General features: G+C 35.0%; 27 protein-coding genes, 1 long non-coding RNA gene, 1 other non-coding gene and 6 pseudogenes across 48 annotated transcripts; 22 read left to right on the top strand and 13 right to left on the bottom strand.

The window, feature by feature from the left end:
* Positions 1-1,031: 1,031 nt before the first annotated feature.
* LOC111017150 (cinnamoyl-CoA reductase-like SNL6) lies at positions 1,032-4,092 on the top strand. Its single transcript, XM_022292831.2, has 5 exons — positions 1,032-1,225; positions 1,356-1,510; positions 2,219-2,410; positions 2,492-2,829; positions 3,706-4,092. Exons 1-5 carry the CDS (start codon positions 1,108-1,110, stop codon positions 3,794-3,796), a joined length of 894 nt encoding a protein of 297 aa, XP_022148523.1. The 5' UTR covers positions 1,032-1,107; the 3' UTR covers positions 3,797-4,092.
* A 2,896-nt stretch (positions 4,093-6,988) lies between these two features.
* TOZ (Transducin family protein / WD-40 repeat family protein) lies at positions 6,989-18,497 on the top strand. 2 transcript variants are annotated; one of them, XM_088120998.1, is made up of 14 exons: positions 6,989-7,351; positions 7,846-8,028; positions 9,452-9,598; positions 10,595-10,809; positions 11,170-11,449; positions 12,002-12,136; positions 12,339-12,457; positions 13,267-13,423; positions 14,176-14,422; positions 14,509-14,585; positions 15,391-15,510; positions 16,921-17,030; positions 17,125-17,299; positions 17,666-18,497. In XM_088120998.1, the coding sequence occupies exons 1-14, from the start codon at positions 7,052-7,054 to the stop codon at positions 18,035-18,037; spliced, it is 2,637 nt and encodes an 878-aa protein (XP_087977124.1). In that variant the 5' UTR covers positions 6,989-7,051; the 3' UTR covers positions 18,038-18,497. The 2 variants fall into 2 exon arrangements, with proteins under 2 accessions (XP_087977124.1, XP_022148583.1); XM_022292891.2 differs by having other exon boundaries at positions 6,990-7,351; positions 16,921-17,051.
* An 8,777-nt stretch (positions 18,498-27,274) lies between these two features.
* LOC111017252 (inositol-tetrakisphosphate 1-kinase 2) lies at positions 27,275-28,711 on the top strand. The gene has a single exon (XM_022292949.2). It carries the CDS (start codon positions 27,458-27,460, stop codon positions 28,472-28,474), a length of 1,017 nt encoding a protein of 338 aa, XP_022148641.2. The 5' UTR covers positions 27,275-27,457; the 3' UTR covers positions 28,475-28,711.
* A 4,431-nt stretch (positions 28,712-33,142) lies between these two features.
* LOC111017192 (ethylene-responsive transcription factor ERF061-like) lies at positions 33,143-41,979 on the bottom strand (annotated as a pseudogene).
* Positions 37,703-39,039, top strand: LOC111017207 (inositol-tetrakisphosphate 1-kinase 2). Its single transcript, XM_022292884.2, has one exon. It carries the CDS (start codon positions 37,859-37,861, stop codon positions 38,867-38,869), a length of 1,011 nt encoding a protein of 336 aa, XP_022148576.1. The 5' UTR covers positions 37,703-37,858; the 3' UTR covers positions 38,870-39,039.
* Positions 41,980-46,080: 4,101 nt separating the features above from the next.
* On the bottom strand, positions 46,081-48,087 carry LOC111017208 (transcription factor MYB53-like). Its single transcript, XM_022292885.2, has 3 exons — positions 48,060-48,087; positions 47,686-47,965; positions 46,081-46,933 (listed from the first exon to the last, which is right to left on the bottom strand). Exons 2-3 carry the CDS (start codon positions 47,949-47,951, stop codon positions 46,309-46,311), a joined length of 891 nt encoding a protein of 296 aa, XP_022148577.1. The 5' UTR covers positions 47,952-47,965; positions 48,060-48,087; the 3' UTR covers positions 46,081-46,308.
* A 5,608-nt stretch (positions 48,088-53,695) lies between these two features.
* LOC111017191 (malonyl-CoA:anthocyanidin 5-O-glucoside-6''-O-malonyltransferase-like) lies at positions 53,696-56,709 on the top strand. Its single transcript, XM_022292866.2, has 2 exons — positions 53,696-53,707; positions 55,149-56,709. The coding sequence occupies exons 1-2, from the start codon at positions 53,696-53,698 to the stop codon at positions 56,550-56,552; spliced, it is 1,416 nt and encodes a 471-aa protein (XP_022148558.2). The 3' UTR covers positions 56,553-56,709.
* Positions 56,710-65,727: 9,018 nt separating this feature from the next.
* On the top strand, positions 65,728-68,764 carry LOC111017251 (L-type lectin-domain containing receptor kinase IX.1). The gene is made up of 2 exons (XM_022292948.2): positions 65,728-66,457; positions 67,363-68,764. Exons 1-2 carry the CDS (start codon positions 65,783-65,785, stop codon positions 68,641-68,643), a joined length of 1,956 nt encoding a protein of 651 aa, XP_022148640.2. The 5' UTR covers positions 65,728-65,782; the 3' UTR covers positions 68,644-68,764.
* A 2,211-nt stretch (positions 68,765-70,975) lies between these two features.
* LOC111017190 (malonyl-CoA:anthocyanidin 5-O-glucoside-6''-O-malonyltransferase) lies at positions 70,976-72,720 on the top strand. Its single transcript, XM_022292865.2, has one exon. The coding sequence runs from the start codon at positions 71,055-71,057 to the stop codon at positions 72,480-72,482; it is 1,428 nt and encodes a 475-aa protein (XP_022148557.2). The 5' UTR covers positions 70,976-71,054; the 3' UTR covers positions 72,483-72,720.
* A 2,170-nt stretch (positions 72,721-74,890) lies between these two features.
* On the top strand, positions 74,891-76,470 carry LOC111017189 (malonyl-CoA:anthocyanidin 5-O-glucoside-6''-O-malonyltransferase). The gene has a single exon (XM_022292863.2). It carries the CDS (start codon positions 74,930-74,932, stop codon positions 76,322-76,324), a length of 1,395 nt encoding a protein of 464 aa, XP_022148555.1. The 5' UTR covers positions 74,891-74,929; the 3' UTR covers positions 76,325-76,470.
* Positions 76,471-81,115: 4,645 nt separating this feature from the next.
* On the bottom strand, positions 81,116-82,751 carry LOC111017138 (phenolic glucoside malonyltransferase 2). The gene has a single exon (XM_022292816.2). It carries the CDS (start codon positions 82,654-82,656, stop codon positions 81,274-81,276), a length of 1,383 nt encoding a protein of 460 aa, XP_022148508.1. The 5' UTR covers positions 82,657-82,751; the 3' UTR covers positions 81,116-81,273.
* An 11,162-nt stretch (positions 82,752-93,913) lies between these two features.
* On the top strand, positions 93,914-96,234 carry LOC111017212 (norbelladine synthase). Its single transcript, XM_022292889.2, is given in 3 exon segments — positions 93,914-94,211; positions 95,810-96,081; positions 96,083-96,234. Coding segments are annotated over 3 exon segments (534 nt in total). The 5' UTR covers positions 93,914-94,027; the 3' UTR covers positions 96,161-96,234.
* Positions 95,551-98,039, bottom strand: LOC148212766 (uncharacterized). The gene is made up of 3 exons (XR_015789303.1): positions 97,898-98,039; positions 96,329-96,765; positions 95,551-96,092 (listed from the first exon to the last, which is right to left on the bottom strand). It is a non-coding gene; the product is annotated as an uncharacterized LOC148212766 (long non-coding RNA).
* Positions 96,760-98,390, top strand: LOC111017211 (norbelladine synthase). Its single transcript, XM_022292887.2, has 2 exons — positions 96,760-96,976; positions 97,997-98,390. Exons 1-2 carry the CDS (start codon positions 96,790-96,792, stop codon positions 98,293-98,295), a joined length of 486 nt encoding a protein of 161 aa, XP_022148579.1. The 5' UTR covers positions 96,760-96,789; the 3' UTR covers positions 98,296-98,390.
* Positions 98,391-99,538: 1,148 nt separating this feature from the next.
* LOC111017210 (THO complex subunit 7A) lies at positions 99,539-105,071 on the bottom strand. Its single transcript, XM_022292886.2, has 3 exons — positions 104,861-105,071; positions 104,009-104,734; positions 99,539-99,883 (listed from the first exon to the last, which is right to left on the bottom strand). Exons 2-3 carry the CDS (start codon positions 104,600-104,602, stop codon positions 99,752-99,754), a joined length of 726 nt encoding a protein of 241 aa, XP_022148578.1. The 5' UTR covers positions 104,603-104,734; positions 104,861-105,071; the 3' UTR covers positions 99,539-99,751.
* An 8,936-nt stretch (positions 105,072-114,007) lies between these two features.
* LOC111017225 (Acyl-CoA N-acyltransferases (NAT) superfamily protein) lies at positions 114,008-119,690 on the bottom strand. Its single transcript, XM_022292912.2, has 6 exons — positions 119,535-119,690; positions 119,233-119,451; positions 119,004-119,148; positions 115,030-115,129; positions 114,710-114,938; positions 114,008-114,401 (listed from the first exon to the last, which is right to left on the bottom strand). Exons 2-6 carry the CDS (start codon positions 119,337-119,339, stop codon positions 114,215-114,217), a joined length of 768 nt encoding a protein of 255 aa, XP_022148604.1. The 5' UTR covers positions 119,340-119,451; positions 119,535-119,690; the 3' UTR covers positions 114,008-114,214.
* Positions 119,691-122,059: 2,369 nt separating this feature from the next.
* Positions 122,060-127,979, bottom strand: LEW1 (Undecaprenyl pyrophosphate synthetase family protein). Of its 2 annotated transcripts, none has more exons than XM_022292911.2 (8): positions 127,804-127,979; positions 126,786-126,816; positions 126,305-126,575; positions 126,125-126,186; positions 125,429-125,618; positions 125,235-125,331; positions 123,650-123,732; positions 122,060-122,400 (listed from the first exon to the last, which is right to left on the bottom strand). In XM_022292911.2, exons 2-8 carry the CDS (start codon positions 126,810-126,812, stop codon positions 122,393-122,395), a joined length of 738 nt encoding a protein of 245 aa, XP_022148603.1. In that variant the 5' UTR covers positions 126,813-126,816; positions 127,804-127,979; the 3' UTR covers positions 122,060-122,392. The 2 variants fall into 2 exon arrangements, with proteins under 2 accessions (XP_022148603.1, XP_087977236.1); XM_088121110.1 differs by having other exon boundaries at positions 125,429-125,621; positions 127,804-127,974.
* Positions 127,980-129,237: 1,258 nt separating this feature from the next.
* LOC111017235 (ribonucleoside-diphosphate reductase large subunit) lies at positions 129,238-134,040 on the top strand. The gene is made up of 17 exons (XM_022292933.2): positions 129,238-129,693; positions 129,928-129,989; positions 130,106-130,193; positions 130,456-130,719; positions 130,835-131,075; positions 131,147-131,223; positions 131,360-131,530; positions 131,630-131,722; positions 131,807-131,956; positions 132,044-132,130; positions 132,241-132,405; positions 132,486-132,605; positions 132,727-132,929; positions 133,021-133,170; positions 133,253-133,400; positions 133,497-133,580; positions 133,675-134,040. Exons 1-17 carry the CDS (start codon positions 129,466-129,468, stop codon positions 133,765-133,767), a joined length of 2,424 nt encoding a protein of 807 aa, XP_022148625.1. The 5' UTR covers positions 129,238-129,465; the 3' UTR covers positions 133,768-134,040.
* Positions 134,041-136,053: 2,013 nt separating this feature from the next.
* LOC111017198 (disease resistance protein RPP2A) lies at positions 136,054-149,065 on the top strand. The gene is given in 11 exon segments (XM_022292871.2): positions 136,054-136,830; positions 137,034-138,099; positions 138,228-138,500; positions 138,910-139,563; positions 139,948-140,119; positions 143,930-144,386; positions 145,417-146,533; positions 146,648-146,917; positions 147,038-147,725; positions 147,728-147,876; positions 148,495-149,065. Coding segments are annotated over 11 exon segments (5,769 nt in total). The 5' UTR covers positions 136,054-136,369; the 3' UTR covers positions 148,957-149,065.
* Positions 149,066-149,224: 159 nt separating this feature from the next.
* BNS (bonsai) lies at positions 149,225-151,388 on the bottom strand. 2 transcript variants are annotated; one of them, XM_088121207.1, is made up of 4 exons: positions 151,204-151,388; positions 150,517-150,630; positions 150,381-150,434; positions 149,225-149,543 (listed from the first exon to the last, which is right to left on the bottom strand). In XM_088121207.1, the coding sequence occupies exons 2-4, from the start codon at positions 150,590-150,592 to the stop codon at positions 149,482-149,484; spliced, it is 192 nt and encodes a 63-aa protein (XP_087977333.1). In that variant the 5' UTR covers positions 150,593-150,630; positions 151,204-151,388; the 3' UTR covers positions 149,225-149,481. The 2 variants fall into 2 exon arrangements, with proteins under 2 accessions (XP_087977333.1, XP_087977334.1); XM_088121208.1 differs by having other exon boundaries at positions 151,104-151,208.
* Positions 151,389-152,045: 657 nt separating this feature from the next.
* LOC111017265 (binding partner of ACD11 1) lies at positions 152,046-154,431 on the top strand. 2 transcript variants are annotated; one of them, XM_022292972.2, is made up of 5 exons: positions 152,046-152,186; positions 152,576-152,682; positions 152,844-152,919; positions 153,503-153,601; positions 153,683-154,431. In XM_022292972.2, exons 2-5 carry the CDS (start codon positions 152,576-152,578, stop codon positions 154,154-154,156), a joined length of 756 nt encoding a protein of 251 aa, XP_022148664.1. In that variant the 5' UTR covers positions 152,046-152,186; the 3' UTR covers positions 154,157-154,431. The 2 variants fall into 2 exon arrangements, with proteins under 2 accessions (XP_022148664.1, XP_022148663.1); XM_022292971.2 differs by having other exon boundaries at positions 152,052-152,217.
* A 2,139-nt stretch (positions 154,432-156,570) lies between these two features.
* On the bottom strand, positions 156,571-176,544 carry LOC111017167 (uncharacterized). 13 transcript variants are annotated; one of them, XR_015789466.1, is made up of 9 exons: positions 176,356-176,544; positions 175,720-175,975; positions 175,419-175,634; positions 171,454-175,291; positions 171,177-171,361; positions 170,963-171,082; positions 170,801-170,855; positions 168,541-168,638; positions 156,571-156,828 (listed from the first exon to the last, which is right to left on the bottom strand). XR_015789466.1 is itself a non-coding variant. In XM_022292847.2 (7 exons), the coding sequence occupies exons 4-6, from the start codon at positions 174,745-174,747 to the stop codon at positions 171,007-171,009; spliced, it is 3,555 nt and encodes a 1,184-aa protein (XP_022148539.2). In that variant the 5' UTR covers positions 174,748-175,291; positions 175,419-175,634; positions 175,720-175,975; positions 176,356-176,544; the 3' UTR covers positions 170,556-170,855; positions 170,963-171,006. The 13 variants fall into 13 exon arrangements, 2 of the variants coding, with proteins under 2 accessions (XP_022148539.2, XP_087977335.1); XR_015789461.1 differs by having other exon boundaries at positions 170,943-171,082; XR_015789463.1 differs by having other exon boundaries at positions 170,919-171,082.
* Positions 176,545-178,946: 2,402 nt separating this feature from the next.
* Positions 178,947-183,159, bottom strand: LOC111017259 (uncharacterized). 3 transcript variants are annotated; one of them, XM_022292961.2, is made up of 8 exons: positions 182,974-183,159; positions 182,041-182,216; positions 181,857-181,915; positions 180,674-180,733; positions 180,508-180,577; positions 179,757-179,826; positions 179,642-179,668; positions 178,947-179,358 (listed from the first exon to the last, which is right to left on the bottom strand). In XM_022292961.2, the coding sequence occupies exons 1-8, from the start codon at positions 183,002-183,004 to the stop codon at positions 179,309-179,311; spliced, it is 543 nt and encodes a 180-aa protein (XP_022148653.1). In that variant the 5' UTR covers positions 183,005-183,159; the 3' UTR covers positions 178,947-179,308. The 3 variants fall into 3 exon arrangements, with proteins under 3 accessions (XP_022148653.1, XP_022148652.1, XP_022148654.1); XM_022292960.2 differs by having other exon boundaries at positions 182,041-182,343; positions 182,974-183,141; XM_022292962.2 differs by lacking the exon at positions 179,642-179,668 and having other exon boundaries at positions 182,041-182,343; positions 182,974-183,145.
* Positions 183,160-185,756: 2,597 nt separating this feature from the next.
* Positions 185,757-187,451, top strand: LOC111017152 (cytochrome P450 89A2). The gene has a single exon (XM_022292834.2). It carries the CDS (start codon positions 185,831-185,833, stop codon positions 187,370-187,372), a length of 1,542 nt encoding a protein of 513 aa, XP_022148526.1. The 5' UTR covers positions 185,757-185,830; the 3' UTR covers positions 187,373-187,451.
* Positions 187,452-193,183: 5,732 nt separating this feature from the next.
* LOC111017171 (cytochrome P450 89A2 pseudogene) lies at positions 193,184-195,093 on the top strand (annotated as a pseudogene).
* Positions 195,094-208,568: 13,475 nt separating this feature from the next.
* LOC111017162 (cytochrome P450 89A2 pseudogene) lies at positions 208,569-210,332 on the top strand (annotated as a pseudogene).
* Positions 210,333-215,281: 4,949 nt separating this feature from the next.
* LOC111017147 (cytochrome P450 89A2-like) lies at positions 215,282-217,161 on the top strand. The gene has a single exon (XM_088120483.1). It carries the CDS (start codon positions 215,600-215,602, stop codon positions 217,031-217,033), a length of 1,434 nt encoding a protein of 477 aa, XP_087976609.1. The 5' UTR covers positions 215,282-215,599; the 3' UTR covers positions 217,034-217,161.
* Positions 217,162-220,780: 3,619 nt separating this feature from the next.
* Positions 220,781-222,827, top strand: LOC111017160 (cytochrome P450 89A2 pseudogene; annotated as a pseudogene).
* A 943-nt stretch (positions 222,828-223,770) lies between these two features.
* Positions 223,771-225,591, top strand: LOC111017161 (cytochrome P450 89A2 pseudogene; annotated as a pseudogene).
* A 219-nt stretch (positions 225,592-225,810) lies between these two features.
* Positions 225,811-227,940, top strand: LOC111017244 (cytochrome P450 89A2 pseudogene; annotated as a pseudogene).
* Positions 227,941-229,443: 1,503 nt separating this feature from the next.
* Positions 229,444-233,360, top strand: SIC (hydroxyproline-rich glycoprotein family protein). Its single transcript, XM_088121228.1, has 3 exons — positions 229,444-229,715; positions 229,913-230,230; positions 232,309-233,360. Exons 2-3 carry the CDS (start codon positions 229,918-229,920, stop codon positions 233,049-233,051), a joined length of 1,056 nt encoding a protein of 351 aa, XP_087977354.1. The 5' UTR covers positions 229,444-229,715; positions 229,913-229,917; the 3' UTR covers positions 233,052-233,360.
* Positions 233,361-235,240: 1,880 nt separating this feature from the next.
* TRNAG-UCC (transfer RNA glycine (anticodon UCC)) lies at positions 235,241-235,312 on the bottom strand. The gene has a single exon. It is a non-coding gene; the product is annotated as a tRNA-Gly (tRNA).
* A 12,656-nt stretch (positions 235,313-247,968) lies between these two features.
* On the top strand, positions 247,969-254,805 carry LOC111017231 (pleiotropic drug resistance protein 1). Its single transcript, XM_022292927.2, has 23 exons — positions 247,969-248,445; positions 248,717-248,837; positions 248,941-249,029; positions 249,191-249,275; positions 249,357-249,516; positions 249,597-249,673; positions 249,763-249,816; positions 249,893-250,285; positions 250,380-250,661; positions 250,749-251,065; positions 251,154-251,314; positions 251,393-251,496; positions 251,580-251,736; positions 251,816-251,929; positions 252,007-252,170; positions 252,247-252,579; positions 252,652-252,942; positions 253,037-253,120; positions 253,213-253,346; positions 253,430-253,657; positions 253,745-253,916; positions 254,004-254,258; positions 254,362-254,805. The coding sequence occupies exons 1-23, from the start codon at positions 248,123-248,125 to the stop codon at positions 254,617-254,619; spliced, it is 4,356 nt and encodes a 1,451-aa protein (XP_022148619.1). The 5' UTR covers positions 247,969-248,122; the 3' UTR covers positions 254,620-254,805.
* Positions 254,806-257,960: 3,155 nt separating this feature from the next.
* LOC111017206 (cellulose synthase-like protein D3) lies at positions 257,961-263,553 on the bottom strand. 2 transcript variants are annotated; one of them, XM_088120785.1, is made up of 4 exons: positions 263,388-263,553; positions 261,688-262,599; positions 260,408-261,218; positions 257,961-260,137 (listed from the first exon to the last, which is right to left on the bottom strand). In XM_088120785.1, exons 2-4 carry the CDS (start codon positions 262,563-262,565, stop codon positions 258,380-258,382), a joined length of 3,447 nt encoding a protein of 1,148 aa, XP_087976911.1. In that variant the 5' UTR covers positions 262,566-262,599; positions 263,388-263,553; the 3' UTR covers positions 257,961-258,379. The 2 variants fall into 2 exon arrangements, with proteins under 2 accessions (XP_087976911.1, XP_022148575.1); XM_022292883.2 differs by lacking the exon at positions 263,388-263,553 and adding an exon at positions 262,999-263,378.
* Positions 263,554-270,965: 7,412 nt separating this feature from the next.
* On the bottom strand, positions 270,966-276,026 carry LOC111017205 (cellulose synthase-like protein D3). Its single transcript, XM_022292882.2, has 4 exons — positions 275,506-276,026; positions 273,932-274,839; positions 272,998-273,808; positions 270,966-272,889 (listed from the first exon to the last, which is right to left on the bottom strand). Exons 2-4 carry the CDS (start codon positions 274,798-274,800, stop codon positions 271,132-271,134), a joined length of 3,438 nt encoding a protein of 1,145 aa, XP_022148574.1. The 5' UTR covers positions 274,801-274,839; positions 275,506-276,026; the 3' UTR covers positions 270,966-271,131.
* Positions 276,027-285,671: the final 9,645 nt, after the last annotated feature.

Here is a 285,671-nt window from a genome sequence, read left to right on the forward strand (position 1 = left end):
TAACTCGTTTGTGCTTAATACTAAGATGAGTGTTGACCAACAAATACTTAATTATTGTTCTTGATAATATATCTGTGTTTCTAATAAATAATATAGAAGAGATCAAGATAGAGAGATATTATATTTCTAAAAAAGAATTGTAAAAAAATAGTTGTTTTGAGAATATTTGTAATGAAAATGATAATTTTAAACTATTTGAAAATATTTTGAAAAAAAATACCACTTCTCCTTAAAAAAAAAAACAATATTTCTATAAATATTATTAAAACCAAAAATTAACTGGTCGTCTAGCTTAGATAGCTTAGAGACAGCCTACCCTGAATGCAAATAGATTTAGTGAATATTGTTTAACATATTTATTTTTTAAAACTATTTTTATATTTTTTAATATTTTCATATTATAAATTTAAAATTTTAAAATGTAAAATTATAAAAACTTTCGTGAAGGTATTGTTTCATATATTTGTAAATTCATTTAGTTCTTGTTAGATTCTTTTTAATACAACATGTGGGCGAATGATTCGAACTCACAACTTTCATCTAACATAAGTGTCTTAACTCGATGAACTATACTTAGGTTAACATGTAAAACATAATATATTAAAACTTTGTGATATTATAAAACAACATATATACAAAATTTATAACACATATGTTAATAAATTAATCAGTAATATTTTAGATTGAACTAAATATTTAGTTCATAATCTCATTTTTCGTGAAATGTCGTATTTAATACCTCAGTTCAAAACTTCAAGAATTAAAAAATAAAAAACTAATTCAATCGAGCACTTTATAAACACCCTACAAGAGTCTTACATACCTTCATATATAAACATCAAATGTTGAAATTTTAACAATTAAGAAAAAAGTCAAATTACTTTTATAGCTCATAAAGTTGACTTCTAAAAAGCAAAAATAAAAAAAAAATAAAAAATGATTTAATTTCAAAATAATTCATGAACTTTCTTAACCTCCAACTCCCCAACTAAACCATCAACCCTCTTTCAATGCTCTCCCCCCCTTCCTTCATATACTAATCCCCTTTTCCCCTTTCTCTAACCAAAATTTCCTCTCTCTCTCTCTCTCTCTCTCTCTAGCCCTCTCATGGCTCCCGCCGCTAAGACTGTGTGCGTAATGGACGCTTCCGGCCGCCTAGGCGCCGCTCTGGTGGCGTCGCTGCTGCACAGAGGCTACACCGTCCACGCCTCCCTCCAGAACCGCGGTAAAATCTCGAAATCCACGCCTTCCATCGTCTTCTCCCATTCTCTCTAATTTCTCTCCTCAATTTGAATTCGATTTTGATTATTTTGATTCTCGGAAGTAATTGAAAATGTTTTCTGCGATCGATGCAGAGGATTTGCAGAGTGTGAACTTGAAGGGAAATTTGAACAAATTGAAGGTGTTCCATTCGGATCCGTTGGATTATCACAGCATTATGATTGCGCTCAAAGGATGCTCCGCCTTGTTCTATTCCTTTCAACCTCCTCCGGATCATTCCACCTACGATGTATCTCTCTCTCTCTCTGAAAATGAATTTTCTGCAGTGAGATCGTTATAATGTTCATCTGTGATTTGTTGTTTTGAATCCCTAATTAGTTGGTTACTGTTTTAATCCTATTACAAAATTTTGATTTTAAATCCTATTACAGCCTTAAATTTGCATATTGTTTCTGTTTTTGTCTTTCAATTTTTAAATATTTAGTTTTAGTTTTTTTTTCTTTTAAATATATAAAAAAAACCCAATATGTGCTCTAAACGTCTTGTCTGCACCCTGCATAGACATACATTCATCATCTTCTGTTGGAGAAATATACTTATCAAATAATTGAATAAGAAAAATATTACAATGAATTTCTTCTAAATAACTAACTTTTTTTTTAGTATAGCATACCGAAACGGAAGATCGAACTTACGATCTCTTGATGGGAGATGTAATATTTGAATTTTTTTCCTATTTAGATATTGATCTCGTTTTCTCTTTTCAATTATTTTCGAGATTTTAAATGTGGATTATTAATTTTTAATAAATATCTACCCGTAACTTTTTACTATTTTGTCAATTTTTTCATCACCATAAAAATGTCATGTTGAACCTGTGAACGTTGCTTAATGCTTAGGGATAAAGATTTAGTATTCTGATTATTTTACATTTTTAGGATTTTTTTTACATTAATTTATGAAATTAAATTGCAATATATGGAAATGGAAATGGCAGGAATTAATGGCGGAAGTTGAAGTAAGAGCAGCTCATAATGTTCTGGAAGCATGTGCCCAAACGGAAACCATCGAGAAGGTGGTTTTCACGTCTTCCGTTACGGCGGTCATCTGGAAAGACGGCATCAAAACGATGTCGTCCGACGTGGACGAGCGCCACTGGAGCGACGTCAACCTCTGTAAGAAGTATAAGGTAAGTAGTTTGCCCATTTTACCATTTTACCCCTCTCTCTCTCTCTCTTTTTCTCTGACTGTGGGGGTGGGTTTTGATCAGCTGTGGCACGCTCTATCAAAAACCTTGGCGGAGAAGACCGCGTGGGCCCTGGCGATGGATCGAGGGGTCAATATGGTGTCCATAAATGGAGGGCTGTTGATGGGCCACGATCTGACGATCAACAACCCGTATTTGAAAGGAGCGGCTGAGATGTATGAAGATGGGCTGTTCGTGACCGTTGATCTTAAATTCATGGTTGATGCGCACATCTGCGTTTTTGAAGATGTCTCATCCTACGGTCGATATCTCTGCTTCAATAATATCATTAATTCTCAAAAAGAAGCTCTTAGGCTGGCCCACATGCTATTGCCGCCCTCCGAATCTCCCTCACCTCCCAGGTTTGTTCTACTAATGATTTTGTTTCTAGGTTTCTATTTTTAAAAGATTATATTTGTCTAATCACAATTTCGTTGACATGTTTTTACGATTCTTAAAAATACTTATGAAATTCTTAAGTGAAGTATAAAAATAATAAACTAATTTTTACTTAAATTTTGGAAACGTTTTCAAAAATTATATAAAAAAATAAATGAGTACAGAAAATAATTTTACCACTTAATTTTCAAAAATAGAAAAAAAATAGTTATCTATTGAGGCTTAAAATGTTAGCTTGGCCTTTATATTTTATTTATTTAGATCATATTTCAAAAAATTATAAAAAGGTTCAATGTGATTTTGATATTGAAGTTTAGAAAATTATATTTAGTTAAGTTTTAAAATAGTTCTAAGTTTGAATTATAGTTATGTATGTAAAAATATGAACATTGATGGTATATTTATTGTGACTAACATCCAATAGTTTCTTTTCTTTTTAAAAATAACATCTCCAATAGGGAGATGATGACATGAATATATTATATACTACTCACATAAAATTATATTTTAAAAAATAGAACTAAAAGTTACTTTAAATAATTAGAATAGTAATGATATAGTTATTAGAGTTTTAGTTTCACCAATTATATTCTTAATACTTAATTGAAAAAAAGTCAATGGATTAAAAATTATTGATGGTTGAGAGTATAGTCAAGCAAATTGACGAGTTTATTGCGACTACTCTAATCTAATGATATAGTCAAGCAAATTGAAAATTCAATAACTTTATTGTAATAATTGAAGATGGATATTACAATTTTGTCCTTTATGATGTGGCTAGATATTAATTTGGGTTATCTATTAACTCTTTTTCTTTTCTTTAATTATTATTGGTGCAGTTTGGAGAGCTCTATTGTGTATCAACAAGGGATAAGCAACAAGAAACTAAACAAATTGATGGTGGATTATGAGAGTGGGGAAGCATGTTGACTTCAAAACCTGCCCAAAAAAATTAATTATATTTCCCCAATTTTTATTTAATATCTGTGCATTATTAGGTCCATTTTGTTGTCCCATTATAATGTAAATGGGCTTTATTTTATTATTTTTTGGAAGTAATATTTGGGAACCGATGGATATTAGTTTTAAACAAAACCTAAGGCCTAATCTTCTAAAGTCGTTAACAATATCTAAATTAAAAGCTAGGAAATAAATGTCTAACACGTCAGAGCTTCGAGATAGATATGTATATGTAAAAAGAAATAAGAAAACAAATCTTCTACTTACACATGTGCCTGTCACATTTCTCAAATTCATGATGTATAATAATTTCAATATATCAACCATATATTTCTTTTCTTTTTTAATGAAGATTTAAATATATCAAAGAAAATAATTTGCTTAATTTATGAATTACTATTCACTCTACTCATACATCGAAAACAATCACTCTACATAAGGACAATAGTCAATACTCTAAAGTCTCGACTCCTCTTATTTGGACTAATATGAGACTGTACATTATATCCTACCTAACTAGAGTGACGAGTATATTGCTCTAATGCTAGCATGCATGTGAAATTTGGACTTCTATTATTTCAGGTCTTTCGGCCAATCTATAGCTAATTTGAGGTGACGAATAAGTGATTAACTATTACTGGCAATCGTAATATCTTTTCAATAAAGTTATCGAGTCATCTTTCATGTTCCAAAACTTGTAAGTGTCCTTATTATATATCACGTCGATTCTTACCTAAGCTTATTAATACATCACTAAAAGGAATCTAATTTTTCCTGATTAAGAAAAATCGTTGCTACAAGTCTAAAATGTGCCAGGGAAAGGTTTTGCCGACAAAAAGATTTCGCTCATCGGGGAGAATCGCTACAGTAGGTTTTTGCCGATGAAAATAATATTTTGTCAGCAAAAACATCTTTAGCCACCTAAAACATTTTATCGGCAAAGATATATTTGCCGACGACTATACTTTCGTTGGCATAAATATCCGTAGCGACAAAAAGGCAAATTCAGTTCCATTGTCGTAGGTTTTGTGCATTTTTTAAATAGCCTGCACACATTTGAATAGGATCGAGAGTTCTTTCAAAGTGTAATGAGGACCGATTCGATTTTTCTTCCATCTTCACCATCTTCCTCTTCGACTCCACAGATGGAGCTTTTGCTCATTTTCCTCCTCCGTAACTTGGGATTCAGCAATTGCGGTGACTCTTCCACTGGCTGGTGCCACTGTTCCAAGAAAAGGTCCTCTCTCTCATTGATTTTAATTATAAAAAAAATAATTTTAAAAATAAAATAAAATCATAACTGAAGGTAATTTGGGCTCTGGAACTTTAGGGGAACCGTCTTCTTTCCCATCTCTACCTTCATCGTTGAACTCCATAACTTGAACCAATTTCAAGGGCCAGAGACACATCAACATGCCATCAATAGAGGTAAAACTGTACCACTACAAATGATACAGAAATTGGGGAAAGAACCTCACTTTGTATAATTCAACTGAAAAGCTAAAATAGCAAGGGAAAAAACCCCAAAACTCAAAAACCCAATGGGGGAAATGAACAATTTCTTTGACAGAGATGAGAAAACGATAAAGGGCTAAGGATGGTGGGTCAAAGAAGCAAAATCCTGAAAGAGGAAAGGGGAAAAGGGAAGCAAAAGAATCCATTTTAAATTGACCGTGAGAGTCCTGAAATTTTGCAGAGAGGCGTCGAAAATGGTGGGGAAGGGGTCTAATTTTCCATTTCTTTTTTAATTCTTAAACCAACTCAAATTTAAACCAAACCAATCTTAAACCAACCCATAAATGACAGCAATCTCAAAGTTCTGTTAAATTTAACCTAATAGTTAACGACAATGACTAAACTGTAACCAATTTTAAAGTTCAGGGACTAAATTATTACTTTTGAAAGTTGAGGGACTAAATTGTTACTTTAGTTAAAGTACAGGGACAAAATGTGATTTTTAACCAAAAGTTTTCTTATGACAACAATCTTGAGATACTTTAATATGATTACTTATGACCTCTTGCTATTTTAGCTAATAATTAATTAATAAAATTTAGTATATTCTCGATTATTATAAAAATGACATTTATATAATTTACATAAAATTAAGAAATGGTAGTATGTATTAAAAATGTTTTTTTAGAAATCCGAGTGTATTTAGGTCAGTTTGATTTTAGGGCAAAGCAAGAAATCCGATCCGAAAAAGTTCGTTTTAAACTCGAATCGCGGGTTGGTTTTTTGTTTGTTGAAGGCAAAATTTTAAGATTGTTATTTCCATCTCTTTTCTTTTCAACCCCAAGAGATACTTTGTTGGCTTTGCTGGTTAGCTTTCTAAAAGGTGTCCATGATCGGTTGGGTTGAGGTACTTTTTAGACCTTCAGTTTGTAAATTTCTTCAATCCAAATCGTCCATATTAAATAACAAACCCAACTAGGCCAATCCAACCATGAAATATTTGGGTGAGATTGATTCGGATTATTTGGGTCACCTATTTAAAGTATTATATAACAAACAAAAAAAAAAATGGTAATATTTTAAATATATTGTCTCAGTGCATCAAAATTCGTAAGTCCAATTTATTTATATGAGAAAAGAATACTCCAAAAACTAAAAGAAAATTGTTTTTAAAAACCGTGGTAGAATAAATAATTCAAAAAAATTATTGGATGAAATAAAAATAAAATAAATATAACTTTTTAGGGTGAGTAAAAGAAATTGTTTAAAAATAAATAATAAATTCAAGTTGATTGGGTTCAATCAAAATATTTTTTTTGGTGAATCTTGAACCAACTAACCTAGACAATTTTAATTTATTTGAATCCAATCCAATCTAAAATAAATTATTATCAACCCAAATCATATAGGTTGGATTGAATTCATCGATTTTTTTTCGATAATCGGATTTTTTGGACACTCATAATTACAATTATTCATTGTGTTTTCGACCCCACAGCACAGCCATTTAGAACTTTGGAGAAATTAAATTAAGCAACCATTGCAATCAAAATCTCACACTGATCTCTTTGTAGATGACATTGCCATCCTCCATCTTTGCAACAACTACAATCGGGAGGTCTAAACTCGAACCGTATCGAACCGATTTCGGTTCTTCACCCCACTACTTTTTAATATGGCATTCAGTGAGGTATAAAACGTGTCCTAAACCCTAGCTTCGTCTTGGCCTTCTGTTCAAAAACCCTGTCTTTTCTTCTTGCAGTGCCTTCAATGGCGACCCTTCCCTTCAAGAGAAACTACCGTTGCGTTCCCTTCCTTCAACGGTTCTACGAAGGTGGGGCGTTTGTAGTAGCAGCTGACGGTTCTTTCATCGCCTGTGCATGTGGCGACTCGATAAAGATTGTCGATTCGGACACTGGAGCCATTCGGTCGACCGTGGAGGGTGGTGAGTCTGAGGTATTCACCGCTCTCGCACTGAGTCCAAATGATAAGTTGCTATTCTCTGCGGGTCACAGCAGGCAGATTAGAGTATGGGACCTCTCGACGATGAAGTGTGTTCGGTCTTGGAAGGTAACTGAGGGATTGAAATTTCTTGAGTGTTTTTATTTGATTTTTGGGGAAATGGGTGCATTAAGTTCTTCTACGGTCTAACTAATGGGAGCCGAATTTGGCATGTATGCTTGAACATGAATGGGTTATGCAAGTTGGTTATTGTTACTTCATTTTTTTTTCCGGGTGACTTTTAAACATCAGCGATCGGAAGACCTTAATTTTCTAGAATTGATAGAAGGAAAACTAGGAACTTGGGGAGTCCATAACTTTGGGACTACAATTGTTAAAGCGGTTTTTGACTATTGATGTCTGACTTTGGGGAATATTTGACTACCTTATGAATTAAACATATTGTCTGTTTTGAGGAAGAGAGAACTACCGAAGTAATATGGCGTTTTTTACCTCGATGTTTTTTTTTTCTTTGGTCGTTTATCAATGTTTTAATAGCGAGCGACTTCTGATGCTTACCTTTTTGTTGCTTGTTTCCTTGTTTTATCTTTTAACTTTAACAGGGGCATGATGGTCCTGTGATGGGTATGCATTGCCATTTATCTGGGGGATTGTTAGCAACTGCAGGAGCCGACAGGAAGGTCCTTGTTTGGGATGTCGATGGTGGCTTTTGTACTCATTATTTCACGGGTCACAAAGGGGTTGTTTCTAGCATTCTATTTCATCCTGATCCTAATAAACAATTGGTAAGTATTGAAATCAGAACATTTTTATCTTCACTTCTGTTATTTGGTAATGGTTTGATGCATTGTAAGGGAAATTGTTAGAACAACCTCACAGCTTATCATCCCCTGTTACAGGATGCTACTTTAAAGTAAGTAGGTTAGAGAGTCGATGTTTTACAAGAGACAACAGTAAACCTAGTAGCTGTCAAGATACTAAAAAATTGCAAGACAGATAACCAGAGATATCCCGCATCCAAACCCTTTTTATCTATTGTTTGGGACGAAGAAAATCCGCCTTAGACATTAAAAGAAGCCATTCTTTCTTCTCCAAATTATTCAAGTTTCTTGCTAAGTCAATGATCTACACAACAATGAAGTAAAAACCAACATTGCTGACCCATAGGTCTTTAGATGTGGAAATTTTGAATAATTTGAGATAGTTTGCTCTGGAATAGAATTCAAAATCCAAGGACTCGACTAAGGAGCTAACTTTCAATTGATATGATAAGGAATAAGGATTAAAAGAGTTTTATTAGCGGTTTTAGAATACAAATTCCTGTCTCTTGGATGATGCTCCTTCTCTCCGCTTCCCTCTCTGTCTTCCCCTCTTTCTTGCCTCCTCCTCCCTCTGTTCCTCTTTGTAATGGATCTTCTCCTTGCTCGTTTCCCGTTCCCCATCTTCTTTACCTCTTTCTCTTTCAGTGGCTCCTTTTCAGAATGTTACCTCATTTTTTTTTGTTTTTGTTTTTTAAATAGAGTTTAAGCTAGCAGCTAGCTGGCTTTGGCACCCTCCAAGCTCTCCCTTCCATTTCCAGAGGTAATCTCTTCTTGAGAAAATAATGAACGAAAGACTTTGTTCTTTGGCTAAACAGACCCCAATAGAAAAGGTGCAATGCATAAATTTATAGACTTAATGTTAAAAGGGTAGAATAGAATGATGTGCCGTGATCCCTGAAGGGTATGACAAAGGTGGTTTGAAGTACGTTTTCTTTATGTTGCTTGACAATCAGGTCAGTCCAAACTCTTCTTCCAGACCATCGCCTTGCAGACTTTCAACTCCCCTGCTTCCCTTGCTAGCCAAGCTACTCCATGCTCTCTTAGTCCAAAATGAGTCACAGAGTGACAGATTCCTCAATTCTCTCCCTCTCATTTGGTTTGTCATTTTTCCACATTATTGGACTCAACAGTCTAGCAAGTATTCTAAGTCTAACTTTAAATAATATTCTGTGGTTTATGTCTTCCTTGATTGTGTCCAAATTCATCAGAGCCTTTTATCTTTGAGAATGCCAAAAAAATAGTATCTGTAGTATCTGCTTCTGGTATTGCCTTAAAACTTAAAAGTGTTGGACTTCAACTTAACATGAAACATCATGATTGATAGATTGCCTTGTTTTCAGTTTCTTCTTAGTTGTATTCTTGGCCATTACTGACTCTAGTATTTCAGCTTTTCTCTGGAAGTGAGGATGGGAACATTCGAGTTTGGGATCTTATGTCTAAGAAGTGCATTGCTACACTTGGTCATGAATCAACTGTGACTTCATTTTCTATATCTGAAGATGGTTGGACCTTACTAAGTGCTGGAAGAGATAAGGCAAGGCTTAATTTCTTCTCTGTTCCTCTCCCCTTCCTTTTTATTATTTTTTTAATTTTTAATTTTCTTTAACTTCCCAAAAAGTACAATTTACTGTGCAGATCTGCTATTGGAGTTTCTTATCTTGTCCATCTCCTCATTCCCTTATTTTCAAGTTTAATTACGTGTGGTTGAATTTTTATTCGTTTATTATTCTTATTAATATTGCAACGTGCACTGAGTAATTCTAATTGTAACACTAGTACTGCAACAAATGCAAAGTAAACCAATTGTCTTAGAAACTTGGTCACTGACTTGGCTGTTACTAGGAATACCTGAGTAACTAGATTTTTGTACTCTGATGAAGGTTTGGGGGTTTAAATCTTGATGTGCTGGCTGGTGTAGATCTGAAAATAGAAGGCATGAGAGAGAAGAAGGTTGGAAATATTGTGGGTGTTTAGGTTTGACTGCTCTCTGGAGAAGGGAGTCATTACTTGGGAGTTGTAATTTTCTTACCTTTGACAGCTTCTTTGATTCTTTATCTTTTCCGTTCTCTCATGATGTAAATTGGTTGATTAGGGTCCTTCTCTTGTGACAAGCTCTCTTTAATAATGAAAAATTTCAGTTTCTTATATGAAAAAACCATTTCTACATATTTTCACATTTATAGCTTATCTTCTCTTATAGTCCAATGGAAGTGTTTTCATAATTCCTTTGGATTGAGGAGTTGTTCTCCCTCATTTTGTCTTTTCATCTTTTCAGTGAAATGTTTTTCATCCAAAAAAAGATGATTATTTATCTAACTCAGTACTATATGATCACTTTCTCAATTAGCTGTCAACTGTTGATTGTGTTTATTACTTAGGTTTTTTACTTGTCAGTTCCAGTTCTCAATAAGCTGTCAACTGTTGATTGTTTTTGTTACTTCTTGGGTACTGAATGGTACTTATTTACTAAATATATTGGTAGTACTCCAGCGACTTTCTGGTAATAAGCCGAAAAATATAATGATTTCAGGTTGTGAACTTGTGGAACTTGCATAATTATACCTGCAAGAAGACTGTACTAACATACGAAGTTCTTGAAGCTGTACTTGTAATTCATTCTGGATCAGAGTTTGCTTCCTGTGTTGGTTCTTTCAGTCAAAAAAGAGAGGAAACTAGCGGGTCCCCAGAAATTTATTTTATCACTGTTGGAGAACGTGGGGTTGTTCGTTTATGGAGTTCCGAGAGGTATAGTTTCAATTGTCATATATTGCTCCTCCATGCATGGGCCCTTTGTTTGGTTATTTCGTTTTATCATGTATATTAAGGAACAGTTGTATTGACAATAAGAGAAGTACAGGTTGGGTGAGTAGGAAATGATTGTCCTTGATCACATGCCTTAATATAATAAATGTAAGCAGAAAGAATAGTTAGTTGGGCATTTACTTCCTACTTTGTTGTTTTGGTTTTACCTAGTCTGTATATGTTTTTACAATCATTTGTGCGATGGGTTGCACTGTATGTCACATGATAGGTCATAAAACTTTTTCAACACTTCTTTTTTTCTGTATTATGAACGTTCTTTTTTACATTAATCTACATTTGCAGTGCAGTTTGCTTGTTTGAGCAAAAGTCCTCAGATGTTTCTCTCAAGGACGATGACCAGAATAGGGGCTTTACTGCTGCTGCTTTGTTGCCTTCTGATCGAGGATTGCTTTGTGTGACTGCTGATCAGCAGTTTCTTTTTTATTCTCCAGTGAAAACCTTGAAAGACAAGTTGAGTTTGATGATAAGCAAGAGGCTGACAGGTTATAATGAAGAGATTGTAGATATGAAGTTCTTAGGTGACGACGAACAATTTCTTGCAGTTGCCACCAATGTTGAACAGGTAAATTGCTACCTAATCCCTGATCTCCGAGAAGAAAGCGGCTGGAAATATAAGGGACTTTCACCCTATTAGTTTGTCGATAAGTGTATTTGAAGTTGTCTAAAACATGCTTGCACAGAGATTGTGGAAAGCTATACAAGTGACTACTTTGGTTAGGCATATTGTTTTTGTTTTCGGTAGACAACTAATAGACTGAATACTAGTGGCAAATGAAGCTCTTACAGAATGTATGGGGTTAAGAAAGAAAGGTTTAGAAAAAAAAACGAAAGCAATTAGTGGTTGTTTCTTTGTTCTGTTTCTGCAACCTCTCTCTTTGGACTTAATAATTTCTTGTTCATTTTCATTACATCAATGAAAAGTTCGTATCTCGTTAAAAAAGAAATCCTCTCTTTGGACTTAAGTTTTGATGACCATACTGTGTCTATAGCTGGGTTCTGTTACTGATTTTTGCTACTGATGTGAATAATCTATTATCACTATCGTTACACTTAGATAGTGATAGACTATTTGTACATCTTGATTGTAAAATTTATAAAATTTGGATGTTTACAGATACGGGTTTATGATGTTGCTTCCATGTCTTGTTCGTACATATTGGCTGGTCACACCGATATAGTTCTTTCTCTTGACTCCTGTGTATCAAGCTCTGGAAGCACGCTTATTGTTACTGGAAGTAAAGACAATAACGTAAGTTGTCCATTCCCTCCCTCCCTTTGTTTTGTCAGCATGCAAAATTTTTCGTCATTTATGACTTTATTCTTGCTGTGATTTTAAGTAGTCGGGATTCTGAATTTGACCCGAGTAGAAAGTATTGTCACCTTATAGTAGTTTGTCAATTATACTTTATTCCTATGGTTGATTACCTTATGTACTTCCTTTTTCTGTATAGGTTAGGTTGTGGGAAGCAGAGAGCAAAACTTGCATTGGTATTGGTATCGGTCACATGGGAGCAGTTGGAGCAGTTGCATTTTCAAAGAAGCAACGGGACTTCTTTGTTAGTGGCAGTAGGTAGGTGGTTTTATTGCAAGTCTGCTTCCTCATCTCCTTTACAATTGTGTTTTCTATATGAAGAGGCATGGGCTAGAAATATTTAATTAATGATAGTGCATGAAGTTCACTTGGAGAGAGATTTCTCTAACTAATGACGGACATGTGGTGATCAATTCATTGGTCCGCCATATCTGTCTCTGATGAGGAGGCCAGTTCTTTTGCATTTTATTGGTGTACTTGGTTTAACTAAGGTGCAGCATGTAGTATGATTACCACGAAAAGTTGATTCCTTATTATAACTTATCCTACCTGGCAGTTGAATATAGTACTATGTCTTTTTTCCCTTCTACAGGAAACAAAATTTTTTTTTGTTTTTTAGTGGGTAGTGAACAGTAAAAAAGGGAGGTAGGATAAGCCAGTCCATTCAGAGCCAAAGGAGATTAAAAAGAAATACTACTATTGACGTTAATGTAAAAGACGAACAAGATAATATCTGAAACGAGTACACCAAGAATAAAAAGCTAAATTTCTCACATACTCAAAATAGCACAAATGTATGATGCATTATTGGCCGACGGTTCCAGCCCAACCTCCCACAAACAATGGAGAAAAATATGTGTAAAAATATGATTCTCATCTTTTCTGAATTTATGCTTTAACTACCATTTTGTTATTTGGTTGGATGGGTTTCTTTAGTTTTGCCATCAATGTTTTGGCCACTGTTGTTCATATAGTGCATATAAAACACATATACACATTTTCATTTCTGTTCAATTGTTTTTTAGATTACTCGCTGACAGATTAATTTATATCATTGTCTTGTTTAGTGATCGTACTCTTAAGGTGTGGAGTTTTGATGGTCTTTCAGAGGATGCAAACAAGCCCATTAGTTTGAAAGCTAAGGCCGTTGTAGCTGCCCATGACAAGGATATCAATTCCCTGGCAGTTGCACCAAACGACAGTTTAGTTTGTAGTGGTTCTCAGGTTAGTAATTGGTAATTTAGCATTTCATTTCAGTTCTTTTATTCTTCTCCTGGCTTTCTGTCCCAAAAAGTTAACATTTCAGTTAACTTCCAAATAAGTGACTTCCTGACACTCCGGCAGGTTGACAATGAAATCCTTGACCCTTGCTTTTCTTTTCTATTATCTATATTGACTAGTTATATGTTTAAATTTTTAAATATTTACTACTAAGATTTGATTCTAATTTTCCTTGGTGCTTTATCTTAAGCAACATTAACCTACTTTAATATTAGATCAAAGCTCTCTAATCTTGGACTCCACTAGAGACAAGACTGCCAAATATTTGGCTTCTAATTGGAGCACATCATTGACATTCTTTTGTAACTATATTGTCCTTTCTTTTTGTATTTTTATTTTTAATTTAATTTGACTCCAATTGGAGTTTTCTTTGCAAGTTTGGGTTCACCATTTTTTTCCTTTCGCACCAATAAGAGGTTGCGTGTTACCAATGAAAAGCCTTCATTTTGGACACTTGAATGATTAATAAGCTATTAACATATACCAAATGATTAATAAGCTATTAACATATACCAAGCTCCACTACAATCAAGAAATGTAATAGGGTTAGACGGTTGTCCCGTGAGATTAGTCGAGGTGCACGCAAGCTGACTCAGACATTCACGGATATCCAAAAAAAAAAAGTATCATGTTGTCACTTTCTGTTGAATAATTCTGACTTAGTTTAGTATGCGTGTTTGGATTTTTTTTGTTAGGACCGAACTGCTTGTGTTTGGAGGCTTCCTGATCTGGTATCTGTAGTTGTGCTCAGAGGACATAAAAGGGGGATTTGGTCTGTAGAGTTTTCTCCAGTTGATCAATGTGTGGTCACTGCTTCTGGTGATAAAACTATCAAGATATGGGCAATATCAGATGGTTCCTGCTTGAAAACATTTGAAGGTCATATGTCAAGTGTGTTAAGGGCTTCTTTTCTTACTCGTGGCACCCAACTTGTATCTTGTGGTATTGATTCTCACCACTTTTGAGTTTAGCACTTGTCACAATTATGCTATGTTGGATATAGCATAACCAAATAATTGTATTTTCAGGTGCTGATGGATCAGTAATGATATGGACAGTAAAAACAGAGGAGCGGATTGCTACCTACGATCAGCATGAAGATAAGGCGAGTAATTGGCTCTGCTATTATTAATTATTGCTACTGTTTCTTTTGTTATTATTTAAACTTATTCATTGTTCTGTACTATTTCTTTTTCTGTAAGAAACAAAATCTTCTGAACCACTAGAAATTGAGGGAGGATATAAGTAAGATGTCAGCCCCCTGAAAGCCAAGGGAACTTGCATACTTTTGGGAGAATTAGGTCCTCAGGCTGCATCATCAGTCCATTTTGTTTTTATGTCCAATATGGTCTGGATAGTGTTTTCAGTATCACAGAATGCCATTTTCCCCCTAAAATAACCTCCTATACATCATTATCTCTAAATTGTAAATACGAAGTCAATGGCCATTGGATTTGGCCCCCCTTACACTTTATCTTTAAGGATTAGGATTTAGTATTAAATTATGCAGTTCTGTAATTGATCTGCTTGTGTCTTGACTGTCTATGGGTGGGATGTGTTTAACATGTAACCATGTAAAGTAACTATTACGAAGCAAATTAGACTTTGTTGATGAGGCTTTAGTAAAAAATTCGGTGCCTGCCTCATGCATCACCTAGCGGGTGGTGGATAGTGATGTGAAATTACTCTTTGGAGCAAAAATCTCTCTAACTCGAGCCTTTTTGATGGAAGTTTTTCAAACTAGAAACAAGATGTCTCATTCTGTATTTTGGAGATGATTCTTTTTTTGTTTATTGAATCTGTCTGTCTTTATATATTCTGGGTTTTAATGAATAATTTCTTATCTAAAGAAAATAAGGTAAAGTAATCTTTGATTCTATGTATTTATTTGACTACATTTTAGCCTGCAGGTGTGGGCATTGGCTGTGGGAAAGAAGACAGAGATGCTTGCTACGGGTGGTAGTGATGCTGCTGTCAATCTATGGTATGATTCTACTGCATCTGATAAAGAGGAAGCTTTGCGTAAAGAGGTTAGATGGATATCTCGTTATCTTTTTGGTTCTTTAGCATTGTGTATTGTAGTAATTAGTTAGGGAAGTTGTTAGGGAGATTTTTTATGGATAGAGTGAGAGGGAAAGGATTGAGGTAGACATTGATTTAGTTGGTTTTGGCTTGACTCACTTGAGTAATATCAAAATCAAGTGGGGGAGGATCCAATTACCTCAAATTCTTGGGATTTACCCGTAGTTCTTCTATCTTTTATCCTTCAATATCTTTCTAGTTCTCCTCAAGTGAGGAAAGGTGCAAACCTTCACAGCAGTTTGGGCTCTATCAGTTTAATGGATGCTAACTTATAATTGGGGCAGGTGTGGGTGCCCTGAGGATAAGGCAGCAAAGCTCCAGACTTGTTTATAAAAAATGATGCTAAATTATAAGAAATTAAAGATTTAAGAGGCTTTGGTATTTTTTCAAATTGAGCCTTTTCGCACCCAAGGAGATTGCTGTTGAGATGTTGGGCCCGACTAAGAAGGTTAAGGCCCACCCAAGTGGGTGAATATCTAGACATGGGGGAAAGGTAATATGTTGGGCCGATTATCCCATACATTCACAATAAGCTTAAACTATTATGGTTAACAGTTACTTCAAATATGACCTATTATGAATAAGGAGTCATTCTTATTGATATATCGAAAAGTTTAGATACAAAAACCTACACTTCTTGGGAGTTTACAGGTAAGCAGCATCCTTATTAGAGTTAAATATGACCATATTAGCTTTATGGATCAAGGAAAAGTCTGATTACCGAGTTCAGAAATTCTTTCAGTTCTTTTCAGCATAAGTAGCCAAGTCCTATGATTCCTTGCTTCAGGAGAATACTCAAGTTTTACTTTAGATGGAAACGATATTTGGTTGAGGGACCCAACTAAAAGCCAAATAGGATTTAAATCTAACCATCATGGGATGGCTCAAGTGGTCAATGAGGGGGCCTTTGTAAATAGTAAAGGATTTAGAGGGAATGAGTTCAAACCATGATGGCCACCTATCTAGGATTTAATATCCTACGAGTTACCTTGTCAACCAAATGTACTAGTGTCAGGCGGTTGACCCGTGATTAGTCAAGGTGCGCGCAAGCTGGCCCGGACACACGGATTTCAAAAAAAAAAGGATTTAAATCTACAATGAATGTTTTTTTGCATCACAAAGTTACCAACCGACCTAAATGATTTTTGGATTATTTTTTACATTTAATATATAAATAATGAATCAAAAGATTCTGGATGAGTATTTATTATTAAATACATGTTGAACTATTAAGAGGAGATTAGTCTTGGACTTGCCTATTAAACTAAGAGCTTGAAAGATAATCAGAAGTCTCTTACATTTAGCTCTTTTAAAATACAGTATATAGATTAGTTAACGTGCTCAATGATCAAATGCAGGAAGAAGGTGTTTTGAAAGGCCAGGAGCTGGAAAATGCTGTTTCAGATGCTGACTACTCAAAAGCGATTCAAATTGCCTTTGAACTTCGTAGGCCACATAGGCTATATGAGTTATTTTCTCAACTTTGCAGGTTACTAATTCTTTTACATTTTGATTTGTGTGTACACATCATTGGCATATACTAAGATTTACTCTTTCAACAGCAAGAATGATTGTGATAATCATGTTGGGAAGTCCCTTGGTGTCCTTGGAAAGGAGGAGTTTCGTCTTTTATTCGAATATCTTAGAGAATGGAATACCAAGCCTAAACTTTGCCACGTTGCACAATTTGTGCTTTTCAGAGCTTTCAGCATCCTTCCTCCAACAGAGATCACTGAGGTGCGTCTTCCTCTTTCTTTTCAAGTTTAACATTGAAAACGTCTATGGTATTTCAATTTATCCGACTTATTTATTTTAGGCAAATGATTTTCCTTTTAGTGGCTCTCTTTTGAAAACTAAAAAATAAATAGTAGATCTTTTAGTTGTTTTTAGTTTTCAAAGTTGGGTTAGGATTTCAAAATTGTTTTTATGAATAAGATTTGATAACAAAAAAAAAAGTGTTGGTAAATAAGCGTTTAACATTTGGAATTGAGTTAAGTAAAGGAATGAAATGAAGTTCAATTATATGAACTACAAGGTTATTCGGGAGTAGAAGCTACCTATTTTCTCATGTTTCCAGAATATTTATATCCATTGTTTTTTCAGATCAAAGGTATTGGGGAACTACTTGAAGGTCTAATCCCATATTCCCAAAGGCATTTTAGCAGGATAGACAGGCTTGTAAGAAGCACATTTTTGTTGGACTACACACTGACTGGAATGTCAGTGATTCAACCAGACACTGATGCCAAAGTTTCTAATGACAAGCCCCCAGTTGACATCAGTATGAAGACCGCAGCAGATATAATGCTTTTGAGTGAACATACCGACGAGCAGAACTCGACACCTAATGAGCTGGAAGATAAGGCTTCTTCCAAGAAGCGAAAATCTAACACAAAGTCTAAAAGTAGATCAAAAAAGAAAGCTAAGGGGGGTGTAGCATATACTGAAGTTGCAGCTATACCGTTAACCTCGTAAAACAAGTTCAGATGCTTGATTTGAAGCCATTATTAGCCTCAAACCGGGTGTGTTTTCTCGGTTTCTCCATGCATTCTTGCCGGTGGTGCGGACAAGTTGTGAGATGCTGAATCTGTATCAAAAGAATGTCTAACTGATGAACAGCATTGTACTGTTCTCCCATGTCTCTACTTCACCATGGTGGCTCCGCAGCATCGGCTTCACTTTTGGTGACAAAATTTTGCTCTAATTATAAGCTTATGAAGTTACAACAATGGTTCGAAATCTGAGCGAGTTAGTTACTGTTCATAAATCTTTTATTACATGAGATGGCATGTTCCAATTCAGAAATTGTTGCATATAGAAGATTAGCTTTAGGGATTTTGTAAGGGGATGAGATGAGATTTATTCAAACAAATTTGTGAGTACTCTTGTGGATGGGGCCACCGTGTGATGAAATAGTTTGATTCCTTCATGTCTATTTCAATGTGTTGTGGTTGTGGACAAAGCGGGGGTTTTATTTGTTGATGTCGAGATCTCAATTTTATATCAAGATGAATATTTTTGAAAAAAAATATAAAAATAAAAATTTATAAAAATAATTTAAATTAACACTTAAGTGTTTTATCATAATATGGGTATATGAATGATTTTGTTAATATGTTCTTATATTTTGTTCATTCTTTTGTGATACGATAAAAATATCGCTTCATTGAATCTATGGTTGCATGGAAAAGTTAATATATCAATGAAAGTTTAAAACTTTTATTGTTGAAAGATATATTTGGTTGAACTTTTGATTGGATTTTTTCTTTGTAACTTTTATCCCCTTATTCTGAATTGATACGAGAGAATCCGTATTTTGCAGTGTTTCAAAACCAATTTTATGAGACATGTATCACCTAAATGACATAAAATAAATATGCATTTTAAACTAGAGATGAGAATTTTAAAATTTTAAAATTAAAAAAAAGGGTACCATTTAAATAAACTGAATTTCAAATATATTTTTGAAAATGCATATTAAAAATTTCTCTATTTTTATTCTTTTGTTCTAACTTCATTATATGCTAGTACCACTATTATCACCCACCTTTATACCTACACGAGTTTAAATTCTATATTTTAATCTACCTATTATAGTATGCAGTAGGGATCGAACATGGGTTGGACGGGATCGATTTTTTGCCAAAACTGTTGCTGAAAACCGACCTAATAGAAACCAACTAGTTTTTGTAGCAATCTTACGTCAACCGACCGAACCGACCGATGGTCGGTCGGTTTTGTTGGTTTTACCTTTTTTTTTTCTCTTTCCATTCGTTTTGCATGTAAGAACTATGCTAGTCTGGTCCCTACGCCGGAAAGGGGTAGGAGAGTTGCGGTTCTGTGCACGAAAGAAGAGAAGAAGAAGAAGCGGGACAAAATCTGGACAACGAATGGCGAAGAACTATAAAGAAGAAGCTGGAAGTGAACTGTGGGCTATCCACAAAGGAACTGAAAAAGAAACGACCGAAAACCTTTCAATTTTAAAACCCTAAAATAACATTAATTTTATAATAAAATATTAAAAATAGATATATATTATACATCCTTGGTCGGTGGGTCGATTTTTAAAGATTTATTAGTACCGACCGATCGATCAGTCGATTCTAAAAATTTGGAATCGACCATCGAATTACGTAGTTAAATATTGATGAAGGAGTATCTATTACGATATAGTACTATAAATTCAACTAATATATCTCCAAATACAAGTTCACGTGATGTTACGTACGATCTATATTAAATGAAATACGAAAATTTAGTGGCAATGACAAAAAATGAAAACTTAAAAGATAAAATATTTGAAAGTATAAACATTAAAAGAATAAATATTATTAATTGGAGGGCCAACTGTCACATGCTTTGAATTTTGATGTACATGTCTAGGCATGGGAGGTATTAAAGTGAGGCTTTCAAAGTTCAGTGGTGGATTGAGTACTTATTGAGCACAATATATTTGTGGCAAACCTTTCCAAAAAATATATTGTGGCAAAAGTAGATGTTGGTAAAGCATGGGTGAATATGCCTAATGTTGCTATTGATTTGATTGGTATGTGCCTAGCTGATGGGCTTGTGATGGAGTCGAGAATAGAAATATCAATATCGATGGAAATTTTAAATTTTGATGACAAGAAAAATGTTAATGGATATATTGAGGCCGACAAAATTTTTAAGAAATTCTTAACTTATTTATACACAAGAAGATGGGCCGTTGCTTTTTAAAAAGTTATTTCTATAGGTAAGGTAAAACTTAACTCTAAAGCAAGATAGTTACCAACGAATGTATGAGATATTTATGGATGCATCATAGTACACTTTTTTTTACTAGACCATGAAACTCTTCTCATAATTGAATAGGACAAAAATATTTCTTATTCTTGTTGATATGGCCTAATCATCTTATGAAAAATTGAAAAATCTACCGATTACAGAGGAAAAGACGACATCTAGTACAAATTGATACTACTCTCATTTGTTGTCAGCCGTATTAGTATCATTTTATGAATAATGCGAGCACTAGTAACAGTAAAGAATTATTTGCGAATGAAAATAGTGGGAAAAAGTAAGTAGACATTATTTGTATTCTTGTAGTGAGAGATCTATATAGAAACAACAACCTCTATTGAGTAGACAAATTGTCGAAAATTTTTCATAGAAAGGGGATTGGGAAACTGTTAGATATCCAGTATATAAACTAAATTTATCAAACCCCACCAGTTAAGCTTTTGGGTTGAGGAGTGATTTATTCAGATCCTACATTTTAACTAATTAATCTTCTTTCTTTTTCACCCTACCCTTAACGATAAGGGTTATAAACCAACCATACATGTATATAATTATGATGAATATGTGGAACAACTCTTTATCAAGAACTATGATCAATGATGGGTTTTCAAGTGTGCACCAAACTCCACTCTCAAACTAGCATAGTATAACGCCCTAGGTCCAAGATTCGACAACTATTTGTCTCGACATTTTCTTATGACCTGGTTACACCATCGTCTTTATCTGAGCTACTTAGAAGAGCAATTTGAACCACCGAAAAGGAATAATGTACACCTTGTTGGTATAGGTAGTGACTATGAATTCTTTATGTCTTTCTTCATGCTTCCATGATCTCAAGATTCCTCTTATTCGGATGTGGTATCGATTCATCCATGTACCTCTCCTCTCTACTCGGGTGTCACAATATCATAGTGCACCACGTGCATATAATGTAAGATGATCTACAAATAATAACTTCTACTTAGAATCGAATCACTTCCAACCACTCATTAGAAGAAAAGAGGCTTTCTGCGGTGCGTTTTAGCGACATGTTACAAAACACATTGCAAAAACCTATTAATTTTCAGCGTCACTAAAACAACACTTTCAACGACCCCACGTGGACCGTGTCGCTGAAAATGACTTTGATTGTCACACGGTCCACGTGGCGTCGCTGAAAATTATTTTTAGCGACACATAAGTGGATGTGTCGCTGAAAACCCTGATTTACAAACCCCACCCACCCATCTTCCTCATTTTCGAACCCTCGCTGTTTTCGCCTCTCTCTGCCCATCTCGCACCGTTTCATCTCCTTGCGCCTCGCCGTCGCTGCTCCGTCACCCATCATCGCCTTGCCGTTGCCCATCGTCGGTGCTCCGTCGCCCATCATCGTCGCTTCATCACGCTCGCGGTTTCGCCTCTCTCTCTGCCCCTCGTCTCGCCTCGTCGTCGCCCATCATCTTCGCTCCATCGCCCATCATGGTGGCTCCGTCGCGCTCGCAATAGTTCACCGTTCCGCCGCAGATCGATTTGGGTTTCGCCTCTCAACCATACACAAGTATGCTATAGTTCTTCGATTGATTTTTTTTTATCAAAATATTGTTCACTCGTGCCAGCTGCTGTAACCGTAACCATCGTGAGGTTTGCTTCAAAATTATGGATGTTTTTTTCAGATTTTTTTTTTGAAATCGACATCATGGATCAGAATTGAAATTAAGTATTGTGGTGTTTGTGCATTTATTATGATGTCATTTGATTTTTATTGTGCTGGGATGTTGGTGAAATTGCTATTTATGTGGTTTGTGGGAGTAATAATGGAATGAAAGGGAGTTGGGTCGAAGGTGCAGAACCTCCTTCAACCTGACAAATCAGTGTTCAAGTACAAGGCAAGCGAGATGCACTTGGATGTGGATCACCGACGTCAACGGCTCAGAATGAACGAAGTTCTCAAAGAAATAGAGAGTCAAGAAATCAAATCGTTCAATTAAAATCCGTTGTACAAACGCAACAAAGCCTACTTGAATCAGAAATGGTTCAATTGAGTCAGTTGTAGGAAACTGTAAACAGACTATGTAATGCTGGAGAAGGATAGTCCCAAGGAGCCAATTCTCAAATGTCAAATGACGTTTAAAAAGGTACTTATACATATTGTCCATAGTGGATGAGTATTTAAGTAGATGATACTTTATAATAGATATTGGAATTGATGTGCGTTGAAGTGTTGTGACTATCCTGCAGTTATGGTAGTCATCATTTATAAATATTTGTTTTGATGTAGTTAAAATGTTGTGATCTTGCCGTTATGGTAGTTATCACTTGTGTTGTATATATATAAATATAAGTTTATTAGTATTTTATGAAGTTAGGAGCATTTGAGTTATTTATAGTGTTAATAGAATATGGTTAGATCTACATTGGTCTGGGTGTCGTGACTATTTCTCTTGTAGTCAATTTCGATTATGGATTTCTCCTCGATTTGGATTATAGGTTTAGATTTTGGAGTTCCAAACCTTTTTTTATAAAGTTTAGTGTTCTTCACTTTGTTTTTCATTATTTAGTAAGTTGGTGTCTATATATAAATATATATATATATGTATGTGGTTGTTTAGTAGGTTTTGAAAAACTCTTTTGATTATATTTTCATGTTAAATAAGTTGTGTTGTTAATTTTCGTTAAGTTATGTTTATTTTTTTATAGGATATAACTATGTCATCAAGAGCGGCTGTGTTGGATCATTTAGAAGAAGAATTTCGCGCACATGTTTTATTTTGTTATATGTAATTAAAACAAATATACTATATATAAGACATTCTTATTTGTAGTCAGAAAATGCTCTTTTGTTATAACAGACACATTTGGAGAACCTTACGTATTTTTTAATATTAAAAATAATTTTCAACAACATATTATATATGTGTTGTTTTAAATCACAGAAAATGAACAAAATTGAAGGTGAAATTGGAACAAAAATTGGAAAATAGGTATATATGTGTTTTGTGGAACAAATTTTTAGGGACATTTAAAGATTTTGCTAAATATTATTTTCAGTAACATCGATGATTGTCGCTGAAACTTTAATCGACGCGTTATCTGCAACATTCTCAGTGACGAATCAGTTCTCGTCACTGAAAGTTTTAGCGACAAATTGGAGTTTTCAGCGACATTTTTCGTGCATCTCTGAAACTCCTTTTTCTTGTAGTTACTATAATTTTCGTAAATATTAAATTTGCATCCTTATACCTTGAAAAACTTGAGTTATAAAAATCGTTATCCAAACATCCCTTTATTCACGTACATATTAAAGTCATGATAGTTTTACAAGAACTAGCAAGTTCAAAATGAATCATATGCAAGAACACACATTAAAAAAAAAAAAAACTTTAAAAAATTAGTTATTTAAACATATTTGTATTGTATATTCCTCCAAAATCTCTTGCTTTGCTTCCAATCCACCGACTCATCTTTCTTTCATCCACTCAAACTAAAGCTATCATATTTATATCTTAGTGTTTTTGCTTTTTTATTTTTTTTCTTTGTTTGTGGTTTGTGCATGTGAAAAATTTGTTGTTTGAGCTAATTTATGATCAATAATTTGCTAATTATTCTTTAATTTTATTCCAAAGTGAAAGGGAAGGAGAAAAAAATAGTTGTTAAATTGTTTTTCCAAGTAAAATATAGAAATGGAAAAGCAATTGCAGACAAATTAAAAGCCATTAATTGCTGGCAAATATCTTAAATTATCTGCAAGAATATTAACTTTTCTTTTGGAGAGTAAAATAATTGAGGAGAGATGGGAGATTTCTAATTAAAATATTATAGAGAGTTGTAAAAAAAAGTTAAAATAAATATAACAAAAGTAGAAATTATTGTTATAATATTCAATCAATATTTGGTGTAACTATATTATCGATTATACGAAAACATGATTATCAGATAAAATAAAAACATACCAATGTCATTGTCATTATCAAAGCTAATTAATAATCAGTGAACAACACTATATTTTGTAACCAAAGCGAACGTAGCTCGTAATTTATATATATCCATATTAAAAAAAAGTATATTTTGTAATTAGCTTAAAAAATACATATTTATAAATATTTTTCAAAACATAGCTACGGGATCAAATTTATGACAATTTAAAAGAAATTATAAGATGACATAACAAAAATAGTATATTACACTTTTGTGGAAGCTTACTTCAAATTTTACGAAATTAACAAATTAAAATGTAAAATGAGAAGAAAAACACAATATGTCACTTGCCCAGTCTAAAAAATCACATAAGATGATATTATGGTAAAAATATATATATATATATATATATATATATAAAAATTAAAGTGTGACATATTTACAAATACATTATTTTATTTTTTTCATTTATAAAAATTTTGAACAATTTTCGTAACGACTCATTGAATCTTTTCCTATTTTTAATTTCAACTTGTTTTAATTTTACTAAATTTTGAATTGAAAAAAAAAACATGTTTTAAATTTTGAAATGAAAAAAACATGTTTTAAATTCAAAACTTCAACATTTAAAAAATGTTCAAAAAGAATATAAATTGTCTGTCTCATTTCAGTCTAGTCTTTAAACTTTATAAAAGGATGAATATAGAGTCTAATGACATGTTTTGTTTATTAATTACATATTGAATAGATAAGTAATTGATTGTGCCAACTTAAACTTAACTCAACCGATTAAGATATCTATCTTCAATTCGTGAACTCGAATCCTCACTCCCATATATTATTGTATTGAAAAAAGAATGGTTGAAGTTGCACATAGTATCGAAAGTGAAATATTGAATTTCAAAATATAGATCTATATTTATTTTAAATAATTAATTTATCTTTAAAAAGTTAAATAATTAATGAAAGATTAATGGCAACGAAAAGACTTAGAATGTAGAAGATCATAACACGAGTGATTTGACAGGTTTAGATTCTTATGTATTTATTCATGTAGTACTTTATTGTACGATATATATAAAATCGATATTATCATTTACCTCCAGAAAGCTAGCCGTATGTTTTGAAAGAAGCTTGTACAGTTTAGGCACGACCATATATAATATAGAAATCACACTTGAACGAAACTAATTGCGAAAGAGGGGAAATCGATCACATTAAAATTACCTTACAGAGAGATCCGTTTGATATAAAAAAAAAATTGTTCATCAACAGTCGAACCAATGAAGAATGTTGGGATAAACCAAAAGAATTTGGATAGAGACAAAATATATATATATATATATATATATATATATATATATATATAGAAATTTATGAATCTAATCAAGGTAAATATATATATGAAACTTTAGAGAGGAAGAATAAAGTAATATGAAAAAGGTATCTTTTAAGGTGAAAATAGTATTTAGCTATTTTTAAGAAATTCGTTTCATATATATAAATGCATCTTTTTTAAGAGGAAATGGTGAAATGAATTACGCCAATAATTTTATTTTAAGGGGAAAAAGGAAAAGGAGTTGAAATTCTCTTTTGTCTCCTCAATATTTACAATTTTTCTAGTCAATTTTAGAGGCACCCATCTCTCTCACAGCTAGAGACCACCAAAATCATTATTCAAACGAATAACTTTGCTTATTTTTTAAAATATATAAAGTTTCGTGTCTCTCACTCTTTCAATGGAATAAATTTTGTAGCCAATATTAAATAATTCCATTTTTGTTATGCAATAAATTTTTACACGCTTATTTTAAGGGAGTGAGAATATAATTTTTTTATTATGTATATATTTACTCAAATATAGTAATGGATTTTTCATTTTCAATAATTATTTTACAATTTTTAACTTTTCTCAATAGTTAAGATGTGTAACTTTTAAATTAATTGTTTATTTATACTATTAATAATTTATCTTTTAATAAAAATTTATATTGTATTTTTTAGTATTTGATGTGATTTTATTATATTACAAATTTAATAAAATTTTATTGAACAATAATAAATTTATTTTAATTATTTGTTAATATTAAATAAATTGTTATAATAAAATAGTAATAAAATAAAATAAAATAAAATATATTGTTATTATAATTAAAAACAGTATCACCATTCTTTTTAATTAACATATTTGTAATTAGTTTGAAATAAGATAATGAATATTGTAGTAATTGTTATACATGAGATTCTTATTCACAATTTTAGTAATTGTGTGCTGACAAAATCAAATAAATAACACTTCTATTTCAATTGTTTTATTCTTTTTCTTTTCTACTAATCTAAGTATAAGTATATGTCAACTGGTTAAGATATATATACTATCGATCAAAAAATCGAAGGTTTGAATTCCCACCTTTTAGGCATTGTTGAATAAAAAAAAAAAAACTGTTTGGTTTTTGAGTTTTAAAATATTTCTTAATTAAAATATATAAATTTGATATGATTTTATCAAGATAACATAAGGTAAATATTAATATGCAATATTCCGTTTCCCAATTTATACGAGCTTTAAATTAATTAATTATGTCTTTCCTTGAGAAAAGATGCTTTAAAAATTAAATATAACCTGTGAACCCGAACACAACTTGCCAGTTTATTATCCTATTATATTAATGGAAAGTGCTCAAAATATATAAATTCCATATGATTTTATCAATATAATGTAAGGTAATATTAATATACAATATTACGTTTCCCAATTTATTATTATTATTTTGGATAATAACGTTTCCCAATTTATCGATATGATGTATGTGAAGGAACCTGGAAATTACATTACACCAGCAGCCCCTCCTATTAAGCCCCCACTTTTGATTTCGATTTTCAATTTATTGACTTTTTTTCTATATTGCAGTAATAAAAAAATCCCTTAAATTTTAGGGATTTTTTTTATTACTGCAAAATAGAAAAAAAAAAAAAAATATATATATATATATATATATATATTTTTACAAGTTTACCCTTAAATTATTATTCAACGGAGAATCTGATACCTAATTTTAAAAATATATTATGGGACTGCGCATCCGCACAGTTTTCACGCACCCGCGCCCCACCGTATAAATACTTCCAGAAACTGAGATCTCTTTCTCACCGGAAATTTTCATTTTTCCACCGGGATTTCCATTTTCTCGCCTGCCAAACACCGCCTCTGCAGCAGCCATGGCTTCTTCTTCGGAGCGCCTTCGAATCGGCTACGCTTTCCCCCCGAACAAAGAGCACAATGTCATTCGGCCGTCTTTGATTGACTACGCGAAGCTCCACGGCGTCGACCTGGTCCGCATCGACCTTCAAACGCCGCTCCTCCACCAAGCTCCCTTCCACTGCATCATCCACAAGCTCTACGACGACGCTTGGGCGGAGCATCTGCAGGAGTTCGCGTCGAAGAATCCGGACGTCGTTGTCCTGGAACAGCCGGAGCTGATCTCGCGGCTCAACGACAGAGTCTCGATGCTGGATGTGGTGAAGGAGGTGAAGGTTTCGGAGAGCGGCGTGAAGATCGAGGTACCGAAACAGGTAATTCTGAACGAATTGGAGGATCCGATTAGGGATTTGGAGGTGAAATTTCCTGTGATTGCGAAGCCGTTGAGGTCGGATGGAAGTGCGCAGTCGCACGAAATGTCTCTGGTGTTCAATCGGCGCGGATTGAAGGAACTGGAATCGCCGGTGCTGCTGCAGGAATTTGTGAACCACGGCGGAGTTATGTTCAAGGTTTACGTGATCGGAGAGGAATCGGTGTGCGTGAAGCGGAAATCGCTGCCGGATGTAGCGGAGACAGAGGAGGAGCTGGAGGAGAAAGCAGAGGGCGCGATGAAATTTTCTCAGATATCGAGGGCGGAGAAGCAGGACAAGCACGGCGGAGGCGGCGGCGGCGGCGGAGAGAAGGAGGAGGAGATCGAAATGCCTTCGTCGAAGCTAGTGGCGGAGGTATCGAGAGGGCTGAGGGAAGCGATGGGGCTGCGGCTGTTCAATTTCGACATGATTAGGGATCGGAACGGCAACTACTTCGTGATCGACATAAATTACCTGCCAGGATTTGCAGTACTGCCGAATTACGAGCCGTTTCTGACGAAATTTTTGAAGGAAGTTGCGGAGAGGAAGAAGAAGAAGGCGGAAGCGGACGCCATTGGAGACGCTGAACCTGCAGAACCGAAACCTCGATGCTGCTGTTTCCATTGAAGAACTCTTTTTTTTTTCCTTGAATTATTGTTTTTTTTCTTAATTTAAAAAGACTGAAAGATCTTTGTGGGGGTATTTTGGTAATTAAGAGGGAATGGAGTGGCAAGTTGGCGACGTGCATGCATGGGATTTGGCGAGGAATTGTCTCAGTACACTGTACTGTGTGTTTAATTATTAATATATGTTAGTGTATGACTTATTTTTATGATAATAATAATAAACTTACTTGCATTCTAAGTTTTTCCATGGTTAAAGTGAATAGCTTGGGGTTGGTTTTAATTACACATCTCGGAACTCTAAAGTCCCGTGATGAAAACTTCAATTCTTTATTAAATCGTAGAAATGTAATCAAATGGTGAGATCCACCTCAAATTTTATAATCCCATCACACTGCTACAATCTATGAATCTCATTCTCATTTCCTATTCTGTAGACCCCATATAATGTATATTTTTATCCATTTTCTCTTCTCCGTGGATTAGATATATATAATTTTTAATTAGTCTTTTTATATTTTTATAATTTCTTCTCTATTCATAATCCAACCTGTAATTTTATTATATAATATGATAAATTAATATTAATTAATACCAATAAATTTTTTAAATAGATATTATTACTTTTAAATATTAGAATAATAAAACTTAATAATATATTACATTAAAGTTTGGTTGTTCTAATAAAAATTATTTGATTTGATGTAATTTTTTTAATTATTGATTATGTATTAATATTAGATAAATTGTTATAATAAAAATATTTACTATCAATAATATAGTAATAAATTAAATTAAAATTTATTATTATTGTAAATTAAAAAAGATTAGTACAATAATATATTTGTAATCAGTTAAAAAAGAGAAAGAGGTATTTTAGTAATTCTTAGTAAACAACGTCAAAAATTCTGATTACGATTACAAAAAGTTTCTGGTAAACAATATCAATGGAATAATATTACGATTTCGATTGATTTCGATTGGTTTTATTGCTTTAAAGGTGGCCTACGTATAAAGTTGTTGAATATTATTCGATCGATTTTTTTAGTTAAAAAGAAAATGGAGATGTGACGTGGCAATGGTGGTAAGAAGTGTGGTACACATGGATAAAAATAGTTTCAAGAGAAAAATACACTTTTGGTCTAGGTATCTATTTAGTCCCTAAAGTTTTAAAATGAATATTTTTAGTGTCCAAGGTTTACAATAAGTGTTTATTTGATCCTTGAAGTTTTAAAATTGACATTTTAGATTTCAAAAGTTTGAAAATAGTTCTAAATGGTCCTTGAAATCTTTTCACCTCTTTCTCTCTTTCTATATCTTCTCATCTCTCCTACTCATTCTCTCCCATCTCTGGCAAAAGTTGCCGCCACCGGCCAATTATATTGAAAGATCGGTCTTCTCATTGTCCATAAACCATGGTCCATCCGAAGAAACACAGGCTTTCCTGATTGAAAGATTGAGATGGATGAGGGCCTGTACCGCCTCCAAGAGATTTCCATATCTTCTAGCACCATCAAAACCTGAATCAAACACAGGCAAAAGGGAAGTTTCAGTCACCGAATCAAACAAAATTTCAGAAGAAGAGAGTGTTGTAAAGGAGATCTTACCTTCACCAGAGTGGCCGAGAGCAGGCACCATTGTTAATCACAACCATGAAAAGAAAACTATTGTTCCAAAGGCAACAAAAATTAGCCACCCTCCCCCATAATTGTAGACCGTTAGACCACTTATTGGAATTACTTTTTGACAAATTGGCATTGACATATTAAAATACATTGTTAGATATGTTGGGTTTGTATGAGGTGCGAACAAAGTCTCACGTTCATTGTCAAACCGAGCATAGGTCAAGTAGTTAAGGCATTTATCTCTGACCAAAAGGTCATGATTTCGAACTCCCACCCCCCACATGTTGTACTAAAAAAAGCCAACCAATTAATCTTAGGAGATTATGAGAAACTCAAATAGTTATGGTTCCCAATACACTATACTTCTTGAGTTCCATCAAACAATATTGTCCATATTTGGTTGTGGTTGCATAGATGAGGGAACACCATAAACCACAATTCTATCATTAAAGATTTTGGATTTCTTCGATGCTTAGATCATTGGTTTTAATTGTTTTATTCTAGAACAATAATGAATTAAGATTCATTTAATTTTCCAACAATACATAAAGGACAATTATCTGGAAGCATTTTAAGTGAAATCAAAAGCAAATCCGTGAGGGCTATGTTCATAGCGGACAATATCATACAATTGTGGAGATACTTAGGGTACTCGGGGTACCGTTGTCTTAATAAGTGATACTAGAGCTATATAAGCGAGAGAAAAATTATCTCCATTTGTATGAGGTGGCTTTTTGAGTGAAACCAAAAGTAAATCCATAAGGGTTATGTCTAAAGTGAACAATATGTCGTACCATTTTAAAGATACTTTTTAATAAAGCATATACATCAATCAATTATTAATTTTTTTCTTTTTAAAAAATTGTTGTATGCTCGCCCTTCCCTCCATTAACTTTTTCTTGGTTTTTGGCCAAATGTGTAGTTTTGATACTAATTTTTTATTACGTAGAAAACTAATAGAAGAACATTAGTCAACAAAAGTCTGACAATTTGTGTGAAGACACGTGGCTAGGTTTAAATTCATTTGGTTGGATAGTTGTTTAAGAATAAAAAAAAGTGTAAAAGATTCGGAATAATATGCCTAACTTGATGATAACATTCTCCATCATCCCCGATTCTATATCCTTAGCAAATCTCTTCTATTAATATTGTGATTCAAAAAAAAAAAAAAAAAAGAACCTCTTTAGTCCCTCAATTTTCAGTTTTTTACATAATTTTGGCGTTTCTAAATTTTAAAAACAAGATATATTTTAATACTTAAATTTTAAAAAATAAATTTAAAAGGTCACGGAATTAACATAATTAGTTTAATCTCCAAAATATAAAATTGACTAGGATTTAATAGGTTGACGTGACAACAATATGAAAAATTATTTGTAACTTTTTTTTGCACCATTTTTCTCTATTTTGGCTTATACGTATCTTTTGTTTTTCTAGTCTAAGATTTAATAGGTTGATGCGACAAGCTAATTTGGAAATTACTTGTAACTTTTTGCACCCTTTTTCTCCAATTATTCTTTATTTTGGCTTGTATTATCTTTTGTTTTTCTAGTCTTGTTAATTTTCTTTTTATTATTAGAATTGAATTAGACCATAAAAGAAACACCACTAATTGAAAAATGTATAAGACAAATACTTATAATAGAATAATGTGTATAATTACTAGTAATCAAATAAACAATTAAGACTCATTTAAATAAACTTAAGTTCAGTTTAATTTACTAGGTATGTGTCTCAGATAAAGTTAATCATAAGAAAAGAATAGAAACTTCTGTTTGGAAAATAATTGAATTTATAATTCATTGAAGATGGTTTTTTTTAAACAAAGAAACATTGGATTAAATAGAAATAATAAGGTTACATCTCAAGAGTGGTGACCACACATCACCATCACAGTCTATAAAGGAAACCAATTGTCTCAAAGGACATAGAAACAATCAGAAATAACACACTTGGCTAATAAAACAGGTTGCCTATTCAAAGAATTAGGAATATGAACAAATCTTAGCCCACTGAATGCCTTCTCAAAATTCATCAGGAGAGAATTCTCAATTAATTGAGATATCTTCTCAATTATGGCACCCCTATTCATAATTGGAATAGAAATAATTGCCTCCAAAGTTGCTTTATTCTCCATCATGATAGGTAAGGAAGGATTAGACAAATTCTGGAAATCATACTAGTCACAAATCTTAATACAATTAAGATTTATAACCTCCCCAGATTCCAAAACAGTTTTTGAATCGATTGTTGCTACTCCTTCATCGTTGCTCATCTGCTGCTCTGTCTTCCTTATCCTTGGACTATGGAAGTTCTCTGAACTAAGATGAAACAGAGATGAAGAGTCATTCCAAAAGATTGCAGGCGGGTGCCCTTTCCAATTTTGTGCCTGATACTCTTCAAAATGCCCAAATGACTAAGCCACAGACCATACATAACAATGTTGGCATTGATTTTGTCAACCACAACAACATGGTCAACATCCAATGGGGAGATCCCCAACACCCGACCACCGTCTACCATCACAGAAATCAACGGGGAAGAAAGATCATTCCTGAAAATCATCTCCACAATAACAAAAGAGGTCTCTATTATATTTAGATCCATACTACTCACTTCTAAAAAAAAGACCACAGAAGAACCAGAATAAAGTAGAGAGAAAATACCCTCTGAAAAATTCAAATAAAAAGAATGAGAGAAAACTTACACCTTTCCGAAGAAAGAGAAAAAGGGAGTGGGCTACTGCACAGTCGAGCGGGTGAGAGCATTGAAGATGGTTTACTAATGCTTTAACTTAAAAAAAAAAAAAACTAAAATAGTTGTCCTAAAAAGAGATAAGATACACAGTTATAAATTAATTAATAGGAGTATGTTTACTATTTACCTTTTTAAATCGAGAAAGTTCATATTTACTAGGGCACTTGTGGAAGTAGAAAAAAAAAGGTTAAAAAACACATTTGGTCCCTGAACTTTCGTGAAAGTAACGATTTAGTCCCTGAACTTTCAAAAGTAACGATTTAGTCCCTGTACTTTCAAATTGGTAACAATTAAGTCCTTGCCGTTAAAGATTGGGTTAGATTTAACAGAAATTTGATGTGGCATATCCATGTGTACAAATTTAATGTCCAAGTGTACGATTGGTTCAATAATAGGTCGGTTCAAAGTTGAACCGGTTTGAGATGTAAAAATAATATTAATTATTAGAACGGAACATGGTCTCCCGGCTTATCACCCCACGCTCCACGCCATCTTCAACCTACTCAATCTCGCAAACTCACCGAAGCCCAAACTGTTCTTCAGGTCCTTAAGATTGGGGAAATTCAATCGCGCGTATTCCCCCGTTGTAGGCGGTAGCCTCCGGCGACTCGTAGGTCCCCAACCAGACCCTCATCTGATTATGCGGCGGCCGAATATCCACCACCCATTTCCCTCAATATCTCTGCCGCACTCCTCTGTAAAATTTCTTCTTGCCACTGCTGTGATAAATAAATTCTTGCGCCTGCAAAAAAAGATCCGTAGACCCATTCAATTTCGTCTGCAGAAGCTCCCGTTGTCGGAGGCAAACCGACGACCCTTCGATTCCCAGATCTAGAGCTCCGGTGTCGGAGACATTTCCGCAATGTGAGAATATCGAATCCAAAGTATTCCCTTTTACCAAAAAAATCAAATTCAAGAGAGTCGTCGTCTCATCAGAAACATTCGTTTGGCCAAACCGAAGACTGGTTGTGTTCATCATCTTCATATTTTTTGACGAAAACTGAAACAGGGGATCAAAGCCCAGAACATGAAATGTGAATCATTACCCCTTTTTTTGTGGGTTTTGTTAGAGAACGAGGGAGAAATTGAATTTTAGGATTATATTTATAGGCAGTGAAACATATAGAAGCCATGGCCGGAGAAATGGTGGAGACCTGGTCTAATTGATGTGAAAAAAATGAAAAAAAGGGCACCTTTTGGATTTAATGAAAAAAATCATATTTAGTGTGGGAGTGCGGAGATTGATTCACACACGGAACGAAGAACAATCTGGAGTTCGTCTTTGCCTTCCTTAGCATGTCGTACGATAGCTTGATTAGCACCATTCCTAAGCTGATTACAAGCCGACGGATATTCCGAAAGCGAATGTCATAATTACTAAGTTTGTGTTCACGGAGGAGAATTGGCGTGTAGATTTTGTGCACCAATTTGTCGACGGACTGTTGCTCGAGCTCCTCGGAGCTACGAAGGCGGTCAAAAATGAGATGATGTGGAACGTGGGGTGATAAGCCGTGAAACATGAGGAGACCATGTTCCGTTCTAATAATTAATATTATTTTTACATCTCAAACCGGTTCAACTTTGAACCGACCTATTATTGAACCAACCGTACACTTGGACATTAAATTTGACACATGGATATGCCACATCAAGTTTATGTTAAATCTAACCCAATTTTTAACGGCAAGGACTTAATTGTTACCAATTTGAAAGTACAGAGACTAAATCGTTACTTTTAAAAGTTCAGAGACTAAATCGTTACTTTCACGAAAGTTTAGGGACCAAATGTGTTTTTTAACCAAAAAAAAATAATAGAAATTTGTAAAAATAGCAACTACTTTTCAATTTTGAAAAAATAGTATAATCCAACCCTTAATGAATACTCGTTCTAACCGTGCTTCCTTCGTTTTTACCTCAAACTCATTTCCTTCTACGAAAACTCTTTCGTCGCTTTCATTCATTTCATTTTGATATACTAGATTTGGTATATTCTATTAATATATAAGAAAGTTTGAAAGGATAAAATCGAAATAATTAAAATATCGGAAATCAAATTTCAAATATTTTACCACATTTGCAAAACTCAGTAACTGTAGCTATATTTGCAAGTATGATAAATATGGCGGTTATTCATTACCAATTTCCCTTATTATTATTATTTTTTTACTCTTTACCTTGATTGAAGATTAAATGAACTTAATTGGGAGGAAGTTAAATTAGAAGGCAAATATGAAAGAAAATGAATCTAAATTTGGCAATCACTATTCACTATTAGAAGGGAAGGGTATTTTTGTCTTTGTACACACACACACACATATATATTTCTTCATATGGGCTAGTTGCTTGGGTTTTGCTATATATATGAAAAAGAAATTGTTTGCTATAAATAATGCATTTGATACAATTAGAATCAAGAATACAAAAATATAAAAACTAAAACTCAATTAACATATTCTATAAAATTCACTTAGTGGAATGCATGTTGGGTATTGAATTCTAATAATATCAAATGCATGTATCTTGATTGTCTCTTTAATTTTAGAATTAAAGGGGAGACTGATATTAATTTTGGAATATTTTGTCCACATGAAAAAGTGTTATATTTTTCTTAATTTAGTTTCAGTTACATTTATATGTAAATATTATATCATTCAAGTAAAAATGGTGTTGGATTATAAATTGAATTCCTATACATTATCTATGGAAGATGTATCTCTATTTTCTATCTAAACTTTTTTAAAGTTTCAATTACATTTCGCATTTTAGAAATATTATATCATTCGTAACTCAAGAGGACGAATCCTCTTTGCCACAACTAAATATCTTCCTCACTATGGTACGGTAGATTAATTTTGATTCCTTGCGATGTTATTCCTTAAGGACCTCCTATAAGTGGATATTTTACTTATTACTTACTGATATACATAGATATGTTGCTCTCAGACAAGTTCTATCAACTTTAACTTCACCCGATACTCCATCAACTTTAACTTCACCCATCACGAGAGTAATGGTGCAAAATAGAGTGTGTTTGAGAGTAGTAGTAGAAGGAATGATTTTCAAAAAAGAGATTTAAGTATAATTGATTTTTCAAAATAACTATCAAGTGATATTTTAAAAATCAAATCTAAAGTGATTTTAAACTTAAATCAATTTTTTTAATTTACCAGAATCGACTTTCAAATAATTTGCACAAATCTCTTTCTAAAGAGGATTTTGGATTGAGTTTGGATTGTTGAGGAATGGCTAATGGCCATTTCTAGGACTAGGATTGTTGCTTAATGGTTGTTATTCCTTGTTACTTTCTAACTATATATATATATATATATATATATATATATATATAAACATTGATATTCTATTAGTTTGTTTTAACTATTTTTTACATCAAATAAACTCAATCATGATTTATTTATGAGTATGTCATGTCAATATTCTATTAATAGTTTTACTTTTCAAAAATTCTATTAATAATGTTACAGACTAAATAAATAGAAGCATAATCCAAGTAAATCTAGTTATTAATTTTTTTAATCAAGGGATTGAACAGATAAAATTAAAAAGATTTAAAAATCGATAAAATATTATATTTGAAAGCTAAGTAGGCGTAATGAAGGCGATTTGTTTTACTAGGGAGGAAAAATGAATAAAATAAAAATTTACAGAACCACTCATACACTGTAATGGGTCTCAAGGAAAGCAAACTCAAAATTTCAAAGGATTCTTCTTTAAAAGTTCTAAAATTGGTATACATTTTTAATCCGACTGAAAATTTGGAGGTTAGAATCTCCATTCCACACGTTGTTGACTCTGCAGAAAAAAAAAAAAAACTCTATTCTTGTAACTTTAAATTGCGAAGTTGGATGACAATAACTATCGTTACAATAACTCTAAAAATTTATTGGTGGTGTTTTTAGTATATTAAGTGGAGGTGGGAAGATCTAAACTCATGATCTTTTAATCAGATACAAAGTGTAAAATATTATTGAACTAAGCTAATGTTGATACTTATTGGTAGTTTGGAGTTGAAAATTTAATTATTACTATCGAGCTGTAATTAATGAAGTTACAACTATATATATTTTTGGTTGAAAATATACCACTAAAAAAATCATTTGCTATAAGAATAATGGCTTAAATTAGGAGTTGGAGATATAAATCAATGCTTGTACTAAAAAGAACCCCAAGATCGATGCTTTTTATTTTATTTTTTATTCTTTTGGTTAAATATCTCAAATGGTTCTAACCTTTTAATTTCTTTTCTCAATTGGATCCTTGTTCTTTTAGTAATATTAATTTTTTTTCAATTAATATTTTAGAAGAAATGTAAAATCTTGTTAATAGAAAGTTGATGTATCTCGACATTGTTTTGTTAGCATATTAAGACACGCGACTATACCATTTAGACATGTCACGGGAAAGAAATGCACTTTGTTGATAAGTAGATCCAACTTTATCAAGTGGACCAATTAGATTTCATGCATAAATAAGTATTTGAGTGAATATTTTTACATGTCCAAATATGTTAATAAAACAACAATTCAACTATATATCAAAGGTAGTATTGCCCCTGTACTTAAAAAAAATTGTAACAATTTTGGTTCTTTCATTTTTTTTCTATCTCACTTCTTTCCATCCAAATTTTAATCACTAAAGGTCTTGAAATGTAGTTGTAAATTTGTAGAAAAGAGTTCATTTTTTTCTTCTTTGGTACAGAACATGTAGGAACGGAATTCGAATCGACGCTAGAAAATATATATTTTTGTCAAAACTAAAATAGACATTTCTGACGAGTCATCTGTAATAAATAGTGGAGTTAGGATGTGTAATGTAGATGGCGAATGGCATACACTTGTCTGATACGTGTGAGATTATATATACTCCCCCACTTCCCCTTCTCCTTTCTCTGCAACTGCAACTGCAACTCCAACGGCAACCAATTTCCACTTTCCCTTCAATTTTCCCTTCCATTTTCTCACCTCCCAAACGCTCCTTCTTCTTCCGCCATGGCTTCCCCTCCGCGCTTCCGAATAGGCTACGCCTTCTCCCCCAAGAAGGAGCAGACCTTCATCCTCCCTTCTCTCGTCGATTACGCCAAGCTCCACGGCATCGACCTCGTCCGCATTGACCCCCGTCTCCCCCTCCTCCACCAATCCCCCTTCCACTGCATCATCCACAAGCTCTACGACCAGTCTTGGGTCCAGCAATTGCGGGATTTCGCTTCCCTCTACCCCGACGTCGTCGTCATCGACCCGCCGGACCAAATCTCCCGCCTTCTCCATCGCGATTCCATGCTCCAGGTGGTCAACCAGATCACGATTCCTCACGGGGACGAGCGGATTGAGGCTCCCAGGCAGGTCGTGCTCCATGATTTGGATGTGGTGGCCAAGGATGGGTTACATGCATTTAGGGATTTAGGGCTCAAATTCCCGGTGATTGCCAAGCCCTTGGAGGCCGACGGGAGTTCGAAATCGCATGATATGTGTTTGGTGGCGAATGACAGCGGATTGAAGAGACTGAGCGCTCCGATCGTGCTGCAGGAGTTCGTGAACCATGGCGGAGTTGTGTTCAAGGTGTATGTGGTCGGGGAGTGCGTGGTGTGCGTAACGAGGAAATCGCTACCGGATATAGCGGAGGAGGAGCTGGAGAAGTTGGAGCCCGTGTCCAATTTTTCGAGGATATCGAATTCAGCAGCTCCAGGCTATGGGGAAACTGAGAGTTTCGGCGGGAATGGAGAGGGTAATGTTGAAATGCCATCTCTGAACTTTGTCATGAATGTGGCGGCAGGGTTGAGGGAGGCAATGGGGCTTACGCTTTTTAACTTCGATCTGATTAGGGACAGTAGAGATCAGAACAGGTACCTTGTGATTGACATTAATTACTTACCTGGGTATGCCAAAATGCCTAACTATGAGCCTTTCTTGACAAAATTTTTCTTAGACGTTGTTCATAAACGGACTGCTGGGGGGGACTCAAATTCTTCCTATGTAAATGAAAATGAGGTAGTGTTCTGTTGAATGTGACGGGTAGTAATCAAATAAGAGTAGTGCTTTGGTGATGATATATGGGATTTACTTGGAAGGGTGGAGTGTGGATGGTATTTATATCTATCAATCTGGGAGAGGAAACTTTCCAAAGCTGTTCTTTTACACCCATTAGTGAGTTCAATCAGTTGATCTTATTAAAATGATTGGTGTGCCTCTCTTGTAGAGCTTTTTTCTTCCACTGTTAGAGGATGCTTTACAAGTTACAAATTATTACTAGTTATGATGCATGAGTTATATCGATTATGACATTAACTTAACCTCCTGATAGCATGTTGCTTGTTTGATTATTGATATTTTGAAATTGTTTATATTCTAACAATAGGCGCTCTATCATTTACTTCAGTTTTTTACCTTTCTTAAAAACACATTTGAACTCTCGAGCCAAATTTCAAAGACAAAAACAAGATTTTAAAGACTACTTGAAAACTTGCTTGAATTTTGAAAATGCTTTAGAAAAGGTAGATTACAAAACTAAGAAACACAGTTTATAAGCTTAATTTTCAAAAACAGAAAACTGAAAACAAAATGTTATTCATCTGAGCCCATACAAAATGGTTATCAATCTGAGCCTGTAGTTGTTAGAAGTCTTGCAAACCTTGGAAGCGCTTGCTGATGTGATAACTTTTAAGTAAATGAAATCTTTTGTTCCTTGAATATCTCTTCTAGCTCATGTTGATTGTTTGAATTTTGCTGCTACAGAGTCCTTGTGCATCTCATAATGCAGTGGACGGAAGCAGTTTTTGTGCTTTTCCACTCGTTTTGTTGATTTTTATTACACATGAATTTCTTTTGCATTGGAGTGAAGTGCTTCCTACTTTCCCTCTCAATCATTGCCAGTGAATTGTGTAAATTAGGAACTGTAACTTGATCATGAGGACTATTGATTTACTCTCCACAATTTTTTGTTCTGTTTAAATTAGGCTGATAATATTTTTTAGAAGAAATCATTTGGCATGTGATCGTCCAGGGCAAACAACTAATGCCCCTCCTGGTGAGTTTGGCACGAGTTTGGGATAACTTTTGAAAGACTAAAAGGCTTTTTAGTTTATTAAAAGTACTTTCTAAACACTACATAGGGAAGAAGTGATCTGAAGAAAATATTTTTCTCCCAATAGTACTTAGAGAAGGAGAAGGAGAAGGAGTGCTTCCACATAAAAAAAGTACCTTTTCCAAAACTATCCTAAACTCACCCCTAACCCCCAGTGCTCTGCTTTTGGCCCAAAAGAAATATACTTCATCATTGTATCAAATGTATTCATATTGGAAGATTGTATTTCAGCTCTGAAATTTTCTTGTAAATCATGTAATGAACTGCAGTATAGTAGCTGTAGCATTCTAAGAACTTAACTTTTCCCGTTGGTTTTTTATTCAGATCTTTTCTTACTTTTTTTAGTTTTATTTTCGCTTCTCTCTATATAGGCTGAAAGGGCTTAATCCAGGAATTTCTCTCTCACAGTACATGCAAATCAGATAAGATTAGATAGGAAAGAGTTTATTTTCATGCTGTTTTGCCGAGTTCTTTATCTTTCTATACTGTCAAGAATTTTGCCCTGTTTTTGTTAGTATCTTCTATCAGGGAAATAAATTCTCAGGAAAAAGATGCATCCTCATCAATCTTAATTTAGACTTTGTGCGAGTAATGTATAAGGAACAGACAGATTGGCAGCCATCATAATCTTGCCATTCTGGCAGAAATAAATCATTTACAAGAAAAGATAGCTAACAGCATGGAGATGACTGACAGAAAGAAAGCATAGTTGTATGATTTACCATCAGCATCTACATGCCACATCAGTAAAGATCAGTAAGGAGAGAATGAGCTGGAGGATGAGCTGGCAATGACATCAGATGTTGGTTAATGGTAAGTTCGACATATTCCCTTAAAAAATCCTCTGTACTGTATTCCTGATATACCATGACATTAAATGTTGAGAAAATGACTCATGATTGTTTAGTTATGGAAATACTTGGAATCTGATCTGCCCACCTTGAGTTTTTCAATATCTAGGGAAGCTGGGTTAAAGCTAGCAATACCCAGTGATGATTCTTGAAAGTTGTAGTGGTCCATTGAAAAGTTTAAATTCTTGTGCAACGGCTGTTGGGAAACTGTATCTTAGTGGTGAAAAACATTTGCTTTCTGATTGGTGTTAGAAATTGATGCTGTTTTTTCATTTTTGTGTTTAGAAAACTGTTGTTGGGTTGGTTCATTGGTTGGCCGGTCATTATGTAGCACGTGAAACTGTATGGAAATTATAAAAAAAAAAAAAAAAAAAATTGAAGGAAGAGAATTTTGACCTGTAAAAGGATGGTCTCAACTCAGAACAGGTTTCTATCTTCCACATTTTGAGAATTCATGAGAGAGAGACTTAAGGTTGTGAGATTGAGACTTTCTTTTTTCTTTTTTCATATTGCCTTAAGTTGTAATAGTAATGTTTTTTTTTAATAAAAGTTTTAATTGTAGACTATTTAGATAGTTTAAATATCTGTACATGTATTTAATACTAGTGGTATAATGGGCTTTTTAATTTTTTCATTAGGTCGGGCCTCCGTTTTTTTTTTTTTTGGGTCTATTTGAAAATGAGTGTAGTAGTTGTTTTATTTGTAACAGAATTATTATTATTATTTTGTTGCAAAGGGCCCTTAAATTTTTGTATGCATATTCCTTAGTCTTGTTTTTAATATTTGTATAAGCTAATTGGGCCAATAGCAATAGCATGATTGGAATAAAAAAAGCCTCCACCATTGGGACAAGGAAAAAAATAAATTTCTAAATAGAAAGCCAATGGTTGATGCTCTACTACACACTCGGTAACTACCATGATTCGAGCCCTTCTTTCTAAGCCATTTACTATTTACATCTGTCTCTATTAGCCAATAAATTGATCAATGATGATTATTATATATATATATTTATTTATTTGTTTGTAACAAGGAAGAGATTTGTAATATGAATTAAATACAGCATAATTAAAATCAAACTTAAATATAATATAAAAACATATCTAGAGATATGTAATAAGAACACATAGGTGTAGATTTTGGAACTTAAAGATTAAATGAAAATTCAAAACGGTATTCATCTCTAAGAAGAAAAAGAAATATGAGAGCTTTGATCTTGATCACCTAACTAAAACGGTATATGTATTTCAACGTTCAATTTGATGAAATTAAAATTAACTAGTCAAAGCCATGTTGGATAATGATTTCTACTATTTCTTTGATGTGTTTTTCCCATTTTTTCAATGCACATCAAATTTTAAAAACAAAAAAAAAAAAAAAAATTGAAAATCTCTTTTTTTAATGTTTTAATTTTGGCTAGATTTTGAAAATGTTTTTAATTTGATAATAAGATAAAGGAATACGTCCATAGGTAGAAAGTTCCCCATTGCATATATCTTTTTTAAGAGAAAATCATGGAGACTTTGGTTTATAAACAAGGAAGAAAGAAAAAAGATGTCTTCAACACAAGACAAATATGGCTTAAATTGATATCTAACATAGAGTTGGAAAAATCATATATTATAAGCAAAACAAACTTAGCAAAGTAGGTGGGTTAGTTACATTTAATAGTCAACAAGTTACCTACTAATTAAAAGTCCACTCGTTAAACTAGGTTAATAAGCTTGTCAATTTTTAATAATGACAGATCATCTCTTGCGCTCTTTACCGATGGTTAGGAGCACTGTCAATGTCTCACATCACTCAAATCTGGAATGATTTAATTTAGGTTCGATATAGACAATATTCGTACCAATGTAATTAAAAGAACTATATTTGTTTGTTTGTTTTTAATATGATTTATTGTCCTAATATGTTTTTTAGAGATGTGCTCTAAATTTTGTTTTGGTTTATCCATATGGCTGTATGAAAGCATTGAATGTTGAATAAAATTAGAGAGTTTTAGAGACTTAGTCAGATAGATGAAATAGTTAAATGTCAACCAGAAAAGGTGAGCTTCGATTATCTTAGTAATGTGGTCCACAGTAAATCTGAGTTAAGGAGCAAGTTTCGATAAAAATTAAGAGTGTTAAGAGACGTCCCTAATAACATTTCCCCAGCAATGGATTGTTAAAAGCCTATGTGTGACAAAGAAGGATTAGCACCAACTATTATCCCACATTATAATATGTATAGTTGACAGTGCAATGGATTGTTAAAAGGAGTATTCATTGGATTGTTAAAAGGAGTATTCATGAGAAGGAATTATTAGCACCAACTATATATTATATCCCACATTATAATATGTATTGTTGAGCTCTATCAAATCAACTTTCTACTGCTCAATTTGGAGAAAAATGAATTAATTTTATGAAAATTTAACTTCATCCGAACAAACTTTTGATTAGATAACTATTTGAGGGGAGATCAAGTGATCAAAACTTTTCAATCTTTTTCGACCACAATCTCACATGAGTTACAATATCATCATTTGAATGAAACCTTTTGAGTAAAGATGACTCGAAATGATATCATACAAGTTTAAGCTCAAAATAGATAATATTATAGGAGATAGCGGAAGCTGGACCAAACTCTCAAAACAACAAAGTATTTCTCCAAACCGACTAAGATACCTTTCATATCTAGGTTTAAATTTTCAACCAAATTCATATAAGTACACCAACTCAGTCATTTTCATGTTCTAGAGAGAGAAAAGGAGAGAAGTTACCTAAAAAAATCTCACTTAACTTGTTTGAGAAATTTGCTATTGGGTTGAATCAATAATATTAATTAAAGGAAGGAAATAGTCTTACCTAATAGTTAACAACGACTTTGACTTTTTATCAAATGGAAGATATTGTTAAAAGCAAGGTCATTAATTTTAAACTCCACATTTTTTTTAAAACAAAACCCTTCCATATGCACAATTACTTTTTTCAAAAACAAATTTTTAAAAATGGCTGCTTCCTAGCTAATCATGGTTGGAGGCAGGATTTAAAATTTGTATGCCTCCTAATAACCATATAATAACCATTTAATAGAGTTTAAAATACATTGGATAACTTCCCTTATGCATCAATGAGCATAGTTAACTGTCACAGTGTTCTAGTCTCTTCCAATAATTTTTTAATAGATAGAAAAAATCTTATAAGAGAGAAGAAACCATTAAAGAGAACATAGGGTTTGAGATATGGAAAAAACCTAGTATTGTTTTTGTACCTTATTCCATTTGTTTACTCCCGTGATACTTGCACTTTTGTCACAAACGACACATTAAGACTTATATGTTACTAATGTTGTTACGATGAATAAAATTAAAATGGACAATCTCATATACCTTCGTCAATCTCATCCCCATTTCTTATTTGCGGGCTGCATTTATTGCAATTATTTTTCTACTTTTACCCATTAATGAAATCTATAACTTTTTAAATTAATTGTTTTATAATTTGATTATTTCTTTTTCATTTATACTACTAATAAAAATTTATACCACTTTTATTAGTAGATTTGATTTTATCATGAAATATTATAAATTTATATTTAAATTTTTAAATTTTACTTTAATATCAATAGATTTTTAAAAATAGAATTCACTACTATTAAATATTATAATAATAATATTATTTTATATTAAATGATGATGGTTCTGATAAAAAAGTATTTTAGTTGATGTAATTTTATTTTAATTATTCATTATTTATTAACATTAAATAAATTATTATAATAAAAAATACTTACTATCAATAATATAGTAATAAAATAAACTAAAATTTATTACTATTATAATTAAAAAAAGATTAGCACACATTAATGTGTTTGTAATTAGCTAGAAAGGAGAAATGAGTATACTAGTCATTATTATATATCCAATTCCGATTCCAACAAATTACTGGTAAACAACGTCAAAAGATAGGAATAACATTCTCATCTCGATCGATTTTCATTCCAATTTATGTCAATTCCGATTTCTGATAAGTAATCAAGGCGTTCGCACAGAAAAATTTTGAGGAAAAACTTTATCAATTTGAGAAGGGTAGAAAATTTTGACATGAGTTCGTACCTACTCAAAAGGTCAACATCTTTGGATGTCTTCTTCTAGAAGAGTCATTTTTCTAAATTGCAATTATCACTTGCGTCTCCCAAACACAAAACAACTAATTAGATCGTTTTGTGTAGTCAGTAAACTCACCCAACTATTTGATTTTCAAATCCCATAAATAAATAAATAAATATATAATATACTATATTTGTTGGACTTTATGTCTACTAACATTATTATAACACACTATTTAATTAATTAGGTCAAATTAAATGCTCTCTCTTTATTTAGGAGCTCGTAGACTTCTATCAAATTTAGATTTTTGGAACAAATATTAAATGCCCCTTTTATTCTTATTAAGATAATGGGAGCTAAGAGAAGTTTTGATACTAATAATTAACATCATTACAATTTTCTTATATTTATTTTGACAATATCGAATATTCATGGACGCTCGTTTTAACTTCTGGACTCTGATATCATTATCTATATTATTGAATCAAATTACATATTAAAATCAATTGACAATGAAACGAATATCTCACTTATATTATAAATGCTTCCCGGGTTCTTATCTTTTCAATGTCGAATCTTTTAAGAGACAATTAACACATAATTCTCTTTCTATACCTTGTGATTAGTTAACTGAGGAAGACTATATTATCTTTTAACCTTTGGAGTTAGCTCAATTTAGAAAGCACAATTGATTTGGAGTTAGATTTTTTCTCATTGTTTGAATTACTTTTAAAAAGACCTTATTTAAAAGGTTACACAAATGGATTTCTTATAATTCCTGTAATTAAGCGAGTCAAAATACAAATTAGGAATCCACAATCATATTATAACACTCACATGAATGAATTATGTGAGTTCAAGGTAGCCAATTCATTGTGTTTTGATTGTCATTTTGTTTCTAAATTTGTAAGTTTTTAATTAAAAGTAATGAATTTGTTTGATGACGAAAAAATATACTCTTTTTCAAACTTAGAAAGCAGACATGTTCGTTGAACTAAGATCATCTTTTAAATTTCTTTTAGTTTTAAAAACTTGATTATGATTTTAAAAATGTTGTTCAATGGCGGTAGATTAATAAGAAAAACTACTAGTAAACGAGCTGAAATTGCATGAACAAAAGATCCAATAATCGCTGCTAAGCAAAAAGTTTAGAAAATCAAACACTAATTAATAATGTATTCTCGTTATTTATATATAAGAATCATATACATGATGATAATTAAAGACCTACGAATCCATTCATATATACAATCAAAGGCCAAAATTCTTTACATATATATATCTCCACGAGTCGACGAGAATCATCATCAAGGAACTGCTACAAGGTCGTCCATGCATTAATTACCACTAAACCTAAAAATTTAAGTGAACGATTATGATGAACTAAATATTTTTTTGTTTACATTCTCCACACTTACTCTTCAACATGTTTCCAATAAGAATATGAAGATTCATCGTCCATACAGTCGTCCCAGTGATCTTTGATGGCGGTCGGTATCTTCGAGCACTCAGGAGAGACTGAAACCAAGTTGGGGAGTGAGTCTGAACTATGATTCATGTCGTAAAAAGTCTCTACTCGATCGTTATCGTTTCCGAACCCTAACGAGCTTGTGGTGTAGTCATCACGTGACAGTGGCTGCTGCTGTGAGGACTCTAGGTTTTGGAAGCTTTGGAGAGAAGATCCAATGGGGAGATTATAAATTGGGTCTGGAATTTGTTGTCCGCTGAAGAGGCTGTTGGAAGTGAAGAGATGATCAGAAGAATGAGAGCTTAAAATTTGGAGAAGATTTTGGAGGAGATGAACTTTTGCAAGCTGAGTGGCTTCTGAGTGTAGCCTAAAGGGACTGTCCCATGGAGCTGAGGGAAGAGAAAGCAAGTGATGAAAATTTGAGAGAATGTTTAGATGATGATCAGTTCTTGGCATGTGGGTGACAGGATCAATGCCCATTTGGAGAAGCTTCTTCTTCAAATGAGTGTTCCAAAAGTTTTTTATCTCATTATCCGTTCGTCCTGGAAGATGGCTCGCTATAATCGACCATCTTGTTGCAACATAAAACAAAAAACATAAAAGTTGTTAACCTTAGCTTGTTAATTATAAATCCATTTGAAGGAAACAAAAAATTTATTCTATATCATTAGGTGATTGTTTTCTGAGATTTATCGAGCTGCCTTGCAAAATTAATTGAATCTTCAAGGATATAAAAAAAATTGTGTTGTTGAACTCTTAAACGTTCAATTAGAGACCTTTTATGAAAAAATAAAAAACCCATTCTTATTTGTTGTTAAGTTTTGCTAATATTTATATAGTAAAGACTCCACTAATTATTGTTTGTTAATGGATAAATATCTACCCTAATAAACAAAGAATTATATTAAAATTATGAACGGAGAATTAACAGCAAAAACTAAAATAGTTTCTACTTAGAGACTAGATAAAAAATTTAGAAATTAAAGCAAAATAATTAAAATTTCATAAAGAAAAAATAGAATAAACCATTCAAAAGATTGATGTGCTTGTAAAGATATCTTTGAAAAATACACAAAAACATCTCCCCGACATAATGGTTTCATTTTTTTTAATGACTCGGAAATGGATGGTGTTTGGCTTTTCCAGTTGGATCCTTATAATTGAGGTGTCGATGGCTACCCATTACAATAATTCGATGTTATGAGACTTGTCCCAACTACCCACCCTACTCAAATCGGGGAGGAGTATGCCCATTCAGTCACAAACTCACTGCACCATCCTGTGGATTGGTATATTTAAGGATTAGATATCGAAAAAACTTACTTGTTTCCAAGAGCTGCGTGAAGGTTGATGATAATTTCCTCTTCTTCATCAGAGAAGTTTCCTCTTTTGATATCAGGTCTAAGATAGTTGGTCCACCGAAGTCTGCAGCTCTTGCCACACCTATTCAGACCAGCAAGCTTTGGAAGAGCTCTCCAGCTCCCATGGCCATGTTTCTCAATATAATCCACCAGCTTCCGGTCTTCCTCCGCCGTCCACGGCCCCTTTTTCAGGCCATTCTCGTCCACCGACGGCGATCTCGGCATCATGCTCTCCCTGCAAACTGCAACCAACCAAACCCTTCCAATATTATGCGGTTGAGTTTCAACTTTGTAAATGAGAGGGAAGATTTTAAGGTAGAATAAGGCAAAACAAACCTTGCAATGTCAGAAATGGGACATTGATTCTCTGTTAGGCCTTTGAAAAATGACAAAGAAAAGTGCCTGTTTTTATAGTGTGTGGAAGGGCGGTGTTTGGACTCAAGAAATTAATGGTTTGACATTTGAAGCATTTGGTATCATTTCTTCCTTGTTTTGACGAATGTGTTCTAATCATGGATTTTTTTTACTAATAAATTTAGGTAACTTCTAAACATATCCTTATGTATGACCTATATGAAAAAGGGTGAGTGTGAAAAGTCTCATTTTCCATGAACTTTCTTGGTGATGTGTGTGTGTTTGTGGACCTTAATCACTTTCTTAATTAGACTAATTATCTCTCTCTAGGTACTCAATTAATGAAGGTTTTAGACAAAATAATTTTAGTGGCGTTTAAGGTATGATGTGGGAAATTTACTCTTACAAAATGTGAGGATTGCTTTGCCAAAATGAATATTAGGATCGAGTTATTGCTAGGATGGAAAATAGGGTGAGAATTCAACCAAGTTTTGGTGTAAATTATAATTAACTAGAAAAACATATTTAAGGCAACTATATGAGAATTGTATTTATAAGTGAAGATATTAAATTGAATATAGAAGTATATATAGTTCCAATAAGCAATAAGTGAGGTCGTGAAAACTATGATCAATATTGTGATAAAGTGAACTAGTCGAGTTGAATATTGTTAAGATGAATGTGTTGGGATTGTAAGATGTTCAAATAAAGTGTCTCACTAATTAAAGAAGAGAGTGATCAGAAAGCAACGTTTATGGGAGTTGAGAGCTTTGTCGGTAGTGCTATCAACGAAATTTCCTTAGGGAGACATTGTTGATTTTTCCTTATGAAAAATGCAGAGAAATTTCGTCAGCATTTATAAAAATTATTGAAGGGGAGGTATATATCTAGCTTTGAGACTTGGAAGAGAGTAGTTAGACAGATTAGATTAAGAGCCTACAATTCATTAATTAGAAAGGGTAAATAAAATTGAATTAGTATAATTCTGTTGAAACTAAATAGGGTAAATCCAACTTCTAGAAGCTTTTTTATCATATAATTTTAAATTCTCTATACCTAAATAAAATTAGGGTTTAAAAAAAAAACAATATTTGGGTAAATTTTACTTCCATTTTAGAACTATAACTATTTTTCTCAGCATCTACATTGTAACTTGAAATCATATATATACATACATATTAAAAAAAAAAAAAAAAACTTAGACATCATATAATATAAACTTGGGACTTTTTCTAATGTTTTTCTAAAAATGTTAGGGAATGACTTCTCCCAATGGAGCTATACCGACGATTTTCCAGATGAAATTTTTTCGTCAGGAGAAATCATTATTCTCGACGTTTGGAGTCGAAAAAAATCCTTTTTCTGGTAGTGTAGTTACACAGATTTAATTGGTATGATAAAATAGTCCCATCATAGTACTAAAGTATGTCGAGGGACACGTCAGCAATTAAAGTTCCATCAAATTAAAATACATGAGGGTAGGTTTGTATTTAGGAGACAAAAGGCTGGTTTGTGAACTGATGATTATTGATTTGTATACGCAAAAAAAGTTACTATTTTTCTTTGGTTGGAGCCTACCTAACCCTAATTCACTATATGCTTCTTTTTTGTGTTCTTATAATGTCAAAATTGAAGACCTCAATTATATACTTCTCTAACAATGCATATGATATCTTAAATTTATATCTAACAATTATCCCATTATTTCATATTTGTGTAGCATGTGGGCATTAAAATGATATTGTATGAGGCTTGTTTTCTCTTTTTCTCTTTTCTTTTTTAATTTATAATTTGCCTCTTCAAGAGATACTCAGTTCATAAGCGACCATAACATAGAAGCATCGGTAAGGCCGAGAAGGTACATTCTCTATTATTTTTGTTTTTAAAACTTGGTTAAAAATTCAAATTTGCTTATTTTTAAAATGAAAAACATACCAAATAATTGATGAGAAAAAAACAATTTAATTTCTAAAAACAGAAAACATAATATAATAAATGATTATTAAATACGGTCTAAAAGGTTATCAAGTTAGTCTTAGAACCACCGATAGTTTTTGACATAACACCTATTTGTTGCTTTCTAGAAAAACCATTTCCAAATATCTTTTGGCTTTTTTAAAAAATATTAAATTTTTCTAAAACATAATAACAAATGCTTTCGGTTGACATGCTCATAAATAAATTAAATTTATCAAACTCATCGGTTAAATTTTTGGATTGAGTATATATAATAAAATATTTAAAAATTAATCAATTTTAAGTTAGTTCAACTTAATTGAAAAATTGACACTTCCCATCAATCTAATAAAACAATTATTACTATTCTCATATAGATTAAATTCTTTTACTTGCATTGCAAGAAATGATAGAGTGAGAGAATTGATAGATACCAAATTGCTCAGAAATTTATAACTAATGTTAAATTGAGAGAGATCAAATATATATTTTGTTCATTACAAAGACAGTCAAAGCAAATTCCTCAAGTTTAAAAGTTGTTGGGGGAAATTGTTGCATTCTAGTTAGGTACATATAGACTTTTAATTGTGTTCTACCAAAAATTGTTTTATACAATGTATGCAAAATATTCCACAATCCCTAGAGATACTTCCTCTCTATTTACTATAAGGTCAAATTCATATTTTAGGTTAAAACTTAAAATACTATTTTTGTCATTCTACCTTAGTTTTGATTCATTTTGATCCGTGTGTACTTTTAAAATATTCATTTTGATTTCTATATTTGTAATTTTCGTTCATTTTAAATCTTGTCCTTTCAAAATGTTCTTCTGAATCCTTATACTTTAAAAATGTAACCATTTTAGACACTTGAATTTAATTTTTATTTTATTTTTTATCACACAATTTCAACACGACACTACACTCAATATATTTTTTGAAATATAACCCTGATTTTATATTAAAAGGTTTCCGTTATACAAAGAAATTGTGTTAAAATTTGAAAATTGGGACCAAAATAGTCACTTTTTAAAGTACAAGGACTAAATCGAACATTTTAAAATTACATAGACTAATATAAACCAAACTTGAAAGTATATGGACCAAAATGAAAATGATAAAAATACAGAAACTAAAATGAACAAAAGCTAAAAATACATGAATTAAAATAGTATTTTAACCTATCTTTTAATAACCATTGTGTTATCGAAATTCAATATTGATTTATTTTGAAATTTTCTTTCAAGATAAATAATCATATAAAACGTCTCCAACATACATGCTGATCTTAATTTCGTTTTCTTAGTATAATTGGAGTGGAGAGATTCGAACTCGTGACCTCTTGGTCAGAGATATATGTCAATTACTGTTGAGCTAGCTCATGTTGTCCATGCTGGTCTTAATTTTTCAACCCCATACGCTTTAAAATTTGAGTTTTGTCCTCAATTTTTTTATATAAGAAAACGCTACGCTAGCAATTTCTATCTAAATTCATGTGAAATTAAATTTTGAAAATATGGTTACTTAAGTAGCGCTATATTTTATAAAATAACATTAAAGAATCGATAGATATTGAGCTTCTTGCCAACAAAGCGGTAATTGACGGTCTCTAACCAAAAGGTCATGAGTTATTGTCAACGTGAACTTAGTTTAACCGTAATTAATACTTACCTCTGATAAAATAGTAATGAGTTCAAATTCGTCAATCCCACTCGTTACACCGGAAAAAGAAAAAAAAAATAGATACGGAGCCTCTTGTATTAAAAAAAGGGTATATTACCTATTGATAAAGTCAATAAATTACATAATTATTTCCCTTCAAATAGTCAATGTGGGAGTTAGAAGGTGGTCCTCCTACCAATTAAAATGTGACATCACATATTATCCATATTTACAAGTTCCTTCCCTTTATTAGTTAAGCTAATAGTTGAAAATTTTGTTATGTTTGCGTGGTATTAACCAAATTGTTTTAATATCATAGGTGTGTGAGACTTAATAAATAATATCTATCTATATATATGTGCTTGTAGTCCACTCTATATTTATATTTTATCCTAATAGGAATTTGAGTTTTTGAATTGAGTTGTGAGCGATTAGTTTGTTAACTAGCAAGTTGAAGAAGTTTGATTTAATTGACAGTAATCTCACCATCACTACAATAATTTAGGTCATATAATTACTTACAAAATTGGGGATTTAAGATGTAGGGCTTAGGTGCCGTTTGTTTTTTGGAGTGCAGATACCCGACATCTTCAGATGCCTGAAATTTCAGTTGTTCGGAATTTTAGATATCTGAGATCTTCAGATGACCACATTTGTTTCGTAGAAAAATATATAAGGATGTTCGGGAATGTTCTAAATTTATATGATGTTCCAAACACGCCCTTACGAATATTCATATAATTTATACATTAATATAATATAATTTTTATATGTTATTAGGTAGAATTCATATTAATATAAGACTTTTTAAAAAGTAATGAATATTGAATATAAATGTCATTTTCAATTTTAATATTTTTTTAAAAATACAATTATATAATTAATGTTATATGAGATAAACTTCATTTATTATATTATAAAATTATATTCTTTTAAGAAGAAAAATAGTTAAAAAAACGTTGCTTTAAAATTATGTATTTAAGATAATAGATATTATTCATAATAATTTATTCTAAATATTAAAAGTAAATAGAGATATTGTTTAATTTAATTGAAGATTATTTTATATGTACATGTAATACATAAGTATACATAATTGTTTATTAGTCAATGAGTATATTAATTCATTTAAACTATAAAAATACAAATAAAACCAAAGAAATTTGATAAAAGAAAATATATGAAAAAATAACGAAGGGGTAAAAATATCAACATAGCCCCGAATCATGGAAACCGATGTTTCAAAAGGGCATCCAAATCGACTCGGATGCCTTCCAAATAGGCATCTTAGGATATCCGGATATCTTGCATTACCACAAAACAAACGTTGGAATCCAAATGTCCATCTCACGAGAATTTTGGATTTCCACGAAACAAACGGCCCCTTAGGGTGTGTTTGAGAGTGCCAAAATCAGTTTTACCCGTGTCAAAATCACTTCTATTTCCATTGATCATGTTTAGCAAATTAAAAAATTGATTTTAGTAAAGTTGAAAATCACTGTAAATTGATTTTCAAGGTATAAGTTAGACGATTTTGAAAAATCAATTGTACTTTAGGACTTCATCTCTTGTACATTGATTTATTGGGATTTGATTTTTGGTGAAATTAAACAGAGGATCTTAGAGATATCAAGTTGATTTTTGTTGATCGCATCCCCACATATTGTATTAAAAAAAATTGATTTTTATTGCTTAAAAATCAATTAAACTTAAATGTCTTTTTTTAATTCTACCACCGCTCTCAAACACACCCTTTAAATAACATTTAACATCTTCCTGGTTGAATATTATTGTTTTCCTTTGAATTGTAAGTCCGACCATGTATCTTCTACCAAGTATATTTAAAAACTCAAAATCAAAATAAAAATTTATTAGGTATCAAACTTTCCTATAAAATTTTAATTTCAACTGGATCAACCTTTTATTTAAAATCTCCAAACATTCACCTACTAATCATAAAATCTCTCCAAATAATCAAAAGTAGTTTTTTCTAATACGCCAATGAAAGCGAAGGTACGAAATTACACTTACCCGAAAGGGGCGAATTTTTGCGGGCCAAGAGTTGTTGGGTTCTTAGGTAATTCATTCCTTGGCTTGGTTGTTTCATTAAACTTTGTCTCTTTATTTGCTTGAATCACTCACCTATGAACGAATATTTTCAGTAGAACTTCATAACTCGAACGAGATTTCTTCCAACTCTCTCAAGTTTTTACCTCAATTTTTTGTTACTATTTTATTTTTCGTAAAAAATTTGCCCGAGTTTTAGCCTCAATCTTTTGCTATGTTTCATTTCCCAGGCAAAATTCCCCCAACTTTTCATCAGTAAACCAAAAAATTCGATCTCTTTTGCAAATACGAATCACTCCTCTATATTTCTTTTTCCAAAAATTAGTAGCAAGAATCCAGACTAAGTTTTCGTCAGTTTATTAAAAGTTACTTTAAAAGCAAGATTAAGTTTTTTTAAATGATTTTTATTATTATTTTTTATAGTCAAGGAACTCTAGCTAAGATTGCATCATGCTCATTTAATTTCAACCAACCCAAAGGAAAAAAGGAAAAAAACCTCAGTAAAATTGCATGAATCTCCCTCAATATTTATGATGATTTAATTAAAACGAATCCAACTTAAAAAAATAGAGGGGCCAGATTTATGCAATCTCGGTCGGATTCAAGTCCGATATTTACACCCATTTTAATGTCAAGTTGTCAACGAACATTAAAAAAAAAAAAAAAAAGAGTATCCAAGACTAAAAAATTAGCTGACTTTTTATAATTGTAAATCTCTTTTGGTTTGGTCAAAACATTGCGGTTTCCATTTTTTTACAACGGTAAATCTCTCTTCCATTTTTATAAAACGAAAAATTCTAAAAGGTTGAACAAAGCAACTGAAGCCTAAAATCGAGAGTAGAAAAAGAGAAACAAAATAAGATAAGAGAGAAAATAAAAAGGGGCATAATAATCCTTTCACCTGACTTGATATCTCAAAACTCAAAAAGTATTTTAAGCAGGTAAGAAAAAGAGATTAAAAAAAAAAGTCGGTAATTTGGCTCAAAGTGGAAACCTTTACAGGTCAACTCCGGCAATTTCCCCTCCCTTTCCTTCTTTCGTTCTCACCTTCCATTTTTGGCAGTCTAATCAACGACAGCAAAGGAAAATCCAAAATCCACTGTTTTTATAATAATCCAGTGGCCATAAATTTGCTACATTTCAGTCTGGATAAGATTCCAAGAACCAGTGACTTTATAATTTGCTGTCACTATTATTTTCGAGTTACTTCAATCATTCAAATTTGATCCAAACAAATGATAATTGACATATATGTTTGAACCAAAACGTTGGAGTTGCTAACTTTATCCCTAAAAAAACTATAAAGATTTGGCAAACCACTTGATACAGTGGCTTCTAAATATTTCAATATTAAAGTTTGAAAAATATTATTTAACAATATAAATAGCCACACACAGATCATCCCATCTTGCAAGCAAAGTTTGAGCTACTGAAGATATTGGAAGTGTGCAAAATTAGTCCATCTCCATCTCCACCATCTGAATTTTCTCTTCCCTTAACCTTCTTCGATCTCCCATTCATCACAGTTCCTCCCACTGAGCGCCTACTTTTTTACTCCCTCCCCGCCGGCGCCGCCGCCGATGCAATACTCCAAAAACTAAAAAATTCTCTCTCTCTGACGCTCTCCCATTTCTTCCCTCTCGCCGGCAACGTCGTCTGGCCGGAGGATTCCCCCGAGCCCTTCATTCTTTACAAACCCGGCGACGGGGACTCTGTTTCCCTCAACGTCGCCCAAGCCGACGCTGCTCATTTCCACCGTCTCTCGTCGGACCAAATAAGGAAGGCCAACGAATCCCATTTCCTGGTTCCCCAATTCCAAGCACCCGACGACACTACTTGTGCCGCTCCGATTATGTGTCTCCAAATCACTTTATTTCCCGACGTCGGATTTTCAATTGGCTTTGCAACCAACCATTCGGTTGTCGATGGGAAAACGTTCATCATGTTCCTGAAATCGTGGGCTTCCATTTGTACCCACGAATCCGAATCGGATCTTCCAACTTTGGATTTCGACAGGACCGCCGCCAAGGATCCAGCTGGCCTGCAAAAAGTGTACCTCAAGTACGGCGGAATTTTCCTCGGTAGATTCGGCCGAAAGTTGAGACTTTCCCCCAGAGTGGCCACCCCGGACAATGTGGTCAATGGCGCGTTTGAGCTAACACGTGCCGACATCGACAATCTCCGGACAATGGCGGCGGGAAGTTCTTCGTCATCCAATTCCACGCGCCGTCGTCGTCTATCAACCTTTGTGCTGACATACGCCCATGTCTCGACCTGCATTATCAAAGCCCAACAAGTGGACCCGAAAAGTAAAGTTGCTTTATTTTTCCCCGTGGATTGGCGGACTCGTTTGGGAGGAAATCTAGTGGGAGCGAACTATTTGGGGAATGGAATCGGTGGGTGTGGGCTGTTTCTGGAAGCGAGGGAATTCCATGGGGAAAATAGCATGGGGACAATTTCCAACAAGTTGAACGGTGTAATTGTGGAGATGGAGGAGAAGGCGGAGAGTAATGAAGTTGGTGAGTTGATGGACGAGTTGTTCTTGCATTGGTTCGGTAATATGCCCGTAGATAAAGGAATTACAGTGGCTGACTCGCCGAGGTTTGAGATTTACGACGTTGGTTTTGGATGGGGATCAAGCTGTAGAAAAGTGGAGCTGGCTTCGATGACTCCGGGTATGACATTTTATATGGTTGAGAGTAGGAATGGTGGAGTGGAGGTTGGAATTGCTCTTCCACAAGATGCTATGGATCTTTTTTCTTCTCTCTTCATCGAGGGATTGAAAGTATAATCGTTTTTCTGTTGTTTTGACTTCTTCTTTGCTTTGTTCGTGTGTATTATCTTGCCATTTAAAGTTTTGGCTGATAGATTTGGTTGGAAATGATTTGGAATTACTGATTGTTTAGATTCAAATTAATTCTAAATGGTTGAAATTAAAATTTTTTGTATGGGTATTCATCAGAATTGACGAATCTAAAGATCTCACAATAGAACAACAAACTCTTTTGCTCGCCCCTATCTCTAAAGGGGTATAAGCACTTCACTTGATAGGTTGGACTATTATGTTCTTATGATGTTGTATTAATAATACTATAATGATGAAATATGAAATAGTAATGTAAGATAAATAATCTAATCAAATCAACTTAATAAATTAAAATTTGCAATGAAATTAAAAGAAAAACAAAAAAAAATTGTATATATTTCCATTTAAATATATATTTTCAAATCTAAACGAAAATAACCAATATATTTAAACTAAAATACAATAACAAGCAAAAATAATTACAAAATATTACTTCAACTAATAGTATGTATGTATATATGTATGTATGTTACTTTAATGAAAGTTTATGGACCAAATGTGTTTTTTAACCATTTTTATATTAATTTCAGTTATCCGGGAAAAAGCAGAATATTTGATGGAAGAACGGAAAATCCTTTTGAACAACCTGTTATAATAGGAAAGCCTTATATCTTGAAATTATTTCATCAAGTTGATGATAAAATACACGGACGTTCCAGTGGACATTATGCACTTGTTAAACAACAACCCCTTAGAGGAAGGGCCAAGCAAGGTGGACAACGGGTGGGAGAAATGGAGGTTTGGGCTCTAGAGGGATTTGGTGTTGCTCATATTTTACAAGAGATGCTTACTTATAAATCTGATCATATTAGAGCTCGGCAAGAAGTACTTGGTACTACGATCATTGGAGGAACAATACCTAAACCATAATTTGTAATGAAAATAAGTTGAATTTGTAGATATTCAAATTTAAGGAAAATTTGTCGTTGGAAACCCGATAGAAAAATATGGAATTGGAATACAAGTATTTTCCTTAAATTTGAATAGAAAAATCTAGGGTTTTCTCTTATTTCTTTTATTAATATTCATGGGTTCCATCTCAAAACCAATTGGCAATGAGAAGAGTAACCCATGTCTATTATAAACCATTATTAAGTCTCTTCTTTTATCAATGTGGGATCCTTAACATCTCTGACAACTACTTTGTTGGATTCATACTGGATTTTATGCTTTCTTGTGGGTTCTAATGGGGTGCGGCGGCAACCAGAAGAGGATGGGTGAGGAGAGAAAATGAAGGAAAGAAAGGGAAATTGGGCTTAATAACCTTTTTCAAAGGCCAGCTATCCCTCAAGCTTTATGTTTTCTAAATGTTTATTGATACGTATTTGTCTTCTTTATTTTTTCATGAATATTTCTGTTTTCTCTTCTCTTTGTCACCTCTCTCTTCTCTCTCCGTTCACTCTCCCCTCTCTTCTCTCTCCTCTCTCCTCCTTCCTCTCCATTTTTCTCTGTTTTTTACGTGCAGAAAAAACGAAGAAGAAACAAAATATTCTCCAATCTCCTCCCCATTTTTTTCTCTTTTTTACTTGCAGAAAAAACAAAGTAGACAAAAAATATCCCTCTAGTTTTTTTTATTCCCTATTCCTTACTTTTTGCCCTCGTTATTTGCTACATCTCCTCTCTCTACGATTTAGTTGATGGTGGAAAACTAGAGTTCTGAAAGCCGACGACGGACGACGGCGTCCCAATCGAAAACCACACCATTAAACTAGACCATCGTTTCTCAGATCTCTACTACGATGGGAGAGGAGATAATATGAGGGCGAGAGCGAAAGGCGGAGGGAGAGAGAGGAGAGAACGAAACGAGAGAGGGGAGAGAGCAAACGAGAGAGGAGCGAGAGAGAGATAACGAGACGGAGAGAGAGAGAGGAGAGAGAACGAGACGGATATTTTATGAATTTCCTAAAATCTATTTTAAGATAAATTTCTTAAATCATTTAATTAAATTTTTAAAATCTATTTATAAAATAGATAAATTTCATAAATCATTTTTTCTTGGATATTAAATTTCTTAAATTATTGAATTAACTTCTTAAAATCTATTTATAAAATAGATAAATTTTTTAAATTATCGAAACAATTTGGTCAAATTTGACATTTAATCTTAGAAAAAATTTGAATACCAATATCTTGATGACTAAAATTAAGGAGATTTGAAGGAGAGATTGAGATTGGATTGCCTCCCTTTCAATTATTTTGAATTTTGAAACTTAATCCAATAATTACTTTTTTAAAGAGATGAAAAACAAATTAAGGAAATAAATTTGTATTAAATTTCAAATTTGGATAGTATTCATGACTAAAATTAACAAGATTGAAGGAGGGATTGAGATTTATTTCACTCTTTCACTTATAATTTTTAAATTTTAATTAAAAAAATCTTCTATCCAGGTATCTTTTAAAAATTGTCATCTCATTATGCCACGTCACTTTTTTCGTTAGAACGGTAAAATAGACTCAATAACCATTTAAAAATATTTCTCGAATATAAGAAGTAAAAGTGTTACTTTTTAAATTTCAGGAAGCAAAAAGTGTATTTTACCCTATCAATTTCTTATCTATTTCTAATTCTAAAATTTTCTATTTATTGGACTCTAAACTTTGGATTAATAATAACAATAAAAGTACTAATAACAATAAAATAAAATAACATTGAATTAAGGATCTACAAAAATTAAATTTCAGAACATTTTATTCGTGGGAATTCGAACTCATGACCTTTTAGTTAGAACAAATGCCAATTATCACTAAGTTAGGGTAAGGGATCCTTTTTTTAAGTGTTGGTTTGAGGTTGGAACCAATTATAATATGGTCTCATCTTTTTTATTTCCTAATAGGAGTTCTTGTGAGCAGTTGTTGACTAGACTGATTCTCGAATCTATTGTAATGATATCACAAATTAATTTGTTGATGATAGTATAGCTTTAACTGGCAAGTTGAATAAGTTTGATTTAATTAGCAACAATGTGATCATTCAATTTACTTACAGTCACTTATAAAATTGAGGATTTAACATTTAGGAGTGTTACTAATCATAGCATAATTTTTTCATAAGTGTCAAATGCGTTATCTTTAACCACTTGTTCCTCTTCTAAAAAAAATAAAAAAGCTTGATCCTATAAAATAAGTTGAAGATATATGATAAGAAAACAATAGCCAATTGGATCTAAGAACCCTTATGGTTATGCAAACCCCTAGATCACAAGTGTTAAAACCCCCAAATCAAGATGATGTCAACCCAAGGAAGAAGTTAGAACGGATTTACCTTGATGATCAATATCAAGAGTAGAGAAAACTTGTTTCTAAACTCAAGATTCGAACCACTCCACAAGATAGCTTGATCAAGGCTACTTGAATCATTCTAGCATGCAATTCTAAAACACAAGAAATGCAAAGGAAAAGCTCACATTAAATGAACAAGACTTCAAAGTACTTGAAAGTAGTTCAAACTCCAGTTCATTCACTCTTGAAGGGTTACAAACTCTTGGTTTTATGGTGGAGGAGTTTCATTCTCGGATTTAAAGCATGTTTAATTGTATTTTCAGTTTTAAACATTTCATTTATGTGTTTTAAGTTTTATTTGTGTTAGTGGTGGTTATGGTATTGATGTAGTAGGGAGTTACAACCTTTACAATTCTTTTAGGTTACTTGAAGGGTTGTTTTGGAGGCTATAAATAGCCTAGCTTGTTCCCTTGGAAAAACAGATTTGAGATTTGAGATTTGAGTTTTGAGATAATGAAATTTAAGATTATTGAGCCATGAGCTTTTCCTTTGCATTTCTTGTGTTTTAGAATTGCATGCTAGAATGATTCAAGTAGCCTTGATCAAGCTATCTTGTGGAGTGGTTCGAATCTTGAGTTTAGAAACAAGTTTTCTCTACTCTTGATATTGATCATCAAGGTAAATCCGTTCTAACTTCTTCCTTGGGTTGACATCATCTTGATTTGGGGGTTTTAGCACTTGTGATCTAGGGGTTTGCATAACCATAAGGGTTCTTAGATCCAATTGGCTATTGTTTTCTTAACATTTTGGTTTCAGAGCACTAGGCTCAGGATCGGATATATGTTTCCTTTGCGTTTCTGTACAATCTATCTTTGAATTTTTTTTGTTTTGTTTTGTTCTTTCCATTCCATCAGTCACAAAAAAAAGAAAAAAAATCATATTTGCGTACATCTTTTGATCTTTTAGTCTTCTACGTTTTTCTAGATCTCGTTCTTGTCTAAAACTCTGTCTTCTTTGATATCTTCTAAATCAGTTTTTTTCAAGGTGAAATCATTCAATTTCGTAAATCTGTCAAGAAAAAATAAAAAAAAAACTGAGATTATGATTTCTTTTGTTCTTATTTTGTTATTTACACCTTCATGTTCGATTTTACTTCAACATGTTTAATCCCTACTTTGGTTTTTAAAACAATAGCCAATTGGATCTAAGAACCCTTATGGTTATGCAAACCCCTAGATCACAAGTGTTAAAACCCCCAAATCAAGATGATGTCAACCCAAGGAAGAAGTTAGAACGGATTTACCTTGATGATCAATATCAAGAGTAGAGAAAACTTGTTTCTAAACTCAAGATTCGAACCACTCCACAAGATAGCTTGATCAAGACTACTTGAATGATTCTAGCATGCAATTCTAAAACACAAGAAATGCAAAGGAAAAGCTCATGGCTCAATAAGCTTAAATTTCATTATCTCAAAACTCAAATCTCAAATCTCAAATCTGTTTTTCCAAGGGAACAAGCTAGGCTATTTATAGCCTCCAAAACAACCCTTCAAGTAACCTAAAAGAATTGTAAAGGTTGTAACTCCCTACTACATCAATACCATAACCACCACTAACACAAATAAAACTTAAAACACATAAATGAAATGTTTAAAACTGAAAATACAATTAAACATGCTTTAAATCCGAGAATGAAACTCCTCCACCATAAAACCAAGAGTTTGTAACCCTTCAAGAGTGAATGAACTGGAGTTTGAACTACTTTCAAGTACTTTGAAGTCTTGTTCATTTAATGTGAGCTTTTCCTTTGCATTTCTTGTGTTTTAGAATTGCATGCTAGAATGATTCAAGTAGCCTTGATCAAGCTATCTTGTGGAGTGGTTCGAATCTTGAGTTTAGAAACAAGTTTTCTCTACTCTTGATATTGATCATCAAGGTAAATCCGTTCTAACTTCTTCCTTGGGTTGACATCATCTTGATTTGGGGGTTTTAGCACTTGTGATCTAGGGGTTTGCATAACCATAAGGGTTCTTAGATCCAATTGGCTATTGTTTTCTTAACATTTTGGTTTCAGAGCACTAGGCTCAGGATCGGATATATGTTTCCTTTGCGTTTCTGTACAATCTATCTTTGAATTTTTTTTGTTTTGTTTTGTTCTTTCCATTCCATCAGTCACAAAAAAAAGAAAAAAAATCATATTTGCGTACATCTTTTGATCTTTTAGTCTTCTACGTTTTTCTAGATCTCGTTCTTGTCTAAAACTCTGTCTTCTTTGATATCTTCTAAATCAGTTTTTTTCAAGGTGAAATCATTCAATTTCGTAAATCTGTCAAGAAAAAATTAAAAGAAAAACTGAGATTATGATTTCTTTTGTTCTTATTTTGTTATTTACACCTTCATGTTCGATTTTACTTCAACATGTTTAATCCCTACTTTGGTTTTTAAAACAATAGCCAATTGGATCTAAGAACCCTTATGGTTATGCAAACCCCTAGATCACAAGTGTTAAAACCCCCAAATCAAGATGATGTCAACCCAAGGAAGAAGTTAGAACGGATTTACCTTGATGATCAATATCAAGAGTAGAGAAAACTTGTTTCTAAACTCAAGATTCGAACCACTCCACAAGATAGCTTGATCAAGACTACTTGAATGATTCTAGCATGCAATTCTAAAACACAAGAAATGCAAAGGAAAAGCTCATGGCTCAATAAGCTTAAATTTCATTATCTCAAAACTCAAATCTCAAATCTCAAATCTGTTTTTCCAAGGGAACAAGCTAGGCTATTTATAGCCTCCAAAACAACCCTTCAAGTAACCTAAAAGAATTGTAAAGGTTGTAACTCCCTACTACATCAATACCATAACCACCACTAACACAAATAAAACTTAAAACACATAAATGAAATGTTTAAAACTGAAAATACAATTAAACATGCTTTAAATCCGAGAATGAAACTCCTCCACCATAAAACCAAGAGTTTGTAACCCTTCAAGAGTGAATGAACTGGAGTTTGAACTACTTTCAAGTACTTTGAAATCTTGTTCATTTGATGCATCTTGAGTTCAACTTAGACTTCCATTAATGCAACTTGAGTTTGTAGTAAATGAAGTTGGACTTGTTCTTGACTTCATTCAATGCCACTTGAGGTTGCCATAAATGACACTAGAGTGCATTTAATGCAACTCCAATTTGTTGTCAACTTGGACATAGGATTCTCCAACAACTTCCTTTAACTCTTTGAAGACTAAGACACTTTGGTTCATATCAATATATTTTAATTGCAGCTCATTAAATCCTTGAAAGTATAGCAACTACCAAATCGATTCTTAAATCAGGATAATTAATGTATTGGAAGGATGCTAGAAAAAGGTTGACCATTAAATCAAATATTAATTCGACAAATTATTTTTATTTTAGGAAATATTTTTATATCAAATTATAAGATTCTTAATTAATCAAAATTAGAATTCACTATTCATAGTGGGGTAATAAATTGATGACAGAATAATTTTGATAACACTACTCACTAGTATAATAAACTTGTTCATAAATAAATTTGACAGACTCAACTTTAAGTTAAATAATGTTGCCTTGAAGTATATTCTAATAAATTTCGATAATATCCATTATAAAAATACTTTATTAGATTAAGTGTTTCGACTATATAAAAAGGTATAGTTTAAGAAAGATCAGGAAAAATCTGTTCATATATTCAAATATTCTCAATTGAATAAGTCTCCCACAGCTTGAAAAAGTAAATGTAATTAATTCTACTATCGTTTTTTCTCTTAGGCTACTCGTTGTTTATAATCATTTGATCTTCAAAGGAATGAAAATCATATGAGAATCAAAATTTTCACTCGTCTTTATTGCACCTTTGTTTATAAACAATTGATCTAAGATCTCATTTGGAATGAAATCAATCGGTGGGACATATCTATGGCTCCCCGACTATAATCTAATATTATCCTATAATCTCATCATTCCCAACCTTATTTTTATTCCGTGGGCACCACATCTTTATAATTATTATTTTACGATTTTTACCATTTTTTTCCTCTATTAATGAAACTCGTTACTTTTTAATTAATTGTTATACATTTTTATTTTTCTTTATTTATACTACTAGTTTTTATTCTAATAAAAATGTATACAACTTTTATTAATTAATATGATTTTATTATAAAATATTATAAATTTATGTTTAAATTTTTAGTTAATTAATCTTACTTTGTCATTTTTAATTAATATCAATACCTTTTTCTTAAATATTATAAATTTATAACAATGAGGTTTGATAATATTTTCTATTAAGAGGTGGTTGTGTTACGTTTTAGTGAAAAATTATTTTTGTTGATCTAATTTTATTTTAATGATTTATTATTTGTTTATTAAATCAATTGTTGTAATAAAAAAAATTACTACCAATAAAATAGCATTAAAATAAATTAAAACTTATTATTATTTTAATTAAACAATATTAACACAACAATAAATTCATAAATAGTTAGAAATTAAAAAATGTGTACTAATAATTTTAATATTTAATTTCAGGTTTGAATTCCATATAATTGTTAGTAAACAACGGAATAACAATCTCATTTCGATTGATTTTAATTTGATTTGATTGAAAATTAGGTAAAAATTGACACAAATTGCCAAGTTTAAGAGTAAAAATCAGAAACTTTCCCCGGCGGCCTAATATAATATAAATGCATGTTTTTCTTTCATTTACTTTGATTAGTCAATGTCTACCTAAACTAGTTTATAAAACCGCAAGAAGTTACACGTTAATTAGGAATCCAAGTTTCAAAATGGATCAACACTTTGTTAAATGATTGATGACCAATAAACCACAAAAATCAAAATATTATTTTTTCTTATAGATGAAACAAGTACTGAAGTTGAAAGAAATAATAATAATTTAATAAAATGACACTATAAAAACAACAAAATTATTAATTTATTGAGTTGTGACAATAATAATGCAAATACTCAATATTCTTACACATGGAACATGACAGTTATTTCAAGGAACCAAATTATTTTATGCTAAGCACCGGAAATGATGGCAAATTAAAATATAGAATGATATCCTTTTTAATGATCCTTTCAAGGTCAACGTTAATTAACAAATGTTAAGGTAACGTGTAACACTAATAATATTATCATTCAATTTGTTTGATTAATTGAAAACTTATAGTATAGTATACCATACATATCCATTTGGGAAAATCTTCAACATTTAGGGAATATTAAAGTTAACATCTTCCCTCGTTGAATATTGTTTTCCTTGGAATTACAAGTCCGGCCATGTACATCTTCCAAAGTATCTTTTAAATGGAAAGGAAAAAAAAAAAAAAAATTTACCCCTAAATTTGACCACGTATTAATTTTCATGGAATGTGTTGCAATTGATGTACTCAAAAAGAAGAAAACAAAAGTGTTGCAATTGTCGTGTGGAGGATGGTGTAGTGACAAATATATATGAGGCCTTGTGATATCACCTACTACTATGAGGTCTTGTATTCGAGTGCTACGCTGGTCAATATGTTTATCGGATACATAAATTGTCCAACCTGAAAATTTGGATTGGTACAAAAAATCATCCGCTAACCAACCCAACCCGTGAACCCCCTAATTTTTAGAGTGTCTTTTGGGGTGGTAATAGAATTAATTTTCTAATTTACAACACCTAGGAAAGTGATTTTGAAAATAGGATTGCCAAATACACCCCTTGATTCTATCAACATTCAACATCCGAGGTTCGTTTAAGAGAAGTTCTATCAATATTGAATGAGAGAGAAGTTGACTCTTGAACGTCACCCAAAGATTTATTCAAGAGCCATTAAAAACCACAAGCTTCACTAATTTTTCAGATATATTTAGGGAAATGCATTCCAAGAAAGGTCTCATTACTCACCCACATGGCTTCTTCCTCCTCTATCTTTTCGATCTCAACTCTTCTCCTTCTTCTTCTTCCTCTCTCTATTGACTCGCTTTCCTTCAAAATAGATCGATTCAAGCCCAACGAAAACGACGTAGTACTTTACCAAGGAGATGCCACTCCTTCTGTGGGAACCGTCGAATTCAACAACATTGACTATCTGTGTCGTGTCGGCCGGGCTGTCTACAAAGACAGTGTCCCAATCTGGGACTCGAAAACAGGAAAAGCCACTGATTTCACAACCCATTTCTCCTTCGTAATTGACACCCAAAATAAGTCCAAATATGGCCATGGAATCGCCTTCTTTTTGGGCCCATCTGGGTTCCAAATCCCTCCGAATTCTGATGGTGGCTTTCTTGGCCTTTTCAACACTTCCAACAGCGATTCCACCGCAAACCAAATACTTCATGTGGAGTTCGATTCTTACTACAATGAAGAATGGGACCCTCCGTTTGAACATGTGGGCATCAACGTTAACTCCATTGCTTCCTCTAATTACACTCGATGGAATGCTAGCTTGCACAGTGGGGACACTGCTGATGTGTGGATCTCGTACAATTCAACTGTGAAAATTTTGAGTGTTGTGTGGAAATATCAGAAGACGGCGAGTTCGTTTGAAAATACCAGCCTTAGTTACCAGATTGATCTGATGAAGGTTCGGTTTTGAACTACCCTTAGGTTAATTATAAGGATAAATTTATGGATATTTTGACAGTTATGAATACTATCCCATGTGTGTTTCTTCTTGTGTTCAAAATATAAGTCAAATTTTGCGCATTGAAAAAATATATAATTTTTTAAAGAGGAAGTTTCGACATATTTGCATAAGCTTTTAAGTTTGGGTTATTTAGGTATAATCATTTTGTTTTGATTTTTCATTCTTAAAAATGAAGTTTAGAAGCATTTACTATTACTTTCATTATATTTTATGTGTTTCTTAATTATATAGTTGTTTTAGATATTTTGGCCAAATTTCAAAAACCGAAAAAGTAATTTTCAAAAAGTAGTTTTCAAAAGGTTTTTTTTAATTTAACAAAAAATTCAAATATATTTTTAAGGGAGCTAAAAAGCTAAATAGAAAATGGTTAGCAAACGACCCCTTAATAATTATTTCGATTTTACACTTTTAGAGTCCCAGAAATATCAAATAAGGTATATAAGTGATAACATATTAGATACTCCCATGTCAAAGGAATAGATTTTGCTATTTTTACAAAATTGAAAAGTAGTTGTTACTTTTGCAAATTTTTCTTATTATCATCATCATCATTACTAACTTTTTGCCGGTGCCTATTTTAATTACATATTTTTTTTCTCTCTTCAGATACTATAGAAAATGTAAAATGTAAGAAGGTAAGAATAATCTTCAAAAATGAAAATCTCAAATGGAAATAATAATCAAACAAAAAAACCTTAATCTTTTATTTATATTCTGAAGACTCGAAATGGCACTATGCAGACTTCTATTTTGAAAGCATGTTTAACGAGCATAATTTGGAGGATAAAAGTTAAGTCAATAAGTCAAAGGAAATTTAATCTTTTATTCTCATGCTTTAACAGGTTCTCCCTCAATGGGCAACTGTGGGATTTTCAGCTGCAACAGGTCTGAATTTAGAGAGACATACGTTATTTTCTTGGGAATTCAATTCCACTTTGGACATCAAGCAAACAAGTGAAAATAATGGGAAGAAAGTTGACATAATTGTGGGTGTCACCGTTTCAATTGGAGTCTTGATTATCATGGCAACAACAACATTTGCACTGCTTTGGAGATTGAAAAAAAAGCAAAAGAGAACAAAATCAGAAAACCCTGAAGAGGTAAATTTGACGTCCATTAACGATGATTTGGAAAGAGGGGCTGGACCCAGAAGGTTTTCTCACAACCTCCTCGCCATGGCCACCAACAACTTCTCCATTGATAGAAAGTTGGGCGAAGGAGGATTTGGTGCAGTATACAGAGGCTACGTACCAGATTTGGATTTGACAATGGCTGTCAAAAAGATCTCAAGGGGTTCTAAACAAGGAAGGAAAGAGTACATAACCGAGGTGAAGATCATTAGTCGGCTGCGCCATCGTAATCTGGTGCAGCTCATGGGGTGGTGCCACGACAAGGGCGAGTTCTTGTTAGTTTATGAGTTCATGCCTCATGGCAGCCTTGATTCTCATCTCTTTGGGAGGAGAACCCCTCTCGCTTGGGCTATGAGATACAAGATTGCATTGGGTCTGGCCTCGGCATTGCTATATCTTCACGAAGAATGGGAACAATGCGTGGTTCATAGAGATATTAAATCGAGTAATGTTATGCTAGATTCGAACTTCAATGTGAAGCTTGGGGATTTTGGGCTGGCTCGATTGATGGACCATGAGTTGGGTGCGCAGACGACTGGGTTGGTGGGGACTTTGGGATACTTGGCTCCTGAATACATAAGCACGGGTAGAGCTAGTAAAGAATCAGATGTGTTTAGTTTTGGAGTCGTGGCTTTGGAGATTGCCACGGGACGAATGTCGAGAAACTCCATGGAAATGGGGTCACATAAGGGTTTGGTGGAGTGGGTTTGGGACCTTTATGGGAGTGGACAAATTCTTGCAGGTATGGATGAGAAAGTACAGTGTGATTACGACGAAAAACAAGTGGAGTGTTTGATGCTTGTTGGACTTTGGAGTGCTTATCCAGACCCTAATCTTAGACCTTCAATAAGGCAAGTAATTCAAGTTCTCAACTTTGAGGCAACGATGCCAAATCTTCCAAGTAAAATGCCGATTGCTGTGTATCATGCTCCTTCCACATCGATGAGCTCAAATGAACCTCCCATTTCAGTAAGTCTCGACGTAGGTCGTTGAACAACAAAAGGGCGATGTTGATTATCTCATAAGAAAAAGATCAAGAGACTTAATAATGTTTATTAATATATGGAACCTTGCGAATATTAAGAAGGGCTAAGTTTCACGTCTATAACTTACACACGAGATTTGTTATTTCGTTTTTGTTCTTCATTTTCTAACTCTATTTTGATTGTGAGATTTTATATCTTATTTGTTAAGGATCCAATTTTGAAAATATGAACCTAAAAGAGTTTATAAGATAAGTGGATTACTCATCTTATTACCATTTGGTCTTATTACTCACCCGAACTAGAGATATATTGAAATATAAGAGATATAATAACTACAATTAGGAGGTACTTGAACCCTCCCCTTGAGTATTCATTCTTATTCGGTCTAAACCACACTCACTAATTATAATTGTCTACCTTCGTCTTTTTGCCTATACTCTATTTATAACAAACCTCCTAACGTAATTACTAATATGTCTTTAATATCCTAATAATATCCATGGTCTATTTTAACAGCAATCCTATCAAATTAGTGTGTCGTTGTTTACATTCAATTAAGCTAAGAAAATTTGAAAGATAGAAATATACTTGCTTGCAGAAAACTTTAACTTTCACCCCACCTACAAGTCAAATACAAGCTAGGGCAAAAGAAGAGAAAATATTATCATTACCCATCACAACTAATTCCATTGACAAGTTCATGAAAACTATATAGGAATTACATGAAATTGAATCCAATGTTTTATTTAAGTCATGTTACATCCATTAATAAGCTTTGATAAAGGGAAAAAATAAATCTAAGGAAATTGAAAATTTCCTCTTAAAAGTAGGGTTGATCATCAATCGGTCGGGGTCGGTTTTCGGCCGACCCGGATGCCAAAACTGACCACGTCCCCTTCTTAAGAGAGGAGCGTGAAACATAAGAAAATACTTGCTCAACAAATGCACCATATATACAAAGCAAACCATCGAAACTTGAAACACATCGCAAGTAACTCTAAATTTTACTTCTCTATTGGAACAGAGCAATAAAGAAACAGAGGAATTCTTCCTCCTAATACAGAGGGTTAAGGCATGCTCAACAGTCAACACTAAGCTGTAATGAAATTTTGTGAAAATTACTTATGGAAATGTATAAAAACAATTATGAGTCCGGCGTATTTAACAAAATTTTTTATATTCTATTAAAACGCTGAATTGAAATCGTTCTATAAATTTTATGTTGACGGTCTAAATCTGACCATTTATTTTAGATGAGGTCTTCCTTGAATGTATGAATGTATGTTGACGACTATTAAATGTCAATTAAAATTTAGTATAATTGACGGTTATTACATGTCAATTATTAGGTTTTTATTCACGGGTGTTAACTGTTAATAAAACACAAAAAATTGATATTATTGTCCATCAGCTATGCGATGTTTAAGTGGATGGTTAAAGCCATCAATATTTCCTCTTTTATTCCTGATTTTTAGCCGCCAAGAAAAGGGGAATTGTTGACTAGCAATGTGGAAAACAAAATCACATAAAATTTACGAAATTTGATGGAAATACTGTTAATAAAAATGTAAAAGTTGACGCGTCAACATTAAAATAAATGTTTGTTCATCCCTTTCATAGGTCAATATATGTATTTTTAAGTCAAATTGAGCTTAGCTCACCAAAAAGTCATGGGTTTGAATCTCACTCTCACCCCCACTCCAGACATTTAAAAAGCATAATAATCATAAATAAGGAAAAAATTTCATAAATATCTTTTATTTTGTTTAAAAAGGAAAATGTGTCTCTACTCTGTTGTGACTATTTTAAACGTCATGGAATCCATAATTTTATTTTTATTTTTCATGACATTGAAAAAACGTCATAAATAACGAAAAATTTGTAAATCTCCAATCTTTTCTCATCAAAATCGTGTCTCAACTCTTTCTTGACAATCTTTTTTTCGTGACGTTGAAATGACATCAAGAAAAGAAAAAAATTCGAAAAACTCTAATTCTCCCACCAAAACCAGCATTTTACATTTGAACATGATTAATGTGAATTGCATTATAGAAAAGAAACAAAAGAAGAACTATTTCCATTTCCTTTTAATTTCTCTGCCTCCCTCCGTCATTCACGTGTTGCATTCTTCTCTCTTCCCTTCTTCTATAATAATATTCATGTGAATACCCCACCACTATTCTCAAAGTGATCACAACAAACAACAAAATCCGTGGAATATATATAAGTTAGTGACGATATTTCATTCTTATGAAATCTTCCTCATGAAATTAAAATTAAAAATATAGTAGACCAAAGTGGTGGGACTAGAAGGTACATAAATCAATATAATATTTCAACTTTTTATTTTCTTAAGGAAAATTCACAAGAAAACAACTTTAATAGCAAAGCCCCATCCCCTGCATCTTGCAGACCAAGATGGAGGAGCGACCAAATCCATCGCTCGAGATTTTGGAGCTCTGCAAAATTAGTCCTTCTCCTTCTCCATCAGCACAATTTTCTCTTCCCTTCACCTTCTGCGATCTCCCCTTCTTCACAGTTCCGCCCACTGAGCGCCTACTTTTTTACTCCCTCCCCGCCGGCGCCGACGCCGATGCCTCCGATTCAATACTCCAAAAACTCAAAAATTCTCTCTCTCTCACGCTCTCCCGTTTCTTCCCTCTCGCCGGCAACGTCGTCTGGCCGGAGGATTCCCCCGAGCCCTTCATTCTTTACAAACCCGGCGACGGCGACTCTGTTTCCCTCACCGTCGCCCAAGCCGACGCTGCCGATTTCCACCGTCTCTCGTCGGACCAGATCAGGAAGGCCAACGAATCCCATTTCCTGGTTCCCCAATTCCAAGCACCCGACGACACTACTTGTGCCGCTCCGATTATGTGTCTCCAAATCACTTTATTTCCCGGCGTCGGATTTTCAATCGGCATCGCAACCAACCATTCGGTTGTCGATGGGAAAACGTCCACCATGTTCTTGAAATCATGGGCTTCCATTTGTGCCCACGAATCCGAATCGGATGATCTCCATCTCCCTACTCTCGATTTCGACAGGACGGCCGCCACGGATCCAGCTGGCTTGCATAAACTTTACCTCAACTGCCACCAACTTTTTCTCTCCCAACCCACTAATTTGGGCCAAAGGTTGAGACTTTCCCCCAGGGTGGCCGTCCCGGACGACGTGGCCAGTGGCACCTTCGAGCTCTCACGTGCCGACATCGACAATCTAAGGACGATGGCGGCGGGAAGTTGTTCATCAGATTCCACGCGCCGCCGCCGCCGTCGTCTATCAACTTTTGTGCTGACATACGCCCATGTCTCGAGGTGCATCGCCAAAGCCCAGCGGCTGGACCCGAAGAGGAACGTTGTTTTATCGTTTCTCGTGGATTGGCGGCTTCGTTTTGGGGGAAGTCTTGTGGGAGCGAATTATTTCGGAAATGGGGTAAGTGGGTGGGGGTTGTTTTTGGAAGCGAGGGAATTATTGGGAGAAAATGGAATGGGAGTGGTTTCGAACAAGTTGAGTGATCTAATTGCGGAGATGGAAGAAAATGTGAAGCAGAGGAACGGAGTTGCTGAGTTGATCGACGACCAATACTTGGAGCGGTGGTTAAGTGAGATGAATACAAATACAAGCATTATTGTAGTGGCAGGGTCGCCGAGGTTTGGGATTTATGACATTGATTTTGGGTGGGGAAGGTGTACAAAAATGGAGATGACCTCGCTTACACCGGGTAGAACATTTTCTATGGTAGAGAGCAGAAATGAGAATGGTGGAGTGGAAGTTGGAATTGCACTTCCACATGATGTTATGAACCTTTTTTCTTCTATGTTCTTCGAGGGAGTGAAACTATAATCATAGCCATAGTCTTGGATGTGTCGTTTGATAATAAAAAACCGAGAACAAAATGTGTTTCCATTTATGTATTCTTACTTGTGTTTTAGGATCATGAGCCAGGATTATCTAGCTATGTTATCACAAGGGTTATGTTTGTGTTTTCTTGTTTGCTTTGTGACGTATTGTATCTCACACTTTAACCTCGGTGTATTTTATTATGATTAATTAAAAGCTTGTTCTTTTGTCTTCTCGATCACTTTATTTTTGTAGTTTTTAATGGGTGGACATTTTGTCAAAAAGTAAGGTTCATTTTATGTGATGCAGTTACGATGCCATGTTAAATCATCTTGATTAAGAAAGAAAAAATTATGTAATAATTATATAGGAAGGATAAAAAGATTAGAAATCCTAGATCATGTTTTTATGTATTTTTTAGTTAGGAACAAATTGAAGGTTGAGGAGAGGAGGAAAATCCATGTGTTTGAGAGCTAAGTGTTGGGCTTCAAAATTGGTAACTAATATATGTTTCTGATTAAGAAATTTGCGGAAATAAATAAGGAAAATTTGAAAGTTGTAATGTTTTTATGGGTTTCTTCTTTAAGAAATCATTTGAATTTGTGAATGGGTTGTTATTGTTATGTTTAAGGAATTGTTTGGAAAAAAAATTTGAATTTTTGACCTTAATCAATAACTTTTCAGAGAAGATAAGTTTTATTTGTGGGTTTTATGATAGAAGGACTCGTGTTGGTCTGTAGGACCGTCTACGCTCGCTCAGAACTAGAGACGGTGGCGCGGCCAGATCGTAAATGTTGGGATGATTACGATCAAATCCAGATTCTGAATCCTAGTACAAATCTTGAGCTTGGGGTGTTTCAGAACCCAGCAATGATTGCTACATTTTGAGCATATTACAAATGTAACAAAATTTCTTATGAATTTTAAATAATACTCAGCTATTAACTAGTCCCTAGAAATCTCTTGACCACTGTATGTTTGTAATAAGTGTACCAGAGAGAAATACAAAAATTGAGAGTAGTTGAGTATTATTTATAAATTGGTCTGTAGATTTGTATTTTTCTTTTCGAAGACCATTTAGTAAAATCTTACAAAAAAATAAATAAATAAAAAGAGAAAAACGAGATTATAATGGCAACATAAAATACCAGCCGCCCAGCAATGAGCCAATTATTGCTCTTTCTTTAGGTGGAGGAATAATGGGCGACAGCTTTGGTAAAAAAATCCTAAAAAGTTAAGAAAATAATAATAAATAAAAGAAAAGGAAATCCCACACATTTTTCTCAGTTCCAATTTTATTTACTTTCTTGTATTTAAATTCTTTGAAAGAAAAAAGCACAATTAATTAAAAGGAGAAAAAAAATTCCACAATAGCACCAGAAGTGTCCGTGGGATCGATTGAAGTACTTTTTAACTAATTTAATTCCAATTGTAAATTTATTTAAGAGATGATCAAATTTAATTTGTACAAATTTTGATTTTCATTAAAATTAGTGTACGACCGTAAGGAAAAGGAGAGACAAAAAGAAATGTTGGCAGCAAAAACTCCAGCACACGAGACTCACATAGAAACATAAAAGATAAAGAAAAAACGGGAACCACGTCTCCTAATTAATAGGAGAGAATATATCGTTCAAAAATAGAAAGAAAAGAGGATTCTTTTGAATACTTTTAATTATAAATATCTGGACTCAACTTGAAAAAATATATAATTTGTATTTGTATATTAATGAACACATGGCACACTCGAAAGGAAAGTAGTAGCAAAGATTTCCTTAATTTGGTAGATTAGAAATTTTACCTTGAGTTTGGTTTCTTTAATTTGGGGTGGGGTCGGATTCTCTTCCGATGATCAAGAAGATTAAGAACGTTCGACCTGACGATTCGAAGTTCGATTGGTTGGCGAAAAAGATGGTTGATCTTACGCGATTCCTCAAATGTGCGAGCTTTTTTATTGTCCTAGATCTTGCAACAAAGTTGCTCATGAATTAATGAGGTTTTTGGAATGTGGTTGGAGGATTGTCCCTACCTCTTCTTTCCGTTTGGGAAGACGGCTGGTTTTTTGTTTTTTTTTTGTATTTTGTTGTTCAAAAATAAAAAAGAATAATAATAATAATAATAACTCGTCATTAATTTTTATGCTTTTGTATTTTTGATGTTTATTATTTAATAGCAGCAACAGACAAACTTGGTTTGTTTTTGACATTTTCCATTTCCATCGTGAAAGCAAACGTTTTGAAAAGTATTATATTCCCATTTCCATCTTCAAAGCAAACGTGTTGAAAAGTATTAAATAAAACAAGAAAGATGGAGACAAATATAAGATTTGACGTGATTCACGTGAATAACCTTATGCTTGCAGGCGAAGGAATATACAATACGCTAATTACATACAGTGTCTTTAAAATATGGAGATTCATCCCATCATCTCCATCATTCAGCCCAAAAAAATGGAGCAACCAAAGCCATCGCTCAAGATTTTGGAACTCTGCAAAATCAGCCCCTCCCCATCTCCTTCTCCGGCAGCCGATCAGTTTTCTCTTCCCTTGACATTCTTCGATCTCCCCTTCTTCACAAGCCCTCCCACTGAGCGCATACTTTTTTACTCCCACCCCGCCGCCGATTCAATACTCCAAAAACTCAAACATTCACTCTCCCTCACGCTCTCCCACTTCCTCCCTCTCGCCGGCAACGTCGTCTGGCCGGAGGATTCCCCCGAGCCCTTCATTCTTTACAAACCCGGCGACTCTGTTTCCCTCACCGTCGCCCAAGCCGACGGCGCTGATTTCCACCGTCTCTCGTCGGACCAAATCAGGAAGGCCAACGAATCCCATTTCCTGGTTCCCCAATTCCAAGCACCCGACGACACTACTTGTGCCGCTCCGATTCTGTGTCTCCAAATCACTTTATTTCCCGGCGTTGGATTTTCAATCGGCATCGCAACCAACCATACGGTTTTCGATGGGAAAACGTCGACCACGTTCTTGAAATCATGGGCTTCCATTTGTACCCACGAATCTGAATCTGAATCTGAATCGAATCTCCCTACTTTGGATTTCGACAGGGCCGCGGCCAAGGACCCAGATGGGTTGCAGAAGCTTTACCTCAAGTACCACCAAATCTTTCTCTCCCCTCCCGACACGTCGGGCCAAAGGTTGAGACTTGCCCCCAAAGTGGCCATCCCGGACGACGTGGCCGGCGGCACGTTCGAGCTCACGTGTGCCGACGTCGAGCATTTAAGGGCAACGGCGGCCATGAGCTCGTCTTCCACGCGCCGTCGTCGTCTGTCGACTTTTGTGCTGACATACGCCCACGTGTCGATCTGCATCGTCAGAGCCCAACGACTGGACCCGAAAACGAAGGTCGCTCTGTTTTTCCCCGTGGATTGGCGGCCTCGTTTGGGTGGGCGTCTCGTGGGAGAGAATTATTTCGGGAACGGCATTGGTGGGTGTGGGTTGTTTCTGGAAGCCAAGGATTTTTTTGGGGAAAATAGAATAGGGGTGATCTCGAATCAGATAAGTGAAGTAATTATGGAGATGGAGGAGAAAGTGAAGGGGAGCACTGAAGTTGTGGAGTTGATGGACCATGTGTTCTTGCAGTGGTTTAGCAAAATGCCGGTGGATAAAAGAATTACAGTGGCTGGTTCGCCGAGGTTTGGGCTTTACGACCTTGATTTTGGGTGGGGAGGGTGTACAAAAGTTGAGATGACTTCCATGGGATTGGATGGGACATTTTCCATGGCCGAGAGCAGGAATGGAAACGGTGGGGCGGAAGTTGGAATTGTTCTTCCACAAGATGATATGAATCTTTTTTCTTCTCTGTTTTTCGAGGGACTGAAACTATGATCATACCTTCCAATATGTCTTTTGAGTAACGTAAGTCATGATTTAGCTATATGATCACAAGGCACTCCTATTTTGTTGTTTCCAAGTTAACTTTATGCTACTCTATCTTTCTTATGATAATCACACTTTGTTTTTGTGGTGTTTAATGGGTGGTTGCAATGGTTTACGCGAACAAGAGCAAAGTTATGCAATAGTTCTCGTCAAAACGAACATAATTTAACGGTAATTTATATACATCTCCGATTAAAAAGTTGTGAGTTCATCGTCTACCCCACATGAGATGGAAAACTGAACCTTCAAATTTTAAGACATATCTGAGAGTTATTTTTGTTATACTTCGTACACGATATAATGGAAAATTCTAAATCATTTTAAAGTGATTCACGCTCAATTAGATCACTTTTACCATTTACTAAAATCACTTGTATTTTGTTGTCAAACCGGCTGAGGTGCATATATTAAAAAAAAAAAAATTGATTGGCGCATGATTCAACACGATTTTATTCCAATACTTTTTTAATTGTCATTCAAGTGATTCACGCAAATGGCTCATTTATTATCTTTTTATTTAATTTTTTTAATATATTTAATTACCTCCCAACTTTCTCTACTTTCCCTCTCTATGGTTTAGTTGTCTTCCCTTCTTTTTATCTTTCATCTTTCTTCTCCTTTTCAAGTTTCATATCTATTTTTTTTCTTTCTCCATTTGGTTTTCTTATCCTCTCCTCCTCTTGCTTTCTCTTTCTTTCTCTCATTCTCAACTCCAACTTTTTGTCAATGGATGTGATTTTTTTTTTAATGCCCAGGCCATGGGGAGATAGAATCAGTATCTATTGAAAACACAAAATATATAAAAAAAAAAAAATAGAAGCCAATTTGTCGAAAACGGTATCCTTGTATCATAAGTATCTCCATAATGGTATTATGCTGTTCACTTTGGGTATAACCCTCACGGCTTTGTTTTTTGGTTTCCCTCAAAATGTCTTAATCACTTCCTTGGACTTTGTTTGCACTCCTTATGAACTCAACTATCCTCTCTTCGAACAAAATCTCACTTGTATCTTTGCTTGCCCACCTTCAATCTCCTCCCCTTAACGAAGATACCTCGTCTTCCTACCAGTCTATCCCGATTCGATAGGGCATGTCTTGTTGTCCTCATACCTTCAAGTATCTCCACAATGGTATGGTATTGTCCACTTTGGTTATACCCTCATGGTTTTGCTTTTGGTTTCATCAAAAATGTCTCATACCAATGTAGATAATTGTCCTGTGGATCACTTTCTTTCCTAACCAATATAGGACTTTTTTTGCATTCCTTGCTGTTGGTTCGATTGGAAAAAGCATCACCACATCAGGCGGTCAGTTTCCATTTTGGAAACTGACCGCATGTTGATCGATGGGTATTTCAGCCTGAAAGCCAACTTGACCGACCGATGTACACCCCTAATGTGTAGTTTGAAATGAGGCACGGATCTGCGTTAGGTTTAGAGGGGCCGCCTGAAAAGTCGTTACTTAGTAAAGCATTCGTATGTCAATATAAAATATATTATATTGATATACTACTTCTTTTTAGTACAATATGATAGGATTGAAATTCAACCTCACGATATTTTAATCGGATATGAATACCTTAATCGGTTGAACCATACAAGGTACGAAATGAAAATGAAAAGGATATTTCTCAGATTCATGTGAATTCCTTTTTCAGAAATTTTTTATTTTTATATTTAGGTCCATCGGATCGAGGTATAAAATAAAAAAGATATTTTTCAGATTCATGTGATCCATGTGAATTCCTTTTTCAAAAAAAAGAAATAAAAAACTGATATTTCGGTCCGTGTACCAAGGTATAAAATAAAAAGATATTTCGGTCTGTCGGACGGAGGTATAAAATAAAAGGATATTTCTGAAATTCATGTGAATTCCTTTTTCAGAAAAAAGGAAAAGAAAAATAAACTTTTTTCCTTTTCTTTTAATTTCTCTCTTCCTTACCCTCGTGTTCACTCCATTTTCCTTCTCTCTCATGCAATTTTGACTTAGAAAAATGAATTTTCAAAATTGAACTAAAAAGTTGTACGCTAATAAGATTTATCTCACTTTTTAAAATTTTGTTTTTCTAACATTTTGACATGTTGGTGAAATTACTCTTCCTTCCTCTCCCTCAATTAGTCATTTTTTTCCCTTCAATAACATTGTTCATCGTTTTTTTCTTCTTATTTTTCTCTTTCGATGTTTTCATTCTTCCTTTTTCTCTTTCAAATTTATCTCAAGAATCTCACAAATTTCCCATCTCCATTACTCTAGGTAATAACGATATGGCATTCGCTTTCTAGATGGGGTAGTTTGTTTGTTATTGCTCGAGTCTCCCTCACTACACTCGGATCTCGGATCTCACTAACTATCGCTTGGATCTTACTGCTGGCGCTTTGGATCTTGCCATTATTGCTCGGATCTCTCTGCTATCACTATAGAGACAAAATGATGAGGAGAAGAAAGATACAAACTATAGAGAGACCTAAGAAATATAAAGAGAAAGATACTAGAGATGCAAGCGATAGTAATAGAGATACGAGAGATATTAACGATAGTGATAGAGTTTTGCTTCTTCAAAGCACAATATGCTCGAAGGTTAAGCTCCAGGGACAACTGACTTACTTGTATGAACTTGGTTTTTGAAAAGTAGAATGGTGGTTTTCTCTTCTACATAAAATTCTTCATTTAAACCTATCTCGGCTACGTACCCGACACAAACGGCTTATGGTTCAATAACGCAAAAAGCAAGATTCCTGCCACTTACAACAAGGACTTTTCTTTTAATAATGTTTTTTTATTAAACTTATTCCAAAAATATATCACCTAAAAAACTATTTCCAAGAATAATGCTTGAAAAATAGTTGTTCGTCTCTGGATGAGACGACCTATGAATAGGTAGTAGTAGGTTGTCTCTTCAAGAGACGACATGCAGACGTGGTGTCAATTTTTTGAAAAAAATTAAAAAGACGATCAACTAGACGTGCTTTATTCAAGAGACAACCAACTAGACAGCACTTTATGATCATCTCTTCAATGTTGCTTTTGAAAAATAGTAATAATAATTCTTATTATATTATATAATATAAATAGTATACATAGACTAAAATTATGTGTTGGTCAATGGGTAGGTGCCTAGATTGTTACATGTGCGGGCTTAAGTTTGAATCTCAGCCTTTGCAGTTTTTTATTTTTGATATTATTATTATCATCTGATTAAATAATTATTAGTTTTTAGTTTATAATTATTGTTGCACAGGTGAAGGGTATGGGGTGTTACGACCCTGATCTTGAGCATGCAACATGGTACGTTCGGCCTTGCGCGAGCCAATGTCAGAGTGTTGTCGGACGGTACACTCAATGACGGAGCAAGGTAGTGCAGCAATGCAGAGGTGCAGGTAGGTGGGCGCGCACGGCGGCACGACATGCAAGCACGTAGGCGAGTACATAGGCAGGTGGCACAAGAGGCGACAAACGCGTGTAGGTGGGCGTGCGCTTCAAGGGCATGTGCAACGGGCGCGGTGTGCGGGCACACGCAGGAGGCGTGCGGCCATGCGCGCGCACAGACGGCAACATGCGCAGGCATGCGTGCGACAGAATTGGTCCAATCGTGAACGGATCTTCCATAGGTGGTGGATAGTGGACTTAGTGGGAGGGTGGCCCAAGGAGGAGTGGTGGCTAAATTTGGGAGGGTGGCCCAATAATAGAGGAGTGGTGGCTAAATTTAGTAACACCAAATTTAACCAACACTATTTTTAGCAAGGTCAGTGGTGGAGTGGCACCACCATTATCTCCGACCTCCAAGTAGTGGGAAAGTGGACTCCAATTAACACTAAATTTAGTGCTGTAGCACTAAGTTTAGCATCCCGTTTGCCTATAAAATGGAGAGTTTGAGGAATGTTGAAGGATACAATCCAATCTGAGCATATCGAATCCAATCCTAGTGTGTCCAATTGTAGCCCAAATGGCACGAGAGAGTGTAGACTCCCTAGGGGAGGTGTTGTTCCTCTAGGAGAGTCGAGTTCCTTGTGAGTGGGAAGGTCGTGATGATGTATTTCTACACTAACTTTACGAAGGAACCATAAGTGTGTAGTGAGAGACTGTACTAAGGGCGATGTCCTTTAATTTTGTTAAAAGGAAGGGAAATGAGGTGCGCATGAGCTGGCAAAAAGGGGAGTAAGGTACCTGGTTTTTGTGTTTGGCTGAAGGAATTGCCTCCCGAGTTTGCTTTAGTTAGCTTTGGTTGTTTGGATATTGTTACTTCCTACTGTTCAAAAGAAAAAAAGTATACCGTCCTAAAATAAACATTTTAGTATTTCTATTAAAACATTCATTCATTTTAGACCTTGGCAAAAACAACCATAATTCAACGGTAACTAGAGGTTATAAGTTCAATATCCTACCTCCAAAGGTTGTACTAAAGAAATGAAATTGTATTGTAATATTCCCCATTTTTTTCACTTCTGAATTGTCTCGGGATTCCATACGTTGATGCATTTGGGAATGGCTATTATATATTATTGCAAATATGTTGCCATTATTTATGGTACTTTGTTTTTTTACGAGAGAAATCTAATCCAAGTTGCAATCTTTGTTAAGTTTTAGCAAAGACGAAAGAGGAGCTTTAAACTCAAGCAAAAAATCAACTCATCGATCCAGCCTATTATAAACCTGTGTAATGGTATTGTTGCATGCATATTTTTGTTCATAAACACTACAAAATTAAAAGTATGAGCAGAGAATAATATAGCAAGGTTCAGATAATGTAACGAAAGATATTGGACATTGAAGTGTGAGACGATAAACCAAGACACACTGCCAAACAAGCAAGAAGCTTTTTAACAACATTTTCCATACGTAAGCCAAATTTAGAAAACTAAAAAAACACAGAGAAATTTGGTTAAAAAGGATTCAATAGATTATAGTTTCAGTCGCTCAAAGAACAGAGAAGAAAAAAGATTCATATCATCCCGTGGAAGAGCAATTCCAACTTCCACTCCACCATTTCCATTCCTACTCTCCCCCATAGAAAAGGTCTCACCAGTTGTCATCGAAGTGATCTCCACTTTCCTGCACCTTCCCCACCCAAAATCAATGTCATAAATCCCAAACCTCGGCGACCCTGCAACTGTCATGGTTTTAGCTATGGGCATAGCACCAAAAAACCTCACATAGAAATCGTCCATGAACTCAACAATTTCATTCATCTTCACCTTCTCATCCATCGCCACGATTAGATCACTCAACTTGTTCGAAACCAGTCCCATCCCATTTTCCCCCAATAATTCCCCCGCTTCCAAAATCAGTCCACACGGTCCAACGCCGTTCCCGAAATAATTGGCTCCCACAAGACTTCCCCCCAGACGAGGCCGCCAATCCACGGGGAACAGCAGAGCAACCTTACTTTTCGGGTCCATCCGTTGGGCTTTCACCACGCAGGTCGACACGTGGGCGTATGTCAGCACAAAAGTCGACAGACGACGACGGCTTCCCGCCGCCGTCCTTAGATTGTCGATGTCGGCACGCGTGAGCTCAAACGTGCCGCCGGCCACGTCGTCCGGGACGGCCTTTTTTGGGGCGAGTCTGAACGTTTGGCCCAAATTTCTGAGATGGAAAAGAAAGATATCGCGGTACTTGAGGTAAAGTTTATGCAACCCATCTGGATCCTTCAGGGCGGTCCTGTCGAAATCCAAAGGAGGGAGATGCGATTCCGAGGATTCGTGGGTACAAATGGAAGCCCATGATCTCAGAAACGTGGTGGACGTCTTCCCATCCACGGCCATATGGTTGGTTGCTATGCCAATACAAAATCCGACGCCGGGAAATAATGTGATTTGGAGAGACAAAATCGGAGCGACGCAAGTAGTGTCGGACGTTTCGAATTGGGGAACGAGGAAATGCGATTCGTTGGCTTTCCTGATTTCGTCCGACGAGAGATGGTGGAAATCAGCGGCGTCGGCTTGGGCGACGGTGAGGGAAACAGAGTCGCCGGGTTTGTAAAGAATGAAGGGCTCGGGGGAATCCTCCGGCAAGACGACGTTTCCGGCGAGAGGGAAGAAGTGGGAGAGCGTGAGAGAGAGAGAGTTTTTGAGTTTTTGGAGTATTGAATCGGAGGTGTGAGATGGGGCATCGGCGGCGGCGGGGAGGGAGTAAAAAAGTAGGCGCTCAGTGGGAGGTATTGTGATGAAGGGCAGATCGAAGAAGGTTAAGGGAAGAGAAAATTCAGCTGATGGAGAAGGAGATGGAGATGGACAAATTTTGCAGAGCTCCAAAATCTGGAGCGATGGCTTTGGTTGCTCCATCTTCGGCTGCAAGATTGGACGATGAGGGTGTCTGGCTGTTAACAATCTCCCTATTTTAAAGACTATTTCCTTCGCTTGTAATCAGCATGTGCTGGTCATTCACGTGAATCACGTCAAATATATATATATATATATATATATATTTTTTTCCTTATACTCTCCCCTCCAAAGTATCTAAAGTAACATGCGTTGGTTATCAAATTTCTATCCCATTATAAAAGAAGTAACCAAATATGAAAATATCAATAAAATTTCATTATATATTATATATACATATATGTTAATATTAATAATTTTTAACTTATTTAGAAATAGAAAAATATTTATTTGTTAATTTAAATATTTTTTACGATATTTATATTTTTCTAACTTTTACCTAAATATCCATCGGCATAAATATTTTTTCGATATTTTCATGAAATTGAAACTTCGACATTTTCACGGACATAAACATTTCAACATTGCTCCTCCTTTAGTATACATGTTCCACAACCTTCTCTTTCCATCCAAGGAGGAAAAAGGTTATCTTCAATGGTATGATATTATCTGCTTTAGACATAGTTTTCATGATTTTGTTTTTGATTTTATCTAAAATATCTTACGTTAATCAAGTTAATTATTTTTCGTTTATACGTCGTAAATCACTCACTTCCTTGACCAATTTGCACACCTCTAAGATTTTTCACTTTTTCTTCTTTCTTTCTCTCAATGTTACCTTTCAATCACTTTCTCATTTGACATTTGGCAAAATACAATTAGAAAAGTGGAATTTTTCAACGGACCTCATAAAATGCTCTTGTTACATCACCGACCCAATTGATTAATGCTGAAGGTATAATGGTACTTGACTCAACATCCTTCTATTGGCTGCAAAGTTGGCGGAAGAGTTTTCTTATCTATCAACATCTTAAATTAATACTCAACCATTCGAACTAAAATTAAGGTTAAAAAATACTTTTAATCCAATACTTTCCGTAAAGTAACAATTTAGTTTTTAAAAATTAATGTGTAACGATTTAGTTCCTATGTTTTTAAACTGATAACAATTTAGTCCTTAAATTTTAATATGTAACAATTTAGTCTTTATAATTTAAAATTGGTAACGATTTAATCCTTATCGTTAATTTTTTTTGTTTGTTAAGTTTCTTGTATACATAGATTGATAAACTAAAAAGGGACCAAATATATTTATGAATTAGAAAGATTAAATTGTTATATGATAAAATTTGACACTTAATTTTAATTTAAAAATTTACGATAAGAACTAAATTGTTACAAATTTTAGACTACAGAAACTAAATCGTTACAAATTAAAATTCAGGAACTAAATTGTTACTTTAGGGAAAGTATAGGGACTAAATCGTTACAAACTAAAGTTGAATGACTAAATTGTTACTTTAGCCTCTGCATCTAGCATTGGGTAGACCTCAGACAATAACTGTCCTAGCTCTACCGTATCTTTTGTTTCATTTCTTCTGGAACAATCACAAACACTTTTTTGATTATGGATCTACTACCAGAAACTCAATGAAAGTACATGGACCAAATGTGTTTTTTAATCTAAAATTAAAAGACATGGGTTCTAAGACAGAAGAAAGATGAATGAATAATAGCCCATTGAATTAATTGTCCTTAATTAGCTAGCTAGTATCCGGATATCCGGATTCGAGGGTTTATTGGATACACAAGTACACGTAGAGTTTCATAAGGAATCTGATGTATTGTTTAGTTTTTCGAATGCTTGGCTTTGGAGGTTGCTATTGGAATAATGTGGACAACGGTTGGGTGTTGGCAAAATATTGAATTAGAAGTCGTCTCACATTAGAATAGTACAATGATGGTCTCTAAGTACTAGAAATTATTCTACATCGAAAAAGTACAATAAGGAGGTGTGTTCCAAAAGAAGTTTATGAACTTCATCATGAGTTTGAGTTTTAATCATCCCAATTGAAATAAAGCATGATTGTTCACTATGAATACTGTGGATTGTTCACTATTTGCATACTCGCTAGAAGTGTAAAGTAGATATGTCATTCTTTATGAGTCCAATGGAGATTGACGTAGAGAAATTTGACGAAAGAATCAACTTCGACTTGTGGCAAGTACAAGTTATAAAATATGGGTTACACGGGGCATTAAAGGGAAGACCGAGTGAAAGTGCTTGTGAAAAGCTAAGCGGTGATGGTGGTCCAGTGGAGTCCAGTTGGTGGTTTCAGTAGAGGTTCTAAGAAGTCCAGTATGAGTGATGAAGATTGGGAGGAAATGGATTTGAGGGCTAGAAGCGTGATACGAACAGGTTTTGCTTAGAATATTCTTGCAAATTTGCATAAAATTTCGACAGCCAAAGAACTCCGGGAGAAACTCAAAGCGTTGACGCTGCGAATGGAGGAAGGTACGAAAATTTCAGATCATTTGAGTTAGAGGCGATCGAAGTGAAGATAGATTACGAAGATATAAGGCACTCAGGCTCATTTTGTCACTTCCACCTTCTTATGAACATATGAAGTCGATCTTGATTTACGGGAAGGATACCTTGAACTTTGCCAAGGCTACTAGTAAACTGTTGTCAGAGGAAAAAAGGCTGAAGAGTGAAGGACGTACTTCACATGAAGATTCAGCACTAGTAGCTAGCAATTGGAAGAAGAAGAAAGACTCCGTGTAAAAGAAAGCTTGTTGTTGAAGATGCGGACAGTCTAGGCACATGAAGAAATATTGTTCTAACAGAGTCAGTTTGTCAAAGGGCTCTGGGTCGGATGCTGACAGTGTTTTTCTCATCAGGGGAGAGGATGATCAGTTCCTTTGAAGAGAGATATAAATCATCATCATAGTATGTCTGCTTTACCATGATAAAAGATATGATGTTAGCGATTCCACAGGTTTACACATGGACATTGGCTTGGCGGTTATGCAGGGTGTGTGTGGTGGAAGTTATTTAGATGTCTGAAGAACTTCCAAGTGAGCCAAATAGGTGGAAGTTGCACCATAAATTTCAGCAAGATTTATTGTGACGAAGGAAGAAAAATCTTGGAAGGCGACGTTCCAAGTGATCTACTTTTGTGGTGGAGTATGTTATAGTTTTTGAATTGAGAATTATGATTGTCAATGAAGACAATGAGAACAGTAGAAGCTGTGAATTTTTCAATATCTTGTCAAGGTAGAATTTGTTGGATTTTGACAAAATATTGTAATAGAACTTGTCCCACATTCGGAGAGTACAAGAATGGTCTCCAAGTGCTAGAATTTGTCCTACATCGAAAAGGTATGAAGAGAAGGTGTGTTCCAACTACTATAAAATGAGCACATCTGCTTGAGTTTTAATCATCTAAATTGAAATATTTAAGTCCTGGTATATCAACTCTAGTTAAATTGAGCAGTATTTATTTTGAAATAGTGTTTTGTGTAATTTGGGTCAGGGAGAGAAATCTGTATGATTGTAAAATTTTTCACATAGTAGATTTTGTGGGGCGTGATTTTTTCTACGATTTGGAGTTTTCCATGTTAATTATTGTGTCTCTTTATTTTATTGTTTTCTTTAAATTTCTTCGTTATTTTCTGTTTAGTCTTGTGACGTAAGTAAAAGATTGTTTTTCTCATCAAGTACCTCTTGAAAGGGAATAATCACGTAAAAGTTTGGTGGAGTGGGTTTGGGATAAGTGGAGAACTTCGTAGGGGTGTGGATGAGAAATTGCAATCCAACCGACATATCATTTGATACTTGTCAACTATTGTTTATATTTACTAAATGTATATAATTTTTAATAGGATGAATCTGGTAGACTGTCTCCCTATTTTAAAGACTATTTCTTTACTATGAAAAATGTGACTAAAATGCTTACTAGTCAACGGTATTGTGATGCTGACAGTCATGTGGTCTAATAATAATATGTGTTTGCATTTTCTTTTTTTATTCAAGTTCAATATTTCATCAATATTTACTTATTCCGCAAATTTTTTATCTTACCTATGTTTATTTATCCTTAATTCCGTAATTAGGATTTCTTACTTTTTTTTTCAATGTTAATCTAAATAATAAATCAATTTTTTACTTTTTGTTTCTTTCCTAAAATCATTGATCTCTTATTGTATTGTATTTTTCTAATTATTAATTATATTTTATATGCAAAATTCTTCGTGGAGAATATAGAAGATATAAATTTACATGGATAGAGATAATATACAGCTTAAGTATCAATACTCAACTGAAGTTGCAAAGTTGATTATTAGATTGGACTTTAGTTACATTGAGAATGTATATAAGTTTAATGTCAATTAAAGACCGTAAGAGAAAAACACCGCTAAAAGAAAAAAAATAGATATATTTCAAGGACAACTTTTTGTTGCTCAATTAAAAGAGGGTTTGACCAAGTAGACAAGTAAAGAGGAACTACAGTAAATGAATATTGAGTAGTGTTCTCTTTGTAAATTATTAAATTCTTTGTAAATTATTAAATTCTTTAAATACATAAAATTTTTCATTAAAGATATAAGGATGGAGATTAGAACATGAATTTTTATTTTCCAATATTAAGATTTATTTTGGTCATATTTTTTAATTTCATTTATGCCACCCACAATTAAAATTCACGTTTTATTTCTAAAATGTTGATTAATTAACATTTGACATTTAAACATAAAATAAAATTAATTTTTATGGACTTTAATTGATTTAATAAATTCGATAATAAAAAATAAAATATTAGTAACCATTTCTAAAATGTTGATTAATTAACATTTGACATTTAAACATAAAATAAAATTAATTTTTATGGACTTTAATTGATTTAATAAATTCGATAATAAAAAATAAAATATTAGTAACCATTTCCACTTGTGTTGTAGGGTGCCAGCATCTTTGGTACAAACAAATGACCAACTGAATATGAAGTACACAACCCAACTTTTCATATGATCTAACTGCTCTTTCTTTTTCAATTTTTGTAGAGAGATATAACGATATAAAAAAAATCGGGAGATGATAAAGAATACATGGACAGCACCCTCTTTTTGTCAAATTAGGTGGCAAACACACCTCTCTACATAATTAGTGGTAACTCAAAAATAATAATATTTTATGAAACTCTCAAAAGAAACATCATTGCAATCATATTGCCACATATATTATTTAATTTAAAAGATTAGAAAAAAAGATAAATGATTAAAGACCGAAATTTTCTTCCAAAAAAAGATCAACTTTATTCGTTTGTACCTTTCCATTGAAAAGAAAAAATTTAATTTTCCTTGTTGGTAAGTTTGAAACATAAAAATACGGCCTTTAAAAGATACAATAAATTTAATAAATGAAAATTTTATTTTGAGTACTGCGAAGAATATTCAACCTTACGATCTTTGAGTCGATGATAGATAGTCATTTCTTACCAATTAAATTATATTTTCGTCAAAGGGGAGGTTGTGGGATCGATCCCACCCCACATGTTAGTATTAAAAAATTATGGTTGGCAATATTTAATTTAGAAGTTCTCGACATGTTTATTCAGTCCCTTCCTGAACTATATTATTTATATTATACATTCCTATCCTTATTCCTTCTCACATTTCTTCTTGACCTCTCCCACTCGCCAAAAGTTTCAACTTTTCACATTTCTTGCCTTTTTTTTTTTTTTAATTACCTTAGCCTCTCTTCACAAAAACTTCCACATCCCTCTAAATTTATTAAATAAAATATGAGAAACAAATCAATTGGAGGATAAATTGATTTCTACAGATCAGGTTGGTTAAGAAATTAAGCAAAATTTAAATCTTTTCGATCGATGTTGGGTTACGAATTGAGATTTATCAATTTCTATTTTATACTCAACAACTCAAAATAAAACATCTTCTCAATAAATAATTCCTGTGAATTTGCCTCTTTCAAACAAATTTCAATGATTTTCATTTTTCTATTTAGAATCACGTTCACTGTTTTTGCTTGCTTCCCCTGAGACTATCTTCTTTCCTTTTGGGACCTGCTATTAGAATATTGATAAAGGTTCCTTGTCTCGGACCGTCGTGTTTGTATTTACTTACCCATTTGTTTATTAACGAACAAACATTCCTCTGTCGGTGGGGAATCCGCTCCTGAGTCTACGTGGCGATAGGCTTCGCTTCTACAATTGCATGCCCAACCGTTTCTTTCTTGCACCATGACATCTCTTGTGGTAGCTTTCGAGGCTCTTCTGTTAGTCTCTCGAGAGTCTTCTCTCTTCGGTTGTGGCTAAATTATGTTATAATTGACTATTTCTAATATTGATATCTAAACACACAAGTAATATCTATAGATCTCAAAAAAAAAAATTATGAAAATCATGAATTTTTGATGTTGATAAGAATTGTTTGAATTAATAAATGAGACATTAATTATAACTTAATTAGGCTATAAATGATCCCTTTTTAATTATCATTTCTATTAAATATAACTAACATTTATATATTAATATGATTGTGACTATTTTTTTTATCATTTATCTAAAATATGAGTAATATTAATATGTAAATATGAATGTTGATGAACAGGTAATATCAATCAAATTATTAAAATTAATATTTTTTAATTCAAATAATATTAGAGAGTTATGAAAAATATGCTAATATAAATAAAAAAAATTATTGTGGGGATAATAAAATTATTTTAAAGAGTCTAAAAAGGGATTTTTTAAAAAAAAATATTGTTCCAAATAAAACTTATTTTAAAAATATATTTGTTTAATTAAAATATTAAAAATATTGTAGGTTTTGAAACTTATTTTAAAAATATTGTACTTTTAAAAAATAGAAAGTTGGTCGCGACCATTTAGACGCGGCGTCACCGCCACGTAAATTTTTTTAAAAATTTGAACGTGGTCGTCTTAAGAGACGACCATCTGGTCGGTTAATTTTTGGAGAAAAAAAATAAAATTTGTTATATTATATATTATTTAGTAGTTTTAATGTAAAAAATTGCTTAGTGGTGCAGTTGATGTACTACTACCTTAATATTTCTTCCATCCCAAATTCAAATCTTGGGTAACACACTTTTTTATTTTATAACCATTAATCATCTCTCTTTTTTTTTATATATATATATATATATATATATATATATATATATATATATATATTATTTGTCTCTTTTTTACTTAATATTATCATTTCCATCCAAACTTCTATACATTATTATTTCTATTCTATATATTATTATTCATTTAATAATAATAATAAAGTTATTATTATTACTATTATTGTATGTTCTTTTATTTTATATATTATTGTTTATACTATTATTTATATTAAGTAAAAAAGAGAAAATAGATGATTAATGGTTATAAAATAAATAGAGACAACCATCCCACATGGTCTCTTCAAGAGACGACCACCTCCTAAATTTAAAACAAAGTTACGTGGCGTCCAGCGTGGCACCACGTTGCATGGTCGTCGTCTCTGAAGAGACGACCATGTTGCACTTTTTTAAAACTACTATATTTTTAAAAAAAGTTTTAAAGTATACCATATTTTAAACAACTTTAATTAAAATATAATATTTTAAAATAACTTTTATTATTAACATTATTAATAAAAAACACCCGTCTAAAAAGGAGTAGAAAATATTCTTTTAAAAAGATATATAAAATATGGTTTTTGAATTTTGGTAATATTTAGGATGTGTTTGGGAACGAGTGATTTTGAAAAAATAGATTTAATTATAATTGATTTTCCAAAATTACCATCCAAATGATACCTTAAAAATCAATTTAAAGTGATTTTAAGCTATCTTAAAATAAAATTTTTTATTTTACCAAACAGGAAATTGATTTTGACAATAGTAAAAGTAATTTTAACCTGCCTACAATACTTCAGAACACTCTCGTGCTATGGAGGGCATCTTTACATTTAATAGACAGACCAATGAAATTTGGTGGAGAAGAAAATGGACTGCTCACTTTTATTATGGGTCAAGCCCAAGAGAGTGAAACTTCTTGTGCTGAAAAGCCCACAAATTTTGGTAAATCAAAGTAATTTTTAAATACAGCATAATTTAAACAAAATATTACCAAATTCAAAATATAGCAAACAAAAATTAGAATACAGGTAAGTTAATCAAAATTCTGAAAACAACGTTTTTTGAGTTTGAAACTTTAAAATGAAGTACATTCAAAAATAAAAATTTTGATAAAATATATTATTTTAGGTTGTAAACTCATTTCATTTTTGTTAAAATTAAAATATATAAAATATAGGTTAAAAAACACTTTTAATCTCTGTACTTTCACTAAAGTTGTAATTTAGTCACTGAACTTTAGTTTGTAACGATTTAGTCCATGCATTTTAAAATTGGTAACTATTTAGTAATTGAACTTTAATATGTAACAATTTAGTCCTTGTATTTTAAAGTTGGTAACAATTTAGTCCTTATCTGAAATTCTTTTTGTTAAGTTTTTTGTATGTATAGATTGATAAACTAAAGAGGGACCAAATATGTTTATGAATTAGAAAGATTAAATTGTTATATGATAAAATTTGACACTTAATTTTAATAAAAAATTTTACGATAGGGATTAAATTGTTACAAATTTTAAACTACAATGACTAAATCGTTACAAATTAAAGTTCATGAACTAAATTGTTACTTTAGGGAAAGTATAGGGACTAAATTGTTACAAATTAAATTCATGGACTAAATTATTTACTTTAGTAGAAGTATAGGGACCAAATGTGTTTTTTAACCTAAAATATAATATATTATAAACTAGAAAAGTAATAATTATACAAAATTTATAACAAAAATATTAATAAATTAATTAAAATTATTTTAGATTAAACTAAATATTTAGTTGGTAACTACTACTAGTTTACAAATATATGACAAAACGTATATCAAACAATTGAGATTCAATTTTTCAATATGCTACCAAAACATCTCTCAAAACATTGAAAACAAATAATACAACTATATTTTTTTATCGAATCTTTTGTTTTCAAATTTCTGTTTTCTAATAACCAACTAAATGACAATGCTTATAGCTTACCACGATTATTTAATATATATAAAAGTATTTATGTTTAAAATTGAACAATTTTAATTACAAAAACTGTCTTGTTGAATAAGAAACAGTCATAATTAGGAATTTGGGGTTATTAATTGTATGGTTAAATTTGTGCAATAATTTACTAAGCAATTGGTGTGGACAATTTATTATTGAACAATTAATAACCTCTCTAGAGAGATTTACTGCTTATAGCTTCCCACATTCTTTCCAAAATAAAATAATAAAGAAAAACTCAATTAACTGAGGTTATTAATTGTAACACTTATTTAAATTAATGGTTGGATTGGATGGAATTAAAAGTTTCATGTTAAAATTAATATGGAAAATGGACTGAGTTAGTAGAATGGTAAAAATAAATGTTTTCTAAATTTTCTTAATGGGGATTTATCCTTGTGGCTATCGGCTCATTCATTTACTTCTTTATCCATTTTTTTTTTAGTTTAAATAAGAGACAGAATTTGAATTTTTCTATTTCTGGACCTTATATACGTAATTAAGTTGATTCATTCCGATTTAAGTAGATATACAAGAGATCATGTAACTCCTTCGCATAATGAGTTAAATAAAGAATTCAATGTTAACAACAATGACGAGGATAAGATACTTGATATTCGAAATGATTTGCAGTATCTCATTATATAGATGTTAAATATTAAATATCTAACCATCGATGTTACATATATCTTTTCTTTTTTTTCTTTTTCGTTAGCTACAATACTAGAAAGTTGACTTGACAAATGAATTCGGATTTTTGTCAAAATTATTAACAAAAAGGTAATAGCAAAAGAAAAATAACCTTTTATGTATGTATACACACAAAATCATCTTTCAGGCGTATGTATAAATTTTGTAGGCAACCACAAAATTATCATAATTTTGATAAAACATTCCAAAAATAAGGTCTTAAATAATTGCAAATATGCATGGTCAAAATACAATTAAATTAGTTATTATAGTTTATCAATATATACATATTATTACGATGGTAGTTAATTGATATTCAAATAATGTCAACCAGAAAATAGTCCAACTAGTCAAGGCACATATCTTCGACCAAAATATCTTGAGTTCGAATCTCTACCTATCCCCTCCCTTTTCTTTCCTCCCTGGCACGTATTGAACTAAAAAATATATATATATATATATATATATATATATATATTCAAATTAATCATTTATTTATGTTAATCAATGTGAATACCCATGTATAATAAAAATGCACTGGTTAATATTATTCAAATTTATTAATTATTTGTCCATTTTTTTAAATGGGTAATTGGGTATAATTGCCATTATTATTTAAAAATGAGATATATTTTCAATTACTTAAAAAAGAAGATATAGTTGAAAATAATTTAAAAATGAGAAGCTATCAGTAAATTTTTCCTTTTTCATGCAAATTTTATTGACTATGTAATTTAAGAACCGTAATAAAACAGATAAAAACCAAATATTTAAAACTTGTAAACCAAATGTCCAAAACCAAACTTATATCCTTTTTTTTGCCTTCTCTTTTTAGTATGACCCAAATTTGACTATTTCGAGAACACGAGCAAGGTGGATAAAGTTGAGTTATTCGGAGCAAGGTACGTGAGAAAATACCTGCACCAAAATACTTTGACGTTCAAGTCAGTAAGAATCTGACCTATAGCTCTCAAGTTGAAGAATCATAATTGTCGCTTAAAGTAGCATCAGCGGCAAAGGTACAGCTTTCTTCAACGGCAGAAAAGAAAGTTGACTTTGTTGACCCATATTAAAGTAGAGACGCAGTACACATGGAAATTAGATGTACAGTTACAGACGGCTACGCAAGATACTTAGTGGTTAAACTCTTAGAGGCCATTAGTGATTATTGGTCGTATTTTGCTCTCCAACAAAGTACAACAACATTTGGGGGCGAAGATTCAAACTCACGGCCTTTTAGTCGAAGATACATGCATTAACAAATTAAACTATGTACGTCAAAACGAGTATCACTCAGCAATATTAATTACCTCCAACCAAGAGGTTGTGAGCTTGATCCTCCACTCAGAGCTGGGCGAGATTATACTTTTTTTTTCAAGTAATCTTAAAAATAGATGTAATACAAATTTAAAATTTACTTAAAATCCATGGCGATGTTATTGAGAACTAAAATTTCCCCTTTTATTTTTGTAATGGTAATTTTACAATACATATGGGAATCTCCAATGACCCAACCAAGTTAATATTCTTCTTTGGAGGCCTTTGTCCTTTATACATGTAAAACTGATTATATATAACTCTAATTTCTTATCATCTTTCTCGAGAAATTAAAAAGAAAAAAAAATCATCTTTATCTGAAATCCAAAAAACCCAAACAGAAAATCAAGATGTTCGGCGAACTCCGGCATGAGTCGGCGATCCAGGCGCCGGCCGCCGTCGTATGGCAGCTCTACGGCGGCCTTGAGCTGGGACGACTTGTCGAGAATCGGCTCTGGAATCTAATCCAGAAAGTTGAGGTGGTTGAAGGAGATGGAGGAGAAGGAACTGTTCTTAATCTCATTTTCCCACCAGGTAATTTTAATTTCGTAATCGTCTGTAAATTTTCTGGGAAAATGTTAGAAATTTTCTGGGAAAATGCTTGAGAGAACTCCGGATTTCTATATGCTTCTTTTGGATTCACTTGGAAATGGATTTTTATAGAAACGGATTTGATCTATTAGAGATGTTTCAAAAAATTTTAATGATATGAAATATATGATAAATATATAAGATACTAAATTATCATATGGATTGATGAGCAATTTTGTTTAGAACCAATTTTGAAAATTACTTTAAAACATGAATTTAGTTGAGCAGTAATAAATAACTATCTCTAGATGGTTTTGAATCCTCCAGTCTACTTGTTGGACTAAAAAAATAAATAAAATAATTTTCCTTTTCTTTTAATATCTCATTTGTTTTAATTTAAGCTTCCAAAAAAAGAACTTGAGATAAGCAACTAGTGAGACTAATAATCTCCTTTTTTGAACTAATGCCCAAAAACATGAATATGAATGGCTATTTTCAAATGGTTTATTAACATCCTTAACAAAAGAAAAAGTTTCTCTTCTTTGATGTGGCAAGTTATCCAAAGTAAGAAATCATCTCCAATTTTTTTCCGTCCGTATGTTGGCACAATAAGGAAAAGAAGAAAAAGATAAAGTTGCTTTTCAATTAAGCATGACATCAGATTGACAAAGGATTTGAAATAAATCCTAAAAACTTTCCCCCCGAAGATTTAGGGGAAAGCTCGGTCAAGTAATATATAGACAAGTGTTTTTTAAATTTTGTATAATTTCTACGTGGTCCATTTGTCTATATGTTATTGGACCACGGAGGAATTCAAGAGAGAAGTTTTATCTTTTAATGTTAGTTATATGATTAAGGTTAAATTACAAAATTAGTTCTTTGCAGTGTCACAGTTGTATCGATCCTTAAACTTTAAACAAGTGTGTGATAAATTCTTTAACTTTTAACTTTATGTCTAATAGGTGTCTCTCGACTTTAGAATTGCGTAATAGGTCCTTAAAACTTCAATTTTTGTATCTAGGTCCTTGAACTATCCAACATTCTTTAAAATTTATAGATCTATTTGGCACAAAATTAAAAAAGTCACTGTTCTATTAGACAACTCTACTATCACACGGCTTTCGTCCTAACATTAGGACATCGCCTTCCTTTGCCTAATAGTTTGTCCTCAAACCAAACAATATGACTTTCACCCTACATGACTCTTCATCATGTGGAAATAGTTTTTGGAACTAGTTTTCTAAATTCATTTCAATTGATGCCTATTTACGAGTGACGAATGTTAAATCCCCATCCGTTCCACTATATTTGTTGCGTAGCTCATGCCCCATGGCTCGAACACAATAATTTTTTTTATTGTTCCTCACATAGTTCTGTAAATTTTATAAAATATCAAATAGATCAGGACCTATTAGGACATATAGATCTATTAAACACTTCTTAAAGTTCCAGACCTATTAGAAATAATTTTGAAAATTCCCGCCCCAAACTCGCAATTTATACATACACTAATGTTCAAAAGAGAGATAGCCAACAAAACTTTTGAATATTTCGTGTTAGAAAATTGAATTCAAGTACATTATATATTTGCACACATGCAGGTTTAGGTGCCACAAGTTACAAAGAGAAGTTCACAAAGATAGATAATGAGAAGCGAATCAAAGAAACAGAAATAGTGGAAGGAGGATTCTTGGATCTTGGCTTTACTCTTTATAGAGTTCGGTTGAAGATAATTGAGAAAGATGATGATACCTCCATTGTTGAATCCACAATTGAATATGAGCTCAAGGAAGAAGCTGCTGCAAATGCCTCTCTTGTTACCATACAGCCTCTTATAGACATTGCTGAAGCTGCAAATAGTCATCTCCTTGACATCCAAAAAGCCTAAAGATATATGTAATATGATGTTTAATTTACTCTCCAAGAAGAAAAAGGCTGTTAGAAATCCTTGATAATGTTACCTAATTTATTTGAGTTTGTTTGTGATCTTTAATCTTGAGAATAAATGTGAGGAACTTTTGGAAAACATTGTTTTTTTTGTTGTGTGGTTGATATAATTTTCTTTTTATATTTGACCCTAAGTTTACAAGATGTATGTGCGGGTATAAATGAAAGAATACCTATCGAAATTGGTGTGGTGTAGTTTGCACCAGTAAGATTTCAATAACTAGAATTTGTTGTTCGTGCTGAACAACAATGTGACCAGCCTGCAAGGGTTGAACTTGAGACTCCTTCAAAGCACTTGCCACTGCACTATCCTCTAAAGACATAACTCAAGTTCTTGCACGCCTTTTCTCGTTCTCCAACTCTAGTCCTTTCTAGAGAGCAATAATCTCCCACTCATTCAAGTTTATACAATTTATCTAATTTCATGAAACTTAAAAAAACCTTTTTAAGTAAAATTACAATGTCAAGAAGAACAAATTTATTCCCCTTGTATTTTGTAATATAAAATCACGAGATATGGAATTTCCAAGGACCAATCAAAATTTGTGGTGTGTGGAGGCCTTAGTCTTTACATAAAAAGACCACACATCTCTTATTTGCTCTGCCATCTCTGCAAGAAAAAAGAACAGAAAAAATGGTGAGCGAAATCAGTGATGAAACTGAGATTCAGGCGCCGGCGGCCAGAGTGTGGGAGGAGATCTACGGCGGCCTCCGGTTAGGAAAATTCCTTCCACTTCACCTCCCAAACCTCATTGAAAAAGTCGAGGTCCTTGAAGGCGATGGAGGAGAAGGAACTCTTCTCCATATCACCTTTGCACCCGGTAAATTCATTACTCCTCGATCTTTTAAGGTTGTTTCTATTTAGTTCTTCGTCGTCTCTATGGTTAGAGAAATTGTTTACTAATCATGCATCATGTTTATGTGAAACTAACTAAAATTTATCTAATAACTTTGCGAGAAAAAAAATATATATATCTACTAGATTTGTAAGTAAAGTATCAATATTTTACTAATAATATTAAGATTTAGAGACTGATTGAAACATTTTTTAGAGAAAATAAATACACCATCCAAATTTATAATTTAACAAAAAGTAAACTAAATTATCATGGGATGGTCTAGTGGTCAATAAGAATCAATGTAAATAGCAAAGGATTTAGAAGAATAAGTTCAAATCATGGTAACCACCTACTTGATACAAACACGTGAATCCATATTATGTATTTAGGATATATTTTCTTTTTGAAAGCTGAGAGTATAATCCCAAACTTTTGATTAGTTTGTTTTTTGTTAAATAAAAAAAATCTTAATGGCTTACTAAAATAATAATCCAATTCCCAATTTGGTCATTTAATCTTTTAAAAATCTCAATTTTACCCCTGATGTATCAAAAAATTTTAATTTACACCCTTCCATAAAAAATAAAATTGTTGTTTTATTAATATTTGTTTTATCAATATATTTAGATACCTATATGTTCTACACAAAAAATTCAACTCATCCATTAACTAAGTTCGACTAATGCATTACCAAATTTGTTTCTTTCAAGTGACATGTCTGTTTATCTAAACGTGTTAACGAAACAACAATTTAATGACACATCAACTCTTACTTATTAACAAAATGTTCCACGAAATGACTTAATAGAAACTTTTTAATATATTAGGGGTAAAATAAAAATTTTAAAAGATTTAAATATCAAATCGAGAAAAACTTAAAAGATTAAAGACGCGTATAGTTACCAGATTAAAAGGTTAAGAATATATATTCAGCCAAATTGAAATCAAGTTGCATAGTTTTAGAGCCAATGTAGCCGAACAAAAGGTTTCCACACCATGTAGGTTTAGGAGGTCCTGCAAGTTACAAAGAGAAGTTCGTGAAGATAGATAATGAGAAGCGTATCAAAATAGCAGAGATGGTGGAAGGAGGCTACCTGGATTTCGGCTTTACTGTTTACAGGTTTCGTATCGAGATTATTGAGAAGGACGAACACAGTTGCATCGTCAAGTCTACGGTCGAATACGAGTTAAAGGAAGAAGCTGCTCAAAATATTTCACTTGCTACTGTACAACCTTTAGTGGCCATTGCTCAAGCTGCCAACAACTATTTCCTCAACACCCAACAGCCCAAAGATGCATGATTCATTCACATATGATAATCAGCTCTTGACTTTTCATGTTTACTTTGAGAAAGAAGGGGCTACAAGTGATTGAGTGATTACAATTTTTTATCTCAGTTTTGTTGCCGTCTTCAATTTTAAATGAATAAACAAATTAATGTAAATCCAAATGCATATAAACAAATCCAACATAAGAATTAATATGTAGCAATCCAAAACCTTACATGAAAGGCTTACAGAATCTATATTTGAAATGCATATGCATGTAGTAAAAATGAAATCATAGAAAATAGACACTGAAATCCTCATTTTGCACAAACTTCAGTGTAGCAGCAGCATTTTCTAGCAGTTGTTAATTAGTTATGACTATATTTTTAGCTAGCTATTAAGTATTGTCAGCTGTAACAATTTGATCTGCCAAAACTATAGTCCTGCTTTAAGGTCCACAAATTTCACTCACATTTCCCGTACAAGGCTGAGCATTAGTTATGACTATATATTTTTAGCTAGCGATTAAACATTGTCAGCTGTAACAATTTGATCTGCCAAAACTATAGTCCTGCTTTAAGGTCCATAAATTTCACTCACATTTCCCGTCTGAGCATTAGTTATGACCTATATTTTTAGCTAACGATTAAACATTGTCAACTGTAACAATTTGATCTGCCAAAACTATAGTCCTGCTTTAAGGTCCACAAATTTCACTCACATTTCCCGTACAAGGCTGAGCATTAGTTATGACTATATATTTTTAGCTAGCAATTAAACATTGTCAGTTGTAACAATTTGATCTGCCAAAACTATAGTCTTGCTTTAAGGTCCACAAATTTCACTCACATTTCCCGTACAAGACTGAACATTAGTTATGACCTATATTTTTAGCTAACGATTAAACATTGTCAAGTGTAACAATTTGATCGGCCAAAACTATAGTCCTGCTTTAAGGTCCACAAATTTCACTCACATTTCCCGTACAAGGCTGAGCATTAGTTATGACCTATATTTTTAGCTAACGATTAAACATTGTCAACTGTAACAATTTGATCTGCCAAAACTATAGTCCTGCTTTAAGATCCATAAATTTCACTCACATTTCCCGTACAAGGCTGAGCATTAGTTATGACTATATATTTTTAGCTAGCTATTAAACATTGTCAGCTGTAACAATTTGATCTGCCAAAACTATAGTCCTGCTTTAAGGTCCACAAATTTCACTCACATTTCCCATACAAGGCTGCTCAGTTAAACAAAAATGGATAAATCCTAAACATCAATGGGAACAAGATCTACTCCTTTACTAATTATGTATTTTTGCATACAATGCCTATGAATAAGAACAATATTCTACTCGATTCGATTGACCTTAGAGGAGAAGATCTCCGCAAAATTTCCAGATAACGTGATCGCTATAATACCGAATTTTAAAGAATATGCATACAAGTTCTACACCAGAACATCTAAGAGAAATCGAGACCTCTCAGTCAACAGCCATGGCTTCCAAGCCTCCACTAGCATCATCTACACCAATCTTATGCTCCTCAGCCGTGATTCTCATTTCCTCCATTAAACTCTTCTGTTCATCCTCTATGGTATTCTGCAACTCGTCCACCTGCAATATAAGTTGGGGATTTCAACCATCCGGTATAAAGGTTATGGAAAAATAAAACGCAGACAAAAATTAGATACAATAATGCTTACACTGGATTTCAGAGTATACGAGAAAACCTTACACTTTTCCATAATCCCAAGAGAAAACAAACCTATTATTAGCTTTCTGCTTGAACAATATTACAGCAGAGGACAGCCAATTTTTGCATTATCAGAAGTGCGGGAAGAGAACTTTTCAGTTGCAGGAATACAATTTCTAGAGATTTAAAAGGCCTCACCATGCCCCCATGCATAAACCTCCTTTTTCCCCAAAAAGAATAAATTAATGAAAACATAACACAAACACAACAACAACAATTATAGGAAAAGCAAAGGAAAAAGAAAATGTACAGATGTTGAAGTGAATCCTCATTAAGCGAGATGTTAATTTAGATAAGTGGTGCATGCAGGTTGAAGTCATGTCCTGAATGGGAAGTTAAAAACACAAACAGCATGGCCCTAGAAACCACCCAAGCACCCAATACGCCACAACTCTCTATTCCCCCAAAATAATTATTGATAAACGAACTATTTTTCCAAATCCAGGAGCAGCAGGGTGAACTTTGCTTTTAACTTGGCATTTTCTAGGCAGTCTCTCGTTGGATGCATGTTCCACAAATCTTCATGTAATATTTCACCCAGTGAAGCCCTTGGATAAAAGTGCAGAAACAAAACCTTTTAACGCTACGATGTAATGCATTCAATAATGGCAAACAGTGAAACAGAGGAACAGATGACCATTAAATCTCTACCAAAATAGCTACAGCTATAACTCTCATGAAGATGCACTTCAAATTATCCATCTTCAGGCCCCTAAGAAGCACGGATACGGACACGGACACGCGACACGGATACGACAAGACATGGACACGGCGACACGTCAATTTCTAAAAAAGTAGGACACGACACGCTGGGAACACGTTAATTTTTTATATGATTTTTAATTGATATTTAAATAAAAATTATATATATATATATATATATATATATAAAATATAAAAGAAAACCTAATTCTAGCCATAATTTTTCTCTCATAATCAAGAAGACCTGATTTTCATCTCGAATTCCCTCTTCCCACTTAATAGTCTAACCATAGTTTTTATTTGTTTCGTCACAACCCGCTACCTCCTACTTCTTCTTCTTCTTCTTTTTCTCGCCTCCTCTCTTGTCCTCCTTCTCCTTTCTAAACATTGTTGCCTCTTCTTCCTTCTTCTTTGTTCACCTATCTTTATAAGTTTGGGGAAGTACGTGACTCTTGGGTTCATTTTTATTTGGTTTCTAGAGAAGAAAGAAGACCTATAGCTTGGTCTTCGGTTGATGAAGAAGAAATAAGAAAACTAGGTAAAAGGAAAAAAAATTAAAAAAAAGACCCTCACGTGTCCCAGACGTGTCCCCAGCGTGTCCCATTTTTAAAAAATAAAAAAACAAAAAATTAATTTTGGACACGTGTCCGACACCGACACTTCACCATTTTAAACGTGTCCGTGCTACCTAGTCAAGCCCTCACAGCTAGACAAATGCTTCATGAAAATCCTCAGGTAGAAGTTTGAATATACGTAGGATAGTGGCTAGGATAAACAGTCCCTTGTTAAGGATTTGATTGTTAAAGCAGATCAAGAAAAACCATTTTACGAAAACGAAATCTCTCTTACAATTGTAACTGGTTGAGAGCCACCAAGTCTATTTGAAGTTCTAATCACATAGGTATCAGTATTATTATTTATTATCCAGAGGTTGAAATTTTTTTTTTTTTTAAATAACTGGAATTCGAAGCTTACTCCCCTATACCCAAGGGCACCCACACCCGCCTTGAGGACTGGACCCGCAAAACATCAAGGATTTTTTATATTAAGCTCACCAGAAAGTTCGAACTTGAAACAAGCCAATATAATCAAGAAACCCCAAGCCTTTGCCAACCGAGCTGTCCCTTGGTGGCCAATCCTTTTTTTTTTTGTTAAAACTTTAAAGTTGTTGAAGGTGCTTTTTCCTTCTCTGTTAAATTCTCTCTAGGGATGCTTTTTCTTGCTAGATTTTAGGATTTATGGTCTTCCTACAACAAGGTTCTTTTTCTGGTTTTTGACTTGAGTTGGAAGCTCTCGCTGGTCTTTGCTCAGATGCTTGGGTGTGAACAAAGAGGAACAAAACATTAAAAAAAACAAAAAAACAAAAGGATCTTAATGAAGTTAGGCGGCCCATTTGAGAAGTCTTGTACGTGTTTTTATTCTTCCTTGACCAAAAGTAAGAGACGCTTAAATAGGCTGATTTATGATCTCTCTTTGATTGACCTTTCTCTAGTGCTGGGTTGATTTCGAAATTGGACCAATCTGATGGAGAGGGCAGCACTTTCTTTGTCGGCTTCCAAGGAGTGGGTAGAAAATTTTCACAACCCCAGAATTAAAAGCCTTCATAGATCAACTTCCAATCACTTCCCATATAACTGGAGCTGGAGGATGGCAATCCCAAGTCGTATCTATCCTCCTTTCCAAAATGAAAATGTGTGGCTCACTCACAAGTCAAAAGGATTTTTTCCAATGTTAGATGTGAAATTGAGGGGTGCTGATTGCCTGATGGTGTCGGATGGTCAAGTCATGCTTATATGTTAAAATTATAATTTCTCCAAAAGAAAGGATAGAAGTTTGGAATATTGAGATGCTTGGCAACACTGCAGCTCAAAAAGATACCTCGTTCTATGAGCTTCTTTTTAATGATAAACCAAGCTTCCAAAAAGAAAAAGAAAGAATATAAGAGATATAAAAAAAAAAACAACCCGCAAGAGGAGCCAAACTAAAACAAAAGGGAGCTCCAATCAAGCAAAATAAGGCCTAAAAGGTGATTACAGAAATCCTTACACACTGAAGCCCAAAGGGCAAAGGGAGGCATGAAACCTAAGAAGGGGACTAAATCTCCTCCTAATGTCACTACACCCCTCTAAAAATTCTATTATAGCTCTCCACCTTGTTCTTTGAGCTTTATATGTTGGATGGTACGGAGGAGGTAGTTTGCCAGTCTTTTGAGGAATAAAGCAAAGGAAAGAAGTATGTGGCTCACCAGTCATCCATAAGGATTCTCTTTCATTGTTGAGTTGCTGATGGTGACGGGTGGTCATGTCATTTTTAGGAGGAAATCTTTTTGCAGATTAAAATGTATACTTAAAAGGGAAATTAAAGAAGGGGAATAAAAATTCTACTTTTTGTCTTTTGAGTCTGCGGCTGAAACAAAAAAATCTTGTTTCCAAAGTGATCTGCTATGAAGAACTGAGCCTAATCAATCATTTGAAGGTGGAAAGGGAGTACATCTATCAAAAGCCTAAATCGTGCGGAAGGGCATTCTTTGAAATATTTTGTGACTGAACTTCTGGGGGGCTTCTTCCTTAGTAATTCATCTTATCAATAGAATATTTCGTTCCGAAGGACAAAAGAAGGAGAAAAAGTCTAACTCCAACTCAGCAAGAAAGAGAGAGACTGTGGAAACACAAAACAATAAAAAGGTAATGAGTTTAAAAGCCCTTAGGACAACCTATGCAGGATATCAGACATTGAACATGTTTCCTAGCTACCATATGTTTTATGGACAAATGGTCCACAGTTTTGAACTTAATAAAACGAGGAGAGGTCAGAGAATTCTCATACTAACAAAGACTGTAACTTGGATCAGATTTCTAATACTAAAACAAAAATTGCAACTTGGATTGCTTTTATACTTTGGTTCATGCCGGCAGAGATTTTCAAATAATAATCCTTGATGTTGAAGACAGAACACTAAAAATTACCACCTTATCAAACCATTTTTTCATATTATCTCTGCACCTAGTACCATAAATAGCAACTTGCAGTGATACCCATTTTCATTCTTCCTTAAATCATAAATTGGCCAAAATTCAGGGGTTGGAGCACTGATAGTATAGACACCTTAATCTTCTCGGTACACCAACCTATCTAAGAATCCCAAGACAATTCAAAGGTGGAAAAAAATGGGGAGGAAATCCGAAGTCTAAACTGACAAATCTTCAAATAAAAAGAGCAAAATGTTTATTTTTAAAGTACAGATAAAGAATACAACTATAAAAACATTGCTGATGGGAACTTACCACGTGCAACAAAAGAGAAAATTGTTTCTTGCGAAGCTCCAGCATCCTTGAACTAGCAGTGTTCTCCGCATCAAGTGCAGCAATCTCTTTCTCTAGCTCCATAATAATCTTTTGTGTCACAGACCTGGGCGGCTGTGCTGCAATAAGTTTCCTAATTGCCTCGCACTCCTCCTTGTGTTGCCTCTCGATTTTGCTTTCTTCAAGCTGCTTCTTAAGATCTTCAATATCATCCTGGGCTAACAAAATTTGCCTGTTTATCTCATCCTTGAACTCATGGAAGCTCTCCTTTTCTCTAATATTTGCATCGACAACTGCTTTGCTCTTGAGCAAAGGAATCTCAAATGTGGACAGCTCTTGTAAGAAAGCTCTGGAAAGCTTTTCGCAGTCATCATAGTTACTCCCATCCTTTTCAATCTCAATAACAAAGGAAGTGAATTTCTTCTGGAGCTTCTTCAACGGAGGCTCCCCCCTCGTGGTCGTCGTCCGGGTGAGAAGCCTGTGTTTTATAATAACGTCATCCTCGAGTGGTCCAAAAGCATAATTCGCCGCCACCGCTTCTCCTCGGGCGGAGACCTTCCTCCCTCTCACCGACATAATCAACTGTTTACTCAGATCCTGGAACACAAACAAAGAAGAAAGAAATGGAGGACAAACGTTGTACTTGGATCGGAGAATTATTCGCTCAGAAGTGATTCTTCCAGCTAGGTTTTTAGGTCGGCAGAAACACTGTCAATGGAAGATAATGGAAAGCGAAATCAACTCAAAGATGAATCAATGGAGAGAAAAAATTAACTGCTGAAAGAATGAATTGAAGCCTGCCAAATATAAAATTGCAGAAACAGAGAAACGTACTTGAGATTGAAACTGGTGTCGCCATTCTACCCTAGGGCTGCCCCATTCTGGATGTTGAACAAGATCAGGTCTTGATCGTTCAGAAAATCCAGGCTCACGAGATTTACTATAAACACACCTCACCGGATCCAAATAAATTCAATTTCTAATTTTATTAAGTATCATATTATAATTGAAATAGGATACGAATTCAAACCCTTCATTCATATGTTTTTTTTCTTTTCTTGAAAGAGTGATTTCATTGAGGCTACAAATGAGGGACTTTCCTTAGGGGTAAGATTGAAAAGTTGTCAAATCAGGAGGTAGAAGACAAAGATCGAACCTAATATCCTTTGTTCATATGTTATCGTTGCGTAATATAATTATTCGTATAATTAAATTAGCATCTTTTATTATTTTACAAGAAGGGAAACATAAAATAAGCTAACATCCTTTATTAACTTTAAAAAGTAATGTTTTAAACCTTGTTAAGTTTTTAAATCTCGAAAAGTAATTTAGTAGCAGTAAAATATAAGTTTAAATACTATTTTAGTTCCTTTATTTTTTAAAAAAGAGAGAAAAATGTCAATATGAGCAGCTTCACTTACCTTTTATGTAGAAGATTATGATTTTATGAGTTCAAATCTCATTACCTCAATTGTTATACTAAAAAAATGGAGAAAAATAAAATAAACGAAATCAATATTATTGGTCCAAAACCTTGTTTAAGTTTTTAAATCTTGAAAAGTAATTTAGTATTGTAATTTATACGTAAAATATATGTTTGAATAATATTTTGGGTTAGTGTACTGATCATTTAGTTCATTTTTATTTTCTCATTTTCATTTTTATCTCATTTATTTCGGCCACACAATTTTAACATAACAATTCACTCGCTAAATTTTTTGAAATATGATCATAAATTTGTATTAAAGGATTTCTATCGTGTATAAATTTTATATTAAGATTTTGCAAATATAGACCAATATGGTCGCCTTGCCTAGCTTTAGTAGATTTCCTCCAACGCAATCCACAAAAATTCAAGAGAATATAGGGACTAAAATGAACTAAAATTAAAATAACAAAAGGGAAAATTCTCCTCCTACACCCTTCATCTACATTCATGTTGTTACTTTTTTATACATAAATTTGGCTTATCAGGATTTCGCAAAATTCACACCAACTGTTAATAATGAAATTGGGAACAAACGTTGTTTATGCAAGGATATGCACAACAGTGTATTTCAGATTGCAGCTCGAACTCGGCCTCCGGATCGATCTGAACACTTGGGCGGACCTGCACAAAAAGGTGAGCACTCCGACGATCAAGTCAGTATAGGTCGGATTCCCAGTTTAGTTCGAGGCCAGAAATCATCATACCTGATCGTGGAGTGAAGTCCTCTACTTATGGGTGGTAGTCCCGCTAATCTCGCAACGTATACACCCGGTAATCTCGGGATCGTCGGTTACACCCGGTAATCTCGGGACCGACGATTATGCCCGATAATCACGCCGCTGACAGTAGTTCGCCTCGGCCCCCACCGAACTTCCCGGTAGGTCGGACCTCGGCCAGATTCACCTCGGCCCTCATACTTAGCATCTGTCAACGCCAGTAGTGGTGATCTCGGCCGTCCGAGCTGGGATGACTCATGAGTCATCTTGGAGCACCAATAGGGGTCCTCCACGTGTCCAGGGTATTCTCTTCCCCAAACATTGGCCCCCTCTCTATCTGGTCCGATCTCGACCTGGCAGAGAAGTTCATTCGATTCGCTTTGGACGCGTGGCGACTTCCTATTCGTGGGAAAATATAACCGTCGCGGAAGATTTATCGTCGGAATATTCAAATATTCCGACGCTTCGGATTTTAGGGAGGATCCTAGCCGCTCGTTGATTACACGTGTACGGTGGGGAAATTCTTCCGACGGGCTATAAATGCCCCCAATCCTTCAGGTCATACCTTACGTTCCCTGAATTCTTGGAGTTCGATCTGAAGGCAGCTCGAACCCTTGGTAGGTCGGTCTCTTCCCTCACTTTCTCTTTCGAACGTAGTTGCCATGTCGTCCTCTTTTAGCAGCAACTTAGGATCCGATGAGGACTTAGCTCGTAGGCTAGAGTCCGAGCTCGAGGAGATAGAAAACTTTAGACTCTCCGATGACGAGGAGGATAGTGACGCCTCCACCTCAGGTCAGGGTTTGGAATACCCTTCTAGGATACCCGAGCACTACCTCGGATCCCTTCGTAGGGGGTTCGCTATCCCTGAGAACATCCTCCTCAGGCTTCCGGAGGAGGGGGAGAGGGCTGACAATCCTCCAGAGGGATGGGTCACTCTCTACTTCAAAATGTTTGAGTACGGCCTCAGACTTCCCCTTCACCCTTTTGTCCTAGAATTTCTCTTCCGGACTGGGTTGGCTCCGGTTCAAGTGGCCCCCAATGGGTGGGGTGTCATTTTTGCTTTGGCCATCCTTTTTTGGCTACGAGCTCGGGACAGTGAGGAGACCGAGCTGTTGGACGTAGACCAGCTCCTCACGTGCTTCGAAGCGAAAAGGATAGCTAAGAAGCCTGGTCGGTTCTATATGTGCGCAAGGAAAGGCGCAGGCGGTATAGTTAAGGGGCCGACCTCCATCAAGGGATGGGTGAGGAAGTGGTTCTACGCTTCTGGGGAATGGCTCGCAAAGGACGAGTTAGGTCGTTCCTTCTTCGACGTCCCCACTAGGTTTGGGAACCTAGGTACGGAGTAGTTCTTGCTTTTTGTAATTTTCTTTTCTGTCATTCAGGTCTAACTCGGATTTTGTCTTCGTGCAGTTTCAATCTGACCAGTCCCCGAGCTTACGCAAGCCTCCTTCGACACGTTGAAATATTACAAGGAGCGCTTTCCGAGGGGTAGGAAGGTCGGAACCCTGGTGACCGACGAGCTGTTGCTTGAGTCCGGGCTGCTAGATTACAACCCTGCAGTTCGTCCCATCGAATCCTCAAGGCCGAACTCCGAACTTGGTATGCCGAGCTTGCCTCCCCCCTTTTTCCTCTAACCATGTGTTGACCCCTGTTTTTATTTTGCAGCTATGGTTTGCGGATTTGCAAGCAGCGTGAAGCGCAAGTCCAAGGGCCGAGCCCATGCTCTTGAGGCCGCCCAGAGTTCGAAACCTGCCACCCCTGCCGTGGCAGGGCCTGCCTCGGAAGATCCAGCCCCAGTGATCGAGCTGGAGTCTTCTGGGGGTCCCTCGAGGGAGAAGCGCCCCAGGGATCAGACCGAGGCGGGGGACGCCCTGCCGTTGGGCGAGAAGGTGAGGGAGGAAGTCCCTCTGAAGCGAAGGAGGAAGAAAAAGAAGGCGATCTCCCCCTTGGAGGTCGGAGCTTGCGGGGTCTTGCCTGCGGGTTTCGCAGATCGGGTGGACGATCCTGCGGCCAGGATGGGCGGGACGTCCGACGTGACGGCACGGTTCAGAGTTCAGCCGTCAAGTGCCGGGGTGAGGGACCAGGTGTCCCGCATCTCGGCTGCAAGTTTGGACCGCTACCTAAGGAGGGCGTCCAAATTTGTGAGCGACCCAGGGTCCGTTCTGCAGAGGACCATCGACTACGCTGCTGAGGTGAGACTGGTGTCCATTTTGGCTCAATTTACCTAACAGGTAGCTCGGTCTAACTTTCTTCTTCGTACCTTTTCTCACGCGTTTGTTGCTTCCATTCAATCGGCTCTGGCTGTAAAGGCCGAGCTGGATGGGAGGGAAGTTCTGGCAGCAAGGGAGAAAGAGGAGTTCTCTGCTGCCTTGGAGGCTGCTTCCTCCACCATGAAGGATGAGCTGCTGAAGGCTCACTCTGAGGTGGAGATTTTGAAGGCCGAAGTGGAGACCCAGGCCGAGCTGCTGAAGAAGGAAGAGGACAGGCGCAAGGCCCAACTCCGAGCTGCCCACGCTATCACCAGGGGCTTGGAGAAGGAGAAGTTTCAACTCCTGAAGGAGAAAGACGACATGCTCCAGGCGCTTGAAGCGAAGGATAAGGAGCTGGAGCATGCGACTGCCGAGCTGGAGACGGCGAAGGAGCGTCTCAGCAATGGAGTCCTACTTGAGGAGTCGTTTAGGCAGCATTCTGACTTCGATGAATTTGCCAAGGACTTCTCTGACGCGGGCTTCAAGTTCCTCATGAAGGGCATTGCTTCCGACATGCCTGACCTTCAGATCGATCTCAGCGGTCTGAAAAAGAGGTATGCCGAGAAGTGGGCGTCTGGGCCTGGCGGCACCCCTGGCCCCCAAGCGTTGGTGGATCAGTATGTCAGAGATCTGGACTCTGACTACTCTGATCTCGAAGAGGACCAGGTCGGCACCGCACAGGAGGGCGCTCCTCAGGCGGACTCTTAGGCGATCATCCTTCATAAGACTTTTCTCTGTCTCTTCTCTTCCTTGTTTGTAAGTGTCAGGGCAGAGCTGCAAGGTCTATAAGCCTTGGCTTTGCTCTCCATTCAATAAAGAGGCTCCCATTTGTTTCTACTTCGTTGTCGGCAGCATCTTTTCTTTGCTTTTTCTTTGAACTGTCACCTCGCACCTCTTACTTTTGAGGTCGCGCCTTTAATTAAAATAATTTAAAAGTTTGAATTTGAATCTCTGTCTAGCATTCAACGCATTGCACCAACTCTGGATTTTTAACATCGCACCCTTAACTTGAAAACGTTAAAAGGCTAAAATCCTAAGTCCGTAGCTATTCTTCACATCGCTCCTCGTACCCCCAAGTTCGAAGGCTTGACCATTTTGAACTTTTCACATCGTCCCTTTACCTTGAAGGTAGGTTTGAATTTTAAGTTCATCAGCGGTTTTGGCATCGCACCTCGTACCCTTAGGCTTTAGAGGATTGAATTTGAACCGACTGCTGGAATGCGACCGTGCGGGAGTCCGTGGCCCCCATTTAATTTCTGGTCGAACCCGGAATCATGAAATTAAATCATCACATTTATTCCGATCATAATTCTTTTGAAACAGTGTTTACAGATCCATTGAAAACCCTTCCGGCATTTCAAGGATAATAACGCTTCAGGTGCTCCGCGTTCCACGGGTGCGCGAGGACGTCTCCTTGCAGATCGGCCAATACGTACGTCCCAGGTCGGACTATGCCCTTGACCTCAAATGGGCCCTCCCAGGCCGGATCAAGGGCACCCACATGTGTTTGGACCCTCCTTAAGACCAGATGTCCGACCTGAAAGGCCCGAGGTCGAACGCAGGCATTTAATGTCTGGCCATTCTGCCCTGATATTCCGTCAGGCGTAGCTGGGCCATTGCTCTTCTTTCTTCCAACAAGTCGAGGTTGAGGAGCAGCTCTTCCTCATTTGCCGTAGGCTCGTAATACTCTACTCTGTCAGATGGCATGCCGATCTCAACCGGGACTACAGCTTCGGAGCCGAAGGCCAGGGAGAACGGGGTCTCACCCGTCGATTCTCTTTGGGTGGTCCGGTACGACCATAGAACCTCTGGTAGCTCCTCGGCCCACCTGCCTTTCTTGGAGTCCAGTCTAAGTTTGATGCCTCGCTTGATGATCTTGTTGACTGCCTCCACCTGCCCGTTTGCTTGCGGATGTGCGGGGGACGAGCTAAGGTGACTTATGCCAAGCTTGCTGCAAAAGTCTTTGAACTTGGCGTTGTCAAACTGCTTCCCATTGTCTGTCACAATGGCCTGCGGTATACCAAAGCCACATATGATATTTGTCCATACGAAGGACGTGACTCTGGATTCCGTTATGTGGGAGAGCGCCTCGGCCTCGGCCCACTTGGTGAAGTAATCCACAGCAACCACAGCGAACTTGGTCTGGCCCTTGCCCAAAGGGAAAAGACCAATGATATCTACCTCCCACTGCGCGAATGGCCACGGGGCCGAGATGGGGGTGAGCAGCTCGGGAGGTTGGTGGATTATGGTTCCGTAGCGTTGGCAATTGTCGCAAGTTCTAACGAACTTCTTGGCGTCCTGGCTAAGGGTCGGCCAATAGTATCCTTGTCGGATCACTTTGGCTGACAGCGACCGGGCGCCTGAGTGATTGTCGCACACTCCTTCGTGGATCTCTCTGAGGACGTACAGGCCCTCTTCAGGGGTTAGGCATCTCAATAGGGGCAGGGAAAAGCCGCGTCGGTACAATGCTCCACCTCGGACCACGAACCGAGCTGCTCGCCTTGCCAACTTTCTGCGCTCCTTGGGGTCTTGTGGTGAGTTGCCCCTAATGAAGTCCGCAATCGGGTCCATCCATGAGGATTCTGGAGCGCCGATCTCCATCAGATCTGGCTCTGAGATCGAGGGATTATCTAAGATCTCGACGGGGACCGACCTGGCCAGGTCGGTCTCGTACGCCGATGCTAACTTGGCCAAGGCGTCCGCATTAGAATTTTCTGCTCCCGGAACCTGGCTTACTTCGTAAGTTCGAAACTGGGCGAGGTACGATCTGACCTTGCCCAAATACTTCTCCATTCGGGAGTCTTTGGCTTGGTACTCTTCCTTGATCTGGCTCACAACCAGCTGGGAGTCACTGAAGACCTTAACACAAGAGGCCCCCAATGCTCTAGCGATTCGCAGGCCGGCAATAAATGCTTCATACTTAGCCTCGTTGTTAGAAGTCCGGAAGCCGAACCGCAAGGCATACTCAAATCGCTCGCCTCCTGGTCCGAGCAAGAGGACCCCGGCTCCGCACCCCTTCTCATTGGAGGATCCGTCGACATAGACTGTCCACGGTAGGTCGGACTCGCTCAGCTCGGAAGGTGGTGTGAGCTCGGCTATGAAATCTGCCGTTGCTTGTCCTTTCAACGCAGTTCTGGGTTCGAACTGGATGTCGTACTCACTTAGCTCCATTGCCCACTTCATTAGGCGTCCAGAAGCTTCTGGCTTATGGAAGATGCTTTTTAGGGCAAGTTAGTGAGCACCACCACCGTATGGGCTTGGAAGTATGGTCTAAGCCGTCGGGCCGAGGTGACTAAAGCGAGAGCCAACTTCTCCATCTGAGGGTATCTAGTCTCGGCTTCGGTCATAGCCTTGCTTGTGTAGTAGACCGGGTTTTGCCGCGCTTCCTCTTGCCTGATTAGGGCCAAGCTGACGGCATGTCAGACACTGCTAAGTACAATTGGAGCTTGTCCCCCGGCATGGGCTTGGCGAGCAAAGGTGCCGAACAGAGGTAGCTCTTCAATTGCTGAAATGCTTGTTCGCACTCCGCTGTCCATTCAAACGGCCTTTTCTTTCGTAGGACTTTGAAGAAAGGAAGGCACTTATCTGTCGATCTTGAAACAAACCGGTTCAGGGCCGCAATCCTGCCATTGAGGCACTGAAGCTGCTTCAGCGTCTTAGGTGCCTCCATCTCGATCACGGCTTTAATCTTTTCGGGGTTGGCCTCGATTCCCCGGTTGTTCACCATGAAGCCAAGGAATTTTCCCGAAGAGACTCCAAAGGCACATTTAGCGGGGTTGAGCTTCATTTGATATGCCCTCAGAACCTCGAAGGCTTCGGTCAGATCGGAGAGATGCGACTTAGACTTCTTGCTCTTGAGAAGCATGTCGTCCACATACACTTCCATATTCCGGCCGATCTGCTTGGCGAACATTTTGTTCACCATTCTCTGGTAGGTCGCTCCTGCATTCTTTAACCCGAAGGGCATGACCTTGTAGCAGTACAGACCTTGGTCTGTTATGAAAGCGGTATGACCTTGATCTGGGACATGCATCTTGATTTGGTTGGTCCCAGAGTAGGCGTCCATGAAGGTGAGCAGTTCGTGCCCGGCTGTGGCGTCCACGAGCTGATCAATCCTCGGTAGTGGGAAGCAATCTTTTGGGCATGCCTTATTTAAGTTCGTAAAATCTACGCACATTCTCCACTTGCCGTTAGATTTTTTAACTAATACAACATTGGAGAGCCACTCGGGATACGAAATTTCTCTTATGTATTCAGCCTTCAAAAGTTTGCTAACTTCCTCAACAATTACATCACTCCTCTCCTTGTTTATAGGTCTTCTCTTTTGTTTCACAGGTCGGAATGATGGATTTATGCTGAGGCGATGCGTCATAATTCGCGGGTCAATGCCAGGCATGTCCTCATGGGACCACGCAAAGACGTCCGAGTTGGATCTGAGGAAGTGGATTAGCTCCTCTCTGTCGGTGGCCCCAAGCTTGGTTCCTATGCTTACCTGCTTCTCGGGACTGAGCAGAGGAACAAGCTCGAGCTCCTCAATGGGTGCGGCAAACTCCTTCCTCGGCAGGTCGGCCTCGAACTCGAGCGTCCCATCCCTACCGGCGAGAGTTTCGAGGGCGCAGACCGATGAACCTTTGAGTGCGGAGGACCTTCTAGTAGTCGGATATGGTCAAGCTGAGACCTGGTCGGCCGAGACCTTGTGACGTAGCTCGCTTGTCGGGTCTAGTTTTGTCTTCCCATAACATTACTAAGATTTTCTAAAATCGGATCGAATGTATAATCATTATTAGTGTATCACTCTCTTCTTTCTAGCTAATTACAAATACATTATTGTTCTCTTTTTTCAATTACAATAATAATAAATTTTAATTTATTTTATTATTATATTGTTGATAGAAAATATTTTTATTACAGCAATTTATTTAATATTAATAAATAATGAATAATTAAAATAAAATTAATTCAACTAAAATACTTTTATTTGAACGAATATCATTTAATATAAAATACTATTAAATTTCATTATTATAATATTTAATAATAATTAATTCTATTTTAAAAAGTCTATTTATATTAATTAATAACAATAAAGTAAAATTAACAAATTAAAAATAATTTTATTATATTTTATAATAAAATTGCATCAACTCATATAAATTTTTATTAGAAGAAAAATTATTAGTAGTATAAATGAAAAATATAATAATAAAAATATAAAACAATTAATTAAAAAAGGCTCTGGAAACAAGTTATTAAAACCCACAGAATAGGGAATGAAAATGAAATTAATGAGATGATAGGAGAAAAAATAAGATAACACCTTCTTAGAGGTACAAAGTTTGAAGTGGGTCCTGCTGTTTGATTTCATTCATAAAATTTGGTAAACACTATAAAAATACTGTAAAAAAGACATCCCTCGACGTAAACATGGCCTGTTAAATCTTTAAATGATTCAAGAAGGCATTCTTTGAGCAATGTAAACTTAAACAATAACAAAGGGGTCAACAACCCAGCAGAAGACTTGAAGGAATTAACTATTAACAATACAAAGGCCTCACTTTCATTAAACACCACCATAGCTTATTACATTAAGGACAGAATATCACATCATATTATATACGGTTTAAACTACAATAAATTATAAAGACTAGAGTAGAAGGAAGAGTAAGTATACAGTGTGGTCAATCTTTTTTCGAGCGGTTTCCTTCTCAGTTTTTTTAACATCAGAATCATCCAATCAAACACATTCATATCCACTGCTCTCAACCGCCACATTTCTCTTGCTCTGCGCCATGGATATAAGGCTATGTGATTCTTTACATTTCGGCCATTTTGATATCTTCCTTTTTTCATTCTTCCTCAGCCTCGAGGCCACAGACTTGATACCATCCCTTAAATAACTCACCATGAAAGTCACAACCTCTCTGCATGTACACAAAACAAACCAATAATTAAAGAACCAATGTATGCTTAAACCAGTTTACAATATATCTATACTATGCGGGCTTCGCGGTTATCAGATTCAAATACAATGAACTGACTAAATCTAGCATTTTTCAGGTCTTTTGTTAAGAGCCAACAGTTCTTGATGAGGTTTTGGTTACTAAGAGGCAAAAGGGGACTATAGGTCCCACGTTAAGGAGGGTGTCATTTTCAGAAGGAATGGGATCATGTAAACTGACAAGTAATACAAGCCTTATGAGTTTAAATGTAATTGATATTTGATACTTACAATAGGGAGCATGGAGATCGACCGCCATTTACATAGTAAATGAACAAGTATGAATCATAATGCTGGCCATTGATAAAGTAAAAGCCAGGCAGTCTTTGTAGGCACTTGAATGACATTTTCTTGTAGAATTTGATTGCAGGACTATTGTATGAAATTACGTGCAAATAAGCTGCTCGGCAAGTTGGGATGCTTGAGGCATATTTAATTACCTTTTGAACAAGTGAACTAGCTGCAACACGATTCAATGCATCAAATTGCTGATGATTTGAAGACATGACATCAGTATTACAAAATCAGAGATAGTTCTAACAAACTCGTACCTATCCCAAGGTTTCTGTAGGTTTCCACTACTCCCAGTGTAAGAATGTATACTAGAGTTTGATCCGTGGTTAATGAATCATGCCGAAGCAAATCAGATATCTACAAGCATTTAAGTTGTACTAATTAGAGATACCCAGTTTAAAACATCCAAGAGAAACGATCTCAGCTGCAAAAGTAGCAGAAAAGACATTGTTGAGAGATTAGAGTTAAGTCAATTGTACGAAGTATCCACCCACCAATTACACATTCAACATAGAGTTTCTTGACATTGATCCACTTTAAAGCCTGACGGTCGCTTGGAAGTACTTAGAACCAGTTAAGGATAACTTCAACCATCGTTTTATAAGAATTATTCAAAATTCACCTGGTGCCAGTGATCAAATAGCAATATTCACATTTTGTAACGTTTTATGTGTGCTTAACCACCTGAGCTTCCAGGCCACTAATATAACCTGCCACATGCTTAAAGAACTTCTCAACATTCTTTTAACCAATCCAGGAACTCTATTAAACTTCACAGAAAAGGATGAAAGACCAAACTTCAAACAAATATGTCAGTACTCTTGCAGCCAAAGTATGTTCTCAAAGTTGTGGACTTCTCAAAGCCCACCAACCATGCTTCGTACCAATGAATTTGAAGTCCTAATCACTTGCACTTAAAGTTTGTCTTCCTCATTGTTGATGTACAATGTTTCAGATTTTCAAAGGTCTTTATGGCAATTTGTACAAGGAAGGAACGCTGAGAATTGTAAATCTCTTCTTTAATTGTCTCTTCAATCATGAAGACTTTAGATCTCTTTATTTTTTAAAATATACACCTTTCACTGATTTACTGAAAAGTGTTAAATGACCCCACGTGCAAAAAATTAAAAAAATAAGTTTACTTCTCCTGAGGTCAGATATTAATTTGATTCAAAGAGTCCTGCACGTGAACTACATCAATTGGAAAAAATATATATATATATATGACAATATAAGGATACAAACTCTTGCTCTAAATACCTTTATATTTTTTTTTTTAGTAAAAGGCGAAAGAATAGTTCGCTCTATGCTCACCGCGCGGCTGCATTATAAATACCTTTATATTGTCATCAACAATAAATATCTTACACCTCCTTTGTTCTGTAGACATCTTTTTTCACTAAGCTACTCATATTGAGCTTTTACTGCTCAATTGTAGACATCTTTTTTCCCCGGTAAGAAATAATAGATTTCAATTAACAATCCAAGGGTACAAAAGAGGGTAAAGAGACAAGACATATCCATCCCAAACCCTAAGCCAGGAGATTACAAAAAAGGACCCCAATCAAGATTAATAAGAGTTAAATTTCTTCAAGCAGCCCCCTTCTTAGCTCTTGGTGCCTGCTTTAGCCAACTTTCTTAGAAAACCTTATCCAAAATTGTTCAACAGGAAGCAATATATCGTACAATCTCCCAGAAAAAACAAAAATCTCCATGCTGATCCTTAAATTTTTTGTTATTTTTCTCTACCCCTAGGAACCAAAGAAGAGCACTAGTAGCATTTTCCCAAAGGACTTTCGACTTTCCCCTAAACTACCAATCTGATAAGACCTCTAGGAGCACCATGTTGATATCTATATGGAAAGTAGAGGACCAGAGTGGAGGAAGCATAATGACAATTAATGAATTAAGGGATCTACAAAATTTCAGCGTACTTGAGGGGAAGAGCAAGATGGGGGTAGCTTAACCTGAGCTTTGAGGCTTTTGGTAGGCTATGGGCTACGAGAACTTGACTTTTTGGAATTTTTCCTTTCCAAATCAAGATTTAGAAGTGAACCTTTCAAGCTCTGTATTGGCAGCATCGAGACAACCGTCATCTAATTTGGTGGAAAACATACCCAGGGGCTCTATAGACCACACCAAAAGGTCCTCACATTGTGTAGGAATGATATCTATTATAAGCTTAGTAGTTAGAGGCCAACCACTATTCAAAGTCCCAGTCAACTCCAAGCATATATCTTAAACTCAATTTCCAATCAAGATCATCCCCCTTCCAGTCTGTAATTATTCTTTCTTTGGACAAAGAAATGGTATAAAGTTTAGGGAACCCAATGCTTGAAGGTGGGAAAAAAGCCAAGTCCTCCCAAAATCTCGCCCTACTGCCATTGCCAACTTGAAAGAAATACATTCTTCCCAGAACCTTCTACATTTGGCTATATAAAACCAAGGGCATCAAGAGCAACCAAGATGCAGCCGGTTAAGAGACCAGCCTAGCTGATTTAGGTCATAAATATTGATTATAATCTCCCTCCACATTTGGAGAGGAAAGCAAGGTTTTTCGTTTTGGATGTCGCCAAATGTTTAGTTCACCCAAACTCCTTCCACAAACACTTCCAGCTATATCCAAATAACTTAACAGTATGATCTAAATTTACAATGTTAAAAAGACGATGCAATCTAAATGTTCCTTTCATGAAAGGTTTATAATATAAACAACAACAAAGGTCTTCCTGTAGGAAAGAAACTGAGCTATTTTACTAAATATCCCTTATCAGTTAGTTCTTGAACCTGACCAATGACCATGAACAGTTCAATATTCTTAGGGGCTCATCAAACGTTAGGTAAACTGGGAAGTACAAAGCTAGGACAAACTCAATTTGATATCAGATGTCCACTGAAGGTGGTCATAAATTTTTTGGAAGATCCTGCAAATCTTCTCGAAGTTCCGGAAGATTAGAATACTGTCCAAACGGAGGAGTTAACTCAGTAATTTATGTTTTCTAAACGCAGGCAAATCTTCTTTCTTTGCTTGGAGGCAAGAGGTACATATACAAAATACATCTGAGTAAAGAGTGGTGCATATAATTTATACAGACACATAATCACGGATTGTAAATAATAGAAATAACACGATAGCATATCAATGAAATAAATAATTGGACATAACTCAGTTCGTATTTGATCAAATAAGTTTGATGCCACATAAATCCAAGAGATAATGAATGGAAAAGGACAAAAAGGGATTCTTTAATCAATAAAGGGGCAACTAAAAATGCAACAAAAAAGCACAACGATTGCTCGAGTGAAAGTGCTCCTGAAGAACAATCACAAAGTGCACCTAATGCACCTCCCCTCGCCCGTTGCCATAGGAATTGGTCGAGTTCGCCTTGAAAGCACCGACTATAATTCTTGTTATTAGGTTCCACAAGCCCCCCATATAAGCCACAAGCCACCCAAGATTCGAAATTGGACTAAAAAAATCCCCTCACTAGTACTATTGAAGATTAGGAGATCTTAAACCAAGCCTAGTAATTCCGCAAGATCAAACGTGGAGGAACATTTTCAGCTTGAAAAAGCAAGGTCAAGGAACATGGCATGAAAATGTTATTTTCCAACAACAAGCAGCATGATGGATTTCATGTGACCTTGAAATTTTTTCCTGGATTATGATAACTTTAAAAAAAACAATGATATCCGAATCTATTAGTTTCATACATCAGGTTTATACATCCAAATGCTCAAAGGTCTGAACTATAACAGCTTACACTTTTTATTTTGTATAAAAAGGAATATTTAGACTAACCATTGAGCATACAAAAATGTAAAACATTGAAAAATCTAGAAATTGAAGTACTAATTGTCTAATTCTGATACTTACTCTATAAACTACTACATTAACTACATAATATCGAATATCTAATGCCAACATGAACTTCTACATTAACTACAATTTTTTTCCAAGAAAACTTCCAAATTTGACCATGGAAAAATTTTTGATAACCCGAAATGGATAGCTCTTTTAGCTTTTTACCCCTGTAACGGGATGCATTCGGACCCAAGAGACATTAAAGATTTTTGGTATTAAGCTCACCGATCACCCAAATGACTTGAACATAAGACCTATGGTAGGTGATACCGCAATGCCACATAAAAGCCGGAAAGTCAAATGTTTATATGAAAATCAGTATAAACACTATGAACTATAAATCTACAAAGCATAAGGAAAACCCACCTCACTGTCTTTTGCCATAACAGTTCGAGCAGTCACAAACCCAATAAGCTCATCACTTCTGCCATCTGGTCTACTATGAGCAACCGCCGCCCACGACACAATGTCGCGTCCATTGACAACATTCTGAAAAAACTCTGACTCATACCTGAGAAATCCATACTCGTTGTGTCAATTTCAAAATCACATCTCAAAACCGTAACGAAGCCTGCCCTCAATCGAATTTACATACCTGATAGGGAACAAGTTGCCGTGGATTTGCTCCAAAACTTCCCGGTCTGAGGGTTCTATTGGGCGATAACATATGGTTGGACAGTCGATGGCTTTCGGTTTTACCATTTCAAAAGATTTCAATCCCCAGCAAAGAATTTATACGCTCGCAAACATTGACCTACACATTCATTTTCCATTTATAAACATCGGCATCATATGCTATGCAATTATTCCTTTCCTGCGCAAATCAGAAAAGTAATCTTGTTCATCAATAAGCCTCTCGGCCTTTTATGGTAAGCAATAAAAATAATAATAATTTACCTGAGACCGGATGTAGAAATCGAGTCAAAAAACAGGAACGGTTTCAACATGGTGGTCGATTTGATTGCTTAACAACGCACCAATTCCATCTTATAGACTCAATAATGGGATTCGAATTAAACAGGTGGGGACTTGTTAGGGCTTTTGGTTCTTATCCAATCTCCCATTGTAATTTCTCTTCAAAATAAATATATTTTTATTCTCCAAAATTTTAGAATTTTATTTTTTTGAATATTGTATACTTATGTTGGAATTTGAAGCTCTAATCTCACCTAAATAGGTAGATGTAACATAACTATGTAGTCGTAACATATTTATATTTAGAATTTCACGATACTATAAAGTGAATATTTGGATTTATGAACTCTCGAAGATCTTATTAAATTATTTATAACAGATAATGTATTTATATTTATTATTAAAAAAATAGAGAAAAAGATAAAAGTTCAATTTAATTCGTAATTTTAAATAGATAATATTGGATGAGACTACTTTGGAAGGGTTTGTTCTAATATGTTGGCTTTGGTTTTAATTAGTTAGATTCAGGCATTTTGTTGGTTAGTTTGAAGTATTTGGTGATTAGGTTTGGACGTTGATTCGACTGAAATAGTTGGTTGAACAAACAAAATTTTAATTTAGTTTTGCATTGATTATTCAATTTTTCAAGGTTTAAATTGATAAAATTAAAGTTTATAGTCAAAATTGGCCTAATTGTAGGGGTATCAACTATCTTTTTCCCGTTTCAAAATATCAAATTATATATATATTGTTTTACATTATCAAATTATATTTGTTGTACCTTGTTTTAATTCAATTTCTATACTTACTAATCTGATTACTTACCTCTTTTAATCTAAGTTTAGAGGTATTTACAAAAACAAATGTATATTTAAAAAAAAAGGCATAAAGTTTAAAATTTTACAAAAAAAAAAAAGAAAAAGCATAGTCAAAATCAAACTTTAACTCGAATGTAATATAAAACACACTAAGAAAAGTCAAATACATGCTACATTTGAAAATAATAATAATAATCACATATTTTAAAATACACGTTAAATTTAAGATATGTCATGTAATTTCTCTAAAGTTTATTATACGCATATCACTGGTACAGACTAATATAAATATATAAATCTAATGTAACAAATTATCTATAAATATTTAGAATGAGCTACAATGTGTTATTATTTAAATTCCTATTGCAAGTCATACTAATTATAAAAAGAAATTGAATTTGACTTAAATTCTAATAAAGTATTTTCATTGAATTGGAGATAGATACATTAACCAATTGTGTCGTGTTCATATTGGCAAATTAAATTACTGTCGAACCATTAACAATGTTTCAAACGTGTAAAATAATTTTATACTTGTATGTTTTTTTTTTTTTCTGGAAATATACTTGCATGTTTCACCTTGTAGAGCAACCACACATAGTATGTTACATTTGACATTCTATTTTTATCACTTCTTATAATGATGAATTGTATAAACAATGATGATGATTATTATTATTATTTTTTGTTCTGTTAAGTTAGAAATACAGCAAAACAAAGTGAATTCAAACTGCAATTTTCAAATTTTTCTTAAATTTTTCTTTATCAATTTTCTGACTAGTTGAACTATGTTTACACAATAATAACTTAGTATACAGTTACGTTATTAATAACATGGACATTTATTTACTAAGGACCTTCATTTAATAGTGGGGCATTTTCTCTAAATAAATTAATTGGCCTAACTTAAAAGTAAAGAATGATAATTATCTTGATTACCATGGTAAAAGTTAATAAGGATGCATTCGAATAGATCCATGTTCGACGCGTTAATCGGGAGTTGAATGATCCTGCTCATGCCCTTGCGAAATATGATCTCCGCAATTCCGCAATCGTGTTTCTACTCTCTGGATTTCTAGTTTTCATGTTTGGCTCCATCGTGTGGTGGAGAGAGATTTATCTTCTTTTGATGTCCTAACCGCGTGTTGAGTTAGATTTTTTGTTTCTTAGTTAAAAAAAAAACAACGCTATATCCGTAACTACCTTTTAAACATGATCATGTTTGTAATTTTGCAATTACATTTACCCGAATACATATATAAAAATTGAAAACCATTTTTAAAATGGATTGCTTGCTAATTTCCTTAATATAATTTTTGAAGAGTTGGGAAAGTGAACGTAAACTTCATCAAAATTGAACGTACAAAACGATGCAGTCAAATTTCTCACATATTTGTTCTTAAAATGGGGCTTAATTAATTAACTACTCCTATTTAGCTAATAATAAACCTGCTTTCTCTCAATTTTCAGACAAGGTCCACAACAGAGTTGATATTGGTATTCGAACAAAAGTACCTGGTATTGACTTTTATGACATTTAACTAACGAAACAACAAATACTTGCATTCGTACTAATACGAAAATTGAAGAATTGCTGGTACTAGCGATTTATTTTTCGTTTTTGTTAGGAAAAAAAAAAGCAGTAAATAAGATAAGTTTAAGACAATCATCAAAAACGACAAGTAATGGTACATTAGAAAAGGTAGGTTATACCTTGAAACACAATATATTTTTATTTTTTAGCACTAAAGATGATAGTGAAAGAAGATTTTCAACATACAACTTATGGGGAGAGGTACTAAATACTGACCATCTGTACTATGCTCGGGTTATTGGCTTGGTGTGTGTTATTATAATTGCCAATTTTTATTAACCCTTTACAGTAATCGAAAGACCGATGAACTGATAGAATCCTGAGTAAATTTGAAGATCCATGAAATCAAATCAAAACTGTCCAAAACTTCTAAACACCCTTTGATTCACTGGCCTTCCATTTACTCTAGAATCCAGCAATGCTTCAGTTCATTTACCTGTTGAAACCATCAGATATATAAAACTAGTCACTAGCTTCAAAATGAAAATGAAAATTTACTCACTATTTCTTCATTTTGGTTTTCACCCTTGTAGACAAATCTTAAAAATAATAACAAGTTTCGAGAACTTTTATACTTCTAGATTTAAAAAAATTGGATGGGGTTCTAAAAACATTTTAAAGAAAGTAGATAACAAAACATGTGAGTGAAAAACGATTCGATTATCAAATGGAAACGGACACTAATATGCATGGCGCATTTTTTCTAAGATGAGTAAAACTTGTTTTACAAAAAGTGTAGCACAAGAAGGTCAAGAAGAACTAGGCATCCTCTTGAGACCTAGGCCAAAGTAGACTACAAAAATTATCTCCATGTAGAGATAAAAAAACAGAATATTTACCTCTCAAATCAGACACTACCCCACAGCACCTTTTTGAATGCTATCCTTGAAAAAATTTGTGATTAAATTTGTGATTTCTTTCTTTCTAAATTTTCCCTAATAGCCGTAACCGTATCCGAGCCACAGGCACGTGACAGCTTGTCGCCACATGCCAGACAGGAAACGGCCATAGCAATCCAGAAGAACTTGGGTTTCCCCTAAAATGGTGACAAAGTCAAAATTATAACCTGGATTTTTCTAAGAAGGGAGGGTGTGGGTTGGGTGAGATGAACAAACATCAATGTGTATGTGAAAGATTTTGGTTTCTACAACTTCTACACTTGGGTTTCCAAAGAGAGAGAATGGAATAGTTTGCAATCTAAGACGTCAGATCCAGCGAGTCGTTGAACTCACCCGTCATTAACAAGCACTTATATAATTCAAGACCCAAGAGGAAGAATCCTTGTTCAACACAGTGGCTATGCTAGCCAGATAACTTCAAAAGGATATGAAGATCAGAAACCGAGACATAGCTGATCCCTAAAGTTAAGAAATGAAACTTAGGACTAAGACTGCTACCAGATCTCACGTGATTAAGAATAACACTTCAAAGATTGCAAAATATATCTGCCAACAATCAATTTGAACCAGAGGGATTTTCAGAGGAAGCCTCCAAACTGTCTAAAGAAGGAAAATATCAAAGATGCTAAAGGGATAATGCACTTTAACATGGAGAAAACGATTGAAATGAAATTCAGCTATAAGACTGTATTCACCATTGAGAAACATTATATACACCAATTGCATTACGAAGATAAGATATTCAAACTTCACTATAACTTATAATACAATAGCAGATCAACTCACCATAGTTCTGCCGGACCATGGTAAACTTGTAAATGGCCTTTACTAGGGAACCATATTTCATGGACTTCAATGCTCCCATGTGTCTGCAGTACAATATAAATCAGAACTCAAATAATTCTCTAGCCAAAAATTATTACAAAAGTGTATGGAACTTTTTGTCAACAAGAATATAATGCTATTAAATTGAAGACTTTTGGAAAAAGTGCGATTCAAAGGACACAGCTAGAAGACAACATTAAAGCTAGATATGCAATTTGGAAAGAGGAACAAGCCAGAAGAAAAGTGAAGTAGAAGAAAAACATAGATACATATATTTTGTGTTGGTTTAGACACAAATTGATTCATTTCATAGGTAAAGGTTCCACGCCCCATCAAATAGGCTTTCTCAGACCACCAAAGGAAAAACAAAGTTTGTCTTCGACAAGTATATCACCCATACAACCGTAAAAAAAGTTCAATATAAAAAACAAAATTACTCTATTGGTGGGCAGTATTTGTTCTACTTCTGGGGGAACTGAAAGGAAACAAAGCACAGAATGAGCGTAGGAATAAGGAGTCAGCATAGGGTTGTGGAGGGATTTAAGAAGAAACTATCGCAAGTCTCCATTCAGAACAATTTCAATAACCTTATATGAAGTTTTCCCAGTCAAGTGTCAAGCAACTGGGAACAAACTTGACTTAGCCTCAAGTTGAAACAGTTAGATAAAAATTGGATTTTGGGAAGACTCTTGGGTGGCAGATAACTCTTTCAAATATAGGTTCCTAAGACTGTACTAGCTTGCTCTCCCAAAAGGTTGCTTGATAAAAAATTGATGGGTTGAAATCAGGAAAATTAGAACCTCGTATTTAGGCATAATCTGCAGGGTTGGGAAATTGTTGAGGGCAGAACAGATATTAGCTATCCTAGCCTGATTACAACTCATGAATATCCCTGATAAGAGATTCGGTGCTTTGAACAGTCTAAGCCTTTTCCATTAAGTCATAAGGCAAGAAACTTTGGGAACAAGAAGATATTTTTACAACACACCGATCTATTGCAACTTCGAAGCAGAAATTGCCAAAATTAAAAAGGAATTTTTCTGTGGACTCATCCCCTTGGGATTGTCATTGCAGGTAGGTCTTGCAGAAAAGGTAGCCGTCCTTAGAACTTAATCCTAATTGGTTTGTGTTGTAGGTTTAGTACCTACATTTGGAATGCCTATGGGAACTTAGAATGAGCTGGGTTAAGGTCCAAATAACATTAATCAATTCATTTGTAACTCCCTAAAGAAACACAAGGTTGTGGATTCATGCAGTCCCTATCCTTCTGCAGGAGCTGTAGATAGAAAGAAAGAACAGAATTTTCTCTCATAAAAGCAAGGATGTGAATGATGCTTTGGCATTGTTAATATTTAGAGCATAAAGTTGCTGTTCTTTCGTTGAACCTTTTTTGTAATTGTCCACGTAATCTAATTTATCCTTCTCCGAGCAGAAACCTTAGCAACTTAAGTTGAGGCTTTTGGTTTCTCTTTTTTGTACTTTTCACCATTTCAGTGAACGTTGTTACTTATCAAAAAAAATATATATAATAAACAAAAAGACTCACAGAATCTCAGTGTAGGGGATTCTCCATGCAGGAAACCCCAAGTGACATCTTGTAGGTCCATATACTAAAATTAGGTCGGGCTGAGGCCCTCCACAACCTGATAACAGATTCATCAGTATCCTTAAGGTTAACTAACAAAATTTTGAGTAAAACAGTAATCTGAACTCTCATCAAGTATAAGCAATAACACAAACCAACTGCTTTTAGAGCATCAGTCATCTGAGATTCAGAAATGAGTTGCTCATGGGCTCCACTCATGCTGGTTTTCCTCCACTTATTTGCAAGAATAAAATTACCCGCTCTGACAATGGCTTCTTTTCCATCAGAAACTGAAAGGAACTCCAGAGTAATGCCTTTACAGTTTAGTTGGACAGGTTCATTAGTCTCCTGAATGCAATGACTATGTTAGATGAATTGTGCATCTTATTATTGGCATTTTCACCTCCTAAGTTCAAATTGCAGATCGCTTTTTTTTTTTGGGGGTCAAACTTGGAAGAGAAAACAAAAAGCGGCAGTTATTCGTGATACTATTGAAGAAATAGCCGACCTCATGCAAAGATCAATATGTAATTGGCCGTTACAACTCCAAAAAAAGAAAAATTACGTTAAATTAAAGTAGGTACACAGAACTATTCGTATTCAACAGATATATTTAATATGAGTAGCAAGAAAAGAACAGGACACATGAAATCAAAAGTATGTTATTCCCTAAAGGACCCTAGGTACCCTCAAAGTATCATGATCCTTGCTACAATTAAGACTTAGAAAATCCATACATTATTAATATTCCAGATAGATAGATTCAAATGATACTTGGTTGAATGCAAAAGGCTTCATCACTTACTGAACCTGTAGGTTTAAATATATATCTTTGTTACAGTTGCATGTACCTGAAATACCGATGCATGCTTTACTTTCTTCAAAATGATTTCCTTGGATTGCTTTAGCACCCCTAGAGCACAAACACAGTCAAATAACCATACAATTCAACAATCTTGGAAAGACATTCACAAGCAATTGGCAACAGTAAAAGAGAACTCAGAATTCTTGGATTGACCAAAAATCATTACCTTCGACATCATATAAGCAGACGCTTCTAATACCCAGGGATGCTAACCATTGCAGAAGTTCAATAATTTTTAAGGTATTATAAGCTTCATCACTTTCAACCACAATGGCAAGATGTTGGACCCTGTCTATATTAAGACAATTGTACTTGCGTAGGAATCCACAAGAGATCAAATAGCTTTCAAGTGTTGTGGCAATACCAACCACAAAGTAAAATGAGCTAACAATAAAGTGTAGGAAGTGCCATATTAGCTGGAGTCCAAGAATTCCAATCTGCACAAGCATTGAGAAAAAAAACTAAGCATCTAATTCCCCTAGGATCAATGCTATCTTTGAGATATTTTTAAGGCCCCAAAAATTCCCCTAGGATCCTAATAAGTATTCTGCTTATACACCGACAGAATTCAAAACCCAAATGATAAATACAATTAAAGATAATGAAAAATAACACTAAGCAATTCCTAGAGCAGTCCAAGACTACACCTTCTGAAGCTCAACCCTGATGGTCATGGGTCTGCAAAAAGAAAAATACAAAGAAAATTGTGAGAAATCTAGGCCATCAAATTATCAAAAATGATTTCTTGAAGAAGATGTTAAAAGAAAATAAAGGAAAAAAATCCAAAACAGATCATTTAAAATTGAATAATCTAACCATACTTTTCAATTTCATTTAGCAATAGATTTGATTTATTCCACAATTGGAAGTATCATAAAGATTAAGCATGAGTATGAACTCTAGTGGAAAATACTTCACGAATAAAATATATATATTAAAAAAAATATCCAATTCTGAGTAAAATCTTTTGCCATGCCACATTCTTTTTTATTTATCTGTAACTTAAATTTATCATGGTAATTATAAAAAAGGATGAAGAACAACCTAACGATCATTTGCATAGGCTTAATGATCTGATACCTAATATCCTCATAACACCATAAAAACGTAAAAGGGAGCCAGGACCAATGAAAAATTTCCAATTTACAAGTATTTATGTTATCGTCCTTCACCTTCACCCATACCCCAATAGGGATGTGATAAATCTGGATTTCAGAGCTACTGATGCAATAAAGAGTGCCATGAATAATTAAAAACACTTTTCTTAACAAAGAGATTTGGTGGTAGAACCGTATAAGAGCTGACATGATTCAATCTGTACCAACTAAACTTTGTCGATTGGAAACAGTTAAAAATACCAGCAAATGGGGATGCCAAATACATATAATAATCTCTATATGAAGTTGAATTTTCGAATAGTTCATAGTGATACGATTTGCACAAAAGGGGAACCGCGACCCCCCAACCCAACAGGAAATAAATCGATCATGTAATGACGACCCATGATTTCCTCATCTTTCAAGCATAAAAAAACATACAAAGGCAGTTAATTAGAACCAGATAAATCAACAACACAACTCTAAAACAGGCAAGAAAGCAAGAAAGCAAGAAAGCAAGAAAATTGTTGATCATAAAGAAATGGAACTGTAAAGAAAGAGAAATGACCCGAGCGGAGAATTTGAATCAGTATCTGCAGCTACAAGGTAGGCGATGATGCTTGCGGGGATGATAAAGTGATGAAGTGAGCTGCGAAAAATGAAGAAATGGGATTTAATTTGTAGAATCCGGGAACCAATGGAAAGGCATGTCTGTTGAGAATTGTCGCTAGTAGTAACATTCGTGTGAACTTAACAACTACTCAATTTATTAATTTTAAAATTAGTTTGCAGAAGATATGTTAGGTTGAAAATTAGATGTCTGTTAGGTTGAGAATTAATGGTCTCTAATAGCTCGCCACCCTAAAAGAATAACAAAACAAAAATTTTATATATTTTGAAGTTCACGGAAATGTATTTGGTTTGCATCGTGGTATCAATACGTGGATATGTTCATCGATATTTCCATGTATCAATGGATTTGACATCAACATAAAAGTTAAATACACATTTATATCATTTTGAAAAAAATCAATAAAATATGAAAAATATTAACAAAACACCAATAATATATACATAATATTAACATTAATAATTTTTTTTTTGAAAAATAACATTAATAGTTTTAACTTATTTAGAAATAGAATAATATTTATTCATTACTTTGAATAACAAAAACATCTTTTTATTTATTAGAGAAGACTGAGTGAGTCCTAAAACCGAAAGATGAAGGCTGAAGCAAAGATAGCCTGATGTAATCAAGTTTGTCTACGAGGAACACACTTCTATTTTTTGTAGAGGAAGGCTAACTGCTTGCTGGGAGCAGAACCGATGGAAGTTTCCCATGGCGACCCCAAATGTGAGAACTCTAAGACTTGTTTTTTTTTTCCTATTAAAAAGTAGTTAGTTCGCATTATATCGTAACCAAAAAGTCGTGAATTCGAATTTTTATTGACGGACAAAAAATCCTAGTTATTTAATATAATTATTTAAAAACTAGTTCACCGAGTCTACGCCGCCGCGGTTGGTTCGGGTGTCGCTGGCCGGAGAGGAGCTAGGTCCAACGGTGTGAGGGAGGACGGAAGGGGTCTTTCGGGTGAAACTTGAATATATTACCCATTATATGACCCCCTTCTGAAAAAACCTATTTTGTGACCCCACTCCCAATTTTTTAAGTTTTCAAAATTTTATCTTATTTATGATATATTAAATTTTCACTTACCTATTCTACCAAATTCTAAATCCATGTTTCACGTATTGTTTGGACTCCAAAACAAATGAACTTCATATTTTTTATAACATATCAATAAATTGACACTTTGGGAAATCGAATACTCTCAATTTAAAGTATAGGCCAATCATCCTCGCTTGGGCCTTTCATAATTATTGAATATTATTTGAGCCCATTAGTTCTTGAAATTTATTGAATGGTCTTTATATACAAGTAAAAAAAAAAGGAAAATAAATTTGTATTGAAGACGTAGGACCCATCAGTAGAATATAGGCATCGCAAAACCCTTTCTGCCCGCCTCTAAGCTCCCACCGATTTTCTCCCACTATAAAAATCCAATCTTTTGCGCGGGAACATTTCGAACTTTTCTAAAATTCCCACCTCCAAAATTTGTAATTTTCTCTCTGTTTCTCCCTCTTCACATTCGTGTTCTTATATAATCCAATTGTAATCCCTGACGTCTCTGCACAGAACCTGTTCGACGAAATTCCTCTTGTTAAGATGTATGTGGTTAAGAGAGATGGGCGACAGGAGGCGGTGCATTTTGACAAGATCACTGCCCGTTTGAAGAAGCTTAGTTATGGCCTTAGTGTCGACCACTGTGATCCGGTTCTGGTGTCCCAGAAGGTCTGTGCCGGCGTTTACAAGGGTGTTACCACTAGCCAGCTCGATGAATTGGCTGCCGAAACCGCCGCTGCCATGACCGCCAATCATCCTGACTATGCCTCTGTGAGTTGATCTCACTCTTATCTCCCTCAATTTTGCAGACCATACTTTGGCTCACTTTCAATTTTCAATTTATTGTATGACACATGGGTCGATCTATGGTTGTACATATAAACATATGGCATATTTTGTTTTCTTTTGTGTGATGATCATTTGTTGATGTTTATAATTAGCAGTTGTGGGGAGAGAAATATACGTTTTGATTTGCTAATTTTTTGCCTGTCTTGTTTAACCCAGTTGGCTGCAAGAATTGCTGTTTCAAATCTGCATAAGAACACGAAAAAGTTGTTCTCAGAGACGTAAGTTTTGTATATGCTTTTACAATTCTAGATGAATGCATTAGAGCATAGAATTGCAGGAGTTTATTATTCTATGATGAACTCGAAATTAATTTCCAACCTGTTTTGGTGTTTAGCATCAAAGATATGTACAGCCATGTCAGTGAGAGATCAGGACAGAAGGCTTCTCTTATAGCTGATGATGTTTATGAAGTAATCATGAAGGTAGTCTTGTACTCTTTGTTGAATATTAAGTGCCTTTGTTTTAAAATGAAACTTTTCCAAGGATTTGTTGATTTGTTACGACCTCTGTTTCATTCTTTATTGATTTTGGATGTTGCTGATGAATTTTATTTCATCAAATTTTAAGTTGCAAATGATTACGTCTGTAGATTTTTAAGCTTTGGGATTTCTGTCAGATGAGTGCTTCTTCTAACACATACTGCTTATTTAACCGATTTCTCTTCCTTTTGTTTTAATCTTCCAGAATGCTGCTCGGTTGGATAGTGAGATTATATATGACCGTGACTTTGATTACGACTATTTTGGTTTCAAAACTCTGGAAAGGTCATACCTCTTGAAGGTTCAGGGGAAGGTCGTGGAGAGGCCTCAGCACATGCTTATGAGGGTTGCTGTTGGTATTCACAAGGATGATATTGAATCTGCTATCAAAACATACCACACTATGTCTCAACGGTGGTTTACTCATGCATCTCCCACCCTTTTCAACTCTGGAACCCCGAGGCCCCAAGTATGTTTTGAGTTCATAGATGCCTATTTTTAGAAGGTGCTAATCATGGCTGATGTTTTTTCATATTAGATATTTGGCCTTTTGATAATGATTTTCTTGGTTTTGCTCCTGACAGCTTAGCAGTTGTTTCCTTGTATGCATGAAAGACGATAGTATAGAAGGTATATATGATACCTTAAAGGAGTGTGCTGTTATCAGCAAATCAGCTGGTGGCATTGGTGTTTCTATCCACAATATTCGTGCTATGGGCAGTTACATCCGTGGAACAAACGGAACCTCTAATGGGATTGTGCCTATGCTGCGGGTTTTCAATGATACTGCTCGATATGTTGACCAAGGAGGAGGCAAGAGGAAAGGTAGTATGCTTCTGATTGGGTCTCATTTTGTTTATATGATCAATGTTCTTATTCTCACATGCCAATTGCAGGTGCTTTTGCTGTATACTTGGAGCCATGGCATGCTGATATATTTGAGTTTTTGGATCTCAGAAAAAACCATGGAAAAGTAATTACTATTTGTTATCGAGTGGAAATTATCAACATTTTAGTCAGTGTATTCTAAAACATTTGAATATGCACTATGCAGTCCTGTCATGTAAGTACTCAATGCCTTAATTTATTGCAACTGTTTTTTTCTGTAGGAGGAGCATCGGGCTCGAGATCTATTTTATGCACTTTGGGTACCCGATCTATTCATGGAAAGAGTCCAAAGTAATGGAGGGTGGTCAATGTTTTGTCCAAATGAGGCACCGGGTTTGGCTGATTGCTGGGGTGAGGAATTTGAGAAGCTATACACTAGATATGAACAGCTGGTAAATATGATTTAGTTTTCATGGGATCAACCTTTGCAAGTATATAGTTGATTTTGGTCTGCTATTTAATTAATTTTGATTTTGTATTTTTTTTGGTAGGGAAAAGCCAAGAAGGTTGTTAAGGCACAGAATCTTTGGTTTGAAATCTTAAAATCTCAGATCGAGACTGGAACCCCTTACATGCTATTTAAGGTGTTTAAACCACCCTGGCTTGTTTATAGTTATGCTGTTTGTTTCCTGTGTAACTTATTTTATTTCCTTCTCTGCATTCTCTAGGATACTTGTAACAGAAAAAGTAACCAGCAGAATCTTGGGACCATTAAAGCCTCTAATTTATGTACAGAGATAATTGAATATTCAAGCCCAACAGAGACGGCTGTGTGTAATCTTTCTTCAATTGCTCTACCTCGTTTTGTCAGAGAGAAGGTGAACTATCCCAAGCATGTTTTATGCAGCATAACACTCCTTTTTATTATTGTTCTCCATTTCCTAACTTCATACCATTTACTGCAGGGTGTTCCAATGGAGTCTCACCCATCTAAACTTGTTGGTAGCAGAGGTTCCAAAAATAGATACTTTGATTTTGACAAATTAGCCGAGGTTTGAATTCTTATTCATGCCTATGGTTTGTTTTACTAATCATTATAAAGATGTGTGTACTCTTTTATTTTTAATCAATCAACTTGTGTATTTATTCTTTGTCTAACCAGATAACTACTCTAGTTACAACAAATCTGAACAAGATAATTGATGTCAATCACTATCCTGTGGAGACTGCCAAAAGGTCAAATCTCAGACACAGACCTATTGGTATTGGGGTTCAAGGTCTTGCGGATACTTTCATTCTACTGGGCATGCCGTTTGATTCACCTGAGGTAATTGTCCTACAGCTCTACCTTATGTTCTTAGCCTCTTATATTCAACTAAAGTAGTCCATATGGATAATAAATGCCAGGCTCAACAATTGAACAAGGATATATTTGAAGCCATATACTACCATGCTCTTAAAGCTTCTTGTCAGATTGCTGCAGTAGAAGGCCCTTACGAAACTTACGCCGGCAGTCCTGTTAGTAAGGTATGTAATAAGGAAAAACTTGGCTATGGAATTTCCACTTGAACTACTGTCTTCTGGATTTTAATCTAACAAAATCCTATTCTGATTTACATGTTTACTTATATGGCCAATATGTTTTTAGGGAATCCTTCAACCTGACATGTGGGGGGTAACACCTTCAAATCGATGGGATTGGAATGCCCTCAGGGAACAGATTGCGAAAAATGGGGTAAGAAATTCACTTCTTGTGGCTCCAATGCCAACTGCTTCTACCAGCCAGATTCTTGGAAACAACGAGTGCTTTGAGCCATACACTTCAAACATCTACAGCCGCAGAGTTCTAAGGTCTGCTTTACAGTTTGAACTTCTAGAGCCTTTCATTACAATAATATATAATCTCTACTTGTCTCTAAAATATCTCTTTCCATTCTTTCAGTGGTGAATTTGTTGTTGTGAACAAGCATCTCCTGCACGATTTGACAGAGATGGGCATGTGGTCTCCTTCTCTGAAGAACAAGATCATCTATGAGAATGGTTCTGTTCAGACGATTCAAGAAATCCCTGATGATCTAAGAGCTATTTACAAGTATGGCTGGTTTTCCCTGCATTTCCCTTTCCCTGCCCTCAATCTTGATTTATCCTACTGATTTGTTCTTGATTTAATTCAGGACTGTTTGGGAGATCAAGCAAAAGACTTTAGTCGACATGGCTGTCGATCGAGGTTGTTACATCGATCAGAGTCAGAGTCTCAATATCCACATGGATCAACCAAATTTTGGAAAACTTACCTCCTTGCACTTCTATGCGTGGTCAAAGGTATACTCTTTCATAGTACTCATTGATATTTGATGTTTAAGAGATTTCCTTTCTCATAGTAAGATTGATTCTGATTACATTTTTTGTTATATGAAGGGTCTAAAAACAGGAATGTATTACCTACGATCACGAGCTGCAGCCGATGCCATCAAATTTACGGTTGACACTTCAATGTTAAAGGTAGTGTATAGTAAAAGCTATTCTCTTTGCTTCACACATTGTCTTAGTTTATAGCTTTCATCACATAACCAAATGCCATCATTGGTTTATGTAGGAAAAGGTCAATGATGAAGATGATAGTACGAAAATGGCACAGATGGTATGTTCTTTAACGAATCGTGAGGAGTGCTTGGCCTGTGGAAGTTAAGATATGACATTCAAAATTAGTGGTGCTTTCTCTCTACATTTATCTATCTGCTCTAGGAAAAAGCACTTAGCTTCATAGGGATGATTGAACTTCTTTATACTCTAGTCAAATATCTAGATAACTATAGGATGATGTAAATTCTGTACAGTTTTTTTTTTCCTTTCCCTCTTTTGGAGGGTGTGGGATGAGCATCGATTTGATAAGCAAAAAATAGATGAATCCTAAAACCCGATTCTTGTCATCATAATTTGATTCGATTCGGATCTTTCCCCATTTGTAGTTAGTACTCCAAATTTTCAATTTTCTTTTGGAAACTGATCTTTGAGTGCCTTGCTTGTTGTTTTCCCCATTTGTAGTTAGTACTCCAAATTTTCAATTTTCTTTTGGAAACTGATCTTTGAGTGCCTTGCTTGTTGTTGAAGGTGAAATATAGGTTCATGGCCATTGGAAAAGAAAAAAAAAACAGAGGGCTTGACTAAGTCAAAATCGATTTTACAGTATAGATTTTTATTTCAATATTAAAACCATTCTTGTAATTAGGTGAAGAATAATTAAATTGAGTTCATAATATTGATCTAGGAAAGGGATTAGATTTATTAGATTTTTTTTAGTGCAACCAATAGGGGTGTGGTATTTGAACTCTTGATTAAAGACATATGTCAATTATTGTTTTTTTGTAATACAATATGTGGGAGGGTGGATTGAATTCCAAAGATATATGTTAATTATCACTAAATTATACTCGAGGTATATGTTAATTACCGTTGAACTATGTTTGCTTTGGCTCCTACCATCATTCTCATCTTTAAACTCATATGGGTTGATTTTTTTTGCATCTACTTGATTTCTAACTTAGAAATTTGAATATCAAATTTAATGCTGAAAGACATGCTTTATTTTAGAATATGTTGTCAAAATTGAGAAAATTGCTATTTTCATGTATCCCCAATTAAACATTGAGCTATAAGTTAGAATTATAACACGAACTTGAGTTCTTAGTGTCATCGGTTGAAAAAACCAGCACCGGCGGGAGTAGAAGATCTATGATAATGAGAGAAAAATGATATGAAATAAGTGATGACTATTTCTACGAGCTAGATAAAGAATGGTTCAACCAAGGATTGTTGAAATTTTCAATAACTTAAAATTTAAAATTAAGGTCTTGTGTTTCACCAGAATGAATCGGAATGAAAATTAATTGTTATTTTTTTTTAATGTTGTGTACCAAAAATTTGTTGGAATCGAAGTCAGAGTTCTTTTGATATTGTTTATTAAAATTATTTGAAATTGAAATTGAAATTAGATATATAACAATTATTAGTATAATTTTTTTTCTTTCTAGCTAATTACAAAGTATATTGGTTTGTTATTTTTTTTTAAATTACAACAATAATAAATTTTAATTGATTTTATTACTATAGTAAATATTTTTTCATAACAATTTATTTAATATTAATAAATAATAAATAATTAAAATAAAATTATACCCATTAAATTTTTTTTTATTATAACTATCCTCCTTTAATATAAAATTTATTAATTTTTATTATTATTATATTTAATAATAATGAATTATATTTAAAAAATATATGTTGTTATTAATAATAACGAAATTAAATATTAAATATAAATTTATATCATACGATTGGAACTTATAGAATACTTCTCTTATAGAATACTGATAATTCTAGTCTACCCATTTCATTAAAGATGCAATCTTAATCATTTTCATTTTTTTTATCTTAATCTAAAATTACATCAATTAATAAAAGTGGTATAAACTTTAATTAAAAGAAAAAAAGTATAAATGAAAAAGAAATAAAAAAAAGTATAAAATAATTAAATAAAAGGTTACGGGTCTCATTAATATAGGGTAAAAGTCTATATATGTGAGATCCACGGAAAAAAGGATTGAGAATGAAATTGATGAGGGTGTATTATATATTTTAATATATTACATGCTAGATATATAAGTTATAACTAATTTACTTGATCATATATCTTGATGACATTAAGATATATTAATTATTGATGTATTTCATATTAGGTGCATATTGATTTATTTTGTATTAGATAAATAAGTTATAATTGATGTCCCCAGTAGTATGAACGTAAATTTGTTAAGATTAAAAAAATTATGTTGAGATTAAAAAATTTGGAAGGGTAAGACTAGAATAACTAAAAATTTGAAAATTAGATTTAAAATATTTTACCATACCTATAAAATTTAAAAGTACGACAAATATACCAAATCGAACTAGGTTCGAATGGTGAAGTTACCTATTAACCACTCATCCTCTTTTTCCTTCAATTTAAACATTTGTTAAACTATCACAATTTTCTTTTTTGCCAAATGAACCCTAATTAAACCCACTTGGTGGTGGTACTTACCTGAGCCGTTCGTCGTCGTTTTCTGCAAAACAAAATTCAAATATCTTCGATACCGTAAACACTAAGCAAGAAGAAGTGAAAGCGACGAAAATGGTGAAGATTTATCAGAGTAAAGACTACTCCAGGTGCGGCCTAGATGGGTTGTCTTTTAACTTCTATATGAGCCTACGCTTAGCATTTCGGTTTAGGTTTCAAGCAAGTTTAATTTCGTATGGCTTCTTGGACATATAATGTGTTTCTGAGCTTTCGAGGCGAGGACACTCGCAATTCGTTTACCAGTCACCTCTATGAAGCTCTAGCGCAGGCAGGGATCAACGCGTTCAGGGATAGTGAGGAGCTGCAAAGGGGAGTGGAAATTTCGGAAGAGCTCTGTGAAGCAATTGATGGGTCGAGGTTTTTGGTTGTGGTGTTTTCCAAAAATTATGCATCTTCTACATGGTGCTTGGAGGAGCTTGTTCGGATTATGGGGTGCATGGAGCGTCTTAATGGGCAGATGGTTTTGCCAGTGTTCTATGATGTGGATCCTTCTGAAGTGCGAAAGCAAGATGGGGGCTTTGGAGAAGCATTCACTAAACATGAAGAAAGATTCAAGGAGGACTTGGAGAAGGTACAGAGATGGAGAAAAGCTCTAACTGAAGCAGCCAACTTATCTGGGTGGCATTTGAATCAGAGGTAACAGTGTGCTTAATTTTCTTTGTTATCCTTAATCCATTTATCTATTGTACGTTTTCTACTAGATTATTTATAAATAGTATTGAATAGCCTATATGGATTTTGGTCAAAGGGATAGTAGTAGTTTGAAAAATTACATGAGGACTGAGGAATTAATAGTTAAACAAAGCAAATACTTTGTATTTTTTACATTTGATGTGCAGGTGTGAGTCTACATTTATCAAGAATGTAGTTCAAGAGATATTGGATAAGATTAACAGCACACTCTTAACAATTGCCACAAACCCGGTTGGGATTGATTCCCATATTCAACAACTAGAGTCTGTGTTAGGTCTTGAGTTTGATGATGTCCGCATGATCGGAATTTATGGCCTTGGTGGAATAGGCAAGACAACCATTGCAAAAGCTATTTATAACTCGATTGCCAATCGCTTTGATGGTTGCAGTTTTCTTCCCAATGTAAGAGAAAAATGTGGTTTCTCAATGCATGATGGGCTAGTTAAATTGCAAGAGTTACTTCTCCAAGACATCTTGCTGGTTAAAATGCATTGGTCTATAAATTTTGTTGACAGAGGAACTAATATCTTGAGGGATAGACTAAGAAACAAAAAAGTCCTTATTGTTCTTGATGATGTGGATAATATATTCCATCTTGAAAAATTAGCAGGAAATGTAGATTGGTTTGGTCCTGGAAGCAGAATTATCATAACAACTAGAAATAAGCAACTGCTAGATGCCCATGGGATTTACTTGACCTACAAGGTTGATGGATTAAACCATGAAGATGCGCTTAAGCTTTTTTGTTGGAACGCATTTAAGAAATCTGATCCTGATGTGAACTTTGACGAGCTTTCAGATGCTGTAGTTAGATATGCAGATGGACATCCCCTTGCTCTTACTGTTGTAGGGGCTTCTCTATGTGGTTGGAACAAAGCTCAATGGGAAAGTGAGTTACAAAAGTTGCGAAGGATTCCAAAACAGGATGTTCAGAATATACTTAAGCTAAGTTTTGATGGACTTGATGATCTTCAGAAGGAAATTTTTCTGGATATTGCTTGCTTCTTCAAAGGGGAGGAAGTAGGATGTGTAATGAGTTTTTTAGATGCTTGCGGTCTCATATGTACTGAAAGCAATACATTCCAAATGCATGACATGATTCAATTAATGGGCAGATAGATAGTTCGTCAAGAATCTCCCTTCGATCTTGGAAGACGTAGTAGATTGTGGTTTCATGAAGATGTTCTTCAAGTGCTAAATGAAGATCATGAGGTATGATTTACTCTCGTGTCTGAATCTTCCATAAGTTTCTTTAGAATACAAGCATGGTATGCCCATATGTTATTGCAACTGAAGTGATTTTGGTTTTTAAGCTGTTGATGATGCATCTGTATTTGCAGGGAACACTTGCAGTTCAAGGGATATATTTAAATATGCCCAATGTAGAAGTGTGTTTACAGACTGAAATCTTTTCCAAGATTAAAAATCTGAGGTTGCTCATAATACGTGAGGCTAATGTCATTGGGAGTCCTCAGTATCTTTCAAATAAGTTAAAGTGGCTGGAATGGGCTGGACCATGTTCTATAGCACCGCCATCAACTTTTTATCCACAGAAACTTGTGGTACTCAACATCCAACATTCCTCTATTAAGAAATTCGGAATTGGACTCAAGGTATGCTTAGCTTATTCTACTTTCCATTTCCTCAACCAATGAATTTTTAACATTTTAATTGTGTACAATGGAATTGCTTAGGCTCCATAACCATTTCGTTGCGCAATTTCTTTGGTATGTTTTTCACCTTTCTTAAAAATAAATTTAAATTGTTAGCCAAATTTTAAAATCAAAAACAGGTTTCTGAAAACTATTTTTTTAGTCTTCAAAATTTGACTCATAGAGAGGATATATAGATAGTTTTTAAAACCAAAAATATTCAAATGGGTATGAGAGGGTGCTTAAGTTTGCAAGTTAATAACAACAAAACTCCCTTTAAGAAACTTGGCAAAATATCCCTTTAACTTTGGGGGAAGTATGCCTCCTCTTGGGTGGATTATTAACGCTTATGATTGATTTTTTCTCTCAGGGTTTCAAAAATCTAAGGTACTTAAATTTCAATGGTTGTGAAACGTTGACTGAAATTTGTGATATATCGGTGATGCCGAATCTTGTCATTTTAGACCTTCAGCAATGCTCTAACCTTGAGTTTTTCTCAAGTGGTCTGAAATCGAAATCTCTCGAGGTTCTCAATCTTGGACATTGCTATAAGCTCATAAAGTTCCCTGATGTTGTCGAAGAAATGGAATGCCTTAATATAATCGACTTAAGAGCATCTGGTATCACAGAGCTGCCTACATCTATTGAAAATATTACTGGTCTTCGATTCCTAAACCTGGATTTCTGTGAGCACTTGGTGCTTCTTCCCAGTAGTATCTACAGGCTTAAGAATCTTGATTATATTGGATTAAACGCCTGCTTTAGGCTGTTAAAATTTCCACAGCGTTTGAATTCCGCAGTGGTTTCTTCTAATTTATTGAAATTGGACTGGATTATGCCTTTCAACCACTTCTATTCATCAGTAATTTTGACTTTTAAAGAGAGGAAGCTTCCCATGGGGATGAGCAAGTTTGATGGGCACAATTCATTGTCAACGATGGACGTTGCAAAGTTTTCTGACATCAAAATAATCCCCAAAAATGATTACTTGCAGCGAAACTGGGTAGAAGTGTGTATGCGCCAGGTTAGTCTTTCTTTGTCTTTTTTATGGCATCTATAAAAATGATCTTAGAATTAGTGATTTTGTCACGAGTGAAAGTTATTTTAACCATGTCGAAATTGTTCTAAAAAATGCTCTTAATATCTTAGTTCTTATAAATCATGACTGTTAAACCTAATGGAACATTTTGTTAAGCTGTTTGAAAACATATAAATATTTTTCTTTGCATTGTAATTTGCTTCACTAGCATAGCATTATATAGGCAGACTTTTCTTTTCATTGAGTTAGATTTTCTTAGTTAAGCGTCAAAGAGTTGAAAAATGATAGTTTTCTTTTACTGCGATGTTGTCCTTGTATACTTGATAATGTCTAATAATTTCTCTCTAAAGTATAAAGATGACATGGCAGGCTATGAACAAGCACAAACAGGTTGAATTTACGCTACTTGGAAATGAGATTGCAAACTCATTTATGAACAAGCATATCTGCCTTCGATTGCCATTTCACAAGTATAACCATCTTTTGGGGATAATATTTTGTGTTGTTAAGAATAGGAAGGGTTTTGTGCTACTCTTTCGAGGTTGAGATTAACTCCAAACGTGTCGGTGAGGTAGAATTATTTGATGATTGGTTCTATAAATTTGATAACGTGTGAGTCTCTTATTTTCCTCTTAGAGTCGATATATACCAAAGTTGTATGAAGTACTAAAAGGCAACACGAGTCATTTTAAGATTACAGTTCTTCAAGTTGAAGATGACAATTCAATTGAAGAAGTAGCAATAATTAAATCGCCAGTGAAAAAATTTGGAGTTCGTTTCATGAGCAGTGATGGAGAAGATGAGGAAGCATATACTTGCAATGGAAAGAAGATGGTGATGGAGAGGGAATATGAAGAGAAATGAAAAGAGAAGCAAAATATAGTCCAAATAAAAGAACTGAAATTGCATTGCAATCATGTATATGTTTTTTTTGTTTTTGCAAAACGGTCTTATTCTAGAGTTGTGTTAGTTGGAAAGTATTCTAATAATTATTGTTGGGAGTATGGTTTGATCGGTGATATCTTTTTCTTCCTTGGGAACATGAACATGACTTAACGATAATTGACATGTATTTATTTCTTTGTAAATGTGGTACTAAAACAAAATTCTTTAATCTCCTAATAATATATATAACTTTGAATTTTCCACATCAGCTACATTATACTCCAATATGTTTTTGTTAGACATTTAAGTCAAATGATTTAACATATCTGTGAGTTGATGTTGACGAATAATTTAGTTAATAGAAATATTTTTTCCTTTTTCTTTTTGGAGAGTAATATAATTCTAAGGGATGGAGAGTTCAACTTTCTCGCACAATAAATGATTTTATTTGGTCGGCCAATCAAATGTTTGCACAACATTTTTAAAAGTTTAAATATTATTTTAGTCTTTTAACTTTGATTTATTTTGTTTACTGTACTTACCAAACGTTAATCTTGATCATTGTATTTTTACTTTTATTCATTTTAGTTTTTATATTTCTAAATGTTCATTTTGGTTCCTATTTTTAAAGTTTTGTAAGTTGGAGGGGTCCTAGTGAATGTGAAATGTAGGTTTCAGAAAAAGGAGTCGAGGTTAGAGAATAAGTGAAGTCCTTATTGGGATCAGAATTTAGAAAAATGGTTGGAACAACAAACATCCATCTCATTTGTATTTTAGTTAAGAAGAATCAAATCATCACCCGAAAGAAAGGGCCTTAAGTAATGTTTTCTTTCCTTTATTAGTAAAGAGATAATCAGCAAGTAGGAATAAGAGCATTGGGGAGGGGCTTATGTGCCTTCAATTTAGAGGCTTCCCTCCTTATCCTTCACCCTACTCTTTCATTTCCGCTTAAGCTTCCCGGTTTGGGGGATTAATTCATCAAGTTGATGATAAAATACACGGGCGTTCCAGTGGACATTATGCACTTGTTACACAACAATCCCTTAGAGGAAGGGCCAAGCAAAGTGGACAACAGGTGGGAGAAATGGAGGTTTGGGCGCGTTCTATGAAACGAGAAGCAATAAAAAGATGTCAAACTCGAACTCGGTGTCGAGATCCAATTGAATTAATAAAAGAGTGAGAACGATTTAGAAAAAAGTCAGTCTAGCACAACCCTGACTAACAATGGAAAGGGAGTGGGAATGACCTATCAATCATTGGTGGACCTTCCCTTTCAGTCTTTCACCAGTTACGACAGCTCTGGATGAAAGGAGAATAGGGGTATTAAGAAAAGGAATTTCCCAAGGGTTTTTACTTTTTTTATTACAAAAAAAAATAAAATACTACGTCGTCTATTCTCCCTTCAATCAAATACGAAATTGGATCTTGATCTATTTGAGATTATTCCTTTTAATCGTAATCAAAGATGTTTTCTTGTCTCACGGATAATTTCATTACCCTCATGAGCAAGACCACGTCCCTAATTACGAGCTTGTACACCACTTACTAGCAAAGGCGACATGGAAGAGAACGAAAATAGGCCGCGGATGGTGATCGTGATAGGTTCGAGGATCTTATGTGGCGGAGTGAGAATCCATTATTTATATGATTCTTTGATAAAAAGAAATCACAAAAAATGGTATGTTGTCTTAATGAGGAAGGAATACCATAAAAATTCATTAATTTCTATTATGAAATGTTCATTTGGTAAGATTGAATTATCAGGGGCACTTTTGGGACCCAAGAACCTTGAAGAATCTTTTCCATTCTTCTAGTGTTTATCGGTGGTGGTATACAATCAGTTTACGTACTAATGAGGTCAGTTCATGCACGCTTTCACCACCCATCGTACATCAAATTTTTTACTTTGACCTTGCAAGCACTCACTCAAAATAGGGAGGGTAAAAACCTCGTCCGAGAACTTATATAGAAAAGGATTTCCCGCGTATCTCTTAAGAATCGTACGGGCACCTTTTGATGCATGCGATTAAAAAAAATAGTGAAAAAAGAATCAATGTTTGGATTCTAGCCTTCTTTAGAGGACTCTTTCTAACTTCTAATTAAGGGGAAAGATGGAATTGTCCGATTATAGCTCGACGTGCTGCTTCAATGACCCGATATGAAAGATGACCAGTTCTACAACTTTTAGTGCCATATCTTCCAAAACCAAGTTGTGTACCGTCCGGATTGGGTGAACTTATTATTATTATTCAAACAAAATTTATCTACATTTAGAACTCTTTAATACAAATTTACTGCAATATTTCAAAAATTTAATGATTAAAGTGTTATGTTAAAATTATGATAAAAAGAAATAAGATAAAAATAAAAATAGAGAGACCAATTAAAATAATCGCTTTTTAAAAATACATTATTAAAAGTATATGAAGTAAAATAGACGTTTTAAGAGTATATGTATCAAAATGAACCAAAATCCAAATAACGACTAATACAGTGCTTTAACCTTTATTCTCTTTTTTAACTATTACAAACTTCCCATCAGTAGTTTCACCTTTTTGAAACCATCGCAAACTTCTAATTAGTATTTTAAACTTAATGAAACCATCACAAAATTCTCATTTTTTTTTCAAATCAACCTAATTTTTTTTTTGATACTTCGAGTGTTCGTGTGCATACCTCGATTAATCACGGATCGACTACCTAATCCTACTACAACTCTAATTAAACCCACTTAGTACGAGCTTTTTGACTTGTTAGTGGTTGTTTTTTAAAAAACAGGTTAAAATACTATTTTAGTCTATGTACTTCAAACCTTGGTTAATTTTAGATATTGTACTTTGAAAATGTTCATTTTGGTCCATCTACTTTTAAAAAGTGATCATTTTAGTCATTCTTTGAAAAATTTTAACACAAATTTTACACATAACAAAAACTTTTAGTATAAAGTAATGTTTACATTTTAAGAAATATATTGATTTTAGTGTCGGGTTGAAATTGTGATAGAAAAAAATGAGATTAAGAATAAAATTAAATGATCAAATAGTCACTTTTTAAAATATATGAATCAAAATGAACATTTGAAACTTTAAGGACTAAAATAAATATTTTAAAGATATAGGAATTAGGGACTAAAATAGTATTTTAACTTTTAAAAAAATACTTGACTCTTCGACGATGAAAAAAAACCTCTAACTTTTCAAATATTTAATGGTGAAAAGAATAATATTGTTCGTGCTTATCATGGAGCCAAATATATATTTTTTCTTTTCCTTTCCTTTTCATTTCATTTTCTTCCACTGTTATACAAACCATTCTAAATATATTTTCTTTCATTTTCCTTTTCACTCTTTTTTAATGCTCAAGGCCGAAGGTATTGGTGTTACAGTTAGCAGGGGGTGACTGTCAACTGCTATGTGACCCACCGGTTAGCAATAGCATTTCGATTTAGGTTTCAAGCAAGTTTAATTTCCTATGGCTTCTTGGATATATGATGTTTTTCTGAGCTTTAGAGGTGAGGACACTCGCAATTCGTTTACCAGTCACCTCTATGAAGCTCTAGCGCAGGCAGGGATCAACGCGTTCAAGGATAGCGAGGAACTGAAAAGGGGAATTGAAATTTCGCAAGAGATTCGTGAAGCAATTGATGGGTCGAGGATTTTGGTTGTGGTGTTTTCCAAAAATTATGCATCTTCTACATGGTGCTTGGAGGAACTTCGGATTATGGGGTGCATGGAGCGTCCTAATGGGCAGATGGTTTTGCCAGTGTTCTATGATGTGGATCCTTCTCAAGTGCAAAAGCAAGATTTTGGAGGAGCATTCACACAACATGAAGAAACATTCAAGGAAGACTTGGAGAAGGTACAGAAATGGAGAAGAGCTCTAACTAAAGCAGCTAACATATCTGGGTGGCATTTGAATCACAGGTAACAGTACTTTTTATTTTTAAGGAACAGTGAATTGATAATATGACATTACAAAAGAAGGGGAAATCCCAATTAAAGGGAGTTACATGAAAAATCTTCAATTGGATAAATGAGATTATAGTAATGAAAGAGAATAGCATACTTGCTAGAGGCATCATGTTTGGGAGAGCAGAGGTTAATCTCTTCAGATTGTTTCTATCTCTCTCCTTAGAAACAATCTTCAGAATCCACATCTTAGATGGCATGGGAAATAATCCCAATCTTAAGATTGGATAAATGAAAAATCCCAATCTTCATGTTTCTCCTTTGACCTTAGGTCCCAAAATTCAGATTCATTCATTCAAATACTTTTGATAGCATCATGTTTCTTCATAGATAGATTAAAAATAAGAGGATACTTACTTGCTAGAGGCATATATGCAAGCCAAACGTCCTCCTAAAGAGATATATTAACCCCATCTCCAATCTTGAAAGGCAAACGATCCAGGCTCACGTTAAAAGGCAATGTGCCATATTTTGCATCAATGATTTTCCTGTAAAGAGCGAATTTTCCGTTTATGTACCCTTTGGGAAGGAGAGCTTTGTTCTTATTTTTCAAACTATGGATGTCAAGGCCACCGTTTTCGGTGGGATGGACGACTTCTGCCCATCTAACTAGATGCATTCCACTTTTTTCTCCATCTCCTTTTCAAAGAAAATTTCTGAAGATTGTTTCTAAGGACAGAGGTACCTTAGATGGCATGGTGAATAAGGACAAGTAATATAAAGCAAGAGATTAACCGTGCTTAATTTTATTTGTTATCCTTAACCCATTACCTATTGCACGTTTTTCTAATAGATTATTTATCAATAGTATTGAATAGCCTACACGGGTTTTGGTCAAAGAGATAAGTGTAGTTTGAAGAATTACATGAGGACTGAAGAATTAACAATTAAATTGAAAGTAAAGATTAAAGAAACAAATATTTTCTGTTATTAGTTTTATTCTAAGCAAGCAAATTACCTTGTATGTTTTACTATTGATGTGCAGGTCTGAGTCTACGCTTATCAAGGATATAGTTCAAGACATATTAACTAAGATTAACCGCACACTCTTAACAATTGCCAAAAACCCAGTTGGAATTGATTTTCATATTCAACAACTAAAGTCGGCATTAGGTCTTGAGTTGGATGATGTCCGCATGATCGGAATTTATGGGCTTGGTGGCATAGGCAAGACAACCATTGCAAAAGCTATTTATAATTTGATTGCCAATCGCTTTGATGGTTGCAGTTTTCTTCCCAGTATAAAAGAAAAATGTGGTTCCTCGATGCATGATGGACTAGTTAAATTGCAAGAATTACTTCTCCAAGACATCCTGTTGGATAAAATGCATTGGTCTATAAATTTTGTTGATAGAGGAACTAATATCTTGAGGGAGAGACTAAGAAAGAAAAAAGTCCTTATTGTTCTTGATGATGTGGATAATATATTGCACCTGGAAAAGTTAGCAGGAAATGGAGATTGGTTTGGTCGTGGAAGCAGGGTTATCATAACAACTAGAAATAAGCAGCTTCTAGATGCACATGGGATTTACTGGACCTACAAGGTTGATGAATTAAACCATGAAGATGCGCTTGAGCTTTTTTGTTGGAATGCATTTAAGAAGCCTCATCCCAATGTGAATTTTGAGGAGCTTTCTGATGCTGTAGTTAGATATGCAGATGGACATCCCCTTGCTCTTACCGTGGTGGGGGCTTCTCTATGCGGTTGCAGCAAAGCTCAATGGGAAAGTGAGTTACAAAAGTTGAGAAGGATTCCAAAAAAAGATGTTCATGAGATGCTTAAGCTAAGTTTTGATGGACTTGATGATGTTGAAAAGACAATTTTTCTAGATATTGCTTGCTTCTTCAAAGGGGAGGAAGTAGGACGTGTAATGAGTTTTTTAGATGCTTGTGGTTTCTACCCTGATTCTGGAATTGAAGTGCTTAAGAAGAAATGTCTCATATATAGTGAAGAAATGTTCTTAACTAGTACATTCCAAATGCATGACATGATTCAATTAATGGGCAGAGAGATAGTTCGTCAAGAATCTCCTTTTGATCTTGGAAGACGGAGTAGATTGTGGTTTCATGAAGATGTTCTTCAACTGCTAAATGAAAATGAGGTATGATTCACCCTCACATCTGAATCTATCTTTTCCTTTTCCTTTTCCTTTCAAAAGCGCTATATAGTTTATAAGTTTTTGCCGTTGATGATGCATCGGGATAATGTATTGCAGGGAACCCTTTCTGTTCAAGGGATATATTTAAATATGCCCAATGTTGAAGTGTCTCTGCAGACTGAAACCTTTTTGAAGATGAAAAAACTGAGGTTGCTCATAATACGTGAGGCTAATGTGATTGGGACTCCTCAGTATCTTTCAAATGAGTTAAGGTGGCTGGAATGGCCTGCACCATCCTCTATGGTACCATCAACTTTTCGTGCAAACAAACTTGTGGTACTCAACCTCCAACGTTGTTCTATTAAGAAGTTCGAGATTGGACTCAAGGTATGGTTATTGTACTTTCATTTCACAAGCAATGAATTGTTATAATCTTAATTTTTAAAAATAGAAAACCAAAAATCAAATGGTTTTACTAATTGACTTATGATTGATTTCTTATTTCAGGGTTTTGAAAATCTAAGGTACTTAAATTTCAATGGCTGTAAAATGTTGACTGAAATTTGTGATATATCAGTGATGCCGAATCTTGTCTCTTTAGACCTCCAACGATGCTCTAACCTCGAGTTTTTTTCAAGTGGTCTAAAATCGAAATTTCTTAAGGACCTTAATCTTGACTGCTGCTATAAGCTGAAGAAGTTTCCTGATATTCTTGAAGAAATGGAATGCCTTGATACACTTTCGTTGAGAGCCTCTGGTATCACAGAGCTACCTGCATCTATTGAAAATCTTACTGGTCTCATTGATCTAAACTTGGATTCCTGTGAGCACTTGGTGCGGCTTCCCAGTAGTATCTACAGGCTTAAAAATGTTAGATTTATTGTATTGGATGGCTGCTTTAGACTGGAGACATTTCCACAGCCTTTGAATTCCGTAGTGGTTTCTTCTAGTTCAGAAGGAAAACGTATTCAAGATTCGATGACTTGTCTTGACAACCGCTATCATTCCACATTGGCTGAATTTCGTCTCATGCAGAGTAATTTCTTGAAATTAGACTTCATTATGGCTTTCAACTGCTTCAATTCGTTAAGAAGTTTGCATTTGAACGGGAGCAAAATTAGGAGGCTCCCTAGGGGGATGAGCAAGTTTGAAGGGCTTGAGTTGATCATATTGAAAAGTTGCAAACAACTTCAAGATATCCAGACCTTCCACCAAATATCAGTTTTTTGAATGCAAGCGGGTGTGAGTCATTGTCAAAGCTGGATGTTGCAAACTTCTTTGACATGAAAATAATCTCAAAGAAAGGTTACTTGTGGCGAGACTGGACAGAAGTATTTTTGTGTCAGGTTAGGCTTTCCACTCATCTTTTTTTACTTGCTATTAGGATATAATTAAAAATATTAATAGATAGTTCGGGAAGTTGTTAGAGTGATTTGTTATAAATAGAGACTAGAGTGAGCGGGAAAGGATTGAAGTAGACATTGATTTGGTTGGTTTAAGCTTTAGTAAGAATATTGAGCTCCTAAGGGCAACTATTGGTAAAGGCCTGATGTCTCTTCATCATACTGGCTTAGATGTCTGATGTTCGAACTGTCTGGTGAGCTTAATACAAAAAACTCTGGATGTCTCTCGGATTCTGGGCGTTGGGGCAGTGATGGGTGCCTCTGTGCAAGGGGAGTAAAGCTCTGACTCCCCGTTATTAAAAAAAACAAAAAAAATCGATCAACAAAAGGGGAGGGTTCAAATACCTCAAATTAATTGTTCTATATTTTATATTTCAATATATTTCTAGTTGTTAGGGTTCTATCATTTAGTCCTCATGAATCACAACTGATTTTGCTAATCTGTTGCGACCCAAAAAACATATATTTTTTAAATTCTTGTAATTTGCTTCATTAGCTAGGTTTAATTTATCCTTGATAATGTGTCTAATCTTGCTCTAAAGTATAATGATCACATAACAGGGAATCAACAACCACGAAATGGTTCAGTTTACGCTACCTGGAAATGAGATTCCAAACTCATTTATACATTCTAGCCCAAGCAGCTCTATCTTGCTTCAGTTGCCATTGCCTATGAAGAACCATATTGTGGGGATAATACTTTGTGGGGTTTACACTAGGAAGAGTCCTTGCGACTGTTTCAAGGTTGAGATTAACGGTATATTTCTCGAAGAGATTCGTACTGATTGGTCCAATGAATTTGATCAGGTGTCGGTCGCTTATTTTCCACGAAAGTCAATACTGGATAAAGTATTGAAAGTTAACACGAGTCATCTTGAGATTACAGTTTTTCAAGTCGTGGACTATTCAGATGGAGGAGGTGAAAGGAAATGGCCAGTAAAAAAGTTCGGAGTTGGTTTGATATTTGATGGAAAATATGAGGAGACATATATTTTTAGTGGAAAGAAGAGGAAGAGGAATTAGAAGAGAATCAAAGTAGGTTCCAAATCAAAGAACTGAAACTGCATTACAGTCGTAATCGTATATATATTTCAGACAGGCCCAAATTATTCGTATTCATAAATTATGTTTATTAACGAGTGTTTTATTATTAAACACTTTTTTATTAAAGTACTAGTGCAGTTTTGATAAAAGTACTTCCCTAACCACACCATGTTTTATACAAATCTGATACAGTTCTCATAATAATAAACAACATTTCAATGTCTCCACACAACAATGACAAAGGAGAGAAGCATAAACCCATTTGGAGTACCTAAATTGACTGTTACCAACATGCACATAACTTCTAACAGGAATTTTTAACAGGAAGATACAAAAGAACTAAAACAAAAAAACAATTTCTAATCAAACTTCGGCACATCCACAAGAACATGGATTACTGAAATTCGAGAATCTACTATGCGAAAACAGCAAGAGAATAAGATAATAAAATTTCCAATTTGAAGGAAATCACTTGTAACGGACCACTCTGATTCAGGAGAAGCTTCATTGGTTAGCTAGTGCAAGATCATGCCAAGCATCAGCATCAACTGGTTGAGCCTCCTGATCTGTCAAGAAGTTACGAGGTAGAGGGAATCAAAGATGATTTCTACTGCAAATAGCTATAATTGGCAAAATAATATAGAAACAACCGGTAGATTTTTTATATAATTTAGATCTCGTATGATGATGGTTTCATTTCTAGGTTTCTTCCTCACATTTTCTTTGGTATATTTCCACATCTCCTTAAAAACATACTTGAGTTCTTAGCCAAATTAAAAAACCAAAACTACTTTTTGAAAACTACTTTTTTTTTTTTTCGTTTTCAAATGTTAGCTTAAATTTTGACAATGTTTCTAAAATATAGATAGCAAAATACATTGATGAAATGAGTGTTTACTAACTTAAATTTCAAAAACTTACAAACCATCACAAAACTTAAAGCAATATCTTTAAGAAAATATTAGAAAGGTAAAAACTAGAAGAAAGAAGAAGAAAAGACATCGGGCGACAGAAATTCAGAGGCCAAAAATTCAAAAGATGAATATAAGGAGGAAAAGAAAGAGCTATAAGGGAAAAAATGGATGAGTTAAGCTTGAGCCTTCAGTTGTAAAACAGGAATTAACAACTAGGATCAGCTATGGCCAAAGAAGGAAAAAGAAATTTGAGTGCCTCCCTTGTTGTTGAAGATGAATTTTAGGATCATGGAAATTGGAAAAGAAAAAAACCAGAGGCTTGACTAAGTCCTTGCCACAGAGGCATCCACTTGATTTCTAACTTAGAAACTTCATGTATCAATGCAAATACATGCTTCACTTTAGAATATGTTATCAAAATTGAGATGAGAGAAATACTATTTCCATGTGTTTCTAATTAAAGATTGAGCTATAAGTTAGAAGACATACTTGAGTCCTCAGTGTCATCGGTCCGAACAACCAGCACTGGCGGGAGTAGAAGATCTATGATAATGATAGAACAATGATACAAAATAAGCAATGACAGTTTGTTACAATTCCTTTCTTAATAAAGGCTGAGAATTACCATCATGAGGGAGTGTGTCTCTCATCCATTCCTCATCTAGAACGTCTATCAATATACCCAGACTAAGTTCTGCCATCGTGTTTTCTTGTTAGGGGAGATCCCAAAGCCCAATATCTGAAATTGGAGATAGATATAAGAGATTAACAAAAACTTCAAAACTATGGCACGCACAACGTATAGATCAATCTAAGATACACAAGGAGAATAGAGACTTGGTTCTCCAGATCCTCAAAGATGATGAAATCCTTGATAAAGAAATTCAAAAGCCAAGAAATACCCCTATATCTGGGATATGTATGTGATATAGCATTTCAACATCAACAAGGCTGAGTAATAGAAAACGCAGAATTCATTCTCAGAGCTTGAACTTTTTACTTTTAAGCACACAAAATAGAGAGCAAAAAGGATAATGAAACCAAAGGGCCATTTCAGTTCAGTCATCTATTTAGGCAAAATAGAAGATCCCAATTATCATTTCTTGCTGCAAACAGTGAACGGGTTACGGCACGTCAATGATCTGAAGACTTGCAATAAGAGAACCATATGTCGCAGAGAAAAAGTAATAAGGCACAAACAAATAAATTTACCGGAAAAGGGCCGATCAGACAGTGAACAGGAAGAAAGGAGGACACAGAAGACAGAGAAATGAGAAACAGAGTGGCGGAGAAGGAAGAGACAGAATCAGACCTTTGAATCGTTGGAAAAACAAACGATGCTAGACTTTGAAGAAGATTCCGGTGGGCCGCTTGCCGTCAGGGGCGGAGCCGGCGAGATAGATAGTCTCGGACGGAGTTAGGGCTGTCGTCTGTCGACGCCCAGGTGATATCGTTTAGTGAAGGTTTTTTTTTTTTTTTTTATGTAACATAATTTTTTTTTTTTAAATCACACTTATGTTTGGAAAAAAAAAAGTTATATGACATTTTTTTTAAAACATATTTTATGGAAAAATTTTGTATACCTTTGTACGTTATAAGTTTTTTTTTCGAGGGGTGGGGTTCAAATTTATAATTTCTTGGTTAGAAAATAGGTGTCAATTATCGCTGAGCTGTATTCGTTTTAACATTAGAAAAATAAGTTAAGTTTTAAATTTGAACATAAACAAGACATTTATTTATTATTATTAGTACAACAACACACGCTGGATGATAATTTGAACTCACGACTTTTTGATCGAAAATAAGTATCATAATCAATCAAGCTAAACTCACGTAAACAAAACATTTATTAACATATTAAATGTTAATGGTTCGATTCCATCCTAAACTTTATTTAGTTTTCTTTATTTCAACAATGTATAGGGATAAGAATTCGAATCTCTAAACTCGATTAGGTTTCTCCCCTCCAAACCCATCATTTATCATGTCACTTTTTTTAAATATTACTTTAAAATCACATGTTAATTTATAAAATACTATACACATTTACCAACTTTAAATTAATTTAATTTTATTTTTTTGACATAATTAAACTATAAATTTAAAAATAATAAAAAAAGGAAAAAAAAAAAGACGGAGTCAGTTTCTTTATTTTGCCAAATGTAATCTTGAACCTAAACAACCGCCAAGCCACAACACAACACACCTCTCGAGAAGGCCATTCCTCTTTCATCCTCCCTCTTCTCTCTCTCTCTCTCTCTCTCTCTCTCAGAACTTGGATTCGGAACTTCTCAGGTGGATCAAACGGAACATCATGGCGGCTGGTGTTCGTTTTTCTTTCTTTTTCTCTTCATTTTCTTCATAACCTCTTTGATTTCTGCCGATCTTATTATCCTCAATTTGTATTCTTCTCTGAAGCCTGATTTCTCCTTGTTATCAACTGCTTAAGATTGAATAAACAATCACTATGTTTCTTTTTCTTTTTTTTCCGTAATTTTGATTGAAACATGCGTGAATTCTGTGTTGTGGAGATGGAGAATGCGTTACTTCCGATGTCATAGTGGCATAATATTGGAATACTCTCGAAAACCACCGAAAACGTCGAAGTTCGAGTTTGATTTTCCGATTTTGGTTGTGTTTTGTTTAATCGTTTCTGTCTCTTTGTTTCGTTTATGTGGTTGCAGATGGTCAGAACGGTGAGAGTTGCCAATGTCTCCTTAAGCGCGACGGAGAAAGATTTGAGAGACTTTTTTTCTTTCTCCGGTGAGATTGAATTTGTCGAAATGCGAAAGTAAGTGTGGTTTACTAGTGCCTCAAAATTGTATTTCTGCTGTTTTTTTAGTTCGAATGGGAACTGTCATTATCAGAGGATTTTTTTTTTCTTTCCTTCATTTTGTTCTCCAATTGTTTGTCCATATGCACCTTCATTTACTACGTTTTATTTTATTGTAGGGACAGCGAGCGATCTCAAGTTGCATTTGTTACCTTTAAGGATTCGAAAGGGGCAGAGACATCGATTCTACTCTCGGTTGATACAATTTTTTCTTCTTATTATTCTCTTTATTTATTTCAATTGTTCTTCTTCTTAGTTTGTATATCTTCTAAATAATTTTATTGGAATATGTACTTATTTACTGTATTCTGCAATGCATCCATCTTGGGACCATAAATAGTTTCCTTTGAACTTACATTAGAAAATGTTTCCTGAAAAGTAGAAATTTTCTTCTCTTACGAAAAGATGGCTCTAAGGTGTAACGTGTTTTGAAAATTACTTAGAGCGGAGTTTCATTCTTCAAAAAGTTCCTCAAGAAATGCAACCACCTTCTGATCCAATAGAGGAGATTTAACAAGTTTTCATGCATTTACTTCTTTAACATGGTCATGGGAAGAAATTATTCAATATGTTCGTCATAATGTGCTGTCACTTTTATAGCTGCCAGAGGCATGGATAAAAAAAAATTGTTCTTAATTTCTTTCTCATACATCTAATATATTACTCTTTCTTGATTCAATAATTTCTCGGCCAGTAGAGAGATTGCGTCGCTGTGTTAATTTTCCAGAGTAATGTTCGTCTGTTATCTTACCTGATTAATCTATGCTGCGTTTCTCAGGGAGCTACAATTGTTGATCAGCCTGTTAGCATCACTTCTGATCCGGATTACAACCTACCTGCTGCTGCTGCCAAATCCCCTCCAATGGTGTCTACTCCTGTATGTTCAATCTTACCCTTACAGTATTTTCAATCTTGTTTCTCCAATTTCTGACATGAATAAATAAACATGCTTCACCAGATTACAGAGAACACAGGCTCTGCTACTACTGGATCTGCAATGGAAAAGGCAGAAGATGTAGTTAGCAGCATGCTTGCCAAAGGCTTCAGTTTGGGCAAAGATGCCCTCAATAAGGCAAAGTCTTTTGACGAGAGGCACCAGTTGACATCGACAGCCTCATTCAAAGTGGCTTCTCTGGACCAAAAAATCGGTCTTAGCGAGAAAATTAGCGTTGGCACAACAGTGGTGAATGAGCAAGTGAGAAAAATGGATGAGAAGTTTCAAGTGTCTGAGAAGACCAAGGCAGCCGTGAGCACTGCAGGATCAGCGATAATGACTAACCGCTATGTCTCAACTGGGGCTTCCTGGGTCACCGAGGTGTTCCAAAGAGTCGCCAAGACAGCTGTAGAAGTTAGCCAGAAAACAAAGGAGAAGGTCGTTTTAGCTGAGGATCAAGGGAAAAATGTGGGAAATTCTCAAGTCAGGCAGGAATAATTGCTGCACTCCAAATGAGTAAGCCCTGACCATCTCAATATATAAATCATGTATGTTTGGCCATAACCAACATCAGGACCTGTTCTTAGCCTGCTATTTTCATCTCAGTTGTCTGATATATATTAATAATAATGCTTTATTTTTAGTTTAGTATTAGGGAGTACACAAACAAGCTACATGCTTATGTTGTAATTCAACTGTAAGAAAAGCATATATAATATGCTATGTGATAAAGGTATCCATAAATGGAAAAAAATAGCACTTCTTTATTTCTATTATAGAATATGGAAAACCTGTTTTCCTTGCAACATAGTTTACTTTATGCCCTATGATTTGTGGATATATTTATCTTCCAACCATTTCTATTGGTGAAGTTTAATCAACTTCTTTTCTAGACCCTAGTAATTGAACTGGTAGTAATGAACAATCATTTAGAAGGTTGAGGATTAAGACAGTAATGGCATTTGTTGGCTAAGCTTGTTGATGATTTTGATATCATTGGTTGGGATTACAAGTTCTCACTATTATTCCTGTAATTGTATGATATTGTTTACCTAGATTAAGTAAAAAAAAAAAAAGAAGAAGAAAGGAAGCATGAAAAGAAGCTATCATTTTTTAAAGGTATATTAGGCAAAAATTGATTAGAGAAATAAATTATGTTGACAATGAAGGAAGAAGATTTTAGAGTAAAACTAAGTATGAAGAGAGATCAAGAAGTGTGGAATAAATTTTCACGTTCTAGCTACATCAATTGTGGCTTATGAAAGAGTAGTATTGAAACTTTTGAAATAAAAGAAGTATTTTTTTTTTTTAAATAAGACAGTTTACGAGTATTTTATGTAATTTAGTCCATAAAATATCATTACTTATATATTCAAAGACTATTCTTATCTTTAATCAACATGAAATCACATATAATATATGGATTAACATGAGTATAAAATTACTACACAAGTTTCTGCAAGTTGCTCAGAGATAAAATTGTGAGAATTATCAATACAAGGTCTTACTTATATTTTGAATATTGATTCTAAAAGAGTTTAAAAGATTGTATTCCAGTTGTCCAATCGAGAAAAAAAAAATCTTTTTTTTCCTATTATTATGATAATTAGCCCATAAAATTAAACAAAAAAAAGAAATCTTAAACACACTAGATATGTTAAAAGAATATAGCATTTCATTCTTTTTTTTTTGGAAGAATAATATAGTTCTGAAAAAAAAACTGGAATTACGAATGCCAAAATGCCAAATCTTCCAAGTAAAGGTGTTTGTCCCTATATGAAACTTTACTGTATGTCCATTATGTTATTTGTTCTTCGTTACGAATATTGTGAAAATATATTTACAGTTCAACTAGGTTGTTTCCTAAACTTTCAAGAATTCAATATAAATATAATATCATGGTATCTTTTCTTCAAAAAAAAAAAAAAAAGAATATATAAGTATTCCTAAATATAAGTATGACAACAACTTGATGAAAATTTGAATCTACTTAGTTCAATAAAGCAAGGGATTCTTTTCGTAGTTCAATAAATGTAGTATTATATCCACTTGGCTATACTCTAATTGATCTTTTTTTTTTCCCTTTCGAGAGGACAAATTGCATGGGAATATGTTATTTAAATTAACTAACTACAACAAAAAAGAAAATATATATCAGCAACAACTTCCTAAAAATCAGGACTTGTACTAAAAATAGCTTTGCTCCTATGAGTTTGAAAACGATCAACGAAGAACTAAACTAAACATTCCTCTCTGCCAAAGAATTTGCATCTCTCCTGACATGCCAAGTTTAAAGCCACATTCTTGGAGAGCATCAACTCACGAATTTAGGAGTGATCGGTGAAAAGTAATTATTTTAATATTTAGTTACATTTTTTTCAAGTGATTTTCCTATCATTAAAAGTGATTTTGAATGATTTTTTTCTGGATAGAAAGTGGTTTTGAATGATTAATATTCGATTGCAAAGTGACTTTAGCATCACCAAATTAATAACATATATTAGAGTGAGAGAAAAAAATTTAGAAAGAGAAAGAGATGGAGACTAAAAATTTAGACAAATTACAAAAATTACAGCGACAAAAAAGTAATCAATAGAACAAAATAAAGATAAATAAAGTTAGAGAGAAAATTAGAAAGGAAAAAAATAAATTACTAGATGAAATTTAAAACAAGAAACATTTTAAAAAGTAATTTCTTGTAACTTTGAACCTTAGTAGATAATAGAAACTACTCCATACTTAACCATCCAGCTATGCATTGATTGACAAAGAAACCACCTTTATTTCATAAAAAAAAAAGAAGACTATCTTTTCAAAAATAATTTAAGTTAAATTATAAGTTTATAAGTTAAATTTTGTATTCAATAAATTCGTAATAAATCCCTAAACTATAAAAATGTCAATTCAAAAGATTCATAAAAATAAAAGATAAAACTCAAAAGTGAAGGATCAAAACGTGTTGGATACAAAATTAATTTGTTAAACATTACTAAAAAAAAAGAAGCATATTAAACAAGAGAGAAAATGAAATTAAGAACAGAAGGTTATTGAATCATTACAGCCATAATTATGGAATTATGGTCCAAAATTACACGTCAGAGAGAGAGAGCAGCAACAGCGAGATTGAAGGGTCCATGCAGAGTTGGATTCTGTAGCCCCACCTATTAATGCTTTAAATCAAATATGTTAAATAAAGAGTTAGATCATAAATAAATAATCATACGAATAAATTCACTGTCATATCTCCAAACTCCCTGTTCAATTCTTTTGGCCAAAAAATAAATTATGTATTTTATGGCAAGATTCTTGGCCAAACTCTTTCTTTTCTTTTTTGTTCTTTTCAATTATTGGGAATCAGAAAGCTTATTGAAGATGCAAAATATTAATAGAGTGTTTCAATCTTTAACATCAGTACTAAATGCAATAAAATTATGTTATCCTTCATATTTTATTGCCAAAGTAATCCTTAGATTCTATAAGAAAATCCACCATCCTCCTAAAAAGTTATCTACTCCATGCAAATGTGAAATTCTTTATTGGTGGTTTATTACAATCCTCCAAACAGTCCCCTCAAAGATTTATCAACAAGCGCATCTCTCAAGGTTCAAAGCCAAGGTCAAAACTCTGACCCTTGTAATTTTCAGACTCAGAAAACTAGGATTCATTCAACATTCATTTCCAACCAAAATAATGTTAACAGATTCCGTTTAACTATAAGAATCTTGACTATATCTAGCAATTTGAAATTTTGAACACCTCCTAAGATCTGAGGACACAACCAATTGGAACAAAATTCCAAACTTCAATAGTAGGAACAAACTTAATCAGAAGATGAGCTGGCCCAGCTCTTGGGGTTTTCTTTTTTTCCTTTTTAATCTTTTCGAGAAGATGCGAAGTTGCTCGAATTGGAGACAACTAAAAACATTAAAAGTTCCTAAATACAAAGTTTCTAGAGAGAGAAATATGAAAGAGAAGGGAGAACATTAATCCCATCACACCAATCCATACATAGACATACCTCTCTCCTGAGAAAGTAGGGAACACCCAACAAAAAGTATGTTCAACTAGCAGCAGAAACATTACTACTCACCAATAAACTCTAACCCCTTGAACAAAAGTTCACTAACATAACATCAATAACAAGATGCTCAGGAAATTAAAATATATATATATACACACATATGCAAGGACTGAAGTCTCGAATCGTTATCAATCAAGCCGAAACATGATGATGAAGAGGCTGATGAATAAAATAAAAAAACCTTCAGCTTTTATATGGGTCATTGAAAGAAATCAAATAATCTACAAGGTTGTGGCATGTTCTTATTACCAATTTTTTTATGTGGTAGTTTTATTGGTTGATACTTCGTGTAAAATTTCACCCCTTTTCCACTGTAGCTTCTCTTTTATCTAATTCTTATCTAATTGGAGAAGTTTTTTGTAACTCCCTTAGATCATAGTTTTCCCTTCCTTTTGTAATTCCATACCATCAATAAATGGTTTCTTATAGAAAAGAAAAAAAATATTAAAAAATCCCTCAAGATGGCCAAATGTTTCCAATACTGTGGTAGAATAAAGGTGCCTGAATACGAAGTTTCACTACAGATGCAAATATTTTTTAAAAAATCACATGAACATTCTTGCATTATTAAAAACTGTATTATGCGCTTATCCAGACTTCTGCTGTAATTCCCTCTTTAATGAAATTATTTTGATTCGTTTGCAAGCCCTTTCTTAAGAAGTATAGATCAAAGAAAGGACATATTTATTAAAATATAAATTTTTAAAGTATAAATCATTGTTACACTAGAAGGAGATTCGAAGCAAATAAGCTTATGTATTTTTATGCTTAAATTGGTATATTTCGCTCTCAAAATTTATTATTTTGTCCTACAAGTGTTTGATATATCAAACAACTTGTGTGTGACATACATCAATTGAGCTAACATGTGTCTAATACGTGTCCAATAAGTGCCGGACACGTCCAAGCTTCTTAGATTTCAATTTTGGTGCCCAAGGCAGTCCTAGCACAGCCTCCATGCATTCTAAATATGCTTAACAAACTGTCCATCACAAATACCTATATAAGTAGGCCAGGCCAATAAGCTAGACTTCGTGAATCCAAGTTTTCGATGGAGATAGGCTTGTGATTGTGTTGGAGTAAAAGCTAATTAAATCGTAAACTTAACTTTGCTCATGAGGCTTTGCGAAGTGGGACAGATGGATTGAAGGATGAATTCATGGAACTTAAGTTCTCAACTATTCTAATCAGAAAACCCAGGAGGCAAATAAATGCATCTAAGAATTAAGGCAGGCAACCCAAAACCAATGAGGCAAAATAAATGCATCCAGGCAATTAAGGCAGTGGCCATTCTCTTCTTCATTGTGGGTGGTACGATAAGTAGATTGATTGAACAATGAATCATTGGAGTTTTAAAAAAAAAAAGGTATCGCTCATTCATTGAGATGAAATAAAAGAATACAAAGGAGCATACAAAAATACAGTAATAGCAAAAGGAGCCAAACTAAAACAAAAATGGGCTTCAATCGAACAAAAAGAGACCTGACAGATAACTAAAAAAGTTCTTAACTACCAAGGTCCAAAGAGACATAAAATCTAACAAGAGACTAAAGCTCCTCCCCGGATCCTTCCACACCACTAAAGATTCTATTTTATTTCTCTCCGACCACAGACCCCATAAAATGGCACAAAACCAGCAAGCCAAAAAAACACCCCTCATCACAAGAGGGCAAGCTACCAGCTCTAGGAAGCATTTTGGAAGGTATAGTTATAGGAAACTCAGAGAGAAGGATAAGCTACAATAGGCCAACGGTAAACTCACTCTTTTATCCCAAAAAGAAGAAATAATTACATAATATGTTCAGGGCACTCAAAATCATTGAAACATCTTCTGGCCTTAAGATTAAGGGAGGACTCTAATATGTTGAATTAATATACCGACTAATTAAGTAGAGGACGTAGTAGAAGCTAGTCATGAAGCTAGTGCCTAAATTTTATCTTATTTGGGCTAGCTAAATTGAAAGATGTTTTTAGTCTAAAATTTACATTATGCTAAGCTGTTAACGAGTCTACCAACCTAGCTCATCTATATTTGCCATGCCTAGGCAAGCATCTACAAATTGAAGCGTGATCAGGCCTCTAGAAATTGAAGATCTTAAAGAACTGGGCAATTTGAGGAAAAGGAACGAAACCCTCATGTCAAAATGAGCTTGGCAGTTTCTTAAGGAAACTGATCAGTTCTAGCTGCAGTATTTATGCTAAGGAAGAAACAGAGTCATTACTAAAAGGATAATGTGGGAAAGGTATCATGCCCCTTTTTTTCCTTAGTTTGTTCTTTACTGCTAAGGGTGGGCAGAATATTTCTTTTTTAAAAAACAAAAACTTTGCATGGATACTAGAAAAGTTTCATAAACAATCAAAGTACAAAAACACCCTTTCGGAGTTCAAAAATAACCCCTCAAACCAAGAAAGATAGGTGACAGAACATTATTTCGAAAGAAATGCCCCAATCCCGAAATACATCATTTAGAAAATATATTGTACCAGAAGAAGATAAGATACAGGCTTTATGTTTAGCTATATTCAATCTTCCAACCATTCTAGAGATTTGTCTATGAAGATCCTTTGATTACTTTCACACCAAATTTCTAAAATTGTTGCTTTTTAGTGCATTCACCGAAATATACTCTTGAACTCCGCTCCTCCAAGAGGTCGCAAGATATTGTTTTTGGAACCTTTTGTCTAACACCCCAGAATCTTGAAAACAATTGCACAAGTGTTGCCACGCTTCCGAAAGTAAGAGCAATGAAAGTATGATACGATCTTGGCGTTTACTATCTTTCAACTTTCATACACAATCACAAACACTGTGTATTACAATCGGCTGATGTGCTCTCATTTACAAATTTTCAGCAATGTTTAAGCCACCATCAAGCGAGATCTTTTTATTAACACATTGAACTTCTTGGGAGTTCTAGACTTCCAGCAAGCTTTGCACGAAGATATGGATAATAAGGGAAGGCTAACAAGTTCCTTGTATAAGGAAGGCACCGACCATATAACTACTAGAAAGACTGGGGTAAACGTTCCATCAAAGCAAAGAACTAAATTCCTAAATTCTCTCCTGAGATTTCTTCTTACCGAACTCACTCAATTTTTTTTATCCCAAGCATCATAAATTGAGGAGACAATTATCTTTTTTCCCTTTATTTTTTTTAATGAAAAACCATACTTTCATAATTCAAATGAACAGGCAATTTGGACCAACAATATTAGAACCACCTGAAAATATCTGGAAACTTAGAAGAAAAAACAAATGATTTCCTAACTAAACATCTTTCCATAAATAGGTCCCACCTTCCATCTCATACAATACAACAAAACAAGAGAATTTGTCCCAGGAAAAGAACCCAAAATGAGATATTTCCCAAGAAAAACTCCTACTACAACTAGCAATGGAGAAACATTGCTAAATTGAAGGGAAATACTTTGAACCATTCTCATATTTAAGTAGGATAGGGAAAAAACCCCAAATTTTAGGAAGATGCCTGAGAGAGCAATTAATCACTTGCTGTTAGATATCCTATGGTGGTGGGTGGAACCTTAAGCTAAAAAGGGTAAGTGAAGATTGGGGTGAAAAACAAAGGGTTGAAAGTTGATACTGAGATGAAAACTAACCTACTTGGAAACTGAGGAGATTAGAGAAACATTAATGCACTAAAATGAGGAAGGATCTGTTTGGAAGGGCTTTTAACTATGGAAAAAAGTACTTTTTAAGTCTAAAGGAGTTAAAAGCACTTCTACCTCAAATGTTCATGTTTGGCTACAATTTGAAACGAGCAAAAACACACTTAGAAGTGCTTTTCAAAGAAACAACCCACTGGTGCTCTATCCGGTGCTTTTAGCCTAAACAGAGTTTTAAAACCCACATTTTTTTTCCTAATTACTCTGCACACATTTCCTTTCCCTATGTTAGATATCTTATAAATGATTAAATTTACCCTAACCCATCAGCTTGAGTTTTTTGCTTGAGTTTTTTGGTTTATTGATGATTAAGTCATATGTTTAACATGGTATTTGAGTAGGACCTGTGTTCGAACTCCTGTATTGTTCATTTCCTCCCCATTTAATATTGATTTTCACTTGTTGGGACTTATCCAAATTTTCAGACCCACGAGTGAATGAGAGTGTTATATCCTATAAATGATTAAATTTATCCGAACCCATCAGCTTAAGTTCTTAGATTCATTGGTGATTTTAATCATATTTAACACCCTAACTTCTCTACCAATGTGTTCTTCTTTCTCCACTAACTTCTCTCTACAAACTTTTTGTCGCAGATCTCTCATTACACCTTTTCTCTTACTAACTTCTATATTACACACTTTCTCTCACCAATTTCCCTCTACACACTCTCTCACTAATCTCGCTTCGCACGTTTTTTTACAAGTCTCTCTCCGTACCCACGACGTTTCACTAATCATCTCTCTATACACACACTTACTCTCCCTTATTTCATTTTTTATAAATTTAATAATTATCTTTTTTTATTGTTATTTTCATTATAGTAAACTTTTAGTGAGTGCAAGCTAAGTACTAGAAATCAAAATGCCCAAAGTAAATTAATCTTTTTATTTGATAGGCTGCAGTAGAAAAAATGTATTAATATGCCTATAAATCTCAACTGATGTCTACTTTGTATGAAAGCAAAGAAGAATCAAGACCATTTGTCTCTCCACTGTTTTCATTAATAAGAAATCGAACTTTCATGGAGGGAAATAAAATAATTTACAAGGGTATACAAATAACAGCTCAACAAAAGGACACCCCCTAGAGAAAGGAGCTCCTTGAATGACACCTAACTAATAATTACAAAATTCCTTCAAAACCCCCCACAATAAACTATTTTATTAAATCTAATAAGCTCTCAAATACTCCTTGCATCTCTCCACACCCTTGAAGATTCTACAGTTTCTTTCAGACCAAATTCACCACAAAGTAGGAAAAAAACAGGTCAAGTTCTCCCTAAAGATTCTCTCAAGGCAAATTCCCCCTAAAGATTCTATCGTTTCTATTTGTTCTTCTATTGTTGTTACAACCTAGAATTATAAAACTTTATTTTTCTTCATTCCATTATATGAAATATCTTAGTTAATTACAAAAAAAAATCCTTTCCAGAGAGGGTCATTAGTCACCTGTTGGCGAATGAGATTGAGCTGGAAATTTTGGATTTCTACCAAAACTTAAACACCAAAGACAAAGGCACCCTTTTTTTTTCCAACTAATCTTGAATGCAGCTCTATTAGCGAAGCAAAATCTCAATGCTTGGAAGGTATGTTTACAGAAGAAGAGATCCACAATATTGTATTCTCTTTGGGTAGCAACAAATCACTAGGCCAGATGGCTTCACTGCCAAGTTCTTAAAGAACTCATGGAACACCATCAAATCATACTTGGAAGATATCTTTACAGAAGAAGAGGATCTACGGTTGCATCACCAGTGCAAATTATTCCATCATCGTTAATGGGAGGCCTCGAGGAGGAGGTCTTCCGCATGGTGGCCCGCTATCACCTTTTAGGCTTTTCTCTTTATGATAATTTCGAACTATCTTTTTTTAATACGAAACCACACTTTCATTGAGAAAAATGAAAAGAAGAAGAACAAGGGCATTAAAAAAACGGCCCTACAAGAGTATGCCCACTAAAGAAAAGGGCTCCAATCCAAAAGAATAACACATGAATGATAATTACAAAAGGCCTTAGAGATTGAAGCTCACAAGGATATTAAACCTCGTCAGGTCCCAAACAAACCCCACAGATCTCTCCACCCCTAAAAATTCTATCTCAGTACTCGGTAGACTCCTATCTCATGGGACACTTACGGGAATGGATGACTAAAGCTATAAACATTGGAAAAGTTTCTCTTAATATAAATATAAATCATCTTCAATTTGGAAACGACACCTTACACTTCTTATCCATTGATTCACAATCCATCGTAAATTTGTTTGACCCCATCTCCCTATTTGAAAACCTCTGGTATGAATATAAATTACAACAAAAGTGAGATGTTGATTGTTGGGCATTAACAATTTTTTTGCTTGATAAAAAAAATTGCTTTCATGGAGAAGAAATAAAATAATGCAAATAATACAAAAGGTCATTAAAAAAAAACAGCCCAACAAAAGGGACACCCACCTAGCTATAGCTAGGTAAATAAGAGGTCCAATCCAAAAGAAAATGCCCTAAAGGATAATTACAAAATGCCACAAAAATAGATGCTCAAAGAGATGCATTAAATCTAACAAGACCACAACTCCTCCCATAACCTCCCTCGCTCCCCTAAGAGACTCCCCTATTCCTTTCAAATGATAACCCCCACTCAACAGCAAAAAAGGCACAATGCCACAAGATACGCCCCTTATCGCCAAAAGAGCACCTCCTCTATCATCAATGAACACTCACTATTTTGGGCAAGCTAACTAGAAAGGACTCCAGAAATCAAGTTTGAATTGAAGAGTCAAATGGACAAATTAGAGTTAAAAGGATTTGGCTATTCGTTATGGATGCACAGTGGGTTCTTCGCCAGTGACTTATCTTGGCCTTCCATCAGAAGTTCCTTGTGCTGGACTGCTGATAATAAAGGAGTTTTTACAGTGAAATCGGCCTTAATGGCTCTCACCTCCCCCTCTCCTAAGTTAAATGCAGCCACTGCTTCTCTAATCTGGAATTTCAGGGTTCCAAAGAAAGTTAAAGTTTTCCTCTGGACTCTCTTCTATAGGGGCACAAACACTGCTGAAAAAGTTCAAAGGAAACTACCTCAGTAAACCCTCTCTCCCTCTGTGTGCGGGATGTCTCTCAAGAACACAGAAACGGTGGATCACCTCTTTTTACATTGTCCCTTTGCAGCTAAAGCATGGAACTACCTGACATCTTATCTAGACTTGGCCCTTTGCTTACTAAGGAAAATAGATGATTTTATAGAAGAAGGCTTTGGAGGATCCTTGTTAAAAGAAAAATCTTTCATCCTGTGGAATTGTGGCGCGAGAGCTCTTCTTTCGCTGGTTTGGAAGGAACGGAACAACAGAATTTTTGCAGAGAAACAGAGCTCTATTGAAGAATTTTGTGTGAATATTAGGCATACGGCTTCTTGGTGGGCTTCAATCCACAAGAAGGCTTTTTGTAACTATGGTTTTCTTTTGACTCTTCAGAGTTGGAATTCCTTGATTGTATAGTATCTTAGTTTCTTGGGGGAGGGTCTTCTCAACCTTTCGCCCCTAGGTTGTATGCCTCTTTTTTGGACTCCTTTTCTTTTGGAATGAATCTTTGTTTATTATCAAAAAAAAAAAAGTCGAACCCTTTTGGGACCCCTATTTTAGAGAGAATTTGTCATAAGCTCCATAATTGACAATATGTCTTCATCTCCAAAGGAGGCCAACATACACTTATCCAAGCCACCTTATATAATTTGCCAATCTATTATATCTCTTCTACAAATGCTTTACTTTTGATAATGAAAGTTCTGTTTCTTATAAAAAAAAAAATGCTTTCTCGAATGCAGTAAAGACTTTGGAGAAGAGTGTAAAGAGATTTCCTGTGCAAAGGCCCTAAATTTGAGGTTGGCTGCACAATGTAAATGGGACGAAGTCAATTTCTGTGGGAGGCCTTTCTCCAAGAAGATCGTCGTAATGGCACAAAGTGGGAAAGAAAAATACTACCTTCCTCCATAGAGCCATACGGTCGTTCTCGTTCCCCACCCATACACGTTCTACCAAAGCTCCATGGCACTTCATCCAAGCTGAACTGTATCATCGGTAGGAAGATCATAATGAAACGGGGTAATGAAACAAATACATCCTTTTGGCATGATTGTTGGAATGGAGGGGGCATCTTGCTGTCACAACTCGAGCTCTTCAACTGTACAAACTCCTCAATTTCTAAGGTTCAATACCCATTTTCCTTTTTTAGAAAGAGAAACGATTTCATTAATGTAATGAAATGAGAGAGAGAGATATACAAAAGGGAAAAACATCCCGAATCAAAGGAGTTACAAAAAAGCTCTCTAGTTGATTTGATACCCATCTTCGTGAGCTGGGGAGTTGGATTTCTGGAAAGATGACAGGATTTTGAAATGGGCTACACTATCACACTTGCTATCCTGGGTGGTTCTCAAGGAGGAAGTTGATAGTTGGGCTTGGCCTTTGGAACCTTCATAGAAATTCAGTTAATCACTAGATATTGCTTTGAAGGTCAACCAAGGCTCCAAGCAAAATATTTTATACAGCATCATTTGAGATGGCATTTGCTCTAAAAAAAATCAATAGTTTCATATGGGAGCTTAACCATGGTGTATCAACACGAGTGATCGACTGCGTGAAAGGATGCCTTGTCATTTTACTTTTTTGGATAAGAAACTCGAAGTATAATCCAAAAAGAGGAGAAAAAAACTAAGGGCAAGGGTAGTATCTATTTTTATCGTCCAGGTGGGTTGCCATGTGCAAAAAGAGTTCAAATCTAAAAGCCACCTTTTTAATTTCTCCTCTTTTGCTTATTGCTATTGGGCTTATATGATGGAAGCTTTTGGATGGTCCAACATCCAAGACTTTTTGCCCTTTTGGCATATATCCTACTTGGCCATCCCTTTAGAGATGGAAAAAAGACCCACGGTTGTTTATCAACCAAGCCTTCTTTTGGATTCTCCAGTGTGAGAGAAACAACTGCATGTTCAACGACTCCACAATTCTTACAACAAATTCTTGGAATCGGTCCTTTTACCCCTTTATATTGGTGTAAATGTTGGCGTCCTTTCAAAAGCCTTACTACTCTTGCTTCTAGGTGGAGATGTTTTTGTAATCCACCTTAGGTGGATGGGAGGCCCCATCCTCTTTCTTTTATGTATAAATTTGTATTTCATCCCATCAATGAAATCTTCATTTCTGTCTCTAAAAAACTTTTGTTTTTAACAAGAAACAAACTTTTCATTGATAATATGAAAAGGAAGAAAATGTTCAAGAATACAAACTCCCAAAGAGAACAAAAAAAAGACAAAAAAAAAACACCCAACAAAGAACCACCATGAAAATGATACAAGAGAATAGAAAAAAATGCCAAAACCCCACACTACAAACTACAAAAGCAACCCACTAAACCTAAAGCCAAATTTGGAATGAGCAGACTTAAAAGGGGAAAAAACTTCTTCAGGGCTTGCAAAGTAATAACATAAGAGAAGTCTAAACAACCACCAAACAAACCATCAAACATCTAAGAGGTTGAATAGAAAAGAAAGATCTTCAATAATGTCTAAAAAGTCGACAGAATCTTCCGAGAAAAAGGAAGAACGAAAAGAATAAAAATCTCCAAAGTCGCTTCCTGCTTCTAAATTTGACTCTATGCTACTAAGACTGACTTCCTAATTTGACTCTATGCTACTAAGACTGACTTCCTGATCCTTTGAATAATCTGAAAAGTAATCTTCTAAAGCCTCGTTGACAATGCCTTCGTTAATTGAATGGATAACCCTTTGAGAAAGATGAAACTTCATTGAAAATTCTTGAAATTCTTCTTTTTGAACCTCAAAATCAACGGGGGAAGCTTTCGACAAACAAAAAACTTTCAGATCCTTGCTATGGTTAGGCACCATTGAATGTCCTTTCGAAATAATTAGCGTCAATGATTGATTTCTATGAGGGTGATCTCAAGTCCCTCAAAAGAGGGAAAAAAAAAATTTCCTAATTGTTGCAGAAGGAAACTCTTGAGAGGATAGGAGAATTGGAAGGGGGGAAGAGTTATTCGTTGAATAAGAGACCTGTCTTTAAAAAACTTATTATACATCTTAGATACTTGTTGACTCCCCAGACTTGGGTAGGTAAAAAAAAATGGACGAAGAAAAGGAAAAAGAAAAAGGAAAAATTTTTTGGATCACGTGGTGGTTTGCTTGGAGACTATGGTTAAAAAGATATCAAAGGCTTTTCAATGAGAAGTGCATGGGCTTGGGAAGAGGACCACGAATTCTTCTAATTATCATTTGTTGGTCATGATCTTACTTGAACAAGATTTGTCCTATTGGTTGTACCTATAGGTCCTTGAGTTCTAAAAACTTTGTAAATTCCCATGGGAAACTAATAGATTGTGGCTGTACCTTTTTACTAAACAAATATATATATATATATATAAATATAAATATAAATATAAATATATATATATATATATATTTATATATATTTCCAAAAAAGAAAAAAATAGAGATGAGAACGAATAAATTAGCTGGTGCATAGGACCTCTCTCTTACAGCACTTCCAGAACTCTTCTGCAAAATATCACCCCTTTTATTAATATCACTCTGTTGCAGTTTTTTAGGGTAATATATTTCACTTGCCGATTGAAGAAAAAGAGGTTAAGCATTTAAAAGAAACAAGATATGTCAAAACACGAGCTTTTGAAACTGGCAGAACTCTTCTGCAATATAGCTTAGCAAAGATTGAGGTCTGACACTGGCAGGTTAACCTATGAAGCAAAACTATGCTGATAGCAACAAGCAGGAGGCAGCTGAAGCTCAACGAAGAAGAAAAAGGTTTCTGAACCACGAGGGTTAATAAAAATTGTGGCAGAAGCCCACATAAGCTTAGTTCAGCCGTAATTGCTTTTGACTAAGAGGTCACGAGTTCAATGCCCCCACCCCACTTGTTGTACTAAAAAATAATAATAATAATAATTGTGGCTGGAAGCTGAGCGTAATGAAATATGTGAAAAAATAGTCAATAGTGCAAGGAACAGAATTTCAACATCAATGTAAGGTTATTAAACAAAAACACAGCAAAAGAAATTTGCAACTAATGCATTTTTACATCAAACACATTCTTACCACCTCAAACAAAGATGACTTGATAAACCTTTCCACAGAACTTTCAGCATTTTGGTAGTCTCCTTCGCCCAAGAAAAGTACAGGTCGAATTGAAAGATCTATTACGAAAAAGAAATTTTACCAAAAAAAAAAATATAAAATATAAAATCAACTCTAAGTATTGACCTTGGAAGCTTAAATAATTATGATGGAATAATCATCAAATATTCATTATGAACACAAACTTGGAAACGGTAATGAATTTCAACAATGAAATTGATGAGGATATAAGCTGTAAATACTTTGTAAACAGACTTGATCTAACTGCTAACTTCATTCCAATGGCTACTTAGTTAGTTAGTTGTCCAACGGTTACTTGGTTAGTTAGTTGCCACTTCAGTTAGTTCAGTTGTTACAGCTAGCTACTTAGGGCTGTTAGCTTGATTGCTCTATAAATAGTTGACAATAGTCTGTAAAAACAGATTTGATGAAATATACTCCTCAAACTTGATACTAAATCAGAAATTTAAACAAAGCTCATCCCATAAATCCTACATTAATTGGGAAAAGAGAAGTATTAACCCTCGTCCCCACTTAAGGAGATGAAAACTGACAGTTTTTACTATTTGTTGGACCAGATAAACGGAGGCATTAGGTCATGTAACAAAAGTAAGCAGGTTATTTATCATAAAAGTCATAATATTTTATCTTCTTTCCAAACCACCAATCATGACATAATGCTGTCAGCTATAGTTCCTTCTATGTATAAAGAAGCCACTAATATATCTTAGGTGGCATTGCAACATGTACCACAAAATTAACAGGTCCTATAGCAAGCTTCTCTTCACATGAAGTGCTGAATAACTTAACTTTAGAACCACAGTTGTACAACCTATTTTACAGATCCTGTTCAAGTAAGGTCATGTGCTGAATAACTTAACTAAACTCTTAAATGAAGAAACCTCTTCATTGATAATGAAAAGAGGATAACATAGGCACGTTTTATAATGACAACAATTATAAATTAATAATCTATGTCTTCTTAGATATCTTGCCTCCGTTCATCCCTTGTTATTCACAACACCAGCATGTAAATTTCCTCTCGATGTAATTTTTCTCCCCTCATACCTAGCTCAGATCTAATTCACCTAAAACATGATAGAGGAAATGTCTAAGAGGGAGTGCTCATAGTTTCATAGCAAACGAGTATCCTTTTTTTTATCAGAAACCTGAGCAAACGAGTATCCTAGATTTATCCCCAAAGAGAACTAGTGCCACCTTCAAACTTAACAAAAGTGTCATACTCCTATAATTAAATAAATATAGAAAGAAAAAAGGTTAAAATGATCACTGTTTAGGAGCTGTAATACAATAAGTTCACTCTGTACTCATGTTGCAATTTTATGTAAGGAGGATATGAAAAAGTTATCTGTTCTTGGTTAAATTCACCATTAAAACAATATAAGCACCAAAATACGTTCCAAAGTAAGTGCTTCAGAAGTCCAAAAGCTGGCATACGAGGACAACTTGAATATACACAATCAGTGGGTAGTTCTCTTACACCTCAGAACAATAATGAAATTAAAGTTATTTTTGTTGTTGTTTGAGTTTTGGTGGTGGTGGGGGTGGTATAAACTCCTTTAAAAGCAATAACTACTCAAGACTAACCGAACTCAGAGATAGCCCATTTGTTATAATAAGGCACTTCAGCTTTTAGCCTCGTAGTTCTATTGTTTCACCATTTTAAGCCAATAATGGAAAAAATACATCCCAATTATTGAACAAATGGTAGGAAAAAGGTGAAAAAAATAATAAAACTGGGTTATTAAAAACACTTTCCTGGAGAAATTTTGCTTTGAACAGAGGATACTTGGTATACAAGACATGAAGAGTTGTATCAAAATCTAGCATGTCAAATACTGATGCATTCAAGGACTCTCTCTTCCAGACAACAAGAGTCACCTACCCTAATGCCAAAGGCACACAAGCCCGAACAATCTTATTTGGTTTCAACACCCAAAAGAAATCTTCTCAAGTGAAAAATAAAATATGTTTCCCATAATGTTGATTGAAGTACCAATACGGTTTCAGATTAAATGGCATTTAAAGGTCGTGTGAGGAAAAGAGGTAGGTAGGAAGAGGAAAAGAACATGCCATCAGAACAATAAACACAATGAAGTGATAGCCATATACCAAACTTCTACTACATGACGTTGATGTCCATATGAACCCATTCCAGAGCCAAATATTGTAATCTAAAAACAAAACCAACAAACTTAACTGCCACAGAACTTCAGCCCCAAAAACCATCTTCATAGTTCATACATGGCAGCAACCTGAAATAACAGAACTAGCATAAACCACCCAAATGAAGAAAATAAGTATAGAAGGGGAATCACCTATATCACTAGATGCAATAATACCAAGGAAACAAAATTGGCACCCAGTAAAATAGAGTCCATGATTGTGATGAGACGAGTTGCAAATTTAATGCTTTTTCCCACGGCTATCAAGACCAACATTTTTTGACTTGCCATCTTCAGAGGAGTGATCCTTTGGAGTTCTACGAGAAAGTAATATACATCGAATTATAATTAACATAAACTAAAAAAAAATAAAACAGAGAAGCAGTTTTAGCAATAGGATGCGATATTTACACTTTATGTTTCTTTGCATTCTGTTTGATGCTCTGCACCATATCCATAGCCATCTTCTGGTGCTCTCTTGTTTGTGAATGCAGCTCCAAGCCTTCAACTGTTTCACAATCTAATTTACAAATTCTACACCAACCCATGCTGACTGGTTTCCTCTTCCTTGAGTTATCAAAAGATTCAACATCTCCCTGAAGGTTTTCAAAAGTCAGAAAACAAGGGATAGAAACAGAAATACAGGAAGATAAGAAAATATGTATAAATTTGGACATTGGAACTTAACTGCAAAAAATCTACCATCATCTGCAAGACCCTGACGAGAAAAACTGCTTCTAAACCCCGGTTCACCAAGTCGAGGATGGTTTGGCCTATGTCCTCCACCAAATGGCTCAAAGTTACCAAGCACCGACAAATCTCCTATTCGAGAATGACCAGGATGTGAACCAAAAGCAGCTGGCTCACCCAAACGCAAATGCCCAGGCAAGCTTCGAGGACCAAAATGTCTATCTTGTCCAATTAAATCACCAGTTCTTACATGTTCACTCATCCTAAAATTACCAGGACCCTCAAACTCACCTCTATGCAGATGGCTACGAAAAATAGGATATCTAGACTCACGGAATGAAAGTGGATCACCAAATTGACGAGGGAAGTCCTGACCATCAATTTCATCTGCTGACCCTGGAAACCCAGGATGACCTCCAAACCCACGTCCATGATATTCATGAAGAGGACTTCTTGGAGCAAATCCATCTACATAACGCCGACCATAACTCCCTGGTACAGGAAAATCAGAATGGCCACGAGCTCGGTCTGCTGGTCCAATAGAATCCTCAAAAAAACCAATTGGTCTCTCAGCATCTTGATGATGTAATACACCACCAATATGACGAGGCAAGATTCTTGAAGCAGTAGCACCATCAATGGTTAAACCAGTCTCATAATTTTGCCCATGCAATCCCCTGTCAAAGGGCCTCAAAGAATAATTTCCAATTCTCTGAGAGAGATCAGATTCCAAATGAGAAGGCCTCGGGAATTGCCTGAGAACATCTTCAGAGTCAGCTTGATTAATAGGACGCCGAGCTGAATCTAGCGGAAAGGGATTTAATTGTTCCTCGTGCCCACGTTTAAACCTTTCATCCATCAAGCCAAGTTTGGAAGAGGAGTCAGGACCTCGGGCACCATTTAAAGTCAACACGTTAGGAGGAATCCCTGGTAGATGTGGTGGACGATGTTCCATTGTTCCAAGAAGATGGGAATCAGGTCTAGCCCTTTGATTAGAAAATATCTCAGCTTCCATAGGATGAATGGGACGCTGAGCACCAATTTGAGCTTCATGAGAATGCAGCTGTACCCTAGAATCAAAAGCCCCTGGAAGCTTTGCACGGAAGTGTGCTCCAACAGGATCACCTAGAGACAGCTTTGAAACCCCTTGAGAAGTAGGTGGTTGGCTTAGACTATAAGATCCTGGAGGACCAACGGCTTGTTCCAAGGCTTGCTGAGGACCATAGTGACTTGGCCCCCTCCCAAAGGATGGAGCAGAAGCAGGTTCAGGAATGCCACCCGGAAGGAACGGTTCAGATGGATTAAAAGGTTGCCCAGGATGAGATACCAAGCCAGGAGCCCGAGGCCTAAGTTGCATGGAAGGATTATTTGAAACCTGTGAATGATGGAAGGGTCCTGGAGGAGGTGGTTGTAACAGAGATGCTGTCGCACCTTGTTGAAGTGCAGATGACGCATAACTACTTGGTGGTGTCTGATGTCTTGTATGAGCAACTAGAGAAGCTGGATGAGAAGGCTGTGCTGTGCCACTTTGAGAACCGTCAGTTTGAGAGGAATTTTTATCTTGATAGCCATGTTGATGCAACAGCTTCGGTTTTGTACTGTCAGGACTACTAACAGGGATTAAAGATGATGTAGTAGTAGTAGTAACAGCTTGTGGGCCCTCATCTGCAGAAGGGTGCAGAGTCCCACTAGCATCAGTCAGCATCCTCTTTTCTTCTTCGCTTTGTTCAATGTCTTGTGATGAAATCTTCTGAAGGAAACCTTCCTGACTTCCTTTATTCTCAATGGCAAGATCCTCCATTTTCTTAGGTTCAGTGCTAATATCTTTCTGGTCCTGAACTCTTACTTCTCCCAATTTATCATTGCTCGAATGATCAAAAGTACTTTTTGCTGCCTCTACCTTTACCTCAACCTGATTGATTGAAGGCTTACCATTGTCACCTACATGCAAATTAGAGTCTACTGCCCCCATTTGTGGAGCACTTTCAGCAGATGCATCAGCCTGAATAGTTTTATCCCCAGTAGTATATCTACCTTTATCACTGGACACCTTCAAATTAGTTATAGATTTTTCAGTCTTCAACTCACCAGCATCTGTCGTCCCCATTTTAGATGATACATCCAAATAATTTGCCGCTCTTTTGGCATCCTTTTGGGAAGATGATCCACCCTCTCGTCCATCCAGGCTCTTTTCCATTTTGCGTTCACCAAAACCATCTGGCATCTGCACCTGGTTATTATTATTACCAAATGCATGTCCCTGTTTCATAGTTGGTTGGTTAGCACCAAACTGTGTTGGCCTCACTGAAACACCAACCATAGATTGTGAATAAGACGGATTATGTTGCATGCCATGTGGCAAATTGATATTATGCTGCAAATGCGCATAACCATGATTATGCTGTGACAATGAACTTGGAGGTCCCTGTGGACGCATTTGAGGTGTCATATGCAGCTGGTGCTGTATAAACTGCCCTTGCTGTCCGAAATGCTGTTGTTGATGCACAACTTGCTGGGATGCAGGTTGTTGCACTGGCTGTATAACAGGACGCTGGTTTGCTGGCTGTCCAGGTTGTTGGGCCTGGGAGGGTACATGTAGCTGCTGTGCTGCAGAAACATTTTGAACCTGATTAGGTGAAGGCAATATTGGTGGATGTTGCTGGTTTTGGTACATAGGAGGTTGAGGTGGACGCATAGGAGGTGGTTGTGGTAATTGAGACTGCATTTGAACTGGTGGTTGGGATTGTTGGTGAGCCCCACCTTGCGGATGTGCCGGTAGGACACTTTGAGGAACTCCCAACTGCATTTGCTGGTGATGTTGCAGCTGAGGAAAAGAATGATAACCTGTTGCAGCATACGTCGGGGGATTCTGCGTTTGGGGTTGTGCATTAGGCGTCATTGATAGAGATTGGTTAATCTGTGGGTTAGGAAGCTGAGAATGGTGTTGAGCGGGTGGTTGTGAATGGGGTGGTGGCTGAGAAACAGGATGGTGCTGTGGATGGAAAGGAGGATGGACCTGTTGCTGAATTTTGGGCCTGGGAATGTGGCATCTGTGAATGAGGCTGCTGGTATTGAGGCATATGGACAAGTTGCTGCGAATTGGGCTGAACTTGTGGATATGCCTGAGGTTGAGATTGTGTTTGGCCATGAGCTGGTGGGTGACCCTGTGGTTGGATATGAGAATGTGGGGTTGCAGCATGATACAGCTGTTGCTGCGGATTAACTTGTCCCTGGTTCTGAGACTGACCAACTGCAGGCGTTTGGACGTGCATATGTGATTGAGAATTTTCATGTGGCTGAGTTAGTGGTTGAGGCTGTGGCAAGGATTGAGGCTGGGGTTGGGACTGGGGTTGGGACTGGGGTTGGGACTGGGATTGGACTGGAACTTGCGGTTGAGATTGAGGCTGAGGCTGGGGTTGAATGTACGCAGGTTGTTGCTGGGTAGCCATGTGGGAAGGAAGAGCCTGAGTTGGTTGTGGCTGCTGATACGGAACAGCCGTTTGCTGCTGATAAGGGTAGTAGTGCTGGTACTGCTGTTGGTAAGGATCATATCCAGGATACTGCTGATAGTATTCCTGATACTGTTGTTGCTGTTGATACCACTGTTCTGAAGTTGGTACAGCAGCTTGAACAACAGTTGGACCCTGGGAACTTGCGTTAGCCTGCTGATTGGTATCCTGTCCAGGAGCACCAACTGCAACACTCTGCGAAGATTGGGCTTGAGATTTAGCCATTCCAGACATGGAGGCAGACTGGACCTGATCAGTAGCAGCTGTCGTGCTACTCGCTGTGGTGCTTTGAGCACCGTCCCCTTGCTGTGCTTGAGGCTGCACACCCTGCGGTTCAACAACATACACAAAAGTTAACAAAAACACAAATAAAAATGAAAACTAGTTATTTCTATCTTTTTTTTTTCTCAAAACTGAATAGTAACTAAACAAATAAAAGCAAAATTGCACTCACTGGGCAAGTTTGTGCGTGCTCCTGCACTTGCCGGTGTACAAGTTGAATTCCGCACCGATTGCATAAAACAGGGGAGTTGCCGAAAGCACATCCTGAACAATGAGTTACACAATCGGACAATGGCCCTTGCCAAGTGCATCCACTCCTATGATACAAGCAATGAACCGCTATTTTGCCAATGGTTTCAGCAAGGGTTTTATTTGATTCGATAAGCGGCTGCAAGAGTGAAATTATTGGCATAAATATAGATAGATGTAACACAAGCACTAGAATTTATGACCACAGAAATAAAAGATATAACCTTAGAATCTGCTTCTGTAACTAAGTAGCCGTCGTATGGGCAAGCCCTGGTCGTGCTAACTACATAAGTTAAACAAGGCTTGCAATACAAGTGAGTGCACTGTGACTGTAATGCTTCATGTGGGTAAACAAGCAAGCGGCAGACTGGACAGAAATACTCCCCAGCCAGAGACTGAATGTTCAATATGCACTCGTTGTCAAACCCCATAACTAAGTTAACTTCCTGCTGCAATTTCTACCACGTCAATCCTCTCGACCTGAGTTCACAGAATCGGTAAGAGATCAGTGGAATTCAACAAAATAGAAGCAATAATTATCCAGATAAGAATTATATCTTATAATCGTATGTGATTTAGATGGGAATGAAATTCACTTAAACTACAAGCTTTTAAAATTAACTCCGATTGTGTCCGCTAAAGAAGAACAAACTCTAAAGATTGTAATCAATTACGAAGCACATTTCCAACATTTTCCCTAACCAATTCAAAACCATTCTTTCTCTTCTTAAGGCATGAGGGAACAATTAATTAATTTCTCTTCTTTCTAATTAACCCTAAAATTTTAATTTAGTTTCCCTAATGTTGTACAAGTAAAATAGAAGAGATAGAAGAGAGAGAGAGAGGAGGGATGAACGAACGATGGGGCTAGACAACGGGATTGCGCGATGACGGCAGTGTTGGGAAACGGTGGCTAGGCTGGGCGACGGTGGTGACGGTAGTGACGGCAGCGAGGCTGGGCGGCGACGCTAAACGACGGCGTTGAGGGTAATGGAAACAGAGGGTGGGGCTGGTTGGAAAGAGAGAGTGGAAGAGAACGGGTCGAATTGGGGGAGAAGGTCGTAGGGTTTCAAATTTTAATTAATTTGATTTACCTGAAATACAATTACGTGACTATATTTGCAAAGTATGTTACAGCTTCAAAACGTTGTTTTGGTCCGTTGGCTTTAGGTTGGATATACAAATTCAACGTTACGGTTTCGAATCTTGGTTTTGCGTTTCTAATAGATTTTTGTTTTATTTTTCTTTTGTTAATTTTTTGATAAAAATTATAGATATCAATTTATTTTTCCTAATTTATGAAAAAATTCAAATTAATATTCTAAAAAAACTGGGCAAGAATCTAATGGGAAAAAAAATCTAAATTCTCAAAAGTTAAAGATTTAGATAAAAATTTCTATTCAAAATTTTACTTCATACAGAATTAAAACGTGTTTCTCAAAAAATAAAAAAATAAAATAAAAGAAGGTTCATGGACCAAATTATGACTTTCAACAAAATACCTTTAATTTCCAACAAAAGAAAAGGTATAATTAAAAGTAATCTTTTATTTTTAATTATGACTTTTCAAAAAAAAATCATATATTCATCAAATAAATTTTTAATATTATTTCAACGACATTGTTTTATTAAATTTAATATTGATGGTCTAAATGTGTCAATAAAAATATCAATTAAAATGTAGTATACTTGACGGATATTAACAGTCAATATTTCTAATTGATCCTATTAAATCATCAACAAAAACAATAACTATTAACGGCTAATAAATGTCAACAATGCGTATTTAATTGACGGCTAAAACGCGTCAATATTGTCTGTTTTATTGACAATTTTTTAGCCATCAATAAAAAGGATAATATTGACGACTAAAGACCGTCAACCATATGAAAAACATGGGGACTACAAAAATTTACGGAATGTTACGTCATTGACGTCAACAAAAGTCTAAAAGTTGACACTCTATCGTGTCAATTTTAATATATATGTAAGTTGACATTTTATAAATGTCAATATATGTATTTTTAAAATAAAAATAAAAGAAAAACTAAAGGAAATGTGTATTCTTTTGTAGTTGTACTAATTAATATATATATTTTAAATAATTTATTTTAAGGTTAAAATTTAATTACATTTTTTTTAAGTGTCAACTAACAAAAAAAAAAAGGTCAACGTCGGCAAAGCCCAAATTTATAGCAGTGAAGATAGCCTGGAGAAGCTAGATAGCGAAGAAGATGGGTAAATGAACACGGAACGGAGAAGAACACAGAAAAAATGGAGATTAGCGACACTAAAATCCTCGACTGACGCAAATGAACCAAGTGAAAGAAGAACGCCTGATCAGAAACCCCCCCAAAAAAAAAACAGAAGTCGTGAACAAAATTCAAACGCAACCATTTCGTACCCCAAGAAACAGGAGACGGGCTTTCAGATTCAACAACGCCTCTTAAAACATCATCAGTTCGACTGAGGCCGTAAATTAGAAGTCATCGAGAAGAAATCTTTAGGGTTTGGAATACCAAAATAAGGAAATATGAAGAAAATTAACGAGGAAACAATTCTTAGATGAGGGAAATGGGTACAGTGGGGAAAAGTTCCTCAGCACTTGGCAGAAACAAGTGGTATCGAAACTGTGGAAAAAAAAGCGCTATGGCGATGAAAATCCAAGAAATGCAAGTCTTAAGCCCTAAAGCTGGCCTACAGAGTGACGACGTTTGAAGAAATGTGGCAAACGCCCTAGCAGCTTAACGACACACGACCGTTGAGAATTGAGATTCTTCTGTAACTGTGGGTTTCGATTAAGTTTTGGCTTTACTTTTTACCTATTTATCTAAGATATTAATTATTGGTTAAATATTATTTTTGTCCCAATAGTTTCGAGGTTTTGTTCATTTGTATATTTAAAAATTTTATTTTAGTCCCTAAACCTTCCACTTTGATTAATTTCCATCCTAATAGCATGCTAACGACTACATTAACTTATGTAAATTTGAGTAACCAACAATGACGACTAACTCTACTTCTTTCCAAACGAGCATAAGCGATAATTGTTATATATCTCCCACCAGAAGTTGTAAACTCTACTCATTGTCTCTTCATGGGTCGTAGTTATAAAGAGTGTTATCTCTGTCTTTTTTAGCAACCTTCCTCTCTATTGTTCTACCCATAAAATTTGACAAACTCAGATAAGTCATCTCTCAATCAACTTAATTAATTTTATATCCTTTAATCTAGTATTTTTTAACCTACCTTCTCAAGTTCGATTATGGTTTACTCTCAATCGATCAAGTTGAATAAATAATAAAGAATAAGCACAAAACCAAAAAGTCATATTAGTATTTTTAAACCTACCTTTTCAATTGTCATAAAACCAAAAAGTCTTTATTAGGCTAGCCTAAATCCAAATAACATTTAAGACGATGCAACAGAAACAAGTTAGATGAGAACAATCTGTGAAACTAAAATCTTTATGCGGGTTTGAACCGAGTAGTCCTAAAACGAGGAAATCCAAGAACTTTCCAACTGTTCTGCTATATATAATCAGACTCGATTATATAATAAATAAGTTAATTCATATTAGTGTCATTGTCGTCATTATCAGAAATGGTGATAAGTATTCAGTACCATGATTGTTCGAGCTTCGCATAGATCAGAAATGGTGATAAGTATTCAGTACCATGATTGTTCGAGCTTCGCATAGATCGATTTCGTACAGTGTAGATGGTCCAAGCATGGCTGGATTTTGCAGAGCCTTCTGCTACAAAACTGAAGTCTTGAAGAAGTCTGGGCTGATCACAGGCGAGAGTTCAGGAACTACAAGAGTTTCAACCCACCAGTTACATCATCAACCACTTCAACGGGACCTGCATATTGTGAAATGAGAAGTGTATTCAACTATGCACTACTACTAATACGTTCATTAGGTGAACCTAATTAGTTTAATTAATTTCAGTTGGAATGCACCACAATGGTACTGTTTAGTAGATACACCAGCCGACGAAAAAATGAGGCAAGAACAAAAAGGGAGGGGCCAAAGGAATTTTATACGCACGAGATATTTTGCTAAAAAGGAATGCTTAAATTGTATAGGCGACAATGAAAAGACTCTTTGATTATATAAATGATACATGGAAAAAAGCCACTCACCGAGTACTGCCATCACCGTTCTTGAATCTGGAAGAACGGAATTGCAGAACTTAGTGAACTTGATAAATTTGCTATGGAAAAAGTGATGAATTTAAGTGAATTTTGTAGAACTTACTTGGAGCAATCTGAGTTCTTCCAGCATCAATGGTAATATGGGTTGGTAACTTCAATGATTTTGCCCTCTCCTGATGAACAAGAAAACATATAAATTTGAAAAATAAAAGAACCAAGATCAAGGGCCAAAAGTACCAAGAATTAAACAGTCAATTTTTCTCCATCTCCCCTCTTTGCCAATGATATTAACTACATAGATGACTATCCGACACGAGAAAATTTCAAAATACTATCCTCTTTGAAATTTTATGGCCGACTAAGTAAAGTCAGCAAGAAAAATAAGATCTGATGAAATGAGCATTCTACAAAAGAGGGAAGGGGGGTAAAAGAACAAATGTCTTAATAAATATGAAGGGCATTAGAGCCTAGAGGTAGGGGTACAACCAAAAATTGAAAGAAAAAAACCAATCAACCAGACCGTTTGGTTGGTTTGAAGTAAGCTTGTTGATTTGTTCGGTCTTCTAAAGTATAAAATAAAAAATAGTGAGTTCGGTTTTGTTTTAATCGGTTTGCAAAAATATTGGTTTCAGCAAGAAAGTAACCCAAATTGACCCGCTTGCACTCATAATCAAAATTGAATTATATATATATATAAACTAACAGACATCAACCAACTGTAAATGTTATATTCTTTTGACATAATAAGGCAGATACTGATGGCACCACAAAGTGCACACAAAAAAGAAATCGTCTAGATACTATAAAATCATGGAGAGATTTTTAAGGAAAGAAAATCATAGTGGAACTGTTACTTGCAAAACTAGCATGTCTTCCTCACTCTCTATTTTCAGAACCACCTTGGGCTGTGCACACATCTCCCACCTACATGTAATAAAATCAAATAAATGTGCAGACAACAAAGTACACGATGCACATTAATATCTGGAGAACTATTCTGTTCGGTTCATACATACATACCTATTCAAAGCTTTCGGTGCACGATGATGGAGCTTCTTATAGAGACCCAAAGTTGCGTGACTAACAAAAGCAAGTAAAGTAGATTATAAACTAGTCCAAATCCAATTTACAGCATTAAGAAACTGGAAAGTTAATGGTGCAAAGGTTTGAGAAAATTAGATTACTAGTCTCAATTCTCAATAATTTTACTACGAAACAGGTAATAAGGCAGTACACATTTAGTCATACACATATTAGAAAATAAGAAAACTCGGCCTTTCACATTGTAATTTAAAATGATTGTGTTGCATAGGCGATCCTTTCAGTAAATATCTGCCGCAAGGTTTGCTGATAATTGCAATCACGTAATATGAGTTCTTTTTGATGGTAGAACAAGACATTGAAGTTTGGTTCTCATCCATATAATGATCCAAACTATCTATGTAATACTAATGAAACATCTTCGTTTGCATCATTAGAATATGTAATCTCTTGCCTCAATCCCATTGAAGCTTCTATTTTCTTCTTAGAAAGAAGACCTACTGATGACGCACCCTCTTATCCACCTTCTCAAGCCTACTATACTTTCAACACTCTATCCAAAAATTATAGACACACTTTATTGTAGACTTTTGCTACATCTATTTGAATCACCTAATTTTTTTTCTTTCTTACATCTCTCTTCCTCCACCGTTTCATTTGCAATTAAAGTGACATCAAGAATTTGTCTAAGCTTGACAGAGTTCTTCCCATTAGCACCTTTGCTATAGCTTTTTAGATACCATTCATCAATAATTTTCCTGATTTTAACATGTAATTTTAAAAAATTAGAATCACCATTATCATCCAAGTTTTGCATTATGACAACTTTCACTTGAACCTCTCCCCCTCACCCTCACATGTCATTATAATCACTGATATTTGATATGCATCTATACAACTAAATTTTACTAAACTTTATTATAGTAATTAATATTATGTTATTGTAGTCATTATCAGAAATTTACTACACCAGGTGGCTGCATTGGGTAGCTAATATAAACTTATAAAACACTATATGCCCAATTATTACGATTTGTTTTTAACAAAAACAAACTTCGTATTTCCACACTCGGAAAGCAACAGGGAAATTTAAAGTTTTCGTGATTATTAGCATTCAAAACATCAAATAACGAAAGAGCAATCACAAGTTGGTAAGAAATACCTGCACTGGGCAGCAATTTTTCCTTTGCCCATTTTCAAATCATTTCTCACAACCAAAACCTGCAGAGATATAGTAAAATGTTATTTAATTTTTTCGAGAGAGAGACAGACCATCTTGAAGTCATCGTGAATGTCAGCCATATTTTCAAATGGATAGACAGAGACAGAGAGACACAGAAACAGACCATCTTGAAGTCATCGAGAATGTCAGCCAAACTTTCAATCTCAAGTGCCTCTTTAGGCTTATCCTTCTTCCCACTTCTACTAGATTCGTTGCTTTTGGCTAATTTGGCTTTGAAAAATATGCGAGGAGGATACTTTGAACCAATATAGTATCCCAAAACCAGGCAGCCGGCCCCAACTACAATGGCACTCAGCCATGTCAGATCCATCCAATCTTAGCCAATAAAATGCACTCCTCCACTACTTAAGTCCAGCCAGTATAATGCTGGACCAGATACCAAATTCTAATTCAAGCAATAGAAAACCTATATAGAACAGGAAAAGCACAAAATTAAAACTCAGAGACAGCAAGGACAGGAAGAAAAGACCAATCGAAGGATAAAAAAAAATCAAAGATAAAATAAAGAAAATAACAGACATTTCCTCAAATTCAGAATCAGGATTATGGAATACAACAAAAATTTTGAATTCTGCTTGCTTTTGCCTCTCAGAGAACAGTATAAGCATTATGAAAGCCAGTTCGAGATTCAATTTTCTGAAACCCCAATATTGCAATAAGTAATCAATCTAGCAATAGACCATGAACGTACCAATTACTAACTATAGAAGCTTAAAACAGCTTCAGAACTAAGCGATCAGATTCTATAGTACGCTTCACAAAAAGCAAATTAACAAAGGTGTTAAAAAAAAAGGTTAAATCAATCAAAGAAGCCGTCGCTGCAAAATAACCCTACCATATTTTTTGTTACTGTCATAAAATTACCGATTTCTTAGCAAAGATACTTCAAATTAAATTCCCATGGATTCAACTTCTAATTGACAACATCGGCTCTTCGTTGTGTCACAGCTAATGCAGTTCTTGATGGAAACTTAATTGCAGAAAAGCTTTTTCCTTTCTGGAAACGAACTATAAAAGATGTCACAAAAAGCATTACCAGTTATTGAATGATGACGCTTATGTTGCATTTAGGGCCAGCTGACGATCGGCACGCAGAATGTTAGATCAGACCTCAGCACAAGTCCGCCATGACTGAAGTTGTCTTCGAGAGGACGATTTTCTCTGCGGCTCGTGCTCGAGTTTTGCCAAAATGGAAGATTCTCAATCGATTACGGACAAATTTAAGGGTTCAAGTCTTCAACATTTTTTTTTTTCATAAATAAATATTGTTTATATTTTTCATTTTTCATTTTTCATTTTTTACTTCGGAAAATGTGAAAGAGGTATACACTCTTTTTAACTCAGAGAAGGATGAGTTCGGATACTTCCACAATCACTCGCAACTTATTTTTTCTTTACCGACCTCTCATTCATTTGCCACTTTGATATACAAAATGATAATTTCGTTGAAAATTCATTCTTTACTTATCACATTTAGATTTGTGTTCTAACTCTGCACATAATAATTTTTCATCATTGAATTATTGTTTTCTACTTTTTATTAATATATTTGAGGAGGTATCATTGTATTAAAAAAATTTAATGTTAAATTCAATTTATATTTTAAGATTTTGTTTTTAAATAGATTGTTAAATTTTATTTAAAAATCGAATCTTAAAAATTGAATTTTTGGTTTGTTTTAAGATTTTGTTAGATTTTAATTTATTTGGTATTGGTTGCATGAATTTATCATTATTTTATTTTATTTCAATTTACTTTCTTTATAAATAGTAGTGGCTTCGCCCACATAACCCATCGCAATCTACTTATTCATTAACAATGTCGGATATCTGCAAGAAAATGTTAAACTAACACGTTTATTTAGAATTGTATCATATCTGATTAATGCCTCATAATTTATATCATTAAACATTTGTAGACTCTCACACCCTTTCTTCGTGGGTTCAAGCTTGGATTTCATATTCTCCGACACCTGAATTTGCACAACTTTGTACTGATGATTGAAAACATTCTAAAGGAGGAGAGTCACGAGGGAGATGAGCTTCTAGACGACATCGATGATGAAGAGGTGGTGATTGATGTTGTTTATTAATATTCATGGAATTTCATCTCAAAACCTATTAGCAATAAGAGGAGTAGTCTAATCACAATGAGAAGAGTAGCTCAATCCTTAATATTGTTGAGGTTTTGGAGGGGATGATAGTGTCTTCCTTACTTTTTATTTTTTTTAAGTCCTAGCCCCGTTTAGTTTCAACCGACTCCACCCTAAACCAATCCATAATTATGTATAGTTGACCCTTTACATTTATACGTGAGCCACCACCTCACATTTCTGTTAAATATAACATAATATTTAATGATAAGTATGGGTGAATCCACGTGAGGATTAGAGGGCACGTGTCCCCTGAAATTAATTAAATATAATTTAGTATACCTCTTTGTGTCTTCGCGCCCTCCCCCAATCCTGTGATCAAATTTCTTTGAGGGCATGGTTTTTTAAATATACTTTTAATTGATTTTTGTACTTTTATTGAATTTATGTCTCCCTGGCCCAACCTCCTGATCCTGTGATCAAATCTCACCAGGGACATGTTTTTATTTTCTATTTTTGGAATATACTTTTAATTTCTTTTTGTACTTTTAATATAATTTTATTGAATTTATCTTTAAATATATTTTATTGTTCAACCTATCTTTGTTTGTTTAGTATATACTTTTTCTACTGTAATCGAATCTAATCAAAATTTATTTTTTAAATATATTTTTTCAATTAAAATAAATAATTTTAACTTTTAATATCCCGTTAAGGTTTTTTTAACAAAATATTTCTAATTAAATTTATATCGTAGAACGTATTTATTTTAATAAATTTAAATTGGTAACCTCAAATGTCATAACATTTATCCCTTTATTCAATAGAAAAAAATCTACAAAAATTCCACTAATTTAATAAAAATCAAATTTCTTAAATTAAGTTTGATTACAAATTTAAGTTTAGAAGACTAACTATAACTATAATGTTGTTTTTGTCCGAATCCTATCTATTATTTAATATCAAGAAAATATATTTTCTAACTCATTTGACTCAGGATAAAAAAAAATTCAATAATTTTTCTAACTCATTTGGTACTCCATTTAAGCAACACACATGAGAAATTCAAGTTTGAAATTATAACTATGATGTTGTTCTTGTCCGAATCCTATCTATTATTTAATATCAAGAAAATATATTTTCTAACTCATTTGACTCAGGATAAAAAAAATTCAATAATTTTTCTAAACTCATTTGGTACTCCATTTAAGCAACACACATGAGAAATTCAAGTTTGAAATTGACATTAAGTTTATATACATTTGTGCTCCTTAACCTAAAATTCTGGATTATCATCAATTTCAAAGTACTGAAACCAAATTGTTGCTTTTAAAAGTTCAGAGACTAAATCGTTAATATAAAAAAGGTATAGAGACCGAATGTGTTTTTTAACCAAATTTTTTCAAGTAATAAGAAATATGTATTTAGTTGTTTATTCTTACCTGACACTTCTCAATTTTTTTGGATTAGTGGGTGATGAAAATTACTGAGACGTGGATTTTATTAAATAAACATGTAAAATACAAAAGGTTTGATGAGGTAAACATGTTGAGAACTAAAAAGCCCAATTATATCTAAAATTTTAACTATTTCCTTAAATTTATGTTTATATAATTTCAAGCACCTGTTTCGTACTAGCATTTTTAAAAACCATAAATCAAACGGAAAACGTGGAGCCGTGAAGCCGTGTGTTGATGCCATTTGTATAATTTGTGAGTTTATAAGGACGAGAGTTTATCGTTGGAATCAATTAGAAAAAGAAAAAAAGAAAAAGAAAACGAAAAAAAAAATCACAGAAAAAATGGAGGTTTGGTTCATCGTCCTCATCTCGCTCTGTATCTGCTCGCTTCTAAACTCCATTTTTGGGCAATTTCGAAGCTCCACCAAACTCCCGCCGGGCCCTCCCTCAATCCCCATCATCACCAATATCCGATCGTTCGCCCGATCCCCTTTCGAAGTGGAGTCCCTCCTCCGCACCGCCGTCGCCAAATACGGCCCCATCGTCACCCTCCGCATCGCCGCCCGCCCCGCCATCTACATCGCCGACCGTTCAATCGCCCACAAGGCCCTCGTCCGCGACGGCGCTCTCTTCGCCGACCGCCCACCGGCTCCTCCCATCACCAAGATCGCCTCCAGCAACCAGCACAGCATCAATTCCGCCTCCTACGGCCCTCTCTGGCGCCTCCTCCGCCGCAATCTCACCTCCCAAATCCTCCACCCTTCGCGGGTCCGGTCCTACGGTCGGGCTCGCAAGTGGGTTCTGGATATTCTCATCAATCGCCTTCTCTCCCACTCTGAATCCGGAACCCCTGTTAACGTTGTCCAGCATTTTCAATACGCCATGTTTTGTTTGCTGGTACTGATGTGCTTTGGGGATAAGCTTGACGAAACCCAGATCAGAGAGGTGGAGAAAGCGATTCGATCCATGCTGTTACGAGTTGGGCGTTTCGGCGTCCTCAATTTGTGCCCCACATTGAGCAAGATTTTCCTCCGAAAGCGGTGGGAGGAGTTTTTCGAATTGAGGAGAAACCAAGAGAAAGTCCTGATTCCTCTGATCGAGGCCAGAAGGAAAGCCCAGAAAAACAGAGCCGCCCAAATTGAAGGAGGAGGAGGAGAAGAGGAATTCGTGTTGTCGTACGTGGATACACTCCTCGATTTGAAGCTCCCCGAGGAGGAAAACAGAAGCCTAACGAATAGCGAAATGGTGACTTTATGCGCCGAATTCCTCAACGCCGGCACCGATACCACCTCCACGGCCCTGCAGTGGATAATGGCGAATTTGGTGAAATACCCAGAAATCCAACGCAAGCTTTTCGCGGAAATCGAAGGGGTCATGGGAAAGGGAGAGGAGGAGGTGAAGGAAGAAGATTTGGGGAAATTTCCATATCTGAAAGCCGTGGTTCTAGAAGGACTAAGAAGACACCCACCGGGGCATTTCGTGCTGCCACACGCAGTGAAAGAAGACACGAATCTGGAGAACTATGTGATTCCAAAGAATGGGATGGTAAATTTCATGGTGGGGGAGATGGGTCTGGATCCACAAGTGTGGGAGGACCCGCTGGCGTTCAAGCCGGAGAGGTTCATGGAAGAAGAAACGGGGACGGTGGCGGCGTTTGATATAACAGGGAGTAAGGAGATAAAGATGATGCCGTTCGGAACAGGGAGGAGGATTTGTCCAGGACTTGGCGTGGCGATGCTTCATTTGGAGTATTTTATTGCGAATTTGGTATGGCGATTTGAGTGGAAGGCGGTGGCCGGAGACGACGTGGATCTGTCGGAGAAGATAGAGTTCACCGTCGTGATGGAAAAGCCTCTCAAAGCCCACGTAAGTTCAAGGTTTTAAATTCGCCTTATTTTCGTCTCTATTTACAACCATTTTTGAAAACCGAAGGAAATTTGTATTTTGTTTTATTTTATTACAATATTATGCTGCAAAACAGGCATGCATGTGTATTAATTAACACAAATGCATTTGTTTGTTTGATAGTTTTATAAATTCATATTTACCACAGCTAATACTATTCTATTCTTATCCTTAGATTGTTATTAGAATGATCTTTATTCTCTCTTCTAAAATAGATTAATTTTTTAATGTAATATAAATAAGTCAATAAATTTAATTCAAGCGAGCATAGTTATCATGTAGCTAAATGAGTCTAGTTCTTCATTTTGTTTCTCAAATCCATTTTTTTCTCTATTTTTTTTTTTTGCTCTTCGTGTTTTTATGCTCTCTCCTCATCTCTATTTAGGCTCTCTTTTCATCTCTATTTAGTTAAACTCTCTCTTCATCTTTATTTTTCGAAATTATTCTGTGTAAAATGGGTTTTTATTTTGTTTTCCAACAATTTCTATATTCTCTGTTATCAAGATTACATTTTAAAAAATTGTAGGGCAAGATGACTATTCTCGAAATAAAATAAAATTTTTTATTTGTTTAAGTATTACAATTTGTTTGATACAAGGGAGTTGAATAATCTTGTTATATATATATTTTTTTCATATTTCTATTAAGATTTCTCCGATGAAATTAACCCGATAACAACACGTTATTTTGAGTCTTAAAATTTCATAATATTTCTATTTCATAAAGATCTAACGAGATGAAGAAGGAAAGTGATGAACATTCACAATACTTTAAATGAGTTTAGAAAAAAAAAAGAGCTAGATACAAAATAGAGCAAATTAAAGGAGAAAGGAAAGAAAAAGAAGAGGGTAAAAAAACAAAAAGAAAACAAGAGGCTAGAATTTAGAGGACAAGAAGCAAAGGGGAAATTGGGATTTTTGACACATTTCTATTTCTATTTGGATTTCTAACCCCTCCTAACTAATTTTTGACCCTTATCACTTGTTACCCTCGTAAAATTACTAAAAAAAAAAAAGCAAATTTCTCCACCATTCACCCTCTTTTTAATTTGAATCTGTCAGGAAAAAAAAATTAACTTTTTAGTTTGAAGAATCCATTATGAATTGGAAAAAAAATCTCAAAATTTTAATTTGAAAAATCAATTACAAATACAATTATCTATAAAATAAAATGGTTGAAACTACATAATGAAATATTTAAATGTTTAATCGTTTAATATGAAAAATCAAATTTACATAATCCCTACTCAAGATTATATAAATGTCTAGATTTATTAAAAAAAAAAGATTCCATAAGAATTTGATTTCAAAAGGGAAAGATTGTATAAATGCTCATGAGAATTTAAAAAAAAAAAAAAAAAAAAAAAAAAAAAGAAGACGTGAAGTTGCATGAATCCCGACCCAGGATTGAACAATCCTTGACTGAGCGGCCTGGGATGATAGAACTGATGATATCCCGGGACTACGCAATCCTAGATATATGCAATTTCAGATTTTTTTCCCCTAATATTATCTTGCATTTATTCGGTTTATCGTGGATCTAGGTTTCTTTCTTTAATTATCCCTAATTATCTCGTAACGTAACTAGAATAGCATCGATAATTGAAATATATCTTCGAAGAATTCGATTCCCCATCTTCACACGTTGTACTAAAAAAAATTATCTCACAATGATGATCTTTTTCCCCAAGTTTTTGTCTGGTTAGTATTTTTGAAACTTCTCATAGTGGCTAGATTTTGGTTTGTTTCTCTGCCCTCCTTGTTTTGTCACCGTGTTTTTTTTAATCTTTTTTTCGTGGTTTCTTTTGGGTAGCCAATGTCGGACGTTTTATGAGTTTTGTTTTTTTTAGATAACTATCGGTAAAAGTTTTCTTCTTTCATATTAATTCTTCAGATTTTTTCTATATTAGATTTACCTCATTCAAATTAAGAAGTTGAGATTTCTTCCTATTAGATTCAAATTAAAAAGAAATCATGAGTTTTTAAGACATTGGTGGAGAATTTTACTTTTTGAAAAACATTGATATTTTGGTAATTTCATAATGGTACAGAATGAAATGGAGTAAAAAAATAAGCTACGAAGAGGTGACAGATAAGTATTTTTAGAAAATAGGTAAAAAATTCAAATAAAATTATGAAAAGTGTAAAGAGCAAGAAGCATAAGAAAATAAAAAGCAATAACTTTTCCCCCACCTCTCTCTCGTTACAACAATACTTATTATGGTTTCATCTTGGATTAAGTACATAATAAGTAGGCCACAATTTAGAGTACCTACTTACAAAAATGAGTTAAAAGTCTCGAGAATTTTCACTTTTGTCTAAAATGAACATGTTTAGGAAGATAATGTGTTTTGAGCTATTTTAGAAACTTATTTGTTTAAAATTTTCTAATTTTACATTTTAGATTTTTGCCTCTAAGATTTTATTGTAATTTTGATTTTACCTTTATTTATTATACTTACGTTTATTATAGTTATTTGTTTTTTTAAATATAAAAGATTTAATTCCATAAATTATCATCACAATCCTTCTTCAATTCAATTCACTCCTGGTGCTCAACCTTCAACGACAATTCAAAATCACAGAAACATCTTTTGAAGTCTCGATAAATATACATGCGCATATTCAAAAAAATCTATTCAAAATCATCGTATATATCAACTTATATATCCGCATATATACATTCAAAATCACTATATATATCCGCATATCTGCATATATACAAGCTGAGTTATAAGATATATCCACTTATATATCTGCATATATACATTCAAAATCACTATAGTATATATCCGCATTCCGCATATACAAGTTAAGTTATAAGATATATCATAATCAAACTCACTATAATATATATCTTCATATATACAATAGTTCACACGAAATCAAAAATAAAAAAATAACCGTTGGAATGCAAACCTTTCGATCGGGATAAACAAATACGAAATGCTCTGGTGATGGAGAAAAACGGAGGCGACCGAAGATGAAGGCAGGCATACATCGACCGGAGACGAAAGCAGGCAGAAATGACTGGAGAATAAGACCGACAGAAATCTCATTTCGAAGGGGATAAACGCAGACGAAATGCTCTTGCGACAAAGAAAAGCGGAGCCGGCCGAAGAGGAAGACAGACAACGATGAAGGGTTGGAGAAGAGGAACGGAGGGTCGGAGGAAGAAAAGAAAAATGAGGAAGAAGAAAGGGGTGAGTTTCAAAAATGAGGTTTTGAGATTTTTTTTTTAATTTTGGAAATATCATTAGCACGGATTTGACCTCCCAATTTACTAATTTTAGATTTTAATAATTATTTAATATTGAGATGGATCTTAGGACACCATCTAATTAGAGATTGTTAAATTCTATACTTTTTCATCTTTTTACGGAATTATGATTTCTAAATAGGCTATCCATACTAATCTCTAGAAAATTTGGGGTTTTTTTTTGGTATCTGGAAGTTTCTTGTCGCATCCACACATCCAACAAAAAAGATGCATTTCGTTCAATTTCAGAGGCCATCAATATTAGCTTTCGATAGATAGGTTCGGTTTTTACACATATGTTATAATAAATTTGTTAGAATATAGATATATGTAACATATACCATTACATAATTATTGGTATATATTATATAACTTTTTTATTTTATTATTATTTTTTGAACGTAACATATGGGGTGGGAACCGGTGGGAAAATCTAAGAAAAGTGTATATATATATATATATATATATTAATTTAACATTGGTTCGGGTCGGCTTGACCCGACTTTTTTATAGTCAAATCCACGAACCAAATAGTTCTACTCGGTTCGGAAAAATAATGACCCAACTCTTATAGTTTGGGTCGGATTACTCGGATTCTTCGGATGGTTAATTTTTTTGAACACCCCTAATTATCGCTCCAATGGTTGAAAGGGCAAATCATGCTTTCAAATTAAGCAATTTAACAAACACATTTATTCGGACTGCAGCTGGAACCTGCAATCGTATCCGTATTCAAAATGGGAGGCATTGGTTCAACTAGGGAGACTGTAGCTCACCTATTTTCTCTTCTATTTTATGTTATTCTTCATCTCTCTTTTTTGTAATATTACTCTCTTTATCTTTAATTTTCTAAATTATTCTTTATAAATACTTTTTCATGTTTTCCTACTATTATTATTTTTTTTATCAAGATTAAATTTGTAAATATTTTATGACATGATGACAATTTTTGAGATAATATTAAATCTTTATTTGTTTAAATATTATAATTTGTTTGTTACTAGGAAGTTGATATATTTTCTAATATTTCTATTAAGATTTCATATGATATGAAATGAAAATCTAACGAGATAAAAAAAAATTTCTATTAAGGTCTTGAAATTTAATTTTGTAAACATATTATTTTTACTTTAAAAAATTTATAGTTTATGAAGATAACAGGATGAATAAGGGAGAAGACGAATATTCACAGTAATCCGAATGAGATTTAAAAACAAAAGAGCTGTTGATACAGAAAAGAGCAAATTAAAGAGAGAGAGAAAAAAAAAGAGATAAATGAGCTAGAATTTAAAGGAGAGAGCCAAGAAGTAACTAGAGAGTGAGAAAAAAAAATCAAGAAATGGAAGGAAAAAAAAGCGAAAGAACGTGCAAAATAGAATATTTTTTTAGAGAATTTTCATCTTTTCTCTTCTCTCTCTTTTCCATCGGTGGAATAATTATGTTGATGTTGTTTTCCCACTGAACTCACAGTGGATCATGAGCCGACATGGATGAATAGTCGAGGTACTCACGAGCTAATTACCTGCACAAGGAACAAACACTTCGACGTTCAAGTTAATTGCGAGTTCAAAATATTTACGTCGTTTAGGAAATAGCGTACCTGAATAATGGACTGGAGTGCCCCTCTTATAGGCAGACGGGGGAGACAAAGCCGTTAGGGCTGTTACGACCGACGGTTATGGCTATCGAGCCCTCAGGTCGTCGGATTCCTTAGTTCGGCATGTGTATTTCCCTTCATCTCAACTCGGCATGGATCACATCGACATGTACTAGATCCGCTTCGAAATATGGTTACTTCGAACCGAGTTCGTGTTTACACGTGTCGAGTCTGATTTTGACCACCAACAAATTATATCTTCTTTTAACTTATATTGAAGTTAATAATTTTTAAATCAATATAATTAAGAAAGTGTTTACTCTGTAATAAAATGTAATTATCAAATAAATAAAAAAAGTGAAACTTAATGATAATGCCGATGATAATTAAATAATAAATTTTTTTAGAATAATTAAATAATCGAATTAATGTAAGATAGTAAATAATGAAAAATTAAATAAATTACATTTTCTCTTTTGTATAATCTTGTTTAAACTCTATAAACATAGTTGCATGCATCAATAAAATATTTATTTTAAAATTTATCATTGAAAAATAAAATTAGATTGATAAATGTATTAAAAATATTTATATATCCTTAAAATAGTATTTCCTGATTTCTTACGAAAATTGACATCTGTAAAATAATTTAAATTATAATTTTAATTAAATAATTAGTTTATAAATTTCTTTTTGGAGAAAATTAAAACTCATCCAACCAACCAAACAAGGGTTTAAAGAAATTAGGTTTAACAAATTGCAACCAAACACGTTCCTAACAATTCTGTGAATAAATCGAAAAGAACTTGACTCTTTTAAGGTTCCATTAATTACTTAGAAATCTGTACTCAAAAAAAGGAAAAAATTACTTAGAAATCTTTAACCATTTTCGATCATTTCTTGAATCTCAAACCTATTTTGTCTTATCCAAAGTCAACTAAATCTGACTATTCGAAATTGATTGAGCTTAAGTACTTGGAAACCTCTAACCATTTTCAATCATTTCTTCAACCTCAAACCTATTTTGTTTTAAACAAAGTCGCTAAAAGGTTTGGATGAAAGGTTTTATTTGTCTAGTAGAAGAAGAATTCATTAAGAATTCGAAATTTGATTCTAGTTTTGCATAGGAAGAAGATTTGTAATTTCATTAATTAAAAGCAGAGAAGAGAAGAAAAAAAATAAAATGGAGGTTTGGTTCATCGTCATCGTGTCGCTCTGTATCTGCTTTCTTGTAAACTCCATTTTTGGGCACTTCCGAAGCTCCAACAAGCTCCCGCCAGGCCCTCCTTCATTCCCCATCCTCACCACTCTCCTATGGCTCCGCCGCTCCCCTCTCCAAATGGAGTCCCTCCTCCGCGCCGCCGTCGCCAAATACGGCCCCACATCACCCTCCGCGTCGGCTCCCACCCCGCCATCTTCATCGCCGACCGCACAATCGCCCACGCCGCCCTCGTCCTCAACGGCGCTGTCTTCGCCCACCGCCCACCGGCTCTTCCCGTCAGAAAGATCGCCTCCAGCAACCAGCACAACATCAATTCCGCCTCCTACGGCCCTCTCTGGCGCCTCCTCCGCCGCAATCTCACCTCCCAAATCCTCCACCCTTCGCGGGTCGCGTCCTACGGGGAAGCTCGCAATTGGGTTTTGGATATTCTCATCAATCGCCTTCTCTCCCACTCTGAATCGGGATTTTCCCCCGTCTCTGTAATCGATCATTTCCAGTACGCCATGTTCTGTTTGCTGGTGCTGATGTGCTTTGGGGATAAGCTCAAGGAAACCAAAATCAAGGAGATCGAGTACGTGCATCGCGCGATGCTTGTGGATTTCAGGCGTTTTGAGGTCCTCAATTTGTGGCCCAAATTGACCAAGATTTTGCTCCGGAGGCGCTGGGAGGAGTTTTTCCAATTGAAGAGAAATCAAGAGAATGTTCTGATTCCTTTGATCGAAGCCCAGAAAAACAGAGACGCTGAAATTGAAGGAGAAGAGGAATTCGTGGTTTCGTATGTTGATACGCTACTCGATTTGAAGATCCCCGACGAGGAAAATCGAAACTTAACGGATGGCGAAATGGTCACTTTATGTTCCGAATTCCTCACCGCTGGGACGGATACCACCTCCATAGCGTTGCAATGGACAATGGCGAATTTGGTGAAATACCCTGAAATCCAACACAAGCTTTTCGCGGAAATCGAAGGGGTTATGGGAAATGGAGGGGAGGAGGTGAAGGAAGGAGATTTGGGGAAGCTTCCATATCTGAAAGCTGTGGTTTTAGAAGGATTAAGAAGACACCCACCAACGCATTTCGTGCCGCCACACGCAGTGAAAGAAGATACGAATCTGGAGAATTATGTGATTCCGAAGAATGGGACGGTAAATTTCATGGTGGCGGAGATGGGTCTGGATCCACAAGTGTGGGAGGATCCGACGGCGTTCAAGCCGGAGAGGTTCATGGAAGGAGAAGAAACGGCGGCGGCGTTGGCGTTTGATGTAACAGGGAGTAAGGAGATAAAAATGATGCCGTTCGGAGCAGGGAGAAGGATTTGTCCAGCGTATGGTGTGGCGATGCTTCATTTGGAATATTTCGTTGCTAATTTGGTTTGGCGATTTGAGTGGAAGGCCGTCGACGGAGACGACGTTGACCTATCGGAGAAGCAAGAGTTGACCGTCGTGATGGAAAACCCTCTGAAAGCCCACATAAGTTCAAGGTTTTAAATTTTGGCCTCTATTATTGTATCCCACATAACAAATTCGAAAACTATAGGAAATTTGTGTTTAATTTTATTTTATAACAATATTATGCTGCAAATAGAGAAATGTATTAAATATTCATCCGTATGCAATATTTTCATCGACATTTTTATTTATCAATCAGTTCGATATCGACATTTCTATAATATTATAAAAAATCAACAAAATCTAATTGATATAGATATAGTATTAATATTAATCTCTAAGAAATATATTTTAACTTTTCTCTATTTAATTTTTTTCTTGTTCAATTTTTCTTTTGCCTTAACATTTTTTTCTCTTTTTATTTATTTATTTTCTGTTATATTGTTTTTTATGAGGAGTTTCCTTCTATCTCTCTATTTTTTTTACCTCTATATCAGAGATGACAAAATTTCTTTTCATTTTAGTGTAATTACTTGGATTAAAATGACTGTTAAATAATATGTATTTTGAAGCGTTGACATGAATAATTATTGGAGTCACATAGGTTGGTTGAGGGAAAAAAAAAATAACATGAACCAAAATACTTTGCTTTATAAGAATTTAAAATTTAAAATAGATATTTCAAAATTTAAGAATAAGTATGTTATAACTTTTTCAAAGTTAAAAAGCACTAAAATAGATATTTTAAAAATTTAGTATTAAAATTGAATAAACTGGTTTAGAGGCCTAAAATAAAGTGTTAAAAAGAACAGAAAAAAAAAGCACCCACTCAAATGAAAATTTCCCAAATTTCAGACCTCTTATTCTTGCTTTTCCTTGGAGGTTATACATTTATCTTGGACATTTATGTGTTATATGGATTATTTATTTTGTCAAGTTTAGGAGCTGGTTTATTGATTGGAAAACACCTTTTTGTTAAATTTTTTAATTAGTTTTAAAATTTTAAGAGGAAATTACTATTCTTTTTTGCTTTTTTAATTTCAAGAGGAAACTAAGATCACAAAAGTATTATATGTATTTCTTAAAATATTGGTACGTTTATTTAAAAGAAAAAAAGTCACAAATTTAACTTTTTTTTCCTCACGTGGTAGTTATTTTAGTTTGAATTCAAAACAAAATATGGTATTTATGTAAAGTTTTAAATTTTGTGTTATCTAGGGAAGGGGTTATAGGGAGAATTTTTTACTCCCTATTTTACTCTTTTAATTTAAATATTTTTATATTTATTTTGGGATATTTTTTATCTTTAGATATAAATTTTCTCTCTCATCCTCTTTGTTTTTATTATTTAATCATATAAAATGAGTTAGAATAGATATGGTTTTTTCTATAAAAAAAATTATAATTTAATCATATAATTATTTATGTTCTGCAAGTGTATGAAGATCTTTTTCTTACTCTTTCTCCGACTTTTTTTCCTCATAAAACTTGAGCATTCTTTATTATGTTTTTCTCCTTGTCAATGTCGTGTGTTTTTCTATATTTTAGTTAGATTGTTTGATCTAATATTTAATTTTTAGTTTTTAATGCAATATTTATAATTGTAATTTCAAAAAAGATTTAAGGATATCATAATTATTATCCTTAAAAAGATCAACTTCATACACAATACCATACCTTATACCTTATGCTCTTGTCAGTACACCATCCTCCAGAGAGATTGTATTGAACATTTGTAAAATATATCTCATACAAATTGAGTAGAGAAATTATCTGAGATTTGCATTTTACTCTCTTCTCTCTATCACTAATCTCTTATGTTGAGGGTAAATTTGAACACGGACACGTGGACACATTTGGTCAGTTCAGGAACGTTATGGAAAACTAAGCCAGCTGTCCATACCAACCTAACCAACTACCGAGTTGAGTGAAGTAAAATGACCTCACTGACCTAAAGGAATCGAACCTCAGGCCCGACGATGGTCGTAATCGCTGGTCGGAACGGTTCCAATGGCCTTGTTCCCCCTCCCCTACCTATAAACGGGACACTCCACCTCATATTTCAGGTACGCTATTCTATTCCGTGACTTACTACAGCTCGTGCTTACTTTAACTTGAACGTCGGAGTATTTGTTCTTTCTGCAGGTCCCACTGACTTGACCGATTTGTGATAGCTCGACAGAATCTTGCATCAACATCTTCCATTCTTTTATGTTTTTTCATGTTCTTATTTTATTCTTAATTTTATAACAATATCAAATTGTTGTTAACAAATATTTTACATAATAACATAATTGATAATTTTTAATATATCAAATATGCACTCGACTGTTTTAAAAGATTAAAGATAAAATTCGAAAAAGTTGCTAAAAAGACCAGGGACAATTTTATAAACGAGCAGGCATGCACATAAAATTTTATAGTTTGAAATATTTGCAGATTTTGTTAAGATTATTCGACAAAAGTAAATATTTTTTGGCTATCCATGTAGAACCCTGTTGAATAGGGATGATGAACAAACATCATTGTTTGATTCATCAGGTTGCAAATCTAATTATCAATGTCAGTTCTCACTATTTTTCTACCTGAAGTACATCAAATAATAAAAAAGATAAAGCAATAAAAAGAAATAATGCAAATGTATAAACATAATACAACACAAAAATTCAAAAAATATGCAAGATGTTTGGCTATTCTGACCAATTTTTCTAGATGATCAATATATTGGAGAAAATGCTGCATAATAATATCTTTATAATTTCATATGATAAAATATAAATCAATACACCGTCCATGTTTCCATAAACCTACTCTAGAAAATCAGCAAAATATTAAAAATATATATATATATCCAACAAACACCAATATATTTTTAATCTTTGCACATCCCATGATATCAAATACCCAAATTGATCTGCCTTATTGTTTTTTTTTCCTTTTGGATTTCTCTATGAATTAAATTTTTAGGCTTTTGAGTTTATTTAAGACTGGAAGGATTTAAGAATTTTCATTCTGTATACAGTTTGTGTAAAAAATTTTCTAATAAAAATGTCATTTTTTAAAATTACGCAAACTAAAATAGAAAAGACTTAAAATTAACGAAAGTTGAAAATACAATGGTCAAGATGATTTATTTTTGTTTTGTTTGCATACGTAAAGACTAAAATGAACCTTAATTTAAAGGAGTTAGGTTGCAATGGTATTTAAATCCAATTAAATTAAAAGACAAAATTGTTTATGCAAAGATGTACACAACAGTGTGTTCCTGGTTGTAGCTCGAACTCGGCCTCCGGACCGACCTGAACACTTGGGCGGACCTGCACAAAAAGGTGAGCACTCCGACGATCTAGTCAGTATATGTCGGATTCCGAGTTTAGTTCGAAGCCAGAAATCATCGTACCGGATCGGGGAGTGAGGTCCTCTACTTATGGGTGGTGGTCCCGCTAATCTAGCGACGGTTACATTCGGTAATCTCGGGACCGTCGGTTACACCCGGTAATCTCGGGACCGACGGTTACGCCCGATAATCACGCCGCAGATAGTTGCTCACATCGGCCCCTACCGAGCTCCCCGGTAGGTCAGACCTGAGCCAGGTTCACCTCGGCCCTCATACTTAGCATTTGTCGGCGTTGGTGGCGGCCATCTCGGCTATCCGAGCTGGGCATGACTCATGAGCCATCTTGGAGCACCAATAGGGGTCCTCCACGTGTCCAGGGTATTCTCTTCCCCAAACATTGGCCCCCTCTCTGTCTGGTCCGATCTCGACCTGGCAGAGAAGTTCATTCGACTTGCTTTGGACACGTGGCGACTTCCTATTCGTGGGAAAATACAACCGTCGCGGAAGATTTATCGTCGGAATATTCAAATATTCCGACGCTTCGGATCTCAGAGAGGATCCTAGCCGCTCGTTGATTACACGTGTACGGTGGGGAAATTCTTCCGACGGGCTATAAATGCCCCCAATCCTTCAGATCATACCTTACGTTCCTTGAATTCTTGGAGTTCGATCTGAAGGCAGCTCGAACCCTTGGTAGGTCGATCTCTTCACTCTCTCTTTCGAACGTAATTGCCATGTCGTCCTCTATTAGCAGCAACCTAGGATCCGATTTAGCTCGTAGGTTAGAGTCCGAGCTCGAGGAGATAGAAAACTTTAGAATCTCCGATGACGGGGAGGATAGTGACGCCTCCACTTCAGGTTAGGGCTTGGAATACCCTTCTAGGATACCTGAGCACTACCTCGGATCCTTTCGTAGGGGGTTCGCTATCCCTGAGAACATCCTCCTCAGGCTTCCGGAGGAGGGGGAGAGAGCTGACAATCCTCCAGAGGGATGGGTCACTCTCTACTTCAAAATGTTTGAGTACGGCCTCAGACTTCCCCTTCACCCTTTTGTCCAAGAATTTCTCTTCCGGACTAGGTTGGCTCCGGCTCAAGTGGCCTCCAATGGGTGGGGTGTCATTTTCGCTTTGGCCATCCTCTTTTGGCTACGAGCTCGGGATAGTGAGGAGGCCGATCTGTTGGACGTAGACCAGCTCCTCGCGTGCTTCGAGGCGAAAAGGATAGCTAAGAAGCCCGGTCGGTTCTATATGTGCGCAAGGAAAGGCGCATGCGGTATAGTTAAGGGGCCGACCTCCATCAAGGGATGGGTGAGGAATTGGTTCTACGCTTCCGGGGAATGGTTCGCAAAGGACGAGTTAGGTCGTTCCTTCTTTGACGTCCCCACTAGGTTTGGGAACCTAGGTACGGAGTACTTCTTACTTTTCGTAATTTTCTTCTGTCATTCAGGTCTAACTCGGATTTTGTCTTCGTGCAGTTTCAATCCGACCAGTCCCCGAGCTTACGCAAGCCTCCTTCGATACGCTGAAATACTACAAGGAGCGCTTCCCGAGGGGTAGGAAGGTCAGAACCCTGGTGACTGACGAACTGCTGCTTGAGTCCGGGCTGCTAGATTACAACCCTGCAGTTCGTCCCATTGAATCCTCAAGGCCGAACTCTGAACTTGGTATGCCGAGCTTGCCTCACCCCTTTTTCCTCTAACCTTGTGTTGACCCCTGTTTTTATTTCGCAGCCATGGTTTGCGGATTTGCCAGCGGCGTGAAGCGCAAGTCCAAGGGCCGAGCCCATGCTCTTGAGGCCGCCCAGAGTTCGAAACCTGCCACCCCTGCCGTGGCAGGGCCTGCCTCGGAAGATCCAGCCCCGGTGATCGAGCTGGAGTCTTCTGGGGGTCCCTTGAGGGAGAAGCGCCCCAGGGATCGACCGAGGCGGTGGACGCCCCGCCTTTGGGCGAGGAGGTGAGGGAGGAAGCCCCTCTGAAGCGAAGAAGGAAGAAAAAGAAGGCGATCTCCCCTTCGGAGGTCGGAGCTTGCAGGATCTTGCCTGCAAGTTTCGCAGATCGGGTGGACGATCCTGCGGCCAGGATGGGCGGGACGTCCGACGTGACGGCACGGTTCGGAATTGAGCCGTCAAGTTCCGGGGTGAGGGACCAGGTGTCCCGCATCTTAGCTGCAAGTTTGGACCGCTGCCTAAGGAGGGCATCCAAATTTGTGAGCGACCCTGGGTCCGTTCTGCAGAGGATCATCGACTACGTCGCCGAGTTAAGACTAGTGTCCCCATTTTTGTTTAGTTTCGCCCAATAGGTAGTTCGGTCTAACTTTTTCCTTGTACCATTTCTCAGGCGTTCCTTGCTTCCATTCAATCGGCTCTGGCTGTAAAGGCCGAGCTGGATGAGAGGGAAGTTCTGGCAGCGAGGGAGAAAGAGGAGTTCTCTGCTGCCTTGGAGGCTGCTTCCTCCACCATGAAGGATGAGCTGCTGAAGGCTCACTCTGAGGTGGAGACTTTGAAGGCCGAGGTGGAGTCCCAGGCCGAGCTGCTGAAGAAGGAAGAGGACAGGCGCAAGACCCAACTCCGAGCTGCCCACGCTATTACCAGGGGCCTGGAGAGGGAGAAGTTCCAGCTCCTGGCCAGGTCGGTCTTGTACGCCGATGCTAACTTAGCCAAGGCGTCAGCGTTAGAATTTTCTGCTCGCGGAATTTGGCTTACTTCGTAAGTTTGAAACTGGGTGACGTACGATCTGACCTTGCCCAAATACTTCTCCATTCGGGTGTCTTTGGCTTGGTACTCGTCCTTGATCTGGCTCACAACCAGCTGGGAGTCACTAAAGACCTTAACACAAGAGGCCCCCAACGCTCGAGCGATTCGCAGGCCGGCAATAAATGCTTCATACTCAGCCTCGTTGTTAGAAGTCCGGAAGCCGAACCGCAAGGCATACTCAAATCGCTCGCCCCCTGGTCCGAGCAAGAGGACCCTGGCTCCGCACCCCTTCTCATTGGAGGATCCGTCGACATACACTGTCCAAGGTAGGTCGGACTCGTTCAGCTCGGAAGGTGGTGTGAGCTCAGCTATGAAATCTGCCGCTGCTTGTCCTTTCAACGCAGTTCTGGGTTCGAACTGGATGTCGTACTCACTTAGCTCTATTGCCCACTTCATTAGGCGTCCGGAAGCTTCCGGCTTGTGGAAGATACTTTTAAGGGGCAAGTTAGTGAGCACCACCACCGTATGGGCTTGGAAGTATGGTCTAAGTCGTCGGGCCGAGGTGACCAAAGCGAGAGCCAACTTCTCCATCTGAGGGTATCTAGTCTCGGCTTCGGTCATAGCCTTGCTTGTGTAGTAGACCGGGTTTTGCCGCGCTTCCTCTTGCCTGATTAGGGCCGAGCTGACGGCACTGTCAGACAATGCTAGGTACAATTGGAGCTTGTCCCCCGGCATGGGCTTGGCAAGCAAGGGTGCCGAACAGAGGTAGCTCTTCAATTGCTGAAACGCTTGCTCGCACTCCACTATCCATTCAAACGGCCCTTTCTTTCGTAAGGCCTTGAAGAAAGGGAGGCACTTATCTGTCGACCTTGAAACAAACCGGTTCAGGGCCGCAATCCTGCCATTGAGGCACTGAAGCTGCTTCAGCGTTTTAGGTGCCTCCATCTCGATCACGACTTTAATCTTTTCGGGGTTGGCCTTGATTCCCCGGTTGTTTATCATGAAGCCAAGGAATTTTCCCGAGGAGACTCAAAAGGCACACTTAGCAGGGTTGAGCTTCATTTGATATGCCCTCAGAACCTCGAAGGCTTCGGCCAAGTCGGAGAGATGCGACTTAGACTGCTTGCTCTTGACAAGCATGTAGTCCACATACACTTCCATATTCCGGCCGATCTGCTTGGCGAACATTTTGTTCACCATTCTCTGGTAGGTCACTCCTGCGTTCTTTAACCCGAAGGGCATGACCTTGTAGCAGTACAGACCTTGGTCTGTTATGAAAGCGGTATGACCTTCATCTGAGACATGCATCTTGATTTGGTTGTACCCAGAGTAGGCGTCCATGAAGGTGAGCAGTTCGTGCCCGGCTGTGGCGTCCACGAGCTGATCAATCCTCGGCAGTGGGAAGCAATCTTTTGGACATGCCTTATTTAAGTTCGTAAAATCTACGCACATTCTCCACTTGCCGTTAGATTTTTTAACTAATACAACATTGGAGAGCCACTCAGGATACGAAATTTCTCTTATGTATTCAGCTTTCAAAAGTTTGTTAACTTCCTCAACAATTATATCACTCCTCTCCTTGTTTATAGGTCTTCTCTTTTGTTTCACAGGTCGGAATGATGGATCTATGCTGAGGCGATGCGTCATAATTCGCGGGTCAATGCCAGGCATGTCCTCATGGGACCCGCAAAGACCTCCGAGTTGGATCTGAGGAAGTGGATTAGCTCCTCTCTGTCGGTGGCCCCCAGCTTGGTTCCTATGCTTACCTGCTTCTCGGGACTAAGCAGAGGAACAAGCTCGAGCTCCTCAGTGGGTGCGGCAAACTCCTTCCTCGGCAGGTCGGCCTCGAACTCGAGCGTCCCATTCCTGAGAGTTTCGAGGGCGTAGACCGATGAGCCTTTGAGTGCGGTGGCATAGCACTCCCTCGAAGCGGTATGTTCTCCTCGGACCGTGCCCACGCCATTGGGGGTGGAATACTTCAAAACTTGATGAAGTGTTGAGGGAATGGCCCGAAATGAGTGGATGATGGGTCTCCCAAAGATGGCGTTATAGGCCGATCTACCGTCAACTACCACGAACTCGGCCATTTGAGTGACCCGAGTTTGGTCCTGCCCCAGCGTGACCGGCAAGTCGATGCAACCCTCTGGGATGACCGATTCTCTAGAGAACCCAACCAGCGGCGTCGGGCTTCTCTTCAATTGCGACCTCGTCCAGCCCAAGGCGAGGTAGGTCGGTAAGGACAGGATGTTAGCGGATGCGCCCCCGTCTACCAGCACTCTCCTGACCACCACATGATCAATCAATGGAGCAATCACAAGGGCATCATTGTGGGGCAGGTGGACCTCCTCCAAGTCTGCACCGTCGAAGGTGATTGGGCAGGTCGGCCCCTGCTCCCTGATGATGCACACCTCGCGCCTGGATGCACGGGCTAACTCCTTTCTTTTATGTCCAGATTGACCCCCGCTTGGCCCTCCAAAAATGGTATTGATGACCGCAGGTCGGTCGGTGCGCCGGGGTGGCGTCCTTGAACGCTTTCGCTCTTCCTCTTTCTCTGCTAAGCTGGTCCTCGGCTTTCCCACAAACTTCTTGAAGTAGCCGTCTTGAATTAGATCCTCAATTTGGCGCTTCAATTCCGAGCAGTCCGACGTGTTGTGGCCGTGCTCCCGATGGAAGCGGCAATACTTGTCCTTGCTGCGCCTCTCCGGGGCTCCCCGAAGTTTCTCAGGACGCTTGAGTAGTTTTTCCATTCCAGACTCCTCGATGTTTGTTAGGATCTCGGAAATTGGAATCGTGGTCGGGGTGAAGCGCTCGTAAGGTCGGCTCCTGGTAGGTTCGCTCTCCGCCCTTCGATACTCAGTTCGGCCGCTGGAAAAGGATCCCTTGTCCTTGGACTTGGGATCTGCCCTTTCATCTTTTCCACTTCTGCCCTGGCCGATCTTTCGTTCAGGTCGGCCGGTTTTGGTTCGGAGGAGCTCCTGTCCATCGATGACTTTCTTCGCCTTCTGGAGCACCTCGGCGAAGGTGGCCGGGGCCTCCTCTCTAAGTTTCACCGTGAGGGCTTCGTCGGCTAGACCGGTGAGGAAATAGCACATGGCCGAGTCATCGGAGCAGTGTGCCACTTCAACTGCTCCTCCTGGAATCTGGTGACATACTCCCGCAGCGTCTCACCCTCCTTCTACCTGATGGTGGCGAGATGGGTCGCTGTCTTTTTGTCATAGTGCCGAGAAGAGAACTGGGCGAGGAACTCCCTTCTCAGTTGAGAGTAGGTCGAGATCGACCTGGCTGGCAGTCTCCGGTACCACAATCGCGCGCTGCCAGTAAGCGCGATCTGAAAGGCGCAGCATTTGATTGCGTCTGATGCCGCTTGAAAGTCCATGAGGCCTTCAAAGACCTCAACATAGTCCTTGGGGTCCTTCGTCCCATCATAAGGCTTCACGGTAGGAGCTTTGAACTTCGGAGGGATTGGTGCTTCCAAAACGTCCGAGGTGAAAGGCGATTCTCCCAAGTCGCCATCGTTCAGTGAATCGTCTTTCTGCTCACATTTGGCCTTTAAGGCCTTCACCTGAGCATCGAGCTCCCCCCTCAGCTGATCGAACTCCTCCCTTGTGATTATCCCTACGGGATTGTGAGAGGATTCAGCCTGCTGGTTGGAACTCCTGTGGGAGCGGGATGGTGACTGCCCTTTTCGGAGAGACGAGCCTTTCTTTCTGTTGAGATGCTCACGGAGGTCTCCCCTCTGGCGAGTGTACCCCTCGCTCTCGTTGTCTTCGGGACGTTCCTCCTCGGCTGGGCCGAGGTGGGAACCCCTTTGCTCGCGTACGTCCATGCGCGTCACTCGATTTTCAGATCGGGACCCTGCGCCTGCAGCTAGCACCATTTTGTTATACATTGCCTCCATGGAGCGCATTTGTGCGCGCATTGCCTCCATCTCTCTCTTGAGCGCATCAAAGTTCTCGCTTGTTGGAGCCGGAGCTGGATCCCGGGCGCCCTTCTTAGAGGTCCCGCCTCGGCCACGGGTGGCCTTGGACGTCCTTGGGTGCGCAGGCGGTAGGGCAGGAGCGGTGATCCGTGCCGACCTACGGAGGGGTTCCGTCGCTAGGCCGTCGTGACCTTGCCTCTCTACCACTGCCGCTCCGACCTCCCTCTGGTGGGCATCGCTGGCAGCTAGAGTCCTTCGATCTGTCGTATTGGTCGAATTCGCTGGTTGAACCATGTTCGCTCGCGTGTTGGTTTAAAGGAATTGGGATGACTTAGATTGTCGATTCCCACAGACGGCGCCAAATGTTTATGCAAAGATGTGCACAACAGTGTATTCCTGGTTGTAGCTCGAACTCGGCCTCCGGACCAACCTGAACACTTGAGCGGACCTGCACAAAAAGGTGAGCACTCCGACGATCAAGTCAGTATATGTCGGATTCCGAGTTTAGTTCGAAGCCAGAAATCATCGTACCTGATCGGGGAGTGAGGTCCTCTACTTATGGGTGGTGGTCCCGCTAATCTAGCGACGGTTACATTCGGTAATCTCGGGACCGACGGTTGCGCCCGATAATCACGCCGCAGACAGTTCCTCACATCCGCCCCTACCGAGCTCCCCGGTAGGTCAGACCTGGGCCAGGTTCACCTCGGCCCTCATACTTAGCATTTGTCGGCGTTGCTGGCGGCCATCTCGGCTATCCGAGCTGGGCATGACTCATGAGCCATCTTGGAGCACCAATAGGGGTCCTCCACGTGTCCATGGTATTCCCTTCCCCAAACAAAAATATATTATCAAAATGATACTCATTAAAAAACTCTAACCCTCTTTTTGAGGTAATTGCATAATTATTGAGGTTATGAGTTCGAATCCCCCAATATATTATATTAAAAAAAATAGTGGAAAAGAAATAAAATAAAATTGAAAAGCTTAAAAATGAATTAATAAAAAGAAAGCGGTGGAGCGTCCACGAATTTTAATCAATGCTCATAAATATAACAGCAAAGAATAAATAAATTTAAAAAAATGAATAATTAAAAAGAAAGAGGGTGGGGCGGCAACTCTACTTGCGTTAGTGGCAGCATATTATTATTTTTTTAAATGCTAATAATAATTATTATTATAAATTAAATAAATAAAAAGTACATAAAATAAGATAAGATAAAAGTTGAAAATGACAAAATAGCACCAACCTCACTGCACGTAACTGACAAATATAAAAAATAATGATAATAATAAAGTGAACGGATTAAAATATTATTTTAATATAAAGTGTAGAAATGGATTTTAAACTCGTAAATTTTGTTAGAGATATATTATTTTTACTAAGTTTAAAAAAGGGGATTTGTAATGGGTAGCATATAAGTTTTCTATATTTAGCAAAATAGCATGTCTTTTTGATATTTTCAGATATAACACTTTTCTGAAAATCTTGATTTTAAAATTTTCAGTATTCCCAAATTGCCCTTTTCAGTTATCGCTTCGTTATTATATATCAAACATATATCACATATATATCAGGAGTATAACTGACAACATTAGTATATCATAAGTAAATCAATAGTATATCAGAAGTCAATCAGTTCTATATCAGTTGTATAATAGTAAATCACTATTTTACCTGCTTTAACCCTTTGTCTTGTATTTATGATCAATTAGAAATCAGTAGGTATTGACATGCATGGAAAATGAGAAAAAAATTTGATACTTACTAAAAATGAGAAAGAAAACTTGAAAGGAACGTCAATGGTGATTTTCGAAATTACTGTGAATGAGAAATCAATTAGAAATTAGAGGTAAATTAAAACTTAGGGTTTTTCTATACATCAATAATATACAAGTGATATATCAAGTATACATCGTACATACATCAATAGTACAATTAAGTTTTATTTAAAGTTTTAAAGATCAAAACGAAATCAGCAACAATGTCATTCTTAAAAGGTTTAAACATCATTCTTGGATATCAACATCAACATCAAATCAGCAGCAAAGTCCTTCAACAAAAAACTTAAAGGTTTAAACATCAAAACGAATCAGTATCATAAACCAAAAGTAGACTAACAATGTCATTCTTAAAATTCTATAAAAGAAGAAGCATAAGTTACAACAGTCTAGAAAAACGTAAGTTTCATTCTTGTATAATCTTTAGGTAAAAGCTTGGGATATCAATCTACGTTCTTGGTGATTGTCGTGTCTTCGGAGATAATATCTTTGAAGCTTTCCGTTTTTTCATAGACAATACTTTTGACGTTGGTTTATGTTGTCTTTTGGGATGAACGACATCAACATTTTTTACGATGTTTTTTTATTTCATTTTTTGTGTTTGTACCATTGCTTTTATCTGAAAAAAAAATATCTCATATATTAGTAGTATATCAGAAAACATGTATTAGAGGTAATATATTCGAAATAATTGGTAGATATCATAGTTATGTCAGAAGTAAATCAATTTTATATCATATGTATATCAAATATATATCACATATATATCAAGAGTATATCTGTTAATCATAGTTATATCAGAAGTAAATTAATAGTATATCAGAAGTCAATCAGTTCTATGTCACATATAGTAGTAGATATCATAGTTATATCAGAAGTAAATCAATTTCATATCATATGTATATCAAACATATATCACATATATATCAGGAGTATATCTGTCAATCATAGTTATATCATAAGTAAATCAATAGTGTATGATAAGTCAATCAGTCTATATCACCTATAGTGGCATATATCATAGTTATATCAGAAGTAAATCAATTTCATATCATATGTATATGAAACATATATCACATATATATCTGTCAATCATAGTTATATCATAAGTAAATCACTAGTATATCAGAAGTCAATCAATTCTATGTCACCTATAGTAGTAAATATCATAGTTATATCGGAAGTAAATCAATTTCATATCATATGTATATCAAACATATATCACATCTATATCAGAAGTATATCTGTCAATCATTAGTATATCAGAAGTCAATTAGAAGTAATTTATTGTTGGTACGGGCCTGTAGGGTATACTTGTAATTTAGAACGTGGGCCTCCGTTTTTTTGCAAAAATATTTGAAAAATTCAAACCTTGTTGTTATTTTGCTTATTTTCCTAACTTTTTTTTGCCATATCTCAAGTTGCCCAATTAAAAAAGGTAATAATAACCTCAATTATCGGAATTGAAATAGAGCGATCCGAAATTACAAAGACTAAAATCAATATATTAACCAATTAAATAAATTAAGATAAATAAGTTTAAATTATATTTTAGTCATAAACTTTTAAGGTTATTCTATTTTAAATTCTCAACTATATTTTGACCATTAAAATTTTAAGTTTATTCTATTTTGATTCTCGAATTATTAAAATATCTATTTTATATTTTTAGTTCAAAAAAGTTCTTACCTATATTTTACAATTAACAAATAAATAACATAACTTTTAAGTATGTATATTAGCATGTTAATACACTGAAACCACGTTTAGTTAAATAAAGTGAAAATAAGTAAATATGTATTAGATAATAAAATAATAATAGAACTAAAATGATTAAGTTTAGAGATTAAAATAAATTTTTTGAAATTTTCTTTTCTTCTTTTATCGAGTACAATTATATTCTAAAAAAAACACCTTTAATTATATGCTGAATAAAAAACACCTTTCTCCTTTAATTATATTCTGAAAAAAAAACCCTTTAATTTGGTTTTCGGAATTCAGTGTTCAATCAAAAACAACACTAAAGAAAAGAAGGAAAGAGAAAAAAAAAAATGGAGAGCTGGTTCATCATCGTCTTCTCCCTCTGCATCTGCTATTTGCTCATCAAATCCATTTTCCGCCATTTCCGAAGCTCCACCAGGAATCTCCCACCAGGCCCTCCCTCGTTTCCCTTCGTCTCCACTTTCCAATGGCTCCGCACATCCCCTCTACAAATGGAATCCATTCTCCGCCGCTCCGTCGCCAAATACGGCCCCATCGTCACCCTCCGCATCGGCCCCCGCCCCACCGTCTTCATCGCCGATCCCACCATTGCCCACAAAGCTCTGGTTCACAATGGCGCTCTCTTCGCCGACCGTCCACCGGCGGCCCCCTTGTCCAGGATCCTCTCCAGCAACCAGCACAGCATCAATTCCGCCCCTTACGGCCCTCTCTGGCGCCTCCTCCGCCGCAATCTCACTTCCGAAATCCTCCATCCTTCGCGGGTCAGGTCCTACGGTCGAGCTCGCAAGTGGGTTTTGGATATTCTTCTCAATCGGCTCCTCTCTCACTCTGAATCGGGAACCCCCGTTTGTGTTGTTCACCACTTTCAATACGCCATGTTTTGCTTGTTGGTTCTGATGTGCTTTGGGGATAAGCTTGGCGAAACCCAGATCAGAGAAGTCGAGAACGCGCAGCGCACGATGCTGTTAAATTTTAGGCGGTTTGGCATCCTCAATTTGTGGCCGAAATTGACCAAGATTTTTCTCCCAAATCGCTGGGAGGCGTTTCTCGAACTCAGAAGGAACCAGGAGAGAGTCATAATCCCTCTGATTGAAGCAAGAAGAAAGGCCAAGCAAAACAGAGCAAACAGAGCCCAAATGGAAGGAAAAGAAGAAGAAGAAGAATTCGTGGTGTCATATGTTGACACACTCCTCGATTTGAAGCTGACCGACGAGGAAAATAGAAGCCTAACAGATGGCGAAATGGTCACTTTATGCTCCGAATTCCTCACCGCCGGCACCGATACCACGGCCACGCCCTTGGAGTGGATAATGGCGAATTTAGTGAAATACCCAGAAATCCAACACAAGCTTTACGCAGAAATCAAGGGAGTTATGGGGGAAAGAGAGGAGAAGGTGAAGGAAGAAGATGTGGGGAAAATTCCATATCTGAAAGCCGTGGTCCTAGAGGGATTGCGCAAACACCCACCTGGGCATTTCCTACAAGCACGAGAAGTGAAGGAAGATATCAAATTGGAAAATTACGTGATACCCAAAAACGGGATTGTGAATTTCATGGCGGCGGAGATGGGTCGGGATCCGAAAGTGTGGGAAGATCCGACGGCGTTTAAGCCGGAGAGATTTCTAGAGGGGGAAGAAGTGGCGTTTGATGTAACAGGGAGTAAGGAGATAAAAATGATGCCGTTCGGAGCAGGAAGGAGGATCTGTCCAGGGTATGTTCTGGGGATCCTTCATTTGGAATATTTCATTTCGAATTTGGTATGGCGGTTTCAATGGAAGGCCGTCGCCGGAGACGACGTCGATATGTCGGAGAAGATAGATTTCACGTTCGTGATGAAAAATCCTCTCAAAGCCAACATAACTTCGAGGTTTTAAGTTAAGTTGCGTCGATTTTACCCTATTTTGTTTTACCATCTCTAATCTTAACTACATATTCTGAGTGTATGTTTTTTATCTTTCTATCAGTACTAAAACAAACCTGGTTTGTAATTGACATATATTTTTTTAGTTGTAAGTTCGATCCTCCATTCCACGTGTTGTGCTAAAAAAAATAGTTGGTCTTAGTCTAATTATCTAACTCTTATGTCAACGACAACGGTATTCCAAGTACCTGAGTATCTCTACAATAATATGATATTGTCCGCGAGCATAGTCTTCGTGGCTTTTCTTTGGGTTTCACCAAAATGCCTCAAACTAATGAAGATATTGTCCATGATCGTTCTCTTCCGTAGTGAAGGTGGAGTTTGTTTGCAATCACCTTACAAACCCAACAATCCTCCTCTCGAACAAAGTACTACCGAGTCTCCTCTCAAGTAGTCACTCATCCGTCTACTCTCGAAGGTCAGAACGAGAGCTTGCTCTTATCTAAGGCTCAAGGATGCAACACAACTTAATAGAGCACACTCACAGATTACACCATGAATATACCTTTTGAGGTTCACCACTTCTTTGTTCGACATTCAAGGATTACACCGATACAGTTAAGTTTTAGACCATGACTTTGATACCAAACGTAAAAATAAAAACTGCAGAAAAATGAACCAAAAAGGAGATGAAGAAGAAAGAACATAATAGTTTATAGTGGTACCACTAAGTTGGTGTACATCAATATCTCAATCTTCTATTAAGAAATTGTGTGAAAAATACACCCTCCAACGCAGATAGGAACAACACCCTCCCCTTCTCTCTCAAAGGCTAAAAAATCCGTGTAATTTTTCTTTCACTCTCTCCCCATATACAGTTACCACGCAGAAGAGGGTAAACTAAAAACAAAATCACTAAAACGTAAAACTAATAAATGGGCTAAAGGGATAATGGGCCTAGCAAAAGGCATACAGGGCTTAGAGTAATTCTTAGACAAATTGGATTATCAGAAAGAAATAATTTTTTTTCAAGCTTCACTTGCTATATTGTCTCTCACAAAATAAAATTTAACATCTATATGTTTTGTTCAATCATAAAACATATGATTCATTGACAAAGCAATTGCACTCTAACTATCACAATATATACACGGTAGCGGTGTTTACGGGTTGGGAGTGTTTTTGGGACCAGTGGGAACCGACGGGTTGTAAAATGATGGCCAGAGTTGGGTCGGGTTGGGTTGTCGGGTTCTTTTTTTTTTAATTGATTAATTAATTTACTTTTATTTTGTTTATAACATGGACCAAAAAAAATATAGAAAAATCAAAATCTTAATTTTAGCACAAAATCAAATCCTAATTGAAACTAGCATGTAAGTCCTAATTTAATACAAAGATTAAAACATTACATTATCCAAAGTTTATCTAAAGTCCAAATCCAAATTGAAACCAACACGTAAGCCCTAATTCAACAATATTAAAAGTTTACAACTTATTATAGTAGTCATCCAAAGTTTATCTAACGTTGTAGAGAGAGACGGGGGAGAGGGAGATGAAATTGAAAATGTTAGAGAAGAAAGAGAATCAAAGATTCAAAATGGGGAGGAGGGAATTAAAAGTTGAAACCCTAAAATCAATGGTTGAGATTTAATGAAATGGATGGATGAGATTGAATCTAAAAAATAAGATTTTAATTATTAATTTATTATATATATGTAATATTAGATTAATAGTAATATATATATATATATATAGTAGTAAAAATAATTAAAACGTATAATCTCGGGTCGGGTCGGGTTGATCCGGGATTTTCAAGGGTCAACCCGAGACCCGATCCAACCCTGTCGGGTTAGGATTTTTCCAACCCAACCCAACCCAATGTTAGATTCAACTCAGCAAAATCAACATCTACGAAACCTTTTAAAATGTCTAGACTATCCTCAGTTTTCAAATATATCAAACCATGCCCTTGACTGAATTTTATATATCTCCAAACCTATTTAACAGCCTCCGAATGAGGTTTACCTAGCATAAAAATAATAATAATAATAATTCACAACTCCAACAGTCAAGAGAAAAAACCCAGCAACAAAAAATACGCAAACCTGGTATCTCCATAATAGTATGATATTGTCTCTTTTGGCATAGCCCTCACGACTTTACTTTTTATCTCACCTAAAAGATCTCAAATCCATGAAATAATTGTCCTCTCTTATATAACTATGATCATTCTTTTTCCCTAACCAATGTGAGACTTTATTTATAATCACTTTACAAACTCAACATCTTATGTTTGACATATCAATTATGTGATGCTTTTTTAACTTTTTGTTGCGATATATATATATTTGTCTTTAACAGAAAAAAAAAATTCCGTTTTTAGAATATGAGATTTCAAATTTGAGGGTTGGAGATTGAATCTTCCATGCAAAATTATTAATGTCTCCAACAAATTCATTCTACCAAATTAACTTCACTCCACTGTTTTTTTAAGATTTAGTCTCTTATTTTCTCTCCCTATCTCACACTCTCTCTCCTCCCGTAATTTTTTTTCTTCTCTCTGTTTTTTTTTTAATCTTCTCTCTAATGCAACTATACATTTTTCTCTCGTCCTCTCTAAAATTTTCTTAGGTTTCTTTTTATTTCTTCCATCTTTCTCTATTTTCTATAATTACTTTTCTTCTCTTTTTTTCTTTACTCACACAAAAACCCAAAATCTCTCATCTCTATTCTCCTCCGTCAGCCGCCACCCCTCCTCCATTTTTTTCTTCTTTTTATTTATTTTGAAACAAGCAACCCACATGCCTTCTGTTTTTTTTTTTTAACCAACAGCCTACATGATTTTGGTGACATCCAATGCGACGCATGCATCAAAGCCGATAAGGGAGGTCGTTTGTCGGAAAAGAAGGATCAAGGGAGGAGGAAGTTCGGCCTACGGTGGAGAAGGAGATAATCTCGATCAAATTTGGGGGAGAAGAAAGAGATTGATCGAAATAAACCAGGAGAAAGGAGAGAGAGCCCGAGGGAGAGAGCCAAAAGTCAATTTTAAGGAGTCATTAATTAATTTATTTGGTTAATAATTTAATTTCTTAAAATATATTTATGTTGAGGGTGAATTTTGGTAGAGGGTCACGTGGTGCACGGACGAGCATGAATCCCAGCGGACCTGAAACCAAAATACTCGACGCCAGTGCGGTCCACGCCAGTGCGGTCCCGCCTAAAACACTTCGACGATCAAGTTAGTGATCAGATAAAAATAGGAATAAGACACCAGAGGTATTAGTGATGAATTTTTCACTTGCGTGGTGAAGGTGAAGGTCCCTCCTTTTATAGCCTCTGGGGCCGACCAGGAAGGATGACGGTTAGAGGTGGCAAGGACGCCGCTCGTTGTACGATTGGTTAGAGGGGCACGCGTTTCCAGCAGGTGCGGGGTGGCACCGCCACCTGCGGCTCTGGGCATATCGGCCGCGGTTGTGGAATGTGCTACCGACAGCACATGTTCCCAGCTACGACTATGTACGGGGTGTAAACGCCTATGGTCTCCTATTCCCTCAGGGGCAGACATGTGCCATGCTCGGTGATGTCCACCTGAGGGGATAACCGTTAGTGGTCCCTAGCCTGCAGAGGAGCGGACGCGTGCCCTACTAGGGTTTTACCCATAACAATTTATAAAATGAATAAATTAAATTTCCTAAATCATTGAATTAATTTTGAATGAATGTTTATCAACTCAATCATTAAATAAAATTATAAAGTGAATAATTTTCAAATGTTTTGAAATAAAATGTTGTTTATCGAAAAAATAATAATGGTAGTAATAATAAAATTTGGATAATTTAAATGAAGTCATAAACAAGGAACTAAATAAATAAATTTCGAAACAATTTAGTCAAAATCAAATTCAGAATGATTAACAAATAATTTAGGGATTAAAGATTTTTTTAATTAAAAGTTAAAATTGGAATTAAGGGAAATAAAATCTCGATCTCTCCTTAATCTCCTTAATTTTAGTCTTGAATAGTATTGGTGTTTAAATTTGAAATTTAATCCAAATTTATTTCCTTCGTTGATTTTTCTAATCTCCCCTCCAATTTAGAAGCAACATGATTTTGGTTATGTATATCTTGATGCATTGGATCCACGTTTCGTTAGCTAAAGTAAATATAGGGTAAATATGTATTAGGTAATAAAATAATAATAGTGGCTAAAATGATTATTTTTTGAAAATTTAAAGACTAAAATAAACTTCAAAAATATTTTTTGAATCACTAATATTAGCTATTGAATCTTTTAAATCTCTATTTTAATCTAAAACTTTTTAGATTCATTTTGTTAAGAAGTCTCTTGCTAATTGTTTACCAGGTAGATAATATGACTTTGAATATCTATATTAATAAGACATAGACAAGGACGGAGTGGAGGAGAAAGAAATCCCTTAGTTGGTCGCAACGCAGAGCGTATAAAATTTAGAAATGAAAAATTCCGAAGGTTTTGTAGTTTTCCTCTAACCCCACCTAGTGAATGCAAAAATTTAGAAACGAAAGATCATATAACACAAAATTTTGCACCTTATTTAGAAAATTTTGGAATGGTTAGCTCATTGATTCAGGAGTAAATTCAGAGGAATGAGTTCAAATCTCATGTTGGCTACGTATTTTAGAAATTATTTTCTATCCCATGATTAGTAATGACACCCAAATTGTTTAAATACTCACAGATATCACAATTATTTAAAAAAAAATAGTATTGGGTACTAAGCAGCAAATTGGCAATAAAGATTAAAATAGTTAAAGAAAATTGAGAGACTGAAATGGATATTCTAAAATTTTATGGACTATATTATAATGAAATTGAAATCTAATAATGGTTTATTGGCTGTGTACGTCAAAAGTTGCAAACGACAACTACATGAATAGAATGTGCGCCTAATTGGTCGTCTTATGTATTAATTAAAAAAAAAATCAAACGTGACCCCTATCGAACACCAGGTTTGTAAGTAGTTTCTTGAAAAGACGACCTAGTTCTGCTTATTCATAGGTTGTCTCTCCATTAAAATAATTTGGTAGATGGTATATTTTTGGAATAATTTTAATAAAAAGTAATATTAAAAAAAACACATTCCCATTATCCCATATATATGTGGTAATTTCGTCAAAAAAGAAAAAAAATATAGTAGCCACACGTGGAGATGCATTGTGCCAAGTGTAAATACACACATATAATTATGGGTTTTTCGTTGGAATCAAAAACACCAAAGAAAAAAAAAAGCAGAAAGAAAAGAAAATGGAGAGCTGGTTCACCATCGTCTTCTCCCTCTGCGTCTGCTATTTGCTCATCAAATCCATTTTCCGCCATTTCCGAAGCTCCACCAGGAATCTCCCTCGTTTCCCTTCGTCTCCACTTTCCAATGGCTCCGCACATCCCCTCTACAAATGGAATCCATCCTCCGCCGCTCCGTCGCCAAATACGGCCCCATCGTCACCCTCCGCATCGGCCCCCGCCCCACCATCTTCATCGCCGATCCCACCATTGCCCACAAAGCTCTGGTTCACAACGGCGCTCTCTTCGCCGACCGTCCACCGGCGGCCCCCTTGTCCAAGATCCTCTCCAGCAACCAGCACAGCATCAATTCCGCCCCTTACGGTCCTCTCTGGCGCCTCCTCCGCCGCAATCTCACTTCCGAAATCCTCCATCCTTCGCGGGTCAGGTCCTACGGTCGAGCTCGCAAGTGGGTTTTGGATATTCTTCTCAATCGGCTCCTCTCTCACTCTGAATCGGGAACCCCCGTTTGTGTGGTCCAGCATTTTCAATACGCCATGTTTTGCTTGTTGGTTCTTATGTGCTTTGGAGATAAGCTGGACGAAACCCAGATCAGAGAGGTCGAGAACGCGCAGCGCATGAAGCTGTTGAATTTTAGGCGTTTTGGCATCCTCAATTTGTGGCCGAAATTGACCAAGATTTTTCTCCCAAATCGCTGGGAGGCGTTTCTCGAACTCAGAAGGAACCAGGAGAGAGTCATAATCCCTTTGATTGAAGCAAGGAGGAAGTCCAAGCAAAACAGAGCAAACAGAGCCAAAATTGGAGGAGAAGAAGAAGAAGAATTCGTAGTGTCATATGTGGATACACTCCTGGATTTGAAGCTCACCGACGAGGAGAACAGAAATCTCACGGATGGCGAAATGGTCACTTTATGCTCCGAATTCCTCACCGCCGGCACCGATACCACCTCTACCGCCTTGCAATGGATAATGGCGAATTTAGTGAAATACCCAGAAATCCAACACAAGCTTTACGCAGAAATCAAGGGAGTTATGGGGGAAAGAGAGGAGGAGGTGAAGGAAGAAGATTTGGGGAAAATTCCATATCTGAAAGCCGTGGTCCTAGAGGGATTGCGCAAACACCCACCTGGGCATTTCCTACAAGCACGAGAAGTGAAGGAAGATATCAAATTGGAAAATTACGTGATACCCAAGAACGCGACAGTGAATTTCATGGCGGCGGAGATGGGTCGGGATCCGAAAGTGTGGGAAGATCCGACGGCGTTTAAGCCGGAGAAATTTCTGAAGGACGGAGAAGAAGTGGCGTTTGACTTAACAGGGAGTAAGGAGATAAAAATGATGCCGTTCGGAGCAGGGAGGAGGATCTGTCCAGGGTATGTTCTGGGGATCCTTCATTTGGAATATTTCGTTGCCAATTTGGTATGGCGGTTTCAGTGGAACGCCGTCGCCGGAGACGACGTGGATATGTCGGAGAAGATAGAGTTCACGTTTGTGATGAAAAATCCTCTCAAAGCTAACATAACTTCGAGGTTTCAAGTTTTTGTTGATTCTGCACGGTTTTGTTTTACCATCTATAATTCCAACTAGTTCAACTATGTTCACGTTCACGTTACCATCTATAATTCCTATGTTATTTATCTTTCAATCAATTGCAAAATAAGGGTAGATAGTCCTAAGTATTTTGTTTTTAGAATATGACATTACAAATTTGAAGATTGAGGTTGAATCTTCCATAAAGAATTATTACGTCAAGACACTTAGTTATATTCAGATTGGTAGAAGAAAAATTATTATGTCTCACACTTAGTTATATTAGATTGGTAGAAAAGTAAAGTAGAGGCTGAGAAATGGGAGGGGACTTTACATTTTTGTGTTAGCTTGTTGTTAACTTAACAAGATATGGATATGATGATGTGGGTAGCCTTTGTGGATAACAATATGGATGTGAGAGGAATCTGGTTTGGATTATTCTTATCCATTGTCCAATTCACTGGACTTGTAATAAGTATGGATAATTTAGATGGGTGACAAAAAAAGAACCCCATTTTAATAAATGGTTCTTTTTTGTTGTTACTAGAAAAGAGCACCCATTTTAATAAATGGTTTTTTTTTTTTTTTTGGGATTAGTACTTTAAGAATAGCACGTGACCGAATGTGTGAGTTCGATGGAAAACAGCATACCCAACATAATTAAATAATGGGTAAAATATATTTTGATGGTAAACCAGATTTAACGTATGTGTCTTTTTTGATCCCTTAAGCTCCAAAACATAATATCTAAAGTTTGAAAAATAAAAATGGTTTAAAATAATCAGTGAATTGATCCCTCGAGTTTCAAAATATAATATCCAAAGTTTGAAAAATAGTTTAAAATAAATATAATATCAAAGTTTGAAAAATAGTTTAAAATAATCGGTGAATTAAATCGACGGCCGGTTAACATAAAAATGTGTCATTTTTTTATAAAATTTAAATTATTATAATTTTATGTAGTTTTTTTTTTTATTTTTTCCGTCTTTTTATTTCCTATCACTTCCTTCCTGTCTTCTCCTTCCCTTTCATCTCCCTTCTTCTTCCCTTGCAAGCTTTTTCTTCTCATGCAAAACGTTCTGCAACGTTCGTTGTCGTTTTGCTGTCATCATCGTTGTCGTTGAGCAAACGTAGCAATATCATTTTTGTGGGCTCGCACCCCTACTACCTCATGCTCAATGTACAATTTTGCAATGAAAACAATTAAGTGAGAATATTAGTTATATTTTTTTTCTAAGTACATGTGGGGTGGAGATTCGAACTGATGATCATTGGTCGAAAACAAATGATTTATGTTTAAATTGACTTAGCTATATCATTTTTAAGGGTGACGTTTAATATACGAAAAATAATTCAAGGAAGTTCGTTTATGGTTCAAATCAGTTGGAGGGATTTTATTCATTTTAAATTATTTAATTCGAGATGACACGATTCTCTTTAGGCTAGTAGTTAAAAGATTGAGCTCGCTAACTATAAAATTTGATTAATAACTGTCGTAACTAATTTTTTTTTTTTTTGCCTGAGTATTACAATTCAAACATCTTAATCAAGAGAGAGGATAAAACAATAATTGAAGAATAAACATTATGTTAAAATAATGCTTTTTTTACATAGATTTTCACCTCAATTAAACAAAAAAAGATAAATTCTGAAATAGCTTGTTAACGATTTTACGATTCTTTATGCAAGTGTACACAAATTGCATAGCAAGTGATAAAAAGATCAAACCCACGAGGATTGGTTTATTAAACAGTTCAATAATTAATTACTTAAGAGGTAGAAAAAGTTTAACTAGTATTTTGCAATGTTAGTAAATATGCATAAATCTTAGAATAAAAATAATAAAAACAACCAGCCTTCAGCTCAAGGCCACGAAGTTTTGGTTTCACCCAGAATGCCTCATACCAATGGAGATAATTGTCCTATCTTATATACCCATAATCATCTTCCTTCCCTAGCCAATATGGGACTTTGTCTGCATTTCCTTACAACCCCAACAATCCTCCTCTCGAACAAAATACCACCGAGCCTCCCCTGAAGTAGTCACTCATCTGTCTACTCTTGGACCTGGAACGAGAGCTTTGCTCTTATCTAAGGCTTCTGTCATACCTTGATAGAGCACAACCACAGATTACACCATGACTACATCTTTTTTAGACTCACCACTTCTTTGTTCGACACTCGAGGATTCACCGACACAGCTAGGTTTAGACCATGACTCTGATACCACTTGTTGAGGACAACGGTACCCCGAGTATATCCACAATGATATGATATTGTCCGCTTTGAGAATAGTGCTCACGGTTTTGTCTTTGGTTTCACACATAAGACCTCATACCAATTGTCTTATCTTATATATCACCTCCTTCCTTAACCAATGTGAGACTTTGTTTGCATCTCTTACAAATCTAACACAGGTGATTCTTCGTTTTATTGCAGTAATTCTTGGGTAAACGAATTATTGCTTTCAGCTATTTTTTGTTTTTTGCTTTTAGCTCCAATGCTCCAACATCAATAATGTTGCCACAAAGCATTCAAAGTTAATAATATATTGAAAAGTCACAATATTAACTAGAAATGCAAGACCACTTTGAACATTACATACTAAACCTAAAATAATGGTGATAATTTGAACTTCTTTATCAAATTTCTTATCCACCCTAGACATTTTTCTTCTAAAATAACTCTAATAGCTTTTTAGTTCTACCGGTATCTCCCATCACTATTAGACGAAAAAATAAATAAATAAATAAAAACCTTCAAAAAGAGATTTTTAACAATAGTTTATTTTATGGGAATCTAAAGGTGTTTTTAGGTTGTGTTTAATAAATTCAATAAAAAAGAAAGTGGAATTCATGTTTTCAATCTTCTGGGATAGGTGTCTAGTAGATTTCAACATTCAACTTTGTTTGATCTAAATATTTAGTTTAATTTAAAATAGTATTAATTAATTAATTAGTATGTATATTATAAATGGTATAGAATTATTATTTTTCATATTATATAATTTATGTTAAAATAATATTTTGATTCCTATACTTTTAGTCTCGTTCATTTTAGTAGATATATCACTTTGATTTCTATACTTCAACTTTTGTTCATTTTAAAATAATATTTTGATTCTTATACTTTCAAATTTGTTTATTTGGGTTTCTGTATTTTTAAAAAATGATTAATTTCTTTTTGCAAAATTTTAACACAAATTCTACACGTAACATAAACTATTTATAATAAAGTAATTGTTATATTTTAAGAAATATATTAAGTGCAGTGTCGGGTTAAAAAAAAGACTAAAAATTTTAGAAGTACAAGGACCAAAATGAACTTTTTGAAAATTCATGAGCCAAAACGAACATTTTGAAAATATTTAATTAAATATTTTAGACAAATTCGATTTTCATATTAATTAAATATTTAATCCACCATTAGAGATTATGTAATTTATATCCCTTTATAGATTTTTTTAATTGATTGTTCAAATTAAAAAATTGATAAAGAAAGTTGAAATTTTTTTCCGAATTAGATTTGTAATTGAAGTAAACGAGGTTGTGGAGAATTTATTTATTTGAAAAACGACCATATTTTAATAATTTCACGACACAAAAAAGTTGGAAGGAGTCCAAAATTAAAATGGAAAGATCACCAATAATATACTTTTTTTAAGAGGCCTTAAAAAATCAAAATTCAATTAAAAAAGAGTGAGAAATGCCAATTATCCATAGTATTTAACCAATAATTTATAATAATAGATATTTAACATTCCAGCGAAACAGACAAAATAGAAAAAGTGTGAGCTCCATATTGCTTACTCAGATATATACGTATGGATATGGTTTAATTCAATCTTCAATCTTCAATCTCAAACACACAAAAAATGGCGACCTTCTTCATCTTCTTCGACGTCGCCATCTCCCTCTGCATCTGCTATCTTCTCACCGCCATTTTTGGCCACTTCCGAAGCTCCACCAACCTCCCACCAGGCCCTCCTTCATTCCCCATCCTCACCACTCTCCTATGGCTCCGCCGATCCCCTCTCCAAATCGAATCCCTCCTCCGCACTTTCGTCGCCAAATACGGCCCCGTCGTCACCCTCCGCATCGGCTCCCGCCCCTCCGTCTTCATCGCCGACCGCCACATCGCCCACGCCGCCCTCATCCAGAGCGCCTCTCTCTTCGCCGACCGCCCACCGGCCCTTCCTGTGAGCAGCGTCGTCTCCAGCAACCAGCACAACATCAGCTCCGCCTCCTACGGCCCTCTCTGGCGCCTCCTCCGCCGCAATCTCACCTCCCAAATCCTCCATCCTTCGCGGGTCGCGTCCTACGGTGGAGCTCGCAAGTGGGTCTTGGATATTCTCCTCAATCGCTTTCTCTCCCACCCTGAATCGGGAACCCCCGTTTGTGTTGTCCACCATTTTCAATATGCCATGTTTTGTTTGCTTGTGCTTATGTGCTTTGGGAATAGGCTTGAGGAAACCAAGATCCGTGAAATTGAGAATGTGAATCGAGCGCTACTGTTACAACTTGGGCGTTTCAGGATCCTCGATTTCTTCCCAAAATTGACCAAGCTTTTTCTCCGGAACAGCTGGGAGGCGTTTCTCCAACTCAGAAGGAACCAAGAGAATGTCCTAATCCCTTTGATCGAAGCAAGGAGGAAGGCCAAGCAAAACAGAGCAAACAGAGCCCAAATTGAAAAAGAAGAAGACAAATTCGTGGTGTCATATGTGGATACGCTCCTCGATTTGAAGCTTACCGACGAGGGCAATAGAGACCTAACAGATGGCGAAATGGTCAGTTTATGCTCCGAATTCCTCAACGCCGGCACCGATACCACCTCCACGGCGTTGCAGTGGATAATGGCGAATTTGGTGAAATACCCTGAAATCCAACGCAAACTTTTCGCAGAAATCGAAGGGGTTATGGGAAAAGGAGAGGAGGAGGTGAAGGAAGAAGATTTGGGGAAGCTTCCATATCTGAAAGCTGTGGTTTTAGAAGGATTGAGAAGACACCCACCGGGGCATTTCGTGCTGCCACACGCAGTGAAAGAAGACACAACACTGGAAAATTATGCAATACCGAAAAATGGAACAGTAAATTTCATGGTGGCGCAGATGGGTTGGGATCCAAAAGTGTGGGAAGATCCCATGGCATTCAAGCCAGAAAGGTTCATGAATGGCGGCGGCGGTGGCGAAGGAGAAACAATAGCGTTTGATATAACAGGGAGCAAGGAGATAAAAATGATGCCGTTCGGAGCAGGGAGAAGGATGTGTCCAGGATTGGGTGTGGCGATGCTTCATTTGGAATATTTCATTGCCAATTTGGTTTGGAGATTTGAATGGAAGGCTGTGGCCGGGGACGATGTTGATCTATCGGAGAAGGTGGAGTTCACTGTCGTGATGGAAAAGCCTCTGAAAGCCGCCCTGAATTCGAGGTTTTAAAATGGTCTGTTTTTGCTCAGCTCGACATTGATGAGAAGAAAGACCTCTATCTTGGAAGCTACTACATAATTAATGTAACACTATCATAGTATAAAAAAAACATACGTCACTCATAGCATTTATTTTCATCTATGAAATAGATTAGTATTTGGTCCATAAATAGTGTGGGAGGATATAGTTTCATATGGTTACATGTCAGAATCAATTGTAAAAGTAGTAATTATGATCTATTATAAATCTGGTAAGGTCTTCTTTTTAAGATAAAGAATCTTAACAGAAGAAATACGAAAATATAGTGTACAATTCTCTTTCTAATGGAAGACATCTTTGATATAAAGTTTAGATACAATAAAAATTGTAACACTGTTTACCATATTATATATGCTCCAAAGAGAGATGGTAATGGGGAAGGTTTTTTTTTTTTTTTTTTAATATACTATTCTTTATCTTCTCACTTTTTCTCCCCTTTTTTTTTTCTCTTCCCTCATTCTCCCTTTCTCTCTTCCACTAGAAAAATTATTAAATAGGGCTGCAAATGATAAGATTGTCCCAAGTAATCACTAAAAATATATTCAAAAGTTGCACCTTAATAACTAAGACACAATAATTCGAAATATGGCATCTAGTAGCTCCGAACATTCTCCTACATCTCATGCGATCTAGTTGCACCAATTTCTTGACCCTCTCAAGAAACTTTAGAAATACATCATCCTACATCTCATGCGATCTAGTTGCACCAATTTCTTGACCCTCTCAAGAAACTTTAGAAATACATCAGTAAAATATCTTCTTTTGAGCATAAACAAGGTCAGGAAAAACTCAACATCACATATACATCCAAGATTTAATAGTTGTGTATGATTCTTAATTCTCAATTAGAGGAGTTGTCTTCCAATTATTGTCAAACATGTATTTTTTACTACAATAAATGAGATGAGGGGATTCGAAGTCATGATTTTTTGGTCGTAGACAGGTGTCAATTACCGTTAAGTTAAGTTCATGTCGGTTATTGTTAAACATATTATTTTATCATTGCAGTGATTTTAACATTAGTGAAAGTATTTCTCTAACCATGCTAAAATCATATATTCCGAACACACCTTAAATGTGCTTTAACATAAATGAGATTAACATGTGATGAATGATATCCCACAGCAGTGGAAACCAGGAGATGACATGCACTCCCCTTCTCAATTGATATGTTTCAAAGTGTTTGTCACATTGAAACTTTCTTTTTTTCCTCTCTAAATTTTTTTGTTCTTTCTAAAATTGCAATCCATGTAGCGACAGAATTTATTTATTTATTATTATTTTTTAGTCGTATATGACACAAAAGTCAATATGTGAAATTTTTATACAATGTCCAATATGACAGATCTACTACACAGAAATTGAGAGTTTAGATGAAAAGCCTTCAGAAACCATTAAAAAAATGTAAACTTGGAGGAGAAGCAGCATGTTGCTGACCGATACAATAATTAAATTACAGATACCACTTTTTTTTTATGCTTATATTGAGATTGAAGTTCAATCTTCAACCTTCAATCCCACAAAATGGAGATCTCCTGGTTCATCTTCACCGTCTCCCTCTGCATCTGCTATTTGCTCAAATCCATTTTTTCCCATTTCCGAAGCTCCACAAATCTCCCACCAGGCCCTCCCTCAATCCCCATCATCACCAATTTCCTATGGCTCCGCCGATCCCCTCTCCAAATGGAGTCCCTCCTCCGCCGCTCCGCCGCCAAATACGGCCCCATCGTCACCCTCCGCATCGGCTCCCGCACCTCCATCTTCGTCGCCGACCGCTCCATCGCCCACAGGGCCCTCGTCCAATCCGGCGCCCTCTTCGCCGACCGCCCCTCCACCCCTCCCTTGACCGGAATCATCTCCGGCAACCGACACAACATCAACACGGCGCCGTACGGCCCCCTCTGGCGTCTCCTCCGCCGCAATCTCACTTCCGAGATCCTCCATCCTTCGCGGGTCCGGTCCTACGGCCTAGCTCGGAAGTGGGTTTTGGATATTCTCATCAATCGCCTTCTCTCTCACTCTGAATCGGGATTTTCCCCCGTCTCTGTAATCGACCATTTTCAGTACGCCATGTTCTGTTTGCTGGTGTTGATGTCGTTCGGAGATAAGCTTGACGAAAATCAGATTCGTGAAATTGAGAGCGTGCAGCGAGAGATGCTGTTGAAACTTGGACGTTTCAGCATCCTCAATTTCTGGCCGAGATTGACCAAGATTTTGCTCCCAAAGCGCTGGGAGGCGTTTGTGGAACTCAGAAGGAAGCAGGAGAGAATCCTAATCCCTTTGATCGAAGCAAGAAGGACGGCCAAGCAAAACAGAGCAAACAGAGCCCAAATTGAAGACGAATTTGTGGTGTCATATGTGGATACGCTTCTCGATTTGGAGCACCCCGACGAGAAGAGAAAGCTCACAGATGAAGAAATCGTGACCATATCCTCCGAGTTACTCAACGCCGGCACCGATACCACCTCCACCGCCCTGCAATGGATAATGGCGAATTTAGTGAAATACCCTGAAATCCAACGCAAACTTTTCGCGGAAATCGAAGGGGTTATGGAAAATGGAGGGGAGGAGGTGAAGGAAGAAGATCTGGGGAAGCTTCCATATCTGAAAGCCGTGGTTTTAGAAGCGTTACGAAGACACCCACCGGCGCATTTTCTGTTACCACACGCAGTGAAAGAAGATACGGTGTTTGAAAATTACCTGATACCCAAAAACGGGACGGTGAATTTCATGGTGGCGGAGATGGGTTTGGATCCGAAGGTGTGGGAAGATCCGATGGCGTTCAAGCCGGAGAGGTTCGTGAAGGTGGCCGGAGAAGAAGAAACGGCGGCGTTTGACATAACGGGGAATAAGGAAATAAAGATGATGCCGTTTGGAGCAGGGAGGAGGATCTGCCCCGGGTTTGGTCTGGCGATTCTTCATTTGGAATATTTCGTTGCGAATTTGATATGGCGGTTTGAGTGGACGGCGGTGGAGGGAGACGGCGTTGATTTGTCGGAGAAACTGGAGTTCACCGTCGTGATGGAAAAGCCTTTGAAAGCAAACATAAATCCGAGGTTTTAAATTGCTTGTTTTTGCTCTGCTCTCTGCTCATAACTTTTCATTGTAAAGTTTAAGGTTGTAATGATAGATTGGGAGCCATTTGAAAGTCCGAATGCATAGAATAGATTGTTGACTTTTAAAATTGATTCAAATCTGTCATTAGATAGTTTTATTGTTAAAAGAGTGATTGAAAATATGTAGTTGCTAAATTACAGATAGAGGGCAGAGGTAGACAAAAAATGAACAATGTTAGAGGTGTAGGGACCTATTTGAATCAATTTTTTAAAGGTCAATGTAGAAATGAAATTTTTTAAATGATAAGGGTAGAATTGGAACTATAAAGTTTATGGACATTTTGAATCATTTAACCTTAAAAAATATTTAATTCAACTCCAGATTAACGTAGAGTGACCAAAAGGAACAAAGTTTTTATAATTAAAAAGTCTGTGAGTTTAATTATAACAATCACTGTAGCGGTCAATATAAGCATAAATCAACAGCCAAAAAGCCTCCTAAAAAATTATGCCATACTCCTACAAGAGCCTAGCAGTACAGCACTATTAGAAAAACAAAGACTTTTTAATTTCTTTTAATTTCTCCGAAGGAAGACTTTAGAAACCATTAGACACAAACGTGGAGCTGCGTGTAGATGACATATTTATATGAGTTTGACTCTGATATATAGAGTTTTTGGTAAGATTGAACCAGAAAACACAAGGGATCCAAAATGGAGATCACCTGGTTCATGTTCATGTTCATCATCTTCATCTCCCTCTGCATCTGCTCCATTCTAAACTCCATTTTTTGTCACTTCCGAAGCTCCACAAAACTCCCACCAGGCCCTCTCTCCTTCCCTATGCTCACTAATCTCCTATGGCTCCGCACATCCCCCCTTCAAATGGAGTCTCTGCTCCGCGGCTTCGTCGCCAAATACGGCCCCGTCCTCACCCTTCGCATCGGCGGCCTCCACCCCTCCGTCTTCATGGCCGATCATTCCATTGCCCACGCCACCATGGTCCAAAACGGCGCTCTCTTCGCCGACGGCCCTGCCGATGAGCAACTTCGTCTCCAGCAACCAGCACAGCGTCAGCTCCGCCTTCTACGGCCCGCTCTGGCGCCTCCTCCGCCGCAATCTCACTTCCCAAATCCTCCATCCTTCGCGGGTCGCATCCTACGGTGGACCTCGCAAGTGGGTTTTGGATATTCTCCTCAATCGCCTTCAGTCCCGAATCCCCGTCATTGCCATCGACCATTTTCGGTACGCGATGTTGTGTTTGTTGGCGTTGATGTGCTTCGGAGACTAGCTTGAAGAGTCCCAGATCCGTGAAATCACAAAGGTGGAGCGAGCTATGCAGTCAAATCTTGGGCGTTTCAACGCTCTCAATTTCTGGCCGAAATTGACCAGAATTTTGCTCCGAAACCGCTAGGAGGCGTTTCTCCAACTCAGAAGGAACCAAGAGAATGTACTAGTTTCTCTCATCGAAGCAAGAAGGAAGGCCCTTCAAAACAGAGGAAACAGAGCCGCCCAAATTGGAGGACAAAAAGAAGAAGAAGAAGAATTCGTGGTGTCATATGTGGATACGCTGCTCGATTTGGAGCTCCCCGATGAGAAAAGAAATCTTAAAAATACCGAAATGGTAACTTTATGCTCCGAGTTCCTCAACGGCGGCACGGATACCACCGCCACGGCGTTGCAGTGGATAATGGCGAATTTGGTGAAATACCCTGAAATCCAACGCAAACTTTAAGCAGAAATCGAAGGGGTTATGGGAAAAGGAGAGGAGGAGGTGAAGGAAGAAGAATTGGAGAAGCTTCCATATCTGAAAGCTGTGGTTTTAGAAGGGTTGAGAAGACACCCACCGGCGCATTTCCTGCTGCCACACGCAGTGAAAGAAGACACGAATTTGGGAAATTACGTGATACCCAAAAATGGGACAGTAAATTTCATGGTGGGGGAGATGGGTCTGGATCCAAAAGTGTGGGAAGATCCAATGGCGTTCAAGCCGGAGAGGTTCATGAGGATGGGCGGCGGCGGGGAAGAAGAAACGGCGGCGTTTGACATAACAGGGAGCAAGGGGATTAAGATGATGCCGTTCGGAGCAGGGAGAAGAATGTGTCCAGGATTTGGGCTGGCGATCCTTCATTTGGAGTATTTCGTTGCGAATTTGGTTTGGCGATTGGAGTGGAAGGCCGTCGACGGAGACGACGTTGATCTGTCGGAGAAGGTAGAATTGACGATCGTGATGAAAAAGCCTCTGAAAGTCAACGTACATCCCAGGAATTTTTAGAATTAAAATTGAAATCTTCTGAATTTTAAGAAGTAAAAAGATATCTTAGGCCAACATTCCGTATGTATAAGCTTGGTATTGGTTGACTTTGAGCTTTTCCACTTGATTCAGAATATGTGCGGGAGTAATTTTGACAAGTGCAAAAATGGTCAAAATTACTTTCCCAAATTAAAAAAAAGTGATTTTAGAAAAGTTTGAAGATTTTTTTATTGGGTGATTTAAAATCACTTATACTTGAATCTCTTTTTTTAAAATGACTTATTCTAATATCACTTATTCTTCTTTAATGAATTAAATTTATTTGAGTCTAATTTAAAGCATGCATTTGGCAAGGATTCATTAGTCATTTTAGAATTAGGGATTTTTCATTTAGGGAGTGTTTAGGAGTGAGTGTTTAGGAGTGACGCTAGAATTAGTGATTTTGAAAAACGAGATCTATAATTGATACCTTAAAATTCAATTTTAAGTGATTTTAAACTTTCCTAAAACCAATTTCTTAATTTGTCAAACATGATCAACATGGTTTTGACAAATTATATTAATTAAATGATATATGTCCGGTATGAATGGCGGACAACGGCAGCAAAGACGTGGTGGTCGCCGGAAAAAGGTAAGAAAAAGAAAGAGGAAAAGATGAGGAGATGAGGGAGAAAACACCATCACCTACACATATATGATTTAATTAATATAATTTGTCACACATATATGATTCAATTAATATAATTTGTCACACATGCAACGACAATAAACAATTTAATTGCAATTTGTCACGTCATTTTAATACTATTTAATTAATAGTAAAAAAAAAAGACTATTTAAAACTATTTCTCAAACTTCAAGGACCAAAAGTGTTCATTTTAAAATTTCAGGACCAAGTTGACACCTACTTTAAACTTTAAGGATCAGAAGTGCTCATTTTGAAATTCAGTGACCATTTAAACACCTACCTCAAACTTCAGGGACCAAAATTGTTCATTTTGAAACTTCAGTAACCAATTAGACACTTACCTCAAACTTCAGGGACCAAAAGTGTTTATTTTGAAACTTCAGTGACCAATTAGACACCTATCTCAAACTTCAGGGATCAAAAGTGTTCATTTTGAAACTTCAGGCACCAAATAGACACCTTCCTCAAACCTCAGGGACCAAAAATGTATTTTGCCCTATATGATTATATGATTTACCACTAATATAACACTGATATATATTTGATATATACTTAATATGCTTTTAATTTACTATTGATATACTTCTTATATAACCATGATATCTACTAATATAACTATGATATATATTTGTTGATATAATACCATTATATCCACTATTTTTTCATATGAAACAATGGTGCAAAAAAAATTTTGAAATATAAAGTTATTGTATAAAATGTATATGTGGTCATACACGTAAAAAAAAGTTAAAAATATGATATAATTAATAAATTTAAATAGTTTATATCCCTTATATTTGGTATCTAATTAATATTAATATAAAATAAATAGCGTCAAACCGAGCATAGTTCAAGTGGTTAAAACACCTATCTATATAATAATCAATATTAGATTACATACATATGATAATGTATACCATCTACCTACTGGTTACTTTTTTTCTTTTTTTTCTTTTTTTTTTTTAAGGTTAAACTTCAAACTTAAAAGAAGGAAAAATTAACCAAAAAAAAAATAAAATTTTATCTTCCTCTCAGCCGTAGACCTCCCCCCTTCGTGCCCTTCCCTCTCTTGATTTCTATCACCGCGCACCCGCCTTCTCCTTTTCCTCCGGCGAGCAGCAAACTCCACGGCGGCGGCAGCAGCGGCGGACGGTCTCCAGCGAGCTCAGCCTCACGCCGATACCCACGAGCGGCGGTCCTCGAGAACTCGATCGGCGGCATCTTCACGCATCTTCAGCAACTACTTTTCTTAAACCCAGTCCTCTTTGCTCTTTCTCTGTAAGTTCCCTTTCTAATTCTTTCTGTAACTATACTTCTTCTGCAATTTAATTACAATCCGGATGCTTTTCTGTAAGAGTTTGGGGATTATTGTAGGTTTTCTTGATTGTCTCTTTTCGCTTAATCGATTAAGAGTTTGTTTCCGGTTCAACAAGGAGTCTTTATGTTTCATGGTGATTGAGAATTGTCATTGTTAGGTTAAATGGAAGAATCTGAGAAACGAAGGGAGAGGCTAAGAGCAATGCGAATGGAAGCTGCCCAGGCTAATGTGGGTAATTATGCCGAGACTTCTCTGCCTAATCATCTTTCCAATCCACTGGTCGAGTCCTCAGCAGCCTTGTTAGAGCAATCAGAACCATGTACCGCCCCAAGATTTGACTATTACACAAACCCTATGGCTGCATTTTCTGCTACCAAGAAGAGAGGGAACTTTGATAATCATGGCGTGTCAGATAATTATGTTCCTTCTCACCACAATAATTCTCCAGCAACTTTTGTTCCATCAAATTTTGCAGGTAATTTTGTTTTTTCTTGAATAAATCATGCATGGAATGGGAATACATAAAGGATCGTAGAATGGGGTATTGAGCTACTTGTTTGTTGATGGATGCTTGATATAAAAAGGATGTCCAATTGCGAATAGAGTTGTCAAATATGGCTTAATGTGCAAAGTTCACCCAACCTAAGAACTTGAAGCCATGCTTTTTTTTTTCTTTAAATAATTATTATTGTCAAATAAAAGATGATATATCCATATCTCAAAGAAAACAACCTAGGGGCCGGGTATATGAAACTTGTTACCAAAAGAAAAACTTTCCAATAAACAAAACATTTGTGTAAGGTGCTCCAACTTAAGACTCTGGTTTCTTTCTTATCAAAGAAGCCAAAAAAAAAAAAAAAAGAAGAAACTTTAACTGTACACTTCAGAAGAACTCTAGTCTCTTCCTTCTAATATGGCTTGGAAGGCAAATGGATAAGTAAGTTAAATGATCCTTATGGAAAGGACCAGACCTGGGTAGTAAACTAATTGACAATGAAGGCTTGCATTGAGTTGCAGTGATTTTGCATCACATGTTGCCATGTTAACACATTTCAAGGGAGGTGAGGGAACTATCATTTGAGCGAGTGGGAGTTTGTTGCTGCTTGGTGTTGCTTTTGCAGATAATACATCTTCTCACAGTAACTTACTATGAGCTAAAGTGTTAACCTTTTTAAGGCTTTTAGATTTACAAATGGTTGTAGAGATGCTATTAGGAAGAGGAATTGCTTTTGCATTTTGGATTTGAAAAAAGAGCCTGCACCTTGGTGAGCTCCTCAAGATTCTAGCTTCTGGTATCCTCTCTACAACTGTGGTAAAAATCAGTTATTCTTGGAAAACCCATCAAACAAATGGGACGTTGGTAACTGTACTCCACAAGCTTGTTCGAAATAAAAAAAAACTACTTGCTATTTGTTTCAATGGATACTCTCCATGGCCTTGTTAAGAAGAGTTTTTCTGCCTTTGATTTTCAATACCTGAACTCCTTACTTTGAAGTGTTGAAACAAACTCCGGACCAATAACGTGGCTTGCCCCACCATTCATACCCTTGGCCTTCTCATAGAAAATCTTTCATTGCTTTCTTTATCAAAGCTGCTGGTCTGGAAGGGATTCTAAAGAAACACATATACTTACGAAAATTAATGATAAAAGTTAGTCTGTTTCCCTTTTACAGTTCTTATTTGTTTTTTTTTTTGTTTTTTTTTTTGATAAGAAACGATACTTTCATTGAGAAGAATGAAAAGAGATACAAAAGGGACAAAAGGGACCTACAAAAAAATAGCCCAGAGAGGAGTCCCTTACAGGAACGGACTCCAATCCAAAAGAATGAAACCTAACGGATAATTACAAAAGGCTTTAGAAACAAAGTCCCATAAAGAAGTATTAAATCTAATGTGATCCCAAACATAACAGAGCCTCATAAAGAAGTATTAAATCTAATGAGATCCCAAACATAGTCAACGGATTTCTCCACCTCCCTAAACAGCCTATTATTTCTCTCTTATTTGTTCGAGGAGCATGAATCCTAAATGTCTAGAATATTAAAGATCTACAATTGGATACGCTTTAAAATAAATTGCTTAGAAATTAGGTGCTTGTGTTTGTTTCACAAGCTTTCTTCAGGTGAATAAATTTATCTATTTAACATAAATGCCACGTGCACATCACTCTCTTTTATGAAAACTATTCTACTGTTTTGTTTGTAATTGCTAACACCTCCCTTTTGGTTTGATGTGATGCGATCATGAAAGCTGTTATTTTTAAATAATAAATAACATGGGTATCAATAATCATGTCTAAACTGCGAGTAATTGTGTCATTGTATTAATATCACAGTTTAACTCACATCTATCCTATTAGCTAATATATACATAAAGCTTATGTGATGTTATTGATGGAATTGGGAAGGATCCCATCTGGTGTTCAGTTATCATTTTTGTTAATGCTTGTTGGCTTTATTTTTATTCCTTGTCACGGGTATGTTTCTTTCTCTAGCTTTTTGTAGTTAGGGATCATTTTTCTCTTCCAAATCTAGATATAATATTGTGTTGTAGGATTGAGAAACCCTGAAATGTCTCCCTCTCCAACTCATCAATTCCATCAACATTCACCTGACCAGAGAATGTTTCATGCACGAGGGTTTAATGGATCTGGTTGCCATGGTGGCCCAGCGATTCCCAGGCCGTTTCCTATGGATCGAGGAACTCCTGGTATCTGGAGCGGACCGAGAAGCCCATTTGTCAACCAATTCCCTGGCCATCCTCCAAGGGGGATGAGCTCCCCCAGAAGCCCATTTGTCAACCACTTCCCTAGCCATCCACCAAGGGATATGAGCTCCCCCAGCATTGTTCCTGGACCAAGAGGTAATTCTTACACCAATCCAATGCAAGACAGGGTTAATTACCATACTCCTAGCCCTAGTTCAGGGTATGAAGGCAGTCCTAGCCCAGGTCGAGGCAGCCATGGTTTTTGTGGCAATATGACCCCTACTTCAAGATTTGGCTCTGGACGAGGTTCCAGTTATCATGGTCGTCACTTTTCATCGAACAAATCGCTCAGGCCCGAGCATTTTCCATTTTATAATGAATCCATGCTTGACGATCCCTGGAAAGATTTGCAACCTGGTATTTGGAGGACAACCGCTCGTGCCAACTCTTCGGAATCTTGGATTTCAAGATCCCGTATGAAAAAAGCAAGAGTTTCAGAACCTTTCAGCAGCTCAAGCTCTCAACCTAGCCTCGCCGAGTACCTGGCTGCCTCGTTCAATGAAGCAGTGGACGATGCACCAAGTGTGTGAAACTTTTATCCGGAGCTCCGTTGAAGCCATTTCATCTTACTGCAGATTCCAACCTAGTACAACTGCAACCAAAAGGAGAGTAATTTTTCTCTATATACTGGTTATAAATGTGGTAAAATTCAAAGGTAATCTATGGTGATCATGGCACAGTTATCTCTCCATGTTGGGTTACGACTTCTATGTACACTTTCTTCGGTTAGTTGCATGTTTTATCAACCATGTTTAGAGGATAATGGACATGATTTAGCTTTGTTTTGTTGTCTTATGATCCTCTCTATAAACAATTTAATATGATTGAGTTTCAAATCATTTTGCTGTTTCATCTTCTTAGTAGAACATATGCTGCTGAATGTGATCAATGGATAAATGGTGAAAGTAGGGAGGGGCCTTATATTTCCAAAACGAAAATGTGCAGGTTGTCCTCTACGGTAAATATTAAAGATTGAAACCTAAGAATCATGGATGTACAACACGACACAAATACACCCAAAACACCTATACAACACATAATACAAAGTCTATTACTTGAAAAAGTAGGATACGACACGTCAGGATTATAAACACGAAAAGATAATAAAGTTTACTCGAAAGGTAGAGTATGAAATTAAAATTTCAAACTATGTTTTAGGCCATTCACTTGTATGTGTAATTGAGTCTTGTTCCTACTATTTGTTCGTTGTACAATGGCTCTAAACCTTGGATGATAATTTTTGGTTTTCGATTAAAGAAGAAGAGAGAACTGCTTAAAAAATCATCTTTTCTACTATACAATAATTATTTAATTATAATTTGTTTCTAATTATGATAATCAAATCTAACACATTTTTAACAATTTTTATATTTATCATAATATTGATGTTGATAAAATAGTACAGATGTCTTAAACATTGAATCCTAACTAGGTAGCTAAACAAAGAAAATGAAATCGTACCAATGTGATATGTGAATCCAAACATTGTGAAATAGTTCCCTTTATTTCATATCGGTCAAATTCTCGTTTGCTATGGTAGCGGAAAAACTTGACATTAATTTAGCTCAATCTACTAAAAGAAGACTCAATTAATGATTTTATTGAGATATGAAAGGGCAGGCCTACCAAGCCATATGCTCAATGAGTGCAGGATTATTCGAAAAAGCGTAGGTATCAAAACTTGTCTTAGAAATCTTTCAATACGTTAGAAGCAAGACGAGGAGAAACAACTTCTTTGAATATGCTACGCACAAGTTGAAAATGAGTAAGAAGTGACGTGTTGCATAATTTGTGTAGTATTATAGTCGAGCACTTGAATGATTTCATCCATTGCTCTAACAACTCCAAACTAAGAAGTGACATACTACATAATTGATATGGTTGTTGCCGCCTTATTTATGAGATGAACTACTACCATGTTTAAAATCTCCATACTAAAACATAAAGATACCTAGCTCTAGGCAAAGCCGATCAAGTTCAAACTAATTCTAGAAAGACTCAATCAATCGAGCATGAGCATGAGAGAGTGTGTTGAAGGAGAAAAATTAAAAAAAGTCATCAAATATATTAAGACGATTGACTTAATTATTTTTTTTCCTCAAGAAATTACCATATAAACTAATTATTTCCCATGTCATTAATATAGCTAATGGAAAAGGAATATAGACTAGGTTAAACTAATTTTGAAAATGAAATGTTAGTTCTTGAAGCATAAAAAGACTAGACAAAACAAATAATGTTGAAAACTTGAGGGCTAATGCCATTTGGCCATCACCTTTTCTAGAAGACCCTTTTTTTTTTCCTTCCCCTCCTTTGTTCTTGTTTTCTACGAGAGATTCTCTTTATTAAACAATAAGAAAATATAACATTAATTAATTACCACATCATATATAATTAGTTAAGCAATTATACCTCTTCATGCTGAGTTGTGAACTTTTTTGAAACATGAGAAGAAAACACATGATGTTGAAAATTTGGAAGACTAAGCTGCAGAAAGTTGATTGGAGGGCAGAAGCCATCACTTTTTCTAGAACATCTTTTATTATTATTTTTTCTTTTGTTCTTGTTTTTCTGGAAGATGCTCATTTTCTTTCACATGAATTATTAGATCTACACATTCAAAATATATGAAATTTTTAGAGTTGCATAAAGGAAAAATAGTTGGAAAACACTTTTTTTTTTCTTCCTCTTTTAGAAAAGGATTAAAAACTAGAAAATATGCGTTTGCCGGGAGTCGAACCCGGGTCTATTGCTTGGAAGGCAATTATCCTAACCGTTGGACTACAAACGCATTTTGGTTGACATGTGCAAATTGAAAAACTTGTAATTTATGATTCGGTAGAATTTTAAGGGATTATTTATTTAATTTTATAATTAGAAGAAAATATTAAATTGGTATTCAATTTCAGTCGATATGTGAACATTAATAAAATCGACAAAATATAAAAAATATAAACAAAATATCACTAACATAGACATAATATTAATTTTAACCATTTTAAATTTGTTTAGAAGGGGTGAAATGCGTTAATTTAAATATTTTTTTCGAATTTTTTTAACCTTTCCAATTTTTCTTTCCTTTTTTTTAATAATATATTAAATTTTACACATTTTAACCTTAACAAAAACAAAATAAATTTTAATATCAAATAATATATTTATCAAAGTTTTTATATTTTTTCAATGCCAATGCCAAATCCGCATTTTAAAGTTTCAAAATCAAAATCTGAAAACAATAAAAACATAAAAATATTGTTCCAAACTTCCTACTGTGTTTTGATCAAGAATCCGAAAACAATTTAAAAAAATAAATACGTAAAACGTTACTAAAAGCATACAGAATCCAAATTTCCAATCAAACGGCATAATTTATCTTCCTCTTTACAACTTTTATGAGAACATGTGTGTGACATCAATATTGAAAATTTTTATATTTGAGGAAACACACAAACAAACTTTTAAAGCAAGATCATAAAAAAGAAGAATGATATATATGTAGAGTAGAAATTGAAGAGGGAGAGCGGGCGGCCTATATTTGCAAATAATATAATGTGAATTGTGAGTGGACTTCTAACTTTAATCTTTAATCAAATTATATTCAAAGTTTTTGCCTTTTATTAAGTTGCTTTCAATGCCTTTGAAAATTTTGTCGGTATTTTTAGGGTTCAAAATTGAAATTTCAAATATTTTTCTATCCAATTCTAGCTCACTGGTATTTCCATATTTTTTTAGGTCATATGTTGGAATATCCTCATTCTGAAATTTAAAGGACAAATACTAAATAGTAAGGCCTTAACTTATGTAATATAATATAACTAAATATATATGTAAAACTTATCATATTCAAGGGAGGTCGCATGTTTGCCACGTAGTTTTTGAATTAATAAAGAATTAAGCAATGATCATTAGGTTTTTTAGTAGGCAAATTGAACTAAACTAGCTATTATTTAAAATCATTTTTTAAAGACAACAAATCAATATGGTCTGTTTTAGTTTTATAACACATAAATTAAATGGACTCAGAGCTTTCAATTCTCACCCTTTTAAATAGCATAAACAATTAACTAAATTAGTCATCTAATTGGTTTGGTTTGGTTCGGTTCCTTTTTTTGGTTTTATTCACACCTCACTCTTACAAATAGGACTTTTCAACCAAAATGATATTTTTATGATGAGCATAATTAATTAGTGCATGTTCAAATAAATAAATAGTTAAAACTAGAAGAAAACAAAAGAGATTTTGATGACAAAGTTGATAGAAGAGAGTATCAAGGGGAGTTCATGTTTGGAATATGCTTTGTTTTTAACACTTTTAAAAGTTTAAACCTTATCTCTATCTCTGATGATTGAATAACAAGAAATGCATAACATCTATCAATTTTCGTCGACATACCAAATTGTTATCGACATTTTCATATATGTTGTTTTAGCTGTCTCGAGGTTAGTCGATATTTATATAGCATCGCAAATAAATAGATAAACTACAAAAAGTATTAACAAAATATCAATAATATAAACAAAATATTAATATTAATAATTCTAAACCTATTTAAAAATCATAAAATTTTTATTTGTGAATTTAAATATTTTTTATGAATTTTTATATATATATTTTTACAATGATAGGAAGGTTATATGGTTCATGATATAATTTGATATGATTTAAGATTTAGATAGGATATGATTTAAGTTACCTATTAGTAATTAGAATTACATTTAATTTTAGATATTATTTTGATTTAGATGTTTTATTTCTATTACGAGAAATTATCCAATTATAAATAGGATGCTGTGTTTCTTTTCAGAGAAGAAGAAAAAGGAATACAATGAAATCATGTTTTATTATTCTCTCAATTTCCTCTCCCCCCTAAAATTTATCAACGATACTTTCACTAATATATTTCTTTTAAGACCAAGACTTCGATATTTCCATTGTGACATCATATTCATGCAGATCCAAGTGGCATCATCTCAAGTTTCCACTTTACCACAAAGATTCTCTCAGACAAAAAATGAAAACTCAATCCAAAACCACCCTAAAACTTTAATTTCCAAAGAAAGCACAAACACACATCCACTCCCAAGTGCTTCTCCAATGTCATGCCCACGCTCACTTGGGTCCCTCCCAAAGAGTGATCTTTTTCCAAATATCAATTAATAAATAAGAGAAAAGGTATTTCAAAACTTTCTTTTTCCCGATCTTGAAATTTCGAGGATCGGGAAAAAGAAAGCTTGATTACAATACATAGTATTGTTTATAATCACTTAAACGTGGCGATAGAGATTCTTTACACCATTTTGTAAGTTAGGGAATTCAATAGAGTTATCAACTATTTCAGCTACGTCCCTATTTTGAATGAATTTTGGTCAAGAATATATATAAATTATAAGTGATCTTATGTGAAGTTATCGTAATGAAACATATGTATTTACTCAAAATGATTACATAATTGAGAAGTTGAAACTCTTGTCATTAGGAACATCTAAGAAAAGTAATAAAAAGACTTTAGAATAATGAGTTTAAATTAAACACCACGAGATATTATTTTTTAAAAAAAAAAACTAATGAATTTCTTCACCATAAAAAACTTTATATCAAAACAAAGAGCACAAGCATCCACCCACAAGTTCTCAAATTATTAGGAAAAGGAAAACACACCTTCATTTTTATGTCATATTCACTGCTAACTTGGGTCCCTCTTAAAAGTGATTCCAGTCCAAAAGAAATTCTAGTTAGTGTGGTCATTTTATGAGTATGTCCCTCTTCATACTTTTGATGGATTTGGTGTATATATATGTGAGGTGATCAAAAATATGAAACATGCTCTCACTTTAAAATACTATTAATTAATCGATAAACGAAAACTTGAATCACCTCAAAGATTATAAAAAAGAGAATTAGAAAATTGAAGGAAATAAAGTAACCTCAAGCAAGGTTTTAAATGTCGATATCGATGGAAATGTCGAGGTCTTAATTTCATGGAAATACCGATAAAATGTCGATGTCGATAGATATTTCTATAAATTGTAAAAAATATTTAAATTAATAAATAAACATTTTCATATTTCTAAATAAGTTAAAAAATAATTAATATTAATATTATGTATATATTTGCGACATTTTGTTGATATTTTCGTATTTTGTCGATTTTTTTTTTTGTACTATAATGGAAATGTCGATTTATCTCTCATGTCGACGTCGAATCCATAAAAACATAGACATGTCGATGGAAATGTCAACATCTCGATAGGGTATTTAGAACATGACCTCAGGTATATATACTTAAAATACATAACTCTTATTTTCTGCATGGGCACAAAGGAAGTGTAAATAAAAAACCAACAAAATAAAAGCCAACTTTTGATAATTCACGCTTGATTAATGTTATAATAATGTTCATGTAATTTTAATTAATGTTTATTCAATTTCCGGCTTAATTTTTAAATATTATTCAACAATAACGAACATGCTCATCTTTTTCGTCAAGTCAATATACCCACCACTATAATAAGTAGACAAATGTACACTTATGAGCCGCCTTGAATTTTGATTCATGAATGAATTATATTCAAACAACATATATATATATATATATATATATTTATATTATTTAATTGTAGAACCTTTGGTAATGAGATATGTCATTATTAGAGATAAGGTTTGGACCAAAGTTTATATAATTAATATGTTACATATTGATAAGCTGATGTCACTATGATTAGAAATATAAATTTAGTTTAGCAGTGTTGAGATTATGCAGATTCTGTGTATGGAGTAAAAAAATGGTGGTGGGTTGGAATTTTGAGATTATTTTAGGTGAAAATTATTTGGAATCTCATCATTGGTTATTGTTTGTGAAATTAGAGACAAAAGGGGGATGGTGGTTGAAGAGGTCCACTTTGTGGGCATGCGTTGCTAGCCATAATTTAAATAAAAATATTACAAAATAATAACAACTAAACTTGGATTTTCATGTTTTTCAAAAAAAAAAAAAAAGAACTTTCATCATTATTTTATGTTTTGCTTAGAAACATTGTTCTGAATTTCTGTCGACACGTGGACATTTTTATCGATATATCCATGTTTTCATGAGTTCGACATCGATATTAGGGATAAATCGACATTTTCATTATAGTACAAAAAAAATTTGACAAAAAATGAAAAATATCAACAAAATGTCACTAATATATACATAATATTAATATGAATTATTTTTAACTTATTTAGAAATAGGAAAACATTTATCTATTAATTTAAATATATTTTTACAATTTTTTAATTTCTCTAACTTTTACAAAAATATCTATTGACATCGACATTTGAAACCTTGCTTAGAAATAATACCTTCACGCTTTGTGTTCTTTTGATCTGTTCAAAGCATTTTCAAAATAGTATAGGCCAAATTTAAAAGAAGAAAAAAAAATTAAAATCTTGTTTTTCATTTTTGAAAATTAGCTAAAGATTCAAATGTATTTTCCGAGAGACGTGAAAAGTTTATTGATAGAGTAGGAAACAAGCAAAATTAAATATAAAACTAGAAAAAAATTAATCGTAAAAAAAAAAAGAAAGTGTAGAATAGAAGTGTAGGAGTGATTACAGTTAATCAATATATTTAAATTATTATTGCTAGCGTGTCCAAATGACTAAACAGTTCTTTTTTATTTTTTATTTTTAGAAACAATGAAGCTCAAAATTCCAGAATGGATCCTCAAAGCTGTAAAAGTTATTCAATATTAAAAATCTAATTAATTTGTTTTGAAAATAAAATAAATAAATTAAGATATCATTAATGGTTTTAAGAACGTTTAGGTAAGGTTCTTTGGAACTTTAAACCAGCATTAATTCTGATTTGGAAACATGTATTCTCATTAAATAATTAATAATAATTACAATATATCTTTGAACCATGACTTTGTTCTTTACCAATGTTATGAACAATGTTCAGGGTTTCAACCTACCTTACAAAAACCACTTCCAAAATAATAAAACGATTTTTAAGATATATAAAATAATATGCTCTAAACCATTTTTTCTTGTTCATTTAATTTTTCTATTCAGTTAAATAAATATCAAAATTTGAAAAATAGAATTATACTATGAATATTTTGTGTTTTTTTTCCCTTTTCTATTTTGTATATTGTTACCTTTTGTCTTTCATTTTTTGAAGTAAAAATATTTTTTTTTCTTGAGACTTTTTATATATATACACGTAAACAAATATAAACCATTAATCTTTGAAATGGTAATAAATACAATTATTTATTCAATTGTATGATTTAAATCACATGAAATTAAAAATTTTAATTTAAATTTAAGAAATTTGCCATGGCTAGCTAAACTATCCATATTACAAATATAGCAACCACCTTTTGAGTTTTGTAAATATGACAAAATATGAGAAATCTGATTTTCGATTTTTCAGTTATTCCTTTTATATATATATCATTGTTCGAATTTTGTGTTTATTAAGGATATATTGGTTCTCTGTGGATTAGGTCTCGAAATTTTACTATATTTGTAAAATTGAAAAAATGATTGCTACTTTGGAATTTTATTATTTTGCTACTATTGCCAGTACTTGAACTTAATTCACTGGAGTACAATTTGCAGAAAATTAAATTTTTTGTAGTATAGAAACACGAATCCTAAAAATAATAATTAAATCAATTAACTTTTTGTACGGTCAAACCGAATTTATATAATTAATTTATTTTAGTCAAAGTAAACGGTAAAATTCCTCCGTTACCCCGTTACTTCGTTAGGTACGGTATGCAGCACAAAAGCATTATCATATTCAGTTATTCACTCTCTCTAAATAAAGTAAATCATTTTCCAGCAGCCAAAATTACAAAAAATCAATAAATTAATTAGTTAAAAATGGAAGAAAGAAAAAAAGAATTCCGAATAAATTAAATTATGTTCAAGCGGGCAATGTTTAAAAAAGGAAAAAGAAAAAGAAAACTCAACCAAGTAATTAATTTGGTGAAGTTTGATCGTGCAGAACAAGGCTACAAAATTAAGCTTGAACCTCAAGTAGCAGCCAATAAATCCCGTGGCCAATCATAATTTTCCACGTGTCAAGTCAAATCCCACACAAATAAATTAGAAATTAATTAGAGAGAGAGAATGAAGTAAGCGCAGACGTCAATTATTAGAACGTGGGCAAATGAAAATCCCTTTTTATTTTGATTTTTTTTATTTAAAATTTTGTTGGGTTTAAAATTTAGAGCTTCTAGAAATGGCAACGCCGAAGGATTCGGTGCTCTTCTCTAAGACAAAATCTATCAAAATCTCCGACTAAATATTAATGCCAAATTATTTTAATGGATGAAGATAAAAGAAATAATAAATTGACAAAATATCACTTTGGTATCTAAAAGTTTGAAATAAGTATCTTTTTGATGTCTAAATACGAAGTTTAAAAAATGATTCTAAATGATCCTTGAGATGTTTTGATTTTTTGTCGAATAACGTTGGAATGATATAATTATTAATTTATCGATTGTATTTTGGTGATTTGACAAAAAAAAGAAAAAGGAAAATATTAACTTTTATAATATTTTTATGTTTCTCGTTGGATTTGAACGAGGAAACAATGTTCTTTTTTGGATCTAAAATGAGGATTGGAACGAAGGACACTAGAGAAGAAGAAAGTCAGAGGCAGGAGAATATGGAACGAGGTAAAAGTTTAATCACTCTAAAATATTATTAAATTAATATATTTTTTTGGGTCAAATAAGTAATACAACTTAACCAACCAATCATCTAACTTAACTAATATTGGGTTTCAAGTTACAATTGAACATAAATGATTTCAAATTCCAAAATTTTAAAAAATGGAAATGGGGAATCAAATGAATTTGAAATAATTAAAATTAAAATTTATTATTTTAATGTAAAAAAAAGGAAAAGAAAGTATAGCATTTTATTATTATGTCCTAAAAATAATAATAATATAATATTTTAATATGAAATAATAATGTCAACGACGTGTAATTATTTAATCAAATTAACTTAATAAATTAAAACTTGTAAATGAAATTAAAAAAATAAAAACAAAAACAAAAAATTGATAAACGTATCTCTTGAAATATATATTTTTAAAAACTTAAAAGCTAATTATTTTAAATCTAAATCTAAATCTAAATAGTCAATATGAATAAAGAAAGTTAAACCATAATCCAACTTTTCCTCATCCATTTTATTTATTTTCTTTTTTTATTATCATGTTCCTGGATTTTTTTTCTTTTTTTTTTCAAAATAATACTTCAACTAATAAAAATGTTAAAAAGGCCAAAAAAAAAAATTTTAAAAATTCAAAGAGATATTTTAAATGTATCAAACTATGAAAATCAAGTTTTATGGTGATTGAATGGTGATCCAAAAATATGTACGTAGAAGAGAGGCAAAAGAGAAAACATTTTATGCAATTTGCCTAACAAAACAAAGGTGGAGTGATGTAATAATTTTTTTTAAAAAAATGAAAGATCACTTTTTTATTCCAAATTATTCCAAATCCAACAGTATTTTTAACCAAACGTGATTTCAAATCGTTTTATGATTTTAAATTCCTTCTTTTTCTTTACTAACCAAGCAGCACAAAATGATTCTAAAATTGATTTGCAAGGCTTGCAAATTAGATGTTCCAAATGTAGGTAGATGTCAAGGCATTTTAATGACTATCTATATCTATTTTTAAAATTTCAGAGACGAATTCATAGACCAAAAGCGATATTTATATAAATATCTTAAAATAAATATGTATGACATAACTCAAATCAAATAGAAACTCTAGACCTAATTCAAAACACACTTAAAGCAAATATCACTCATGCTATATTTGGATAAAAGTAAAAAATTATGACATCTTTGATATTTTAAAATTCATATATTTTTAGCAAAAATTCTTTAAAAAATAAAAGAGTTTGGTCAAAAGTCTTCATCATTACTACCAATTAATAATCCATTCTCTTCACTCCCACGCAACCTCAAATCCCCTCCTTATTACATTACCCTTTTTCTCTCTATCCATATTATTTACCTTTTGGAACCTCCCTCTACGTTATTAATACCTTACCTTTTCCTCCTACCATATGATTTCCTCAATCTTACAATTCCCATCTTAATTAACTTCTTTATTTTGACCTAATTTTATATCATAATTAATGACCATTAAATTAATTGTAGTTGAATATCTAATGTCCACGTTTTGTAATGATGTTACACAAGTACAATTCAGAGTTTCAAGAAGTAATCGGAAATTTTAGGAAGTTTAGAAAATAAAAGGATTTAGTATTTTTTTTTTATGAGAGTTTAAATTCCTAATAAGTACAAGACTAACATTAACTAGATATAAGAGTAATCTAAAATTTATACATTACTAAGCCACTTCTAGATAATTACTACATTTGACAAAAGTTTGATGTTGTTCCTCTAGCCGAACAACTTGAGGAGGGCTGGTCTTGATAATTTACCTCTCTTGAATAGGAGGTTGGTTCCTCGTCTCTCTTGATGTAGAAATTTGACCTTTTGAAATTCTGCTAAATTCGCACCAATCTTTTAGAATAAAAGGGATCGACGAAACCTACAAAAGCAAATAGCACTGAGTACCGGTGTGACTCGTACCACACATGCTCTGATGCTTAAGTCAGAATTGGAGTAGTTGAGTATGGACGGTAGGGTATTTTGACGAACTCTAGAAATATAGAAGTCGAATCCTGGTGTTCCTAGGAAATTTGGACTTCTGGGCCGGTGGACTTTGTTGTGGGCCTATCGGATTGAGAGTCAAGACAAGATGGGTTCGGGTGGGGCTGCACAACAATCAGGAGCACCATTGGAGTTCTCAGTCGGTGGTCGAGAACTGGTCTGCTCGACGACGGTCCCGAGTCGGCCATGGTCGACTCGGGTTGTTGGGTTCCAGTTTCTTTACCTGGTTCGTGTGTCTGAGTCCACTTCCCTTTACCGCTTAGTCGAATCTTGTCTGAACACCCTGGATCGGGTCATGCATTGGGCCAGGACCATGACCAGTGATGTAGTTCGCCTGTCGGGTCTTATTTTGTCTTCCCATAATGGACGTCTTAAGATTAGGACGAGAAGGCCAATGAACGTTGGGCTTAATTATTGGCTTCGTGGGCATGCTTAGGTTGATTGCCACGAGTAATATAACTCGTTGTATCTATCCTAGACAAGGATAGTAGCGCAACCAGAACGAATCTCTTCGATTTATTTCTCGATTAATTTCTGGAGGAGGCTCGATCAAAGCTAAAGGGAAGAACAAATATAGTCTAACTTCGAAACTTCTTAAAGAAATCCTACGAATACACCGACTCAATGCCTTGAAGTGAGTTGGGACTTCACATATGAGAACTCCATTAGCCTTAAGACAAACCATTTTCCAAAGATGTACGTAGAACCATCCCTCCTATTTTTTGATGGGTGGGTCCATTAACTATAAAAGTGAACTCTTATATTCAAGGCCATTTACTAAGGTTCCCAAGCCTTTCATGTTCGTAAGAAATGAATATATAGTAAACAAGATTAATTTTAAAAAATAAGCTAATAATTCAACCAGGTCAGAATAAAGAATATTGACTAATAATATGTTTGAGTTTCAAAAAATATTAAAAAATTTTGAATAATAAGTGGTCGGCTTAAAAAAAAGAAACAAGGACCCATATTTTGAATGGAAAATTTTAAATTAGACATCGTAATACCATTCGTGAAATTATTTATAAAAATTGATAACCATGTAAATACTTATATAAAGATTTTGCCCTTACCATCCCGTTTTGAAATATATTCATTAGTCTTTTGACTACATTTCTTTTCGCAACCAGGCTTATGCAAGTGGGGTTGTAAATTCGAATATTTCACCTCGTATTTATGATGTTATATATATATATTTTTTAAATGGTTGAGAATCAAATGTATACGGGAATATGTGGTTGTGTTTTGTTATTATATTTATGGATAAAAATGGAATCTTCTACTGCTATCTAATCGAGCAATACTATGTAATTCAATTGGTTAAGGTATTAAAAATTTAGGGTTTAAATTCACACTTCTTGTAATATTATATTTAAAAAAATCCAACAATATCATTGAATAAGAATATATAATTGACAATTTATGAAATAATAGAGACAAAATTGGTTTAATTGGAGTAGAAATTTTGAAATAAAATATTTATTAACGGTTAGGTGAGACTATCTAATAGTATATATTTCATTTTATTTTCATATAAATATAAACATTTTAAGATTGCAGTCAAATTTTTTAAGAAAAGAATAAAGGACTTTACGAAACATTTAATTACTATTTTTAAATCATGAACAGTACTGGATTTTCTCCAAGCATGGATATACAACATTACTATAATATTGCGATTGCAATTCTGGCATAGTTTACTTAAAAGAACTGCAAAAGTATTAGCTAAAATAAGTATTGCGGATATACTAAAATTAAAATACACATATATTAGCGATCGATGTGAATCCATATTTATATTGATCTTAATCCATAGATAAGTCAAGTCGATCAAAATAGCTTTTTTAGTATGACAATGGAGGGGCGAGAGGTTGAACATTTCCTGGCCGTTAAAAAAAGTAATAAATGCTTTTATCATTGAACTATATTGGGATGGACATTTATCAGCTTGATAAAGACATTATATTATGTATTCTAAAGGTTAAATGTTGGAGTCTCCGTCTATAGTGTTGAATTAAAAAAAATATGGGTTAGTCACTTATGACTTCGAAAATTTGTAACGTGTAGCTAAAATATTTGTCATATTTACAAATATAGCGACAAATTTTGGATTTTACAAATATGACAAAAAAATTTAAATCTGATTTTTTTAGTTACTCCAATTTTACTCTTCCAGATTTTCAGGTATATCGAGTATGTATATCATCATTTATATCAAATATATCATTGGCATATCGACACTCATAATTAATTAGGTATATCAACATTCAGGTATAGAAGATAGACATTTAGATTATAAAAGACATATATTTCATCTAAAATATATAAATAACACATCACAATTCAAACATTCATATTGGATATATCGTTTATATATCAACCCTTATAATTAGGTACATCAATGATATATCAAATTACGTATATTAATATAATATATCAAATTAGGGTATTGTTTGGGTTTGGTGTTCATGAGGGTATGTTGAAATTTTGCTATTAATCATTGATTAAACTAAAAAAAAAAGTTAATGGTCGATTTATTGTTTGAAAAAAAAGTTATTTCTATAATTATTTTTTTAACAATGTCCTATATACAATTAGTTAAAGAAAAGTACATATCTGCAAAAAAAAAAAAAAAAAAAAAATTCTAAAACGCTGGCCATAAAAGTTTTACATTGGTTTCATAATCTAAATTTTTTTCTAAGAGTAGGAAAAGAAATGTTATGGACTATAAAAATTTTATATTTTGTTGACTACAAAATATATACTTCTAATAAATAAAATAGTTTGATGATAATTTTTAGAATTTGAACCCAAGAAAAGAGGTTAACATTGACGATCTTCTCTTTGAATTCAACAAAAAACGACTTTGGCTTCTTTATTCCTCTTTTTAAACAGGTAACTATAAGTCAATTTAAATATAATTCAACTGATTAAAATATATATTTTTAACTAAAATGTTTGAAGTTTCAAATTTTCCCGACACATAGTTAAATTAAAATAATAATAAAAACCACCATAACATATCCATCTAGTAGTCTTAAACTAGTTGAACTATTGTTATTTTATTTTATTTTTTAACTTTCGCTAATTAAACAGTCTATTGTCCATATTGTTAAAATCCGCTTCTTTCATTATAAAGTCAATTCATTTTTTTTTGACAGGATAAAGTCAATTCATTTATGTGAAAATCTACCCTTAGTTTCTTAAATTTTACCAAAAATTTAAAAATATTTTGAAAACGTGAAAATTAAATTAGAAAAAAGGGTAGTAAATGAACAAAACAATAAAATTATTACCCAACAGAAAGTTAGTTAATTAATATAATATTAACGAAAAAAAAAATTAAATAAGTGTCAGTGATTAGAATGAAACTTCCCAAGTCATCCTTGGAAAGGAACCATCCATGTTATCTTCCATTTCTTTTTCTCATTTTTTTTTCAAAAAGTTATTACATTATTTAAAAATGTTCATGTCAGCTTCCATTAATTTTGTTATAATGTTTGCAGCGCAAGCCAGGGGATGCAAATAATCAATCATGTCGCCAATAGACTTTTTATTCTTTTTCTTTCTTTTCTTTTTTCTATTTTTTTTAATATGAATATATTAAATATTTAGTTACTCTGTTTCCCCCAACTGACATGTGACATTACATCAACAAAAAACCACCAACCAAAACAAAAAAAAAAAGACAATCTTTTCCACCCCTTGTTCTTCCACATCTATAAGTACACCAAACCCATCTTCTCCTTCCTCTCAACATCTCAAATTTTTCTTCATTCTCCCTTCTTTGAAGGACCCAACAGCGAAAAAAGTTTCCTTCACTCCTCGACTGATCTCACGGATAACGAAACAACGGTCTGTTGTGTCGAGTTGTTTATATGATTGGTTGTGCAGATGGATAGTGGAGAGATATACAGAGTGAGCAGTGCCCGTATAAACAGCTCCAGCATATGGAGGAACAGCGCCATGGAAGTTTTTTCGAGGTCGTCTCGAGACGAAGACGACGAGGAGGCTCTCAAATGGGCCTCCATTGAGAAGCTGCCTACTTATTTACGTGTTAGGAGAGGAATTCTGTCTCTAGAGGGTGAATCTGCCAGAGAAATTGATGTTAAGAATTTGGGGTTGCTTGAAAGGAGAAACGTTTTGGAGAGGCTTGTCAAGATCGCTGAGGAAGATAATGAGAGATTCTTGCTCAAGTTGAAGGACCGCATGGAAAGGTAAAAACAGAGAAAGGGGATCATAATTTTACGTTGCTGTTTATCATTTACTGTTTTGTTGTTTCCTGTTGTTTTTCAACAGTTACTTGCTTCTAGTTTCTTATTTCGAAACAACAAAATTTTGATTTCTTGTTTTTGGAAGTAGCATTTGAAAGTGTCTTAACAACGTTTCTGTTTCTTGTTTCTTGTTTCTCGTTTTTTTTTTTTTGTTTTTGACGAGGTTAGTAAATAGGATCTAATTATTTCTGATTTGGGACTTGGAATTATGCAGAGTTGGGCTTGATCTTCCTGCCATTGAAGTTCGGTTTGAGCATCTGGAAGTTGAAGCAGAGGCTCATACAGCAGGCAGAGCTTTACCAACCATGTTCAACTTTTCTCTCAACATGTTAGAGGTAACAGAACTGCCGCCCACAAATTCTAACTTCATTTCCCACTACGTTTTTTGACCAAAAGTTCTCATCTTTATGATCTCTCTCTCTCTCTCCCTCTTCAAAGGGGTTCTTGAACTACTTTCACATCGTCCGAAGCCGAAAGAATCAACTGTCGATTCTTCATGATGTTAGTGGAATCATCAAGCCGGGAAGGTTGGTGCAGAGTTCAACTTTTATAGAACTTTCTATCTAATTGAATATGGTATCAGACCAGAAGATATTATGTATAGACTTGTGTGACGTCATTTAGATGACTTGTACGCTTAAACTTTTGGGTTCAATGGTAGTTTGACTTCTGTATTCGTGTTTCGTAGAATGACTCTGCTTCTAGGGCCGCCGAGCTCCGGGAAGACGACATTACTCAAGGCATTAGCTGGAAAACTTGGGAAGGATCTCAAAGTAAAGACAAAAAAATCCCAACACTTAGTAAATTTCTGAAGATTTTGGTTTAAAAGTTGAGCTGATTGTGTGAGTTTACAGTTTTCTGGGAGAGTTACATACAATGGACATGGCATGAATGAGTTCGTCCCACAGAGAACATCAGCGTACATAAGCCAACAAGACCTTCACATAGGAGAAATGACTGTAAGAGAAACCTTGTCTTTTTCAGCCAGATGCCAAGGAGTTGGTCCACGTTATGGTCAGTTTACAGAACATCCAAGTTTTCACTTCAAGAAACTCTTCTGAATTGATTGTTAATGGCAACTTCTTTCTGTGCAGATATGTTGACAGAACTATCAAGGAGGGAGAAGGCTGCAAATATTAAACCTGATCCAGATCTTGATATCATCATGAAGGTTGAAATTCGTTGTCATTTTCAAATTTCAAGTTCCATTTCCCTTCTGGGTTTGAATCATTAGGTGTTAATATATTTGGAATTTTGCAGGCGGCAGCTTTAGGAGGCCAAGAGACAAACGTAGTAACAGATTATGTACTAAAGGTGAGCACTTTTTGTAATAATCAGACAGTGTTGTCTCTGTGTATTATTGTGATTGCTTTAACTCAAAACAATGCAGATTCTGGGACTTGAAATCTGTGCTGATACAATGGTGGGGGATGAAATGTTTCGAGGGATTTCCGGTGGGCAAAAGAAGAGGGTGACGACCGGGGAGATGCTGGTCGGACCGGCGAGAGCTCTTTTCATGGACGAGATTTCAACAGGATTGGACAGTTCAACAACGTATCAGATTGTTAATTCAATGAGACAGTCCATTCATATTCTGAATGGAACTGCTCTGATCTCTCTTCTTCAACCTGCCCCTGAAACTTATGATCTGTTTGATGACATTATTCTGATATCGGATGGACAAATCGTGTATCAAGGTCCTCGCGAAAACGTGCTCGAGTTCTTCCAACACATGGGCTTCACTTGCCCCCAGAGGAAAGGAGTAGCCGACTTCTTACAAGAAGTAATTCATTTTGGAGCTCTCCATTTTTTTTCTCTGTTATGGTCTGTTTTGTTCTTTCCTCTATTTTCTTTTATTGATGCAAACTGTTTTATAGGTCACCTCAAGGAAAGACCAGGAACAGTATTGGGCTAACAGAGACGAGCCTTACAGTTTTATCAGTGTGGAGGAGTTTTCTGAAGCGTTTCAGTCATTTCATGTGGGGAAGAAGCTTGGTGATGAGCTTGCTACTCCATTTGACAAGTCTAAAAGCCACCCTGCTGCTTTAACAACCAAAAAGTACGGTGCTAGCAAGAAGGAACTATTGAAAGCTTGCATTTCAAGGGAGCTTTTGCTTATGAAGAGGAACTCATTTGTCTACATTTTCAAGTTGACTCAAGTGAGTTTCAGTTCCAAGAGTTCAAATCTTTATCCTCTTTCTCTGAGAACTCATGTTTAGCACTACTCTGTTTCTTCATTTTTGCAGCTCATTCTGATGGCTTTCTTGACAATGACCTTGTTTTTCCGGACCGAGATGCACCGGAAGACAGTGGACGATGGCGCGGTTTACATGGGGGCGTTGTTCTTCGCGATCATCATAATCATGTTTAACGGTTTCTCTGAACTTGCTTTGACAATCTTGAAACTTCCTGTCTTCTACAAGCAGAGGGACTTCCTCTTCTTTCCCTCTTGGGCATATTCTCTGCCCACATGGGTCCTTAAGATCCCTATCACTTTTGTAGAAGTTGGAATTTGGGTGGTAATGACTTACTACGTCGTGGGATTTGATCCAAACGCCGGAAGGTGAGAACGAATGAAGAACATTGGACTGCAAATTTGATTACTACTTTCTTGGTAACAATAGGCTAAAGGAATGTTTATGGACCTGCAGATTCTTCAAGCAGTTTCTCTTGCTCCTTCTTGTGAACCAAATGGCATCCGCGCTATTCCGTTTGATCGGGGCGTTAGGACGGAACATCATCGTTGCGAATACATTTGGATCATTTGCTTTACTGACAGTTCTTGTTTTGGGTGGATTCGTCTTAGCTCGAGGTTGGATTCCTGTGACATGTTTGTTTTCAATACCTTTACATCAGAAAAAGTACTGATTTAGAACTTTCCTGTGTTTAGGTGATGTGCATCCCTGGTGGATTTGGGGCTACTGGATCTCTCCAATGATGTATGCACAAAATGCACTAGCTGTGAATGAGTTTCTTGGCCACAAGTGGAGACATGTAAGAAAACCAAATTTTCTAATCTATTCAAACTAACAACTAGAGAAGAAAAGTTACCGACCTTTGTCGTTTTCGTGTTGCAGTTGGCTCCTAACTCGACGGAATTTCTGGGAGTTTCGGTCTTAAAATCTCGCGGAATCTTCCCACAAGCGAGTTGGTATTGGATTGGAGTTGGAGCTACAATTGGATATATTTTGCTGTTCAATTTTCTTTTTACTATAGCCTTAAAATACCTTGATCGTAAGTAGTCGAAGCTCTTCTTTTTAGGCCTTGTTTTATGCTCGAATATGTTGTGATCATCGGGTACGAATTCTTGTAGCTTTTGAGAAGCCTCAGGCTGTCCTGTCGAAAGAGTCATCGACTGACAAAAGTGTGAAGAAATCACAAGAGGTTCAAGAATTGGAGCTGTCATCAAAGGGGAAGAGCTCTTCTGGTATGCAGCCCTTTGTCTCAACAAATATCATCACTTGTGAGATTCTTTAATATTGACTAACTTACTTCACAATGCAGAGAGAAGGACTGAAAATCAGCTCAGTTTATCATCTAGGACTTCATCTGCAAGAGTTGGAAGCATTAGTGAAGCAGATCCGAACAAGAAGAGGGGAATGGTTCTTCCTTTTGAACCCCATTCGATCACTTTCGACGAAATCCGATATGCAGTAGACATGCCACAGGTATATATGATGTTCTAAAACATGAACCACCATTAAAAAGTCTGCTGGATTGTTAACAAAACATTATCTTTTGTAGGAAATGAAATCTCAAGGTATCACCGAGGATCGACTCGAACTTTTGAAGGGTGTAAGCGGTTCGTTTCGGCCTGGGGTCCTAACAGCCCTGATGGGAGTAAGCGGTGCTGGAAAAACTACACTAATGGATGTACTTGCTGGGAGAAAAACTGGTGGATACATAGAGGGAAGCATTACCATTTCTGGGTATCCTAAAAAGCAGGAAACATTTGCTCGGATTTCTGGATACTGTGAACAAACTGATATACATTCTCCCCATGTTACGGTCTATGAGTCGCTTGTTTATTCGGCATGGTTGCGGTTGCCTCCCGAGGTCGATTCTGCTACAAGAAAGGTGAAATTTTCAACACATTAATCTGTTAATGTATAGAGGTCATAAAACTGATGTTTGATTCATGGTCTGCAGATGTTTGTTGAGGAAGTTATGGAACTCATTGAGCTCAACCCATTAAGAGATGCAATTGTGGGATTGCCTGGTGTCAATGGACTTTCGACAGAGCAACGCAAGAGACTAACAATTGCGGTCGAGCTTGTTGCGAATCCATCGATAATATTCATGGATGAACCAACCTCAGGTCTTGATGCAAGGGCAGCAGCCATTGTAATGAGAACAGTGAGGAACACAGTTGACACTGGCAGAACCGTGGTCTGCACCATTCACCAACCAAGCATTGATATATTTGATGCTTTTGATGAGGTGAACTGAACTACTCTCAAGTCTCAACAATCAAAATATTCAAAATCCATTTTGGTAGCTTAATGAAATGGTCTGGTTTCATTCATCTTTTCAGCTATTTTTGTTAAGACGTGGCGGGGAAGAGATATACGTCGGTCCAATAGGTCGACACTCGTCACAATTAATCGAGTACTTCGAGGTACAATTTCTTATCAGAAAAAAAAACTCCAAAAAGATCCTCTTTTTTTGGCTACAAAATCTCTAACAAGGCTCTCATGAACTTCATTAAAGAGCATTGAGGGAGTTCCCAAGATCAAAGATGGCTACAACCCTGCAACTTGGATGTTGGAAGTCACCACAGCAGGACAAGAAGCAACTCTTGGAGTTAACTTCAACACATTATACAAAGATTCAGAACTATATAGGTAAGAAAATACCCACAAGTTGAATGAGTTCATAACATAAACCATGCAAAAGATTTGAAGTTTTTACAACCAAAACTGTGCAGGAGAAACAAGGCCTTGATCAAGGAACTAAGTGTGGCAACTGAAAATTCAAAAGAGTTGTATTTTCCTACCAAATACTCCCAATCTTTCGTCATCCAATGCATGGCTTGCCTATGGAAACAGCACCTTTCATACTGGAGAAACCCACCATACAGTGCAGTGAGATTCTTGTTCACAACCTTCATAGCCTTAATGTTTGGGACAATCTTTTGGGATCTGGGATCCAAGAGGTAAAAATATAAAAAAAAAAAAGTACAAACTCTTTGATCTTTTGGGATTCAACTTTGAATATTGACTTTTGTTTTGGGTTATTTCAGAGGCACCCAACAAGACCTCTTCAATGCCATGGGATCAATGTATGCTGCTGTTCTCTTCATTGGAGTACAAAATGCCACTTCAGTTCAGCCAGTTGTGGCCATTGAAAGAACTGTCTTTTACAGAGAAAGAGCAGCAGGAATGTACTCAGCTTTGCCATATGCCTTTGGACAGGTAACTAAAACAACGCCCATTTCGTAACGTTTCTGTTTCCCGTTTTCCATTCCGAAACGAGTTTGTGAATTTGGGTTTCTTTTTCAGGTTGCCATTGAACTCCCATACATCTTCATTCAGACAATTGTGTATGGGGTGATAGTATATGGGATGATTGGATTTGAATGGACTGCTGCCAAGTTCTTTTGGTACATCTTCTTCATGTACTTCACCTTGCTCTACTTCACCTTTTATGGGATGATGACTGTGGCTGTCACCCCCAACCACAACATTGCTGCCATTGTTTCCTCTGCATTCTATGGCTTCTGGAACCTATTCTCCGGCTTCATCGTCCCTCGAACGGTAAGTCCGCTTTATACCATTAATACTTACATAGGTGACTATCATGATTCAAACCCATAAACTCATTTTTTCGATTTGGAATTAAAAAATGTTGTATTGGCAGAGAATCCCAATATGGTGGAGATGGTACTACTGGATCTGCCCTGTGGCATGGACACTATATGGGTTGGTGACATCCCAATTTGGGGATATTTCAGAGCAAATGGACACAAATCAAACAGTAGCAGAGTTTGTGAGCAGTTATTTTGGGTACAAACATGACTTTTTGGGGGTTGTTGCAGCAGTTCATGTGGGGATTACAGTCTTATTTGGTTTCATCTTTGCCTTCTCAATCAAGGTCTTTAATTTCCAAAAGAGATGATTTTTTCAAGAAAAAAAAAATGCAAAGTTTTTAGGTTTAGTATTGTTGTGAGGAATGCCATTGCATTCTTATCCAAGTAGTTTTGCCTTTTTCTATTTTTTTTTTGTTTCTCTTTAATGTATTGAGTTTGTAAATGAAGAAATGATGATGTATTGCCCCAAATAAAAAATATTTTTGGTTCAAATACATTTTCAATCTTGTGTAATTTGGTTCTTATAACACTTTGGTTCCTTTAAATAGCAAAGTATTTAGAGCGGATGAGTTCAAATTATGGTGGCCACTTACCTAGGATTTAATATCCTACAAGTTTCTTTGTCAACCAAATTTAGTAGGGTGAGGCGGTTGGCCCGTGAATAGTCAAGGTGCGCTCAAGCTGGCCCAGACACACGGATATCCAAAAATAAAAAACATTTTGGTTCCTTTTGTACTAAAAATGTGATGATATTAATTTCTTGACGTTAAAAACTATATTGTAATCTAATAAGCCATAGGTATAGATTGATATAATTGATCCACTTATGAATTTTTTTGAATCGTTGAAGGTTTATCGGTTTCATTCATTTGCTATTTATGGGCTTTTCCATTAAATTTTTACTTAAAAATTCAATTCTTACCATTTTAAAAGTATAAGGGATTAAATCATTACAAATAAAAGTATAAGAATCAAAACATTATAAGGGTCAAATTACGAGACTCAAAAACATATTTTGACCAAGATTTTGCCTCTCTTTATCATTATGAAAAAAGGACCATTTTTCTTTAAAAAGTATCTTTCGAGCTATAACCATCATTTCATACGTAGGCCCTCATAGATAGGAATTGGTTTTTGTTTTCGGTATCAACCCATATTTGTATTGACTTTGGACTAAGAAAGATACGATGAAGAATGAATCATTAAAAGATCATCTTCCTTGAGCAATTATTTCTCTTGCAATTGCGCGGAGTATTAGTAATCACTGAAGCAATGTTAAATAATATCAATTTTAGTATCAAATTGAAGAGAAATTAACCTTTATGAAAAACATAAATTTACTAGTGGATTCAATTTTAATAGTTATTAAAGTGAGAGACTTACTGAGTTAAAAGTTCAAAACTAAAACTTTTAAAACATTATATGACTAAATTATTTCCTTACCATAATGATGAATATAAGTTCTTGAGAAGAAATTACTCTTCAAGTAAATTTGGTAATAGTAGCCAATCCCTACCAAGTCTTTAAGACAATAAAGAAATTTACATTGAAATTTTAGAGGAAGATCTTGATACTAAAATTTGGAATATTTCTCAAGTCCCAACCAAAGATTTCTACAAGTCAACATTTTAGTGTACTACAAGAAGTAATTATTGAGAAATTTATAAAATATTAAATTTATTGTAACTCATCCGCTTAAATTTTTTAATTAATTAGAAATTTAATATGGTATCAAATAGGTCTTAGTGAATGAAATGTAATTTTCTTACCTATAGATTGAAGTTAAATATCTTTGTTTCAATTGACTTAAGAGTGGATAGATTTCTCAATTTGAAAGACACCATTTTAAGAATGATTAAGGACGCGTTTATGAGTAATTTTGTCATGACAAGAATAACTTTTACTCGTACCAAAATTATTATTTTTAAATAGAATGTTTGGCAAAGATTTCTAATTGATAAAATCACTCTAAGTGATTCCAGGTTAATCACCTGCGAGGTGATTCTCCAAGTGATTTCTTAAAAAAAAAAAAGAAAATTAGTTTTAAAAATGATAATTATTTTAATTTTTAAAATTGTCTTTCTAATCACCTTATTTGCACTTTAAGCTTTGAGATTTTTTTTTTCTGAAATTTTTGTCACTCTCTAACGTTATTTATCTTTAATTTTATTTATTTTCTCTAAATGTTTTTTTAGTTCCCATCTCGTTTCTAAGTTTATATCTCTTTCTATTATAATTTCTTTCTAAGATTTTGTTTCTCTATAATTTTTGTCCCTCTAAAATTTTTGTCAAATTTTCTCTTTAAACTTTAAAGATTGATCATTCAAAATCATTTTTAATTACAAAAATTACTTGAAAAAGTTTGTACTAAATGTTAAAATAATTATATAAAAACCACTAGCACAAATCTCTGGTGCTAAAATCACTAATTCTAAAATCATTTCCAAACCGACTCTAAGTTATTTATATACTCGTTGGTTGAACTTAAATTATATATATATAAATGAAGTTTATTAAAGAAGAGATATTATTAAGTGATCCATACTTGCCATTTGTGACCACTTCTAAGTTCAAATTTTAAAATAATAATCATGCTAGCAAATGCCATAATTTGGACTTTATATTTGTTTGTTTGAGAGAATTAGTCACATTTGGGCAAATAGAAGTTGCCATTTGGTGCAAGTAATTCTCTTTGATATATGTTATTTTTCCATTGTTTTAAATGACTTTTATAATCAATTGCTATGATGATATCAAATTGACATCTACTTATATTTCTTAATACCTAATGCTACACCTAACATTTTGAAGGGAAAAAAAATATCCACAATTTGATATTGAATTTGTAATGGATGTATACTTTGACCAAAGTTAAATCAATACATTTACAAGAAATTGACATTTGGAATGTTGTTGATGCATATTTTCAAATCTAGATTATATGCATTTGACATTGGTTTAAGATCCTAACGAATCCAAATTATCAATGGAATTAAGAAAATTATTGAAAACCAATACAATTTACCAGTTAATAGTAACTATTTTATTTTGTGGATGGTAAATTTTTTTTTTTTAATATCCGTGAGTGTCCAGATCAGTTTATGTGCATCTCGACTAATCTCACAGGACAACCGTTCGATGACCATCATGGAGTTTTAACCCATTTTCTATAGATGACAAATTACACATATTCCAATTTAGGGTAAATAAGACATTTACCCTATTTTTCAATTCTATCCTTATCTCTATTGCAACTAATACATTGACCTTCTCAAAATTAGATTGAAAATTTGACAAAAACAACCAATAAATTATATAAAAATCAACTAAAAAACAGCCAAAATCATGTCACAAAAAATTTCTAAACCCAATTATGAAATTATTCAAACCTAGCCACAAAATCAAACAGGTAAAAAATGTTCAAACTTGTAACAAAATCACGATTCCAACAAATTAAAACTATATATATACGATTGATCAAATGGATAGTTTAAAGTTATAATTAACTCGACATAAGTACAAGAGATAAAAATTTGAACTTTTCCTTAATCTTTTAACTATCTGTAATATTAAATGTGTTATGCCATTTATCTATACCGAAACATCATGGTAATCCACAAAATCGGCGGTGGTTAAAACTAAAAGAAAATAAAATAAATGTAAAATAACTTCATTAATGCTCGTCTCCATGACGTCGTCGGGGTTGGGACTTACAATTCACCTAGTGACTCATTCCTTCAATCGAGCGTTCTTGATCAATCTATCACAGTCCGCTCTACAAATGAATATAACATGATCATAGAAGAAAAGTCGCAGATATCCTAATCCTACATCCCTTACATGTAAAAGAAGAAATGAAGATTGTTTCTATTCTGAAATAATACACCTCTCTCACTGTCCTCTATTGCACATGAAAAATCAAAATCCTAAGAAGCTGGCTACGGGACATGATTTCCAACGCAGTCAAAAAATGGTGGCTTTATAGACCACAGCCAAAGAGGCCCCCACAAGAAACAGCAGATTGAAGAACTAAAGAACATTGCTGGATTGATAGATATCAACCAGCTCTCAGGGGAAAGTGAATGAACCTCCAATTTGATTTGTGCCACTTGGGGGGCTTATGGCCACCCAGAGAAGAGATATCGTAATTGCGAGAAGCCCCGACCACACGAAAACAATGGTCGGTGTCCTTCCTCTTCTTCCCATGAGTCCCTTTGCGAAGGGGTAGAGATGAGCCAGAACCCAGAAACTGAAGAAAACGCCCCCTATCAAGCGGCTCCACTGTGGAATGGTACTGTAGATTGTGCGACTGACCCCGACCGCGATTGCGATTAAGTTGATCATCATGATTGTGATGGGTGGAATCATGAGGGAGGTCCATTTGACAACGTAGAGATCTGCGAATTCATCGTCCAAATCGTCACCGGCTGATTTGGATGTCAAGGTGAAGGAAATTTCAATCCCAGCAATGACTTTTAACAGACCCTGAAGCACAGCAGCAAGATGTGCACTGGTTCCTCCAATCAACCAGAACTGCTCATTTCTCCACCATTCTTCTAATTCAATGCCAGACCATTTGATTTCAAGAACAGCAAGCAGGCACAGAGTGATGGTGATGACTAAAAGGTAAGTGAGGAAAGTGACATTGAGAGTTTGCACGATAAATTGCCCCGAAAAGAGGGAAAGTGCAGGGAGAAAACAGTAGACAATGAGGAAGATGGAAGTGAACGGGTAGATTCCGACATTAAGGTAGGCTATTCTTTGCAGAATCTTCATTCTTGGACTAGCCAAGAGTGCATTATTCCTGGAGAAGAAAATCTCAACCGACCCAGTAGCCCATCGGAGGACTTGATGGAGCCTGTCAGTGAGATTGATCGGGGCTGTTCCACGAAAAGCATCACGTTTGGTTACACAGTAAATAGATTTCCATCCCCTATTATGCATCCTGTACCCAGTGACCACATCTTCAGTGACAGATCCATAAATCCATCCAACCCGTTGGCCCCATTCGGTCTTATCTTCGTACCAACAAGAAATGACACTGATTGCCTCTGCAACAGTTGATGCATCGAGAAGCTCACGAGGAATGGTAAGAGCACCGGGAGGGCGTCCATATTTCACAGCTGGGTGATCAGCTAATGGGCGACCTTGAAACTCTGCAACTGGAATTGAATCTACTAGAAAAGCAGAATTTCCAAACCTTTTTGGGAACAAGGATAGGTCCATTTCATCATCATCAAAGTCACCCATTCTTAGGCCTCGATGCTCTTCAGAGCTATTCGCAATCGATGTATGCTTTTTCCGTTTACCAAAGCAACAGCTACAACAGCCAGGGTGGCGCTCTTTTGATCGATGAGGATCAAAGCCATAAAGGGCAATCCTTCTAAAGAGACATCCTGTTCCAACATACACTGGACCTTGAAGTCCATCGAGGGCTCGCATGTTAACATCAAAGAACACAGTGTTGTGATTGGCATATCGATCAGAAGGATCAATGCCCTCAAACCTTTGGGGGAACTGAACGTAACAAATACGATCACCTCCACGGTCCATCATAAAGCACATTCCTTCTCTCATTGCCTGGGAGTTGTAGATGTAATGGTCACAATCAAGGTTGAGGATAAATGGCCCATTTGACATGATAGCTGACGCTCGAACTAGAGCATTCATGGCCCCTGCCTTCTTGTTATGATCATAGCCAGGACGTTTTTCTCGAGAAACGTAAACAAGTAAAGGAAGGCGGATGTCAACCTCGGATAGGTCAATTAGTTTAGTTTCCTCAGCAGTTCCATGTAGTGGTTCATCGCTTGGAGGTTTAAGCATCACCTGCATATAAGCAATTATTAGCAAGCCTCTAAAATAGCATTCCCCTTCCCAACAGTTTCTTCCAACCCCTGTTTTATTACTTTAAAGAAAAGCAAAAACATATTTAATATGCATAACTGCAAATAAATTTAAGACAATTATTGCTACCTATTTCTACGGATTCTATACATACATACATACATAAAGTAAACCCACAAAGGATCACAGACGACAACAGGGAATAGTCAGCAAGAAGATGGAAGTAATATCAAAATGCGATGATATAAGTACCTGTATTATACCAGCATGGTCACCCTTGGTGTGCTCCGCAGAAGGTTGCATCCAAGTTCCAGGCCAATGGGTTCCATCAGCCATCCATGTTGCTTTAGGGATCTTTACACTTTCCACTGGTTCATCATCAACCACATTCTGCCTCTGACGCTTCATAGCTTTAATTTCCTCCCTTGCATGATAGGCATCGGACCTACGACGAATAGAATCAGGAAGCCCATTTATCCGAACTTTGAACTCATCGTACTCACGTTTCACACGTCTACGATCCTTAACGAAATCAGATCGCACTTTATTCTTGAATGGATCCCTCTTCAAATTGAAGTATGACTCAGGATTCCTAGGTTCAATATCATGTTTTCGACAGAAAGGAACCCATGTGTTAGCAAAACTTGCTGCTTCTGCCATGGCCTCAAAGGTTAGAAGTGCACCTCCATCATCCGAAACATAGCAAGCAAGCTTTTCGACAGGATAATCAGCAGCTAAAATCGAAAGGATCGTGTTTGCAGTGACAAGGGGTGGCTCTTTTTCTGGGTCTGCAGTAGAAACAAAGACATCTATTCCTGGAAGATCAGATTTTCCAGTAGGATTACTAGGGCTAGGTGTTTCAAACTTATCCTTCAGTACATTAAGATCTGTGGCCCGGTTTACAGGGCAAAGCTTGGGCAATTGATCAAGAAGCCAAGAAAAGGCAAACCATATTTCACAAACAACAGACATTGCCCACAGCCAGTAGGCATCAGTGTTTGGATTTCGAATCCTCCAAGCCAAAAAGAGTCCAAGAACAACCATCCGAACAAGAATTAAAAGTCTGTGAAGAAGAGTATTGCAAAAACAAAAGTTAATTGGTCATCACACGAATGGAGTAATGAAATATGAACTATGAATGTTACAAGATATTAGAAAGTACAAAACAATATGGGGAAAAAAATTATTTGAGGACCAAAACCACAATTCAAATCATAATGTGATTCAAAACCAGAATGGACAGTCTAACCATAATTAACTGATAGACATTAAATAAACAATCTAACATATTGCAATTATCAGTTGTCATTTTGCATCCTGTGCAGCGAGAATCAGGTGATGAGGTAAAATGAAGCAATTCATTATCTAAACTATCACAGGCAATCAGCAGACTAATTCAAATCCTATAGCTCTTTTGATTTTTTATTTGTTCTCTTTTGCTTCAGCTTCATAATCGAGCATGAAACTAGAACTTCTGTAAGATATAGTGAATAAAAATGAAAGAGCAAGCAGTGAAGAAACAGAGATCATACCTATACGGGCTGAGAACAGCAGCACGAATATTTAGTTTCCGTGTCAGTGGCCTCCACGGTTTATTCATAAATTCCATTGGCTCAACAACATCATCATTTTTATCATTTCCATTTCCCGCAACCCCATCCTTTGGCCATATAGCATTTCCATACCCATAAGTACCCTTTGTTTCAAACAGCCACCTATTGTGATCAAAATCTCCAACTCCAGTTTGACTCCTCACCATCATGGATTTTGTTGATTTCATTAATGACAATCTCCTCTCACTCTTCGACATTGTGCGCGGGGGAGGAAGTGGCAGCGGTCGTCCATGTTCAACAGTTATTTCATCCATATCTGTGTTCTTATATGGCTCTTTGCAACCCGGGCAGATCGAGTTCCCTGTTTTAACTGCATCCATATAGCAATCTCGACATATCTTGAAATCGCACTCACACGGGAGAATATCGTTACCACGTTCATCACTCATAACCTTTGCATCACACCCAGGTATTGAACATGAAGATCCTTTGGTGCCAGCCATTTGGGGATGGGTTGCTTCGGATTCAATTACCTTATCCATAAGATGAGCTCGCGTCACACTATTAAATCCCCCCGTAAAAAGCGAATTCGAGACATATTGCTCTTCGACCTTCTGAGAGATCGATGGATCCATAGGTTGGTTGTCAGGTGTTGGTGGTATGTGCACAGTATAGTTCGTAAAGTCCCCACTCCCCAGTTCACTATCAAGATCATCCCTCGAATAGTTAACATAGCGACCCGAGGAAGTCCTCCGAGCAAACGTTACAGTCTGTGGCATTGGCTGCTTCTGTGAATCAGACACATCAGAAGTTGATGATAGATTCGAGCGAGTCAGCTTAAATGAATTTGACGTCATAATCAAGAACAAAAAAATCTTCCTCCCTGAGATTCTGCAGATGCAAAATGCAACAAATATAAGCTGAATCAAGAATCGATCACCACCATGAATAACACAGCAAGATCCTAAAGCTCCAAAATCAAAACCATAGACAAAATATTAATCCGCCAAGGTATCTTTCTAATCGACTAAGCTAATAGTATCACAAAAAAAAGTAGATCGTCAACCGATCTACTAAAGCTTCTTATGGATGCTCGCAAAAAGGGTTTAAGCAAAGCCTCCAAGAGCAGAAACGCCCGAATCTTAAACGAATCAAGAATCCATCTAGCCTTTGAAAGACGAAAAGGTTATGAAAAGGGAAAAGAGAAAAAACCCAGCAGAGAACTCTTATCCTACTACATTATCTCAACTTGGGCAGCCGAAAATGAAAAACAACAAGACGAACTCGCACCTGTTGCTTTGTCTACAACCTAAACGCCAAAGATCGGGCAGCTCAGCCCCGTCCGCCGCATGCAGCCGCCGATGTTGAAGAAACCCAACTCAAACCACTAATCTCTCCTCCGTGAACAGACGGAGAGGAAAATGAAGTAAGAGGAGAGGTTCAAAGGCAGATGCAGAGAGAAAAAGAGGGACAAGAGAGAGAGACATCAAGGGAACTGGGTCATAAGCATGAGACCCAACACTAATAAATCATGATTACAGATGCTTTTTGGGATTAATTAATCCATTGAAATCAAAACAACTTTAATGGGGTTTTACAGAAACGGAGAAATTTGATTTTGTTTTTGTGGGTTTGAGGAAGTCGTCGAGAAGAGCAAATGAGGAGCCGGCGTTTCTTACCAGTTCCTATCTATATCTACCCTTTCCAGCTTCCGTCATTTGGCTTGCTTCAAAAACAAGATTTGAAGTTTTTCAAAGATAAAAAATTTCCCTTTCTTCCGTTTTTCAACTTTAATTAAACTAATACAGAATTTTGAAGGACAATGGGAGTGTCTTGCTTTTTGCGTCCTGGGTTTAATCCGGACAGGATGGAGTGGAATGCGGAGTTTATTACAATTCTTTTTGTTTTCTTTTCTTCAGAAAGTTCAATGAAGGACGTAAATGTAATCTTGCATTAAATATACGCGGACACGTGGATATTTTCGAAAAATATGGTTATTAATATATACAAATATTAATATTAATATTTTAAACATATTTATAAATAAAAAATATTTAAATTTAAATATTTTTTACGATTTTTTTATTTCTCTTAAATTTACAAAAATATTCATTGACATCATCTTATCGATATTTTCAAGAAATTAAGACTTCGACATCTTCATCGATATAGAACATTGAATGTAATAAAGCGTCATCTTTATATAAATAGCAATAGTTTTTTCTTTTTTTATAATAACTAAATGTGTAATTTAGTTTCCAAAATTTACAATAATTTTATTTTTAATTTTAAATTATAATTTTATAAGTTTTTCCTTTTTAAATCATAATCTCTACTTGATGGCGTGGTTAAAATTAAACACAAAATGACGACATTAAAAAAATTATTTTATGGGTTAGTTGAATTATAAGTTTTTGTCCATGTATTTTTAATATTGTGTGTCTTTTTTTTTTCTAAACCTTGAAAAGTCTCATTGTTTCAGGGTTTATATGTTTATCAGTTGATTTATATTCTTTATTTTGTTCATCCTATTAATATATATTTTTTAAATGTTATTAAACTATTAATAACATTGGTTACCAATTTGAGCATAACTCAACTTAATATATCTCCCATGAAAAAATTGAGTTCGAACTTTAGGGACCTATATATTGTGCTACTAAAAAAATAGCACTTATTGATAGTCTAATGGGCACAAGATGTTACCGACGAAAGGATAAGTTTGTAATTTAATATTTTTTATATCAGATAACATTTTCTTTTACCTTAAAGAAATCTAGATACAGATTTTTAATTGGATAGAGGTAATTGTTTATTATTATTATTATTATTATTATTATTATTAATAAGTACGAAGAAGTGGACATTCAACATTAGAAAAAAAAATAACAATTTATAGAAAATAATATTTTTAAATATCATGTCGCCCTTCATTTGTTTAATAAATTTTAACAACATTATTAAGTATAAACTCGATTGCTTTTCTCATAATTTATAAAAATAACAGTCTTTTAAAAAAATTTAAAAATAGCACTCTATACGTGCTTTTTAATTTGAAACAAAATGACAAATTCGCTAGTAAATACTAAAAAAAAATAAAAAAAAATAGGCTACTTTTGTAATTAATTAAATGGGACTTTTTATATTTTGTTTTTGTAATTTTTCAATAGTATCCTATATGAATTAACAGAAAGAAAAAAGGTATATTGTCTTTTATTACTTTTGTAATTAAACTTCTTTTTTAGCTTCACAAGTATTTCACAAACCTGTTTTCTTTTTTCTTTAAAAATACCCATAGTTTTTGGTTTTATTCTTATTTTGGTTTTTTTTTTGTTTGGAAATGAAATACCCATAGAAAATTGGAAAATATATTAATTTATTCAAGAGCGAATTTACAACCCTTTCTTTTAGCAGCGCTCAAATGACTCAATTATGTAGAGTGATAGATCTAGTACTTGATCTATCCATCTATCCATTATTTTTAAATAAAATACTTTAATTAAAGAAACCTTTGTCTTAAGATCTAAAATTAGTTCATGTGCGGATTTTCTTTTGAACAATTCTTTTTTTTTGTTTATTAATTTCGTGATGCGAATACGAGCCTAACTTAATTAATTATCAGGTTAATAATTTTATTTATAGATTTGAAGATGCAAATCTCTATCTTCACTTATGTAATTTTATGTTGTACTTTTAAAAAATAAAATAAAATATTATCATACATATCAGGAAAAAAAATTGTATATCTCTTCGGAAGTCATTTCTTTAACTCCGTATTTGAGATATATACAAATTATCACTGAACTATGCTCGTTTTGGTGCAAAAAAAATAGCACACTTAAAAATCTAACTTATGCTCAAATGTAAAACACAATAAAAGAAAGGCCACATCTATGCTTTGAGAAAAAAAAGTTCGTGACATTTCTAAATATATATTAAATTTATGTTAAACAATGAAACTTCTCTCTATATTTTAACCTTCACAGAAAAATAATAACAAATATGATTTATTTTTAAAAAAGTAATTACAAATAACATTTTTTCTTCGATAACTTATTGATGTTTGACTAGATAATAATGATAATAATAAAATCGTTCGTATTAACCAACATAAAATTTTGTATCCAGATCAGAAATGGTCAATGGTACGAAAAATGATGGAAAATTTTCTAGTACTAAGAGAATATCTACTTTCTTTTATTTATATTCTATAACTTTTAACCTTATATCATTTTTAACCGATATTAACATGATTATCAATAAATAATGAAGAGTATATCTATACTCCGATTGATAAAGATGTCAAAGATGCTCTAATACGAAAGGATCCCCATGGTAACTGAAATTTTCCCATGATATATGATGCATCCACACAATCAACTTTTTGTATGTGGCAAATGATGTGTGGTTTGGCCCATGTTCACTTGACATATATAGCTCTCTAGTGACGTAATAATAACGCATACGTTACGCCAAGAATACTACGAAAGTTTTTCGTACTACAAAATTTTCATACTATTTTAATTAACTTTCATTCAATTTTGTCAAACGAAATTTAAGAAGTGAGCATAAACATAATTTAGGGGTGAAAATCTCTACTCTTTTCTTTGGGTTAGAACTCACATTTATTTTATTAAAAATAATGTGGAATCCATAAAATAAAAGAAATATATACAAATGAAATACGGATGTCGGCTCAACAACATTGGGAGTGAGGATTTAAACCTCCGATCTTTTGATCGATGATATATATTTTAATTAGTTGAGTATCCGTCTATGAATCTATATACTTTTTGCTTGATATGTTTTGTGATTTCTGTTAAAAGAAAATGAATAAGCTCCTAAAAATGTTAAATGCGCCCATGCAAGGCAGTGTGTATGCATGGGCTTTAGTTTCCTTGTTCTAGACCTTTTTTTTCTTTTCCTTTTTCTTAGGGGCTTCTCCTTAATTTTCTTCCAATCTTTGAATTATTTGACCTAAATTAGACCTTAAAATTCTTTTTTTTTTTTCTGTCAACTTTCTACGAATTTGAAAGATTTCCCATGGGATAATAATCGGTAAGGGACTGTTTAGTTGAAGGTTTAAAAATGTAGCTTGAAATTAAGATGCTCGGATTAAGTTGTCCGGGAATAATATGTTTTGGAATCAAAGATAACTGTGTTTGGTTGTATATATGTCTTGGATTAGGTGTCTAAGATTGAGATGTCTGAAAATAAATTATATATATGTTTATTTTGTGTTATTATTTTAGAAATATGCATTTTATGTCATTGTAAACATTGATTAATAATTAATCAAATTTAATTAAAAATAAATTATATAAATTTAATACTTTTAAGTTATAAATTATTTTATAGTAGCCTTCTAAATTTTAAGTTGATAATTAAGCATAATGATCAATTGAACAATTAATAGTAAATTACCTAAAATTCAATATATACATATTTAGAACTGATATCTGTGTATAAAGCTTTAGAATTAATCAAAATTAGTTTACATTAATTAATATATATTTATTAAGTTAAAATCTTAAAATTATTTTAAGCAATTATGTTTTAATTTAAGTTTTACTCCTGAGTAAATATATTATAAACAATATATCTAAATTTATTCGTTGATTTTATTTAGCAATCAATAATTATCGTAAAAGAAATGTGTTTAACAAAATTAATCATTTTCATTCTATCAATTGCATCAATCTATTACCTTTTTTTAGAAACAATTAAGAATATACTTTAATAAATTAATTTATTACAATAGAATAATTAATTTAGGTAAATTTTTAATGTTTTATTAATTATAAATTTTATTTAAATATTTTGACTAATTTTAATTAATTTATGTTAATAAAATAAAGTAAATAATTACATTTTTTAAAAAATAACTTGTTGAGAAAGAGAGATGAAAACCTGGCACAAAACCCATGGACAAATCCATGAAAATAGGAGGGCAAAGAAAACTCTTGTCTATGGGAATAAAGATGCCTGGGAATAGCCTTATTCCCAGGAAAAGTTTTCAAAAACCTGTCAAACAAACAAAAGTTTTACTTAACAATGTTCATTCTCGGTTAAGGATCCTACGTTGAAAAGAAAAGGAGATGTTGCATAGATTTATAATAGATATAGGCTACTCTTCTCATTGTCAATTGCTTTTGAGATAGAACCCCATGAATATGGTATCAGAGCTTAACAAGCTCAAATGAGCATCCGATCTAAAAATGGATCGGGTCAAGATTGATGAGCCAAAGATCCCAAATTGAAAAGAAAATAGACCTTGCATAGCTACCGAGAAATGCTTGCCTCAAGCTTTGAGTATAGAAAATTCCTACAACCTACAATGTGGTCTCTAATAACTTGACATATGTGTTATATATGTTTTTAAAAACATTAAAAATCAATCTAAAAATAATATTTGTCAAATCGAGCATAGTTCAAGTGGTTAAGACACCTATTTCTAACCAAAAGATCATGAGTTCCAATCCCCACTACACATGTTGTGCTCGAAAAAAAATCTAAAAATAATATCTCATTCATGGTGATGTCAAATTTCGAATATTGAAAAAGTTAAAAGGGCCGGGATAGAGAGATTTATTACACTAAATTTATACATGTTTTCGAACATGGGCTATATTGTATTCTACTGCAAACTTTGCTTTATCTCAAAACAAAACCTAAACCTCTTTGAAAATGCATTTTACATGGTTGCCACATCCTTTTCTCAATAGCATTGGCACGCCATGAAGCTACAAACCTAGTGTCCGACGATGACATTAGTCTTGCCCGGATAGTGTTAAGGATGCCATATTAAAAAGAAAATGGACTTTACAAAACTTTATAATAGAGCTCATGAATATTAATATGGTATCAGAACCTAGAAAAATAGCATCATTTCCAGAAATTGGAGCTGACTAAAATCAATGAGCCAAAAAGAGCCACAATCTTCAAAGGACATGTTAAGATCCCATATTGAAAAGAAAATTGACCTTATAAAGATTTATTATAGACATAGGCTACACCTCATAGAAAGGACAACGATATTCTCGAATATCTCTACACAATTGTTCGATATTGTCAAACCCTCATGGTTTTACTTTTGTTTTCACCCAAAAGGTCCTCTATATACCATGTTATCATCACATTCTCTAGTCAATGTGGAACTTTGTTTGCAGTCTTTGTCATCCTAATAATCCTCCCCTCAAACAAAATGACAATTGTATCTTGCCTAAAATAATCATGATAACGAGAGTCTACTCTTATCGAACACGTCTAGATAAAGCATTGCTACACAGATCACATTGTGGAAACCAAGTGTCGACGACCACTATCGCACCCTCAATCTCCTCCCCTCAAACAAAGCTATATCATTATTCCTATCAGTCTATCCAACTTGATAGATACATGTCTTGCTAGCTCACACTTAAGCAATTTGCCCGGGTGACTATAAGAGGCATTATTCCTATCAGTCTATCCAACCAATTGCAATTTTTGTCTGATTTGGAGATTCATCCACAATTTTCATAGTGACTATAAGACTCATAAATCATTATTATTCGACCTTTCGAGGATTTCCTCCACACAACTAGGTTCAGATCATTGCTCTAATACCACTTGTTAAGGACAACGGTACTCCCAAATATCTCCATAATTGTATGATATTGTCCACTTTTGGGCATAAGCTCTCATAGTTTTACTTTTTGTTTCACCCTAATAACCTCGAGATAATTGTCCTCACTTATATACTATAAATCACTCCCTAGCCAATGTGGAATTTTATTTACGATGCACCTTTGTGAGAACCTAATTAAAACGCCCATACACCTTCGTGAGAACCTCTTTATAGATTTCGATCGAGCTCAAATCGAGCCAAATTGATGACTAGGTTACATTCAAATAATTCAAAAACTGAATAGATTATAACTCCAATATAGTTCATTGATCATTTTGAGCTGGGTTAATTGAATTCCTTGAAAGTTTGAGATTTTTTGTACACATCATGAAACACTTAAATAGTATACTATATATCCACTCATCAAGAAAATAAATGAACAAAACAAAGTCGATTTTCTTAATGATTAAAATAATTTTTAAAAATATAAAATAGAAGAAGGAAATTAAGTGAAATAAAATGCTTTAGTAGGACGAAATATCAAAGACGCGTGAAAGTTGGGCTGTTTCTTAGAACAAACTTCACTTCACCACGTTCAAATTTGGCGCGTAAATGCCAGTTGTATATTATTATTTTTATTTTTATTTTTTGCTTAGGTGCGCGAAACGTGAATAAGCCTTTTCATTACAAAAAACCAAGAAACCACATCGCTAGCATTACTATTAAATAGCTGTCTTTTCCTTCAATACTCATAAATTTTCTTGTTTTGCTTAATATTTTAATTTATTATATATTTCCATTTACAATAATAATTATCAAGATTTCCTCCATTTACTTTTCCATCTCTACACTTTATTCCTTCCCATCTGGATATCTTCACATTTCCAATTTTAAAACAAAAAGAAAATCGTAATTGGGTAGCCTTATTTTCAAAAATATTTATAAAGATAATTATAAAATCTAAATACTATTTTGGTCCGCATGCTTTGACTTTGATCCAGCATTTTAATCCATTTTGGTTCTATCTACTTTCAAAATATCAATTTTAGCTCATACGATTTTATCTTTTATTCATTTTAATCAACCTACTTCCCTACACTTGAAAAAAGAAAAATAAAATTTTTTTCTTATTTATAAAATTTTAACATAAATTTTATATAAAGTGGAAACTCTTTATACAAATTTATTGTTACATGTAAAAAAATTAGTTAGTGAAGTGCCATGCTAAAATTTCGATCGAAATAAACTAGATGGAAATGAAAATGAGAATATCAAAATAGTAACTTTTAGAAAGCACAATGACAAAAATGAACCTTTAAAAAGTACCAGAACTAAAATGAACAAGTAGTTAGATATCATATTAATCAATTAAAATTCCATATTAATCAATTAAAATTTCTCTAATTCATCGATTTAAACTTCTGGATTCATTGTAAATTATTTCATTAGAGCAAGATTGGTAAATTATTTCATTAGAGCAAGAGATTCTGTGTTCAAATCCCTAATTCTATTTTAAGTCATTAAGCAGTTGAATGTTATAACCTTGAATAATTCAAACAACAAACAAGGAGATCAAGTATGCATAAAGAGTATAAAAAAATAAAAAAGAGTCACACAGAACTGTTAAAATGGGAAATTGAGAGTGAAAAGATTAAAAAAGATTGGCTGTATTAAAATTGATAGTGAATCTTCAAGGATTACAAAAGAGAAGTATGTACCTAATCTGAGTTTATCAGTTCAAAAACTTTGTGAAGACAAAGAAAGAATTCAACAAAAAGAATTTTGGGTGACAATGAGAAAGAAAATCCAATGGACTCTCAAGGGAATGTGAATGAACCTCCAATTTGATTAGTTCCTGATGGAGGACTGATGGCTACCCAAAGAAGAGAAATGGTGATTGCAATGAGCCCTGACCACACAAAAACAATGGTAGGTGTCCTCCCTCTTCTCCCCATCAGCCCTTTGGCAAAAGGGTAGAGATGAGCCAGTACCCAGAAACTGAAGAAAACGCCTCCGATCAACCGGCTCCACTGCGGTATAACGCTGTATATCGTTCGACTGAACCCGACCGCTATCGCGATTAAGTTGGTTATCATGATGGTGATTGGTGGTATCATTAAGGATGTCCATTTCACAACGTAGAGATCAGCAAACTCGTCGTCTACATCGTCACCTCCCGATTTCGATGTCAAGGTGAAGGATATTTCAATCCCAGCAATTACTTTTAGCAGACCCTGAAGTACAGCAGCCAGATGAGCACTTGTGCCACCAATCAGCCAAAACTGCTCATTCCTCCACCACTCTTCTAATTCGATACCAGACCATCGGATCTCGAGCACGGCAAGCATGCACAATGTGAGGGTGATCACCAGAAGGTATGTAAGAAATGTGACGTTAAGTGTTTGGACGATGAACTGGCCTGAAAAGAGGGAAAGTGCTGGTAGGAAGCAATAGACAATGAGGAAGATTGAAGTGAATGGGTAGATTCCAACGTTTAAGTAAGCTATTCTTTGTAAGAGTTTCATTCTTGGACTGGCAAGGATGGCATTGTTGCGGGAGAAGAAGATTTCAACTGACCCGGTAGCCCATCGAAGGACTTGATGGAGCCTATCGGTAAGGTTGATCGGAGCTGTCCCACGAAAGGCGTCTCGTTTGGTTACACAATAAACTGATTTCCATCCTCTATTATGCATTCTATATCCAGTGACCACATCTTCGGTAACAGATCCATAAATCCACCCGACACGGTTACCCCATTCGGTCTTATCTTCGTACCAACAAGAAATGACACTGATTGCCTCTGCAACCGTTGAAGCATCGAGAAGTTCACGAGGGATGGTGAGAGCACCCGGTGGGCGTCCGTGTTTTATTGCTGGGTGATCTGCCAAGGGACGGCCTTGATACTCTGCAACTGGGATTGAGTCAATAAGAAAAGTAGAATTCCCAAATCTTTTAGGGAACAAAGAGAGATTCATTTCCTCATCATCAGAATCACCCATTCTCAAAGCTCTGCTCTCTTCAGGGGTGCTTGCAACTGATGTGTGCTTCTTGCGCTGGCCGAAGCAGCAACTACAACAACCGGGGTGATGCTCTTTCGATCGGGGTGGATCGAACCCATATAGGGAAACCCTCCTAAAGAGACATCCCGTTCCGACGTACACTGGTCCTTGAAGCCCATCAAGAGCTCGCATGTTAACATCAAAGAAAACAGTATTGTGATTTGCATACCGATCAGAAGGATCAATGCCCTCGAATCTTTGAGGGAACTGGACATAGCAAAGGCGATCGCCTCCACGATCCATCATGAAGCACATTCCTTCTCTCATTGCCTGGGAGTTGTAGATATAGTGGTCACAATCAAGGTTGAGAATGAAGGGACCATTAGACATGATAGCTGAGGCTCGAACAAGAGCATTCATTGCTCCTGCCTTCTTGTTGTGATCGTAGCCTGGTCGTTTCTCTCGAGAAACATAAACAAGCAATGGAAGACGAATATCAACCTCAGAAAGGTCAATAAGTTTTTCATCTTCAACGGTTCCATGAAGAGGTTCGTCACTAGGTGGCTTCAACATCACCTACACCAATACACAATACACAAACATGATCGAAAGCACTCCCAAACATAGCTTTACATAATTTACGTGTTTTTAAGCAGTAATATTCGAGTGAATTCGGCCAAGTACCTGTATTATACCAGCATGGTCACCCTTTGAGTGCTCAGATGATGGTTGCAACCAAGTCCCTGGCCAATGGGTTCCATCAGCCATCCATGTTGCTTTAGGGATCTTCACACTCTCTATTGGTTCATCAGCACCAATGTTTTGTCTTTGAAGCTTCATAGCTTTGATCTCTTCTCTTGCATGATAAGCATCTGACCGACGCCGAATAGAATCTGGAAGTCCATTTATACGGACTTTAAACTCATCATACTCACGCTTGACTCGTCTACGGTCCTTGACGAAATCTGGCCGTACTTTGTTCTTGAAGGGGTCTCTCTTCAAGTTAAAATAAGACTCAGGATTGCGGGGTTCGATGTTATGCTTTCGGCAGAAAGGAACCCAAATATTAGCAAAGCTTGCAGCTTCAGCCATGGCCTCAAAAGTTAGAAGTGCACCTCCATCATCAGAAACATAACAGGCAAGTTTTTCAACTGGGTAGTCAGCAGCTAGAATGGAGAGGATAGTGTTTGCAGTTACAAGAGGCGGTTCCTTTTCGGGATCTGCGGTAGAAACAAACACATCTATGCCAGGGAGATCAGATTTCCCAGTAGGATTACTCGGGCTAGGCATTTCGAATTTCTCCTTCAACACATTAAGATCTGTAGCTCTATTTATAGGGCACAGCTTTGGCAGTTGATCAAGAAGCCAAGAAAAAGCAAACCAAAGTTCACAAACAATAGACATGGCCCAAAGCCAGTATGCATCAGTATTTGGATGACTCACCCTCCAGGCCAAAAATAACCCAAGAACGACCATCCGAACAACGATCAAAAGCCTGTAAACAACGATGTCCTTCTGGCATAAGATGTCATAAATCCAAAATTAAAGCACAACAATGACATAGCAACAACATACTATACTAGAATGTCACTGCCACTTAATCAATGGTACAACATACCTATATGGGCTCAAAATAGCAGCAGGAATTTTGAGTTTTCGTGTAAGTGGCCGCCATGGTTTATTCACAAACTCCATGGGCTCAACTTCATCGTTGTTCCCATTGGTGAAACCCTCGTCCTTGGGCCATATAGCATTCCCATAGCCATAAGTTCCCCTAGTTTCAAACAGCCACCTATTGTGATCAAATTCTCCAACCCCAGTTTGGCTTCTCATTAATCCAGATTTAGTTGACTTCATCAATGACAATCTTCTCTCCATCTTTGACATTGTAACTGGTGGAGGAAGTGGAAGAGGTCTTCCATGTTCAACAGCCACTTCATCTAGATCCGTGTTCTTATACGGCTCTTTGCAACCCGGGCAAATTCCACCCCCTGTTTTAACTGCATCGACATAGCAATCTCGACATATCTTGAAATCACACTCACAAGGGAGAATGTCATTTCCACGTTCATCACTCATAACCTTTGCATCACACCCAGGTATAGAACACGAAGATCCTTTCGTACCAGCCATTTGGGGATGTGTTGCTTCGGATTCAATCACTTTGTCCATCAAATGAGCTCGTGTGACGCTGTTGAACCCACCCGTAAACAGCGAATTTGAGACGTATTGCTCTTCAACCTTCTGTGAGATTGAGGGATCCATTGGTTGATTATCAGGTGTGGGAGGAATGTGCACAGTATAGTTCATAAAGTCACCACTCCCAAGTTCACTATCAAGGTCATCCCTCGAGTAGCTAATATAGCGACCTGAGGAAGTTCTCCGCCCAAACGTCACAGTTGGTGGAAGTGGGGGCTTCTGTGCCTCAGATGCATCAGAAGCTGTTGACAAACTTGAATGGGTCGGTTTGAAAGATTTTGATGCCATAATCAAACTTAGTACAAGTTATTGAGTTCTATCCAGCAACTGCAGAACAAAGAGACAGAACTCTATTACATTTTATCATAAACTCTCAACACAAAAACTAGTAAAAAAAAAAAAATCCCCAATTGCCAAAGGTAAATAATGATTCATAATGCACTGTTTGGATCAACTGAGATGGATTGTTTTATCAGGCTCAGGCAAGTGAAATCTTGACTGCATAAAAAATCGTGACACAAGAAAGGATCTAACATTTCTAGTCTTAACAATCTGATGCATTTTCCTGCAACCAAACAGAACCTGAAAATCTTTGAAGTCCATGCTAAGTCAAAATCCCAGAACTAATACATGCAACAGATCATCAATACACTTGAAAACCTCTATAGAATAAGAGAAACAGAGTTCTCCAAAAACACAAAATCATTCATTCAACCAAGAAAAACAGAGCTATCAGTTCCCAAATGAACCAAGCAACGTACCCAAAATTCAAAATAGTGTGAAGAACATTCAAAATCATATATACCGAAACACCCTTCAAATCATCCTTTTTTGGGTAGCCGAAAAGAAGATGGATCAAAGAATATTTTTCAGAGAAAAACCACTAACATAAAATAAAATGCACGTCTCCCCAAGCAAACAACAATCTCTCTGCCCCAAACAATCGGACAATGTCCTAACAAGAAACATAAGTTTAAGAACTTTTGAACATACCTCCTCCTTCAAGACCAGAAAAATCCCAGTTCAGAGCAGCCTAAAAATGGTTGAAAACGATGGAACTCAACGCCCTAGCCTCTGCTACATTGAGAGAGGACAAGAAAATGGCGTAGAAGAGAGAGAGAATGAGGGTCGATCGTGAGGAGGACTATGAGCACTAATAGAGCATGATTGAACGGGAAAAAAGAAGAAAAATAAGACTTAGTCGTGACTCGTGGGGAAGATTAACAGCACTAATTGACCATGATTGGAGCTGCCCTTGAATTATTCCATTCCCAAATTTTATATACACAAAAAAAAAAAAAGAAAACAAGTCCCAAAAACCAGAAGGAACTGAAGCTTCAGCCTTCAGGTGGGCTATTTCTTAACAGTTCATATCTCAGCAACCGATGCTCTGTTTTCCCACTAAGAAACAGCTATGGCCGCTGAGATTGATTCAGATTTGACCCATATGGATTTCGTATTGGATATTAAATTCGAGAGTGAAGCAAATGAAGGGAATGGAAAAAGTCTGGAGCTTTGCGTGTCAATGGTAGGTTTAAGCGCGGTGTGGACAGCATGGAGAGAAAAGTGGACTTTTTACTACGCGGAGAGAGAGAGAGAGAGAGGGAAAATGATGGATTGGATTCGGTAAAATGCAAATATACAAGGCAACCAGCGTTTTACAATTTTATTTTTTTCCATTTTCGATTAGCAATTTTAATGTCACTTTGTCTATTTCCTATTTTAGTTTATATTTGTTACCCAAAAGATTTTTTTTATTCACTCCATTTGAGATATATATCAATTACCTGAGTTATGACTACACAAAAGAAATTTTAAACAATATTTTTACCCTCGAATTATATATATATATATTTAGTACATAAATTGCGGAGATGGAAATCTAACCCCGACTTCAAAGAAAGAAGTAAAGTGCTTTAATCGCTTAACTATATATATATATATTTTAACATTCTCAAAATGATATAGAAATTTTAAAAACAACCCAAACAAGTTTTTCTTTTTTATTCTCATTTTCAATTTGTTCCAAAGCATAAATAAAAAGATGGTTTTATCATACTTGAATTTATGGATGTTGGAGTTTTTCAATTCATTTTTCTTTATTAAAAACAAAGAAACAAAAACATTACTAAAACAAGCATTTGTATACTTATTTGGTTTTGATTCTTTTAAGATTACAATAGGTTATTTTAAAATGTCATATTGTCATGGGTATAAATCTTCTACTTACACGTTGTACTAAAAAAATAAAAATTGAGTAATTTATTTTAGTTGCTCAATTTTTAATTATTATATTTTAGTCTTCAAAATTGGTATAAAAAATAATATTTTAGTTTTTTTAGTACGACATGTAGGGTGAATGATCGAACTTACAGTCTCTTAGTTGGAGATATATATCAATTACCGATGAATTATGCTTTTGACAAAAATTAATATTTTAGTTATTGTCATTGATTTTCATGAACTATTTTTGAAAAGAATCTATACGTACATTGAACCCAAGGAATTGATATGCTACATGTGTGGCCTCATATATACTTATTCATGTAAACATCTACTCATCAATTAAGTAAATAAAAAAAATGCACACTTGGCATCAACTAAACTAAATGGTAGTTTAACAAAATAAAGGACAATAACTTAAATAAATTTTTATGCCAAGTTTAGATATTAAAACAACATATTTGAGAGTTAAAAAGGCCAAAATAGAATTACTACTCAAGTTCAAAATCAAAGTAAGATTTAAAACATTAAAAAAAAACCCAAAAAATTATCTAATAATTAAAGTATACACTTGCTCAAAATAAATAAACACAAGTATCCATTTAAAGTTGAATTTGTCTAATAAATTATTTATGGTCCATTTCATCTTGATATTATGAATAATTTCAAATTAATTAAGATTTTGTGGGATGAAGTTTTTGTTTTTGTTTCTTAAAAATTAAATTTGTTTACCGCACCACAAGATTACGAGTTTGAACCTCCTCCAATCACACATTTCATTACATCATTATATTTTTCAAGTTTTAACAAAATTTAAAAAAAAAATACATATTTTATGAACTACTTTTTAAGGCATATTTTTGATTGAGGGGATATATCTTAAGTTGAGACAGGTTGAAATTATTCAAATTTTATTCTTTATTTTGCATTTTTTTCATATATTTAAGTACGTGACTGTTTTATATACTTTATTTTCAATTTTAAGATTTTAAAATTGCATGTAATTTTTTGTAATAAAATATAGGTATTTAATAACAAGTTTATGTTTTTTAAAAATTTATTTTTGTGACGTATGGCACACTCATACATTGTTTGATGAACCCATCAACTTCGCATAAAAAATACATTGATGTAGAATATTCACTAAGTTTCTTTCTAACTTGTCTATCTAAATTACACTTGCAACCCTAATTTTTCCATTGCATTTTCTAGATTTGCAATATCGTGACCTTTGTACTGTACTGTCACATATTCAACTTTTTAAATTAATTTCCTATCCTTATTAAGGAGCTCTTCAATGAATATAGTTCAACGGACTAAGACACATATCTTCAAAAAGATCGTGAGTTCGAATCCCCCCTCACTTATTGTACTGAAAAAAAAAAAAGTCTTAACATAGCTTACAACTAGTATTTAGATTTGAAACAAATTTTTAGAACTTGCAATTTTTAATTTGTCATCATTCCCCATCCTCATAGTACTAAAATTTATTTTTGCAAGGATGAAATGAAAATTCATATTAGATATGTTACGCACAGACCAACTATCCAAATCGATTTTTGAGTCACTCTTTGGATTATGTTAATTAAAAGGCTACTAATATATACATGTGTATTGTGTAAGATATTTGAATTGAGATGTAAAAGTCTATTTTAATAAGCTTACTCTTCCTAATTAGTAAATATCACGTACGAAATCCTATTTAATAGCGGACTTTTCTATATCAACAAAATCTACCATACATATAAAGGATGACAAAGAATCATTAACTTACCATCAAAAGTTACCGTTATACAAAAATGACTATTTACAAGTTCCATAGATCAAATTTAATAACCTAAACAATCTTAGTGTTTATTAATATTCATGGGTTCTGCCATAAAACTAGACAATAAGAGGGTAGTTCATGTTTATTATAAACCATTCTAAGATTCATTTTCTTTTCAATGTGAGATCCTTAACCATGTTTAATGTTTTGCATTTGTTTTTTTTTTTTTTTTGACAAAATTAACTTCTTGGATTTAGATTCACACCTATGTTAATTCAATTTTTACGGGATGTTTAAATGTCAAATTATTATTATTGTGTACTATGAAAAATAAATGATTATTGAGGAAAGAAAAAAAAGAATGGGGACAAGGAAAAGTGAATGGGAGGCATGATTTGATGACTAGGAACCGAAAAACATGCAATTAAAATATTATTATTTAAAAAAAATGGAAACAGAGGGCGAAAGAATGTGACTGTCAGGAAACGCGTCGATCCGGTTATTTATTAATTATTATTATTATTATTTGCAAAAGAATTATTATTATGATTATTATTTATCAAACGTGGATTCGATTGAGCTGTGTGAAATTGTGAATGCAAGCTGTTTTGTTGCGAAAAACTTGGCTTGGATTTCAATTAATTTTTTTTTCGGGTTTAAAATGTAGAATACAAAAATAATAATTTAGATAAAATATTACAAAAGCAACCATAAAAATAATAATTTTGATAAATTAAAAGATAATATAATATAGAGAGAAAATTAGTTTGGTTTCTCAACATATACCATGAAGTCGCTTCACAAAATAAGATTAATAATAAAAATTAGTACACACTTATAATTAATATCGACTTATGCATACAAAATAAGATTAATAATAAAAAATTAGTATAAACTTACAATTAATATTGACTTATGCATAAAAGAACGTTCTTATTAATTCTTATTAAATCATGTCGTAATACTTGATCAACTTCTACTTTAATTGAATTTTTTCAAAAACAAACTCCTTTAGTTTTATAAATCACCGTTTGAACTCTCTTAAATATTAAGAAAATTACTATGGAGTTAATATATATATAAAATGACTCTCTTGCACTATTATCCTCAAATTACCATCCATTAATATCATCTTATTACATTTATTATTTATTTTTAAAATATATTATTTCCTAAGTGAATTAATTACAAGTCATTACACTGTCACAAGTAATAATAAAGAAAAAATATTTCAAGTTCTTCGAAGACTAATTTCTTTTGAAAATATTTGCAATTCATCTGTGTGAACCGTCAGTTTCAGGTAGAACAACTATTTTTGAGAGTTGTGAAAAATAAGACTCAACTCAACAAAAGCAATTTATTGAAAACTATACACCTCTACTATGACTTAGCTTCGAAAAGTAATATACAACCACCCAAGTGCACCTGCATTTATTTTTGCAGGCTGAGTAGAACTCCTATTTGAAATCGGTAGTTATTTATGAGTTTAGACTAACTTTTACATATATCTATAAAACGTTAGAATTTTAAGAGTTCAGACGGCTTCGGTAGAGATCCATCAATAAACCTATAGAGTTTAAGAGACTTGAGAATGGAGGTCGGTCAAGCTCCAGAAAACGGAAGATTAACGTGCGGTACGCTACGCCCGACAACTCATCGAAAATTTTTAAGGGCAAATTTAAGAACTTTTACGAAAAGTTGTAAAAAGTTTTAGATAGGTTCAATGACACAAAATTAAGTTTAATAGAAAAAAGTAGAAGTTTTGAAGAGAGAAAAAAAGTTAAAACAAAGTTTTACAAAGGAGGAAATTCTGTGCATAAAAAAAAATTATATAAATGGAGAAAAGTTCCAGCAAAAACATTTAAAGCAAAATAATTAGAAAATGATGATTTTTTTCTTTTTAAATGTTTGAAAGAGGAAGATGAAAATAAAAATTTTTGAGATAAAGTTAAAAGTAGGAAAACACTTTAGAGAGAAAAATGAATATGAAATCTAAATCAATTTTGTGAGGAAAAAGTTAGAAAGATAGAGACACAGAATAAAACCTTAATCAGAAGCTTTTGAAGAGTCTAAAAAATTAGAAAGAGAGAAAAAAAGCGTAGAAAATGAAAAACACGATAATTTTATAGAAAAAGTTAAGAGGGAGATGAAAATGAAAAGAAAGTTAAAAGGTGGAGAACATTTTAGAGAGAAGAAAAGATATGAAACGAAATCAATTTTGCAACAAAAAAGTTAGTAGGATGGAGAAACGAAAATAAAAATCTTAGAGAGTCTAAAATTTGAGAGAGCATTGAGAATATATATATATATATATATATTGTTGATGTAATTTATGGTAAGCTGGTCGGATCCGGGGTCGGTGAATCGAATCGACTGCCGAGTGACCAATGAGAGGTTGGGTCTAGTTAGGAGAAGCCAAGATCTGGTAGGTTGTGAGCAGGAGAAGGATTAGATCTTGTCGTTTGGGAGTTGAGCCGAAAGCGCCCTGCAAAAATAGAAGGTGAGTGGATGCCGACGTGATGCCGACCTACCACACTTTAATGCTTAAGTCAGTATATGAGCTTAAGAGGAGAGAAGTAAATAAAGAATGATGTACCTGGAAAAGTCGGAGACCCTTTCTATTTATATTTTTTGGTGGCAGGCCCAAGTGAAGGGAGGCGATCAAAGCCAACTCCAATACTATATTCCGCTCTATAATGGGATCAATAGATGCAAAAAAAAAGGTACGGTGAAACTCAAAGTGGTACCATATTGGTGGTGGCTCAATATGGTGCCCAAAGATGGGTTGGCGACCCAATGGGCCTCAGAGCCCTCCCCCAGCTTTCTATTGTGCGGCACGGGGCTTAATGCCGCACAATAATTTGTCAGCTTACATGGCTATGTGCGCTGGCCTTGAGTGAAGGGTTGGGCCTTTTTGGGCCCAACTTCTTTTATTTTTCTGAGCTTTAGTCGGTCGAATTTGACCCCTAATATATGTTTTGTGAGATAAAAATAAAAGTTCTAGAGATAAAAGCTTGTAAGAGTGTAAAATTTTGGGAAAAAATTTCGGAGGTTGGGAAAAAAATTTAATAGAGAAAAGTTATTGAGAGGTAAGGTAAATTAAAATTTTGAATGGAAAAGAATTAGAAAATATAAGGGCAAAAGTTGTAGAGAGATAAGAAAATGGTAAAAAAAAAAAAGGTAACAGAGAAAAATTTTAGACGGAAAAAAAAGTTAAAGATAAAAAATGATTTAGAAGAAAAAGTTAGGGATAAAAACTTTTTTAGTGAATAAGAAAACGCGAGTAACAAAGATTTTGGGAGAAAACAGTTATAAACATATGAAGGGAAAAAAATTTGAGAGAGAGAAATTTGACGAGAAAAGAATATTTAAAAAATGTTGGGAATATTTTAAAAAATAAGAAAAGATTTAGTGATGAAAATTTTAGAGGGAGTTAAAGGGGAAAAAACATAAAAGAGAGAAGAAAGAACCTTAGGGAGTAAGAAATAAAAAAATTTGAGAGAAAAAGTTAAAAAGAGAAGAAATGATTTAGAAAATTACGGTAAAAAATTTAGAAGAGAGAAAATTTAGGAGAGAATATTTTAGAGCAGTTAGAAAGAGATTAAAAAAAGTTAGAGAGAAAAAAGTTGGACAATGATAGACAAATATTTTGGATAGAAAAAAACTATTGAAAGAATTAGGGACAAAAATTTTGGAAATATAAAAATTAAAGTTAGAGAATGAAGAACAAATTTGAGAGATAAAAAAAGTGAGAAGGGATGGGACAAATTTTAGAGAGAGAAAAAAAAAAGTTGAAAGTCATGAAATAATATTTTTAGATTGAGAGTAAATTGAAAAACATAAATTTAGAAAGAGTCGGAGAAAACAAATTTTAGAAAATGATAAAACTTTTTAAGAGAGAAAAAAGTCATTGAGAAATAAAAATTTGGAAAGTAAACTGTAAAACAAAAATTTAGAAAGAGTTGGAGGACACAAATAGTTATTAAGATTTCCTCTTTTGATTTAATTATTATCTAAATAGTTATTTCTAGTAGGTATTGATGTAACCTTTATCTGTAACCTTTATCAAATTTTACTATTCGTGTTCTTTATTTGATTTCCTCCCAAATTAAAGCTTATAATTCAAGACTAACAAGCTAAAAATAAAGGATGAACTAAAAATAAGCAAGATTTAAAACAATATCAACTTAAAGACTAAAAGAGAAAACGTAAATAAGTTAAGAAGGAATGTCTAAAGCTAAAATGATCACTCCGAGATGATGAATGAAGAGAATGAGTTGCTGAATTTATTGGGACTCCAAGGTGGTTAGGAGGTTGAGAGCTTTCTGGAGAGCCATCCATTTCAAACACTTTTGGTTGGTTAGTTGTTGAATTGACAATCTTTAATGCATGGAAGACACGTGGCAGAGCTTGGAAAGGCTTCAAATCACATCAAACCGTGCGTTTTACATTAAGGGTAATCTTGGGATTGGGGAAGGTGCCAGACGCCTAGCTCGAAATTGTTCTGCACAAAAGTGTAATTTCCGTTAGAAATCAACTCTAAATGATGTAAAAACGTCCTATGTGCATGTATAACCTAAGATAATTTAAAATGAAAGGTTTTGGATAGTATAATAAGCTTCGGTTTCTGAGTTTAAAACGTTAGAAAACAACACACATTTAGCTTTTTTTTACCCTTATGAACAAGAGAAATCAAGAATCTATATCTCGTGGGTTTAGTGATAGTGTTTTTCAAGTGTATAATACATAGTAGTCATTGTTAGGGTACTTATTGTATAGTGATATCTTGAGTTTTTCTATAGAAGACTGGACATAGTTCCAAGATTGGGGGCGAAATAGTATAATCCTTGTGGTGTCAACCTTTTTTTTTTCCATATCTCTTATTTATTTGTTATTGTTATTATCTGCTTTTAATCTGGGGAAGAAGAAAATCAAATAGTTCAAAGAACTTACACGAGTATCGATTGATCTATATTTTTTCCTATTAATATTGTGGATGATTAAAAAATATGTTTGGATGATTAAAAAATATGTTTGCTTTTAAATCCTTATTCTTTTTTTAGTTCGACAATAATGGTAGAAGTGAAGGATCGAACCATCAACCTTAAATATGATAATAGAGTATCTCTTATATTTATAAAACTATACTAGAAATTTTTTAAAGTCATTTGAAAAGATCCCTAATGTGAGGAATAACAATATCTATATTGAAACCTAAAAATTGGAAACTAATAAAACTTGCAAGATTAAGATCGTAAAAGGAAGAGACCAAAACACCAACAATTATCGATGGTTCATATACCTAATTTATTTGGTATCCTACTACGAGTGTCCAACAGCCAAATCTCAATCCATTCATTTCATCGAACACCAAGCAAATATATACAAGTTAAGATCCAGAACACACCCACACAACGATGAGAATAAAGAAATTATGTTTACGTCAATTATGTTAATGTATTTTGTTCTATGGATACTTTTTCCTATAACCCAAAATCGACTCTGTCCCCTGATTGAAGTATTGACGGTCATTCAATACTATAACTGACGTCGTGGGACTCATCCTCGAATCTGGGTGGAAAACCTCAGCTAACATAAAAATGGAGTTAAAAGTACTTTTGTAGTAGATGATTAAAGTGGAAGGCATGAGAAAAAAGAGTTGTGGAGTCCACATTTTTGGTGGTGTATTGGACATATAAAAATGGAGAAAAGCTAAGATCCCAATCAATTAAAAGAATCTTTTATCTAAAAAAAAATGAAAATATTAACAAATTTTCACTAGATAACATAAACATAATAATAGTATTGATCAAATTATACTCATTTAGAGGGAGGGAAATATTTATTTATTAATATAAAAAAAATTTACGATTTTTTATTTTATTTTAATAACTTTTCTAGAAATATCCATCGATCTACATCAACATTTCTATCAAAATTTTTATGAAATTGAGACTTCGACATCTCTATTAATATCGTTTTAGTTCATACACTAATAAAATATAATATATATTGTTTTCTTTACATTCCTCCTTTTAAATTCTTTATTTATAAATTTAAATATTATGTTTCTTTTTCTCTTCTTTCTCTCTTAAATATAGACACAATCAAAGATTAAATATCATTGTGCGTCCCTGAAAATTATTTGTCTCTATTAAACTTTTTTGCTTGCATGTATTGATTTTTTCTTATAAAAGATATTAATGTTACTAATACGTTTACAGTTGCTGTATACAATTATACTTCATCATTGTAATTATAAATTCACATAACTTAGTCACGTATATATTTAGATATGACAGATTTGTTCAGGTCATCTTATGAATATTGTAGTTCATTAGGATTTAATGGAAAACAAAATGGAAAAGTAATAAAAATAAAAGTCTGGATAATTTAAGGTTTTTTATAGTGTCAATTCTTGGCGAAGTCCGTCAATCAATAATTATTTTTAGAAAATCAATAATTTATTATATCATAAAATAATTAATCTCTTTGCTATTTAGAAAATTTCCTTCCCAAACATATGTTTTAATTTTTAGTGTTGGAGTATTTTTCAAGTTAGTATTTATATTTTAAAATTTGAATTTATCTCTAACCAATTCCAGGAGTATAAATTTTGGAAATAATTTTAATATACTCAAATTGATGGATAAGTCTAGCTTAATTATCGAATCATGACTTTGATGTTGGAGAAACAGGGGCAAAATAAGACATTATTTGTTTAATAACTTTTTAAAGAAAAATTTAGGTAATCCGAGACAAAATCCAGCATAATCGTTTTTATAGGCGTTGTATGGTGATGGTCAATCATACCCTAGAAAAAGATTGGTGTCGACTTGTTTTCAAAATTTATTTAACGATTGAGATATGCTCTTGTTGTTAGGTTTGTTATTAATATTACATTATATATGGATGATATTTTGTTGACATTTTTATTATGTTCGCATTAATATTTTTTATAATAATAATTTAAATACAAATTATAACTCTATGTCTTATGTTGATATACTTGAGTCCATAAATATATGAAAATGAATAAAATTACGTGGACTATTTATCCACCATATTTTTATACCTAACCTAAACATGCTTACCTTAATATGCCTCAAAACATATATATATATATATTTTGGAGTTTTCAAATGTGGCCATGTACATCAAAAGTAGT

Source organism: Momordica charantia, assembly GCF_013281855.1.
Source record: "Momordica charantia cultivar OHB3-1 chromosome 2 unlocalized genomic scaffold, Mcharantia_2.0 BLBB01000002.1, whole genome shotgun sequence".
Taxonomy (NCBI): domain Eukaryota; kingdom Viridiplantae; phylum Streptophyta; class Magnoliopsida; order Cucurbitales; family Cucurbitaceae; genus Momordica; species Momordica charantia.

Bases quoted from the DNA above. Each gene is read 5' to 3' on its own strand.
- LOC111017150 (XM_022292831.2), top strand. From the start codon at position 1,108: ATGGCTCCCGCCGCTAAGACTGTGTGCGTAATGGACGCTTCCGGCCGC. The intron at 1,226-1,355 runs GTAAAATCTCGA...CGATCGATGCAG, and splicing joins CGCCTCCCTCCAGAACCGCG to AGGATTTGCAGAGTGTGAAC. The intron at 2,830-3,705 runs GTTTGTTCTACT...TTATTGGTGCAG, and splicing joins GAATCTCCCTCACCTCCCAG to TTTGGAGAGCTCTATTGTGT.
- TOZ (XM_022292891.2), top strand. From the start codon at position 7,052: ATGGCGACCCTTCCCTTCAAGAGAAACTACCGTTGCGTTCCCTTCCTT. The intron at 11,450-12,001 runs GTAAATTGCTAC...GGATGTTTACAG, and splicing joins TTGCCACCAATGTTGAACAG to ATACGGGTTTATGATGTTGC. The intron at 14,586-15,390 runs GCGAGTAATTGG...TTTAGCCTGCAG, and splicing joins ACGATCAGCATGAAGATAAG to GTGTGGGCATTGGCTGTGGG.
- LOC111017252 (XM_022292949.2), top strand. From the start codon at position 27,458: ATGGCTTCTTCTTCGGAGCGCCTTCGAATCGGCTACGCTTTCCCCCCG.
- LOC111017207 (XM_022292884.2), top strand. From the start codon at position 37,859: ATGGCTTCCCCTCCGCGCTTCCGAATAGGCTACGCCTTCTCCCCCAAG.
- LOC111017208 (XM_022292885.2), bottom strand. From the start codon at position 47,951: ATGATGCCGAGATCGCCGTCGGTGGACGAGAATGGCCTGAAAAAGGGG. The intron at 46,934-47,685 runs GTAAGTTTTTTC...TGTTGCAACAAG, and splicing joins CACGCAGCTCTTGGAAACAA to ATGGTCGATTATAGCGAGCC.
- LOC111017251 (XM_022292948.2), top strand. From the start codon at position 65,783: ATGGCTTCTTCCTCCTCTATCTTTTCGATCTCAACTCTTCTCCTTCTT. The intron at 66,458-67,362 runs GTTCGGTTTTGA...ATGCTTTAACAG, and splicing joins ACCAGATTGATCTGATGAAG to GTTCTCCCTCAATGGGCAAC.
- LOC111017190 (XM_022292865.2), top strand. From the start codon at position 71,055: ATGGAGGAGCGACCAAATCCATCGCTCGAGATTTTGGAGCTCTGCAAA.
- LOC111017189 (XM_022292863.2), top strand. From the start codon at position 74,930: ATGGAGCAACCAAAGCCATCGCTCAAGATTTTGGAACTCTGCAAAATC.
- LOC111017138 (XM_022292816.2), bottom strand. From the start codon at position 82,656: ATGGAGCAACCAAAGCCATCGCTCCAGATTTTGGAGCTCTGCAAAATT.
- LOC111017211 (XM_022292887.2), top strand. From the start codon at position 96,790: ATGGTGAGCGAAATCAGTGATGAAACTGAGATTCAGGCGCCGGCGGCC. The intron at 96,977-97,996 runs GTAAATTCATTA...CACACCATGTAG, and splicing joins CCATATCACCTTTGCACCCG to GTTTAGGAGGTCCTGCAAGT.
- LOC111017210 (XM_022292886.2), bottom strand. From the start codon at position 104,602: ATGTCGGTGAGAGGGAGGAAGGTCTCCGCCCGAGGAGAAGCGGTGGCG. The intron at 99,884-104,008 runs GTAAGTTCCCAT...CTTATATTGCAG, and splicing joins TTTCTCTTTTGTTGCACGTG to GTGGACGAGTTGCAGAATAC.
- LOC111017225 (XM_022292912.2), bottom strand. From the start codon at position 119,339: ATGGTAAAACCGAAAGCCATCGACTGTCCAACCATATGTTATCGCCCA. The intron at 115,130-119,003 runs GTGGGTTTTCCT...AAATGCTTGTAG, and splicing joins TTATGGCAAAAGACAGTGAG to ATATCTGATTTGCTTCGGCA. The intron at 114,402-114,709 runs GTAAGTATCAAA...GTGTACATGCAG, and splicing joins CGATCTCCATGCTCCCTATT to AGAGGTTGTGACTTTCATGG.
- LEW1 (XM_088121110.1), bottom strand. From the start codon at position 126,812: ATGACCATCAGGGTTGAGCTTCAGAAG. The intron at 125,622-126,124 runs GTACATGCAACT...CATTGCATTCAG, and splicing joins AGCATGCATCGGTATTTCAG to GAGACTAATGAACCTGTCCA. The intron at 125,332-125,428 runs GTTTGTGTTATT...ATCTGTTATCAG, and splicing joins TGATGCTCTAAAAGCAGTTG to GTTGTGGAGGGCCTCAGCCC.
- LOC111017235 (XM_022292933.2), top strand. From the start codon at position 129,466: ATGTATGTGGTTAAGAGAGATGGGCGACAGGAGGCGGTGCATTTTGAC. The intron at 133,171-133,252 runs GTATGGCTGGTT...GATTTAATTCAG, and splicing joins GATCTAAGAGCTATTTACAA to GACTGTTTGGGAGATCAAGC. The intron at 133,401-133,496 runs GTATACTCTTTC...TGTTATATGAAG, and splicing joins ACTTCTATGCGTGGTCAAAG to GGTCTAAAAACAGGAATGTA.
- BNS (XM_088121207.1), bottom strand. From the start codon at position 150,592: ATGGCAGAACTTAGTCTGGGTATATTGATAGACGTTCTAGATGAGGAA. The intron at 150,435-150,516 runs GTAATTCTCAGC...TCATTATCATAG, and splicing joins AGACACACTCCCTCATGATG to ATCTTCTACTCCCGCCAGTG. The intron at 149,544-150,380 runs GTATGTCTTCTA...ACTTCTTGACAG, and splicing joins CGATGACACTGAGGACTCAA to ATCAGGAGGCTCAACCAGTT.
- LOC111017265 (XM_022292971.2), top strand. The intron at 152,683-152,843 runs GTAAGTGTGGTT...ATTTTATTGTAG, and splicing joins GAATTTGTCGAAATGCGAAA to GGACAGCGAGCGATCTCAAG. The intron at 153,602-153,682 runs GTATGTTCAATC...ATGCTTCACCAG, and splicing joins CTCCAATGGTGTCTACTCCT to ATTACAGAGAACACAGGCTC.
- LOC111017167 (XM_022292847.2), bottom strand. From the start codon at position 174,747: ATGAAAATTCTCAATCACATATGCACGTCCAAACGCCTGCAGTTGGTC. The intron at 171,362-171,453 runs GTTAAGTTCCAA...GAAAACCTTCAG, and splicing joins ATGATGGTAGATTTTTTGCA to GGAGATGTTGAATCTTTTGA. The intron at 171,083-171,176 runs GTAAATATCGCA...ACTTTCTCGTAG, and splicing joins AATGCAAAGAAACATAAAGT to AACTCCAAAGGATCACTCCT.
- LOC111017259 (XM_022292961.2), bottom strand. From the start codon at position 183,004: ATGCAACATAAGCGTCATCATTCAATAACTG. The intron at 181,916-182,040 runs GTCTGTTTCTGT...ATATCTCTGCAG, and splicing joins TTCTCGATGACTTCAAGATG to GTTTTGGTTGTGAGAAATGA. The intron at 179,827-180,507 runs GTAACAGTTCCA...CTTGTTCATCAG, and splicing joins AAGACATGCTAGTTTTGCAA to GAGAGGGCAAAATCATTGAA.
- LOC111017152 (XM_022292834.2), top strand. From the start codon at position 185,831: ATGGAGGTTTGGTTCATCGTCCTCATCTCGCTCTGTATCTGCTCGCTT.
- LOC111017147 (XM_088120483.1), top strand. From the start codon at position 215,600: ATGGAATCCATCCTCCGCCGCTCCGTCGCCAAATACGGCCCCATCGTC.
- SIC (XM_088121228.1), top strand. From the start codon at position 229,918: ATGGAAGAATCTGAGAAACGAAGGGAGAGGCTAAGAGCAATGCGAATG. The intron at 230,231-232,308 runs GTAATTTTGTTT...ATTGTGTTGTAG, and splicing joins TGTTCCATCAAATTTTGCAG to GATTGAGAAACCCTGAAATG.
- LOC111017231 (XM_022292927.2), top strand. From the start codon at position 248,123: ATGGATAGTGGAGAGATATACAGAGTGAGCAGTGCCCGTATAAACAGC. The intron at 248,838-248,940 runs GTAACAGAACTG...CCCTCTTCAAAG, and splicing joins TTTCTCTCAACATGTTAGAG to GGGTTCTTGAACTACTTTCA. The intron at 250,662-250,748 runs GTGAGTTTCAGT...TCATTTTTGCAG, and splicing joins ACATTTTCAAGTTGACTCAA to CTCATTCTGATGGCTTTCTT.
- LOC111017206 (XM_088120785.1), bottom strand. From the start codon at position 262,565: ATGACGTCAAATTCATTTAAGCTGACTCGCTCGAATCTATCATCAACT. The intron at 261,219-261,687 runs GTATGATCTCTG...TCTTCTTCACAG, and splicing joins GCTGTTCTCAGCCCGTATAG to ACTTTTAATTCTTGTTCGGA. The intron at 260,138-260,407 runs GTACTTATATCA...GCTTATATGCAG, and splicing joins ACCATGCTGGTATAATACAG to GTGATGCTTAAACCTCCAAG.
- LOC111017205 (XM_022292882.2), bottom strand. From the start codon at position 274,800: ATGGCATCAAAATCTTTCAAACCGACCCATTCAAGTTTGTCAACAGCT. The intron at 273,809-273,931 runs GTATGTTGTACC...CGTTGTTTACAG, and splicing joins GCTATTTTGAGCCCATATAG to GCTTTTGATCGTTGTTCGGA. The intron at 272,890-272,997 runs GTACTTGGCCGA...GTATTGGTGTAG, and splicing joins ACCATGCTGGTATAATACAG to GTGATGTTGAAGCCACCTAG.